Consider the following 252,526-nt stretch of genomic DNA (forward strand, 5'->3'; position numbering starts at 1 on the left):
CGCAGTACATTTACGCCGTTTACTTTAGGCTTTTCCCGGCGTATAGTTACCCCTGCTATATGGTGGTGTAGGTGCGGCGTACCAATGTTAAGTATGGGAGTCGTTCCCGCGACTAAATTTGAAAATTTTGCGTCGTTTGCGTAACTCGTCCGTGAATGGGGCTGGACGTAATTTACGTCCATGTCAAAATCAATACGTCCTTGCGGCGTATTAGGAGCAATGCACACTGGGAGATTTCCACGGACGGCCCACTGTGTTTATTAGATATGACTGGGAGCATCACCTGGATCACATCCCGATCAGCATGTCAACAGAGAAGGTTATACAGCATTACTGCTGCTAGGTGACCAGCTGGGGGCTTGGCTCTCTATAACCAATAGTGCCAGCCTTACCCTGCATGCATCCATAATGTCACCAGCACTAGGTCCTAATAGACTGCCAAGGAGACAGATGCCAGACCAGCGCTGTCAATAGGGAGAGGGACAGCTGGGGAACCCCACAGTGGCAGAACACCAGGGCCCGGTGGCAAGACAACCTTTGCAAACCTGAAAGTTCTCCCACTGCTTTGGACCCTTCTATTTTCTTGGTGTGCTGGTGACATTGTGGGATTGTAGAAAAGGGCCCCAGGAGATATATATACCGTATTTATCGGCGTATACCGCGCACTTTTTTCTCCTTAAAATAGGGGGAAAATCGTGGGTGCGAAATATACGCCGATACCCGCTTTCCACGCTGTGTTTGAACACCGACGACGAGATATACCGAGCGCAGTACACTAGGGTGCACTCGGCCAGGCTCTGCTCACGCCCTGTGCCGCCTCCTAGCCTTTATGCGAGAGGAGACGAGTGTGGCCGAGCGTGCCCGAGTGTACTGCGCTCGGTATATGTCGGTGGCGGCATTCAAACACAGCGCGGGAAGCAGGGATCGGCTCAAAAACAGCGCGGGAGAAGCGGGGAGGACACCACCTAGGCCGCAGACGGACGCCGGACCGGACACGGCCGCCGATGGACGCCGGGCAAGACACCGACGAGGGGCATTCAAACTGTAAGTATTTTCTTTTTTTTACTTAAATTTCCCTTCTAGGTTGGGGGTGCGCGCTATACGCCGGTGTGCGCTATATGAAGATAAATACGGTATATATATATATATATATATATATACAGACCAAAAGTTTGGACACACCTTCTCATTCAAAGAGTTTTCACACTGAAGGCATCAAATTTATGAATTAACACATGTGGAATTATACATAACAAAAAAGTGTGAAACGACTGAAAAAATATTTCATATTCTAGGTTCTTCAAAGTAGCCACCTTTTGCAGCAGACATATCTCTAGAACTTTTAAGAGGAGACTGTGTGAATCAGGCCTTCATGGTAGAATATCTGCTAGGACAGTGGTCATCAACCCTGCCCTACAGGGCCCACTAACAGGCCAGATTTTATGCATTACCTTGGGGAGATGCAGTCTAGAATACTGCAATCACTGAGCAGCAAATGATATCACCTGTGATGTATTTCAGTTATCTTGCAAACCTGGCTTGTTAGTGGGCCCTGTAGGACAGGGTTGATGACCACTGTGCTAGGAGACCACTGCTAAAGAAAGGCAACAAGCAGAATAGACTTGTTTGGGCTAAAGAACACAAGGAATGGACATTAGACCAGTGGAAATCTGTGCTTTGGTCTAATGAGTCCAAACTTGAGATCTTTGGTTCCAACCCTGTGTCTTTGTGTGACGCAGAAAAGGTGAACGGATGGACTCTACATGCCTGGTTCCCACCATGAAGCATGGAAGGAGGAGGTGTGATGGTGTGGGGGTGCTTTGCTGGTGTTTCATTTTATTAGGGGATAGAAGAATGGGAGGACATCATTCGGAGGAGGCAAGGAAGCACAGACATGAAAAACACCACCAACCTCAGCATGTGGAAGAAGGAGAGGTTGAAGAAGGAGAGGTGGAAGAAGGAGGTGTGGAAGAAGGAGGTGTGGAAGAAGGAGAGGTGGAAGAAGGAGAGGTGGAAGAAGGAGAGGTGGAAGAAGGAGAGGTGGAAGAAGGAGAGGTAGAAGAAGGAGAGGTAGAAGAAGAAGGTGTGGAAGAAGGTGTGGAAGAAGGAGGTGTGGAAGAAGGAGAGGTGGAAGAAGGGGAGGTGGAGATTATCAGCACAACAGGTCAGTGTCTGTCGCCACAAAACCATTTTTTTTTGTTTTTAGGGGATGAACATGGTGGTGTCACAGCATCTACTAGTACACCTTTCTCAAGTGCTAGTGCAAAAATCGTGATACAAGAAATAATGGAATGCAGTAGTGAAATGGACATTATGAGGAATAGGATGAATGTTATTGAACAAAAATATAAAAACATTATTGACATGATGCGCCAATTTTTGCATTGGATAATCCACAAGCTAAAATTTGAAGATGCACACAGTGGGCTAGATTCACATAGATTAGCGGATCTTTGTGATGTGATTTACGATCCGCCAGCGCACTTTTGCGAGGCTAGTGCAGTATTCACAAAGCACTTACCTCCAAACTTGCGCTGGCGGATCGTAACTCCCACGGCGGAATTCAAATTCCGCGGCTAGGGGGAGTCTACAATTTAAATCAGTCGCGTTCCCGCGCCGATTTAACTGCGCATGCGCCCCCGGCGATATTTCCCAGTGCGCATGCTCCAAATGACGTTGCTAGGACGTCATTGTTTTCGGCGGCAACGTAAATTCCGTCCAACCGTGTTCCCGACTGACTTACGCAAACGACGTAAAAATTTGAAACTCGGCGCGGGAACGACGGCCATACTTAACATTAGCTACCCCTCATATAGCAAGGGTAACTATCCGCCGGAAAAAGCCGAACGCAAACGACGTAAAAAAAAGCAACAGGCGGGCGTTCGTTTCTGAATCGGCGTATCTCCTCATTTGCATATTCGTCGCGAGTAAAACACGAAACGCAACCTAGCGGACAGCGGAAGATTGCAGCCTAAGATCCGACGGTGTAAGTCACTTACACCAGTCGGATCTAAGGGAGATCTATGCGTAACTGATTCTTATGAATCAGTCGCATAGATCCGACCGTCGGATCTCAGAGATACGACGGCGTATCAGGAGATACGCCGTTGTATCTCTTTGTGAATCTGGCCCACTGTGTCAACATGTGCTATCTGCCATCACAGGGCCCATATTCTCTGTAAAAATCCGTGGGCTGCGCTTAAGGCACTTACACTCTGCTGTCCCAACTTACAGGAGCAAGTGTTGTATTCCCCAAACACTTGCTCCGTAAGTTGGGATGGCGGAGTGTAAATGCCCCGGCGTAGCCTGGCGGATCTCCAAGGGGGCGGCTTGTATTCAAATTAAGCGCGCCCCCGATTCTAATGAACTGCGCATGCACCGGGCTTCAAAAAGCCCAGTGCGCATGCTCCAGTTCTCGGCGGAAAACGTCAATGACGCCGACGTGTGCGTCATTGACGTAAAGTCGTATTCAAGAACGACTTACGGAAACGACGTACCCGACGAAAAAACACGACGCGGACCCGACGCCATCCGTAACATGGCCTACGTGGGACTTGCGGAAATTTAATCCTCATATAGCAGGACTAAATTTCCGCTTACGCAAACGACGTTAGCGACGGTTACGCGACGCGAACTCGTTCGGGAATCGGCGTAGAAGGATCATTTGCATACGCAAATGAGTCCTTCACGTAAATGCCATCTAGCGGCGGCCGGCGTCATTACATTTAAGATCCGCCAGTGTAAGTGACTTACACATGTTGACATTTGGCATGGGATCAGGATACAAATCTCCATTTTACCGCTCAAAATGTGTGCATCTTCAAATTTTGGCTTGTTCCGGGGTGACATCACCCCATCACATGTGTTTCTAATAAGGTTGAACTTTGTAAATTTGTAACTTTTGTAGATATTTGCTTGTTTTTAAAAAGCCTGGTTTTAGGCCCAAAAAAAAAAAAAATTTAAAAAATTCTACATGAAAATTTAAAAAACGCACAAGTTGTGCACTGAATAAAACCCCCCCAAAAAATTATGAAAAAAGGGAGTTTGCGACCTGAAAATAGTAAAATCGCACAAGTTGTGCATAGAATAAAACCCCCCAAAAAAAATTGTGTGGCTTCTTCTTTCTATGCTCAATAGCAGTTTGTACATTTAAAAAAAGACTGATTAATGTGACAATTGTGGTGATTTACTAAAATACAGAAATACATTTGGCACTACAAGTGCACTAGGAGAACCAGGGAGACAGATAAAAGAAACACAAGCAAGAATGACAAAACTGTAATTTTAAAGATCAAATTTTGTGTTTATTTTATGTTTTTTGTATTTTTTTAAAAGAAATATGCTCGGGCATAGCGATGGCCCCCCTACCCGTCAAGTACTCCACGTATCTGCAAAAACAATAAGGATATGGACAGCCGCACTCCAGTAACTTGAAAAAAGACGTGCCCTTTATTGGGTACAGGAAAAAATGCACTACAGATATCAGCACACAGTGGGATAAACAGCTGACGCGTTTCGCATTGAGTGTCAATGCTTAATCATAGCTATTTTATAGCTATGATTAAGCATTGACACTCAATGCGAAACGCGTCAGCTGTTTATCCCACTGTGTGCTGATATCTGTAGTGCATTTTTTCCTGTACCCAATAAAGGGCACGTCTTTTTTCAAGTTACTGGAGTGCGGCTGTCCATATCCTTATTGTTTTTGCACATCCTGTGCATTGCCAGCACCCATCTGCTTCTGAGTGGACATCAATTACCCTAGTGAGCTCACCTGGAGCGGCAGCTCTCTTACCTACTCCACGTATCTATCTCGGGCATCTCGAGCAGTTCGGGGGGCCAAGCCAGTACGGCCAGTGTCCAGGCCAGTAAGGTTGTCTGAATGTCTGGCCTCAGGCCCAAGGTTTGTAAGGTAGGTCTCTGAATGCCTGCGCAAAAAATTGTGAAGTATGCAGCAGCAAAATATGATACTGTTCAGTTTGTATTCCGCCATGTGTATGGCTGTCAGGAATAGTGTTGCTCACGAATATTCGCATTGCGAATATTCGACTCGAATATAGCATATTCGAGAAATCGCGCTATATTTCGAATTTCGCGGTGAATATTCGCAATTCCGAATATTCGATTTTTTACAATTTTTTTTTAGAACAGATCACATCCTAGATATCTCCATCGACGTCTAAAAGCATTGCTGGTATGATTAGAGACCCTGGGCCGAGTAGCTGAAGCGTTCATTGAATTTTGCCGAAAAATCGCAATGCGATTATGCGGCAATCGCAATATCGCACGATTATTTTCTTCGCCCCTATCTTCCGCATCAGAGCGATTTTTACAGTTTCATTTTTAAAACAGATTACATCCTAGTGATCTCCATAGACGTCTAAAAGCATTGCTGGTATGATTAGAGACCTTGGGCCGAGTAGCTGAAGCGATCATTTTATATTGCCGAATATTCGCAATGCGAATATTCGGCAATAGGAATATTGGGCGATTATTTTCTCCGCCCTTTTGCATCAGAGCCAATCAGAGTTCTCCTTCCACACTCGTCAGAGGTTAGCAACCAATAGGAACCTGCCTGCACGGACATTATATAAAGTCACTCCCAGCACCATTTCATTGCAGATTCAGAAGCTGGCTAGAGAGTGTGGAGGCTGTTTCTGTGTTCCTGTGTCTTTGTTCCTGATTGATTGATCTATCATCATCAGCATAGTGCTGCATTGCTATTTAGTGATTCCAGTGCATCTTTTCCAGTTTATCAACTGCTTTTTTCAAAGCAATAGACCCAAGAGCTTTTTTCAAAGCTAAGTTTTGTGCTGTTTTGTTCATCTTGTGTTACTGTTTGATCTTGCAGCTTCGCTGTTCAGTGATATTTGCTAGTGATTTCAGTGCACATTTTGCTGAGCTTTCTAAAAGAGCTTTTTTCAAAGCTAAGTTTTGTGCTGTTTTGTTCATCTTGTGTTACTGTTTGATCTTGCAGCTTCGCTGTTCAGTGATATTTGCTAGTGATTTCAGTGCACATTTTGCTTAGTTTTTCTTAAAGAGCTTTTCTAAAAGCTAAGTTTTGTGTTGTTCAGTTTAGTTAGATTTCTGTGTAGTAAGTGTACACACTGTTAGTGTACATTTATTTCATCTAGCTTAGCTTAGTGTGTGTTTAGTGTCTGTGTTTTGTGTTAAAAAAAAAAAAAACTTTAGTTAGTGTTTGTTCAGTGCATTTTTTTTTTTTAAATTTTGTAGTCCTTGTCTTTGGTGTACTACTTTTATTATAGTTTAGTAGCTGTCTGTGTACGTCTTTGTCTGCGTGCCTGTCTTGTAAAAAAAACACATAAAAACACATTTTCCTCACATTTTCCCCCCCCAATAAAGTTTACCCCCCCACACACATCAGCAATCATGAGCGGCATCCGTGGCCGTGGCAGCAGGGGTAGGGGAGTTACTCCCAGTGCTGGGTTGCTGTCAGCACGGGGTACCTCTCGTGCCCCTACTAGTGGTAGAGGATCGGGTGCAAGGGGAGTCCGCCTGATCCGGGAGTTCTTCCCATCGGGCAGCCGCCCGATATTGCCATCTCAGGCTGAAGTAGTGGTGGACTACATGGGGCACAGCAGTGCCACTGAGTCGTCGGTCCCGACTCACAGTAGTACCACCATTACACCGGTGCCTGTAGTACCCCCCCCCCAGCCCCCAAGAGTCCAGCATCTTACTGTTCGACAGCGACAGTGAGAGGGATCTCTTGGGGGAGGCCATGCATCAGGCAGACGTCCAGCTCTGTCCTGATGGTCAGGACCTTTTTGAAGGGATGGATGAGGAGGATGGGATACCTGCTGGCAGTATCCCAGAGACATCCCTTCAAACTGGTGCTGTTGTTTTGGTGCAGGAAACAGCAGCACCTAGTCAGACCCAGGCGTGGGTGAGGGGACAGCGGAGCCAGGCTAGAGGCTCCATGTCAGTTGGTTCCCTCAGACCAACACATCTCAGCCCTTGGTCTGACATCTCTGGGGGCGAAGAGGGTGACCCATCATGGTTGCCATCTGACGCGTCGGCTCACTGCGTCAGTGACGACGGGGAAGGTAGGCACTCTGGTGAAACGGTGCGCCAGGTCACCACCAGGGAGACCATCGTCAGGGTCTCCACTGGTGATGGCAGCAGGAGGTGTCAGGAGGAGCAGCAGCAGCAGCAGCAGCAGCAGCAGGCAGCTCCACCTGTGCGCACCGAGTCCCAGCAGGTGCAAGTAAGCGTCACCCCATCTGACAGGAGGGCGGTGCTGAAGTCACCTGTCTGGAACTACTTCACCCTGGTGGCAGACAACCCTACCGTGGCCGTCTGCCGGATCTGTAAAGTGAGGGTGAAGAGAGGGAAGTGTTTGGCTCGGGTGGGTACCACAGCCCTGAACCAGCACCTGAGGATAAACCACTGGGGGGTGTTTGACGAGATGAAGCGTGGTGGTGGTAGCAGCGCCACCACCACAAGTGAGCAGGGTACAGCAGCCCCTGCCACAGCTTCATCTCTTTCCAGCAGGTCATGCCCCCCCGCTCCCTCTAGTACAGGTACTGGTACCGGCAGCCAGACCTCTACTTCCACAGCACCCTCCACGTCTGTGTCCCGCACTGCCGTCCGGCGCCAGGCGTCGATTTCAGATGCCTTTGACCGCACCACTCCCTTCCCCCCTGGAGACCGACGTGTGCGTTCCCTCAATGGGCTCCTGGCAAGGGTTATTGCCCAACATCTGCTGCCCTTCAACATAGTTGACAGAAACCCCTTCAGGCAGATGTTGGAGCAGGCCCAACCCCAATGGCGTGTCCCCAGCCGCCATTTCTTTGCCAGGACTGGTGTCCCTGCCCTACACCAGCACATTGTGCAGAATGTAACCCTGTCGCTGGATCACGCTGTCAGCGACAGGGTTCATCTGACAATGGATGGCTGGACCAGCAGGCATGGGCAGGGGTGCTACATCAGCTTCACGGCCCATTGGGTTTCCCTCCGAGGCGTCGGTGAGGGATCGGCGGCAACCGATCTTGTGGTGCCGCCCCGGGGTGTCCAGGGGAGAACTGCTGGTCTCCTCAAGCCACTGTCTCCGCAGCTGCTGAGCCTCCCAGCAAGCGCCCCCGTAGCTACTCAAGTGTGGGGCACGTGCGCTGTCAGGCCGTGCTCCAGCTTGTTAGTTTAGGGGACCGGAGACACACTGGAGAAGAAGTGCTGAAAGCACTTCAGGCTCAGGTCCAGAAGTGGCTGACACCCCGAAGGCTCCAGGCAGGTATGGTTGTCTGCGATAACGGCAGCAACCTACTCGCCGCCCTCAGTGCTGGCAGTCTGACCCACGTGCCCTGTCTGGCACATGTCCTCAACCTGGTGGTGCAGAAGTTCCTGCGCACTTATCCCGGGTTGAGTGACATTGTGCCAAAGGCGAGTAGGATTGCCAGCCACTTCAGGCGCTCCCCAACCGCTACCGCGTCCCTGTTCGAGTTGCAGCGGAACTACAGGCTGCCCCTTCACAGGCTGATTGTGGACAGTGTGACGCGGTGGAACTCCACCCTCCACATGCTGAAGAGGTTGTGGGAGCAGCGAAGGGCGGTGAGGGAGTACCTGATGGACCTACGCACTGAGAGGGCTTCACCACAACTCCCTTTCATCGCCTGTGCGGAGTGGGGGCAGATACACCAGGTCTGCCAAGTGTTGTCCTCCTTCGAGCAGGCGACCAAGATGGTCAGCAGTGAGCATGTCGGCCTCAATAACGTGCTGCCAATAGTGTTCATGCTGGAGAGGACACTAGATCGCCTGCTCGAAGCTGGGGAGAGTGCCTTGGTGGAGCAGGAGGAGTCAGCAATGCTCCACCGAGACCAGGGCCAGGACGAGGAGGAGGAGGAGGAGGATGATGATGATGAGGAGGAGGTGGTTGCTGGTGTCATCCCGGAGTCAGGGCCTGGTCAGGAGGGAGAGCCGGTGTTGGGGGCACCGATAGTCCGGGGGTTGGGCATCTCTGAGCGTGACCAGCAGCGCCTCAGGGATGAAGAGTCGGACCTCATTGACCTGGGCAGCAGTGAGGAGTCACAGCGGGCTGTGCTCTTCCCCATGGCTGCCCACATGCTGAGATGCCTCAGGAGGGACCCCCGGGTTAAGACCATCAAGGCGAGGGATGATTTCTGGATGGCCACCCTTTTGGATCCCAGGTGCAAGGGGAAACTGGAGCAGTTCATCCCAGCCAGCCGGAGGCAGCGCTGGATGGAGGAACTGCAGGCAGGCATTGTCAGCCGGTTGGAGCAGGAAACTCCCCGGCCTCCAGTTGTCCCCCCTCATCTCACCCAGCAGGTGGCTGCACCCAGCAGCAGCCGAGCAGGGGACCTAATGGATGAGATGAGGATGTTCTTCCAAACCGAGCGACCCAGTGCCAGCACCAGCAGCAGCAGCAGTCACCACCAGCGGCTGGCCCACATGGTGGCAGACTACATGGCATCCGTCGGTGCTTCTGACAGTATGAGCACCGACGACCCCATGGAGTACTGGGTTGCCAGATTGGACACCTGCCGCGAGCTCGCTCAGTATGCGCTGGAGTTATTGTCTTGCCCCCCCTCCAGCGTACTATCTGAGCGGACATTCAGCGCGGCAGGTGGGGTGGTCACGGACAAGAGGACCCGTCTGTCCACAGACTCCGTGGACAGACTCACATTCATAAAGATGAATGAGTCCTGGATCGGCGGTGACTTTCTGGCACCCGTCGTCGGTTCAGGGCGCTGAAGGGTCCCTTGTCATGCATTCCCTGATGGAGCCCCGGACCTGATGTATTTACAGTGCTGAATATAACTATTTTAACACCTGAGAAAATCAATGTTAATATTTGGTACAGTAGGCTTTCTTTGCAATTACAGCGGTCAAACCTTTCTTGTAGTTTTACACCAGCTTTGCACACACTGGAGGAGGGATTTTGGCCCACTCCTCCACACAGATCTTCTCTACATCAGTCAGGTTTCTGGGCTCTCGCTGAGAAACACGGAGTTTGAGCTCCCTCCAAAGATTCTCTATTGGATTTAGGTCTGGAGACTGGCTAGGCCACGCCAGAACCTTGATATGCTCCTTACAGAGCCACTCCTTGGTTATCCTGGCTGTGTGCTTTGGGTCATTGTCATGTTGGAAGAACCAGCCTCGACCCATCTTCAAAGCTCTAACTCAGGGAAGGAGGTTGTTGCCCAAAATCTCGCAATACATGGCCCCGGTCATCCTCTCCTTAATACAGTGCAGTCACCCTGTCCCATGTGCAGAAAAACACCCCCAAAGCATGATGCTACCACCCCCATGCTTCACAGTAGGGATGGCGTTCTTGGCATGGTACTCATCATTATTCTTTCTCCGAACACGGTTAGTGAAATTATGACCAAAAAGTTATATTATGGTCTCATCTGACCACATGACTTTCTCCCATGACTCCTCTGGATCAGTCAAGACAACTATGTCAAAAGTAATTTCCCACTCTATATACTCCTATTACCACTGCTGTTCATCATGGCACCTCCTGCCCAAGTGATATGACTCTGTATCAACTACTACTGCTAATACTACTACTGCTGCTGATCAGTCAAGACACATATGTCAGCAGTTATTTCACACTCTATATACTCTTATTACCACTGCTGTTCATCATGGCACCTCCTGCCCAAGTGATATGACTCTGTATCAACTACTACTGCTAATACTACTACTGCTGCTGCTGCTGCTGCTCAGTCAAGACACCTATGTCAGCAGTTATTTCACACTCTATATACTCCTATTACCACTGCTGTTCATCATGGCACCTCCTGCCCAAGTGATATGACTCTGTATCAACTACTACTGCTAATACTACTACTGCTGCTGCTGCTCAGTCAAGACACCTATGTCAGCAGTTATTTCACACTCTATATACTCCTATTACCACTGCTGTTCATCATGGCACCTCCTGCCCAAGTGATATGACTCTGTATCAACTACTACTGCTAATACTACTACTGCTGCTGCTCAGTCAAGACACCTATGTCAGCAGTTATTTCACACTCTATATACTCCTATTACCACTGCTGTTCATCATGGCACCTCCTGCCCAAGTGATATGACTCTGTATCAACTACTACTGCTAATACTACTACTGCTGCTGCTGCTGCTGCTCAGTCAAGACACCTATGTCAGCAGTTATTTCACACTCTATATACTCCTATTACCACTGCTGTTCATCATGGCACCTCCTGCCCAAGTGATATGACTCTGTATCAACTACTACTGCTAATACTACTACTGCTGCTGCTCAGTCAAGACACCTATGTCAGCAGTTATTTCACACTCTATATACTCCTATTACCACTGCTGTTCATCATGGCACCTCCTGCCCAAGTGATATGACTCTGTATTGTCAATGTCTACTACTACTACTACTGCTCAATCAAGACACCTATGTCACTAGTTATTTGCCACTCTATACTACTATTACCACTACTGATGCTGCTGCTGCTGTTCATCATGGCACCTCTTGCCCGAGTGATTTGACACTGTATTGTCAATGTCTACTACTACTATTGCTGCTCAGTCAAGATACCTGTGTCCCAATTTTTTGGTACACTATTGACTACTCACCTGATCTGAACCCCATTGAGAACCTGTGGTCCATCATCAAATGTGAGATTTACAAGGAGGGAAAACAGTACACCTCTCTGAACAGTGTCTGTGAGGCTGCGGTTGCTGCTGCACGCAATGTTGATGGTGAACAGATCAAAACACTGACAGAATCCATGGATGTCAGGCTTTTGAGTGTCCTTGCAAAGAAAGGTGGCTATATTGGTCACTGATTTGTTTTTGTTTTGTTTTTGAATGTCAGAAATGTATATTTGTGAATGTTGAGATGTTATATTGGTTTCACTGTTAAAAATAAATAATTGAAATGGGTATATATTTATTTTTTTGTTAAGTTGCCTAATAATTCTGCACAGTAATAGTAGTCACCTGCACACACAGATATCCCCCTAAAATAGCTAACACTAAAAACAAACTAAAAACTACTTCCAAAAATATTCAGCTTTGATATTATTGAGTTTTTGGGGTTCATTGAGAACATGGTTGTTGTTCAATAATAAAATGAATCCTCAAAAATACAACTTGCCTAATAATTCTGCACTACATGTATACTTCTATCATAAATACCATATTATGGTTCTGCAATCTGACGGGTGCGCTTTATATGTTGTCCATTTTTATATCTACATTTTATTGTTGAAATGTTATTAATCATTGTGCACATATTTACCTTCCTGAGCGAGGCTCATCGCAACGGGCTCTTCTTGGACCTCGACCTCTCCATGACCCGTGATATCCTCTTCCTCACCAGTAGTTTCTTGGAGGGGGGGATGCTCCTCAACAGGAGCTCTGGGTGGCGAGTTGGAGGGCCCTGGCTGCTCCTCCTCATCCCTCTCCTCCTCTGCCGCATCCTCCTCTGCCGCATCCTCCTCCTCCTCATCGGCCTGGCGCCTTCTGCGCTTGGCGCGCACAACTGGTAGCGGAGCTCCTATAATAACACAATGTTCATATATTATAAAAATGTTTTCTAATGACGTATGCAAATTCTGTGTACTCTGCTGTATTGTATATGAATACAAATTAATTTATATAGACAGTTAACCAATGGGACAATGTTATATTAAAGGGTCTTGTGGGCACTACAGGGGACTGAGCGTGAGCTGGGCTGCCACCATGGTAAAATGAGCTGTTTTTGTTGACTTTGTTTTGTTCAGACGATCTCATGTTAAAAAAAGGGCCTGATGGAGTACACGGGATTACTATAACAACCCCACGCCTAACACAGGAATTTAGTGGGAATCTATATATATAAAACTCAACGTGTGTGTGCATGTATGTATGTATGTTCCAGCATCACGTCCAAACGGCTAAAGATATTTACATGAAACTTGGCACACAGCCACAAACATAGGATAGGTGGTTTAACCCTTACCCACCCCCATTTGCCATGGTCAGGGTTTTTCTTTAAAGTCCCATTCAACTCTATGGGAAATACATGTTACTTCATAACAGCTGTAGATATTTCGATAACACTTGGTCACATGTTACCTATACGTCCACTTAAAGTATAGGATCGTTAATTTATCCCTTAACTACCCCCATTGGTGAGGGTCTGGGTTTTTGTTTAAAGTCCCATGCAAAGCAATGGGAAAAGTATGTTCCCACATAACTTCTGTGTTCCTGTCTGCTGTCCCATGTCTTTTTTCAACAGTACTATGAATACCTTGGCTGGTGGTGATATATGTTACCACAACATGGCGTCTTGGTTAACAACATCTGACCTTACATGAATTACATATGACCTTACATAACTGTCACCAAAGGAGCTGCGGTGGCTCAACGCGATTGCCACTGCGCTGACAAGCGATTCACCTCTGCAGCTAGGGGTTCGGATCCCGCTCTCGGCTACATGTGAATTGAGTTTGGTGGTCTCAGCCCGGCCCCCGGTGGGTGTGCTATGCGAGGTAAGCCTGTGCTTAGTACGACCACCTCCCTCCCACAAAAACCACCACACTTACACACGCACTCGAAATTGGGTTAACATGCATGCACTCTGACCATGCGGTCTCTAAAAAGAGAGGCGAAGGACTAACGGGGCTGGTTGAGCGGGCAAATCCTCTCACTCCCTTATAGGGAGTGCCTCTGCCCCGTTGGGCTTCGAAGCGGAGCAGGTAGGACGGTCTGTGTGGGAGGACCCCCTCACACCCGCCATTGCCACCCGGGGCATGGAGAAAGGTGGCAGATTGCCTCTGGGGGAGGCCTGCCTACTCCCAACTCCTGCAGTCCGGCTCCTCTCTCGAGTTCACGCACAAAATACACTTTGGAAAAAAAACACATAACTGTCACCAATAACTTACCTGGATGATATTTATTCCGGATATGCCTAACACGGTCCATGTTGCGCCTCTTCATATCGGACCATTTTTTCACGATCGCCAGGCGATCATGTTGGCCGCCTAATTCCTCCATTAGGGCGCTGACAACGGCCTTTTTCTCAGCCTGCCTGTGGAGCTGATCATACCCCTTTTCTAGGAACCTCTGCAAGATGAAGAACAAAGTATATTGTAATACTTTTGTTTAAAGCCTTATGGATATATGACGTAAATGTATGGTATTCAACAATTGGAAGCATTCTCGCCTTATTAATCAATGACAGGGGTAACATGACAGATTTTATATCCTGCCATTTCGGTCGCCACCTTTTTTGCATAAATATAGCAGCCATTATCATTTGCATAATTATGTATATATGATTAACAACACAGGATACACGTATAGGGGAGATATGCGTTGCTATTCATCTGACCGCTATAATTATTTTTGGACACTGATAATGGGCCTGTACAATAGATTATTTTTTTTCATCCCTATCTTTATATAGGAACAATAATATGTTTGTTTCTTTTGACTTTTTGATGAATTAATTTTGAATAAATAATGGAGTTGATGTTATTTAACAACTACAACTACCAGCATGCTCTGATACACCATGTAGCTCACCGTCACCAGCTGTACAACAATTATACTTTAACTCCCAGCATGCCTGGACAGTTAATGGCTGTCCGGTAATAACGGGGAGTTGTTTTGCAACAGCTGTAGGCTCCGTTTAGGAAACAGTGCCGTACAAGATGTTTTCTTTTAATGTGGAGGTGAGGGTGGCTATGTAGGGGTATGTGTATATGTTTTGTTTTTTCATTTATATTTAGTGTGGTGTAGTGTTTTTAAGGTACAGTCAGAGGGGCATGGGGTCCACAGTAGTTTCCCGCTGAGGGTTTGAGCTGCAGCGCCGAATTTGCTTCAGCTAGAAGCACACTGTAAGCCACAGCCCATGTGAATGTACCCTGTACATTCACATTGGGTGAGAGGGGGGGGGGGTAATTGCAGCCAGTTGCATGCAGGGAGTTTTAGTTTTGCAACAGCTGGAGGCAGAATTATTTCACATTGGTCACTTTCCTCACTCTCCCATCTTCCTTTTCCCCACTTTCTTTTATTATTTTTCCCTGTGTTCTGTTTTGTTTGTCACTCTTTTTGTTTTGGTGCTTGCACTTTATGTGTGGCGAGTAGGGTGCTGGTCCTCGGGCCGGTCTCTGAAAGTCTTGGGAGTTGGTAGACTCGGCCTTCTGGTTAGGTTCACCGGCTCTCATGGGGTCTCCCTTCGGGGGAGCCTCACCGAGGAGGGTTCTGTTTCGGCAGTCCCTCCGAGGATGTTGGGTCCTTGTGGCTTCGGCTGCTTGGACCGAGATGGGTCCATATGGCTTCGGCTGTATGGACCACAGTAACTCTTTTCCCTGTCAGGAGCCTAACGCCCCGGGGGATCAGAGACGGGACATTTTCGGAGGACCACTGACGTATGCACCCGTCGCAGTTTTTTGTGATGTCACTCTTTAGGTGTGTGCACATTTTTCCCTGCACCGGGTGGAGTTTTTGGGTTGTGTTTTGCACGCCACAGGCTTTTCAACAGAAAAAAAAACAGCTGGAGGCAGAATGGTTGCAAAACACTACGGGTTTGTTACCTAACTCAGGGTTTCAAGAACAGTCCACCTCCAGCTGTTGCAAAACTACTACTCCCATCAGCCACAGTCTGTCAGTGCATGCTAAGAATTTTACTTTTGCTGCATCTAGGGTGCCACAGTTTAGAGACCCGTGCATAAAGGCCTGAAAAATGTGGGCCTGCAGAACTTACAATACTAGAAGTGCCAGCATTCCCAGGCATGCTGGAAGTTGTAGTTCTGCAACATCTAAAGGGCAATATGTATTCGAACGTCCTTGGGCCTTGAGGACCCTGAAGTCAGGACGTTCGCATACGTCCTATGTCCAAAAAAATTTTAAATTCATTATGCTAAATAACAAGGAAAAGTGCCTAAATACACATTTACCAACCAGGGTGTCTGCAGCTGTCCAGGCATGCTGGGAGTTGTAGTTTTGTAAAAGCAGGAGACACATTGTTTGTGAAATACTAATATCTGATCATATATACTAACTTTTAAACTAGACTAAAATGCAGTTGAAGATAATGAAATAACAGTGGTCAAAATCAACACAAATCAGCCTCTTTTCCTCAGATACAGTGAAATTACTTCCAACCATTCTGCTCTGCGATTGCGATGCGATCATAAAGTTGGAAACTGGCAAGGGTCCAGGAAATGGTCGCGTGTTGGGCGCGTGTTGTTCGCGCGATTGCGCATGCGCGATCGAAAAATCGCAATCGAAATATTTTTTTGCTAAAATATCACAAATATTCTATTTCAGAGTGCTCCTACAGCAGTTTTCGAAATATCTGCAAACAATTTTGCATTCGCATTTTGTGAAATTGCATTAAAATATCTCGAATATTCGATTTTAGAATGAGCCAATCAGAGCGCTCCTACAGCATTTGGGGAAATTCCGCAATAATCATCGCATTCGCAATATTGTGAAATTTCGATAAAATATAACGAATATTCTGAGCCAATCAGAGTGCTCCTACAGCATTTTTCGAAATTGCGCAATAAATATCGCATTCGCATTTTGCGAAATTTCGATAAAATATCAAGAATATTCTGAGCCAATCAGAGTGCTCCTGCTGCATTTGCCGAATATTCGCAATTATTTTGTATTGTAAAATATCACGAATATTCTGAGCCAATCAGAGTGCTCCTAGCGCTGTTGTCGAAATTTCGCCATCAATATCGCATTCGCATTTTGCGAAATTTCGACAAAATATCAAGAATATTATGAGCCAATCAGAGTGTTCCTACCGCAGTTATTAAAAATTCGCAATTATTTTCGCATTCGCAATAGCGAAAAATCGCAATCATTTAATTTTGAAAAAATATCACGAATATTCGAATTTAGCGAATATATCTCGAATATTCGAATATATATTCGAGATATATCGCGAAATCGAATATGGCATATTCTGCTCAACACTAGTCAGGAACAGGCGGAACCGGCTGGCCATTATCCCAAAGGCATTCTCGACAACCCTCCGGGCTCTGGCCAGCCGGTAATTAAAAACACTCCTCTCCAGGGTGAGGGTTCTCTGGGGAAACAGCCTCATGAGGTGTGGTCCAAGTCCGAAAGCTTCATCCACGACAAACACGAAAGGGAGTCCCTCCACATTGTCTTCATTCCGTGGCAGTGCCAGGCCACCAGTCTGGAGACGTCGGGCAAACTCCGTCTGCGCAAATACTCCGCCGTCAGACATCCGGCCGTTCTTTCCCACGTCCACATACAGAAACTCGTACTGTGCCGACATCGCCGCCATCAACACTATACTATGAAAACATTTATAGTTGAAATAGTATGTCCCCGAACAGGGTGGAGGCACTATGTGGACGTGTTTCCCATCTTTTGCCCCTCCGCAGTTAGGGAAGCTGGGCAAATTGGGAAGCCACAGTCTGCCATTCGTGTGGCGTGGAAGGAAACTGTGGAGTCAAACAAAAAGAAAAAATTTGTACTTTGGCACATAAACATTGCAATCACAATACAAAAGACATCCTTGTCCAACATCCGTATAACATTTATTTGAGTGAGTATTTCATACAAAAAAAAAAATAGCTCACTGAGTCACCTGCCTGCCTGTCTGAAAGTGTATTGAAACACGTACACCAGAAATGGCCTACAGTCAGGTATAGGCTTGGCTGGCCTAGAATGCAGTGGATATTCATGAAACTATAAAAGAGAAGAAAAAGAGCGGAAGGCGCACCGACCTCGTGTGATACTGATAAAAAATGTATTTATTCCAATAGTAAAATCAATGGTTATACTCACAAATTTGGAGTTAAAAACAGGCTTTAAAAATGAATACAGCAGATATCCAGCATCGTCAGTGGAACGAGAGGCCTACTGGATCTTCACCCTGGGCAGTATGGTCCCGAATGGGTTAAATGAAGAGATCGAACTGCACACTGTAACATGAGGATCTGTACACCAGTGGGACAACAATGAAAGAGGTCGACCTGATTCAAGTCTACCCACTATCACAGTACATCCTTCATGCACTTCTTGTTCCCCACCACTAGGGCTTCTTCCCCCTTTTGTTTCTGATGCATATGATTATGCATCACAAACCCTATTAAACACTAATATATTAGTATGAGTAGATAGATTTAGCAAGTTAATTAACACCATATTATGTAAACTAATTCTAATAATAGTAGCTATAGATACAAAACAGCAAACACCATGTTGGGCACTAATGTAACATCATTGAGGGATTTTTTGTCATCATTTATTTGTATGTTGCATCTTGTTATTATGTAGATTTCCTGATGGTCTGCAGTCCCCCCTATGCCAACCACCTTGTGAGATGTGTGTGTCTGTGCATAAGCATAGACATGCACATTACTATTGATACAGTGCTTCAACTGTATTTTCCTTATGTACGCAGCCCCATGTAAACTCCTGTGGAGTTTGGCTAAAAGCACCTATCTGGAAAACTAATGTGTTTTTAATATTGCCTTTCCACCCTCCAACCACTAGAGGGTGGCCATCTAGATAATGTCCCCTTAGGATCTCAGAGGTATGGAGTACAAGTGTTCTCTGCACCCTCCACCACTAGAGGGCAGACATCAAGGTCCTCCATCTATACTCCTTGCCACCATAGAGCCGCAGTGACGTCACAGCCCCTATGTTGCAGAGCCTGGAGCAGGTTGTCTCCCGTCTGCACATAGGGAGATGACTCACCGATAGGTTGCGCAGCGCGCACTACGTCGCGAATGCGGGGCGCGCGCGGCGCGCGTATTACGGCGCGCGCGCGCGCCGCGAACAGTACGGCGCGCGCACGCGCACCAATCGCTGGAACGCACTGCTGCCCTAATTGGCTGGCGTGCGTTCCAACGGACTTGCATGGAGCTTCAACACCTATCCAGTGGGGATCAGCGCAAAGGGGCAGTCAGGTAAGCCCCCATCGTCTCTCCATATGGGGACATCACATAGGAGCACTCCTTCACATACCCGTCCTATAATCAATCTACTAACTATAAAAATAAAAATAATTAAGTAAATAAACAGTTTAGCCAAAGATGGGAGGCAGTGCACATTTGAAATGACAGTTCCAAAAAATACAACACACACTGCACTACTGTTTTGTGATCACCCTCATTTAAGGGACTGGTGCTCTGAGGATGTAGAGGTGTGGCCCTTGATAAAACGGCCCCCCCCCCCTATCTGGGAGGAGTATAACCTGACAGGGACCTATCATCATAGGTCTACCTGCCCACTTGTGGGCGTGTGGCTATGGGCACTTGTTGGTGTGTATGTATATTTAGTCCCACAATCACCACGGCGAGGGAGCACTGCAGACCACGTCAGCTCTGAGGAAAGGGGTACGCCCCCGAAACGCGTCAGCTTTTATTTCTACTGATTGGTTCAAACGATTATTCGTGTTCCACTGACGATGCTGGATATCTGCTGTATTCATTTTTAAAGCCTGTTTTTAACTCCAAATTTGTGAGTATAACCATTGATTTTACTATTGGAATAAATACATTTTTTATCAGTATCACACGAGGTCGGTGCGCCTTCCGCTCTTTTTCTTCTCTTTTATAGTTTCATGAATACCCACGATTCTGAGGAGGGCTGCAAGACTCTAGATGATAACTTTTAATTGAACTGCACCACTGCATAGTATTCCCTTCAAAATATCAGAGCGCAGGAGACTTGTTCTTGTATATCTAGAATGCAGTGGATATACATGTAGTACACTGCAGCTCACTGAGTCACCTGCCTGCCTGCAAGTGTCTTTAACCAGTTCCCGACGGCTGTACGACTTTGTACGGCCGCCGGGTGGCTCTGAATCTCTGGGAGGCCGTGTTTTTACGGCCGCCCCTTTCCTCGTTCCCCGTGCGCGCTCCCGAGCGCGCATCGGGGAACTCCTGTACTGGCCGTGTCCCTTGGACACAGCCAATTACAGATCGCGGTAAATAGCCAATCACAGCGGCTATTTACAGCGCGATTCTGTGGCCAATGAGAGATGATCTCAAATGTAAACATATGAGATCATCTCTCATTGCCGGCTCTTCCTCCTCACACACACAGCGCGTGTGAGGAGAGAGAGAGTCTGTGAGTAAAAAAAAAGTATCTAATGTATCTAATGTGAAAAAAAAACGTGCCCAATCAGTGCCCAGTGATACCAGTGTCCATCTGTGCCACCAGTGTCCACCTGTGCCACCAGTGCCCAGTGCCCACCTCTGCCAAGTGCCCACCTGTGCCAAGTGCCCACCTGTGCCAAGTGCCCACCTCTGCCAAGTGCCCACCTCTGCCAAGTGCCCACCTGTGCCAAGTGCCCACCTGCCACCTCAGTACCCAATCAGTGCCCAGTGATACCTGTGCCACCAGTGTCCACCTGTGCCACCAGTGTCCACCTGTGCCACCAGTGCCCACCTGTGCCAAGTGCCCACCTGTGCCAAGTGCCCACCTCTGCCAAGTGCCCACCTCTGCCAAGTGCCCACCTGCCACCTCAGTACTTTTCAGTGCCCACCTGTGCCACCTCATCAGTGCCTACCTGTGCCACCTCATCAGTGCCTACCTGTGCCACCTCATCAGTGCCTACCTGTGCCACCTCATCAGTGCCTACCTGTGCCACCTCATCAGTGCCTACCTGTGCCGCCTCATCGGTGCACATCAGTACCCATCTCAGTGCCCACCTGTTTCGCCACATTAGTGCCATCTGAGCCGCCTCATCAGTGCCATCTGTGCCGCCTCATCATCGCCTCATCAGTGCACATCTGTGCAATCAATCATCGCACATCTGTGCCGTCTCATCAGTGCACATCTGTGCAATCAATCAGTGCACATCTGTGCCGCCTCATCAGTGCACATCTATTCCACCCTCTGCCACCTCAGTACCCATCTCTGCCACCTCAGTACCCATCTCTGCCACCTCAGTACCCATCTCTGCCCATCTGTGTCGCCTCAGTGCACATCTGTGCCACACATCTGTGTGAAGTCGCCAGCAACAATGTCTAAGCGTCTCTATTCCACCGAGCAGGCATTTGCAATTATTGCCGCAAGTGACGAGAGCAACGGGGAGCTCTCGTCTTCCGATTCACAGCTGGATTCGGATGTGGATGTAGACTACGAGCCAGTCTACAGCAGTGGAACCGATACAGGCTCAGAGGGGGAAGATAATCAGCCCGCCAAAAGAAGGCGCTCTGGTGAGGCAGTGCCATCCACCAGCACCGTCATGCCATCCACCAGCCCCGTCATGCCATCCACCAGCCCCGTCATGCCATCCACCAGCCCCGTCATGCCATCCACCAGCCCCGTCGTGCCATCCACCAGCACCGAAGTGCCATCCACCAGCACTGCAGTACCTCGGCAGCAAAGGCCAAGGACCCATGCAAGCCTTCCCTATGCCCTTCAGTACCCCTTGTGGCTTCCTCCAAATTCCGGAGAAGCCAACATTCCCCCTTTTACTGCCCAGCCAGGAGTCCAGGTGGACACGGACAATTTTTCACCAATACATTTTTTCAATTTATTTTTTACTGAGGAACTGCTTTCTAGCATTGTGGCCCAGTGCAACCTTTATGCCCAACAGTTTATTTCCAACAACCCCACATCGTCTTATGCCCGTCCCTACAATTGGAGAGATCTAACAGTGGAGGAGTTCAGAATTTTTTTAGGCCTCACCTTTTGTATGGGACTCAACCCAAAAAACGAAAAACATTCATTTTGGTCCAAACGCCCCATTTATCATATGCCCGTCTTTTCTGCATCAATGCCCCGAAACCGATATTTCACGATCATGAGGTTCCTCCACTTCAATGATAACACCCAGTGCCTTCCCCGAAATGACCCAAATTTTGATAGGCTTTTCAAAATTCGCCCCTTATTAGATTATTTTTCAGAATTATTCCCCCAAATATATACCCCGGAACAACACATTTGTGTCGACGAGTCCCTAGTAAAATTTTGTGGCCGACTTAAGATCAAACAGTTCATTCCAAGCAAAAGAGCCCGCTATGGGGTGAAGATGTACAAGTTATGTGAACGAGCCACAGGGTACTTGTATTCCTTTTTGGTGTACGAAGGGAAGGACACCCAGCTGAATCCCCCCGATTGCCCAGACTACTTGGGATCAAGTGCAAAAGTTGTCTGGCAACTTATCACCCCCCTCCTGGATAAAGGATGCCACCTGTACGTGGACAACTTCTACACGTCTCTTCCTCTGTTCCACAACCTGCACCGAAAGAAGACGCCAGCATGTGGCACCGCCAGAAAGAACCGGAAAGGCTTTCCTCAAAGCCTTGTGAATACAAAGCTGAAGAAAGGGGAATCGGCGAGTCTGCGCAACAAGGAGGTTCTGGCAGTGAAGTGGAGGGACAGAAGAGACGTGTACATGTTGTCGTCCATCCACAACGATTCCTTTGTAGAAACCCGCAGAAGGCGTGGCACCACCATCCAAAAACCCACCTGCATTCAGGACTACAATTTGTTCATGGGGGGAGTCGACCTAAATGATCAAATGATGGAACCATATCTACCCACAAGACGCACGTACCATTGGTATAAGAAAGTAGCAATTTATTTTTTTCATTTGGCCGTCTACAACTCCCATATTATTTACCGCAAATCCACCCAAAACCCCCTACCCTTCCTTGGCTACCTGGAGGAAATTACCACTACCCTGATATTCCCGAACGACCTGCCCCAACACATCCGATCAGATGTTCTAAGTCGGCTCTCCGAACGGCACTTCCCGGATAAGGTCCCTCCCACAGCATCAGGCCGACGAGCTCAAAAAAAATGTAAAGTGTGTGCCAGTGTAGGAGTCAGACGGGACACAGTTTATTATTGTGCAGAGTGTCCTTCCAAACCCGGCCTCTGTATAACTGACTGTTTCAAACGTTACCATACTAAACTAAAGTATTAGTTTAGTATGGTAAACGTAATCCTCCGTTCCTGCCTTCTCACCCCTTATGCCATTGCCTGCTTTGTAACTGACCCCGGCTTGTTATTGGACCACCCTTCTGCCTAATGATTTTGTAATACCGCTGCCTGATTTGGAATTGACCCTGGACTGTTTTTTGACCATTCTTCTGCCCAACGATTTTGTAATACCTCTGCCCGATTTGGAATTGACCCTGGACTGTTTTTCGACCATTCTTCTGCCTAACGATTCTGTACTGCCTCTGCCTGATCTGGAACTGACCTCGGACTGTTTGACCATGCCTTTTGCCTGCCTCTTGGACTGATCTTGTACCCTGCTACTGGACTAGTGGGATTCAACACAGGGGTCTCACATATGTGAGGGGCGCCAGAAAAGTTTTTCTGGATGAAGAAAACTTTTTTGTTTTCTCATGCTAGATTAGGGTCTGGTTGCCCGGAGGCTTCAAAGAGATTTGGGTGGGAGAAGCCTCTACCCCTGTCCCCATTCTGTCCTGAACGAGGCCCTCCTGCTGCCTGTAGGACCTATGCCATCATGCCTCTGCCTGTTGCATGAACTGACCACCTGCAGTATCCCTGCCTGGACGTTGCTGACCAAGTCCCTGCCTGCTGCCTGGACCAGTGCTATCCTGCTGTGTAGAACTGCGCTACTATTACCAAGGTAATCTTTTGTTTACGCTTTGCTCAGCATAATGTATTTTGGGGTGTAATTCTTGGTATGTGCATGCTATGTGTCTCTGGAACACCTGACGGTGTTCCTTGCATGTTGGATCTCTATATGTGGTCAGGCTGTGTAGAAGTCTCACACATGGGGTATCGTTTTACTCAGGAGGAGTAGCAGAATGTATTTTGGGGTGTCATTTTTGCTATGTACATGCTATGTGTTGGAAATATCTTATCAATGGACAACTTTGTGTAAAAAATATGCGATTTCATTTTTTTTTCCACATATTCCAAAAAATTATGGAAAAAAATGAACCGTTCAAAAGACTCATTATGCCTCATAGATTATACGTTGGGGTGTTAGCTTTCCAAAATGGGGTCATTTTGTGGGTAATTCCATTGTCCTGGTGTTCCAGGGCCTTCAAACGTGTAATAGGTTGTCAACTAGTTAGATGTGCAATTTATGCTCCTAAAACCCCTGATGGCGCTCCCTGCATGTTGGGCATCTGTATGTGGCCAGGCAGTGAAAAAGTCTCACACATGGGGTATCGTTTTACTCAGGAGGAATAGCAGAATGTATTTTGGGGTGTCATTTTTGCTATGTACATGCTATGTGTTGGAAATATCTTATCAATGGACAACTTTGTGTAAAAAAAATGTGTTTTCATTTTTTTTCCACATATTCCAAAAACTTCTGGAAAAAAATGAACCGTTCAAAAGACTCATTATGCCTCATAGATTATACGTTGGGGTGTTAGCTTTCCAAAATGGGGTCATTTTGTGGGTAATTCCATTGTCCTGGTGTTCCAGGGCCTTCAAACGTGTAATAGGTTGTCAACTAGTTAGATGTGCAATTTATGCTCCTAAAACCCCTGATGGCGCTCCCTGCATGTTGGGCATCTGTATGTGGCCAGGCAGTGAAAAAGTCTCACACATGGGGTATCGTTTTACTCAGGAGGAATAGCAGAATGTATTTTGGGGTGTCATTTTTGCTATGTACATGCTATGTGTTGGAAATATCTTATCAATGGACAACTTTGTGTAAAAAAAATGCGTTTTCATTTTTTTTCCACATATTCCAAAAACTTCTGGAAAAAATGAACCGTTCAAAAGACTCATTATGCCTCATAGATTATACGTTAGGGTGTTAGCTTTCCAAAATGGGGTAATTTTGTGGGTAATTCCATTGTCCTGGTGTTCCAGGGCCTTCTAAATTGTAATAGGTTGTCAACTAGTTAGATGTGGACTGTTGGACTGTTTTTCGACCATTCTTCTGCCTAATGATTCTGTACTGCCTCTGCCTGATCTGGAACTGACCTCGGACTGTTTGACCATGCCTTTTGCCTGCCTCTTGGACTGATCTTGTACCCTGCTACTGGACTAGTGGGATTCAACACAGGGGTCTCACATATGTGAGGGGCGCCAGAAAAGTTTTTCTGGATGAAGAAAACTTTTTTGTTTTCTCATGCTAGATTAGGGTCTGGTTGCCCGGAGGCTTCAAAGAGATTTGGGTGGGAGAAGCCTCTACCCCTGTCCCCATTCTGTCCTGAACGAGGCCCTCCTGCTGCCTGTAGGACCTATGCCATCATGCCTCTGCCTGTTGCATGAACTGACCACCTGCAGTATCCCTGCCTAGACGTTGCTGACCAAGTCCCTGCCTGCTGCCTGGACCAGTGCTATCCTGCTGTGTAGAACTGCGCTACTATTACCAAGGTAATCTTTTGTTTACGCTTTGCTCAGCATAATGTATTTTGGGGTGTAATTCTTGGTATGTGCATGCTATGTGTCTCTGGAACACCTGACGGTGTTCCTTGCATGTTGGATCTCTATATGTGGTCAGGCTGTGTAGAAGTCTCACACATGGGGTATCGTTTTACTCAGGAGGAGTAGCAGAATGTATTTTGGGGTGTCATTTTTGCTATGTACATGCTATGTGTTGGAAATATCTTATCAATGGACAACTTTGTGTAAAAAATATGCGATTTCATTTTTTTTTCCACATATTCCAAAAAATTATGGAAAAAAATGAACCGTTCAAAAGACTCATTATGCCTCATAGATTATACGTTGGGGTGTTAGCTTTCCAAAATGGGGTCATTTTGTGGGTAATTCCATTGTCCTGGTGTTCCAGGGCCTTCAAACGTGTAATAGGTTGTCAACTAGTTAGATGTGCAATTTATGCTCCTAAAACCCCTGATGGCGCTCCCTGCATGTTGGGCATCTGTATGTGGCCAGGCAGTGAAAAAGTCTCACACATGGGGTATCGTTTTACTCAGGAGGAATAGCAGAATGTATTTTGGGGTGTCATTTTTGCTATGTACATGCTATGTGTTGGAAATATCTTATCAATGGACAACTTTGTGTAAAAAAAATGTGTTTTCATTTTTTTTCCACATATTCCAAAACCTTCTGGAAAAAAATGAACCGTTCAAAAGACTCATTATGCCTCATAGATTATACGTTGGGGTGTTAGCTTTCCAAAATGGGGTCATTTTGTGGGTAATTCCATTGTCCTGGTGTTCCAGGGCCTTCAAACGTGTAATAGGTTGTCAACTAGTTAGATGTGCAATTTATGCTCCTAAAACCCCTGATGGCGCTCCCTGCATGTTGGGCATCTGTATGTGGCCAGGCAGTGAAAAAGTCTCACACATGGGGTATCGTTTTACTCAGGAGGAATAGCAGAATGTATTTTGGGGTGTCATTTTTGCTATGTACATGCTATGTGTTGGAAATATGTTATCAATGGACAACTTTGTGTAAAAAAAATGCGTTTTAATTTTTTTTCCACATATTCCAAAAACTTCTGGAAAAAATGAACCGTTCAAAAGACTCATTATGCCTCATAGATTATACGTTAGGGTGTTAGCTTTCCAAAATGGGGTCATTTTGTGGGTAATTCCATTGTCCTGGTGTTCCAGGGCCTTCTAAATTGTAATAGGTTGTCAACTAGTTAGATGTGGACTGTTGGACTGTTTTTCGACCATTCTTCTGCCTAATGATTCTGTACTGCCTCTGCCTGATCTGGAACTGACCTCGGACTGTTTGACCATGCCTTTTGCCTGCCTCTTGGACTGATCTTGTACCCTGCTACTGGACTAGTGGGATTCAACACAGGGGTCTCACATATGTGAGGGGCGCCAGAAAAGTTTTTCTGGATGAAGAAAACTTTTTTGTTTTCTCATGCTAGATTAGGGTCTGGTTGCCCGGAGGCTTCAAAGAGATTTGGGTGGGAGAAGCCTCTACCCCTGTCCCCATTCTGTCCTGAACGAGGCCCTCCTGCTGCCTGTAGGACCTATGCCATCATGCCTCTGCCTGTTGCATGAACTGACCACCTGCAGTATCCCTGCCTGGACGTTGCTGACCAAGTCCCTGCCTGCTGCCTGGACCAGTGCTATCCTGCTGTGTAGAACTGCGCTACTATTACCAAGGTAATCTTTTGTTTACGCTTTGCTCAGCATAATGTATTTTGGGGTGTAATTCTTGGTATGTGCATGCTATGTGTCTCTGGAACACCTGACGGTGTTCCTTGCATGTTGGATCTCTATATGTGGTCAGGCTGTGTAGAAGTCTCACACATGGGGTATCGTTTTACTCAGGAGGAGTAGCAGAATGTATTTTGGGGTGTCATTTTTGCTATGTACATGCTATGTGTTGGAAATATCTTATCAATGGACAACTTTGTGTAAAAAATATGCGATTTCATTTTTTTTTCCACATATTCCAAAAAATTATGGAAAAAAATGAACCGTTCAAAAGACTCATTATGCCTCATAGATTATACGTTGGGGTGTTAGCTTTCCAAAATGGGGTCATTTTGTGGGTAATTCCATTGTCCTGGTGTTCCAGGGCCTTCAAACGTGTAATAGGTTGTCAACTAGTTAGATGTGCAATTTATGCTCCTAAAACCCCTGATGGCGCTCCCTGCATGTTGGGCATCTGTATGTGGCCAGGCAGTGAAAAAGTCTCACACATGGGGTATCGTTTTACTCAGGAGGAATAGCAGAATGTATTTGGGGGTGTCATTTTTGCTATGTACATGCTATGTGTTGGAAATATCTTATCAATGGACAACTTTGTGTAAAAAAAATGTGTTTTCATTTTTTTTCCACATATTCCAAAAACTTCTGGAAAAAAATGAACCGTTCAAAAGACTCATTATGCCTCATAGATTATACGTTGGGGTGTTAGCTTTCCAAAATGGGGTCATTTTGTGGGTAATTCCATTGTCCTGGTGTTCCAGGGCCTTCAAACGTGTAATAGGTTGTCAACTAGTTAGATGTGCAATTTATGCTCCTAAAACCCCTGATGGCGCTCCCTGCATGTTGGGCATCTGTATGTGGCCAGGCAGTGAAAAAGTCTCACACATGGGGTATCGTTTTACTCAGGAGGAATAGCAGAATGTATTTTGGGGTGTCATTTTTGCTATGTACATGCTATGTGTTGGAAATATGTTATCAATGGACAACTTTGTGTAAAAAAAATGCGTTTTCATTTTTTTTCCACATATTCCAAAAACTTCTGGAAAAAATGAACCGTTCAAAAGACTCATTATGCCTCATAGATTATACGTTAGGGTGTTAGCTTTCCAAAATGGGGTCATTTTGTGGGTAATTCCATTGTCCTGGTGTTCCAGGGCCTTCTAAATTGTAATAGGTTGTCAACTAGTTAGATGTGCAATTTATGCTCCTAAAACCCCTGATGGCGCTCCCTGCAGGTTGGGCATCGGTATGTGGCCAGGCAGTGGAAAAGTCTCACACATGGGGTATCGTTTTACTCAGGAGGAGTAGCAGAATGTATTTTGGGGTGTCATTTGTGGTATGCACATGCCATGTGAGAGAAATAAGCTATTACAATGACACTTTTGAGAAATTTTTTAAATAAAAAATAAAAATCTTAATTTTGCAAAGTGTTTTGGGAAAAAAATTACAACTTCAAATAACTCGCCATGCCTCTTACTAAATACCTTGGGATGTCTACTTTCCAAAAAGGGGTTATTTGGGGGGCATTTGTACTTTCCTGGCTTGTTAGGGTCTCAAGAAATGAGATAGGCCTTCAAAACATCAGGTGTGATCAGATGTGATAATTTATTATGATTTGCACTATAGCTTGTAGACTCTAAAACTTTCACACAGACCAAATAATTTCCAAAAAATTTGGGTTATTTTTATCAAAGACATGTAGCAGTATAAATTGTGGCCAAAATTTATGAAGAAAAATTAATATTTTGCAAAATTTTATCACAGAAACTAAGAAAAAAACATTTTTCTTCTAAATTTCCGGTCTTTTTTCATTAATAGCGCAAAAAATAAAAAACACAGAGGTGATCAAATACCACCAAAAGAAAGCTCTATTTGTGGGAAAAAAAGGACAAAAAAATCATTTGGGTACAGTGTTGCATGACTGAGTAATTGTCATTCAAAGTGTGAGAGCCCTGAAAGCTGAAAATTGGTCTGGTCAGGAGAGTGTTTAAGTGCCCAGTATGGAAGTGGTTAAACATGTACTCCAGGAATGGCCTACAGTCAGTTATGGCTTGGCTAGGCTATATATATATATATATATATATATATATATATATATATATATATATATATATACACAAGCCTGTATTTTAGAATATATATACTGTATATATATATATATATTAAATGCAATGCAGCTAGCTGAATCACCTGCCTGCCCGCCTTAAAGTGTGTTTGAACACGTACTCCAGGATTGGCCTACAGTCAGAGGCGGCTCTCTAATTAGGCAAAGTAGGCAGTGGCCTAAATCTTCACACTCAAAGGGGCCTCCCCCCGCCTACTTTGCCTAACGTGTGTTAGAGGGAATGTCCATGGTCGGTGTCCTCAGGCTGGTGTGGTAAGCGGGTAAAGCCATGCAGGTTCCAGTCGGCTGTAACAAACATCCCCCTCACACAGAGAACAGCTTCTGATCACTACGTCCTCCTACCCTTCTCTGAAAGCCGGCACCAGAGCTGCAAGGAGGGGTGGGTAGACTGGGTACGCCGGATTGTGAGCTGCTGCACTATGCTCATTATGTGTGGAAGAAATTACCTGAGCTGAGGTTGTGTCTGTGCACACTGAGTGCCTCCTCTCTGTAGCTGCAGCCATACCAGCAGTGTGTACACAGGAGTAGGGATGAGCCGAACAACCCCCCCGTTCGGTTCACACCAGAACCTTCGAATGGACCAAACGTTCGCGCGAACATATCGAACCCCATTGACGTCCATGGGACTCGAACGTTCGAATTCAAAAGTGCTTATTTTAAAGCCGAATATGCAAGTTATTGTCGGAAAACGTCTTTGAGAACCCGGGTCTTGCCCCAGGGAACATGTATCAATGGAATTTTTTTTTTTAAATGGTAGTTTTTTCTGGAGCAGCGATTTTAATGATGCTTAAAGTGAAAAAAAATATCGTACCTTCTGGGTGTCTATAGTATGCCTGTGAGGTGGCACATGTTTAGAACTGTCCCTGCACAGAATGAGATTACTATAAGAAAAAAATCATTTAAGACTGCTTGCAGCTTTAATGTAATGTTTGGTCCCTGCAATATGGATGAAAATCACTGAGAAAAATAGTATGGGTTTTCCCGCCCCCCTCCCCCCCAGGTCATTACAAGCCCCTTTGGCCATATATACTTTGAACAGCAGTATACAGGCGGTGCAAACAAGACAGGGACTGTAGGTTTGTTGTTAAGTAGAATCTGTTTTGTAATTTTCAACTGGTACTTCTTTAAAGTGTAGCTTCAGCCATAAAATCTTTTTTTAAGCTTTTCTGAAAACATAGAGAAGGGTTATCACCCCTGTAACATTTGTTTTGCTGTCTGTGTGCATCTGTTCAGAAGATTGCACCTCACTTTCTGTCCCAATGACAAATGATTTTTTGAAAAAAAATGTTTTTGTGAAACAAGGATGTGATAATGCATCAGTGGACAGGAGACACCTTTTACAGAAGAGAATTTCCCTTCCTAGGGGTAGATTTCCTCTCCTCTCAAACTGCAGAGGAAACGTGCAGTACACACCAAGTGGGTTTAGGTGCAAAGTAATTTGCACACTTGCATTATACACCAAGTGGGTTTAGGTGCAAAGTAATTAGCACACTTGCACTACACACCAAGTGGGTTTAGGTGCAAAGTAATTAGCACACTTGCAGTATACACCAAGTGGGTTTAGGTGCAACGTAATTAGCACACTTGCACTACACACCAAGTGGGTTTAGGTGCAAAGTAATTAGCACACTTGCAGTATACAACAAATGGGTTTAGGTGAAAAGTAATTAGCACACTTGCACTACACACCAAATGGGTTTCGGTGCAAAGTAATTAGCACACTTGCAGTATACAACAAATGGGTTTCGGTGCAAAGTAATTAGCACACTTGCACTATAAACCAAGTGGGTTTAGGTGCAAAGTAATTAGCACACTTGCACTATAAACCAAGTGGGTTTAGGTGCAAAGTAATTAGCACACTTGCACTATAAACCAAGTGGGTTTAGGTGCAAAGTAATTAGCACACTTGCACTACACACCAAAAAGGTTTAGGTGCAAAGTAATTAGCACACTTGCACTACACGCCAAGTGGGTTTAGGTGCAAAGTAATTAGCACACTTGCACTACACACCAAGTGGGTTTAGGTGCAAAGTAATTAGCACACTTGCAGTATACAACAAATGGGTTTAGGTGAAAGTAAATAGCACACTAGCACTATAAACCAAGTGGGTTTAGGTGCAAAGTAATTAGCACACTTGCACTTCACACCAAGTGGGTTTAGGTGCAAAGTAATTAGCACACTTGCAGTATACAACAAATGGGTTTAGGTGCAAAGTAATTAGCACACTTGCACTATAAACCAAGTGGGTTTAGGTGCAAGGTAATTAGCACACTTGCACTATAAAACCATGTGGGTTTAGGTGCAAAGTAATAAGCACACTTGCACTATACACCAAGTGGGTTTAGGTGCAAAGTAATTAGCACACTTGCACTACACACCAAGTCGGTTTGGGTGCAAATTAATTAGCACACTTGCACTATACACCAAGTGGGTTTAGGTGCAAAGTAATTAGCACACTTGCACTACACACCAAGTGGGTTTAGGTGAAAAGTAATTAGCACACTTGCACTACACACCAAGTGGGTTTAGGTGCAAAGTAATTAGCACACTTGCACTATAAACTAAGTGGGTTTAGGTGCAAAGTAATTAGCACACTTGCACTATAAACCAAATAGGTTTAGGTGCAAAGGGCCAGATTCACAAAGCACTTACGCCGACGTATCTAAAGATGCGCGGCGTAATTGAAAAATGCGCCGCGCGTATCTTTGCGCCTGATCCTCAAAACGAAATACGCCTGAAAACCAGATTTTTTCGTCCTACGTAAAACGATTACACCGGCGCATCTTGAAGCGCAAAATACGCTAGACACACCATTGATTTTCTATGCTAATATGCAAATGAAGGAGATAGGGCGATCCACAAAAGTACGCTTGTGCGGCGTAGACTACGCCCTGTGCACATCTGCTAGTTTCACGGTGTAAAATTACACCTTATAAAAGCTGCCCTAACTTTACACCAGCCGTGTAAATGTCAGCTAAAGCAATACCATTAGGGAAGAGCTGAGCACACACACTTGCAGGACAACAATCTGTATGCCAACATGCCAGGGGCATCCATGCTCATAGCTATACTAGTGACTTTAGTAACCGAGGGTACCCCCTCTTCTGAGGGAACAGCAGCCAGGAGACGCCTCGCAGAATGCATCTTTGCACAGTAAACACACACATCAATCATGGCACAATGAGAATGCATGCATGCACACCCACTGTGGTCCCTAGCACAGACACATCACATCCTCATCAAATTGGATTAGACCCAAGTACCCCCCGATGGTACTAGTGAGCAGCAACGCCACGCCACGGCTCCATTTATGTCACTGTGCATTCATACACCATTCACATGGACCTGGGATCACTTCTCCCTGGTCCTGGGGATCCCTAATCCACCAAAACTGAGGGTGACACCCTTTTTCACCAGGAATGTCACCCCCACATTCATACATCATTCACACACATAAACCAAATCATAATCACAGTATAATAAAAAAAAACAAAAAAACAAAAACAAAGGTACAACCAAAATTAACGGCGGCGGTGTGAGCAACGCCTGGGCCGGCCACGGCCACGGCCAACCAGGGGAGACTCATGGGGGGGACAGGGGAAGGAGGGGCCTCCCCTGGTGACTGTCCTCCTGCTGGCCTGCCCTCCAAGGCCACGGCGATTCTGTTCAGACCCACAGTGAGGGCAGCCGTATTGGCCTGGACAGCCTGGGTGTTTGCGTGGACAGCCTGGGTCAGGGCACTCACCTCCAGGGACACGCCTGCTGTGGCGGTCTGCAGGTCACAAATGCAAGTTATGACCGCCAAGGAGTTTGTGCCCACATCACTGACCGAGTCCTTAATTGAGCCCAGGCTGTCCTGCATCTGGGCCAAAGTCCGGGAGACCTGACCCAGATGTTGGGTCTGCCGGGCCTGGTCCCTCCGCAGATTGGCCGGCAGACACTCGGCCACCCCCCTGGTCTTATGGGTGGCCTTCCTGCCTGCAGCTGAGGCTTGTGGCCTGGGAGGAGGGGAGAGAGAGACCCTTGGGGCGGGAGCCCTGTTAGGGGAGGAGTGGGAGGGGCTACCCCTGATGGAGGCCTGACTGCTGCCAGCCTCAGGGGTAGCCTCAGGGGTAGCCTCAGGGGGAACCACATCCGTAGATAAAAGGATTTCCCTGGCAAGGTCCATCCGATCATCCCCATCCTCCTCCCCCTCATCCTCCCCCCCTCAACCTCCTCATGAGGGGAGGTGTGGCCACTCCCCTCCCCTGAGGACTCCTGCCCTTCTTGGGGCTCTTCAGCAGCCTGTTGTCCTGGGGGTGGTGCAGCCTGGCCTGATGGCCCTGCAATCTCCTGGCCATCTGTGGAAGACACAAAACATTCACAGGTTGGAGGGTCCACACACTTGGCACATATTCCCTCCCCCCCCACACATGCTACTCACCAGATAGAAATAAAAAAAATAACTTACCTGTCCTCACGCCCTCCTCAGAGTCAAAGCCAGGCAGGCCCACCACTTGTTGTCTGTGGAAGCACCGGGCCACTGCCCGCTCCTCCTCAGTCAGCCTGACAGAGCAGGGTGGTCCTCCGCCAGTGCCCGTGGCATGGGCATTTATCTTGGCCATCTTGTCACGGACCAGGCTCCTCAGGTCATTTATCTTCTTGGCAATCCCACTGGGGGTCCTCGTCTCCCCCCCCTCCGCATTGATCTGATCAGTTATCTCCTGGATGATGGCCCTCTTCCTGGCCGGGGGGGTGTCCCGGCTCTTAGGGCCATGCAAATATCGCCCAAATCGGGTGATAGCCCTGGCAAGTATTTGCTTTTCTCTCACCGAAAAATTAAGCTTACGTCTCTTTGGTGCCATAACACCCAACACTCAGAACCAAACACTCACACAAAAATCTAACACAACAAACAAACACAAATACACACAGAACAAACACACACAAAAAGACACAGAACAAACAAACACAAAAAGACACTGAACAAACACACACAAAAATCAAACCGCAAACACAAGACAGCAATATCAAACAACACAAGCAGACAGCTAATACAAATTCAAAAAAAAACACAAAAAAAAACAAACAGAAAAAAGACTCAGAAAAAAAACGCAACTACTACAACCTCCTACTACAATAAATATTTTAGCTAACAATACTACACTCACCAACAAACATCAACAGACAACAGAGCAAAAGCAACTTGCTTTAGGAAAGGGGAACACAGGGATGTACTTTTGCAATGGAAGTGCGTTTGTGTGGGGCTATTTATACACATGGTGGATCTCACTTAGTCTTCTTGGCCTTTTTCCTATCTCACTGATTGCGCCGGCCCGAGTTCTGAGCATGCCCAGTGAGGTGCAGATTCGTGCGTGCATGCGCAGTACGGCCGGCCCTTCATTTGCATGGGGTCACAGCTCATTTCAATGGAGCACGCCCACTTCCTTCCCACTTGCAATAAACCCGCCTTACGCCTTGGTATTTACGTTATGCTGGCGCACATTTGGGCGCAAATGCTCTGTGGATACGGCACTTACTTCACAAAATTCAGCCGCCTTAACTTAACTGACATACGTTAGGACAAACTAAATTTGCGCCGCTCTACGTGAATCTGGCCCAAAGTAATTAGCACACTTGCACTATAAACCAAGTGGGTTTAGGTGCAAAGTAATTAGCACACTTGCACTATAAACCAAGTAGGTTTAGGTGCAAAGTAATGAGCAAACTTGCAGTATACAGCAAGTGGGTTTAGGTGCACTGAGCACACGGGCAATACAACACGTAAGAACACAGCAGCTAGCACAATCAACTGCCTGACAGATTAGGGAGAATCAATCTAACTAAACTATACAGTGTATAAATATATGTACAACACCTGGGATGTATATATATCCTCTACACACTGTAAATTTAACTGACTGACTAGCCTGCCTGTTCTATCTAGCTAGAAAAAAAAGACACTCTCTCTCTCTGACTGACTGATCTCAACCAGCGCCGCAACACACTACACGAGGCCGCCCTGTAGGCGGCCTTTTATAGTGTGGGGCGTGTACTAAAGCCCAGAGCCATAATTGGCCAAAGTCACCCTGGCTTTTGCCAATTCCAGCTCTCTTTACTGACGGCGCTGTGATTGGCCAAGCATGCGGGACATACAGCATGCTTGGCCAATCATCAGCGTGCAATGCCGCAGTGAATTATGGGCCGTGGCGCATCACTCGAATTTGGCGTGAACGACCCATTTTGTTCGTATTTTGACGAACGATCGAACATACGATGTTCGAGTCGAACATACGTTCGACTTGAACACGAAGCTCATCCCTACACAGGAGAAGGACGATCCTCCTGGGTTTGCCTGGCAAGATCGGGCTTGCACAGTGTTAGCAGCAGAAGAGGTGGGCGGAGCAGGCAGAGAAAGTTCATCACACTGCACGGATCACTGACTGTCCAGCTCAGCAGTTACCAGAGCTCTCCCCAGGTCAGATGACAAACTCTTCATTCAGTCCATGAAAATTGCTATTAAGGTGAGGTGCTAACATGTATTTGCAGAACAAGCTGGGTTACTAATGTCAGCAATACCAAATTTGTAAGTGTCAGTCTGTAATCAGTGCTTGTAGATTACTGTTAAATGATCAGTATCCTGCAACTCTGATCACAGACCAGGAAAACTTCACTACTTTCCAGGCTCAAAAAACTTTACTGGACATTTACTAAAGACTATGGCCCGGATTCTTGAAACACTTACGCCGACGTATCTACAGATACGCCGCGTAAGTGCACAGATGCACCGTCGTATCTATGCGCCGGACTCTTAATGCAAGATACGCCTGAAATTTGGCTTCCTCCGACTGACGCAAGTGTCCTACGCCGTCGTATCCTGGGCGCATATTTACGCTGTCCGCAAGGGGCGCTCCCATTGATTTACGCGTAGAATATGCAAATGACTGAGATACGCCAAATCACGAACGTACTTGCGACCGTCGCAGTAATATACACCGTTTACGTAAGGCGTACGTCCGGCGTAAAGTTATTCCACCTAAAAGAGGCGCATCCCATGCAAAGGTATGGACGACGGAACAGCCGTAGAATTTTATGTAGTTTACGTAGGACTACGTGAATAGGGCTGGGCGTAGGTTAAGTCATGTCGTAGGCAGTGATTTGACGTATCTTATGGAGTATTTGATTCTGAGCATGCGCGCGCATGTGCCATTCGTTCGGCCATTCATTTGCATGGGGTCACGGTTCATTTAAATGTATCACGCCCACTTCTAACTACTTTGAATTAGGTCGGCTTACGCCAACAAATTTACGTTATGCCGGCGCAACGTTGGGGAGCGAGTGCTTTGTGAATACTGTTCTTGCCTCTCTGTGTTACGTCGGCGTAGCACATATGAGATGCGCTACGCCGGCAGAAATATGCGCCGCTCTACGTGAATTCAGCCCTTTGTGTTTTGCTTGCAAAGGAGGTGAGGGTCAACTACAATTAAGTCCCAAGCCTGTGATCAGTGACACATTCAGTTATAAATGTAAAAAACCTCTCTGCAGTGACCCATTATCAATTATTTTGGGATATCAGTATGTAGCTGCTAATATGTAACAAGGAATTAGAATTTTAGGCTGACAATAGAACACAAGATTTAGCACCAGACCTCTGATTGCACTGCTCTTTCTTCACAATTACACAGAGCCCCTTAAGCTGGGTGCACACACACACCAAAAATTGGGCAGTTTAGTAGGGACCAGACAATTTCTGTGTGTGGCCTTCCCCCTTTCTGTTCAACAGAAATCATTTAGTAGATCAACTTCTGTCCAACGGCCATGCTAGAAAACTTTCTTTCAATCAGCGGCCAAATGGTTGCAGACTGATCAGTGTATTCTGACATTTGGGGGGGAGTCTCACTGTCAGAATATAATGCCGCAGTGGGGAGGATTCCTCCACCTGTCTCATTTGTGTGGATGGGGTTTATCCGTTCATTTATCTTTTATTCCGCACACCAGCTGAAGAAAAAAAACTAACTGTGCCTACTCCACTTTATACTCACACCACAGACACATGGGCATCTATTCCTTTTAGTGACACAACATGCAGGGATTTTTCCTCACACTAAGGCCGGAATCACACTAGTGCGTTGCTTTTTTGAGCTGCGTTGTCGATGCAGATTTCTCTAGAGGGTGTTCTGCAGATCAACTGCGGTTTAGTTGCAGATCAGGTGCGAATTTGGAGACCTGGGAGAACTTCCGGGTGAGAGGAGAGTGGGGGAGAATTGTATTGAGCTGAATGAGAGAAACTCCTGCAGAGAACTGAACACATGTGCGAATTAGATGCGTACCCATAGAAGATAATGGGACTGAATTCGCACCTGAGCCGCACCGCAAGACATAAAAACCGCATGCGGTTTGGAGGCAATACGCAGTGCGAATGCATCGCACATATGTGAACCAGCCTCATTGAAAACAATGTATTTTGAAATGTCCTGCGAATTAGATGCGGTTTAAACCGCACTCAATTCGCATAGGTGTGAACCTAGCCTGACACATTTTCTCTACATCACTGTTGGTCCAAAGCTTTACTACAGGATAAAATGCATTCTGCTATTACACTGTACATGTCACTATAAACTGCACCCCAGCCCCTACTTCACCTGAGGAGCGGGAGGGGGGCGCAATTTGACACCTTCACCCTGGGCACTGGATGACCTTATCCCGGCACCACATTGCATGGTGGGAGTTGTGGTTCCCCACACACTAGACTTGGCACACCGGTGTCTGCACTCTGAAGAGACTACATCTACCAGAATAGCACCCAATGCAAACGTGTCGGCTTCTACTGCTTCACTGCTTGTAGTAGGAACCAAGGAGTGTATAAAGGGATCATCTGTCTGCTTTGCACCCTATCTGATCGGTGGGATCAGGGCAGCCATCAGGAATTATAGGGCCCCTTACACAGCTTCAGGCATGGGCCCTCTGGAGCAGAGAACCAGGGGGGGGGGGGGTGCTGCCGCCTGAAATTGAGAAGCGGGGGGGGGGGGCTGCCTGTGAATTGAATTGAGAAGCGGGGGGGGGGCCCTTTACAAAAAAAGAAGAAATAAAGAAAAATATATAATATATATAAAGAGGGGGGGTAGCCATCCGCGGCCCTGGGGACCTCTGGGCCCTTTAATAATAAAAGAAAAAAAATATATATATATATATATATATATATATATATATATATATATACAAATTATTATTATTATTTATTTATAAAAAAAAAATACAAAAAAGGGGGGTTGCCATCCGGGACCTCTGGGCCCTTTAATAATAATAATAATAATAATAATAATAATAATAATAATAATAAAAAATAACCTCTGGGCCCTTTATTAAAAAAATATATATATATAAAAAAAAAATAAACATTTATAAAAAAAAAAAGGGGGTTGCCATCCAGGGCTCTGGGGACCTCTGGGATGTTTACATTCCTTGTAATAGGAATAAAAGTGATAATAAAAAAAATAAAATAAAAATAAAAAAGTGTAAAAAAATAAATAAATATGTAAAAAAAAAAAAAAAAAATTTTAATGCCCCTGTCCCCAGTAGCTCGCGCGCAGAAGCGAACGCACACGCAAGTCCCACCGACATATGTAAACGCTGTTTAAACCACATATGTGAGGTATCGCCGCGTGCGTTAGAGTGCCAGCAACAATTCTAGCACAAGATCTCCTCTGTAAATCTAAACCTGTAAACATTTTCAAAGCATTGCCTATGGAGATTTTTAAGTACCGAAGTTTGGCGCCATTCCATGAGTGTGCGCAATTTTAAAGCGTGACATGTTAGGTATCTATTTACTCGGTGTAACATCATCTTTCATATTTTACAAAAAAATTGGGCTAACTTTACTGTTTTGTTATTTTTTTAATTCATGAAACAATTTCTTTCCAAAAAAAAGGCGTTTGAAAAATTATTGCGCAAATACCGTGCAAGATAAAACGTTTCAATGACCGTCGTTTTATTCCCTAGGGTGTCTGCTAAAAAAACATATATAATGTTTGGGGGTTCTGCGTAATTTTCTAGCAAAAAAATTATGATTTGTACATGTAGGAGAGAAGTGCCAGAATAGGCCTGGTATGGAGGTGTGTATAAAAGCCCTGTATGGAAGTGGTTAATAAAAAAATATATAAATATAAAAAAAAAATATATACAAAAATAAATAAAAAAAGGGGGCCCCTGGGGACCTCCGGACCTCTAAAAAAAAAAATTGGCCTTTTAATAAAAAATAAAATAAAAATATATTTAAAACATTTTTTTTTAAATAAAAAATTAATAAAAAAAAGAGGAGTTGCCATATGGGGCCCTATGGGCCTCTGGGCCCCTTATAGGTGTACTGCCTGTACCCCTCTGATTGCGGCCCTGGGTGGGATCAATTGTGGCTATGGCTCTAGTGTTTGGTGCCTGTCAGAACAGTCTAAGACCATCTCCTGTATCATATTCGCACAGTCTCTGACCATCTTCTGCAGCATGTTTGCAGTCTCTGACCATCTCCTGTAACATATCCGCACATTCTCTGACCATCTCTTGTATTATGTCTGCAGTCTCTGACGATCTCTTGTATAATGTCCTGACAGTCTCTGACCATCTCTTTTATCATGTCCACACATTCTCTGACCATCTCTTTTATCATATCCACACAGTCTCTGACCATCTATTTTATAATTTCCACACAGTCTCTGACCATTTCTTGACTCATGTCCACACAGTCTCTGACCATCTCTTTTACCATGTCCGCACAGTCTCTGACCATCTCTTTTATCATGTCGCATAGTCTCTGACCATTTCTTGACTCATGTCCACACAGTCTCTGACCATCTCTTGTATCATGTCCACACAGTCTCTGACCATCTCTTGTATCATGTCCACACAGTCTCTGACCATCTCTTGTATCATGTCCACACAGTCTCTGACCATCTCTTGTATCATGTCCACACAGTATCTGACCATCTCTTGTATCATGTCCACACAGTCTCTGACCATCTCTTGTATCATTTCCACACAGTCTCTGACCATCTCTTGTATCATGTCCACGCAGTCTCTGACCATCTCTTGTATCATTTCCACACAGTCTCTGACCATCTCTTTTATCATTTCCACACAGTCTTTGACCATCTCTTTTATCATGTCGGCACAGTCTCTGACCATCTCTTGTATCATGTCCACACAGTCTCTGACCATCTCTTGTATCATGTCCACACAGTCTCTGACCATCTCTTGTATCATGTCCACACAGTCTCTGACCATCTCTTGAATCATGGGTCACGTGAGGAGAGGATAATATAGGATGAAACCAGAGCCACCAAGTTGAAGCCCAGAGAGGACCATCTGACTGAGCCCTGCAAGGTGCACCTGAGAGGAGGTCAGTGACAGCACTGCAAGGAGGGGGGAGTGAATACAGTAAATTAAGGGGGCACTGATATAAAAGTTCCCCCTGATATCAGTAACCCCCCCCCCCTTTACCTTAGTGCATTCACTCTGTGGAAGGTGATCTTTGGTCACCAGAGCCCCCCTTACATCAGAGATCCCCTTTACACCTTTACACCAGTCTGCAGCATTCCCTCTTACATCATGATCTGCAGCACTCCCCTTCACATCAAATTTCCCCTTGCACTGTAAGGGGGAATCCTGCACACTCTGATGTAAAAGAGAACTCTGTGTTCGGTTATAGTAACCTGAACTTCATGTAAATGGAGAAATATGATTTTTACTTTTGTTATAACTTAAACACATTGCTAGTAGCAGCTGCACAAATTGTATATATATATATATATATATATATATATATATATATATATATATATATATATATATATATATATATATCCTATGTTAGAGGAAATTTTAGAAACTGTGAATTCATAGTTCATAGTATTTAAGGCTCTTATTATTTGTACAGTTAATTTTTTTATCACTTGAATTATTTTTCCCATTATGGGTGTGATTGGGGCCTCATGTCCAAGTTTTCCTAAGGCCTCACAAAGCCTAGAGCCGCCTCTGCCTACAGTCAGGTATTGGCTTGGCTGGACTAGAATGCAGTGGATATATATGTAGTGCACTGCAGCTCACTGAGTCGCCTGCCTGAAAGTGTCTTTGAACACAAACTCCTGGAATGGCCTACAGTCAGGTATTGGCTTGGCTAGACTAATATATATATATATATATATATATATATATATATATATATATATATATATATATATATATATATATATATATATATACATACACACACAAGCCATGTCTTTTTGGGTATGTTTCTACCATTTTTGTCCATTCTTCTTTGCAAAATAGCTAAAGCTCTGTCAGATTGGATGGAGAGGATATGTGAACATAGATTTTTAAGTCTTGTCACAGATTCTCAATTGGATTTAGGTCTGGAGACTTTGACTTGGTCATTCTAATACATGAATATGCTTTGATCTAAACCAGGGATATGCAATTAGCAGACCTCCAGCTGTTGCAGAACTCCAAGTCCCATGAGGCATAGCAAGACTGACAGCCACAAGCATGACACCCAGAGGCAGAGGCATGAAGGCTTACCTATTGGAAAAAATCAACCAATGTAATCTATTCCCACTTTAATTAGCCCTGATAGTGCTCAAAAGTGGTTCTACTGTAACACAAATATTAAAGGACAAGTCTCATTTATGCAAACTACAGGCCTAAGTAGGTTTAAATGGATTTCAGAAATTTCCAGTCCATCCAGTCAAAGGCCCTCAGACGGACTTTTTTCCATCGGTGTAAAAAAATAAAACATGTTTTAAATTTTTCCGATGGAAAAAAAACGATAGGAGATTCCAATCGTCTGTGTGGAACTCCATCGGAGAAAAATACACGCATGCTCAGAATCAAGTCGACGCATGATCGGAAGCATTGAACATCATTTTTTTCAGCTCGTCATAGTGTTTTACGTCACCGCGTTTTGGACGGTCGGAATTTAGTCTGATTGTGTGTAGGCAACAATGATGAAAGTCAGCTTCATCAGAATGCCAATGGAAAATTCCATTGGATTTTATTCCATCGGAAATCCGATCGTGTGTACACGGCATTAGTATAAGTAAGAGGCAGGCTCTCTTGGCCCAGGTATTTATCAGTCTGGTAGGTTTCTCCAGCATTTCTCCAATCCCTGGGTAAAGCACTGGAAGCCCAATGTATTAAAAAAGGGGGGAACTAATGCGCATACCAAATGCAAATAATCAAAAATCTAAAATAAATAGCAGCAGCCACATAAAAATGTTCGCACATAAATAATAATATTACAAAGAAGAAGAATGGGTGAACAGAAGGATAATTGATCAGATAAAAACTGATCAATTAATAAAATGTCCAAACAAATCCAAAACATGCAATTCCAGTGCAAGAATTAACCAAGTGGACAAGTGAGAAAAAAAAAGTGAAATAGGCAATCAGTAACCCATAAAAGATAGGTGGATAAAGATCCAGTAAATAAATAAATTGATAAATGTGCAACTGACATCAATCAATGTGCATAAAAGTGCAAAAGTCTGATACAAAATAAAGTCTTCAAAAAAGTTCAGATTTTATACTGATGGGCAATAAACTCCAAAAGTGCAAGCAGGCAATCATCACAGTGATTAAAAAGCGCAGGTGCTGTTTTTCTTCCAGTTCAGGTGCTAAAAACAGTTTCCCCAAGCCCCTCACCTTATTAGGCTTAAAATAAAAGCCTTGCTGCAATATCTCTTTAGGACTGGTTACTGATCTCTTCTCATTACCGTCCCAGCTCCTGATTTCACATGCACAGCAGGCTTACACACACAAGTTCCTGATGAGATCCAATAATCCATAGATCCAAAGCTCCAAACATGGCCAGCCTCCTCACATCAGCTGAAAATAACAGAGGAGCGAAAGGAGCGCTTCATAATGCAGTAGGTTAAAAAAGGGGGGGGTTTATTGAACATAAAAATCACATTTACCATAAAACAGAAAATCGTCAGCGTTATAAGCATATGAACTCCCGGTCTCGGCCGCGGCCAGGAGTGCGTCACCACGGCTTCCAAGTCCTTCACACGTATCGTGACAGACTACGTCACTTTCTCAAAAGGATGGAAGGCCGTGGAAGTGTTTGGTGAATTAAATAGCACATCGTTGCTATGGTGACCAGCAGCGCGACGTGCCCAAAAAATAAATGAACATTCATAATGTATAATTACATCTGGATTCTTAAATAAAATTGCATCTGTAATAGAATTGAGTACTGATAGAATACATAGTTAGTCAGGTTGAAAAAGACACAAGTCCATCCAGTTCAACCACAAAAAAAATAAACAAACAAAATAAAAAAACACAGTACAATCCCATACACCCAACTCCATACCCACAGTTGATCCAGAGGAAGGCAAAAAAAAAAACAGTAGAGCATAATCCAATTTGCTACAGCAGGGGAAAAAATTCCTTCCTGATCCCCCAATCGGATTTACCCTGGATCTACTTTACCTACAAATCTTAGTACTCAGTTATATTATGTACATTTAGGAAAGAATACAGACCTTTTTTAAAGCAATCTACTCATCTGGCCAGAACCACGTCTGGAGGAAGTCTGTTCCACATTTTCAGAGCTCTTACTGTGAAGAAACCTTTCCGTATTTGGAGATGAAATCTCTTTTCCTCTAGACGTAAAGAGTGGCCCCTTGTCCTCAGTGTTGACCGTAAAGTGAATAACTCAACACCAAGTTCACTATATGGACCCCTTATATATTTGTACATGTTGATCATATCCCCCCTTATTCTCCTCTTCTCAAGAGTGAATAAATGTAGTTCTTCTAGTCGTTCCTCATAGCTGAGCTCCTCGATGCCTCTTATCAGTTTGGTTGAATTGAGAACTGGTGCCCAAAACTGGACTGCATATTCCAGATGAGGTCTTACTAATGATTTGTACAGGGGCAAAATTATATCTCTCTCTCTGGAGTCAATACCTCTCTTAATACAAGAAAGGACTTTGCTCGCTTTGGAAACTGCAGCTTGGCATTGCATGCCATTATTGAGCTTATGATCAACTAAAAACCCCAGATCCTTCTCCACTACAGATCCCCCCAGTTGTACTCCCCCTAATATGTATGATGCATGCATATTCTTAGCCCCCAAGTGCATAACTTTACATTTATCAACATTAAACCTCATCTGCCACATAGTTGCCCAATTAGACAGAGCATTGAGTACTATCTATATATATATATATATAAAAACGGGCTGAATATAAAACTAAAATGAGACATAAAAACGGGCTTCATCTGGTGGAACAAACCAGGAATTGCAAGACATAAAGCAAGATTAAAATAAATAGTACATCACAACTTGTGCAACATCTAGTGATTAAAGGTGATATGACGAATAATAATCTGACTAAGAATAGGCCTATTTGAATGAGACATAAAAACGAGCTCCAACTGGTGGAACAAACCAGGAATGGCAAGAATAAATCAATAATCCAAACTAGTATGACATCTAGTGGTTAAAGGTGATATGACAGTAAATTTACTAAAAAGATAAAAAAGAGAGAGGAGAGGACTTTAAAAATTCAATTAAGCAGTATGCTTTAATAAAATCAAATAAAAGCTAGATAAACTCAAATAGAAATGGAGGGATCCTAGTGTAAGACTCAACAAATCCTAATGTAAACAACTCAATAATTAGAAATAAAACAATTAAGATCAAAGTCAATATTATGGCCCAACGGTGCTAAAGTGCGTATCTCATTGATCCAACGGGACTCAGATTGACGGAGCTTAATAACCTTATTATCACCTCTCCAATGGGGTTTATATTTGTCAATCCCCCATACAAGTAATGAAGAGGGATCCCAATTATGAACCTGATCAAAATGCCTGGATAGGCTATGCTTAGGAAATCTATTTTTGATGTTCTGCAAATGTTCACGCAAACTTTTCTTAGTTCTCCCAATATACTGGATATTACAATCCAGTATGAGCAATATACAATCGGTATGAGCATCTTCGAAGAATGGAAGAACAAGCAAGAGCCCAGTATGGAGGTCCTAGAACACACAATTATCGCCATGGACAAGAACCTAGAGACAGAACACCATGGTGTTTTTTAGGGCTGAGACGCCAGATCTCTCCAAGGAGTCACCAACAAGAGAATGGATCTCAGAGACATCTGGATTCGCCGAGGCGGCATCAACAGGAGACAGGATATCCGAGACGTACCAGACGAAGTCAAGATCACAGATCTCGGTCAAGGACAAGGAGACACGAAGAGAAAATGACAAATTACAATCGAGACAAGGATGTGAGAGCGATATTGAGGAAACCATCAGCAAACAAATCTGGAAGAAACAGAAATCTAGGAGGGGATGTAGAGCAGGCACAAAGAAACAAAGAAAAAAATAATAATAGGAGAAGGGATTGTCAACATCAGTGGGGTTGAACTTACCAAAGAGGAATTAAAAGTCCTGGATAAAGGGCTGAAGTTTGCCCCCAAAAAGAACTTGAATAAATGTAATGCTTATGTTGATATCAACAAATATGTGAGAACTCTACACATAAAGAAATATATGCTGAATAAACCAGGAGTAACTTTACCGAGAAATGACATCATAGGAAGTAATATCCAGTTTAGTAATCTTAGAAATAAGTCCTTGTTCAAGCCGCCAATTGATAATGGGGGTCATATTGAAGTGTTCCCGGAAAATGGTGCTAAATGACCTACAAGATCTGAAAATAAAAAAGATGAATGATTCGCATGATATAAAGAAGGGCATTAAAAGTCTTGAAGAGAAAAAGGAAATTGTGATAAGACAGGCCGATAATGGAGGAGCCATTGTCATTCAATTTAAAAAAAGACTATAAAGAAGAACTGGACCGCCAATTAGGGGATAGAGACACGTATGAGAAATTACCAGGCAATCCAATAATCCGGTATAAGGATGAATTAGCATATCTGCTAGAATATGGGAGAGAGAAGGGTCTGTTGAACAAAAAGGAGAGTAAATATCTGCAACCTATGTGTTGTAAAATTCCAGTCATATATACGCTCCCCAAGATACATAAAAATAAAGAAAAACCGCCAGGAAGACCAATAGTAAATGGCATTAACTCCGTGGGGGGCGAGGATTGGGCAGTATATCGACTGGTTTCTGCAGCCGCTAGTAAAAAAGACGAAGTCCTATCTACGTGACACTAAACATCTGATCCAATTATTAGAAACTATTAAACTAGATGATAGACCCATATACTTAGCAACAGCGGATGTGGCATCTCTATATACCATTATTAACCATGAAGAAGCCCTACAAGCCACGAAATGGGCCATGAGAGATCTGAGTGAATTAAAGCGGTCCCAAAGAAAATATCTTTTGGAATGTCTGAAATATAGTCTAGATCACAACTACTTTTGGTATGAAACATAAACGTCGTAACTTCACTGCGTCGACCACGCGTACGTTCGGAAATTTGCGCATCTAGCTAATTTGCATACTCGATGGGGAAAACGACGGAGGCGACACCTAGCGGACAAAAAAAATATTGCATTTAAGATCCGACGGCGTAAGAGCCTTACGCCTGTCGGATCTAATGGATATCTATGCGTAACTGATTCTAAGACGGCCCAGATTAGGACTTACGACGGCATACATGGCGTTGCGCCGTCGTAAGCCCTTTGAGAATCTGGGCCTAATGCTATACATGTAAATACTGTAGATGCTGAACACTCTTACCTGCCACCCACACGGCTGAATGGCACTCCATTTAGTAGAATTGGTCATCTGGAAAACTAGGGCTTTTAGAAATTTTTATCCTGGTCATAACCGGCAGCAGAATGGTGAGATCAGCAAAAGGAATAGTAAAAGCTGCAGGTGACCACAAAAATTAACACCCCCAAGGTGGTGATTTTTTTGCACCAGACTTTAGGGGACCGTTCTAGTGGGCAGAGCAGTGTTCAGTGCCACAGATGGCTTTTGAGGTATGTATCCAGATACACCTTCCCGCCCAGACCAATTTTTAGCTTTCAGCACTGTTGCACTTTGAATGACAATTGCCCGGTCATGCTACACTGGACCCAAACTAAATTTTTATCATTTTGTACCCACAAATAGAGCTTTCTTTTGGTGGTATTTGATCACCTCTGGGATATTTATTTTATGCAAAAAAATAAAAAAAATGACCGAAAATTTAGAAAAAAAACATTTTTTTTGTTTCTATTATAAAACATTGTAAATAAGTACGTTTTTTCCTTCACTGATGGGCACTGATGGTACTGCACTGACGGGCACTGATAAGGCGGCACTGATGGGCACCGATGAGGTGGCACTGATGTGGTGGCATTGATGGGCACTAATATGCGGCACTGATGGGCGGCACGGATGGGCACTGATAGGTGGCACGGATAGGCGGCATGGATGGGCTTGGATAGGCGGCACGGATGGGCACGGATAGGTGACACAGATGGGCACAGATAGGCAGCACGGCTGGGCACGGATAGGCGGCACGGATGGGCACGGATAGGCGGCACGGATGGGCACCGATGAGGTGGCACTGATGTAGTGGCATTGATGGGCACTAATATGCGGCACTGATGGGCGGCACGGATGGGCACTGATAGGCGGCACGAATAGGCGGCATGGATGGGCTTGGATAGGCGGCACGGATAGGTGGCACTGATGGGCACAGATAGGCGGCACGGCTGGGCACGGATAGGCGGCACGGATAGGCATGGGCAGGCGGCACGGATGGGCACGGATAGGCGGCATGGATGGGCACTGATAGGTGGCACAGATGGGCATAGATGGGCACTATTGTATGTGTTTTACTAATGGATGCCAATCAGTGCCAAACAATGCCTGCCAATCAGTGATGCCCATTGTGGGCACTGATTGGCATCCATTGCGGCACTGATTGGCATCCATCTTTTGTGTCCTCATCCCTGGTGGTCTAGGGTGGCATACCTTTATTTTTATTTTTTTAATTCCTGGTGGTCCAGTGGGCATCCCTGGTGGTCCAGTGGGCATCCTCAGGAGGGGCTGTGCTGATAATCGCTCAGCACAAACCCCCCCCCCCTGTCACAGGAGCAGCCGATTGGCTCTCCTCTCTTCGCGTCTGACAGATGCGAGTGAGGAAAAGCCGATTACCGGCTTTTCCTGTTTACATCGTGATCAGCCGTGATTGGACACGGCTGATCACGTGGTAAAGGGTCTCCGTGAGACACTCTTTACCTTGATCGGTGTTGCGGGGTGTCAGACTGACACCCTGCAACAACGATCGCCGCGATGCGCGCCCCTGGGGGCGCGCAGCGGCTCAGAATCCTGAGGACGTCATATGACGTCCAGTCAGGATTCTACAACCACTTTGCCGCCGTCAATTTGTCATTGGCGGCGGTAAGTGGTTAAATACAGTAGTAAAATGATGCTTTCATAAAGTTGAAAAGCTAAAAATATTATTTTTCTCCTTCCTACTATGTAAATGGCACTTTTGAAAGAGGAACAATGAGATAGTAAAATCCTGTAGGTTATGTGAATATAAATTCTAATTTCAGAAGAATTTTTGTATGTCTGTCACCAAATGCAAATGTTCTTTTAGCAGAACAATGTGCCATGAAGACTGAAACCAAATAAATGTCAAAGATTATTTGGATTTGTCAGAAATTAAAATGAAACAAATGCATGTGCAATAATTCTAGGCAATGCCAACCTGCTGCATTTGACAGCTTTGTTTACAGTCTGACAGCATTCCCCATAGCAGAACATTACAGTTTTTATTTTCCCTTGTGCCTTCTGATTAATGTTTCTATAAATTAGGATTTGGCATTTTTATAACAATTTACTTCAGCTTGTGGGAATTATACTAAGGCATGTTTTAATATGTTTGAAATTTAAATATGCAAATAGAAGTATGTTATTCTCATAAAACAAAACTCCAGCCAAAAATAACCAGGTAAAAATGAAAAGCCCATTAGAAGATATAATCAGCTTTATTTGCAACTAGCTGAATAACCAGCGTTGCCCGGTCTTCCTATCTTAACCCTTTGGGGAGGAAAATCATAGTAATATAAATATACCCATCTTTTATATAAGGGTGTAGTTAAGGGTTAATTTAACTGTCATATATTTTTATTTGGCATATAAGTAATATGTGTACCAGGTATTATTGAAATATCTCCAGGCGTACAGAAGTTATGTGGGAACATACATTTCCCATTGATTTGCATGGGACTTTAAACAAAAACCCCGACCCTCACAAATGGGGGTAGTTAAGGGATAAATTAACTATCCTATAGTTTAAGTGGACATATAAGTAACATGTGACCAAGTGTTATCGAAATATCTACAGCCGTTTGGAAGTTATGAAGTAAGATGTATTTCCCATAGAGTTGAATGGGACTTTAAAGGAAAACCCCGACCATGGCAAATGGGGGTGGGTAAGGGTTAAACCACCTATCCTATGTTTGTTGCTGACATATAAGTAACATGTGTGCCAAGTTTCATGTTAATATCTTTAGCCGTTTGGACGTGATGCTGGAACATACATACATACATACATACATACACACACTTGAGTTTTATATATATAGATATTCACCTTTAAACCACAGATTTCCCTGCAGTGCTTTTTTCTGCCACTAGATGTCCTTAGTCTGCTTGAAAGCATTATTCAATTAACTTCTTCTGAACCCAAGTAATCCTGGACCTGCTGTAACCTGTGGCTGGACACTGAAATGAGAAGAAGCACAATGATGAGCTCATCTCTATCCTACTCTGTTTTCTCTTCCTATTAGCATCCTTCTTGTCAGCACATGAACTGATTGGTTTCTTGCACCTTTTCCTTTGACACTCAATCCCCTGGTACAGGCACTGCAAGAGGCTGATACAAGGTCAAATTTAGGTATTTACACTGCTTGCATTAAAAAAAATAATGCAAGCATTAATGATGTATCAGTGATTACAGAGCTACTATATACATGTATATTCTATATCTGTCTAGAGCTTAGCTTTAACTTTTAAACAACATTTAGAATCACAAAAAGATAATTAACTGTTGAGGTACTCCACATAGATATAGTCACAATTTCACAGATTTCTATATTTCTATATCATAAAATCAAAGCAACATTTTTTGTACAAAACAGCAGAACCCTAAGGCCGTGTACACCACGGTCAGTCAAAACCGTTGGAAATGGACTGAAGGAGCATTAATCGGTCCAAACCGATGGTGTGTGGGCCCCATCGGTCAGTTATCCTTCGGTCAAAAATTTTAGAACGTGCTTTAAAATTGAACTGATGGACGCCTAACCGATAGGTCAAAACCGACGGTTAGTATGCAAAAGCATTGGTTAAAAACCTGCGCATGCTCAGAATCAAGTCGACGCCTGCATGGAAGCATTGAACCTCATTTTTCTCAGCACGTCGTTGTGTTTTACTTTACCGCGTTGGACTCGATCAGTTTTTTAACTGATGGTGTGTAGTGTAGGCACATCAGACCATCAGTCAGCTTCATCGGTTAACCAATGAGAACGGTCCTTCGGACCTTTCTCATCGAATGGACTGATCGTGTGTACGCGGCCTTATACATATGTAGCGGACTGCTCCTGTCGGGCAGACACTGCTTTAAATTTAGAAGGGAATCTGAGTGTTAGCTGACTCAGACAGGTGGAAAACCCGGGTGTGAATTGGGAGGTTGTGATGGATGCAGGAATCATTACTGGTGGGAAATTTGACTTTTGTTTCAGCTGTGGCTGTGCTGAGAGTGACCACCATTGTTTGCCTGGGGTGTTGTTACCACCCCAGGCCAAGGGTGGCAGCAGCTAAGTCAGGGTGATATTGGGTGTCTCCCCTCGGCAGCCAATCAGTGGGGGTTGGTAATCCCGCTGTGCATGCTGGGGAGGGGTACTTAAGGAACAGACGCCACTGGATGGGGGTCTTTGATCCTTGGTCTTTTTTCCCACCACCTCGTGGCCCTCCTGGCCGGGGGTACGTGCTCCTGCACTCCTGGCTCCGGGACCACGTTGGTCCAGGGTTGTGATCTGTTGAGTAGGTCCAGTAGTCAGACTGGGTTTACGGTTTCAAGGTGATCCTGTGCTGTCCGTCCTGGAGGGAGGAAGCCGCTTGATGAAGGACCTATCTTGGAGAGGACCAAGCAAGAGGCTGGTATCTCAGGAGAGGCCTGGAAACTTCATCGAAGGATGCACCATGTACTGAGAGGCTTGATGGTGATCGCCTATCAGACTTGAATTCTACAGAAATTAATCTGGAGAGATTCGGGTGCTGAATCCTGTGTTAGGGGATTCTGGACCGGAAGTGTCTCCACTCAAAGGAAGGTCTGTGGCAGAGACTGTACTTTGTTCCGTGCGCCATTCCGGCTGCTGGGCCGGTGAGAGGGACCTATCCAGGTGCGCAAGACCCACTCTGGCTAGAGTGGTGACGAAAGCTGTGTTGCTGGAAGCAGGAGTGTTTCCGGATTGAAATTATGCACCTGAACCTATTTACCTGTTTACCCTTCCATCACTTCAACTACTTCTTCTTTCCTTACCAGGTTCTACAAATAAATCTTAGAAAAAGAAGTGTAAAGTGCGGACATTGAACTTTTCCAACTCTCATCTACCACCCTGGACGGCGAGAAGATAGAGGTAACAAGCCGCCCAAAAATATCCAGCAGCTCCTTCGGGGGTAGTGCTACATGTGGAGGCTCGTCCGGGATAGGCTGTTGCGGATTACCGTTATATACACTGCGCATGCGTGAAGCTCTGCACGCTTTCCCCACCCCTGATGTTTGTTCTAGTACTTTCCCCGCCCCTTCTCACTCGTCGTAGTACAAGACAACATGGCGGACACTCTGCAAGTGGCATTCGCTCACTAATAATAATAATACGATCTTTTTGTCTGATACAGTGTTTACTAAATTTGACCATGCCTATAAAAAAAAATGTTTTACCAAAAATATGTAGAAGAATACGTATCGGCCTAAACTGAGGAAAAAAAATTTTTTTTTATATCTTTTTTGGGGGATATTTATTATAGCAAAAAGAAAGCTCTATTTGTGAGGAAAAAAAGGGAAAAAGGGAGCCACGTTGCACGACTGCGCAATTGTCAGTTAAAGCGACGCAGGGCCAAAACACAAAAAGGGGCCAGGTCCTTTACCTGCATAATGGTCTGGGTCTTAATTGGTTAAACTTTTCTATATAGTTTCTCCTGGTGAGCCTAACCCAGAGTAACAATGCTCACTCATGGTATCTATAGAGGAGCAGCATTGTCACTTTAGGACAAAACATGTTAGGACTATAGAACACCTCCCACTCTCCTCTTTTCGATACATTTTTGGAGGTGTTTTGTAGTTCTAACACACTTCCTGATAATATAGTTTAAGATAAGACTGTCTACTTCAGGGCACAGGACAGCACTCTGAACAGATATCACAAAACACAATAAATCCATTGTTTGGGTTCACATATACTTCACTTATAATACTATTTATAATAAGAATACAGTTTATATAATGTATCACTTTTTATCGTGCATTTTTTGACTTTTATTTATTTTTAATAAAATGTTAAGTTTCACATTATTATATAATATAAATACTTTACTCAAAATTCTCATTCATAAAAATCTTTCCATTGCCCCTTATCCCTCTTCTACTTTAACATATGTTTAACATATGTTACAATCTTTCTCTTCTTTTTTCAGACTCCCATTATCCCAGAATATTTCCTTCTACTCTTAAACTCTATCCAACCTTTCCACATTTAAAAAAAATAATTCTATTCTATCTTCGCCATAATAATACAGTTCTTCCGTGTTATATATACATTCTATCCTTTTAACCCATTCTATAACGTTGGGCTCTCTTTTACTTTCCAGTATTTTGGGATCAGTTATTTTGCTGCAACTATTAAGTGGGGCATCACCATTTGTTATATTGCTTTATTAAAAAGTTAGTATTATAGAGTAGGTATGTTTCTGGGTTTTTAGGTATGCTCATTCCTGTAATTTCCTGAATCTGTTGTATCACTTCCTGACAAAATATCTGTATTTTTAAACACTCCCACTATATATGTGTAATTGTTCCTCTCTTCCTACAACCTCTACAAACAAAGCGGTTATTTCTCCAGTTGATATTTATGTGCTTTAATATGTGTTATATCCATTAAGGATGCCGGATGAATGTATTTAAATGGGGGAGGGGGGTTTAAGCACGTGATTAGAGCCAGAGGCTCTAATAGGGTTACATAGTTACATAGTTAGTCAGGTTGAAAAAAGACACAAGTCCATCCAGTTCAACCATAAAAAAAATATATATCATACAATCCCATATACCCAATTCTATACCCACAGTTGATCCAGAGGAAGGCGAAAAACCCCAGAAAAGCATGATACAATTTGCTACAGCAGGGGAAAAAATTCCTTCCTGATCCCCCGAGAGGCAATAGGATTTTCCCCGAATCAACTTTACCTATAAATGTTAAGACCCAGTAATATTATGTACATTTAGGAAAGAATTGTAACAGCTCTGGTGTACGGGAGTGAACCACAACTGCGGATAGGGAAAGATTTTCAATGCACTTCTCTATGTGAGAATTCAGTATTGGACCCCAGACGTCACTCCACACAAACAGGAACTCCATACAAACAGGAGTCTGGGGGTTCTCTGCATCATCTCTCTCTCACATAAAGGAAGGCGTTGAGCTGCTAGGGGAGGACGTATCACAACATGCGACCAATCTGTAGCGTTAAAAGTATTCAACAGACGTAAAGATTCCAATGCACTTCTATATGAAAGTGATTATCAGTACGGGACCCCAGGCGTCACTCCACACAAACAGGAGTTTGGGGGTTCTCTACATCATATCACTTAAACATAAAGAAATGCATTAGGCCACTAAGGGAATTGGTATGAAATACCTTCAACCGTTAGCATAGAAAAGTTAAAGCAAACATGTTCAGTAACTTAGGGCAAAGGCCCATAAACAAGTTATAACTTATGTCAGGCACGTAGTTTTTAGGTATGCTCATTCCTGTAATTTCCTGAATCTGTTGTATCACTTCCTGACAAAATATCTGTATTTTTAAACACTCCCACTATATATGTGTAATTGTTCCTCTCTTCCTACAACCTCTACAAACAAAGCGGTTATTTCTCCAGTTGATATTTATGTGCTTTAATATGTGTTATATCCATTAAGGATGCCGGATGAATGTATTTAAATGGGGGAGGGGGGTTAAGCACGTGATTAGAGCCAGAGGCTCTAATAGGGTTACATAGTTACATAGTTAGTCAGGTTGAAAAAAGACACAAGTCCATCCAGTTCAACCATAAAAAAAATATATATCATACAATCCCATATACCCAATTCTATACCCACAGTTGATCCAGAGGAAGGCGAAAAACCCCAGAAAAGCATGATACAATTTGCTACAGCAGGGGAAAAAATTCCTTCCTGATCCCCCGAGAGGCAATCGGATTTTCCCCGAATCAACTTTACCTATAAATGTTAAGACCCAGTAATATTATGTACATTTAGGAAAGAATTGTAACAGCTCTGGTGTACGGGAGTGAACCACAACTGCGGATAGGGAAAGATTTTCAATGCACTTCTCTATGTGAGAATTCAGTATTGGACCCCAGGCGTCACTCCACACAAACAGGAACTCCATACAAACAGGAGTCTGGGGGTTCTCTGCATCATCTCTCTCTCACATAAAGGAAGGCGTTGAGCTGCTAGGGGAGGACGTATCACAACATGCGACCAATCTGTAGCGTTAAAAGTATTCAACAGACGTAAAGATTCCAATGCACTTCTATATGAAAGTGATTATCAGTACGGGACCCCAGGCGTCACTCCACACAAACAGGAGTTTGGGGGTTCTCTACATCATATCACTTAAACATAAAGAAATGCATTAGGCCACTAAGGGAATTGGTATGAAATACCTTCAACCATTAGCATAGAAAAGTTAAAGCAAACATGTTCAGTAACTTAGGGCAAAGGCCCATAAACAAGTTATAACTTATGTCAGGCACGTAGTATGAGGATACCGTATGCAATAGCAGTTTACTTTAGAGAACCAACTTTAGGGTAATTGAATTGAAAGTGTATGTCCCTTTAAGACACTGTAACGCGGTCAGCTGAAGACATAGTAAGTAATCCCAAGCAGTGCGGTAGTATAACGTAAAGGTAGATTCAAATACAGTACTTAGAAAAGGTGTATATGATCCGGGTATTTGTAGAGTAACAATGTAACAAAACAATGGTACTGTCAGGACCTGGGCTTGAACCTGGGACCTCTTCTGTGTCTGGCATTGACTCTTCCCATTGAGCTATCTGGGATGCTGGACAGCTCCCTGTCTGATCTGCTGGACAAACCTACCTGATCCATTGGAATACTCTGCCTTGTGTCTTGATTGTTGTTGAACCTTGAACCCCTAGCTCCTCCCATGAACTTCCTATAAAAGCCTTGTCTCAGCACTTCCCCATTGCCAGGTTATTGTGCCTTCCCAGCCAGTGCCTTGCGATTTGTCAGCTCTGCTGCCATTTGTACCTGCAACCACCCGCGTTTGACCCTCAGCCTGTTCCTGAACTACTCTTCTGCCTGATCCTAATCTGCAACCACCCGTGTTTGAAACTTAGCCTGTTCTTTGACTACTCTTCTGCCTGATCCCAACCTGCAGCCACTCGTGATTGATCCCTTGGCTTGTTTACTGACCACCAGGGGCGGACTGACCATAGGGCAATTCGGGCACGGACCGAGGGCCCGTGGCCAGTAGGGGGCCCCATGACAGCTTCCACGATCTACCCGTCAATCACAGCTAGCTGACGGGTAGATCGGGTCCCGAATCCCTGCAAATAGACTGCAGTAAACAGACCTCTGATGATGCGCTCCTCCCCGCCGGCCCCTCCTTCCCTCCCATCCAGGCCGTCCCAACTTGTATCCAAAACGGCCGCGGTCCTTGCTGCCGTCTTTTTTTTTTTTTAAAGATGACCACATGCACGGCCGCATTCTGGGACTTGTAGGCGGCAGGTCACATGAACGCCCTGTGATTGGCCGAACAGGGTCATGTGCGGCAGCACGCTGTGGAATTCTGGGACTTGTAGTCATGATGCAAGGCCCAGAATTCCACAGCGTGTGGCTGCACATGACCCTGTTCGACCAATCACAGGGCATGTGTATTGCGAGCGGCAATGGATCGGCGGAGCTGCCTGGTCGTGACCATTTGCTGGAGTCCCTCCTCTGCTGTGTCTTACTTTCAGAGGTCTCTCAGTCTCATCTACCCTCCTGTTTGTCAACGCTCCTCCCCCAGCCCCCCCATTTGTCAGTCACTCTCCCTCTGTCAACACCCCCCCTCTAAGCCCACCCCTCCTCTGTCGGCACACCACCCACCCCTCCTTTGTCTGCACACCACCCACCCCTCCTTTGTCAGCACACCACCCCTCCTCTTGTCAGCACACCACCCCCCCTCTTGTCAGCACACCACCCCCCCTCTTGTCAGCACACCACCCCCCCTCTTGTCAGCACACCACCCCTCCTCTTGTCAGCACACCACCCCCACTCTTGTCAGCACACCACCCCCCCTCTTGTCAGCACACCACCCCCCCTCTTGTCAGCACACCACCCCCCCTCTTGTCAGCACACCACCCCCCCTATTGTCAGCACACCACCCCCTCTGTCAGCACACCACCCCCCCTTGTCAGCACACCACCCCCCCTGTCAGCACACCACCCCCCCCCTTGTCAGCACACCACCCACCCCCTGTCAGCACACCACCCCCCCTCTGTCAGCACACCACCCCCCCCTCTGTCAGCACACCACCCCCCCTCTGTCAGCACACCAACCCCCCTTTTGTCAGCACACCCCCCTTTTGTCAGCACACCCCCCCTCTGTCAGCACACCACCCCCCTCTGTCAGCAGCCCACCCCTCCCCTCTCAGCCCGCCACCACTCTGTCAGCACACCACCCCTCCTCTTTCAGCCCACCCCTCCTCTGTCAGCCCACACCCCCTCTGTCAGCACACCACCTACCCCCTCTCTGTCAGCCCACCCCCTCTCTGTCAGCCCACCCCTCCTCTGTCAACCCACCCCCCTCTCAGACCACCCCTCCTCTGTCAGCCCACCACCCCTTTCTCTGTCAGCCCACCCCTTCTCTGTCAGCTGACCCCCCTTTGTCAGCACACCCCCTCTCTGTCAGCCACAGCAGGGAGCCAGGCCAGCCAACTGAAGCAAGGTGCACTGTGCCAGCCATGCAGCCACCCACCCACTGACCCACAGCAGGGAGCCAGGCCAGCCACAGCAGGGTGCATCATGCAAGCCAGCCACTGACCCACAGCAGGGAGCCAGGCCAGTCACCCACAGCAGCCTGCACCATGTCAGCCAGCCACCAACACACCCACTGACCTACGTCAGAGAGCCAGGCCAGCTACCAAAAGCAGGGTGCCAGGCAGCTACCCACGGTGACCCACCCACAGAAGGGCCAGGGTGCCAGCCACTTATGGTGACTCATCCACAGCAGGGCCAGGGTGCTAGCCAGCCACCCACAGTGACCCACCCACACCAGGAAACAAGCCAGCCACAACAGGGTGCCAGCCAACCACCCACAGGAGCCAGCCAGCCACGGTTACCCACCCACAGCAGGGAGCCAGCCAGCCACCCACAGGAGCCAACCAGCCACGGTGACTATCCACAGCAGGATGCCAGCCAGCCACCCACTGTGACCCACCCACACCAGGGATCCAGCCAGCCACAGCAGGGTGCCAGCCAGCCACTAACAGGTGCCAGCTAGCCACCCACAGGAACCAGCCACAGAGGACGCAGGAGCCAGACAGCCACCCACAGGAGCCAGCCAGAGAGGACGCGGGAGCCAGCCAGCCACAGAGGATGCGGGAGCCAGCCACAGCTACAGCACCCATAGTTAAGGTAAGAGTAGCGCTTCACAGTGCCAATTTTATTTCTACTTTGTGAGAGGTTGGGGTAGGGGTGAGAGTCATGGCACAAAGAGGGGGTCCCATTAGTGTGGGCAGGGACACAGGGGGCCCCCATGATCTCCTGTTGCCCGTTGGCCCCATGAGTTGTCAGTCCACCCCTGCTGACCACGCTGCTGTTTCATCCTTGTCTGCTCATCATCTACTGTACCCCGGCTTGCTCACACCCTGGTGGGGTAAACTTGAGGACTGCGACCTGGTACTAGCTTGCAGCTAAATCCATCTCCACCATCAGGAGCTCTGGTGAAAACCAGCTAGTACTTAGACTCCGCACCTCAGGGGAGCCTGTATTATCTGCCAGAAGTGACTGCCTGAATACCTGTCCTGCCACTGCTATAGCTATTGGCCTCTGAGCCTGACTCCAGATCGTGACAGGTACTTATCGTTTTTAGAGGATCAGTGTTCTCCAGTAAGCAGGTATTGCAGCAGCCTAGGGTTTCTGCAGTGCAGGGTCTGATGGTGGGGGATATCTTAGGGGGTCCTCAGTATTGCCAGTACGGAGAGTAGCATCGATCCAGTATGGCAGGCTCTTCAGTTTAGGGAAGGATGGTTGCTGTAGCCTTTTTGGTAGCCGAGCCGGCTATGGCCGACAATAATAGAACAAGGTATCTGTGAAAGATGCTTCAGTTTAAATTCTCCCTGCTAAGTAATATTGTGTGTGTGTTTAGTGTTAACAGGTGATTTCAGGTGTGACTCACCCCTCTGCTAACAGGCTTTTGAAATGTTAATGACCCTTCCTCAGCCAGTCCTTTTCAAAGAGTAATTGTGTGTGTGAAGGAGCCCTGTGTTTACTGTTTACTGAGATTAGATAAGTGGCTCATGTTAATTATTCTGATTGCTTCCTTGTGGTAATTATCCCTTCTATATGCGGGGCAAATCTGTCTAGATAATGTATTTTGTACAACTAGTAATTACCTTCACTGATGTCATTATCTAAAGAAAATGTGTTTTCAAGGTCGGCTCCGAAATGTCTGCCTATGATCTGTATGAGAGCCCCCACTGTGTGTGAGAAGGGGGTGGAGATTTCATTGTTCTTTGATTGAGGATTTAGCTTGAAAACTGTATATATACCAGCAGCAAGCTGCCATTAAAGTGTGTTGTTCCAGCAGTAAGCACTGACTCATGTGTGGCTTATTATGGCGATTCCAGGATGGGATGTTCTTTTATGGGGAGAAGGGAATCTTTGATGGGGATATCATTCTAATACCGTCACAACTGGTTGGAAGCAGCGGGATTTTCCCTTCTATTCCCCTTTACACCCGGATTCCAAGCAGACACTGGAAGAACTACTGGAAGTTCGTGGAAGGATTGCTAGCAACAAAACCAAGCGGGTCATCATAGCAGAATTAATGGAGCTAGACCAGGAGGACGGGATTGCAGCAACGCCAGCAGTACAAGAGATGGAGACACCAGTGATTCAGGAGGAGGAATCGCCAGCCAACAAAGTAATGAGAGAGAAGCTAGCATGGTTCGGTCCAAACCCAACGGCGGATGTGGTGCTGAGAGTGATGGAGCTACAGGAGGCTAAAGAAATAGACGCAGAACTACAGTTAAAACTGGCAGCAGTCCAACAAGCAGCCGCACATTCTCCGAACAGTGAGTACAGCACAGCAGACGCAAGGAAGATTCCGTTTAGCGCTTTTAAAGCTTTTGATGAAAAGGACTGTGAGATTGATAACTACCTGGCAGATTTTGAGCGACAATGTAACCTGCACCGAATAGCTAGAGGAGAGTGGGTTGCAATATTGTCAGGCAAACTGTCAGGCAAAGCTTCTGATGCTTTCCGGACCGTGCCAGATCAAGATATCCATAGCTACGCCAGGGTTAAAGAAGTGCTCCTGGCTCGTTATGCAGTAACCCCACCAGAGTCCCACCGACAGAAGTTCAGGGACTCACGCAAAACCACGAAAGACTCTTACGCGGAATGGGCATGCCAGTTGTCCCTGTCGGCCTCTAACTGGGTTAACAGCAGCCAGGCCACCACCGCAGAGGACATTTTGCAACTAATGCTCCTGGAGCAATTTTACAATCACATCCAGACGGACGTCAAAGACTGGGTGAGAGATCGCAGGCCCGTGACTCTACCAGAGGCCGCGAAGTTGGCGGATGAATATGCGGATACTCGCAAGACAAACCAGGTCACACCACGGGTACAACCTCCACGACCAACGGCGCCCTCACACCCACCAGCCGATAGATACCAACCTCCTAACAGACCGGTGACATCTAGCCCTCGCTATCCACGCTAGAAGGACAACGAACAACGCTGCTTCCGGTGCAAACAGCTGGGTCACTTCAAGCAGAATTGCCCCATGAACGACAACACCAGGTCAAATTGGTCTTAACCTGGGTACCGCCCACCAGCAGCAGCCCATTGTGTAGACTCGGCTTGGGATCTCCAGGAGCTGGGTCAGGAAGAACCATTGGGCACCCCTTACGAAGCCCTCATGGTACAATCTGTTATTACGGACAACAGGGAACACCATTGTCAGCCGGAGGGGCCCTGGAGGGAGCTGGGCGGAAAGAGGCACCGCCAGCTACCCCCCAAGAAGAAGAGGTCCTGGAAGCCGTATAACAAGCTGACCTGGGAGGAGAAGAAGCGACTGGAGGAGAGGGAGGCGCAGCAGGCATCCCAGATGCGGGCCGAGATGTTCGCCAAGGGTCCACCGGTGGCCCCTTACACCACCACCCAGTTCCTGATGATGAAGGACCACGTGGAGAGCCTGCAGGACATGAGCAAGCAGGAGCTGATCCGTGAGTACATAGAGCTGGAGGAGTGCATAAGCCGCATGGAGGAGGAGAACAACCACCTGAGGTCACAGCAGGCTGACCCCCAGGCTCCATGAACTGGAGATGGAGCTGGAGAAGCTCAAAGAGGAGAACCGGCGGCTGCGGAGGGAGCAGGGGGTGGCTGACCCTATGGGGCACTGATCCCCCCCCCGGACTCTGAGCACCAGTGCTACAGCATTTCAACAAATATAACTTTTTCTTTTTATGAATCTCCTGTGATTGTAACTCCAGAGCCATAACCTGCCCCCCTCCCATAGCGGGACACCTAGACGGCGGCGCACAGACCCATTTCGCCGTCTTCACACTGACTTCTGGTGACTCTGCAGATCGCACAAAAGACTTGGGGACTGACCGGCGTGTGATCTGACGACCCGGTGGCATACCTGAGTCGGAAGCGGTTGCCAAGGGAGGTCAGTCACGCCAAACGGAGTTAACCTCGGACTAAAAGCTCTGAACCCGTCAACCCTACTGGACCAGGGAAGGTCCAACCGGGTTGCCGGAGCAGAGAGAAAAAGGGGGGCCATTGTGAAGGATGCTTCAGTTTAAATTCTAAAAAAGACAAATGCAGCGCCTTCTAAGCGTAGCAAGCTCGTTTAATAAGAGTGGGACGTTCAAAAGCTATAAAAAGCCTACTTACAAACATAAATGAATACAGGCAAAATGGTGTAGAGATCATCCGCATTGTTTGACCGGTGTCCGTACGATGTCCTAGTGCAGGCAGCGCGGAGATGTCGTTCTCTGTGTAGCAGCGGCGGCAGGAACTGAGACGCTCTCGGAACCTACAGGCTGGAATCAGGTATCCACTGCGGACTGCGAATGACGTCACTTCCGGATGCGGGAGGTGCACGCGTTCAAGACTTTCGAGTCTCTTCCTCAGGCTGGGCTGTGGCCATCTTACTGGAGACCAGTATATGTAGTGGCAATACATAGACCCGCCCCACATATAATCTAACTAGATCGTATTCTGCAACAACATTCCATGGCACATAAATGGCTACAGGAGGGCCTAATATCGCAATAACAACACTAATATTAACAATACTGTGCAATAAATAATAACTACAATAAATGCTAAGGACGCAACAATTGATATGATGTTAAAATAGATTAAATTAAATGAAATTAAATAGCGAGGTATCGCTATACTGGCCCTTAGGGGAACCTATACTGGAAGTACACTTCTGATATCTGACACAGATATACCAATTAGAGATTGAATGATAATCTTCCATGGTAACGAACAATCATTAAAAACTGCAATGACGCCATAATTAATATCATAACCACATGGGCTTATGATAAAAATAAAATGAGAATAAAAATATATATAAAAAAAAAATTAAAATATACATATATTCCCTATTTTATTTTGTATATATACTATATACCAGAAAAAGATAATGATGTTGACGTCACCATTAAATAACTAGTCTAGAGCAGGGATTAATATGCCCCATAAATAAAGTAATGTAATACTGATAATTATGAAGTTGATATTTCAAAAATATAATACTAAAAATATATATATGTTCTATATTATATTAAAATACATTAAAATACATTAAAATTTAAAAAAAATAATAATATTTAAAAAATATATATATATAGCAAGTATAAAGAACGTATATTGTGTGTGTGTGTGTGTGTATATATATATATATATATATATATATATATATATATATATATATATATATACATATATACACACATGTACAATAAAGGATAGGCCGAAATGGTAAACAAAGGGAGAATGTCTTGTTTATAATAGAATATTTATCTCTATGCCCTCGTTAAGCCCACCAGGCGAGAGACTATCAAGAGTAAATATCCAATAATTCTCCCTCTCACATAACCGCTTGTAGCGCTCAGCTGAGGGGAGAAGCTTGGATATTGCTTCAAGGACCCATACACGGAGTCCCTCAGGGGATTGTCCATGGTGCTCCTTGAAATGGCGAGCTACACTGTAATTATCTAGGCCTTTTTCTACAGTATTTCTATGTTCCCCAAATCGCTTGCGCAGGGCCCGTATAGTACGCCCTACATAAAGAAGTCCACAAGGGCACTTTAAACAATATATAACAAATTCAGAGCCACAATTGAAAAATTCAGGTATCAGGTATGTCTTGCCTTTGCACGTAAATTGTTTTTGTCTATGGTTGACAAAGGGACATGTAAGACAACGAGATTTCTTACACTGATACATCCCCTTAATATGAAAAAAGGTTAATAAGGGCACTGGCTGGTGGTTTGGAATATTTGGTCTTGCTAGGGGCTATCATTGTCTTGATATTTCTTGCCCGCCTATAACTCACCAATGGTTGGTCTGATATGGTTGTTTTCAAATGGGGATCCTCTTTGAGGATGGACCAGTGCTTCCGCAAAATCTGTTCCATTTTGCGGTATTGGTCACTTGACGTTGTGTCGTTATACACGTCGATTCCACATGATATAGGTCTATTGGCTATCCAACACTATCTAAACGAAGACCCTATACTAAATGGACGACAGGCATATTTCCTGGGAGATCTCCTGAAATTCTGTCTCACCCACAATTATTTTGAGATAGATAAGGAATTCTATATCCAGACCAAAGGAACTGCTATGGGGGCCAATTTTGCCCCCAGTTATGCTAATCTAACTATGGGGTATTGGGAAAAACAGCATATTTGGTACAACAATCCGTTTGCTAAACATTTGATTTATTTTGGACGTTATATTGACGATATCATTATTATTTGGGATGGTCCGGAAAGCTCCATTCTACCATACCATTCGTGGAGCACTGCAATCAAAACACCATGGGACTGTCCTTCACTCACGTCACAGATATAGAGTCCCTAGTGTTCTTAGACCTAGAATTGTTCCATGACTCTAATAACGCCATCTATTCCCAAAACTTCATTAAACCGACAGCAGGCAACTCGTACTTGCACTACCAAAGTTGCCATCACCCAAGTTAGGTGAAAAACATCCCTAAGAGTCAATTTTGTAGGTTGAAGCATAACTGTACTCGCATTGAGGACTATGTCACTCATGGGAGTCTCCTTAAGAATAAATTTGTCGACAAGGATTACCCTGAACCTTTAGTAGAAGAAGCTTTCCAAAAATATTTATGCACAGAAGTCCGACCAAAACAAGATCATAAATCCGATAACCTATCACAACCAGTCAGATTCACTACCCAATTTCATAGCCAATACCGCAAAATGGAACAGATTTTGCGGAAGCACTAGTCTATCCTCAAAGAGGATCCCCATTTGAAAACAACCATATCAGACCAACCATTGGTGAGTTATAGGCGGGCAAGAAATATCAAGACAATGATAGCCCCTAGCAAGACCAAATATTCCAAACCACCAGCCAGTGCCTCATTAACCTTTTTTCATATTAAGGGGATGTATCAGTGTAAGAAATCTCGTTGTCTTACATGTCCCTTTGTCAACCATAGACAAAAACAATTTACGTGCAAAGGCAAGACATACCTGATACCTGAATTTTTCAATTGTGGCTCTGAATTTGTTATATATTGTTTAAAGTGCCCTTGTGGACTTCTTTATGTAGGGCGTACTATACGGGCCCTGCGCAAGCGATTTGGGGAACATTAGAAATACTGTAGAAAAAGGCCTAGATAATTACAGTGTAGCTCGCCATTTCAAGGAGCACCATGGACAATCCCCTGAGGGACTCCGTGTATGGGTCCTTGAAGCAATATCCAAGCTTCTCCCCTCAGCTGAGCGCTACAAGCGGTTATGTGAGAGGGAGAATTATTGGATATTTACTCTTGATAGTCTCTCGCCTGGTGGGCTTAACGAGGGCATAGAGATAAATATTCTATTATAAACAAGACATTCTCCCTTTGTTTACCATTTCGGCCTATCCTTTATTGTACATGTGTGTATATATGTATATATATATATATATATATATATATATATATATATATATATACAATATACGTTCTTTATACTTGCTATATATATTTTTTTTAAATATTATTTATTTTTAACATTTTTAATGTATTTTAATGTATTTTAATATAATATAGAACATATATATATTTTTATTATTATATTTTTTAAATATCAACTTCATAATTATCAGTATTACATTACTTTATTTATGGGGCATATTAATCCCTGCTCTAGACTAGTTATTTAATGGTGACGTCAACATCATTATCTTTTTCTGGTATATAGTATATATACAAAATAAAATAGGGAATATATGTATATTTTAATTTTTTATATATATTTTTATTCTCATTTTATTTTTATCATAAGCCCATGTGGTTATGATATTAATTATGGCGTCATTGCAGTTTTTAATGATTGTTCGTTACCATGGAAGATTATCATTCAATCTCTAATTGGTATATCTGTGTCAGATATCAGAAGTGTACTTCCAGTATAGGTTCCCCTAAGGGCCAGTATAGCGATACCTCGCTATTTAATTTCATTTAATTTAATCTATTTTAACATCATATCAATTGTTGCATCCTTAGCATTTATTGTAGTTATTATTTATTGCACAGTATTGTTAATATTAGTGTTGTTATTGCGATATTAGGCCCTCCTGTAGCCATTTATGTGCCATGGAATGTTGTTGCAGAATACGATCTAGTTAGATTATATGTGGGGCGGGTCTATGTATTGCCACTACATATACTGGTCTCCAGTAAGATGGCCACAGCCCAGCCTGAGGAAGAGACTCGAAAGTCTTGAACGCGTGCACCTCCCGCATCCGGAAGTGACGTCATTCCCAGTCCGCAGTGGATACCTGATTCCAGCCTGTAGGTTCCGAGAGCGTCTCAGTTCCTGCCGCCGCTGCTACACAGAGAACGACATCTCCGCGCTGCCTGCACTAGGACATCGTACGGACACCGGTCAAACAATGCGGATGATCTCTACACCATTTTGCCTGTATTCATTTATGTTTGTAAGTAGGCTTTTTATAGCTTTTGAACGTCCCACTCTTATTAAACGAGCTTGCTACGCTTAGAAGGCGCTGCATTTGTCTTTTTTTGCTTTCATACAGATCACTTCATCTGTCAGCTGGCAGCCATCCAAAGCAAGGCTATAGCGATTTAGTAACACAGTGCCATGGACACTTGATGGACTATTATATCCATTTTATAGCACTGTCTTTTTTGGACAATATCCATATTTGTTATTTTTATTTTTATTTTTATTTCATTTTAATTTTATTTTTATTTTTATTTTCATTTATATTTACTTCACAGTTCATTTTTTCTGTCATTATCCTTAGCCCCCATCCCTATTCCAAGTAATATTAGCTTGTTGTGAACCTTAGACATCTACAGGGAGTGCGCTTGAATATCATGTTTTGTTTTCAGTTTAAATTCTCCCTGCTAAGGATGGTTGCTGTAGCCTTTTTGGTAGCCGAGCCGGCTATGGCCGACAATAATAGAACAAGGTATCTGTGAAGGATGCTTCAGTTTAAATTCTCCCTGCTAAGTAATATTGTGTGTGTGTGTTAAGTGTTAACAGGTGATTTCAGGTGTGACTCACCCCTCTGCTAACAGGCTTTTGAAATGTTAATGACCCTTCCTCAGCCAGTCCTTTTTCAAAGAGTAATTGTGTGTGTGAAGGAGCCCTGTGTTTACTGTTTACTGAGATTAGATAAGGGGCTCATGTTAATTATTCTGATTGCTTCCTTGTGGTAATTATCCCTTCTATATGCGGGGCATATTGGGAAAATTGGGGTTAGTGCTCTGGGTCCGACTGGGGGAGTGGGGCTGTGTGTGCACTGTTTGCCGCTGCCCCCCAAAGAAATTACTGCCAGCCGCCATTGTGTTTTATACCATCTTGACAGACACATAATTCATTTCTATCGTGTTTGTGTCTATTGCTGTTCCATCTGCTAATTTCAATATTTTCTCTGTTGTACTTCTCAGACACTGTAAGAGTTATAGTGACAATCATCTGCTGCACCTGCTACGTAGACTCGTTCCCTTCATGCCGAAAGAAGACACAGCAGTAGTGGTGGGAACAATAATCAACTCCAGGCTCGACTATGCAAACGCCCTTTACCACGGACTCCCAAAATACCAGGTCGCTCATCTACAAGTCGTCCAGAATACGGCGGCCCGACTTGTAACAGGTAAAAAACCATGGGAATCAATCACTCCCTCCCGAGGTCCCTCCACTGGCTGCCCGTAAAAGACCGGATCACATTTAAGGCCCTCTGCCTCACGCACAAATGTGTACAAGGAATCGCTCCCCAATATTTATGTGAGAAAATAAAATACCACAACCCCAATCGCATTCTGCGATCAACTAACCAAAATCTACTACAAATCACCAAGGCCCGCTACAAGACCAAAGGAGAACGAAGTTTTGCAGTCCAAGGATCTCGACTGTGAAACGCTTTACCAACTAATATCTTAATGGAAATTAATCACCAGGCCTTCAGAAAAAAGATCAGTAGTAGTTTTTTTTTTTTTTACTGTTTTTATTATAGGAGAATTATACATTTAGATGATTTAACCCATATTTGTGTTACAAAAAAAGCAATATTTTTTAACTTTTTAATTTAAAGGTATTATTAACCTTCCTACCTGCACCTTGTTTTTCACCTGCATAAGATGTGCATTGATCATGTAGGTTCATGGTGCCATGTGTTACCCTGTACAGACACAGCTTATAGTTGAGTAAATCTTCACATTCTGGTGTCAGACATTCTGTGTACGTGGGAATATGTGGTAGGGCACTGCATAGGTTAAAGTGTTACTAAACTCACAACTGTAAAATCAGTCTGTATATGCAGCATAGCATGCTTGTTATACTCAGTGGAACTTTAGGGGTTAATCCTCTGCATTGTGTAAAAAGTCTGTTTTCCTGTATGCATAGATCATTCCCCTCCTGCACTGTCTACCTTGGAAAGAACAGGCAAGATAGTCAACCTCAACCTGCACATGCTCAGTTGTGTCTTTTATGCTGGACAAAACATTGCCTGTTTCAGTTGAGTTTTTCAGGTCACATGGTGAGCCGTGTGAACATAGAGAAACAAAATGTGAATGGTTTTGTGAACTGAACATGTTATTGGCACAACTCCAATCAGTGCTGGCCGGATCGTGGGTGAGGGTTCACAGATGCAGAGGAGGTTTCATCAGAGAGAGTGAAATCTCCTCCTCCATGAACACTGGGGAATTGCTGGGACCCTGTAGATTAACACGTGACCGTAATATATAGAAGTTAAAAAAGGTATATAGCGACAGTATTTGGATATAAAAATAAACATTTAGCAGCTCTGTGGTAGGGGGGATGATTTGTTTTTATATTGCTGGGTTTAGTAACACTTTAATGCATGACCTCTGTCTGTAATCTGAGAACTAACATTTCCTGTGAAGAAACTATATACCCCACAATTCCAGGGTTTCCCAGCCTAGTGCTGGTGAAGGTGAGAGCTGCACAGTAATTAGATGTGACACACAGTGTCTCACATGTCCCTGCTCTGTGACAAGCAATCGCGGGTGCCTGGTGGACATCGTGGCCGCCAGGCACGCACATCGTTTTCCAAAAGGGGGTGGCAGGCGTTCGCACGTGCCTGCTAGTGGCTGGGAAGCCGATGACGTCATATGACAGCTGTCTGGGATGGCAGACCCACCTTGCGGCCATTACATTACTATGGCTGGGTTGGTTAACCACTTCCCGCCCGGTCAATAGACAATTGACGTCCGGGAAGTGGTTCAGTTATTCTGACTGGACGTCTATTGACGTCCAGCAGGATAACATGTCGGTGTGCGCCCCCGGGGGCGCGCAGCTCGGCGATCGGTGATGCAGTGTGTCAGTCTGACAGTCAGTCTAATCACGGCTGATCATGATGTAAACAGAAAGAGCCGTTGATCGGCTCTTCCTCACTTGCGTCTGACAGACGCGAGGAGAGGAGAGACGATCGGCGGCTCTCCTGATAGGGGGGGTATAAGCTGATTGTTTATCAGTGTAGCCCCCCCCGCGGATGCCCACACTGGACCACCAGGGAAGGGGGCAACATGTGGATGGCCAGGTATGTACCCCATGGCCATCCACATGTTAAAAAATCTTCGCAATAGATGCCAATCAGTGCCCACAAATGGGCACTGACTGGCAACATGGGCACAACATAAAAAAAGTGATGCCCAGCAATGCCACGATCGGTATCAGTGCCAACCCTCAGTGTCCATCAGTGCTACCGCTCAGTGCCCATCCATGCCCATCGGTGCCACCCATCAGTGCCCATCGGTGCCACCCATCAGTGCCCATCGGTGCCGCCTATGAGTGCCCATCAGTGCCGCCTATGAATGCCCATCAGTGCCACCTATGAATGCCCATCAGTGCCGCATACCAGCGCCGCCTATCAGTGCTCATCAATGCCGCCTATCAGTGACCATCAGTGCCACCTCACCAGTGCCACCTCATTGGTGCCACCTCATTGGTGCCCATCAGTGCCGCCTTATCAGTGCCCGTAATTGAAGAAGAAAACGTACTTATTTACAAAAAAAATAACAGAAAAAAATAAAAACTTTTTGGTCTTTTTTTAGTTGTTGCGCAAAAAATAAAAATCGCAGAGGTGATCAAATACCACCAAAAGAAATCTCTGTTTCTGTGAACAAAATGATAAAAATCTCATTTGGTTACAGTGTGGCATGACCACACATTGAAGGCTGAAGACTGTGTTACCTAGAACAGGAAGATGTCTTGCCCCTTTGGAAAATAGGGACTGGGTAGCTGTAGTAAACCATGGACATAGGGGAACGGATTAGCCATCACATTAGAAACTGCAGCCACAACATTTGAGCTCATCATTACAAGGAAAGGCAAACAAACAGCACATGGAATTTAACTATAATACCTAGTTAAAACAGCAACAAACATTTGCCTTTACCAAAACCTGTTGTCACATTGCATATAGTATGTTGCGTTTTATTTACAGTCTTAAAAATCTGTGGTTTCACTAAAGCCTGCCATAGATCCATGGGTTGCAGGAAAGAAAAACACTTGAATCTGACTGTGTTGATGGAGGAATTCCTCTTGCAGAGCTATTGTGTTCTCCTGGCGCCTGCCTGGAGAACACACAGTGATAATTGCTAGTGACTATAACCACTGGCAGAATTTGCATGAAGCATCCGACACGTTGGCTATATCCAAGTCAATCGACGGATCAACTTGGGTGCAAGGAGCCTGCCCATACATGGTCCCTACTGAACTGACCAAGATTCTAACCATCTATGGCCATCTTAACGTAGAGTTCCACCCAAAAATTGAACTTCCACTTTTCGGAACCCTCCCCCCCTCCGGTGTCACATTTGGCACCTTTCAGGAGGGAGGGGGTGCAGATACCTGTCTAAGACAGGTATTTGCACCCACTTCCAGGAATCCACTTCAGCGGCAGTCACACCCCTACCCGCACCCCTCGCTGTCTTCTGGGAAACACACTGTTCCCAGGAGAGAGCTGGGACCAGTAACGGCGCACTGCGCTACTGTCGCATGCGCAGTAGGGAACCAAGCAGTGAAGCCGCAACGCTTCACTTCCCAATTCCCTCACCGAGGATGGCGGCGGGTGCAGCCGAGAGACGAGCGATTGTTTGGCATCGGCTGCCGACATCACGGGCGCGCTGAACAGGTAAGTGTCCTTATTTTAAAAGTCAGCAGCTGCAGTATTTGTAGCTGCTGGCTTTTAAAAAAAAAATCGGTGGAACCTCCGCTTTAAGTATTTTATTAAAATAGATTTGAAAGCTAAAATGTGGTGTGTTGTTTATAGGTAATCAAGACCAGGAACCAAAGCCTTTTTAATTTCCCTAATAATATCTGAAAAAAAGGAAAATTCAATACTATCATCTTTCTAAGGCTATCTGTATATACATTTTCTCTCTTTCTTTAAAAAAAATTACTGTTATGAAAAAACATCATGTTATCTGCTTTCTTATCTTAAAAATAGCTAACAATAAATGAAGTGCTTGTGATCCATGTCCTTACTTCAGCCTAAAGCTAGATGCCCAACATCACACAAGACTGTTTTCATAGATAAGAACTGGTTGTCAGCAGACATTCAGTATTGAGTAAGTTCATGTGCAAATAAAAAAAAAACTTTGAAATGAACATGTTCTGTTGTTTAGAATGGAGATCATGCTACGTTCACATTGGTGGGGAAAAAGATGTGATAGTCACATGAGCACAGGGGCAGTTGCTTAATTTAGTGCTAGTACATGATATTTCAAATATCTGATCCCAGAGGTCAAATGTTTGTCTTTCAGCCTAGTTATAAACGTAATAGAATCCAATACAGTCAACAGTTTTTAAAACGTAATTTACCATGAACTTTATTATTTTTCACATATGTTACTTAAAGTTTACCTAAACTCCAGAACACATTACATATAAGTTACTTATTTATGTAAACTTACAAATTACGGGCCCGGATTCAGATACAAGTTACGACGCCGTATCTCCGAATACGCCATCGTAACTCTGAGTGTGCGAGGTCGTATCTATGCGCCTGATTCTTAGAATCAGTTACGCATAGATTTCCCTATGATCCGACCGGCGTAAGTCTCTTACACCGTCGTATCTTAGTTGCATATTAACGCTGGACGCTAGGTGGCGCTTCCATAGATTTACGTGAGGAATATGCAAATTAGGTAGATACGCCGATTCAGAAACGTACGTCCGCCCAGCGCATTTTTTTACATCGTTTAAGTACGGCTTTTTCCAGCGTAAAGTTACCCCTCATAAAGCAGGGGTAAGTCAGAAAACGTACGAACAGCGTCGGGGTCACAAGTAATTTAAATAAAACACGCCCACATCATCCACATTTGAATTAGGCGTGCTTACGCCGACACATTTACACTACGCCGCCGTAACTTAGGGCGAAAGTTCTTTCTGAATCCAGGACTTGCCCCCTAAGTTACGGCGGCGTAGTGTATCTGAGATACGCTACGCCCGCCGATAGATAGTCAATTGTTAGAGTTTACAATAACTGCAAAACAAAAATGTAACGTAAGGGCTCTTTCACACGGGGCAGATCAGTGATGATCCGCCCCGTGAACCTCCACTTGCTCAGCGGGGATCGCTCCTCTGATCCCCGCTGAGCCTGGCGGATGACAGGGCAGTCCCCGCACACTGTTAAAAAGTGTGAAACTTGTTTTAAAATTAAGCGATGTATACCTAACCGATAGAAAAAAAAATGATTGTTTGTAGGCACGTCCATCGGTTAAAAATCCCTGCATGCTCAGAATCAAGTCGACGCATGCTTACCGTCACATAACAGACATCTCTGTCATATATTTTGAATAAGTACAGGAATACTGACAGGATGAATGTATAGACACCTCATGGAGAAAGATGGGCTGACTGACAAAAGCGATCCTAGGATTTATGAGGTGGATTTGCCAATCTGCCTCTCATTCTCTTTTCCTTCTCCACATTGGTTTTAAACTACACTGATCATCGGTCCATTGTGCGAGAAATCTCGGCTCTCGGATATCCTGCCACACAAGCCCTTGGCTGGGGAGTAAGCCATCTGCCGTCAGAAGATCTCTAGTTGGGATCTTCCCCTCTGGTAAGGGGCAGTGTGATTGAAAGGTGGAGGTGTCTTGTCTATCTGTGCACTATTCTGAGGTTTTCTTGCATTGATGTCACTATCCACTTGAAGGAGAACGATAATTTACTGCCATCAAACATCATCAGATGCACTTTTTTGTGTTTTGTGTTTTGTAACAATAGACTAATTTTTCACTTTATAATTTTTCTTTTGGTTTAAGTACAACCATTGGGATTTTTTCACTTCACCTATTGGACAAATCAATCTGTTCCATGCGAATTCATTTTATCTGTACCATATCCCTATGTGTCATAGATACTTGTATGTTTATATTAGTTGCACAGCTTGTTTTCCATTGCATGCTTGAAGCATTGAACTTCGTTTTTTTCAGCACGTCGTTGTGTTTTACGTCACCGCGTTCTGACACGATCAGTTTTTTAACTAATGGTGTGTAGGCACGACTGACCATCAGTCAGCTTCATCGGTTAACTGATGAAAAAATCCATCAGACCGTTCTCATCGGATTGACCGATCGTGTGTACAGGGCATAAGACTACATAATATATTTTATTTACCAAAAATGAAATATACCTGTGGGCACCAAGACAATATTTTGTGTTGCAAAAGAACTTATAGTGGGTTAAATGGCTAAATGGCTATGAAGCGCTAAAAGAAAAAGTTGTAGTAATGCTAATAGAAGTGGAAGATGATGGATAAAGAAAAGAATCAGAAAAAAGCAAAATGGCTTAGAAACTGAAAATAAGGCCTGATTGTCATACATACTCAACATGTAAAGGAATTTTGTGTTGGTGTTGAGAAAGCTTTGAGCTGCAAGAGTAAAAGAAGAGAGAAGGGCTGCAGGATGTGGTGCCCCCCCCCCCCCCAAGCACACCTGCCCTTAATCTATCCACTACTATACAGTGCCTTGAAAAGGTATTCATACCCCTTGACATTTGCCACATTTTGTCACATTACAACCAAAAATGTAAATGTATTTTATGTGTTTTGTTTTTTTTTTGTAATAGACCAACACAAAGTCTCACATAAGTGGGGAGTGGAAAAAAATGATAAATGGTTTTCAACATGTTTTACAAATAAATTTGTGGAAAGTGTGGCGTGCATTTGTATTCAGCCACCCTGAATTTTTTTGTAGAACCGCCTTTCGCTGCAATTACAGCTGCAAGTCTTTTTGGGGATGTCTCTACCAGCTTTGCACATCTAGAGTGGCATTTTTTGCCCATACTTCTTTGCAAAATAGCTCAAGCTCTGTCAGTTTGGATGGAGAGCGTCTGTGAACAGCAATATTCAAGTCTTGCCACACATTCTCAGTTGGATATAGGTAGGGGTGAGCTCCAACGTGTTCAAAAGCTCCACGTGCAGAGCCCGCCAGGGAGTCGACACTGCGCTGCTCTAATCACAGGCAGTGAGACATTTCCGGATCTCTGCAGCCGCGCATGAGGAAAATGTCTCACTGCCTGTGATTAGTGCAGCGCAGTGCCAACTTCCTGGCAGGCTCTGCATGTGGAGCTGTGACTGGGCCATTCTAACACATAAATATTCTTTGATCTAAACCATTCCATTGTAGCTCTGGCTGTATGTTTAGGGTCGTTGTCCTGCTGGAATGTGAACCCGGCCCCAGTCTCAAGTCTTTTGCAGACTCTAGCAGGTTTTCTTCTAAGATAGCCCTGGCTCCATTCATCTTTCCATCAACTCTGATCAGCTTTCCTGTCCCTGCTGAAGAAAAGCAGCCCCACAACAATATGCTGCCACCACCATGTTTAACAGTGGGGATGGTGTATTCAGGGTGATGTGCAGGGTTAGTTTTCCACCACACATATAGTTTTTTTGCTTTTTAGGCAAAAAAGTTCAATTTTGGTCTCATTTCACCAAAGCACCTTCTTCCACATGTTTGCTGTGTCCCCACATGGCTTCTCGTAAATTGTAAACGGGACTTCTTATGGCTTTCTTTCAACAATGGCTTTCTTCTTGCCACTCAGCTTTCTAATTGCCCGATTTGTGGAGTGGACAACTAATAATTGTCCTGTGGACAGATTCTCACACCTGAGTTGTCGACCTCTGCAGGTCCTCCAGAAATACCAGGGCCTCTTGGCTTCTTCTCTGATTAATTCTCTCAGTTTTAGGTGGGCAGACTTGTCTTGGTAGATTTTCAGTTGTGCCATACCCTTTCCATTTTCTGATGATGGATTAGATCTCCCTGAGATGTTCATAGCTTGGGATATTTTTTAGAAGTTTTTCCTCTAAGAACAGCTGAGATCGGAGTGGAAGAGGGAGGGCTGCCTGCGATCTCCTGATACACTTGTGTGATTACAGAGCAGCTGAGTTTTAAATGTGAAACCAAAGTTAAAAAGACCATGTAATTACATGAAAAAAATAACCACTGACCACTGGCGCTTTTTTAACTCCGTTTTTTTAACACACATTTTGGCATATTCTTTAAATGTGTGTTTTGCCCATTTTTTTATTACTAATTTTGGCATTATTTATGCGCATTTTGCCATTTTTTAACAACGCGCATTTGCCTGTGTTTTTTTTTCATTGTGCATTTTGGCCCTTTTTTAAAAACACATTTTGGTCCTTTAGCGCACATTTTGGCACAGGTTATTTTAACATGCATTTTGGTGTGGTTTGTAACACACAATTTGGCGCTTTTTTTTAGCATATAGTTTTTTTTTTGGCCATGGAGAATTGTGCATTTTTTCAATGTGCATTTTGGCAAGTTGGTAGTAAGTTGGTAATATAGCAAGTTGGTAGTATATTTGTCAAATGACAAAATGTTTAGCAAAATGCATGTCTGCTAACTGCATTTGGGGTGCCATAAACAATGAATGGCACCCAAAAACACATTGCGTATTTTGACAGAATTTTACAGCAATTTGGAATTGTGGCAAGAATTGCGCAGTTCTGACAACAATTCTGCATTGCTCAGATGTGAATGGGTCCTAAAAGAAAATACATTATAACTATACTGTGTGTGTATGTGTGTATGTGTGTATGTGTGTAATATATATATATATATATATATATATATATATATTTATATTTATAAAAAAAACACATATATACACACATACACATATATAGTTATTTATATCAATCTTTAAGCTTGCTATTGCAGATATTAGAAAGAAAGAAGCCTCCTTTCTCACATCACAGCAGCTTCTCACCCATATTCTCCACCTCTGGGCTGGGGAATCTCGGAGGAGATATTATACAGAGATGGCCAGTGAGATCTTCAGATCTCACCTGCATAAACTGGACATCTGTGTAAAAGTGAATGGCAGAAGGGTGTGTCCTGTGATAAGAAGTTAAGAACATGGGGCCAGATCCACAAAGAACCGGCGTAACCTAAAAATTCCCATTTAAGTTACACTGCCTTAAAATTTCTACCTAAGTGCCCGATCCACAAAGCACTTACCTAGAAATTTTCGGCTGTGTAACTTAAATTCCGCCGGCGCAAGGCGTTCCTCTTCAAATGGGGGCGATTCCCATTCAAATTAGGCGCGCTCCTGCACCGGCCGTACTGCCGTCATTTTCCCCGACGTGCATAGCGCGAAATTACGTTACGCCGTGCTTTGTGGATCGCGACGGGTCAATAAAGTTGCTTCGGGAAAAAAAAAAGATACGGCGAAAAAAAAAATTCAAAACAAAAAAAAAAAAAGCGTCGCTGGACAGAAGGGTCTGCTTTTACAAGGTGTAAACAGTTTACACTTTGTAAAAGCAGCCCTAATTTTACACATGCATCTTAATACTTACGGAGAAAAAACTAAGCTGAAAAGCTTCGTGGATCTCCGTAAGTGCTAATTTGCATACCCGAGGCGGCATTTCGACGCAAAATGCCCCCAGCGGCGGATGCGGTACTGCATCCTAAGATCCGGCAGTGTAAGTCCCTTACACATGCCGGATCTTCTGTCTATCTATTGGAAACTGATTCTGTGGATCAGTTCCAAAGATAGAAACGGGGATACGACGGCGTATGAGTAGATACGCCGTCGTATCTCTTTTGAGGATATGGCCCCTGTTCTCCACTCCTCATCTCAGCTTTATAAACTGGTACACCTGAGAGATCAGCTGTGATCATCAGGATCTCGGCTCTTCTCTGTTTGGTAAATGTACACCTTTGTGTTGGCCTATCAAAGACATTTACGTTTACGTTTTTGGTTGTAACATGACAAAATGTGTAAAAGATCAAGGGGTATGAATTATTTTTTAAGGCACTGTATGTGTTCCAATTTGTGAGACTCTGAAAATTATAGCGTTAGGCCCACAGTATACAGAGAAGCCTTGAAATGGGCACCGCAGCTTATATATATATTTGCAAATGCGTGTAAACAAAACCCTCTGTTTTTAACATGGATCCTTCGACAGGGTCAATTTGGTTGTTTTGCAGGCTGGCAAGTGTTTTGAAAAATCTTTTGTGTATTTGTTATGTGCCTTTCCCTTCCATGTGCACCTTACTTAAATCAGCGCAAAAAAATAAAAAATATCAAACCCTAAGAAAAGCAGCTGAACACTCAAGATCAATATATGAAGTCCAAGATAAAAATGTATGTGAAAAGCCAGTGCAGCGCTAGGAAATATTTGTGATAAACAAATGCAATTCATAAGTAGCCAATGCAACTCCTATTGGATAAATGTTTTCTTCCAAGGGTGAAAAAAAAAAGAAACACAGATAGATACAATCTCCACAGCTGTGACAAGTGTGCTCAGAAATCCTTTGTGTGTATCCGTTGTGCTTCCACCACAGATAATACAGGCCGCTCACCTCAATGGATTGACCTCTGATTTAACAGATTGATCAAATAGAGCCTTCCCATACAGGGTATAACCAATGATTGTAGCATCTGTGGGGATCCGGTTAGGATAGGAACATGCTACTCCACAACACCAGCTGAATCTGACACTCCGTAAAGGTTTAGATAGTATCATGGCACCATGTAAAAAGTAAAAAGCAGAAATATAGGGCTCTCTGTACAGCTCAAAAAAGTTTATTATAAAAATAATTCACTTACAATCCGGGCACTATTAAACCTAGTGCCCGGTGTCAAAGCGTTCATATGAATGAATGGGTGGCTGCAGATGAAGTAACGGAGTCCTCCTGCACGGGTATCGTCACTGTGGGTGGGAATTCCTCAATGGTTACGGAGGCTTTTACCTCATTCTTAATATATGCACCACCTAATCAATCAGTACACGTTAAGCACTTCCTCAGGTTATTCGTTACCATGGTGTCAAAGATGCCCCAGCCTCAGCTCCCTAGTTACCATGAGACGTAATAAACACATCTGGCTTGGCATAAGGGACACCTGAGCCAGATATTATTAACGATCAGATCAGATCAGCACATTTTCTTTTTTACATCCCACCAGACAAACTACCACAGAATCACTAATTAAAACATTACACACAGGATAAAAATACATTATCCAGTCATTATGGAGATAACAATGAATTACCATCATTAGTATATGCACGTCAACAACAGCCACCCTTCATTTTAACACAAAATTCACCCATATTAATTACTAGGTAAAATACAAGTTAAAAAAAAATGTTTATCATAAAAGAACAACTAAAAAACGTATTCGATCCGAAATAAAGCAATTCAGGTCAAATGAAAAATGTAAAGCTGTAGGCACTGCTACCTTGGTCTCATAAACCCAATATGACTCATGACGACTAAGTTTTTGAATAAAATTCCCTCCCCTGGTCACCTTCTCTACCCCCACAATTTTTAATTCCTGGGGATACGATTATGAAATAATCTAAAATGTTTGGAAACCTTATCGGTCATAAGGCCCTTTTTGATATTAATAACATGTTCCCCAATCCTTACATGTACCGGTCTGGATGTTCTTCCTATATATTGCAAACAGCAATCGCATTCTAACATATACACTGACTGCTCCTGATGTGAAACAGGAAATAAGCTGTTTGATTTGGTATTGTTTATTAGTGGCAGAAGCCACAAAATCCTTCTGTTTTTTTATTGTTACCCCTAACCTGTTTGCAAGCAGAGCAACGGCCACATGCATAGAATCTTGTTAGGAAATTAAAATTCTACCTTCAGAATGGACCGTTGGGTCTATTACTCTAGGTCAGGGGTGCCCAACCTTTTGAAGAGCGAGGGCCACTTAAGCAACTTGGTAACCAGTCGGGGGCCACAATGAGCAGAGCGGGCGGATGACAGGTCAAGGCTACTCTATAGGCCCTCTGATCCGCCCAGATGAAAGGGGACAAATTTTCTTCTGTTTTTCGGGTTGGAGGTAGGCGGGCGTAAACAGACATCTGTCGCTCTATAGAGGTGAATTGAATTGCTTTCGCACTGAAGTGATGTGGTTTACCCACACCGGTGGTGCAGCCTAGTGCACCTGTGTCTATCCTTTGGGTTAGCTGAACTTTACCATAGACTCCACCAGTGGCAAATGGCGACATCTGTAGAGGAAGCATCGGCTTAAGGGGCTCTGCTCCACAGACGTTTTCTTCCTCTACCACCAGCTTCATTCACAACACTAATGCTGTGGTATGGCGGGTCGGCAACCTGTGATCTGGGCTTGCCAACCCACCAATCCAGAGCAAGAGTTTGTGGGCCACATCAGAGGGCTCCGCGGGCCACATGTGGCCCCTGGGCCACTGGTTGGCCACCCCTGCTCTAGGTGCTAATAAATCTCCTAAAGATATAATATAGATAAATTGAGGATGCTCTGACAGTACTGGGCCCAAGATCCTATCCTGCTTCAAAATAGGCCAATGCTTTAGAACAATTTTTTTTTGTCTACTTATGAATTACATTTGTCTATTTATTAGTTGTTTCTAGCATGCACTGAATTTTACATGTGCACCTTACTGCAAAGACTAGTTATCAGTTAGGGTGGTTGCCATTTTTTTTGTACAGTTGGTTCAACACCACTGTCAGCCTTGGTCCTTATCTTGGTAGCCACAGGGAGACCAGAATATTCATCTGACTCTCCACTTCAGCCAGCTGAACTTCATAATTGCCAGGACAAGACCGAGGGGGCTCTTTAAAATCACAACTGTGTTGTTTTTTTTCCACTTTCATTCAATGAAGGGACCTGTTATTGAGGTAAATCAGTGAGAACAGAAATATGTTATATTGCTGGCTGTTTTTTCAGAGAAGCAGATTCCAGTGCCGCCACCATGATCCTGAGTTCTCTACCTAGAGAGTCACTAATGTGGAACATTATTCAGCACAGGGCAGCAAACCTTTCAGATTTCTAAAGCTGTTTGTTTCAGGTCAGTGATTTAGGATCAGCATGACAGATTAGCAGCCCTACCTATAAATAAAACAAATGAGCTGTGGTAGCTCCCATATTTCTATCCATTTCAGGTTGCCTTTAAACTAAAGTATTGTCTGAGAGAAGCTTCTGTTGTCTTATTTACATGCTGCCTACTGCATACCTCCCAACGTTTTGAGATGGGAATGAGGGATACCTATTAGCAAACGTTACATACAGTATATAGTTGCATATATAGTTAATCAGATTGAAAAAAGACACAAGTCCATCTAGTTCAACCAATAAAGGGGACAAAAAAAAGGAAAAAAATTATACAATCCCATATACACAATCCTATACCCAGTGGCGTGCACTGATCACTGTATAAATGACACTGGCAGGGAAGGGGTTAACACTAGGGGCGATCAAAGGGTTAAGTGTGTCCCTGGGAGGTGCTTGCTATCTGTGTGGGGGATGGATACACTGGAGGAAAAGAGAGATCATGTTTCAGCTTAGCAAAAACACAAGATCTCTCTTTTGCTCCCTGACAGATTAGCGGTTGGCCTTCTTTAAATAGGCACACTACTGCTCCATCTCTCCACAGAACCTTTGGGGGATCACGGTGGCCATCGTGGCTGCCGGACTCGCTTATTGGCTCCTGTTGTATCCAATCATAGCGGGAGCAGGCGCCCCCTACACGGCATGCACAAAGTCACGTACAGGTATATATGCGGTGGCCGGTCCGAACGCGGTTAATGCAGATAAGGCATTAAGTGAGTTTGATTACCACCTTAATCAGCCACAGAACCTGCATAATTAATAGGTGTTTGGGTTTAAAGGGATGAGATGGTAACCCTATGGTCAACTCTCTCACAGCAATGCTGAACAGGTGCTGCAGTGCCCAGGAACTGGTATGCAGTTTGTAAGCCAGACTATGACAATCTCCACCAGAAAGTTAATTGCTGTATTTATTGGCGTATAACACTCACTTTTTTACCCTCAAAATAGATGGTAAACTGTGCCTGCGTGTTATATGCAGGGAACTATGGAAAGTTTTTTTTCCTGAAACCTGAAACTTCCCTCTTAAAGTTAGGGTGCGTGTTATACGCCTGTGCTTTTTGTTATATCCCTTTGGCTCTGCTTTCTTCTTTTTGAGTAAAGTGGTAGGCAGTGACAGCCAGTGGCGGTGCGTCCATAGAGGGCGCAGGAGCGCCGCCCCCTTTTCCTCCTGCACTGCCACTGAATACAATACATGGTATGTCCCTGCCGCCCACTATTCAGAAGGCCGGCCCCCTGGTGTGCGCTGGCCATCTGAATAACGGCAGCTGGTTGGCTTTGGAAGTGCCTATCTGAGCCAGTGGCTCTGATAGGCTTTCCGATTACAGCCTGAGGGCTGTAATCGGCTTCCAAATAGTTAACCAGGGGACACATGGGGGGTGCATTCCCATGTTAACACTGACAGGCGTCTCAGCCAATCAGGTTTACAAGTTCTGATTACCGGTAACCTGATTGGCTCATCGAGGGTGGGAGAAGACATCGAGGGACGGTGGAAGGTGGATGGCTGACCCCAGAAAGGTAAGTGCCGGGCGGGGGGCAATCTGGCAGCATGTTACAGGGCACAGTGGCGACAATTGATGGCACAGTGGGTGCATTTGGCATGGCACAGTGGTGACAATTGATGGCACAGTGGTGACAATTGATGGCACAGTGGCTGCGTTTGATGGCATGGCACAGTGGCGACAATTGATGGCACAGTGGCGACAATTGATGGCACAGTGGCTGCATTTGATGGGCACAGTGGCTGCATTTGATGGGCACAGTGGCTGCATTTGATGGGCACAATGGCAGCGTTTGATGGGCACAGTGAGGCTGCAATTGTTTTTTTGTTTTGTTTTTTCGTTTGCCCCCCCCCAAAAATTTGGAGCACCAGCCACCACTGGTGACAGCACAATGCAATATGGATGTGAATTTACAGAGGTATTTAAGGGAACAATACAGAGCCTTTTTCAAACCTTTGTCTTAACAACAGAGCATATATAATTCTAAGATGCAGGCAATAACAAGTATGTGGGTAGGCTTTAAAAAGACCGAATAAGACAAAGTGACATCTTCCCACCTTCCACCCAGCCGCTATATATAAATGGCCAGGCAGGAGCTTCCTTATTTTGGGAGGATGTACTAGTACATCTTCTTGTTCTGCTCCTTTGTGTCTGTCAGCCACAGCGGATCACAGATCTGAGAAGAGGGCTAATTTCACTGGCCCTGTACTATGAGATCACTGTGACCAATCACAACTATCACACATGTAAACACAGGCTGCAATGGGGCAGCCTGTGAAGTCTCTCCTGTCACAGCAATTGCCTGTGAGGGGAGAGAGAGTGTGCAGTACCGTGCTGGGTACTGTACTACACACTCAAAAAGGAAAATAAATTGGTCACTGATCACTCTCACTGGAGCAGTGCAGTGTCACTGTGAATGGTGATAGTGTACTGCTCTGGTTGGTGATCAGAGAAATGCTGTGTCTTTGATAATTGACTGTAGTCGATTGTTAAATAGACTGTAGTGTGTTTCTGCAAACTGCAAAACGCACTAAAACCCGCATTGGTGTAAACGTAGGGTAAATGGTTTGTCTCAATGCTCTAACTGCTGCTTTGTCCGGACAGCTTGATCTGTCAGTTGACAAATAACATGCATACTAGTAGAATCACCAGGTGAAAATAAAGGAAAAAGAAAAGAAAACAAATGCAGTCACCACATCTAAGTATTGATGAGCTGCAGTTTAATCCTTTTTCTGGGTTTATTACCACTCTAAAGAAAGAGAATGTAAGTGTAAAGTCAAGATTGTTTTCTTTTAGATGCAGTTTATTATGCCGCCAAGGACATTCTATGAACTCTGTCATAATCCCTATTTAAAATGTTAGGACTCTCGTGGTATATTGTGCAGTGAAAACAACTGAAATAAATATACATAAAAACTAACAAGATTTAAAATATACAACTTATGTGTATATAATGTTTTTTTAAGCAGTAAAAATAATATTTATTTGCCTTCAGTGTATATGTTTTAAAAGTTAAAAGGTTTAAACATTAATTCCGTAAAGTTAATTGTTACAGCTCTTTGTTTTTCCTTATAGGGTATTAGCACTAATGATTTAAATCCTCTTTTGAAGCTGCTAAATCTCATAATCTATTCTGTATCAAATGAGAAGGAAACCCTTTATGTGACTGTGATTTCTGCTTAAATTCTAATACAAACAGAAGTATTCCTGCATATTTTACCAGATTAGTATTGACTGTGCATGTGATTAACATTACTTTGTCCTTAGTCAAAATAATAGCCTTATTGTGCTGCTTTGCCTTTTGTGAGTGGCTATAGGTATTTTTGCAGAGCCTTGTTTCCTGAGTTTTCATTTTCAGAATACAATGTAACCCACTAAATTACATCGATATTCAGTGACACTTCTAATCAATTTCAAGTTATTTCTGAATACTATCAGTTGTCACATATTTCAACGTTAAATGTTTAAATAGCTTGCTTGCTGTGATCCACGTCTATGATCTTTACATTTAATTAGCAAAACATTTATTTAAACTCAGTTATAGGGCATGTAAGATGATCATGGATGCCCTAATAGCACACGTCTTGCTATGAGGGCACTTGGAAGAAGAGGAAGTGGACAGTGCTGGCAGGGGACTCCCAAAGCGGAGGTAAGGGGTGCAATAGCATTGCAAACAGCAGGTAAGTATACCCTCCATTTCGTTTTAGCAAAAAAATAAAAAAAAAATTCTTTTAATATCACTTTATTTGCTCATATAGATCTTCAGTTGTTTTAACCTAGAAGTCTAGAAAAGTGACCTGCTAGCACCACTTGAGTAAATGTTAACTTAAAGTCTGGTTAAACTTTCTTTTCCAATGATTTTTATTGAAAAGAGATTTAGAAAAACAATGAAGTACTTAACCACTTAAGACCCGGACCAAAATGCAGCTAAAGGACCTTGCCCCTTTTTGCGATTCGGTACTGCGTCGCTTTAACTGACAATTGCGCGGTTGTGTGACGTGACTCCCAAACAAAATTGGCGTCCTTTTTTTCCCACAAATAGAGCTTTCTTTTGGTGGTATTTGATCACCTCTGCGGTTTTTATTTTTTGCGCTATAAAAAAAATATTTTGAAAAGAAAATTAAATATTTTGTTAAAAAAAATCGCAATAAGCGTTTATCGGTTGGTTTGCGCAAAATTTATAGCGTTTACAAAATAAGGGATAGTTTTATTGCATTTTTATAAAAAAAATTGTTTTTACTACTAATGGCAGCGATCAGCGATTTTTTTTTTCGTGACTGCGACATTATGGCGGACACTTCGGACAATTTTGACACATTTTTGGGACCATTGTCATTTTCACAGTAAAAAATGCATTTAAAATGCATTGTTTATTGTGAAAATGACAATTGCAGTTTGGGAGTTAACCACTGGGGGCGCTGATGGGTTTATGTGTTCCCTGAAGTGTTTACAACTGTAGGGGGGTGTGGCTGTAGGTGTGACGTTATCGATTGTGTCCCCCTATAAAAGGGATGACACGATCGATGCTGCCGCCACAGTGAAGAACGGGGAAGCCGTGTTTACACACAGCTCTCCCCGTTCTTCAGCTCCGGGGACCGATCGCAGGACTGCAGCGGCAATCGGGTCCGCTGGTTCAGCGGTCCCGGTGCTTCGGACCGGGTCGCAGGCGCACGCCCGCGACCCACAGCTGGGTACTAGTACAGGACGTACCTGTACGTATATGTGCCCAGCCGTGCCATTCTGCCGACGTATATGTGCAGGAGGCAGTCCTTAAGTGGTTAATAGTACAATAGTACAAATAAGGCTCCATGCACACTGAAGCTTATAAACAGACGTTTTTGGGAGTTTGGGCGTTTTTTTAACAGCCCATAAACTCCCCTCTATGTTATCCTATGTGTCCATGCACACATGGAAGGTTTTGGATGTTTATCAGCAGTAGATATTATGGGCTGTTGACTGAATGCCCTAAAATCACGTTCAGGAGCTGTCTTTCTGACCACACAAAAAAAGGCTTAAAAATGTTAACGTCCAGTGTGCATGGAGCCTTAATGTCAAACAACGGTGTAACAATGGGGATTATCAAAGCCATCATATTCTGGTCATATCACAACTGATCCAAATTATAGCAACCATTTCCACCCGAAAAGGCAAAATGGAGACATGCGAAAAGCAGCAAGCGCAGTGGTTAAGGGAGTCTATTCACTGTAGGCATAGTGATGTTGATCCTAACATGTACGAAACTTCAGGACTATTATTCACATATGGTTCCAAAGTGGGACGAAAGGAAGGGGGGAGGGAATCTTATAAAGATGGCTTCTGTATAATGGAACCAAAATTGTCAATGCTAAACCAATGAACACAACACTGATTTAATCTTTCATCTCAAAGGCTCCTTTGGTAGATGGAGTAATTTATTTTGACTATGAGCTCTGTACTGGATTCATAGAGTCATTGGATCATCTATGCCTAAGGCCCCTTTCACGTGGGCAGACCGATTGGGTCCGCCTGTCAGTTTTCCAGGCGGTCCCGTTGGGATCCTCCATTATCCTCTACATTTGTCTGTTTACACCCGCCAAAATCCAATCTGATCCTATCCGCTAACAACAAACATATGGGTATCTGTTCCCTATTCAGCTAGCAGATCAGAATGTGTTCTCCATCCATCTAGCGGATCAGATGGCAGTCGGGGTGTAAACGGACAGGCGGTCTGTTAACATCTGGCCACCCATAGAGGACAGCAGGCAGGTGGAGGAGCCAGGAGCACCAGCAAGGGACCTGAAAAGAGGAGTCAGTACAGCACCATCATATAATTGGTGTGACAGTAATTAGGGACACTAAATTGTGACAGTATGTAAATCACTTTTGTTATCTTGTTTTATTACATTTTCTTTTTTTTTTTTTACATACTGTGACCAGAGCAATACAGTGTTACCATAGTAACACTGTACTACTCTGGAGAGGTGATCAGGATTTTTTTTTTGCACGCGATGATGGCTTATAATAGTGATAATCACTGTTATAAGCAACCATTTTTTTTCTGAAGGAAATCCATTCATTCAGTGTGTACTATTGTGATTGGGCATGATTGGCCACAGCTAATCACATGGTACAGATGGGCGGTGATTGGCCCTATCTGTACCATGTGATAACTGTGACCAATCACAGAGATCAACACAATAGTACACAACTAATATACCATACAGACATCCATAGTGTACAATTGTCCTGCGATCTGCTGTGATCGGTCACAGTGATCACATGGTACTGGCATCGACCCGGTACAGTGATCTGTTACCACCCACTGTGTCCGCCTGACAAGTTGTGACACTCATGAGATGCGATCCTTGGAAGACATCATATGATCTCCACCAACAACGGGATAGCTCCTATCATATTACAATAGGCTGGGTGGGAAACGGTTAAATCACTTATAATCACAATAAAGTGCACCATCACTTTACATGATAAAATTCAATATAAAAATTACAATGTGTAAATGAATAAAGCTGCAAATGCCAAAACATTGCAAAGTCCATAAAGCATAACGTCCACAAAGTGAAATTTCTGTGAGGATTCTATCTGTAAAGAGGAAACGCATAAGGTTGAGTTTTGGCTAGTGTGATGTCATGGTGGGACTCACAGTGGTGCTGTCACTGAAAATTTACAATTAACATGTTTTCTCATGTGATTGGCTTTTATTAATACATTTTACTATATTTTAACTTTCCACATTATGAGATGTGCTCTTTATTCCTCCTATGACTCATGTAATATTGGTTTGGAACCTTATTAAATTAAGCTATTGTTGAAGACTGTATAGCTATGTGACAGCCAGGCACAGCCGATCTCATTGTTGATCGGTGAATGGTGTAATAGTGGTGTGCAGACCTTGTTTGTTAAAGTGATTATAAACCTTCAGTTTTTTAAACCAAAATTACAAACATGTTATGCCGCGTACACACGATCGGAATTTCTGATTAAAAGAGTCAGATGGACTTTTTTCATCGGAAATTCCGATCGTGCGTGGGCCCCATCGGATTTTTTTCCGTCGGTGTTTAGAAATAGAACATGTTTTATTTTTTTCCGATGGAAAAAAAAACGATAGGAGATTCCTATTCTCAGACAGAGAAAAAACCCACGCATGCTCAGAATCAAGTCGACGCATGCTCGGAAGCATTTAAATTCATTTTTCTCGGCTCGTCGTAGTGTTTTATGTCACCGTGTTTTGGACGGTCAGAATTTAGTCTGATAGTGTATGCAAGACTGATGGAAGTCAGCTTCATCGGAATCCTGACAGAAAATTCCATATGAAATTCCGATTGTGTGTACGGGGCTTTACACTAATGCCATGTACACACGCTCGGAATTTCCGACAACAAATGTTCAATGGGAGCTTGTTGTCGAAAATTCCAACCGTGTGTAGGCTCCATTTTGTGCGTCGGAATTTCCGACAACAAAAATTTAAGCTGGTTCTTAAATTTTCCAACAACAAAATCCATTCTCGTAAATTCCGAGCATGTGTAGACAATTCCGACGCACAAAATTCCACGCGTGCTCTGAATCAAGCGCTCGGTCTGGTAAAACTAATGGGGATGGCACATTTGTCACGCTGCAAGTTTTTTAATCTCTTAATGCAGCATTTTCTTTATAATGCTAGACTAATGAAGCTGTTTTGCTGCTGATATTCACACAGAGTTCTGACAAACTGATTTCTCTGAGACTCCGAGAGATCTGGAAAAGCAGCAGATGACATATAAGCAAGAATCGTCTCTCACCATACTTCTACTAAACACAAAATTAGCAGAAGGAGCCCAAAGGGTGGCACACAGGTATTGAACGTCCCTTTTATAGTACCAATGTACGTGTTGTATGTGACTGCGTTCTTGGCGATCGGAATTTCCAACAACATTTCTGCGACCGTGTGTATGCAAGACAAGTTTGAGCCAACATCCGTTGTAAAAAAATCCACGTTTTGATGTTGGAATGAGTGGTTTAAGGGGAAACATCTAAATGTGTTGGAATGACCTAGTCAAGGCCCAGACCTCAATCCATCAGAAAGTCTGCGGTCAGACTTAAAGAGTGCTGTTTACAAGCTCAAACCATCCAACTTGAAGGAGCTAGAGCAGTTTTGCAAGGAGGAATGGTAAGATGTGGCAAGCTCATAGAGACTACACTGCTTATATCCTGCTTATCTCTACACTGCTTGATATACTGTTGCCGAACTTTGTATCCTGACCATTCTCTGCCTGTCGTCTAAACCTACATCTGATCGTCTGTTACCAAACCCGGCTGTCTGACTACATATTCAGTGTCTCCTCAGCCCTGCCCCTACAAGCCTGCTTCCTGTTTTGTGCTGCACCAGCTGAACTGATAACACCAAAGACGAACCAGACACCCATACACTGCCAGGCTCTTGTGGCCACTGTTGCAACACCGGTGGCCCTTGAGCCGGGGTTGTACAAAAAAGCCTTCCCACTGCACATCAGGCTCATCCGGCAGGTACATAAAATATGCACTCGGAGTTCAGCTTCTTCTACAGGCCTGGGCTTCTGCCGACTCCCCGGCCACATTGGAGCTCATTGAATCCTTTATTGGACACCTGGAGCCCCGACATCTCATTACAACATCAGATTACAGATGAGCCTATGTTTTAACTTCCTGTTGTTAGTGTTTACCGCTACTTTGCCATTAAAATTTGTTTGCAATACTGCACTTAGGCGGCACTTCCTGTGTTCTCCCTTCCAGTCTTAGGCTGGTTTTACACCTATGCATTTTTAGTGCTTTTTGCATTTTGCAGATTTGCACTACAGTCCATTTAACATGGTTTCCTATGGAACACGTTCTGTAGTGCAAATCTGCAAAATGCAAAAAGCTAAAAAAAATACATAGATGTGAATCCAGCCTTATGCTCTGCGGTCTCAGGATTCTGATGTATTCTCAGTAAGAGGTCTATGAGACCCAAAAAGATGGGAAAGTGGTGTCAGCAGAGGCACCCAAATGTGAAGGAGAAGCTTTAAACAACTGTGATCTGTCTCTACTGCTATTTTTTAGTCTTAACAAACAGCAGGAGAGACAGATCACAATTGTTTAAAGCTTCTACTTAACAATTGGGCACCTCTGCTGACACCACTTTCCCAATTTTTGGGGCTCCTGAGTGCACTCACATGAACTTAGATTGGTACTGCAATAGAGTTAAAAATGTCATGTGTGACAGCCGGTTTGCTAATGACGTCATGTCGCAAAACTGCATTGTGTGCTAATGCTAGATGGCACAAATGTACCTAAAACACTTTAACTCCCCCTCCCCTTTCCAATCATTGGGGGTTTGTGGCACTTTAAAACATTTTAAAGCAATCCCTCAATCATTAAGGAGTATGAGGGGGACCTTGTACCAACATGTAAGAATTTTGTATCCAGGCGCCTTAGGCCGCGTACACACGATCAGTCCATCCGATGAGAATGGTCCGACGGACCGTTTTCATCGGTTCACTGCTGAAGCAGACTGATGGTCTGATGTGCGTACACACCATCGTTTTCAAAAGTAAAACACACGACGTGCTGAAAAAAACGAAGTTCAATGCTTCCAAGCATGCGTCGACTTGATTCTGAGCATGCGTGGGTTTTGAACCGATGCTTTTGCATACTAACCATCGGTTTTGACCTATCGGTCAGCCGTCCATCGGTTCGATTTTAAAGCAAGTTCTCTTTTTTTGGACCGAAGGACAACAGACCGATGAAGCGTACACACGGGCGGTTTGGACCGATGAAACTGAACTTTAGTCCGTTTTAATCGGTTTGGACCGACCGTGTGTATGTGGCCTGATATTTCCTAGCCAATGAGGATTTGGGGATAAAGATTATATTGATTTATTTGAAATTGATTTATTTCTAAGGGAAAGTAGGTTTGTAGTACATCTTTCCCTTTCCAAATATATTTTGTTGTGTTATCATCCAGCGGAATACAGGGAGCTTTGAAAATCATGAGACTGTCTGTATAGCATGTTATGTATGCAATTTTTTTTTAATCTCATCAGATTTACAGAAAGAGATGAGCAAAAGGGAATTGAGAATATAAAATGTTTGTTGTGCAGTGCACTCCAGTAACTGAGGGGAGATTTTGGAATGACTAAAGATGATGTAGAGAGGCCCATGGTTCCGCTGAAAGTCCTTTGCAATGAATTTGTTAATTTCCAAAATCTATGTCCCCTCTCTCAAGACCAGAAGCAAACTGTGAGGCCCCGTACACACGACCAGTTTCCTCGGCAGAATTCAGCTTCCGACCGAGTTTCTGGCTGAATTCTGCCGAGGAAACTGGTCGTGTGTACACTTTCGGCCGAGGAAGCCGACGAGGAGCTCGACGAGGAAATAGAGAACATGTTCCCTATTTCCTCGTTGTTCTATGGGAGCTCTCGTCCCGCCGAGCTCCTCGGCGGCTTCAGGGCTGAACTGGCCGAGGAACTCGATGTGTTTGGCACGACGAGTTCCTCGGCCGTGTGTACGAGGCCTAAGTCTATGACAGGGGTTTATAGAGATGGGTGTGGTGAGATTGTTGACAGGTTTATTACACTGGACATGACCCCAATGTCTTCCCTATGTTTGGATGGTATCTGGCGGTGCTGGGGATATTGGTTTTGAGCCAGGCTAGACCTTGTAAGGGGATGTGGGATTCTTTTCCCTTTGTATTGAGACTTTGAGGTTTTGATAGAGGCACCAGTCTAGTATGAGTAACCAGAATAGTGTTAAATCCAGCACTCCTAACCCTCCTTTTAGCCTTAGATTTCTAAAAAGTTGATGGCAAAATTTGGGATTCCAGTTCTCCTAAAATTCCATTGGATAATGATAAGACTATCAGCATTGATTGCCATCTTGTTATGTTCTAAAGCAGGGGTCTTCAAACTACGGCCCTCCAGTTGTTCAGGAACTACAATTCCCATCATGCCTAGTCAAGTCTGTGAATGTCAGAGTCTTGCAATGCCTCATGGGATGTGTAGTTCCGCAACAGCTGGAGGGCCGTAGTTTGGGGATCCTTGTTCTAAAGGCTTACAGATTACCCGGAGAAAAGTAGGAAGGGACCGCTCGTGGCCACAGTATATAGAGCAGGTACTTTAGTACTCTTGATGTCAGCAAACAAGCAAATGTACCTTAGTGCCTTCGGTCTGGTATGGATTTTAAGGCCAAACCCCATGCCAATTTAAAAAAAATGTTAAACAGTGTGACATCACCGGATTGCCACGCCCCATGACTATATACAGTAATAACTGGCAGACATTGCAGATGAGACAACGGTGGGAGTCAGCATTGGAGAAGGACTGGGTCGGCAGCGGAGAAGACCGCAGTGGAGGGAGAAGACCGGAGGAGCACATAACCAGAGGGAGAAGGAGAAGACCGGAGCAAGAACCCATTGTGATGGAACCAGAGAAAGAAGACACATTGAAGCTACTACGTGGGACATTCTTCACTTTTAAAAAAGGACTTGTCAAAACTGTAAACTTTATTTACACTACACTGATTTTTTTAGGGGTGAATGGGTATGGGTACAATGTACCCCATACTTATTCACATAGGGGGGCTGGGATCTGGGGGCCCCTTGTTAAAGGGGGCTTCCAGATTCCGATAAGCCCCCTGCCTGCAGAGCCCCACAACCACCGCCCAGGGTTGATGGGAAGATGCCCTTGTCCCAACATGGGGACAAGGTGCTTTGGGGTGGGGGGTGCAGAGCCCCTTGCCCCCCCATGTTGAGGGCATGTGGCCTTGCTTGTCCCCCTCCCCCCATTCCTGACCTGCTGGGCTAAATGCCGATTATTGGAGTCTGATATTGGATCTTAGATGGGGGGAATGCCATTCGGTCTTGTATGGTGTAGTTTTTTTCTTTCAATTTTGGTGTGGGGTTTTCCGCTCAAGATCCTCAGAGCACAAGTCGCATGCCATAAGTCGGATCAGTTACGATGATGATCCTGACTTCTATTCAAATCAAGTCGGACCAAAGTAGTGCAGGAAGCATTTTAAAATTTGGACCAATACAAGTCGGACCATTTAAGACGGCTCTCATAGGGAACCATTATTTTGACATTTCATGCAACGTGGAAGTCGGAGCCCATGTCGGACCAGTGTGAAATGGCCCTAACAGAGCCTCAGAGAGCAGTAAAGACTCAACTCTATTTCTATGACTGCTTTTGTAATGTACATAAAGACTATAACAGGAATACAGCTCTTTATACTGCCTCTAAGGCTAGGCCATTTGGCTGGGATCAGAGAAATTTTGTAATTTTGAGTCATCGGGAAAGCAAAATAATTGCCAAAGGATCTTCAGGAAAAGGTAGTTGAATTGTATACAACAGGAAAGGGATATAAAAAGATATCCAAGGCATTGAGAATGCCAATCAGCAGTGTTCAAACTCTAATCAATAAGTGGAAAATGAGGAGTTCTGTTGATACCAAACCACGGTCAGGTAGACCAACTAACGATTCAGCCACAACTGCCAAGAAAATTGTTCAGATGCAAAGAATAACCCACAAAAAACTTCAGGTGAAATACAGGACTCTCTAAAAACATGTGGTTTCAAGATGCACAATTATGCCACGTACACATACAGTCGGACTTTTGACCGGGCAAAACTCAGTCAGAATTTCCGACGGAAAAATAGAGAACCTGCTCTCTATCTAAGTCTGTCGGAAAAAGTCAGATGGGGCATACACAAGGTCGGAATATCCGATGAAAAGCTCCTATCGGAATTTCCGACCGTGTGTATGCGGGTAAAGGAGGCACTTGAAGAAAGATGGGCTGCATGGTCGATTCGCCTGAAGAAAGCCATTACTAAGCAAATGCCACAAAGTATCCCGCTTGCAATACGGCAAACAGCACAGATACAAGCCTCAAACCTTATGCCACAAAGTCATTTGGAGTGATAAGACCAAAATTTTGCTTTTTGGCCACAACCATATCCATTTGGAGAGAAGTCAACAAGGCCTATGATGAAAGGTACACCATTTATACTGTGAAACAGAGGTGGATTGCTGATGTTTTGGGAATGTGTGAGCTAAAAAGGCACAGGAAATTTGGTCAAAATTGTTGGCAAGATGAATGCAGTATGTTATCAAAAAATACTGGAGGAACATTTGCATTCACCAGCCAGGAAGCTGCGCATGGGACGTACTTGGACATTCCAACATGACAATGATCCAAAACACAAGGCCAAGTCGACCTGTCATTGGCTACAGCAGAATAAAGTGAAGGTTCTGGAGTGGCCATCTCAGTCTCCTGACCTCAATATCATTGAGCCACTCTGGGGAGATCTCAAACGTGCAGTTCATGCAAGGCGGCCTAAGAATTTACAGGAACTGGAGGCTTTTTGCCAAGAGGAAAAGGCAGCTTTACAATCTGAGAAGATAAAGAGCCTAATCCACAAATACTATAAAATACCTCAAGCTGTTTATTGATGTTAAAGGGGGCAATACACGGTATTAAGAACTGGGGTATGTAAACTTTTGATCAGGGTCATTTGGGTAGTTTCTGTTGTGATTATGATTTAAAAAGAGTAAACAAAGTTGATTGATAATAATTGGCTTCAGCCAAACACTAACCATAAGTGAAAGAAAAGTTTGTGTTATAATTCATATTCCCTGAAAAATGGCCAAGAAATCATAAATTCTGCCAGGGTATCTAAACTTATAAGCACAACTGTATATCCCCCATAGCTTCACTTCTACTAATCACAAACTCCAAAAGTGTTAGGTTATAAAAAAATATCTCAAGTTTTGAACATCTCATGTGCAGTAATACTGTATGTAGCTTCGGATACATACAGTATATACCGCTTAGCCAATCTCGGTGAGCGTTGTATTCAAATGAATACAGAGCCTGCTCGGATTGGCTTTGAGAGTCAGAGAGGCGTGGGATGATAATATTACAATCCAAGCAGGCTTTGTATTCATTAATAGAATACATCGCTCGCCGTGATTGGCTTCAGCTCCAGCAAGAATAAAGAAGAATATGGCTTCAAGAAGGAAGAAATATGAAGCGTCGGAAGCCTCGGAAGGGGGGTCGTCTTATACGGTGAGTACAGGCAAAAAATCGTAAAAAAAATGTAAAATTAGCGGGTCGTCTTATACGCCCGGTCGTCTTATACACCGGCAAATACGGTACTTGTCTGAAAAAGTAATTGAGTTAGTGACATAGGGCCAGATTCTTGTACATCCGTGTATCTCTGCGGCGGCGTAGCGTATCCGATTTACGTTACGTCGCCGCAACTTAGACGGGCAAGTGCTGTATTCTCAAAGCACTTGCTCCGTAAGTTGCGGCGGCGTAGCGTAAATCGGCCGGCGTAAGCCCGCCTAATTCAAATTTGGATCAGGGGGGCGTGTTTTATGTAAATGTACTGTGGCCAAACGTGATTGACGTTTTTCACGAACGGCGCATGCGCCGTCCGTGGAAATCTCCCAGTGTGCATTGCTCCTAATACGCCGCAAGGACGTATTGGTTTTGACGTGGACGTAAATTACGTCCAGCCCCATTAACGGACGAGTTACGCAAACGACGCAAAATTTTCAAATTTCGACATGGGAACGACGGCCATACTTAACATTGTTACGCTGCACTTATGCCACCATATAGCAGGGGCAACTATACGCCGGGAAAACGGCGTAACTTTACTGCGTCGGCCGGGCGTACGTTCGGGAATTCGCGTATCTACCTAATTTGCATACTCGACGCGGAATTAGACGGAAGCGCCACCTAGCGGCCAGCGTAAAAATGCAGTTACGATCCGACGGCGTAAGAGACTTACGCCTGTCGGATCTAACAGCTATCTATGCGTAACTGATTCTAAGAATCAGGCGCATAGATACGACGGCGCAACGCAGAGATACGACAGCGTATCTGGAGATACGCCGTGGTATCTCGGTTGTGAATCTGGGCCTCAGTTACTACATTGGCAAAGTAATTAGTTACTCAGCAAAGTAAATGACTTTTTTTTGCCGGCGTATGACGACCCCCTAATTTTCCAGCTAAAATTTTGGTTTTGGGATATACTCACTGTATAAGACGACCCCTCACTGTGCCATCTGTAACATGCCTCACTGTGCCATCTGTAACATGCCTCACCGTGCCTGTAACATGCCTCACTGACAGTGAGGCATGAATGATGCCACAGTGAGTGAGGCATGTATGATGCCACAGTGAGTGAGGCATGTATGATGCCACAGTGAGTGAGGCATGTATGATGCCACAGTGAGTGAGGCATGTATGATGCCACAGTGAGTGAGGCACGTATGATGCCACAGTGAGTGAGTGAGGCAAGTATGATGCCACAGTGAGTGAGGCATGTATGATGCCACAGTGAGTGAGGCATGTATGATGCCACAGTGAGTGAGGCATGTATGATGCCACAGTGAGTGAGGCATGTATGATGCCACAGTGAGTGAGGCATGTATGATGCCACAGTGAGTGAGGCATGTAACATGCCACAGTGAGTGAGGCATGTAACATGCCACAGTGAGTGAGGCATGTTACAGGCACAGTGAGTGAAGCATGTTACAGGCACAGTGAGTGAAGCATGTTACAGGCACAGTGAGTGAGGCATGTTACAGGCACAGTGAGTGAGACATGTAACAGGCACAGTGAGGCATGTATGATGTCTGTGCCTGCTAATTCAGCGGGGGCCATCGATTGAGAAAGAAGTCCGATTGACAAATTTTGGCCACCCCCCAGTCTGCAGCTATTTAAAAAAAACTTCTCTTGTAGACTAGGTCAGCTCTCCCCCCCACCCCCCCACTTCCAATCCGATCACGCTCGGCTCCTCACCTGCGCAGGGCCACGGTCGGTCGGTGCACTGCTGGCGCTCTCAGGTGACTATCCTATCCGGAGTCCGGACCGGTGGTGGTGGAGCGGAGCCTCCACAGGGGAGATGTCGACGGCTGTCGGCTGAGTTGAGCCAGACTCACTCCCTCGTCCCTGCTGTGCTGTCCGTCCGTGACTCGGAGTCGGCGGGCGGCTCTGGACTGTGAGGGAGGAGGAGGCGAGAGGGAGCCGGCGGCCATCTATTATTCAAAAGCCGCGCCTCATTCTCAGGCTGTTCTGTGATAGACGGAACAGTCATTTTCCCAGCAGAGCCTCTGTTTACTGTTCAGCCTATCACGGATGTCCTCTCGTCCGAGGCCGAGGCTGAGGATGAGAAGGCATCCGTGATAGGCTGAACAGTAAACAGAGGCTCTGCTGGGAAAATGACTGTTCCGCCTATCACGGTCCACGGAACAGTCAGAGGAGGAGGAGCGCTTTTTTAATAATGGATGGCCGCTGACACACACACACAGGTACTACATGTAATTGCAGGTAATGCCGCCCAAGTAATGGGCCCGGCGTTACCGCAAGGGGAAGAGTAATCAGGTAGATTACTCATTACCCTCAAAAGGGGCATCATAGGTAACGGCGTTTATTTAAACGCCGTTACTTACAACACTGGCTATATGAAGTCCCGTTTGCAATTCTGTGGCAAGAATTAAAAATTGCTGTTCACAGACACTCTCCATCCATCCTAACAGAGCTTGAGCTATTTTGCCAAGAACAATGGGCAAAAATGTCACTCTCTAGATGTGCAAAGCTGGTAGAGACATCCACAAAAAGGAGGTTCTACAAAGTATTGACTCGGGGGGCGTGGGACTGAATGTAAATGCACGCCAGACTATTCACATATTTATTTGTAAATAAAATTAAAACCATTTATCATTTTCCTTTCACTTCACAATTATGTGCCACTTTGTGTTGGTCTATCACATAAAATACATTTACGTTTTTGATTGTAACATGACAAAATTTGGAAAATGTCAAGGGGTATGAATACTTTTTCAAGACACTGTATCTAACTTGCTCAATCTGGTACATCTCATCCAAACTATTTGTTTTTCAATATGTTGAAATCAATAAAAAAGAAAAAAAAAAACATAATTGCAAACATAGTTTATTTATTCTATTTAAGAAAGATTTTAACAAAAGTTTTTACCAAAGAAATTTTTATTTGACACAGAAACCATCACAAAAAATGTTACAAAACTACAGTATCTTTGTTGTCATAATGGCAAAAACAACATGTCTAACTTTGTAAACATTGAACTTACTTTAGTATTAATGTATGGATTTTTTTTTTATATATAAGCAAGGTATAGTAAATAGTCTGTTCAATGCAGAACTACGTTATTTAAAGGCCAGTGCTAGCCAAGCCTTTTGGCCTTATGCCTAGTACACACGATGAGAATATCTGACAAATGATTGTCCGTTTTTTTTTGCATGCTAGTCTCATATCGAAAACAAATAGGTTACTAAAGTTATGAAATTCTCATAAGTCAGAATACAACTTCGGAAATTATGTAATGTATTGTATTCTTTCGTTTCCGAGCATACATGGTCTTGGTCACACAATTTTTTTCGTAGACATACAATACTAATTACAAGAAAATTGTTTGTTCTGTTATCTTACGAGAACATTTTTCGTGCTTGCCCCTTTAGATATTTTTGCATAAACTGTCGTGATCAGCTCTCAAAAGCTGTGTATTAATGAATAGATTATTGGACAATCGGTCCTAGTTTTTTTCCATCCGATATTCTCACAGTGTGTACTGGGCATTAAAAACAACATGTAAAAATGTAAACTGAACCAATCTGCTCACCTAACTTTCTAAAGTGGCTACTCTTATTATTGAATTAAATTTTGGAGAGTCCCAGAATCCCCTAAATCCATGTGTTTTGGTATACCAATACCAACCAACCATTGCTGACCTGAAGCCCTGTCTTTCAGAACTTTGCATTTCTAATAGGCAGCGATTTCACCCTTTGAATTTGGTGGGCAAAAAGCAAGCACAAGTTTTTTTGGAGCAGAAGGATCCAAGATCAACCATGCAAGCTGTGTCTGACATTGGCATAAGAAAGTGCATGGATTTTGGGCACCCTAGCTCCTCCAAATGTACCGTGCAAAAAAAACGGGAGACTTGGACATAATTTAGGAAGTAAGTGAGCACAAAGACTTAGTTTCATGAAGCCCCGGTTCACATCGGTGTGATTTGTCATGCGGTTTGACAGATCCAAATTTCATGACAAGTCACACCCTATTGTCGGCAATGGAACTGTGTGACTTCGACTTTGCGATGCCGCACCAATTTGAAAAAGTAGTTCCTGCACTATTTTTAGCGATTTTAGGTTCGACTTGCATAGACATCATGCGGCTTTGAAATTGTGTGCTTTTAAATGAAGACACATTCATTGTGAACCAGGGCTAAAGCATTATTAAACCCAAAAGAAAGCATTTATTATATTGCAGGTTACCAATTCTTAGATGAGATGGTTGTATTTGTTTCCTTTTTTTTGGCTTTCTTTCCTTTATATTTATCTGGTGATCTAGCCAGCAAGTCTATTGTTTTTCACAAGCTCTCCAGCATAATTTATCTGCTTACATGGATGGGATAAACCACTTAACACTGGCAAGGGTAATTATAATGATTTAGCTTTTATTTTTTTCATGGAAAACCTTTATCCCCAAAGGATAAAATGTAACTGATTATAAAGTGTGAACTGGAGCCTGGTTTCAATTTGTTAGTGTATCTAAATCTGCTAATACATTTAACACCCCCTCCCCAGACTGACAATGCTACTGTCTGCTGTGTGTCCTGTGCTCATTCCTTCAGAGTTTTGTCTCACTAATACAGGAGGTGTTACTGGCCAGATCACTAGGTGAAAGCAGAGGGGAAAAAAGCCAACGAAAAGAAAACTGATGCAGCCACCACATCTAATGATTGGTAAGGTACAAAATAATAAATTTTTGGTTTGGGGTTTAATATTACTTTAAGGGTGCTAGTTTATATAAAGGATAAGCTCACCTTTTAACAAAAAAATATATTTTTTTTGCAGGTAAAAAATGTGTATTTATTATTTTTTGTTGCTGGAGGCTCTAAAGCATTGCACCAGCCATCAGCAGATTGCTGATGTCATGCACATTTCCTGCAGACCTGTCAGTGTATCTTTGTGCCCTTACATCGTACTGGCAAGCAGATATAATCTGACAGGAAGCATGAACTACCAGAGCGCTGCAAAGCGTCCTGGCAGTTAATTGAAAACTACAAGCTGACAGCAGCAAAGGCTGCCAGGACTCGTAGTTTTCCATTCACAGAGGACTGTGAATGAGTGACGCAGCCCGGGGGGGGGGGGGGGGGGGGAGATCCTAGCTAGCTGTCAAATTGTGGATCTGGGGGGAGTGGGGGGCGTGTTACACCCTGAATATGGGCGTAACATGTTACAAAAGGTGAACTTATCCTTTAATTTAAATATGTTTCATTTATTTCACTTATAGAGCTAAGTGTAATTTCTCAAATTGCGAAAGGACACATTCTTTGAATGTTAAGCTCATGAAATGTACATTCTTCCTCAACATTAGTAACTGATAAAAGGTGACGAACGAATAAATATGACAGTCACATTCACTGCAATCTAAATCTAATGCAGTACATTTAAGGACATGTAAAGAATAAACCAGTAAAACACTGCAATTCTATTAAAGTTAACTTAAACCTTATATTTAAAAAAAGTATAAATAAAGTAAATGTGCACGCCTGAGGGTTGTTTTTTTTTTCCTCACAGAAAGTGCAAACATCAAAAAAAAAAAAAAAAGTTTTGTCAATGCAGAACAAAGTAATACGATTTTTGCACATACCATAAAATCCTTTTCTTGGAGTCTATTGAAGAACACAAATTCTTAGATAGTCAGGAATTTCTGCCAAGAGCATGAAATAAAGACAGAGCTTAGTCCCTCAATGGCCAACAAAAAGATTTATATTATGTGAAAATAAACTGTTTTCTTTATCCGATAGGAAATCTTAGACAGTCGGATCATCCAAAGCAGTCCAACAGAGGGGGGAAATTGTAACGAAAGCCAACAGGCTAAAGAAAAAAAAATTAAAATTAGGGAGCTGCCTCAAGGACCCAATGCATAAAGCTGGACATGAGCTCTGAAAAGTTTTGAAAACAGAAGATTTAGCATAAAAAGCAAATGATGCAAAAAAGCAATCACAAATCCAGTAGCGTAAGCCTTGACAGGAAAGGGTAGAACCCATTCCTAAGACTAGAAGATCATAGGATGGTCAGCTTGAGACACCTAGCAAAGGAGAAAAGAAAAGCTGGTAAACTCTAAAGGGCCCATCTGAAAAACAAAAAGAAAATCGGCCTTTCTGAAAAAGCATGGGTTGAGAGATAGGAATCCACACGCAGGCAATGGAGATATAAATTTTCTTTAGTAAACTGGAAGCAGAGAGGGGGGTGGGAGAATATTGTTCTGATTGAGTTGAAAGACCAAAACTACCTAGGGCAAAAAGGAAGTCCACCCTGCCCCTAGGAAAAATAATTTCCTTGCAGGAAAAGGTCACCAGTTTAGACATTTATCCTGCAGTAGTGATGGCTACAAAATAGCACCACCTGTGGTCAAAGCAGATCGGAATGTCCGATTTAGATGCCATGGACTCACAGGGGAACAAAGAGTGGTAACTAGGTGACCCCCTGGACAAAGATCTAATTCAAAGAGTGAAAGACAATGGTCACTGAAGCAAAACAGAGCAGGCAGAGACCTGGCCTTAGAAAATTCTGAGAGCCAAACGCTGATTCAGTCTTTCTAGCTCTCATCATAGTATGAAACACAAATTCCAAGATGCCCCTTAGAACTGTTAAAACCAGACACAGTGAAGCACAATGGCAAAAACAGTCCTTTAGACAAAAGATCTTTACATTTTGACAGGGCCCATGAAGTTTCTGCTAGGTGTCTTACCAGGCCAATTTATCGCATGTACCTGGATCTACACGGAGCAATGAGGATTACTGGAAAGCTCTTTCTATCACCCAAAGCAAATGAAGAAAAAGATGTGTATTCTGATCCCACAGAGTCCCTGAAGCATCTACTGCTAGCACTAGAGGATCCCTTACCTGGAGGACAAACCTATCTGTTGAATCTAAAAATGAGGAGAGCCACATCTGGTGCCCCCTATTAGGGATACAGGTCTTGACAGAACTTCAAGTGTAGGGACCGCTCCCTGGTCTGTGTACTCCTGGCAGACAAATATAGAACGGGAAGGTCAGATCAGGACAGGAATCAATCTACTTCTCCTGCTATGGTGAGACTTCTAGTCACTCCCAAATGGATAATGCACGAGACCACCGTAGCATTGTCTGACTGAACCTGGATAAGGTGACCCTCCAACAGGACAGTCCAACACTGCAGAAACAGCCAATTTGTCCGAAGCTCCAAAGCGTTGAAAGGAAACACATGAACTCTCCTGAGAACATTAACAAAAAATGTAAGCGTTGTGGGCAGGGTTATCCTGTACTAGCCAACAGATTTTTTTGTTATCACGGTCCATTTCTCCTGTAGGTGGCTGTACAATCTGACTGTCTAAAAATTCTAAGAGTTTCTGGGTCCCTCAATAGACGATAAAGAAAATAGAATTTTTTCTAATCTCCCCTTCCAGCAGCGTATGCTTTTCAGGTATGGCAAAGCATGTGACCCACTATATGTGACTGTGTTGGTTCAGTCAACACTATCACACATGTCCATAGTCGTATTTAAGCTACAACTTTACACAAGGTGGTGCCTCTTTTCCCAGCTGGAAATGTGCTGTTGAGGAGGAGGGATTAAATTTAGCCTGTTTCCTTGCCCTGAATAAGCAAAGAATTGGTTTACTTTAAAAAGACTATGAACCCATTGCTTAGTGCAAAAATTAAAGTATCTATTCCAACTTATTATATAGAATATTAAGAAATAGTGTCCCCATTGTATGGTGTTTTGTGCACAGATCTGAACTATTTTAAATAAGAGTAAAAAGTGTTCATATTAGCAGATATCAAGTGAAGCTATGCAGCCCATTGTAAACTACTAACCTTACATGAGCATATAATTTAGCATTGTCTTTAAAAAGATGACTTTGTTACACATGTAATTGCTATGCTTACTAATAATGCATGAGCTTACGTGAATTCTCATGCCCTGTCGTTTTTTATTTTATTTATTAAAAAAATATCAAGAAAAAGGCAGACGAGCAGGTTAAGACGAAGAGTGGCCCGATACATGTTGCATATCCAAGCTTAAACACCAACCCCAGTCTGAAGTAAAATACAGAATTACAATGGGTAGCCATCAACTTTTTAAAAAAAAAGTCACAATGGCCAACAGAAATTGTATGCGTAAAAGGATAAAGTACCTGTTATTGCAAATACAAATTATAAGAAAACTATAATTACGTGCTAAGGGCATGTAATCGAATAAACACAAACTGAATAATACTGTGCACATCTATATCCATGGCAGCATTAACTGCTATGCAGAAAACGAATTAAGATCTATGCCCTTCTTTTTGTATTGTTACTTATCACATTTAGTGTAGAAAAGGAAAGTAATGATAATCTGTGTGTGGTGTCCGAGTAGCAGTAAAATCATGACCTAACCCACATTCTAAGGTTGCCCTGCGATCCATAGTGTAAGCACCTTAAGGTAATCCTTAGAGCGCACTGTGACACCTAATACCTGGATTTCTCTATTTACACAAACAGTTGCCAACATTTTTGCGGTTGAGGGCGGACCTCCTTCCCTCCCTTTCTCCTTCCCTCAGCAACTTCCTACTAGATGGGAAATTGTGTTGTTTCATATTTGGCGAATAGTTACTAGTTTAGCACAAAAGAAACACATTTTTGGAATTCAATGTCCCCTGAAGATATGTTAGGATTTTCTGTACTATGGGCCTAAGAACAGTGAGCCCACATCATTCACCTTAAATATTGCTGTAAACAATTTATTATATTAATATAATGTTATGCAATTAAAATGAACAAGAATCAATACAAAAACAGCTCCTATACAAGCAATGTGCATTAACTTTCATTGGAAAGGTTAACAAAACATTAATAACATAAGTTAATTCGTTTTTTGTTAGACTTTAGTATTTCAGATGTTGCTGCTGTTGTTCCTTTCACCAAGTAGAGTGGCTAATGAGTCCAACTTAGATAACTGTTCTGTGAGCAGTTCATTTTGTCTACACATGAAATTTAATTGTTGCTGTCTATAGATCTGAGTGGTTGCAATTTGTTGCTCATACAAGCCATTAAATTTGGCGAGGTGATTGTTTAAAACGTCAAGTCTACTCATTAAACATTTGCGATGGCTTTTTTTTTGTCCTGCAATCTTTCACTTTGTGGAACATCAAACACATACTGCTGATGATCCATATTTCTTGTACCATATACTGTATGTCTGTGTAATGGAGGAGCTGGAGGAACAGCAGTATCTGTAACATCAGAATCAGATACTCCAGCACTTTCTGTTGCAACAGAGTTAGCACAGTTAGTAAAAGGTTCTGCTGCAGAGGAGTTACCAACTAGAGAGTGAGAAGAGTGCTGTTGATAAAAAGTTATGGGGGCATCCATGTTTGTGGTGTTGTCATCTTCATCTGTGTCCAGATCTAACCCCTGACCAGTTACAGAAAGTCCACTCTCACTTGAGTTTTCGGAGTACAACAGTAATGTTCCAGGTTGCTCTGTTTAGGGAATAGCAAAAATGGAGTGGTTCATTTTCAAATTCATTAAAGTGTATGAAGCCAAAATTATTTGGATGGTGTAGTAAAGTTATAATCCCTATCAGAGTTTTATTGCTGTCCGTGTTTCTGCTGGGGAGACCCACTTTCTCTCTATTTGTCCTAGTGACCCTTTTTACCGGGACTAAAACTGAGCGAAAATCAAAAATTTCTCTTCATAACAGGAAGCGGGTACATTTTGTATTTGGGACACTTTGGTGCTGATTTACTAAAGTCAAATAGGCTGTGCACTTTGCAAACTGCAGTTGCACTTTGCAAGAGCAGTTACTCCAGAGATTAGTAAATGATCAGAAGCTCTGTTGACTTCCATCAATCATGTGCAAACAAAAATGCATTTTTTTTCCTTGCATGTGCACAGCCTATTTGCCTAAAGTAAATCAACCCTTTTGAAGGTAATGTGCTCTTAGCTGGCACCATATACTTTGGGGATATTTTCTCTTACTTCAATTTGTGTCTAATGGACAGGAAATTAATGGCAATCACCCCAATGGCATACATGTGGCAAAAAAAAAACTGACAGGTATTTTAACTAGGCAAATATCAAACAGGTAATACTCAGTGGGGTTGATTTATTAAAACTGGAGAGTGCAAAATCTGGTGCAGCTCTGCATAATTACCAATCAGCTTCCAGTTTATTTTTATTTTTTGATCAAAACTTAAATGAAGAAGCTGAAGGTAAAATCAGATTGGCTACCATGCACAACTGCACCAGATTTTCCACTCTATGATCTACATTTTAAAAAACACAGTACAATAGAAATCAGGGATGCATATCTTTACTACAATGCATAATAGCTGCACTCTTTTTTGGAAATAAACACAGGCACCCTCGGTATCTGTGGCTAAAGAAGGTTAATTAAATCAATGTGAAAAAACAAAGTAGGGGTATAGGAGTTCCTACAAAAGTGGGAATAAAACACAACCTAAAATGATAATATAAAAATGATATATATTTTACCATTTGAAGTGAGGTTTTATACCTACTTTGTGTTTTGATATTTGGACTGGGTATGATGATGTGCACAGAATGGTGCAATATTGGAATTTAATAATGTTGTCCTAGGATACCACCTTTTGTTACTAATCAAATCATTGAGCTGGAAGACTTGATGGCAACCGAGAAAGGCCTTAGGCCCCGTACACACGACCGGTTTTCTCGGCAGAATTCAGCAAGAAACTCGATGGGAGACATATTCTGCCGAGAAAACCGGTCGTGTGTACACTTTTCGCCGAGGAAACCGACGAGGATCTCGTCGGGCCAAAAAGAGAACATGTTCTCTATTTCCTCGTTAGTCAATGGGAAAAGTTGGCTCGCCGAGATCCTCGGCGGCTTCACAAGGAACTCGACGAGCAAAACGATGTGTTTTGCCCGTCGAGTTTCTCGGACGTGTGTACGGGGCCTAAGAGAGACATTTCTTAAGAAATGGTATTACTGGCATGAGTTTAGATACTCCAGTGAGTATGTGTCTATGGTACGTTAACTCTGGTCCTAAACCCTGGCATCAATAGGGGGCAATGGGGGGGACGAGGAGTGAAGAGAGAGTGTTTTCCCTGCTCTTTCATCCTCCTTGTAATCAATGGCTCTCCGTGATCCGGACTGATGTCCCTTTGACAGATGCCGCTAATCTGCTTTTTATTTTTCTCCTCCTGCAATCTTCTGTTTATATTACGTAATCAGCTGCCTGGGATCGACCACTTACTCCGATCTGAAAAAAAAGCAGGGTATAGGGAACCCTACAATTCTTTTTGTTTCCTTTTTACCAACTGAATCCGTTTACCTTGTTCTTTTTTGTTATTTTGTTGACCCTATTTGTGTCCCAGATGGGGTGGTCTTGGTTCCCACAGTATTGTAAGATTTTCTTGTTATACCCCCTGTGATACGTGCAAACATTACTGTATGATATGTTCTCTGTACTTCTGTCTTTGGATAAAGAAAAAAAAAATAGCTGCTATCACAGCTTGCATAATTGTTGGCTTGTATGGTTTCCAGTAATGTAGGAATTCTGGACATAAAATTAACTTAGCTCTGTAAATTGCCTCTATAGGAAAACTAACAAACCGTAAGCAGAGGTTACCTTCAGTGAAAACTTCATGTCAAAACGTTAAGTGGATCCACAGATAGGGGCTGAGAACAAGCTTGAGATTTTTTCCTGTGAAAGTGAAGCTCAGTCATGCAACCCCTATCATCACCCTATGTGTCTTATTGGTCTCCTTTAATGCAACTGTTAGCTTTATGGACCAATAGAGAGGCTTGAGGAGGCTAAAGGAGGCAAGGAAATGCTCCACTTTTACAGGACATCTTCTGTAGAGTGCTTACAAAAGCACAATCTATCATGTCCGACTCCTGGAAGTCATGAAAACACTGCTGGGCAACGTAGTGTGCATCGGGTCTCATATGGCTAATGCAATAATTGATGAAGACAGTACCTGGTAAAGGAATATTCAAGAAATAATAATAAAAAAAAAAGAAAGTACATTGACATGTTTAAATATTAAGGTTAAAAAAAAAAAGCAAAACAAAGTTATTGTGCAACTTACCTTTAATATGTTTTGAGGAATCATAGCCTCCGTCTATTCCAATAAATGATTCCTTATAAATATATGGTTTTAGCAATTCCTCATAGTCATGATAGAATATTTTATTTCCTAGTATACCAACACCTGATCTCCTACAGACAAATAAGAAAAAGTGAGAGGAAACTTTTAGGTAATTAAAAAAATAAACAAAAACAAAATAAGAAATTACGTATAATATAAGGATTATTTGAAAATGTGAATTACCTGCTTTGCTGTTCATCTGACATTTTCTTTCTCAAAGCAAATTTAATGTCATGAAATCTTTTTTTGACATGTTCGTGGTGCCTAGGATAAACACCCAAGCTATTGACTGCAGCAGTGATTTTTAGCCAGGCTGCATGCTTCCAGGCAGGATCTGTGGTGGCCAAGTTGTTGCCAGCGAGTTTATGAAAAACCGGTATTAGATTCTCCACAAGGACCAAGTTTTCCTGTGCAGTAAATTTTGCATTTCTGAGGCGATGTCTAGGGTCCAGAGGTTTCTTTTTCCTGTGATGTTTTTCATTCATTAGTTCCCTCTCAAAATCAGATATATCGTTGTCCTCATTAGCTCGCCTTTTGATGTTCCTATGTCCTACTGCTGCTTTTCTTGAGGTGTTAACCACTTTATTTTCTCCAATTTGTGCAAGAGTGGTTTCAATTCTACAAGTGTCTACAATTGGAATTAACTGTGTTGCCGTCTGAAAAAACATTGATAAGAAAGCTTTTAAATGTTACATCAAATGCTCTCTTAAGATGTTTTTACAAATATTTAAAAAATGACATATATCAAGAAGACACTAAGGCTGGGTTCGCTCTAGTGAGAATTGGATGCAAGTTTCCCCTCATCCAATTCACATGTCAGGAGACTGTAAATGGCTCTCAATGGAGCAGGTTCACACAGCTCTGGGATGGTTGCGGAGCGATTTGCAGAAGAGTCCTGTGCGTATTCTGATCAATTTCACGTCCGAATTCAGTCAAACATTCGGACCCCCAATTCGACCCCTGAAACAGAGAACAGGGACGCACCGGACCCCCTGCTGCGAATCGCTCTGCACAACAGTGTGAACCAAGCCTTAGAAGGCTATAAGCAAAAAAAATTAAAATAGCTTCTGCTATCAGTCAAACCCAGTGAGCCAATGAGGATAGAGCGGGGGGGGGGGGTGCATAACAGACTGCTTACCAGACACGTTGAACCCAACTAGGCATACACCCGGGTGAGAAGTATGTCAGCATACACAGCTTCCAATGTGGACATATGAAGCAGAGGTCCATCACACTATTGTCGCCAATAGGTCTCAACCAAGGATGTAGTGACCAAAACTCAAAGGCAATTCATCCAAATAGTACATTGATAAAAATGGACACTCACATTTGAGAAGGTGTTAAAAGCATGTAAATCAAATAATCGCAGTGGCTTTGGCAGAGTCGGTCCCGACGCGTTTCATTTTGAAAAGTGTGTATGCTGACATACTTTGTTTCATGTAAATGTGTTATAGTTTATAACGTATCAGTCACATTGAGTGTCATTATTAGATTAATTTTTTATATGTTTTTTTGAACTTTAGAATCTCCGCTATCAGCTTTTGTCTGAACAGCAGGAGCCCTACTCTTTTCAATCACTTGATTTAGCACTGCACTATACCGTTTTTACTTTCAAACAAGAAGAAGAGTATGGGGGCTGCTCTGTACAAAACCATTGCACAAAGCAGGTAAGTATGACATGTTTGTCTTTTTGTTTTTTTAAAAGCCAAAATTCTTACTTTAAGCTTTGACAAAAAAAAAAAGGAAGCTGATTGGTTTCTATGTGAAGCTGACCAGATTTTATACTCTCCCACTAGTAAATCAACCACAATGACAACAACCAGCCAGGTTTTATCATTGAAATTAAAGCAAACTTTACTCCCAATCAACATTAACTAGTTTTAATCTTTATGCTGCTAGAATTAGTAACAAGATAAGAAGAAATATTATATATACTTGTTTTAATTTTTATTTTTACATTTCTTCAGTTGCACCTTTTGTTTCTGGTCTAGGCCAAAATGACGGGGGATTTTTTCTTTCCTCTGGAGGAGGGGGGAGGGGCTATTTCAGCTAAGTACGCACACTCCTGCCTGCATACCTAAGCTAAAGGCAGGTGGTACCCAGGAAGTAAAGGCTTTGGGAATTGTCTGCCCATACTCAAGATTGCCACAGCTAGAAATGCTGGGTTGGCGGTATTGTTTTCCAAAGTGATTTCACAACAACATAAAGCATGGAGACAAGGATGGGTATATATGATGAGCTTTAGCTGTCACAAAGGTGATAGCTGCACAAGAGATTTTATACATTTCAATAAACAAGTTAATTTGGACAATTTATATACAATACATTTTTGTAGGAGTAAATTACCTTTCTGTTATTGAGGTAAGAAGTAGGTAAGTTACCATTAACTTCCACTTTGGCTACAGCTGCTACTGATCTTGAACAATTAGGGGAGTTATGATGCTCTTCAACAACCACATTTTTACCTTGTTGTGAATGCATTTTAGAAAGTATTAAAAGTTATTTTTAAAGTAGTCACCCTCCCCTCCCCTTCCCCTTTAAATACATGTAAACTAAAAGCAGATCTCAGATCACCAGCTGTGACGCCATAGACCGCTCACAATTTAAGTCCTTGCAACACCACCCAGCTCAACAAATGCCATGGTAGAAATTATTGGCCAAACAGTGACTGCATGTTATCACATGCAGTTTCTGTTCTTTTTTCTCAGGCAACTGTGAATATGCCTGTTCAGCATGGATGAGGGGATTGATTGATTTACTCTCGTTCAGCCACAGGCTAAACAAGAGAAAATCTAGTTGTGTATGGCCAACTTATTTTTCCAGTGTTTTTTTTTTGTCTGTCTGGATTTTTATGTCTGGAAAAGTGTTCATTTAGGCCATAGCTACTAGAAAAACATGTACATATATGGAAGGAGCACCAGACCAAAAGACACAAGTCCAAATTAATGTATTGATATTGTGTTAAAAGACAGCCAGAGCAATTGGGGGTCAAAGAAACTCCCCATTCATCAGGGCTTTAGTTAAAAATGAGAACCTTGAGTGGACTTAAAGTAAGGCTTTCCTGTTTGAATCTGTGCAGGGAAGCTCACTGCCGGATTGGGATTCCTGCATTTATTATGAGGGCTGCTCTTCATGCTTATATCTAGACTCTTCTATATATTTATTGATGCTTGTTGCCTTATGGGATCCGGACTTTTCATCTACTACTTACCATGAGATATACCACATCTGGGATAATTCCTCCAGTCAATGTTATTGTAGCATTTGTATCTTTGCACCTTCTGCTCCTGAGGAAGCAGAACTACACAAAACATTTCAAGCTTTATGTGAAGAGGTGGTGGAGGTAAAAAAAAAAATAGAACCACTTTCAGCTTGTTCAATTAAGTTTTGACAATACAACCTAGAAGCTGACTGGTTGCTATGCACAGCTGCACTAGATTCTGTGTGCACCAGTTTTAGTAAATCTCCCCCTTAGTCGGTGGCACTGTTTCGCTTTTCATTTATGTTTTACATATACTGTATGTGAGTCTGCAAGCGGGAGTAGCCCCAATCCTGCCACCTGGAAAGAATCTGCTGATGCTGACCGTGTTTATCCTTTACAATTATGGAGGAATATAGACTTTTGGATTATGGACTTGTATAAGATTATGTCACACTTATAATTTCCCTTATCTTTCACATTTGCAAACACTTTGGTTGAGTTTTGATCCTTTTGGCGTTTTTTTTGTTCATATTTGCACTGAGGAGTTATGCATTTGCACGTGCATACATTTGTACATTTATAATAAGACTGACACAGACACAATGAAAGGTCTGTGCTTCACCACTGTTACATTAGAAAAAATGTGGGCCACCCCCAGCTGCCCCCCTATTACTATCAGAAAAGGTTTTCATTCAGCTCAGACAAGGAGGAACATTGCAGTACACACCTGTCTGTTTCTATTTTCTGTGTGGAGTCCAATGTTTGAATACAGTGACTTTTTCTGGAAAAAAAAATTATAAATTAATGTCAACAGCATAACTTGAGGGGTAAAATGACAGAGGAGGAAAGAGGGACAAAGAGGAAACCAAGTGAAAAGATAGCAAAGAGCAAAGGAGAGAGGAAAGGTACAGTGAAAGGAAAAGAGCGTGCAGAAATAAAGATGAAGGGAGAGATAAAGATGGGAAAAAAATAACAAAGAGAATGGGTGAGTTTGTAGAAAGGGGGGAAGAAATGTGACAAACACTGGAGGTAAAAGTGATAACAGGTAATAAATAATGAGAACGCGGATACAAAGGAGACACACATATAGAAAATGGGCAAGAAAGTGCAGTAAAGAAAGAGCAATGAGAAAAAAAAACACCTGTAGTCTGCATAAAACACACAGAAAACATACAGATTTTATAAAAAATACGTTCACAGAAAAAAATATTGACAAGCTTTAGGAATATTACAACACCATTTACCTCTCGGGATGATGATCTATCTTGGCTTCCCACTGTGCTCTTCTTTGGCTGAGGATTATCTTGAGACATCTATGGCCAAAAAAACACAAAACAGTTTGTTACAAGAAAGAGAGAGATTTGTGAACTGAAATGTAATGCACTTCACTTATATTAAAAAAAGATACCTCTTTAGCAGCACTTGTCACATCATTCAGTTCACACTTGGGGATAGAGCTGTCAATCTGCAATGATATGCTAAATTAGTGCACGCTGGCTTCAGGAATGGCACATTGGCAGGGACACTGATGATCTTATGAACAGAAGACTTTTTTTTTCAATCTCTTGTTATTAAAATGTTTCCTACATCACAATCACATCATGAAACACACATAAAAAAAACAAAATACATATAACAATAACATATTACAAAAAAAATCTTTTTTTTTTTTAAATACATTTCTCTTTCCTTTTCCCTTCTCCCTCCTTTGGGCCCAACTAAATCCGTTACCAGCATACCCCCCTCCTTCATGAATCCTCCATACCAATTATTCCTATTTTAGCTATCATTCCTTAACTAATCTATAGCTAGTGAATTGTCTATTGACCTTTATATTTCAATCTGATCCCAAAATATATGGTGTCAGCCCTGGTAGCATGCACCATGGTTCCCCCATTTCATTAAATTGATTTGCTAAACCCCTGTTCTTATACACCTGCCATTCCTTTAACAATGCATCATTTACCTGTATCCGCCATTCCTCATATGTCGGGGTTTTGGAATACTAAAGGTATCAACTCACTGCAGGAAATTAAAAACTCCACCCACTTTGGTCACCTGAAAGGGCAAATTACTCCAATTCACCTTTATGCTTCCAATTTCACTAGTGTCCCACAAACTGCAGATGTTGAGAATGAGGTACACAAAAAACTACCATAACTCAAGTTTCCAAGACATTCAAAACATTTCAGCCACAAGTAAAATCCCCAAACTAAGAGGTACAAAAGTTGCAATATTTATTTTTGTTAACGATGGGTTTTAGAAAAAATGATAGATAAATGATAAAAAAAATTCTCTGGGTTGAGATCTGGAAGGACGTCATCTTTTTTCAACCAGATTAACTATGTAACTATCTTATTGTTGAGTTCCTTTCACATGGGTGGTCCAATCAAGTTTTTCAGATGGACCTGATCGTAAGGTCAGTTAGTTAGTCTATTAGCGTTCAGATTTAAATGGACCTAAGTCAATTTACATTCAAATCCCTGCAAGTCCATCCAGGTCCGGAAAAATAAAATGGAAAAGGTCTGCATCCTTTTCCATTTTTGTGGCTCTAAGGGTGAAGGATCTCAGGTAGTCCCATCTAAATGGACACACGTTTGTTGACATCCAGTGATCTAATATGAGTCCAAAAAGCTTTGGTTTTAAAATGCAGTAAAAATAATGAACAGATAAGGATGCAAAACATTTGACATTGTGTTCCACTCAAATTCAGCAGGGGATCAGTTCACCTGTGTGAAAGAGGTCTTAAAATAAAGATTTGCTAGTTCAATTTCCAATGAGAAATGGGGTTAATTCAACAGTGCAAAAGGCAAAGGAATGTACAAAATGGATATATGGTACATAAAACACCCTAAAGGAAAAATATATATATTCTTGCTTCTCTAGAAGACATACAACATTGTCTACAAAAGATCATAATAATAAATATATTGCTTGTGGAATTTTCTGAATGTTCTCCATTGGTAGTACAATTTAAAAAAAATAATGGAGAGGCTTCTCTTCCTTAGACCCCTTTCACACATAGGAGTTTATCAGGCGGTACAGCGCCAAAAACAGCGCCTAAATACTGCCTGAAAAACTCCTGCCCAGCATTCTCAATGTCAAAGCCCGAGGGCTTTCACACTGAAGCTATAGCTGGCAGGAGAGAAAAAAATCTCCTGCAAGCAGCATCTTTGGAGCAGTGAGAGGAGCATTGCGGGCGGTATTAACCCTTTGTCGGCCGCTAGCGGGGGGTTAATACCGCACCGCTAGCGGCTGAATCCCACAGCAATTCCGACGGTATAGCGCTGCTATTTTTAGCGGCACTATACCGCCACCGCGCCTCCCGCCCCAGTGTGAAAGGGGCCTTAGAGACAAAACCCTAATTGCCTAAGTTGCTTAAGTTTGTTGAGAAAGTTCTCCTCTATTCACTCTGATCTCTTTGATTTTTTTGGAGTGGAATAATTCTACAATTTCTCTGTTAGAAATATGGGATTCCCTGAGGCTGGATTCACACCAGTCCGGTGCGAATTCCGGCTCCGTTCTCTGTGCGAAGAGAAAAGGCAGCTGTTCAGCGGTGCCTCTCCATTGTAGCTGTGGATCAGCTGAGCAGGGGGAGGTGTAGTGAGAAGGGGGAGAGAATTCATGTTCACAACGGAACGCATCTGCGAATCAGATGCGTTCCCATAGAAGATAATGGACCTGAATTGGCACCTGAGCCGGACCGCACTGCCTAGAAAACGCACACTATTTTTGGGCAATGTGGAGTGCTAATGCGCCAACGATATGTGAACCAGCCTCATTCAAATATTTTTTTTTTTTAAATGTCCTGCAAATTGGATGCGGTGTAAGCCGCAACCAATTCACATAGGTGTGAACCCAGACTGAAGGAGTATCTCTGTGGGCTACTAGTTCAACAAATCTCAGGTGTTTAGGCAAATATAAATGAATGTGAGAATAATCTGATGGAACAAGTTAATACAGCGCAAGAGACATGTATAAATAATTTCTCTACTAGGTAGAGTATAAGTCACTTTTCAGGACTACTATTGGATTGGAGTACATCTGTATTATTACCCATTGATAAAATAAAGTCCTCCTTTACTTAGCTCTGCCACATCTATTAAGGTAGTGACCACCTTTAAACATTTAGGTGTGATAATCACTACCGACCGCAGTACCTATATTTACATTGGTAATTTTTTTTTCTTTTTAAGCCAGAGGCTGACTTTCTCATGAAAGTGTGACTCATTAGCCAGGGGTTCTCTTTCAGTTGTAGTTGGTTAATCCAATCTCTTACTGTAGGGCTTTCCATTTCTTGCCAATGTCTTGGTATCAAATTTTTGGCTGCAATCATCAGATGAGGTATCACAAATTCTTATACTGTTTTATTGGACTCTTCTGGTATTTCTATATTAATAATCTCTTTTATTAATTGCAACACCTCTCTCCAATATTTTTTATTTTGGGGCAATCCCACCAAATGTGGGTCATAGTTCCCACTACTTTGCATCCTCGCCAACAATATGGTGATTTCCCTATTTGATATTTATGTGCTTTGTCTGGTGTTATATACGATTTTGTCAGACATTTACAGTTAATTTTAACTGTTTTAGTGTACCACCCTCAAAATTTTGTTCGTTCCATTGCCACCAATTATTTGTATATCCGGGAGATACCATTTATTGTGTTCTTTGCTATGCACAAATGCTCCAAAGGTTATAAATCCTCTCCTGATCTTATTAGTTGAGGCAATGTTGTGACAAAATGCTTCAGCTGGAAATACCGCCATTCATCTATCACCATCAGTTCTGTCTTGCGCCTTAATTATTGTATTGTGCATATCTTAACCTTTTCCATTATATCTTTTAGGAGTGCATTTTCATCTTTTATCCACTCCCCAAATAATTTTCTTTTTGCCCGGTGAAAAATAATTTGTTTCCCTAAGTGGGATCAATGGTGAATCATACTTCCATTTTCCTTGTTTGTGAAATAAATCTCAAGTTCTAAGTGCGTTTCGTGTCATTACATACGCATTCTCATCTAACGCTCTATACTGTGGTGGTATCCATAAAATCTTACCCAACTGTGCCTTATGTGACAGGAAGTCAGGTAAATCTGTGGGTGTTGTCACAGACGGGACATACATTTCTGCCTTGTTTAGACAATACACCAATTGTTATTAGGCGTCGGCTGCAAATGTAGCCAGAAAAGGCTAAAGGCCGTTGGAAGACTCCAGCTGTTCAGAATGAGGCAATTAAGGCCTCTATAAGTAGTCCATAGGATTACCACTGAATTTGCTGCATCCTGAGTCTTTGTGAGTAAGGAGAGCAGTACCAGAAAGTCTTCTGAGGAGGTGAGGAGAGGATTGATTTTTCTGTGTGATAAAAATCAAAAGACTATTGTTTTTCTGCTGTATGACCAGCAATGTCTGCCCAGCACTAGGCTGTGCCAGACTTCCTAGATAGGTTCCTGTGTGGTGAAGATAGATGCCCCAAGTGGCCAGGGTTTATTTTATGTTTGATTTTGTTTATGCTGTTTGGATGCTTGCACTTGTTTCCAGCAAGATGGAAGAATAAACCAAAATCTTTGTTTTCAACCGTCTTCGACTGCCTGTCTGTATAAATTCAGTGTGTGGTGAAACCATCCAAGGGGTCACACACCCCACTACCGAGCTAACCCCTTACACATGGTGGAGTGCCGTGGACAGTTAAAGTAAACCCAAAATGGAGGAGATACTAAAACAGCTGGCTATAGCAAATGCAAATCAACAGCAGACGAATGCAGGTTTGCAGCGGAGCCTTGCAGCTCAACAACAGGCTCACGCAGCTCAACAACAGGTTTACCAAGAGAGCATGGCAGCTCAACAACAGGCTCAGGCAGCTCAACAACAGGCTCACGCAGCTCAACAACAAGCTCACCAAGAGAGCATGGCAGCTCATCAACAGGTTCACCAAGAGAGCCTTGCAGCTCACGAGAAAGCATTGCAGGCTTGGAACAGAGACACCAGCAGCAAATGGAGGCCATCATGAAACAGCTTCAGAGACAGCAGACCGAGGCTGGGAGTCAGGTCAGTAACATACCGACTTTTCAGGTACGACACTTATTGCCAAAGATGACTGCAGATGAGGACCCTGAGATGTTTCTGACCACGTTTGAGAGAGCAGCGGAAAGAGCGAGTTGGCCTAAAGACCAGTGGGCTGGACTAGTGGCCCCGCTATTATGTGGAGAAGCCCAAAAGGAATATTTCGATTTGGAGCTTGCAGACGCAAAAAACTATGTTCGATTAAAAGAGGAAATATTGGCATGTTTCGGTGTAACCCTGGATGTCCGTGCTCAGCGGGTCCACAATTGGAGTTATCAGCAGAGGAGGCAACCTCGGTCGCAGATATATGACCTCATCCATTTGGCTAGGAAATGGCTGCAGCCAGAAACTCTGTCAAGGGATGGGGGTAGAGAGAGGTACTAGAGGAATTATCGGGACTACTGCTAATGTTTGGCGAGAGCGGCCTGGAAGACCCATCCCACAGGAGAGGACCAGAAGGTTGATTTGTTACCGTTGCCGGGAAGAGGGACATGTAGCAGCGGTTTGCCCAGCGGGTGATGAACCCATGCAGTGTGACTTTCTGACAGAGAGACGACAGTCCCTTTTTGCAACCACATGCACTGCAGTAAAGGAAAATGAGAAACCTTTATATAGAATGTGCTTAGATGGTAAAAATGTTGTGGTATTGTTGGATTCAGGTAGCCTGGTCATCTTGGTGAAAAGTGATCTAGTGGTGGGAAAAACCTTACATCCGAGGAAAATGGCTGTAGTTTGTGTACATGGGGACACTCAAGAATATCTGGTGACTACGGTTTCCTTTATAACCTCCCTTGGTTACTTGTGTCACCAGGTGGGTTTAGTTCCCAAACTGCCACATGACGCCATTGTGGGAAGGGATTTCCCAAAATTCTGGGAACTCTGGGACTGCCCAGATTCCCCAGTAGGTGGTTCTTCTGAGTCTGAACCATCTACTCCAGAAACCTATAACTGTGAGGATTCTCCTGAGTTTCCATTCTCAGTATTAGCAGGGGAAACACCAGTCCCTAGGAAGGAGCCTGCTACCTCAGAAGAGGAACAGCGGCCCATAGGGTTTGATGACCTTGAGGTGCACAGAGAAAATTTTGTCACTGAGCAATTGAGGGACCCCACATTGCTAAGAGCCCGGGAGAATGTAGTAAAGATAGAAGGGGAGTTAGTTAACCCTGACGAGAGGGTTGCCCTCCCTTACTTCATTATTGAAAGGGACCTGTTATATCTAGTGTCACAGAGGATAGAGGACACCATTGAGCAACTGGTAGTGCCTAAACCGTACCGCAAGATGGTTTTGGAACTGGCCCATGGGCACATTCTTGGGGGACATTTGGGAACGGAAAAAACCCGAGAGAGGATCACCCAGAGGTTTTATTGGCCTAGGATCACTAAAGAAGTGGAATTGTACTGCTCTTCCTGTCCAGTGTATCAGATTACTGCACCCATGCCACATTTACGCAGTCCGTTGGTATCCCTGCTCATTATCAAGGTCCCTTTTGAGAGGATCCCCATGGACTTGGTTGGCCCCTTACTGAAGTACACTAGAGGGCACCAGCACATCTTGGTAATAATGGACTATGCCACCCGGTACCCAGAAGCGATTCCTTTTCCGAAACACCTCTGCTAAAACCATTGCCAAAGAGTTGTTTCAGGTTTTCAGCTGTGTGGGTCTTCCTAAGGAAGTCCTAACTGACCAGGGCACCCCGTTTATGTCTAGGGTGACCAAAGAACTTTGTAAACTCCTGAAAGTGACCCAATTACGTACATCAGTATATCACCCTCAGACAGACGGGTTAGTGGAAAGGTTTAATAAAACCTTAAAACAAATGTTGAGGAAGGTGGTGGATAAAGACGGAAAGAATTGGGATTATCTGCTCCCTTATCTGATGTTTGCAATAAGAGAGGTTCCCCAATCGTCCACAGAGTTCTCTCCGTTTAAGCTACTGTATGGGAGGCACCCTCGGGGCTTACTGGACATTGCCAGGGAAACATGGGAGAGTGAGAGTTCCCCTCATCGAAGTGTGATTGAACATGTGGCCCAAATGCAAGACAGAATTGCCCAAGTGATGCCGATTGTGAAGGAACATTTAGCCCAAGCCCAATTGGCTCAACAAACGATTTACAATTGTGGGGCCCAGGTCCGTTCCTTTGCACCTGGTGATAGGGTGTTGGTGTTGGTCCCCATGGTCGAAAGTAAATTCCTAGCCAAATGGCAGGGTCCATATGAAGTGTTGGAAAAAATGGGAGTGGTGAATTATAAAATTAGCCAACCAGGAAGAAGTAAACCTGAGCAGCTCTATCACGTGAACTTGCTGAAACCATGGAAGGATAGAGAGTCCTTGGTCGCTAAGACTACCCGATTTTCTGCTCCATTTAACCTGGCTGTCCCTGAAGTTGGGATAGCGGAGACTCTATCCAAAAACTCAGAAACAGGAGGTTAAAGAATTTGTGCTCCGTAATAAGGAGAAGTTTTCAGACCTGCCAGGTTGGGTGTGTGGTGACCCCATCCAAGGGGTCACACACCCCGCTACCGAGCTAACCCCTTACACTTACTAATTGTGTTCTCTAATTTTACCCATCTTTCATTTACCTTTTTTGCCCACTCTATTACTCGTGATAGTAGAACTGCATTGTAATATTTTTTAAAATCTAGTACTGTCAATCCTCCTTGAAATTTATCTTTATTTAATACCGAGAATTGTATTCTCGTTTTTTTGTTCTACCATATGAACTTTGTTATTATTATTTTTAATACCTTAAAATATGTGGTAGGAAGATCGGTAATATTTGGAATTTATACATACATTTTGGTAGTATTACAATCTATATATTATTTATTTGTCTTATCCAGGAGAGGGACTTTGTTGCTATTATTTTCATATCCATTTTTATTTCATTTAGTAGCGGGATATAATTTTCTTGATGATATATTTTTCCTAGGAATGGTGTTAATTTTATTCCTAAAGTATTTTAATTCTGTTTTCCTCCAGGTAAATTGGATTTCTTGCTGTAAGCTCTGTTTTTCCTGTTTACTCATATTTAAGATTTCTGATTTAGAGGGATTTACCTTTAAATTTGATAGTTCTACATAGTACCGTATTTATCGGTGTCTTGCGCGGCGTCCATTGGCGGCCATATTTCAGTCTCTTCCGGGTTGAAGTTTGTCCTCTACATAAGCGATATGGTTGGATCCCTATTTTGGTGGTGCAGGCCTGCTTAAACAAGCTTTGACGCAAGATACAGTGTTTCCCTTTGCTTTCCATATGCTTTTTACTTCTGTTCTCTGTTTTATGGGCGTTTTCCATTTCCAAGATGGTGGCAGCAGTGCAAGTACGCTCTAATTTGAAAATGTTTTTTTGAAATGTCCCTGCCTACTTACTAGCAAACTCTCTATTTTGAATAAAAACACATGTTCAATTTTTGACTGTAAACCAAAAATCCATTTATTCTGGCTCCAAAAAAGGTGAAGGCAAACCAAAAACACAGGTAATAAAAACAAAGAAGCCAAGAAGGCAGCACTGGAGACCCTGCTTGAATTTGTGCAGACACAGATCCCCACAGTAAACAACCAAGGATGTGAATAACAAAATCGGGACCATGAGAAGCACATATCATAGCATTCATTTCTTGTCTTCTTTGTAGCCTTCCCTGCAGCCTTTGATAACCGTGTCTTCGGAGGCTGTGTCCCTGGAGGATAGCTTGTGACAGAAGCAGGAACTGGAGCAGGAACAGGAGGATCGACCTCCACAAGGTCTGTGTAATCTGTGAGCTTCCCCATCATGCCCATGTTGACCGCCTTCAAAATGATGCCTTCAGAGATTCCCTTGCTTTCAGATGGTCGTCAAGGAAGTTTAGCTGACTGAAGTACCAGAGATTAGGCTTGTAAATCTGATCTGCAGCTGCTCCTGACCTCATTGATTTGAATACTTTATTCCGTTCAGTATGATATGTGCCCCTTATGGTCCCAATTTTGTTCTTGACATCCTGGATGGTTGCTGTGGGGATCTGGGTTTTCACAAATTCAAGCAGGCTCTCCAGTGCTTTATTCTTATTAGTATTACTTTTGGTCTGCCATAAAATTGGAAGATTCTACCACCTTTGCAGGAACTCTGCCATAAAGTCATGATCTTTGAAGACCTGCATGATTTCTGCAAGTCAAAAACCTGACAAAAATACTAATGTCAGCCAAGACTCTACTACTAATCTTTCTAACCATATATAGGCTACAAACGCATCCACTGATCAGTCAAGTTAAAAAAATGTTACGTACCCTCGATCTAAACGTTCGTTGCTTCTGCCTTCTTCCACGCACTGAATGTCGCTTTGACCCGTGCAGATTACCGTTATATAAACTGCGCAGGCGTGAAGCTCTGTACGCCTTTCCCGCCCCTGACATTCGTTATAGTGCTTTCCCCGCCCCTTCTCGCTCGTCGTAGTGCAAGACAACATGGCGGACACTCTGCAAGTGGCAACCTCAACCAAGGAGGAAATCCAGGAAGAACCACAGACCAGATCCCGGAGTGGCAATATTAAGGAGGGAGGATTATGATGCAAAACATGGCCCATACAAAAAGCCTAATCAGGTCAAGGCCAAAATAATGGACAAAGTGGTCAAAACTCTGCAAAAAAAAATTGGGGTGCGCAGATCAAAAGAACAGCTCCACAAAAGATGGCCTGACATCAAGTTGAGGAAGCCGGAGCAATACCACAAAATTAAAAGTTACTAGAAAAAGTAAGTAATTTTCCTGTGTACTCAGATTATTATTACTATCATGGTGCTGCCTGTGCTTTTTCTTTAATGTAGTACAGTTCAAGATGTCAAGTTTCATGTTCGTGGGCCTAATAATCGGTCGTAGGTATCATCCTTCATTCGCTCACTAATAATAATACGATGTTTTTGTCTGATACAGTGTTAAGGCATGGTCAAATTTGGTTAACACTGTATCAGACAAAAACATTGTATTATTTTTAGTGAGTGAATGAACGATGATTCCTACGACCGATTATTGTGCCCACGAACATGAAACTTGACAACTTGAACTAATTATGTGAGAATATTTTTGGAACATGGTTGTGTAGATGTGTTGGTAACTATATTTAACTAATATAACTGGATTCAGTGTACGGTAAGAAGAGGATGCTTAGCAGCTGGTTACACATCTGGACTCAGTAGCACAAGTGTGGGCCACAAGAACAACCTTTTTATGGTGTCACATACATGTGATTCAGTGGATACTTGGTGTGTTTCCATGTGTGAAACTTTACCAAAATAGATAAATTGTACCAGCTTTGGTAATGGATACAATCATGTGTTCAGCTTAGAACTATTGACAAAACATACAATTGTACCACACTTCCAAAGAATGATTCAGATTCCTCTTTCAGGCCTCAAATCTAATTTTACTCAAGTATACCTTTTATTTCAATTCACACCTCCAACCCAAGACCCACAACAGCGGGATGTGGAGGAAGAAGTGGAGGAAGTGGAAACTGGCACCACAACAGGTCAGTGTCATACACCACAGATTCAGGTAATAGACGTAGGCCTGCATATTTATAATACATGGTATGTTTCTAAATTTTAGGTGCTTTCCTGCCTGTGGAGCAAGAAAGATTCACCAGCCACAGTGCCCAGATGGTGATCCAAGAAATCAATACCATTTTTTATATATATATATATATATATATATATATATATATATATATATATATATATATATTATATTGTAGGGGTTTAGCTCGGTAGCGGGGTGTGTGACCCCTTGGATGGGTTCACCACACACTAAATTTATACAGACAGGCAGTCGAAGACGGTTGAAAACAAAGATCTTGGTTTATTCTTTCATCTTGCTGGAAACAATTGCAAGCATCCAAACAGCATCAACAAAAACAAACATAAAATAAACCCTGGCCACTGTGGGCGTCTACCTTCCACACAGGAACCTATCTATGGAGTCTGGCTCAGCCTAGTGCTGGGCAGACAGTGCTGGTCATACAGCAGAAAAACAATAGTCTTTTGATTTTTATCACACAGAAAAATCTATTTCCTCCTCACCTCCTCAGAAGACATTCAGCTACTGCTCTCTCTCACTCAGAAAGCCTCAGCAAGCAGCTAATTAGTGGTAATCCTCTGGACTACTTATAGAGGCCTTAATTGTCTCATTCTGAACAGCTGAAGTCTTCCAACTCCCTTAGACCTTTCCTGGCTACATTTGCAGCCGACGCCCAATAACAATTTTTGTCTAAACAAGGCAAAAATGCATGTCCCGTCTGTGACAACACCCACAGATTTACCTGACTTCCTGTCACAATATATATATATATATATATATATATATATATATATATATATATACACAGTACAGACCAAAAGTTTGGACACACCTTCTCATTCAAAGAGTTTTCTTTATTTTCATGACTATGAAAATTGTAGATTCACACTGAAGGCATCAAAACTATGAATTAACACATGTGGAATTATACATAACAAAAAAGTGTGAAACTGAAAATATATTTCATATTCTAGGTTCTTCAAAGCAGCCACCTTTTGCAGCAGACACATCTCTAGAACTGTTAAGAGGAGACTGTGTGAATCAGGCCTTCATGATAGAATATCTGCTAGGAAACAACTGCTAGGGAAAGGCAACTAGCAGAAGAGACTTGTTTGGGCTAAAGAACACAAGGAATGGACATTAGACCAGTGGAAATCTGTGCTTTGGTCTGATGAGTCCAAACTTGAGATCTTTGGTTCCAACCCCTGTGTCTTTGTGCGATGCAGAAAAGGTGAACGGACGGACTCTACATGCCTGGTTCCCACTGTGAAGCATGGAGGAGGAGGTGTGATGGTGCTTTGCTGGTGACACTAGCTCGGGAGTGGGGTGTGTGACCCCCTAGATGGGTTCACTACACACGGAACGATACAGGGAAACAGCCGAAGACGGTTGAAAACAAAGAATTTGGTTTATTCTTCCATCTTGCTGGAAACAAGTGCAAGCATCCAAACAGCATAAACAAAATCAAACATAAAATAAACCCTGGCCACTTAGGTTCCTGTCTGGTGAAGGTAGACGCCCCATCTATGGAGTCTGGCACAGCCTACTGCTGAGTAGACACTGCTGGTCATACAGCAGAAAAACAAATAGTCTTTTTGATTTTTATCACACAGAAAAATCAGCAGCACCTCACCTCTTCAGAAGTATTTCTGTTCACTGCACTCTTTCACTCATAAAGCCCTTTAGGATGCAGCAATCAGTAGTAATCCTCTGGATTACTTATAGAGGCCTTAATTGCCTCATTCTGAACAGCTGAAGTTTTCCAACGCCCTTAAATCTTTCTGGCTGCTTCTGCAGCCGACACCTAATAATAAGTGGTGTATTGTCTAAACAAGGCAGAAATGTATCTCCCGTCTGTGACAACACCCACAGATTTACCTGACTTCCTGTCACATACCCCCCCTCTTGTTTCTTAGCGACCAAGGACTCTCTATCCTTCCATGGTTTCAGCAAGTTCACGTGATAGAGCTGCTCAGGTTTTTGTCTTCCCGGTTGGCTAATTTTATAATTCACCACCCCCATTTTCTCCAACACTTCATAGGGACCCTGCCATTTGGCTAGGAATTTACTTTCGACCGTGGGGACCAACACCCTATCACCAGGTGCAAAGGAATGGACCTGGGCCCCACGATTGTAAATCCTTTGTTGAGCCAATTGGGCTTGGGCATCACTTGGGCAATTCTATCTTGCATTTGGGCCACATGTTTAATCACACTTTGATGAGGGGAACTCTCACTCCCCCATGTTTCCCTGGCAATGTCCAGTAGGCCCCGGGGGTGCCTACCATACAGTAGCTCAAACAGAGAGAACCCTGTGGACGATTGGGGAACCTCTCTTATGGCAAACATCAGATAAGGGAGCAGATAATCCCAATTCTTTCCGTCTTTATCCACCACCTTCCTCAACATTTGTTTTAAGGTTTAATTAAACCTTTCCACTAACCCATCTGTTTGAGGGTTATATACTGATGTACGTAATTGGGTCACTTTCAGGAGTTTACAAAGTTCTTTGGTTACCCTAGACATAAACGGGGTGCCCTGGTCAGTTAGGACTTCCTTAGGAAGACCCACACGGCTGAAAACCTGAAACAACTCTTTGGCAATGGTTTTAGCAGAGGTGTTTCGGAGAGGAATCGCTTCTGGGTAACGGGTGGCATAGTCCATTATTACCAAGATGTGCTGGTGCCCTCTAATGGACTTCAGTAAGAGGCCAACCAAGTCCATGGCGATCCTCTCAAAAGGGACCTCGATAATGGGCAGGGGTACCAACGGACTGCGGAAATGTGGCATGGGTGCAGTAATCTGACACACTGGACAGGAAGAGCAGTACAATTCCACTTCCTTAGTGATCCCAGGCCAATAAAACCTCTGGGTGATCCTCTCCCGGGTTTTTTCTGCTTCCAAATGTCCCCCAAGAATGTGCCCATGGGCCAGTTCCAAAACCATCTTGCAGTACGGTTTAGGCACTACCAGTTGCTCAATAGTGTCCTCTATCCTCTGTGACACTCGATATAACAGGTCCCTTTCAATAATGAAATAAGGGAGGGCAACCCTCTCGTCAGGGTTAACTCCCCATCTATCTTCACTACATTCTCCCAGGCTCTTAGCAATGTGGGGTCCCTCAATTGCTCAGTGATAAAATTTTCTCTGTGCACATCGAGGTCATCAAACCCTATCGGCTGCTGTTCCTCTTCTGAGGTAGCAGGCTCCTCCCTAGGGACTGGTGTTTCCCCTGCTAAGACTGAGAATGGAAACTCAGGAGAATCCTCACAGTTAGAGGTTTCTGGAGTAGATGGTTCAGACTCAGAAGAACCACCTACTGGGGAACCCACCAGAGTTCCCAGAATTTTGGGAAATCCCTTCCCACAATGGCGTCATGTGGCAGTTTGGGAACTAAACCCACCTGGTGACACGAGTAACCGAGGGAGGTTTCAAAGGAAACCGTAGTCACCGGATATTCTCGAGTGTCCCCATGTACACAAACTACAGCCATTTTCCTAGGATGTAACGTTTTTCCCACCACTAGATCACTTTTCACTAAGGTGACCAGGCTACCTGAATCCAACAATACCACAACATTTTTACCATCTAAGCACATTCTATATAAAGGTTTCTCATTTTCCTTTACTGCCGTGCATGTGGTTGCAAAAAGGGACTGTCGTCTCTCTGTCAGAAAGTCACACTGCATGGGTTCATCACCCGCTGGGCAAACCGCTGCTACATGTCCGTCTTCCTGGCAACGGTAACAAATCAACCTTCTGGTCCTCTCCTGTGGGATGGGTCTTCCAGGCTGCTCTTGCCAAACATTAGCAGTAGTCCCGATAATTCCTCTAGTTGCTCCTTGGTCCCTCTCTCCACCCCATCCCTTGATGCAGTCTTACCTATAGGTGGGGAGGGTCTGGTCTTGGGGTGAAAAGTCTGTGAGTCTCTGGTGGAAGAGGACAAATTCTCTGTGGTTAGGTACCTTTCGACCAGGTCTACAAGTTTGTCTGCGGTTTCCGGACCACCATGGTGCACCCATTTCTGCAGGGTCTTGGGAAGAGACCTAAGAAATTTGTCCCTGACTACTCGCTCCAAAATTTTTGGTCCGGACAGAGTTTCTGGCTGCAGCCATTTCCTAGCCAAATGGATGAGGTCATACATCTGCGACCGAGGTGGCTTCCTCACCTGATAACTCCAATTGTGGACCCGCTGAGCACGGACATCCAGGGTTACACCAAAACGTGACAATATTTCCTCTTTTAACCGATCATAGTTTTTCGCGTCTGCCAGCTCCAAATTAAAATATGCCTTTTGGGCTTCTCCAGATAATAGGGGGCCACTAACCCAGCCCACTGTTCTTTAGGCCAACTCTCTCTTTCCGCTGCTCTCTCAAACGTGGTCAGAAACATCTCAGGGTCCTCCTCTGCAGTCATCTTTGGCAATAAGTGTCTTACCCGAAAAGTCGGTATGTTACTGGCCTGACTCCCAGCCTGGGTCTGCTGTCTCTGAAGCTGTTTCACGATGGCCTCCATTTGCTACTGGTGTCTCTGTTCCAAGCCTGCAATGCTCTCTTGGTGAACCTGTTGTTGAGCTGCCATGCTCTCTTGGTAAGCCTGTTGTTCAGCTGCGTGAGCCTGTTGTTGAGCTGCAAGGCTCCGCTGCAAACCTGTTGATTTGCATTTGCTAAAGCCAGCTGTTTCAGTATCTCCTCCATTTTGGGTTTACTTTAACTGCCCGCGGCACTCCACCATGTGTAAGGGGTTAGCTCAGTAGCGGGGTGTGTGACCCCCTGGATGGGTTCACTACACACGGAACCATACAGAGAAACAGCCGAAGACGATTGAAAACAAAGAATTTGGTTTATTCTTCCATCTTGCTGGAAACAAGTGCAAGCATCCAAACAGCATAAACAAAATCAAACATAAAATAAACCCTGGCCATTCAAAATTGAAGGCATACTGAACCAGCATTGCTACCACAGCATCTTGCAGCGGCATGCTATTCCATCCGGTTTGCGTTTAGTTGGACCATCATTTATTTTTCAACAGGACAATGACCCCAAACACACCTCCAGGCTGTGTAAGGGCTATTTGACCAAGAAGGAAGGTGATGGGGTGCTGCGCCAGGTGACTACCTCTTGAAGCTCATCAAGAGAATGCCAAGAGTGTGCAAAGCAGTAATCAAAGCAAAAGGTGGCTACTTTGAAGAACCTAGAATATAAAAAATATATTTTCAGTTGTTTCACACTTTTTTGTTATGTATAATTCCACATGTGTTAATTCATAGTTTTGATGACTTCAGTGTAAATCTACAATTTTTATAGTCATGAAAATAAAGAAAACTCTTTGAATGAGAAGGTGTGTCCAAATTTTTGGTCTGTACTGTGTGTGTGTGTGTGTGTGTGTGTATATGTGTATATATAAACAAAAGCATATTTAAAATGTGCAACAATTAAAAAGCTTTTATACTCAACAATGTGTGGCTTCTTATATCAATGTTGCCTAAAAAACTAAAAAAAAATTTGGTGCTTACACTGACAATGGTGGGTATTTACTAAAGGGAAATACACATGGCACTACAAGTGCACTGGGAGAAAGATAAAATAAACCCAAACCAAAAAAAACAAGATGTTTTCAGTAGAAAAAATATTTTTATTAAAAGCTAACATTCAAACGTCATCACGCATTGCAATGGCCCCCCCCCACCCATAAAATATTCCAAATACTGCTGCCACACATCACGGCCGCTTTGGGGGACCAAGCCTGTAGGGCCAGCAATGCAATTTTGACATGTAGTGTGGCCTCAGGCCCAACAGAAGATAAATAATTGGGTGAATTTTTTTTTTTAAATTGTGAAGGACACAACAGCACATTACAACATGATTCCACTTGTACTCCGCCAGATTAATTGAGGTCATAAAGAGGCGGAAACGGCTGGCCATGAAGCCAAAGGCATTTTCCACCACCCTTCTGGCTCTGGCCAGCCTGAAATTAAACACCCTTCTCTCAGGGGTGAGGGTCCTTTGAGGAAATGGCCTCATCAGATGTGGACCTCCTCCACGATGAAAACAAAGGGTAGTCCCTCTTCATTCTCTGCCGCAGATGGAAATGCCAGGTCATCTTATAGTAGCCGTTGGGCGAACTTCGTCTGGGAAAAAACTCAGCCGTCAGACATCTGCCCATTTTTCCCCACGTCCACAAAATAGAACTCGTAATTGGCAGACACCACCGCCATCAGCACGATACTGTGGAACCCTTTATAGTTAAAATAATAGGATCCCGAACGGGGTGGTGGTACGATGCGGACGTGCTTGCCATCAATAGCTCCTCCACAGTTGGGAAAGTTCCAACGCTGGGAAAACTCTGATGCCACATTTTGCCATTCCTGAGAAGGGAACTGTGGAGTCAAACAAGAAAATAACATTAATACTTTGATACATAAACATTGCAATCAGATTATCCCAAAACATCAGTATAACATTAATTTGAAGGAGTATTTTAAGACAATAAAAAATGATCACTAATATGATTCCTCACCCCCTCTGATTGGGTTCAAGATGAGTTGGGGACCTCAGAAATAAAAGGCTCTAGCACTCTGTCTGAATTTGAAAAGTAAAATGAATGCACACATTTTAGGGGGGGGGGGGGGGGCAAGCACTACAATGGAGCAGACAAAATACATTGGGAATTTTTTTTTTTGCAATACATTGGAAATTTACTAGGCTAGGTGTGTTTGGGCCCAGGAGAGTATGCTGGAGAGGTTAGTTATTGTAAATATGCATGTAGACCAAAAAAGGAGCATTAAAAGCTTACAGCATTCAGGGGACACTCGCAGCATATTACAATCATGGTAATTAGGGACTGATAAAAAAAATAACTATACATTAGCAAGCAATAAATACATAGAATGTAAGGTTAAAGGAGAAAACTTACCTTAATATAGTCCTCCTGCAGGACTTGTATTATGGCAGAACAGGTTTCTGGGATAATGAGGCTCAGAGCCTGGGGGGAGATGCCTGTCGAGAACTTGAGGTCCTGCAAGCTTCTCCCTGTTGCCAGGTAGCGCAACGTAGCAACTAGCCTCTGCTCAGCAGTGATGGCTTCCCGCATAACGGTGTCCTGCCTGGTGATATAGACACCAAAGCCAACAGATGCTGAAAAACAGGGTCAGACATCCTAAGAAAATTCCTGTAGTCATCAGGGTTATTCTCCTGGATCTCCCGCAGCAGAGGCATGTGACAGAATTGGTCCCGCTGGAGCAACCAATTCTTGGTCCATGAACTCCTTCTCACCCTGTTCATGGACCGGAGCCAGGATTAAGCAATAAATCCCAGCACCAAGCACAGCACAATCTCGGCGACGAGAACGTACCCGCAACATGGCTAGAAAACGGTCGTCAGGTCAGAATGAACTAAAAGAACACACTGATGAACAGCAAGGCCTATGAAGAACGACCTGAAAAACAGTAATGAGCGGACAAGAACGCACTGCAAAAACAGATACGTACTGACTACAAGCACTGAAAGACAGATGCAAACCCACAAGCACAAACTGAATACCAGAAAACGATCTTTAAGGCACGAAGACTGAAAAGCACGAATCGTCTCTCACCAAACTTTTACTAACACGCGGTAACACAAAATCAGCAAAAGCAGCCCAAAGGGTGGCGCCATCCGAATGGAACTTCCCCTTTATAGTGCCGTCGTACGTGTTGTCATACGTCACCACGCTTTGCTCAAGCATTTTTTTTCACGATCGTGTGTATGCAAGGCAGGCTTGACAAGAATCACGTAGAGAAAAACTTTGTTTTTTACCATGACATTAAAAACAGTCGTGTGTACGCGGCATTAGCCTTGTGCTCAGGGCTGTGGAGTCGGTAGATAAATGTTCCGACTCCGACTCCTCAGTTTTATGTACTTCCGACTCCGACTCCTCTGTATTAATATGCGAATGTATTTTATACATTCCTTGAGGGAAAGAAACGCAACCTACCACAGGACTACTGGCTGGGAAGCCAACAGTCTACTGTATTGCACAGTTTAAGCAAAAGACAAACACAATGAAAACAAAGTTTTATTAATTTTTTTTTATTAAAGCGGGGGTTCACCCGTACATAACACTTTTCCCCTTAGATTCCTGCTCGTTTTGTCTAGGGGAATCGGCTAGTTGTTTTAAAATATGACCTGTACTTACCGTTTACGAGATGCATCTTCTCCGCCGCTTCCGGGTATGGGCTGCGGGACTGGGCGTTCCTATTTTGATTGACAGTCTTCCAAGAGGCTTCCGACGGTTCGCATCCATCGCGTCACGATTTTCCGAAAGAAGCCGAACGTCGGTGGGCAGGTGCAGTATAGAGCCGCACCGACGTTCGGCTTCTTTCAGGTACTAGTGACGCGATGGATGCGACCGTCGGAAGCCTCTCGGAAGACTGTCAATCAAGAAGGAACGCCCGCTCCCGAAGACCCATACCCGGAAGCGACGGAGAGGATGCATCTCGAAAACGGTAAGTACAGCTCATATTTTAAAACAACTAGCCGATTCCCCTAGACAAAACGAGCATCCATCTAAGGGTAAAAATTGTTTTATGGGTGAACTCCCGCTTTAATCAATCAAGTGGCTGGATAGTAGCAGCAGGCATAAACATCAGGAACAGGATCTTTACCAGTTCAAAAATACAAACCACATTATTTGGTTGTTTTAGAACAAAAACAAAACATAGGGCAATGGGAGGATCCAGGAAGGGGCATTTATTCTAAAACATGATTTTCCTAGGAGAATCCCATAGTCATGTTTAAAGTTTAAGCTAACAATCGGAGTTTACAAGTTTTTATAGCCTTAGCTAAATGACAGCAGTTTTTCCAATGGTTTACAGCTTCAGTCTTGAACTATTGGCCCTCCATTCCCTTCATTTATACAAGTGTCTCACTCTCTAGTCCTGCAAAAAACATATTTATTTAATCCCTTATCAGTGAGAGGCTAGGTTACACATGGACGCTGCGTTCCCTGTAAAAGCAGAACACAACACTATGGAAAGTAGAAGTATTGCCGCTCCTAATTGTGCGTTGCGTGCCATATAGTGAAGCACATGAAAAGCATGCTTCTTCACGGTCACTTAACGTGTTCGTTTTGCGGTTACGTGAGGCACTGCATGCATTGGTCTTTATTCTTACAGTAGAGAAGTCATTAATTATAACTTTTTGTGAATTGGGACATTTAAACTTGCTTTTTTTTTTTTTTTATTCCAATCTAAATTTAGTAGGAGTCGGAGTCGGAGTCGGTGCATTGTTTGCCGACTCCGACTCCAGGTACCCAAAATTTCCCCCGACTCCGACTCCTCGACTCCGACTCCACAGCCCTGCTTGTGCTCTATTTCATTTCAGTCTGCTGCTTTGCTCTGTTTCTTTGGGGAATGCTGCCCTGCCAGACCACCCATTGCTTTTAAGCTATAGTGATTAGGTAAGTAGTGAAGATTGAAAAAAAGAGAGCCCATATCTATAGTCCTGTAAGGACCACAAGATGGAGGAAGCCTTCTAAAGGTCAAGAAAAGTCATCATCTAAGAACAGACATCCAGGCAATGTTGATCAACATCACAGGTTACCAGCCCTAATAGTCACTGCATTTGTGGTGGAAAGTCATTGCCTGCCAAGCTAGTATATCAAATCTGCCTGGAACAAGGATACAGGATACAGCCCTGCAAGGACCTCAAGATGGAGGGAGCCTTCTAAAAGCCAGAACAGTTACCATTCAGGCACAGATATCAAGGCAACATTGATCAGACTCATCATCTCACCTCTCATTATTATTGCTCCCTGTTTACAAATACCACAGGTTACCAGCCCTAATGGTTGCTGCATTTTTAGTGGAAAGTCATTGCTTGACAAGCTAGCATGTCAAGTCCACTTGGAGCAAAGAAGGGGATGTCTGGAAAGTAGCCACTTGATTAAAGAATTGGCCAAGGAGTTAATACATGAAGCCTGTACTCCCCATTCATGGCTAAATTGCCTAGCACTTCCAACCAGAGTCAGTAGGTGGTGTCCAAATTGGAAAGCTTGCCATGGGAAGAAAGCGTTAAAGGGGCCACAAGCTTGAAGATTGCCCAATAGAGCCTTTTTGCAAGGGCAGAAAGGATGCAATTGCCTGGGGTGAAGTAGAGGAAACTCTCCACAAGGTTACAAAGTACTCATTCCCTTCACTGAACAACTGGAGGAGTTATTCCAGGAAGAATGGTAGGGGTCAGAGAAAAATACCCATATAAACCGGTTGTCACAACTTTATACCCTGGAAAAGCTAAAGGTCAACCTGCTGCAGTCTTCTCCGATGGTGGATGCATCATTAATATAGCTGGCAAGAAATGTCACCTTGCTGTCACATTCAAGGAGGCTCTAGTCCGAAAATTAGATCTAGATCTGAAGTGCTCCTACACACTGTAGCATCTGCAGGTGTCGGCAAACCAGCAATAACCAGCCCATGTGCTGAGTGAGTCTAATGGGAGTGGTTTCATAATTATCAACCAGCTGCTGTACCAGCAGGACTCCGAGGAAAGTGGTAGGGTCTGCATCCATTTATACGTGATTTCCTTTTGGGAGTATCTTACCAAAAATGTAATTTTTGTTGCAGTGGATGCCAAAAATCTGACTTGTATCTTGGTGCAGATTTCTAGGAAAATCAGTGAGCCAGTCACACAAGCAGAAAATGATGTTTCAAGGGGGTGTTCTGTACACATTCTGATAATCATATTGCAAATTGAAAAGAAAAGTATAGTAACCCTTTAAAGAATCCCTTCTGAAAGAAGTGAAAAGACAAAGTGGTAACATCTTTATAAGAGCTGAAATTGGTGGCAGACTCTGTGTCGGATGTGTCGTAGACATCAGTTGATGTTTTTCAAGAGCAGTGAACCCTGCGTTCACGGCAAGAGGGGCATTATGGCTAAAGCCATGGTTGGCAAATCCTGCCTTAACATTTTTTAAAAAGAACTGGTGGAAGATACCAGACAACGGATCCAATCTATTTGGGAGTAGACCGGATACAGCTATCTCAAGGGTGGCCACTAGCAGGTCAGGGCAAATATCATCTGCCAAAAAAATTAAATTCAGAAAGGTCAAGAATCTCCTGTTTACTCAGCGGCCTCTGTAATAGGAAGTCCCGTCTCCTGGGCCAGACTTGGACCAATGTTTGTATTAACCACTTCCCTACCGCCCATTGTCATATGACGTCCACAGATGGGATCTTCCATCCTGGATGGACGTCATTTGACGTCCTGGCCATCTGGGGGGCGCGTGACCCAGTGCGCGTGCGTGGCAGCCGTGATGTCCGCCGGGCACCCGCGATTTCCCGCAATCACAGCAGGACTGTAGATCTGTGTGTGTAAACACACAGATCCATGGTCCTGTCAGGTGAGGAGACCGATGTGTGTTCCCAGTACAGAGGAACACACATCTGTCTCCTTCCCTTGTGAGTCCCCTCCCCCTACAGTTAGAATCACACATTAAGTAATACATTTAACCCCTTCAGCACCCCCTAGTGTTAACCCCTTCCCTGCCAGTCACATTTATACAGTAATCAGTAGGGTTGTCCCGATACCGATACTAGTATCGGTATCGGGACCAATACCAAGCATTTGCCCGAGTACTTGTACTCGGGCAAATGCTCCCGATGCTTTACCGATACAGCCTCCCTCCGTTTTGCTGCAGTCTGTCTCCCTCCCTCCATGTCCCCCGCCGTGTTTTTCTCTCTCTCCGTGTCCCCCGTGTTTCTCTCTCCCTCCGTATATCCCACCGTGTTTCTCTCCCCTTCCGTGCTCCTCCTCCACCCCCTGGAACTGTCAGGATGGAGAGCGGGGTAGGAGCCGGTAAATCCGTCTACTTACTGCTCCGAATGGACAGAGTCAAGCCTCGTACACACGACCGAGAAACTCGACGGGCGAAAATTGTTTTCCTCGTCGAGTTCCTTGTTCGGCTTGTCGAGGAACTCGACAAGCTTGCTTTGCGTACACACAGTCAAGCCAAAATCTCCTCATTCTCAAATGCGGTGACATACAACACATACAACGGCAGGGGAAGTTTGATTCCACTGGCTAAACTCTTGGGGCTGCTTTTGCTAATTTCATGTGTTTGCGTAAAAAATAAAAGTTTGGTAAGAGACGATTTGCACTTTTCAGTCTGTTACAGCTTTAAAAATGTGTTATCTCCATTACAAATGCTACTTTTACTCCCGTCTCATACTTTAATCTGAGCAAACGCGGGTTTCTTAGCATACAGACGTTCAAGTTTCTCGTCGAAAACCAGCCCGTCGAGTATCTCAACGAGCCAAATCAGACTCATGTCGAGGAAATAGAGAACTTGCTCTCTTTTTGGCTCGACGAGGTTCTCGACAGTTTCCTCTACGAAAATGTACACACAACCGGTTTCCTCTGCAAAAAAATATCTCCCAGCAAGGTTCTTGCTGGTTTTTGCAGAGAAACTCTGTCGTGTGTACGAGGCCTCAGTGATCACTGACTCTGTCCATTCACATAACTGAAACATCGTAACCTGTGTTTACAATGTTTCAGTTTATGAATGAAGAGAAGACGCTGTCTTCTCTCCTTTCATTTTCAGCGCAGCTGATGCTGCTGAGAAAGGGACTGGGGAACATGTGTCCCTAGTCCCTTTCTCTGTCTCAAAGGGGAGATGTCAGAGGTCTGTTAAGACCCCTGATATCTCACCAAAGCCCCCCAACAGGGCTTAAAAAATAAATAAAAAAATAAAGAATAAAAAAAACAAAGAATAAAAAAAATTATTGTAGAAAATAAAAAAATAAAATAAAAAACACACTGACACGGTCCACCCCCCCCCCCCCTTAAAAAAAAAAAAGCATTATAAATAAATTTTAAAAAAAATTGTAAAAAATTAAAAACAAATTGTTAAAGATAAAAAATAAAAAAAAATACTGACACATGTGCCGCTGTCACATGAGATAAAAAAAAAGTATCGGTATTGGCGAGTACTTGGAAAAAAAGTATCGGTCTTAAAGTGGTATCGGGATAACCCTAGTAATCAGTGCAGTTTTATAGCACTAATAAATGTGAATGGTCCCAAAAATGTGTCAAAAGTGTCCGATATGTCCGTCGCATTTCACTGTCACTATAAAAATCACAGATCGCTGCCATTACTAGTAAAAAATAAAAAAATGCAATACAACTATCCCCTATTTTGTAGACGCAAAATAGGGGACATTTTGCGCAAACCAATCAATATACACTTATTGCGATTTTTTTTAACCAAAATTTTTTATTTTTTTATAGATTTTTGGGGGATATTTATTATAGCAAAAAGTAAAAAATATTGATTTTTTTTCTAAATTGTCGCTCTTTTTTTGTTCATAACGCAAAACATAAAAATCGCAGAGGTGATCAAATACCACCAAAAGAAAACTCTATTTGTAGGAAAAAAAAGGACTTCAATTTTGTTTGGGTGCAACGTCGCACGACCGGGCAATTGTCAGTTAAAGCGACGCAGTGCCGAATCGCAAAAAGTGCTCTGGTAAGGAAGGGGGTAAATTCTTCCGGGGCTGAAGTGGTTAAAAAGGCTGTCGAGTAAACAGGAGATTTTCGCTGTGTGTAATCTGACGGTGCTCATTCCACCCCCCTCCCTGAGATGGGCATTGATCAGGCTGCATTCATGGCAATGGGGAGGCTGCAGATGGGCATTAATCAAGCTGCATTAATGGGCAATTGTGAAGCTGCAGATGGGTATTGATCAAGCTGCATTGATGGGCAATTTTGAGGCTGCAGATGGGCATTGATCAGGCTGCATTGATGGGCACTGACCCTTATTTTGCTTCAAAGTTCTTTATTTAAAATGTACGTTTTTTTTCCGGAAACTTCCCTTCTAAAATTAAGGTGCGTGTTATAGGCCTGTGTGTGTTATATGCCGATAAATACGGTACTTATTTCACTCATTAACCACTTCAATATTGGCACTTCCCCCCCTTCCTGCCCAGTCCAATTTTCAGCTTTCAGCACGATCTCATTTTAAATAACAATTGCTCGGTCATGCAACACTGTACCCTAACCAAATTGTTATCATTTTGTTCCCACAAATAGAGTTTTCTTTTGGTAGTATTTGATTACCACTGGGGTTTTTCTTTTTTGCTTAACAAAAAAAGACAGAAAATTTTGAAATAAAAAAAAAAAATGTTTTTCTTTGTTTTGTTATAACATTTTGTAAATAAGTAAGTTTTCTCTTTCACTGATGGGCACTGAGGAGGTGACACTAATAAGCAGCACTGATGTGCACTCATAGGTGGCACTGATAGGTGACAATGATGGGCACTGAAAAGCCGCACTGATGTGCACTTATAGGCGGCACTGGTAGATGACTCTGGTAGGCAGCACTGATGAGGAGGCACTAGCAGGCATTACTGATGGGCACTGATTGGCATCTCTAATGGGCATGGATGGGTATACCTGGTGGTCCTGGTTGGGCATCCTTTATGAGCATGGATGGGCATCCTAGGGGGGGGGGGCGCACTGATAATCAGCGCAGACTCCCCCTGTCAGGAGAGAAGCTGATTGGCTCTCCTCTACACGCATCTGTCAGTGTCAGTATAAAATAATGTGATTGGACACAGCTGAACACATGGTAAAGAGCCTATGTCAGAGACTCTTTACAGAGATCGGTGATGCAGTGTGTTAGACTGACACACCACACCAACGATTACCCCGTAGGCGCGCAATCGCGGTTTATCCTGATGGATGTCATATGACGTCCAGTGATGATAACTAAACCATTTTGCGCACGTCATTCTGCTATATAGAGGGCGGAAAGTGGTTAAAATACTAATTACCATATTTATCGGCATATAACACGCACCCCAATTTTAAGAGGGAAGTTTAAGGAAAAAATGTTTTCACAGCCCTACAGTTCCTACTAGTTGGGAATGACAATCTGTCATCTCCTATAGTCAGTCCCCCCACAGTTAGAACACACACTAGGGAACACAGTTAACCCCTTGATCGCCCCCTAGTGTTAACCTCTTCCCTGCCAGTGACATTTACACAGTAATCAGTGCATTTTTATAGCACTGTTCGCTGTATAATTGTCAATGGTCCCAAAAATGTGTCAAAAGTGTCTGATCTGTCTGTCATAATGTTGCACTCCCTTCATATCACCCCCAACTGTAGTGTCCTGTGCCCCCCAAATAAGTGTTCTCTGGCCCCTATAGCAGTTTCCTTTGCCTCCCACAGTGTCTTCTGTCCTACCCCTCAGCAGCGTCCTTTGCCCCCTTCACAAGCACACCAATGTGTAGAAAGTGGGAGAAAGTGTGTGTACAGCAGAGCAAAGAGCAGGAGGCGGCACAGTACTGGACAGAGAGTTGACTTTTCGCCCACGAATCCTAGCAACCAATCACATGCTGGTTAACTTGAAAGCAGCTCCCACTCTCTGTCCAGTACTATGCTGCCTCCTACTCTCTGCTCTGCAGTGAAGATGAGAGAGGTGGAGGCAGAGGGGAAGGATCAGCAAGGCAGGGATGTGTTTGTGATCTACCCAACGGTTGCCTGCAGTCGATGGTTAGATCGCAATCAATGGGTTGCCAACCCCCTGCCCTAAACCATACATGTTTTTGAAAGTGCAGGAGCCATGGAATAAAATGTGCTTGTGATTTTGTACATCCTATGATAGTTGTGCAATGTTTATCAACATAATATTTTCTATATAAATACCCTAAAATTTGTATTAGTGCACATAAACACAACTTACATTCATTAAAATCACTCAATTCATTTGAAATCTAAAGGATAAAACTCAATCAACAACAAAAATGTGTGAATTTTAAATTGTAACCCTTTTAAATGGCGATAATGGAATGTATGCAAAACTGTATATAAACAACCTACACGAAACATCTGGTGGTTTATATCACACCTATGGATTGTGTTTAATGATCGATCCACAGTGCTGTTTGTGTGCTATGAAAAATTATCCAGGTATACATTTATCACATCATAACCCTTTACTACATATAGAGTTCAAAAAAGTATGCGTAAAAAAAGTGTACACCAAAATGCATGCCTGCTGGTGTGAATGGACCCTCAGTATGTTGATATAGGTGTTGGAACACATATAAAGCATTACCACAATGTGTGTAGTGGGCTGATTCACAAGGTCACAAAAGGTCATCCACCACCAAAATTCATCATATACAGAGAAAATACTTGGGTACATGGCTGGATAAGCAGCGCTGGACACAATGGGGGTTATTTACGAAAGGCAAATCCACTTTACACTACAAGTGCAAAGTGCACTTAAAATTGCACTGAAAGTGCACTTGGAAGTGCAGCCACTGTAAATCTGAGGGAAAGATCTGAAATGAGGGGAAGCTCTGCTGATTTTATCATCCCTTAATGTGCAAGCTAAAATGCTTTTTTTTTTTTCTTTGCATGTCTCCCTCGGATCTACAGAGACTGCACTTCCAAATGCACTTTGTACTTGTAGTTTGCCACTTGTAGTGCAAAGTGGATTTACCTTTCATAAATAACCCCCACTGTCTATGTCCAGGACCGCTCATCTGTCCTTGCAAAACATGTAACTGCTCGGATGTGCAGGTACATCTGCAGTTGCTGTAGATCCGAGGGGGACATGCAAAGAAAATAAAAAACAGAATTTTAGCTTGCACATTAAGGAATGATAAAATCTGCAGAGCTTCCCCTCATTTCAGACGTGATTCTTAACAAGCCTGCCTTGCCTACACACGATCATGAAAAAAAAAAATGCTCGAGCAAAGCGCGGTGATGTACATACGACGGCACTATAAAGGGAAAGTTCCATTCAGATGGAGACACCCTTTGGGCTGATTTTGCTGATTTCGTGTCAGTAAAAGTTTGGCGAGAGACGATTTGCGCTTTTCGGTCTGTTACAGCGTGACGAATGTGCTATCTCCATTACAAACGCTAGTTTTACCAGAACTAGTGCTCCCGTCTCATAACTTATGTAGCGCCCCTTACTTTCAGTATGGGCACTACGCTAAAGTTAGTGGGGAATGGGAGAGTTATTTTACTCCCATTCACAATTTGCTAAATTGTGGGCTGCTGTCATTCCTGAACTGTCCTGTAGGTCAGTCTGCGCTCCAGGGGTGTTGTTTCCACCCCTGGGCGACAGGTGGCGCTAGAGGGGTTCTGGCAGAGCCACTTTTCCCCAGCAGCCAATTAGAGGAGTTTTTCCCTCGTGGGGCATGCTGGGGAGAGGTATATCTGTGGCAGACGCCATCTATATTGGTTCTTCCCGCAGGTTCCAGGTGCGGCATCCACCATTCAACGGCCCCCGGCGATGGCCTTCCAGGCCGGGGTCGCATGCTACGCAGAGCTCCATATTGCTGAGAGGGGCCCCAGTGACTTACTGGGTCCCCCACTTTACTGAGAAGATCCCAGGCTGGGTGCCGCTCGATTTGGGGGTCGGCTTGAGGAGAACCCGGAGGCAGGTTGACCGGAATGCTGACAGGTACTCTTTGCTGTCATTCGGCGACCTATGTTCAATCTACTGGGAGGATTCGCTCAATTCGTCCATTTAGCTCATCCAAGTAATAGGCCTGTGGCAGAGGCCCTAGAGCCAGGTCTGTGGCAGAGGCCTGTTCCTCCCAGCAATCTAAAGTGACACTTCGGCTGCCAGGCTTGTGGCAGAAGTCTGTCCGGGGGCACTTCACCAACTCTGGCTAGAGTGACTACTATTATCGTGCTGCTGAGAGCAGGATTGCTCTATTCATATCCAGGCCTGATACTGCAAAGTTCTCTATCGCTTCATCAACCTTTCCTTCTTACTGCATGTTGATGTTGGCTATGTTGGGCCTGAAATAAAGCATTTGAAAACCCTTTCTTTGTGTATTGGACATTCGCTCACTACTTATTCATCAGCTGCACCCCTAGACAACATTGAGGTAACTTAATATGCCGATCCCAACAACGAACCAGCGGCTCCTGCGGGGGTAGCGCTACACTTGCTTCTGAGCATGTGCGTTTTTTTTGAACGTCGTTAAAGCCTACAAACGACCGTTTTTCACGACGTGAAAAACGACAACGTGAAATACGACGCAAAAATTTAGAGCATGTTCTAAATTTTTAATGCCCATTTTTCAGGCCGAGAAAAATGCTCTGGAGCCTACACACGATGGTTTTTAATGACCATTTTAACTGTACACAGGGTCGTTTATAGTCTTTTCTAGGCAGTTGTGTTTAGAGGCTTTTTTTGGAACACAACAAAATGGGTTCAGAAACTGAGCTTACAGGCATTTCAAGCGCCAATCACTTCTAATCCCGGCTAAACGCTGTAACTCGCATTTAGCTGCATTTTGTTTACAGGCGATTTTCATTTTTGGCAATTTTTTTAAAAACGCTTCTAAACGCAAACGTGGCTAAACGCGACATGTAAACGCAGCAAAACTGACATTTTAAACGTGGGTTACTATCTGTCAAGTTAAATTGTTCAGGAGAGGTTGTAAAAAGGTCACGTGTACACGAGCCTTAAAGCGGAGGTCCACACAACAATAGAACCTCTGTTTTTCGGAACCCTCCCCCCTCCGGTGTCACATTCGGCACCTTTCGGGGTGGGGGGGTGCAGATACCTGTATAATACAGGTATTTGCATCCACTTCCGGACATAGACTCCCGCAGGGATCACGCCCCTTCCCCCCCACCCCCGCTGTCTTCTGGGAAACACACAGGTCCCAGAAGACAGCGGGGACCAGTTAGGACGTGCAGCGTGACTCGCACATGCGCAGTAGGGAACCGGGAAGTGAAGCCGCAACGCTTCATTTCCTAATTCCCTCACCAAGGATGGCGGCGGGGCAGTCGAGAGCCGGGCGATTGATTGGCTTTGGCTGCTGACATCGCGGGCACCCTGGAAGTGTCCATTTTTTAAAAGTCAGCAGCTGCAGTATTTGTAGCTGCTAGCTTTTAAGATTTTTTTTTTTTTAGGCGGACCTACGCTTTAAGGTTTGACCTCATATTACATGGTTTTGATAAATCTGAAGACAAAAATCTGCAGAAATGTGTGTATGAGGCTTTATGTGGCAAAAGTAGAAAGCCTCCCTCACCCATTACACATCCCAGGAGGTTGCAGGACAAGTCTCCCTCCTCCGCGTGATCTCGCGCATGCACAGTTTCATCAGGAAGTCGCAGCTTGGCCGCAGGGAGGACAGCGCAAATCCTATAGACTGCTTCATTCCTAATTTTTTAAGTCACCAACTCCAGTATTTGCAGCTCCCTACTCTTAGCAGAGTTCTTCTTGAATGTCAAAGCTGCTGAGATGTGAGTTTCTGACTTGTCTTTGTATGGTGAGGACCCCCAGCGACTAAGGATCCGCCAGCACACAGCACCCTATTACTAGCGCACGGTGACAGCCCATAGCGCTGCACGCTGACAGCTCCCGCACTCACCATGGCACGCCGCTCTCCCTTATCCTCGCCATAATAAACAGCGCTGACAGTCACACGCTAAGCCCCGCCCCTTCCGCTACATCACTTCCGCATCTATACCTCACGCTACTAGTAGAGCGCTGCTCGCTCAGGTGCTACATAGACGGCTGTGTAAAAGACTTCGTGAGCAGGCCGGGGGCGGAGGGTGAGAGGTGAGTGCGCTCCATGCTGTGGGGACGGGTGAGTGATAGACACATGGCGCCGATAGAGGGAAGCTGTGCCCAGCCATAGTGGGGTGTGTGTATCAGCCTGCTCCGGTCCTCTCCACACTACACCTGGCCTGCTATGCCTCTATGAGTCTGCCTCATCCCGCACCGCATGACTGTGTGCTGACTGAGCGCCTCAGCCTTCTCCCCACTTCCTGTGCTCGGCTCCTGACTTGTGCAATGTCTTCTGTCCTTTGTTCGTCAAGTCCTGAGCGGTGTGTGTGTGAGAAGGCGATGTGTGGACCTCATGGGGCACCGCTACTAAACCTTCCACTCTAGCAAACACTGGCCCTGGAATTCATCTCTCTGCTGGAGGAGTGAATAGTGTCTCCCCTGCACAGGTTTCCAGAGAAGCTGCTGGGAGGGAAAGGGCTTGTTTACACACATGGTAGCCCCTTCTAGATCACTCTCCAGATGGCGTGGGACGGTGAAGTGAAGTTGCGACTTCCTTCTGACTTGGATGCTGTTTAGGAGTCTGTACAAGGGCTGAAATCGCACCCAAGTCTCACCAAAGTAATGCAGGAACTTTTGGTAAAGTCGGAGCATCTTGTGTAGTATCAGTGAAGACCACTGTCATAGGGAAACGTTGAATTTGACGTCATGTGATTTGGGGTCTCACAAGTCAGATCACATGTCACAGCAGTGTAAACCAAGGCTAGATCCCATCACTGGTGCCATGCAGATAACGCATGTGATTCACAACAGAGATTGCACTGCATTCCTGTGCACATCACCTGCAATGTCTGTGCGCTTCAATTTCTGCTATACAACTGAATCTCATTGTATGGGTTTTACCAGGGCTTGGAATCTAGGAGCCAGCTAAAAAAGTTAGGAGACAGGTTTTTTGTTTTTTTTTAACGACAAAGCTTTATTTATATTGATATAAAAATTTATGGCATGGCACAGTGGCTGCGTTTGATGGCATGGCACAGTGGTGACAATTGATGGCGCAGTGGCTGCGTTTGATGGCATGGCGCAGTGGCTGCGTTTGATGGCATGGCGCAGTGGCTGCGTTTGATGGCATGGCGCAGTGGCTGCGTTTGATGGCATGGCACAGTGGTGACAATTGATGGCACAGTGGCTGTGTTTGATGGCATGGCACATTGACTTTGTTTGGCATGGCACAGTGGTGACAATTGGTAGCACAATGGCTGCGTTTGATGGCATGGCACAGTGGCGACGTTTGATGGCACAGTGGCGACGTTTGATGGCATGGCACAGTGGTGACGTTTGATGGCATGGCACAGTGGTGACGTTTGATGGCATGGCACAGTGACTGCGTTTGATGGCATGGCACAGTGGTGACAATTGATGGCACAGTGGCTGTGTTTGATGGCATGGCACATTGACTTTGTTTGGCATGGCACAGTGGTGACAATTGATCGCACAATGGCTGCGTTTGATGGCACGGCACAGTGGTGACGTTTGATGGCACAGTGGTGACGTTTGATGGCACAGTGGCGGCGTTTGTTGGCACAGTGGCTGCGTTTGATGGCACGGCACAGTGGCTGCGTTTGATGGCACGGCACAGTGGTGACAATTGATGGCGCAGTGGCTGTGTTTGATGGCATGGCGCAGTGGCTGCGTTTGATGGCATGGCGCAGTGGCTGCGTTTGATGGCATGGCACAGTGGTGACAATTGATGGCACAGTGGCTGTGTTTGATGGCATGGCACATTGACTTTGTTTGGCATGGCACAGTGGTGACAATTGGTAGCACAATGGCTGCGTTTGATGGCACAGTGGCGACGTTTGATGGCACAGTGGTGACGTTTGATGGCATGGCACAGTGGTGACGTTTGATGGCATGGCACAGTGACTGCGTTTGATGGCATGGCACAGTGGTGACAATTGATGGCACAGTGGCTGTGTTTGATGGCATGGCACATTGACTTTGTTTGGCATGGCACAGTGGTGACAATTGATCGCACAATGGCTGCGTTTGATGGCACGGCACAGTGGTGACGTTTGATGGCACAGTGGTGACGTTTGATGGCACGGCACAGTGGCTGCGTTTGATGGCACGGCACAGTGGCTGCGTTTGATGGCACGGCACAGTGGCTGCGTTTGATGGCACGGCACAGTGGTGACAATTGATGGGCACAGTGGCTGCAAAGTGATCAATATGCCTGTGCCCTAACTCAGTGGTGCTAGTGTGAACCGTAAGTGCAACAATCCTATAAATTATGGTTTTAAATTTTAGTATTTTTGGCTTCTCTTACCATAACCTGCTGTTCGCGCTCTGTGTGATCACGTGACCGCTGTGTTTCCTCTGCAGCCTCCGGCCAGCTCCTTTCCTGTGTCTCCCCGTGGCAGTTACATAGGTGGCATCGCCCCCTCAGAGGAAATCCCCGGGGAGAGAGGCGGCCAGAGGCGGAGCGCCCGCACAGCTGACGGTGGCTCCATGACATCTATGCATCTCGGCAGGCAGCTCGCCTCGCTCCAGCCCCCTCGAAGCATAGGGCGCAAAGTCGCTGCCTCAATTAGCGGCCATCGTGGAATGGCGAGATCGCGGGTGGGGGGATGCGCGGTCAGGATACCCCAGCTCTGCTGCCATGGGCGCCAGGTCGATAATTCTAGGCGCAACGGCGACCTGGCGCCTGGAATTTGTTGAATACTGGGTTTTACACATGCAATTCTGGCAATCGCTTTGCTTTTTGTGATTTGTTTCTGTGTGTTTTTAAGCCTATGTTCACATTGGTCTGATTTGACGTGTCAAATCGGTGGCTATTGCTGGCAATGGCAGCGTCTGAATCGGTGCAGCGCTGACCTAATTCCCAAAAGCACTTCCTGCATTACTTTTACTGACTTCAGGGGGCGATTTGTATAGACATTGTGCAGGAACCCGCACAAATTACTGTTTAATGGGTGTGTTCAATAAAGACATGATAAATTAGAATTGTTTGTATGTTATCAGCTTAAAGTGGAGGTTCACCCAAAAAACTTTTTTTTTTTATTTTTATTTTTTTGTACTTCTCGTTTTATCAGCCGTTATCCGGCTCCGAGCGGGGATTTCTGCGGGGAATAGGCGTTCCTAAGCCAAGCGAATTTGATTGACGGGCTGCTAAAGCGCGTCACGCCTTCTGAAAATACCCGAGGTGACACTCGGGTGTTTACGGCGCCTGCCGTGTAGAGCTAACTGCGCAGGCGCCGTAAACACTCGAGTGTCACTTCGGGTATTTTCGGAAGGCGTGACGCGCTTTAGCAGCCCGTCAATCAACTCCACTTGGCTTAGGAACGCCTATACCCGGAAGGAATCCCCGCTCGGAGCCGGATAACAACGGCTGATAAAACGATAAGTACAAAAAAAATGGGATACTGCAGATGGCAGCAGTATGCTGGATCTAATGGTAGAAAGTTGATTTTTGGGTGAACCCCCGCTTAAACTGCATAAAATGAGTTGATTGCTAAAGGTTCACATACTTTCTTGCCACTATCAGTCATGGGACCCCTCCCTCCAAAGAGGAGCTCCAGGCTTCAGAAAAAAAACTTAAGCCAGAAGCTATATCTGTATTTTTTGCTACAAAATTATATATATTCTTTTAGCAAAGACCTTGGAGAATAAATCGATTTGCAATATTTATGTTGCACAGTATTTGCGCAACGGTCTTTCAAACGCAACTTTTTGGGAAAAGACACTTTCATGAATAAAAAAAATTGGCCTCTAAAATAGATCCCTAATGTGTCATGCTATGAAATTGAATGTAGAATAGAGACAAACTACGGTACCTACAAATCTCCCTAGGCGATCCCTCGCATGTGTAATTTGAACACCGTTTACATATGCGGGCATGACTTGTGTATGTTTTCTTTGCTGCGCGAGCACAGGGTGCTATAAAAATAAAACTTATACATTGTTTTTGTAAAAAAGAAATAACATTTTGATCACTTTTATTGCTGCCACAAGGGATGTAAACATCCCTTGTGACAGGTACTCTTTATGGAGGGATCGGGGGTCAAAAAACGTAAATTCTGAAGTGTGTGTGTGTGTGTGTGTGTGTGTGTGTGTGTGTGTGTGTGTTTTTATTTATTCGGTGCCATTGGCAGCCGAGTAAACCAAAGTGGTGTTGCTTCCGTGTGTACACATAGGAGACTGAAACCAAGCCATTTCCAGGAACGGCTGTGGGGGGACGTACCCTTTTCTTCCTCCAGGATAACAACCGAGCGGCTTTCAGCCACATTGGTTGTTATCCCTAAAGAGCCGACCACCCGCTCTAAAAAACAAAACAACGGTACCGGGGTGATGCATGCAGCTGTATGCATCACCCCCGGATAACCCTTGAAAGCTGAGGCCGCATATGTGCATACGGTCGGCGGGAATGGGTTAATATAAGTGATAATATAAGATCACGTAATGTCCTTACTGGCGCGGATTCTTCAATCGGCTACGGGTGCAGGTGCCAGCATCTCTAGTACTGGAAATAGGAAGTGAAGCCTGGCAGCTTCACAGCCTGTTTCCTATAGCGCATGCGTGAGTCGTGCTGTGCTCTGTCAATGGTTCCGTAGTCTTTTGTGACCTGCGATGTGTCCCAGAAGACTGCGGACAAAGAAGGGAGCCGAACTTCCAGCTTAGTTTGTCGTGGCGATCTGAGCCGGAAGTGGTAATGGGTACCCCCCCTCCCCCAAAAAGTGCCAAGGGTGGCGCTCTACTTTAAAGTGTTCATATTTCATATCTGAGGTTTATAACCAAAGTATATTTCTCTATAGCGGGGGTCTCCAAACTTTCTACCCTGAGGGCCAGTTTACTGTTTTTCAAATGTTTTGGGGGGGCTGCACTGTGGCCAATGGAAGTAGAAATGTTCTTGCATCACAGGGGATAAACGATGCTTCATCGTTGGGGGTGTCAGTGGCAGGAGCAGTGTCCCATCGTGGGGGGGGGGGGGGGGGGTGTGTCGGTGGGAGGAGCAGTGTCCCATCGTTGGGGGGTCGGTGGGAGGAGCAGTGTCCCATCGTTGGGGGGGGGGGGGTGTCGGTGGGAGGAGCAGTGTCCCATCGTTGGGGGGTCAGTGGGAGGAGCAGTGTCCCATCGTGGGGGGGGGGGGGTGTCGGTGGGAGGAGCAGTGTCCCATCGTTGGGGGGGTCGGTGGGAGGGAGGAGCAGTGTCCTCCCCTGCTGCTTCATCCCTCTGATGTAAGCATGAGTCACTTCTGACAAGTTTTCTTGACACTGAGGGAAAAAAAGGTAACAGCGGAGGGACCTCCAGCAGATTGAAAGTCTCATCTCTGTTCATGTGTGCGGTGTAAAGAGGGTATGTCCCTTCTCGCCAATCATTTCCTCACTGATGTCACTTCAGCACCCGCCCCCTGTTTTTCAGAGCAAAGAGATCCTGTGTAAATTCTGCATTGTAAATTGATGTAGTGGAAAGATAGCTGTAGATAAACGGCTATAACTTAGAGGATTGGTTAGATCTGTGTAAGGCCTGAGGCTAGTCATCTCACTGGGTATACGTGAGGGTTTACAACCACTTTAACGCTGAGAAAACTTGGCTGAATTCGCACACACTGGTGACCGTTGTTTTTACTGTATTGTAAAACGCTGGTCACCACAAGGAGACACATAAAGCATTGTTTTCTGTGTCTCATTCACACTTGGCCCAGAGTTGCTATAAAATGTAGACATGATGTGTATTTTTGTTCACTTCAAAATAAAATTCTGTGAGGGAGATTTGTGATGGAGATGAGCGGGTAACCCTTGTAGGGTGGGCACAGCCCTGCTGCAAGGGAAAACCTTTTAGTTTTTCCAGGCTTGGGCTTTAACCTCTTCTTGCCTTGTTTGCTGAGTTGAGCTCAAATAAATTCTGCATTGTCCTGCTGTGATCTGCCAATCCTCCACGTTCCTCTCTGATGTTATTGGGAGGTGGCTGTCTCTTTTGGATTTTTGCAGCTGGCTCCCTGATGACGCCAGGTCTTCTCCAGCTACTTCCGGGTATATCTGTAAATATCTCATGAGGCTGCTGGAGCCAGGTACTTGTCGTTCTCACCAAACTGATAATGGGGTTGGCACCAAACGTTTGTGGCAGAATGGTTTCAAAGATGCAATGCACTAACAGGGAGGAGGTCTTTTTTGCCATAGCTTTATTTCTTCATGAATTTGTCACAATTTTCCTATATACTAAAATTGGTGCAAATGATTATTGCAGCTTTTCATGTAAGTTTTTGGTTGAACAATGAGATTGTGATGTCACCAGCCTGCCTCATCCAAACGGAACACCTTGTAATCAATAAAAAGAGAATGCAATTCAAGAAGTTTTGTGAATGATAGCAGTGCAAGTAAGCGGCCCTCTGTGCTCACTTGGCAGAAGGGAACCTGCTTGGCACAAGGCCCAGAAGACGGCTGCTATCGCTTTAGTAGCGGTGGGTACTAAAGTGCTTGTCGGCTTCCACAGCGATCATTGAGGTATCGGACATGTATACACGCTTGTCTAAGCTTGACCAATGACACTCTGCAATAGAAATCATTTGTGCTAAACTGCAGTTTCCACCGCTCTGACCAATTTTCCGGCAATGCCAAGTCATGTTCCATGTTAAACTGCTCATATTAACCCTTATTGCACGCTTGTGTTATCTGAAAAAATACATGCCTTACCCACCAAACCTTCAGTTATGTCACCCACAAACCATTTTATATAGAAAGAACGCAGTGCAGAGACTTGTTACACCACTAGTGACTGGGCTCTGTTCTGAATGAACCCCATTTACAACCACAGGCTCATCTGTTCTTTAGCCAACTATGTATCTACTGAACCAAATTGGAGTTTTACTAGCTAACATGGACCCATATCAAATGCTAGCCAAAGCAGCACTGTGGTATAAAATATTAGTAGTATACTCAAAAAAATTAAATTGGATTGGTTTGACCTGATCACAAGGTCCAGTGCACTGTCAATGCAGCAGGCAGTGTGAATCTCAATACAAATCGCTCCATGATTTATATAAGACTGTCCTTTTTCACATTTTCAGGTGAAGGGGCACAGAAAGTGTGCATGTGCAGCTAAAGAGGGTGAGCCTGTTGCATTGACATACGTGGGCAATGAACAAACTCACTTGAACCTGTTTACCTTTTCCCTGCCAGCTGTCGGCTTTCTCACTTACATGATTTAGGTAGATGTAAAGCTGCCCAAGCTACGGGGGGGGGTTTGGGGGTTGGGTCGGATGGATGCTTCGGATGGATGCTTGAGGGTGTGAGAGCGTGTTTGTGGGAGTGTGTATGGGTTATGGTTGACCTTAAAAGGTAACTCCGTGCGAGGAGGACAACTATTACTTGCGGCCATGTTCGGGCCGACTGGGTTACCCGGAAGTAAAGGGTTCTCCGATTCCTCCGTTGAGGGAACGGGGCAATTTGTTTGTGGGAGGGAAATACAGTGGAGGGATGGGAATTGATTGCATTTCTGTGTGCCATGATATGCCTGTGTTGTTCCAACTACTGTGCCATTCCCTTTTGGATCAATGTACCTGTACTTGTAAAAAACTAATAAAGGGGCGTGGCCTGGACATGACCGAGTGAGGCTGCTAGTTAGCTGAGCTCCTGGCCTGAAACCCCCTTTTACCGGTCTAAATACCCTAAAACTCGGCATGCAATCTGCCAAGAAGAGCGGAACCAAACCGTCAACCCGCGTGACCCGTTCTGGAGCAACTGCGGGAGATCTACACGACTTTTTTCAGCCCAGACAGCAGAGGCCTACTGGAGCAGAAACGGCGGCGGCAGCACCACGAGGCGCGCCAGACGAGACACCGCCGGAGGTCCTGGAGCGGGAACTGTGGACCTTTAGCCCGGAGGACCCGAACATACCTGCAGAGTCGCCGGCGTCCCCGGAGAGACACATGGCATCCCCGGCCCTTTCACCGGGAGACCCGACGGTGGAGCAGGACATCCGTGCCCTCCTGCAGGCCCTGCCCACGCGGTCGGATATTGAGGCCATCATCCTGAGATTGGAGGAGACGCATCGCCGCGACTTCCAGGAGGTCCGAGCGGAGGTCTCCACGCTCACTGAAAGAGTGTCCACGGGCGAGTCTTCGCTAGCGGACCTGGAGCAGAGGGTCACGGGCCTGGAGCGGGCGCGAGACCAACACCGAGACACGGCGATCGCCCTGCAGCTCCATCTGGAGGATGCTGAGGACAGAAGCCGCCGCAACAACCTGAGGATCCGCGGGATCCCGGAGATGGTGGGAGCGGAGGCCCTAGATGGGAGGCTGCAAGGCCTATTCAGAGAGATCCTGGGTGAGCCGACGGAGGAAGTTGAGGTGGACCGCGCGCACAGGGCCTTGGGCCCGAGAAACCCAGAGCAGGACAGGCCCAGAGATGTGGTGTGCAGACTGCTGCGATACGCGCAGAAGGAAAGGATCCTCCGTATGGCGTGGGAGCGCGGGGAGATTGCAGTGGAGGGGGCCCAGGTGAAGATACTACCAGATCTCTCAAGAGCTACGCTGCGCCGCAGAGCGATGCTGAAGCCCGTGCTAGAGTTGGCCAAGGACAACGGATTTACGTACAGATGGGGATACCCTCTGTCAGCAACATTCCGGAAGGAAGGACGAGCCTACACATTGCAGACACCAGCGGATCTCCCCGGCCTCTTCTTATTCCTGGGAGCGGACCGGATTCCTGTGCCGAACTGGCTACAGCTGATGCCAAGGCCGACCGGAAGATCAGGCGCCTACGATGCCGGAGCCCCATACCCACCACGCCAGCAGAGACAGGGCCGGGGAAGACGGAGAGCCCCCTCAGGAGGAGGACAACGCGACTGAACTGTGAGTAGGCCTCAGGCCGCAGCCCGCTGCCCATACTATGTTTATTCACCCCCCCCACTAGATTATGCTGCTCTGCCGCACAACATTGTCCCGCGCCCCAAAGGGGGCTTATTACATTGAAGGCCGGACAACCGCCTGGCACCTGTAGCGTGCACTCACCCCTGCTGGACCCCCCCTCCCCCCCCCCCCAAAAAAGGTGGGGGACAAAAAAAAATAAAAAATAAAAATAAATAAAGAGGCAGGGAGTGGACGCCAAGCAGTACTAGTGGGAGAGCCCTCACCCCGGCGGAGTCCAACTGCCACTATGCCCAAGGGGGGAGGGGGAGGGGGATGGCAACTGATCAAGAGAGCCCTAACCAAACTCAAAGCGCCACAAGATCTTGGAGCCTTGGGGCATACGTTATCCGCATGAGCCCTGCATGGGAGGGAGAAACACACCGGTCTCACGGGGAATATGGCCCCTCATACAAGGGGGTGGGGGATGGCTACCTATTAGACCCCAGTTCAATCTCTGACATTGTCTGACACTGCAGCGCGAGGGAGCCCACAGTCGTTGGATACCCCACCCAGGACCGGAGACTCATGGGCCCATGGGACATTGTTTAAGCTGCCCCCAGAGGCAGGCTGACTTGAATAATGCCTAAACAATATGGTGGATTATACCCACAGGGGTGGAGATAGACGAGTGAAACAGTTACTCAATGGGGCAGGCGGTATAGTAGAGCATCATATGTTGAGACCCAAAAGGGATGCTGTTCGAACACACATGTCATGGGGAGGAGAGGGGAGGAGGGCGGGTTGCTGAGATGGCCCTAGAGAAGCTGTTGTCCTGAATGTTATTATTGCTATGTTAGCTATGTTGGGACGGGGATCACCCCCCCCCCCACGTTGGGGGCTGTTAATGCTGTTGTTGCTTCCTTTTTTAAATATAAGTAGATATGATATTAGATTCCATGTTGCTGTGCAAAACTGGACCTATCTGTTACCAACTACACCAAATGACATAATGATTTGATTGCAATGCCTTGCATAGATACCACCATTACTATGGGCCGGGGAAGGGGGAGACGGGACCCGGGAGCTCGCCTTGCTGGGCTCGTCTATCCACCTACCCACATAGGCCTACACTCGACTCCCGGTCTAAGACCGGCGAGTGTCATAGCCGTTTAGGCTAACTTAGATACCTTTTTTCTGGCCGCACACTCTAGTGCAGGCCTCCTAACTTAACTCTCTTTTCCCCGCTGTCCTTCAGTGGAGGAACTTTTCCTGCCCACTTCCTCTCTCTTCAGCTCTACCTCCTCTGAGAGATCCTAATCCACGACTTTGACCTTACCCCCCCCCCCTCCCCTCCCCTTACCCCGAGTTGCGAGCATGGACACGCTGACAGTAGTATCACTAAATGTCAAGGGGCTGAATATCCCGGAGAAAAGGAGAATGCTCCTACATGATATGCGCCGGATGAGGGCGGACGTGGTCCTACTCCAGGAGACACATTTTAGAAACAACAACCTCCCAGTATTAAAGAATAGATTTTATCCCATAGTTTACCATTCACAGTACACGGAGACAAAGTCTAGGGGGGTGTCCATCCTCATATCGGCCAAGGTCCCGTGGACTCTAGAAGGGATGAAAACGGACCCGGAGGGCCGCTCGCTATTCCTGAAGGGGCGCATAGGACAGACACAAGTAACAATCGCAAACCTCTACGCCCCTAACGACCGACAAGACAGGTTTCTCGCGGGGAGATTGACCCAATTGACGAGCTTTATGACAGGACAACTGATAATAGGAGGGGATCTCAACATCCCCCTGTCCCCGCTGGAGGATACCTCCGCTGGGCGGTCAGCTCTGTCGGTAGATCTCCGTAAACGGGTGCACGCAACGCTCCATGAGCATCAACTGGTAGATATTTGGCGTCTGACCCACCCGGGTGAGAAGGATTACACCTTCTTTTCGAAACCCCATCAATCCTACTCAAGGATTGACATGTTCCTGATCCCTCACCGGCACCTATCGGCGGTTAGAGAAACCCGGATAGGTAACATCACTTGGTCGGACCATGCGCCGATACAAATAGTATACGACTTGACGAACACCCTGACTGATCGAAGACACCCGTGGAGACTAAACGAGAGCCTACTGCAAGACAAAGACACTATGATAGAGGTTGTGAGGGAAGTGGGACACTATTTCAACACGAACGCCACCACAGACAGTGACCCGGGGGTGGTGTGGGAGGCCCACAAGGCAGTGGTGAGAGGGATACTTATTAAAAATGGGTCGCGGTTGAAGAAGCAGAGGACAGAGCAACTTGACAAGTTGCTACAGAAGCTGCAAACCCTTGAAGCACAACATAAACAGACTCAAACAACACAGATCACATCTGAGCTGAATACCACCCGCGGTCATATTACAGACCTACTGCGACACAAGGCCAAAGCGGCGATGCAGATCTGTAGGCGCACGATTTACGAATCGGGTAATAAGTGTGGGAGGATGCTAGCCCGAGCGCTCCATTCACAGAAATTAGCGTCGTATATACCGCATATTACTGCACGCAAGGGAGAGAAGGTGTCTGTCCCTCAGCAAATCTCAAACGAATTTAAAGACTTTTATCAGGACCTATACAATCTCCCGCCCACTTCCCCGACCCTAACTACGGACCGATCCCTGAACTACATCTCAGACTCCCGAATGCCGAAGCTGAACCCAGAGGTGAGAGAGTTGCTGGAAGAACCAATCACTATGATGGAGCTCCAGTCGGCTCTGAAGTCCGCTAGACCTGGCAAGGCCCCGGGCCCGGACGGTCTCACTGTCCCCTATTACAGAGCCCTGCTCCCGTCACTGGGAAACAAACTGCTGCACCTGTTCAACGCGGTGGGCGCGGGAGGGAAGTTCCACTCCTCCACACTTCAAGCTCAAATTGCGGTGATACACAAGGAAGGGAAGGACCCAGGCCAGTGCGGAAGTTACCGCCCCATATCACTCCTAAATTCTGACATTAAATTATTCACCAAGATAGTCGCCACGCGAATCCAACGACACCTCCCAGATCTAATACACCTTGACCAGGTGGGATTTGTGCCGACTAGGGAGGCTAGGGACAATACGACCAAAGTCCTGAACCTCCTACATGTCACCAACACTTCCAAGACGCCTGCAGTGTTTGTCGGTACGGACGCCGAAAAGGCGTTCGACCGAGTGAACTGGCAATTCATGTTCGCAACGCTCAGGCACATAGGGCTCGGACAGAAGATGATGGGCTGGATAGGAGCAGCTTATGTAGATCCCTCGGCCAGAGTACGGGCGAATAGCACTACATCAGACCCTTTCCCGATTTCGAATGGGACCAGACAGGGGTGCCCGCTGTCGCCTCTACTCTTCGCCCTAACACTTGAGCCCTTCCTGCAACATGTCAGGCGGAATCCTGACATCACGGGAGTAATCATAGGTAACTGTCAACATAAAGTCTCAGCCTACGCTGATGACATGCTTTTCTCCCTGACAAACCCGACAACCTCGCTGCCGAGTCTCCTACGGGAATTTGACACGTACGGTAGGCTTTCCAACCTAAAAATTAATATGACCAAATCTGAAGCGATGGCAGTGGGGATCCCCCAAGAGCTCTTGCAGTCTCTTAAACAACGCTTTGGTCTGAAATGGACAAGCACAGCCCTGACATACCTCGGGACCCGCATACCGCCCAAACTAAATGACATCTTTAAGCTCAACTTCCCCCCACTACTCCAAAAGGTACAGAAACAGCTAGATCAGTGGACCACGGGCCTTCATTCATGGTTTGGGAGGTGCAGCATCCTCAAGATGACAGTTCTACCTAAATTTACGTATCTACTACAGGCCCTCCCTATACATATACCGGCCGCCTATTTTAGACGAGTCCAGTCTGCGCTTGGATCGTTCCTATGGGCGGGCAGACACCCCAGGATTAGCAGGACTATACTCACCATGCCCAAGAACTACGGGGGCCTCGCAGTGCCCAATGTTAGAATGTACTACTACGCGGCCCAGTTGAACCGATTGGTGGACTGGTGCCGTCATGGACAGACCAAGCTCTGGCCGAGGCTGGAACAGGCGCAATGCGACGTACAGCTGAGGTCGGCCCCGTGGTGTCGGGACATGAAGCCAAGCGACGTGAACAGACACCCACTTATCAGTAACACTATCACGGTGTGTTCCGGGCTGATGGCACGGTTCCGCCTGTCATCGGATGCCTCCCCCTTGCGACCCATTTTGGGCAACCCATCCTTTACTCCGGGCCTGACAGATCCCAGGTTTCGCGAACTGAGAGACTCGGGCCTGTCCCAGGCCTCACACTTTAGCGTCGCAGGCCGTTGGAGAGCGACGGCCGAGCTGACGGACCCTGCGGGTCAGTATAGACTGGACTTTTTGAGAACTGGACAGCTGAGACATTTCCTGCGAACGATAGAACCACCCACAGAAGTCGGTCGCGTACTTACGCCCCTGGAGGAGATATGTTCGGAGTCAGAGCCCTTACCGCACGCTCTGTCGTTGATGCACACGATTCTGATAACACCATCGGATGACTACCGGATCCCGTGCCTGGGTAAATGGGAAAGGGATCTGGAATGCCACTTTACGCCGGCTCAGACGCAACGTATACTCAGATTCACACACAAGTCGTCGATCTGTGCGAAAACACAGGAAACGAACTTTAAGTTGCTGACGAGGTGGTATAGGACCCCAGACCTACTACACCGTCTGTTTCCGTCGGTACCGGACACCTGTTGGAGGTGTCAGGCTGATAGAGGCACCTTGCTGCACATATTTTGGTCATGCCCACGTCTACAGACATACTGGAGCGAAATTCGGCGAATAACGCAAATGTTCTCGGATCGGACGGTCCCGAATACACCGGCGTACTTCCTCCTGCACGTGAACGATACCCCGACTCGGACATACAAAAAATCGATAGTTCGCCACCTATTAAATGCGGCGAAGGCGTGCATACCGCTCTGCTGGCGATCCCCACACCCACCGTCGGTTGCTATGTGGCTACAGAAGGTTGACGACATTAACATAATGGAAGACTTGATACTGACAAAACAAGACAAGACTGAACTGTACACTCAGACGTGGAGGCTATGGAACTCTTTCAAGTACTCCGAAGAGGGCCAATCCCTCAGGGGGAGCCCCTAGAGGGTGACGGCCGGGGACTAGAAACGTAGGGAATGAAAAGCAAACAGCTGGAATGGGCTCCTGGAGTGGGCCACTGAAGCCCGAGGGCAACCCGACATTGAGAAGGCCATGCTCGCGACTTCCCCCCCCCCCCCCAAACCCCCCCCCCCCTTTTTGTTTTTTCTTCTCTTTCTCTCCCCCCCCCCCCTTTCTAGTACAGCTATCTTGCTGTACACCCTGGACTCTACGCTCTCTAGATGCTTTCTGTGCGACTCTCGCACTCTACTTTCTCGCTCTCTTTAACTTACTCATACTTAGAAAACGGAAAATGGGGAGAGCTGTGTTTGCTGGACCCCACGGGTTTCTTATGCCCCATCGGCTCTGGACTCTAGCTAGGAGTTGAGCGGAGGCGGAACGGATGGGGATATGGGGATGGGAGACTGGAGGGACATGACCGGGTAAGACGACCCAGATGGTTACGCCAGGTACTAGCCCGGCAATGGTGTCCCTTCCTGTGCCCCAGATATCTGCCCTTTACTATGTTATTCAACATCTTTAAATGTAATGTTACAATGATTGTAATGACACTGTTGGGGTCCATGTGGACCAGTTTTCTTGCTGTGCATAAATAAAAAATTTAAAAAAAAAAAAAAAAACTAATAAAAAAAGTTTTCAAAAAAAAAAGCTGCCCAAGCAATTCTTATATGTGTATGTAGAAAGGTACAGTTGATGTCCCCCTAGTAGTAGCAGCTCAACTCGGAGCAATCTGAGGTCAGTGCTGTCAAACCCCTTGCCTCTTTGACCAGGGAAGTAGCAGGCTCTATTCTATCAGCTTTAATAGAGTGCAGAGGTGACACCCTACAGGTTTAGGAGATAATCTTTTTACCTACAGGTAAGCCTTATGGGCTTACCTGTAGCTAAAAGTAAAAAAAGGGGGTATACAACCGCAGACATTTTAACAAACTTTATAGCAAATTTCTACCTTCTTCTACCAATCTGCTTGTTTTCACCAGACTGGCTTCATACGGATTCTAAATGGGCAGGTCTGGCTCATTATAAACAGCTGGGGCACTGTGCATTAACCACTTGAGCCCCGGGCCATCGTCAAATGACGGCCTCACGGTGGCTCTGAATATCCAACAGGACGTCAATTGACGTCCTGGATTCCTCCGGCCACTGGGGGGCGCGCCCGGGGCGTCCCCGAGATGCCGATGCGCGTGCCTGGCGGTCGCGATGTCCGCCAGGTACCCGCGATTGGCGGTGACAGCAGGGACGTGGAGCTCTGTGTGTAAACACAGAGCTCCACGTCCTGTCAGGGGAGAGAGGAGACCGATCTGTGTCCCTTGTACATAGGGACATAGATCGGTCACCCCCCCCTCCACACACAGTGAGAACACAATACAGGCACACATTTAACCCCTTCCTCACCCCCTTGTGTTAACCCCTTGAATGCCAGTCACATTTATACAGTAATTAGTGCATATTTATCGCACTGATCGCTGTATAAATGTGAATGGCGCCAAAAATGTGTCAAAAGTGTCCAATGTGTCCGCCATAATGTCGCAGTCCCAATAAAAAAAATCGCAGATCGCCGCCATTACTAGTAAAAAAAATAATAATTCTGTCCCATATTTTGTAAGCGCTTATTGCGATTTTATTTTTATTTATTTTTTTAACCAAAAATATGTAGAATTTGTATCGACCTAAACTGAGAAAAAAATTTTTTTGGAACAATGTTGATTTTTTCAAAATTGTTGCTTTTTTTTTGTTTATAGCGCAAAAAATAAAAACCACAGAGGTGATCAAATACCACCAAAAGAAAGCTCTATTTGTGGGGAAAAAAAGGACATCAATTTTGTTTGGAAGCAACGTCGCACGACCGCGCAATTGTCAGTTAAAGCGGTAGTTCACCCTCACTGACATGATTTTACCATCGAGACAGGCATTGTAGCGCGAGCTACAGTATGCCTGTCCCGATTTTTTTTTTAACCCCGGACTCGCCTTGTAATCAGACATCGTAGATTTCGGCTCCCGCGGGGAATGGGCGTGCCTATGGAGAGGGAGGATGATTGACGGCCGGCCCTGGCACGTCACTCTCCCCGAAGACAGCCGGAGTAGGTCTCGGCTCTTCACGGCGCCTGCGCACAGGCTATGCGCAGGCGCCGTGAAGAGCCAAGCCTATTTCGGCTATTTCTGGAGAAGCGTGACGTGCCAGAGCCGGCCGTCAATCACTTTCCGTCTGGATTGGAACGCCCATTCCCCGTGGGCAGACGGAATCGTCTAGGTCGGATTAAACAGTGAGTACGGGGATAAAAAATGTAAGACCGGCATACTGTAGCTCGCGCTACGATGCCGAATTTTATGATAGAATAAAAAAAAATTTTTTTTTTTTTTATTCTAGGGTTAACCCCCGCTTTAAAGCGACGCAGTGCCGGAAGCTGAAATTTCACCTGGGCAGGAGGGGGGTAATATGTGCCCGGTAAGCAAGTGGTTAAAGAAGTGTGGGAATCGGTTTCTTTGCAGAACTTTTTTTACTTGCCAGCTGGATGCATCTCCCTGAGCAGATGGTTGGTAACTGTCGGTCATCAACTCTCTGCTCTGAACCCTTTCTCTCACTGTAGTGCTGAGCTGTGGAGGAGGCAGCAGCGGGCCAGCTCAGGCTTTCAGCGGCTTGCTGAGAGGCTGAGCCGGGCGCCAGTCCAGGCATTTGGGCAGATACCGACCATATAGTCATGCTCTTGCCTGAGCTCGGACCGGCTCTGTGATGTCAGACAGCGGACTTCAGGCTGCTGAAAATGATTCACAGGAGTGCAGAATGAAATGCACTCCTGTGATCCACAGGCGAAGTGCAGCCAAACAAGTTTTGGCTGTACTTCTCCTTTTTAACCACTTAAGGACCAGGCCTATTTTTGTCATCTATTTGTTTTTTCCCCAGACACCGTAGAGAATATAATGGCTGTTGTTGCAATACTTTGTCACACCGTATTTGCACAGCGGTCTTGCAAAAAAAAAAATTTTGGGGGGAAAAAATGCACCTTTTTTTTGGTTTAAAAAATAACATGGCAGATGGCGACAAATTTTGGCACTTAAAATATCCATAGGCAACGTTTTAAAAATTTCTACAGGTTACAAGTTTTGAGTTGGAGCAGTGCTAGAATTATTGCTCTCGTTTAACGATCACTGCGATGCCTTTCATATGTGGATGTGACTTGTGTATGCTTCTGAGTGCAAGCTCGGAATGAGGGCGCTTTAAATTTTAATATTTATATATTTTTCTTATTTATTTAACTTTTGCTTTTGGTGATGTTTTCTCTCCTGTTCCTCCTCTGATGTCTTCTCCAGATGCTAGCTCCCACTGTTGTGTTGGGTCTGGTGTGTGCCATTACTTATATAGCCATGGGGCGTGACTTTCCAGAGACGCCACCCCCTTGTGACATCACCACCCGGGGCATGATGGAGTGGTGATGTCACAAGGGGATGAGGTCTCTGGATGACTTGACCGCATGGCCTCGCCCCATTTGATGCTCGGTGATCGAGGTGGCTGGGGCGCTCTCTTGCTCATTTTAGTGGCATCCGGTTTGAGTTATTTGAAGCAGCTGGGTTCTGTGTGCAGCTCTTGCCCTTGGTAATGGGGGCAGTATGACTGTTTTTATGTTTTACAGACCAAAGCCACCGCTAAGGCTGAGAGAGCTCCCTCAAGCAGAAGGAAGTGCCCCTCTTGTAAAAATCAGCTCAGGGACTCTTGCCCTAAGCCTCTCTGTAGGTCCTGTATTGCGGATCTGGTTTAAGAAGAATCCTCACAGCGGTGCAAAGAGCTCTCTGAAACTTTGGGGTCGGTACGTTCCTTGCTGAAAAAAGTGTCGGCCAGGAGTCGGGTCTGCGGCAGAGTGTCTGTTCCAGTCCTCTGCCATCCACCTTTAAATTCTGTTGAGAGTGATTCAGAGGACGAAAGAGTATTGCTCATTCCACAGTGGATTCGAAGGAGGAGAGAAGGCACTTGGGTCCTCACGTTACAAGTTGTCTCTGGAGGAGGTCGATGACCTGTTAAAAGCAATTTATGCTACTCTTAAGATTCAAGGAAGAGAGGGCGAAACTATCTATCTATTCACAACAAAATGTACCAAGGGCCCGAGAAGGCTAAACGTAGTCTTTCCAGTCGATAAGTTACTGACAGAAACCATTAAAAGGAATGAAAAGATGTGGAAAAGGATACCACCCCCCCCTTTTTTTTTTTTTTTTTTCCCTCCATGTCCCTCAGAAGATTTCCCTTTTGAGGAAGATGAATCCCTGGTATGGAACAAGAAACTATAGATTGACGCTGCATTCTCGCAGGTCTCAAGATGCATGAATATATGATGAAGATATATGGCGGACACTTTGGAGTCCATACAGTTGTCAAGATGTTTGGCTCTCATTATCCCAGCCAGACAGGCTATATGGCTCAAGGCATGGTCGGGACTCTGCCTTTAGGATCAGGCTTTTTGAGATTCCCTTTCCTGGGGATTTACTCTTCAGCCAAGAGCTGGAAACTGTGCTGTATAGAGCAGCGAAAAAGTAAAAAGCCCTTCTACCAAAAGCTTCTCTGAGGAAGAATTTTTGTCCCTTTTCACAGCCCCAACAGGATAAAGAACAAAGTCGGAAGAGAATGTGGAACCCCCAGAGAGTTGAAGAGGTGGTGCTCTTCAGGCCTCCAGAGCGGTTGGCTAAAAAGCAATGACTGGGGAGGTTTTTAGCCTCCTGGGGAGAAGCGAGATAGAGTCCGTTTTTGTTCTGAACATCGTCGGATGAGTTTACAGTCGGGAGTTTTTCCCAGACACCCCGAAGCAATTTTTTTTATTTTTACTAATCTCTCTAGAGATCAGGCCCTGGCTATGACATCATTTAGGTCCCCAGGGAGAAGACAGGAGGGTTTGGGGTTTTTGAGGATGGAATAGAATAGTTATTAAAGGTTAGTGTATTACTAAAATCACTATATATATATATCCGTTCTGCAGTGGTTACTGGGCTGCTTTCAACTGATCCGCAGGTGCAGAGCAGTTTACCTGTGGGTTACCTGCACTGAGCCATAGACTTCTATTACCTGTGAGTTTGGTGCGCTTTCTGAAAGTGCACTACACCTACAGGATATAATGGAAGTCTATGGCAAAGTGCAGATAACCTGCAGGAAAGCCACAGGTAAACTGTGCTGCACCTGCGGTGCTGGAAACCGGTGCATTAGTGTGAAAGTGGCATTGGGCCCCTTTTACATGGTCAGTCTGACCGAATTGGACCCTGCATTCACCTCCTGAAATCTGTAAATGGACTTGTGTCCTTTCACAAGCGCCTACCTCCAATCCGATTTAAAAAAAAAAAAAAAAAAGTGGGCTCCGCTCATTGTGGCTCCTGACCGGTTACCAAGTCATTTAAGTGGCCCTCACTCTTCAAAAGTTTGGGCACCCCCCGGTCTAGAGGTAAAGATTTAATCTCCAATTACGTAAAGGTTTCTTCACAGTCAGAACTGTGATTGTGGAATAGACTCCCTCCAGAGGTAGTTCTGGCAAGCTGTCAATTTTGTGTTAAAAAAAAAAAAAAGCCCTTGAATTATTTCCTAAATGTACATACTATAGCTGGGTACTAACATTTATAGGTAAAGTTGATCCTGGGAAAATTCGATGCTGCAGCAGATTGGATCATGCTTTGCTGTGTGTGTGTGTGGTGGGTGTTTTTTTTTTTTTTTTTTTTTTTTACCTAGGCAGGTTGAAAAAAGACAATGTTCACTTTTTTTTTTGGAAAATTCAACAAAATGTATTATAAAAAATAAAATAAAATAATTGGCTTGCTCTGTATTCCACTTGGACTTGACTGGGTCATTAGAAAATTAAATGGCATTCAGTAAGAGTTTTGTGACAGATTGACTGATTTAAAGGGTCACTAAAATATTTTTTTTTTCTTTAAAATAACAAACCTGTTATACTTGCCTCCACTGTGCAGCTCGTTTTGCAGAGAGTGGCCCCGATCCACGTCTTCTGGGGTCCCTCGGCGGCTGTCTCTGGTCCTCCCTGCAAGAACTAGTCACATTCATGCGCGAGAGCTTGCATGGTGATGAGTCCTTGCGGGCGCACTCCCATGATATAGTGAGGGGCCATAGCTGCGCACTGTATCACTCGGCCCCACCCCTCAGCGCACCGCATCACTAGATGTGATTCACAGCAGTGGCAGCCAATGGCTGCGCTGCCCTCAATCCATTCGCTTTAGCCAATCAGCGGCGAAGAGGATCTCGGGACCGAGCGTGGGACTTTCGAGGGGTCAGGTAAGTAAAACGGGGGCTCGGGGCGGGGGGCGGCATCATCAGATGTTTTTTCACCTTAATGCATAGATTGCATTAAGGTGCAATATTTTTTTCATTTACAACTCCTTTAAGTTCTGCATAATGCAAAAATGAATTGGGGGTGCATAGCTACAGTGGGGATCGAAAGTTTGGGAACCCCAGATTAAAATTTGTATTAATGTGCATAACGAAGCCAAGGAAAGATGGAAACATCTCCAAAAGGCATCAAATTACAGATTAGACATTCTTGTATGTCAAAAAAAGTTCAATTTTATTTCCATCAATTACACTTTCAAAATTACAGAAAACAAAAAAAAATGGTGTCTGCAAAAGTTTGGGCACGCTGCAGAATTTTATAGCATGCACTGCCCCCTTTGCAAAGCTGAGACCTGCCAGTGTCATGGATTGTTCTCAATTATCGTCTGGGAAGACCAGGTGATGTCAATCTCAAAGGTTTTAAATGCCCAGACTCATCTGACCTTGCCCCAACAATCGGCACCATGGGTTCTTCTAAGCAGTTGTCTAGAAAACTGAAACTGAAAATAGTTGACGCTCACAAAGCTGGAGAAGGCTATAAGAAGATAGCAAAGCGTTTTCAGATGTCAATATCCTCTGTTCGGAATGTAATTAAGAAATGGCAGTCATCAGGAACAGTGGAAGTTAAAGCAAGATCTGGAAGACCAAGAAAAATATCAGACAGAACCGCTCGCAGGATTGTAAGAAAAGCAATTCAAAACCCACGTTTGACTACAGCAGTGTTTCTCAATTCCAGTCCTCAGGCCCCCCCAACAGGTCAGGTTTTCAGGATTTCCCTCAGATGAAAAGGCTGTGGTGATTACTAAGGCAGTGAAACTGATCAAATCACCTGTGCAAAATAATGGAAATCCTAAAAACCTGACCTGTTGGGGGGGCCTGAGGACTGGAATTGAGAAAAAATGGACTACACGATCCCTCCAGAAAGATCTGGCAGACACTGATAGTTGTGGTACACTATTCCACTATAAAGAGATACTTGTACAAATATGGTCTTCATGGAAGAGTCATCAGAAGAAAACCTCTTCTACGTCCTCACTACAAAAATCAGCGTTTGAACTTTACAAATGAACATATAGACAAGCCTGATGCATTTTGGAAACAAGTTCTGTGGACCGATGAGGTTAGAATAGAACTTTTTGGCCGGAATGAGCAAAGGTACGTTTGGAGAAGAAAGGGCACAGAATTTAATGAAAAGAACCTCTAAGGCTAGGTTCACACCACGATTTTTACATCCGATAATCGGACCGTTAAATCGGATGGAATCGTATATGACAAAATCGTATCTAATCGTATGTCAAAAATCGAATCCTGATTTTAAATGTCTGGGGAAAAAGCAGATTTTTGAAGTTATGGATATTCAGGAGAACCCCGCCGTCAATTTAAAACAAAAATGACGTGCGGTTTCCCCTAAATATCCATAACCAGACCCGTTATCCGAGCATGTTGACCTGGCCGGCCGCAGAAAAGAGGGGGGGACAGAGTGCGGCCCCCCCCCTCTCCTGAACTGCACCAGGCCACATGCCCTCAACATGGGGAGGATGTCCCCATGTTGATGGGGACAAGGGTCTCATCCCCACAACCCTTGCCCGGTGGTTGTGGGGGTATGCGGGCGGGGGGGCTTATCAGAATCTGGAAGACCCCTTTAACAAAGGGGACCCCCAGATCCTGACCCCCCCCCCCTGTGTGAAATGGTAATGGGGTACACTGTACCTCTACCATTTCACGAAGGAAGTGTAAAGTATTGTAAAAAAACACACTGACACCTTAGAATAAAGTCCTTTATTAAAAAAAAAAAAACTCTTTCCCGGCTTCCAGCGTTGTCCTGATCCTGCGAGGGATGATCTCCCGCGATGAGAAGATCCTGCGACGGCCGGGTGTTCTCCGATCCAGCGCTGAGAAGATCCATCCGGAGCGCAGCATCCCCGACCTCCTCATCGCCGGACACAGCCCAGCGGAATGACGCGCTGGAGCTGTGACATTACTTATATAGAGCAGGCAGGGACACCCGTCACGTGACCCCGCCCCCTCTGACGTACCCTCTGCTACGTCACTGACGAAGCCCAATGTCTTTCCTCTTCTTGGGCTTCCCCAGTGATAGCAGAGGGTAAATTGACGGCGGGGTTCCCCTGAATATCCATACCAGACCTAAAGGGTCTGGTTATTGAATTTGCGGGGACCTCCGTTCGGGTTTACTCAACCCTAGTAATAAAAAATCCGGTACGATTAAACGCACAGTCATCCGATTTAGTACGATTTAGATTGACCACAATATAAAAAAAAAAACGGACACGATTTTAATACGATTTCAAATCATTACCAAAAATCGTGGTCAAAACGATTTTTGATGCGATTTTTAAATCGTATCAAATCGGATGCACTTGGGGACTTAAATTAATGAATGGAAGTGAATGGATACATTTTGCCATACAGATTTGTACGATTTTAAAGCTAAAATCGTGAGAACAAGTAGGATGACAAAATCGTGGTGTGAATGCACCCTAACTGTTAAGCATGGGGGTGGATCAATCATGCTTTGGGGTTGTATTGCAGCCAGTGGCACAGGGAACATTTCACGAGTAGAAGGAAAAATGGATTCAATAAGATTTCAGCAAATTTTGGATGGTAACTTGATGCCATCTGTGAAAAAGCTGAAGTTCAAGAGAAGATGGCTTCTACAAATGGATAATGATCCTAAACACGCCTCAAAATCCACAGGGGATTACATCAAGAGGCGTCAACTGAAGGTTTTGCCATGGCCTTCACAATCTCCTGACCTCAACATAATTGAAAATCTATGGATAGACCTTAAAAGAGCAGTGCGTGACAGACAGCCCAGAAATCTCAAAGAACTGGAAGACTTGGGCAAAGATACCTCCAACAAGAATTGAAAGACTCTTGGCTGGCTACAAAAAGCATTTACAAGTTGTGATACTTGCCAAAGGGGGCAGGACAAGATATTAACTCTGCAGGGTGCCCAAACTTTTGCAGACGCCATTTTTTTGTTTTCTGTAATTTTGAAAGTGTAAATGATGGAAATAAAATCTAACTTTTTTTGACCTATTATAAGAATGTCTAATCTGTAATTTGATGCCTTTTGGAGATTTTTCCATCTTTCCTTGGCTTCGTTATGCACATTAATACAAATTTTTACCTGGGGTGTCCAAACTTTCGATCCCCACTGTATACATGGGCTCCCTGCCCTATATATGGGGGGTGTAGGGTTTGATTTTTCTGATTTACAAACATGCTGCACACCTCTTGAGACATTCTGTTCGTATTTGTGAACAATGCTGCTATTATTTTTATGGTTTCTCTTGTCTATAAGGATGTTTTTCTCCCATCACATGAAGCTAGTCATGTTTTCCACATAATTAGCCTAATGTCTGTAGGGATGTCTTAAAGCTTCATGGGAAAGTTGATGACCTTTTTGTGCCCAACCTATTTAGCTGTTCACTCCACCCCCTACTTCTAGCATCCTATAAGTCAGGGAGTGCGCTTTTACTTTAAACACATTTTTAATTTTTTTTTTTTTTTTGTTACAGAATATGATCTGTGGACTCTGGGAGTAAACACATCTTTGCTCTGTCACTACGGTTATGGTAAGTAGTTGGTTGTGTAATTTTGCTATTTTGTCTAGGCATTTTGATTTTTGACAAACTTTTCGAGAATTTCATTGCTTTACATGTTAAGGTGTTGCTTAAAAATTGCTATTAAATTACAATACCAGAAAAATCATCATGGGTGCAGCTAATTTACACAATTTAGTGTAGTTCAATGTTGGTGAATTAAACTGGAATTTGGGTAGCTATGAATGTATGGTTGTTCTAAGGGCATTGACAGTATATGTGTGTGGTTTTTGTTGTTGCGGCTTAGAGTACATGGAGTACTAGTATTATGAATCTATTTCTTTTTAGCTGATTTTGGCACAGGACAATGAGAGGAAGGAAAAAAAGACGAGGGTTTATCTAGTTAGTATTGTTTTTATCAAATTTGTGGTAACCTTTTTTAAGGTAAAATCATGTTGATGGCAAAATGGAGAAAAGAGGTGCATTATGTCGGCTGGAAAAAAAAAAAAAAAAAACATTTGTACATTTGTTCTTGTGCATACTTGCTATTCCTGTTTTTGACATTTCAATTCACAATGGGCAGTTTTAAGTCAGTGTTGTGATTTTATTCATTAAAATGTATTTTTATTATAATTGATTTTTATTATGCCACTTTCAGTTTCAATTCTATTGCAAGCAGATCATTTTTTTCACTCTATTCTCTGTATGCAGAGATACGTTTTTAATCAATATCTCAATGACACAAAAACAGTTTCCAAAATTGACAAAACTGAGTGTCGCACTAGTGCAATGTGGAAACCAGCACAATTCCAGTGCCTGTTCCCGCATCGCATAGGTCTCGCAGGCAATTCACACTGCCATATGCGAACCACTGCGGGTGTCGATAGAAAGTTTGTGACACACCCAGATTGGTTTGTATATCGCAGTGCAAACTGACAAATGGTGCAGGAATCGGATCAAATTGGTGTGAACACCCATGCAATCAGATTCCAGTGCAGACCAAAAAGAGTCCTTCAACAGATTGTATGGCTGAATTTGGATCGCATTCGCACCAATCTGTATGGCTAAATTTGCATCACGCAGACATCTCATGTGATCCGCACAGCAGTGCGGTCTGACTCGCATGCAATGTCTAACATCGCACCAGTGTGTTTGCATTGCGATCTGCAAACCATTCTGGGGGTGTCATTAACTTTGCATTGACGCCCGCAGCGCTTTACAGATGTCAGTGTGAACCATTGGCAGGTGACATGCGATGCAGGAACCTGCGCTGATTCTAGCATTGCATATATGTGAACCGGGACTTGTAGAACATTTGTTTAGCTCATTACATGAAAGTACAGTTAAAGCGGAGCTCCACCCTATTTTAAACATTCGCTTAATCAAATAGCATACTCTAATGCAGTACAAAACTGACTTTATTTTTATTTTGTGACAGTACCTTTTTGATTTCAGCATCTATCACTCGGCTTCCTGTCCCCTCTTCTGCGGGTAGTGCGTCATATCCTTCGCCCACACTGTCCTGGGAGCTTTTCTCCTGGGAGTCATTGCGGAGCCTCGCCGCCATCTTGCTACACCCCACACTCCTGCACAGTAATGATGGTGAGAAGGGAGCAAGCAGACATCTTGTTACACCCACCAGAGTTTTAGATTTCAGTTATTTTCAACACAAAACAGCTTATATACTTAAATACAGTATCCGTTTTGTGTTGAAAATAACTGAAGTCTAAAACTCTGGTGGGTGTAACAATATGTCCGCTTGCCCCCTTCTCACTCTATCATTACTGTGCGGGGTGTAGCAAGATGGCGGCGACTGAACTGAGCATGCGCGGGAACGAGCAGTGAATGTTGGGAGTTCAGCATTCACCAAAACAAGGAAGTAAGTGTTTGTGGGCTTCTCATGCCCACAAGCAAAATGGAAACTGCGTTCCTAACAAAAGTTATGATTACAGACAAAATCGCTATGCAGATGATTAGAAACAGCAGAGAAGTGAGTACCCATTTGATATGCTTTCAATAATATAATGTAAAAAAATAAAGGGCTGCGGGAGATCCGCTTTAATATAACTTGGATTACTAAATCTTCAGTTTTTGCTCAAATTGGTTGATGCAAAAATGAATGAATACACTCCACAACAAAAACGACGACATTTAGTGTTTTGTATGACCTCCGTGATTTGTAAGGACAGCAAGTCTTCTAGACATGGAATGATCAAGTTGGTGACATTGCATCATCAATCTTTTTCCATTCTTCAAGAACAATCCTTTTGTGCATGTGCTTAAGGAGAGGCTTCCTTCGTGAACGACACCCATGCATGCCATTCCTCTGCACTGTACGCCGTATTGGGTCATGTGAAACAATCACCCCAGTTTGGCTTGATTTTTTTTTTTTTTTTTTTTTTTTTTTTTCTAACTGCCGTGAACTTTCATGGCTTTCAACCCTATTCATCAGAAGATGCTCCTGTCGAGGTGGTAACTTCCATGGTTGGACTGGATGTCTGTCAGATGGTTGCAGTTCCATCTAGAGCTGCACGATTTTTAAAAAATCACAATCCCAATTAAACCCCCCCTGGGGGTTAATACAGCGTTTCCCTGATTTTACAGTGCAGAGTTCTCTGCTCACAGCTGTCAAAACAAGAAAAGCCTGCCAAGTTTCTCACAACTTTGTCACCGCTTGGAGATATTTATAAACAAAGTATCTTTTCTTTTTAAGATCTTTTAGATAAAAGGAATGAACTTCGGTCTGAAAATGAGGTCAGTTTAACCACTTAAAGCGCACCTTCAGTCATATATATTTTATTTTTTTAACTTTCCCTCTCTTAAATTTTCTGCCCTTGTTGTTTACCTTTTTGGCCAGTAACATTTTTTTTTCTGCCAGTAAATGCCTTATACAGCCCACTTCCTGTTTTTTGTTTGTTAAAAAGCCTAAGCTTGTGACACCATGCACAGCTCTCCAACTCTTGTGAGAGCTTGCTAGGGGGGGGGGTGTCATAAGAGGGCCAATGAAAGCTTGAGGTGTGCTTCTGTGTGTCTGTAAATCCAGGAAGTGAACAGGCAGCAGCTTCAGCTACCCACGGTTAAAATGGCTGCAGCCAGACTTGGTGGAGGGGGATTTCTGCAGCATATTTGGCAAGTACAGAATCGGGGTGTGTGTGTGTGTGTGTGTGTGTGTGTGTGTGTATATATATATGTATGTATATATATATATATATATATATATATATATATATATATATATATATATATATATATATATATATATATATATATATATATATATATATATATAAAATATGCAAAGTGATTGGAGGGAAGCTTTAGAATGCCAAAGATGGTTTTCATTACAAATTATGTGAGCAGACTGCAGTTCCTCCTTTAGTCTTTAGGACTAAACTTTTTTTTTTCTGACACTTGTTGCTTACAAGTTAAAATCAGTATTTATTGAAAATTACTTGGAACCGCCAAACAATATTTTGTTACTCTGTATTTGCGCAGCGGTCATTCAAATGCTTTATTTTTGGGGGGAACAAATAAACAGTAAAATGTAAGAAAATAATTGAGTGCCAATAGATAGGATGTAGGTGACTCACCTAATGGAGTGTTTTTGAGGCTGTTTGGACTTTAATGGTACCATACAATGGCTAAACATAACCAATATGTTGTAAAATTATTGCATTATACAAACATATTTTTAAAACCATACAAAAAGTCTTTGCTTATTTATTAAACCCCTTAAGGACCGCCTCACGCCGATTTGGGTCACGTGGCTGGGCTTACTGTGACATGACACTGATCGCTGCTCCCGATGACGGGGAGCAGTAGATCAGTGTCCTGTCACAAGGCAGAACATGGAAAAGCCTTGTTTACATAGGGATCTCCCTGTTCTGCAGCTCCGTGACACGGGTCCTGCGGGCATGACTGCACAAATTCAATGCAACGTACCTGTACGTTTTGCGCAGCCGTGCCATTGTGCTGTGTATATAAAATCTCACACATCGAACAGGAGGTGGTCGGTCACCAAGCGGTAACCACTTTTTATAATCAACTGTCTGCTGGACACTTATTTAATCGGACTCATCTGTAGTTGAATTATTGTTAGGATTTTGTTGTCTAAAATGTAGCTGTGCTCCTAAAGGCCCACGCTTAAACTCTAAAGTTAAATTTCGTCCGATCTGACGATTTTCTGATCCTTTTCAGTATGCTGCTTTTGACAGCTGATTACAAATTTTTGTCAGACAAAAACTGGATGTACAGGCTCCAAAATGTTGGTGTGTGTGGTTCTCATTTAGTACGTTTTTCTGCCCAAAAAAAAAATCTGAAGAGCAAGACTAGGCATGCTCAGAAATGAAGACGCATACAAAACAATTCAACACATTACGTCACTTTTGATGCTGAATTCTGTTGTCATATATTTTTTTTTTTTTTTATTCCTCCAATAATCTCATCGTTTGTACAAGGCTTTTGAATTTCACTAGGGTGTATTCATTTTCGCAATGTGGTCTTGACTGAATTTGTTAGGAAAAATACTTTTTGTGTGTGCAAATTAACAAATCTTGGTTGCACTCAATGGGGCAACATTTGTGGGAGTATTTTGTAGCACAATATGCCATAGAAAATGTTGATTCTGAAAGAAAAATAAAGGTTTCCTGACAAACTGGGGTGTACTCCATTTATGCTGAGCACTGTACATATTGAAAATTGCACACGTGTGTGTGTGTGCATCTTTCGCTCCATAAGACGCACCCCCCCCCCCCAAAAAAAAATGTGGGAGACATGCCTGTGCATCTTGTGCAGCGAATGTTGACCAGCAGGGCCGCTGATAGGGGGTCGTTGCGGAGGCAGAACGATGCCCTGTGCAGCTCTTTGCACCAGCTGAAAGCCTGTTTCTCCCCAGTCTTCAGCTGCTAGGGAGAGAGAAATACAAGGTTTTGTTCTGTAATTAACCCCCACAGGTTCGTCATTCACATGTAAATTGCCCGCTATTTATGTAAATTCTGCAAGCATTTATATGCAAACGAGGCCGGCAACCCACCGCAATTCATGAGCAAATCTCGCCTCCCTCCTCTGCATGCTGCCCACGTAGAGGCTGTAAACGGCAACGGTGTGCCATTTCACCATGGTGCACATGCATTCGCGAGAGTAACTACTGGGCTCAGCAATTTTTGTTTGGCAGCCAGGGCGCACAGGGCTTCGATGCACAGGCGCTGAAGCCTTTATCTGGGCACACGAAGATTTGCGTCTTATGTGGATACAGCCACACACACAGAACGTTCCAGTGTACAGCCAGCTTATTTAGGCTGTGTAGGCCAAGCATGTGGTGCTTCCAGAATGCAGCTGTTGGCAGGCTCTGAACCAGGCATTTGCAGCAGTTAATTTCACCTTACCCGTGTCAAATGAGTCACCAGGTGTTGCTTGGCAGGCTAAAGGTGCTTCGCAGGATTGTTGCATAGGGGCTTGGTGAGCCCTATTAAAGGGTCTCCTTTCTGAGGTGTTTTAATACTACACCCAGGTACTCCTTTTGTGGCTAATAAATGTCTTCAAAAAAGAGCAGGATTAATACTACAGGGAAGGGCACACCTATGTCGTCAGTAGTTGCTGATGAACCTAGTTGTATCCCCTGAAAGAACAGAGGCTTCCGGCAATTTGAGCCGCTGCGCCTATCTGGTATTGTGCCTACAGTCAACGCTGCTGCTTCACCCTTTATCACCAAGGATGAACTGTCCTCGGCCCTAGCTGGCTTGGAGCACATGATTGCTGACATTATTGCCTCCATCCCGGTGGCAAGAAGCGTGACTGATCCCCCTCCCCGGAGTCTCCTAGTCTGGAGCAGGAATGGTTTGAGGATGGGGGAAGAGCTAAAAGCTCAGGTTTCTGTGGATGGCCTGGCAGATGAGTCTTCTTCTTAGCAATCAGTCAGACACCAACTGGATATCTTGTCCAATCGGAGGCTTTTGATCCTGACTCTTACCGAAATGGTTTGTTCTGCCTTTAAGTTGCCTCTTGCAGAGATGACTGGTCCCCTTTGGGATCCCTGGGGCCTCTTCAGGCCACACAGGCTTTCCCCTTGCACCCTCTGTTGGAACAGGCAATGTATGCTGATTGGAAACATCCTGACAGGATTTTTGTTCCTAAGAGGGTTTTCCCTTTTTTAGATCCCATGGATGAAAAGTTTAAAGGGGTTGTAAAGGTACATGTTTTTTCACCTTTATGCATTAAGGTGAAAAAACATCAGAGGATTAGCAGCCCCCCGTTTACTTACCTAGCCCCTCAAAAGTCTGTGAACGCGCTGACTTCTCGGCTCATTCATTGGTTGGTTGATGGCAGCGCAGCCATTGGCTCCCGCTGCTGTCGCTCAAATTAATGAAGCAGGCTATAGCCGCTGGCTGTATCACTGGAGCGCGCCCACAAGCTAACCTCTTTTGGGAGAGCACTTCTCATGAGGGGGGGTTAGCTGATGTGGGGGGGGAGCCGAGACAGCCGCCAAGGTACCCCAGAAAACCAGGATCGGGGCCACTGTGCAAAACGAGCTGCACAGTGGAGGTAAATATGACATGTTTGTTATTTAAAAAAATAAGGGGGGTAACCTTTTAGTGTCCCTTTTTTAAGTGGAGCATGCCAGCCGTAGATGCAGCAGTCTCTTCCTTAACCAAGAACTTGTCTGGTAGATAATGCACAGGGCTTGAAAGACCCTGTTGACAAGAATTTGGAGTCATTTAATAAAGGCTTTCTTTTCTTTGGCCAGTTCAGCTATTCAGCCAGCTGTTGCAGCAATTGGGATCTGCCAGTCAGTTTTTTGGGATAAAGGTTTTATATAAATAAGTAAAAGCGGATCATTGTAAGCACCCCTGTCAGGGTTTAAATAGTTTCTCAACCCTCTAACTGCTACATCTGTCGTACAGCTTGTTTTGGTGAAAATATAGGAAACTAAGTTAAAAAATTGGCCTTCACATCTAAGAATTGGTAAGCTGCAATATAAGGCATTCTATGCATTAAGGTGAAAAACCTTCTGTGCTGCAGCTCCCCATTTTTCTTACCTGAGCCTGATCGGATCCAACGATGAGCAGCTGCTGTCTTTCTCATTGGGCAGATTGATGGCAGTGGAAGCCAATGGTGCCGTCAATCAAATGCTGTGATGCGGGGAATGGATCTGAGTCATGCTGTCTCTCAATGGACACAGCAGCAGAGTTTGGGAGCGAGGGAGCACAGTTGCTTACCGTGGAAAGCGGCTTTCCATGGGGGCACCTGCCGAAAAGGGGCATGGAGTACCGACATTGAGCAGGTAAATATTAGGAGTGCAACGGATCAAAAAACTCATGGATTGGATCGATCCTCTGATCAGAGTCACAGATCGGATCATTTTTCAGATCGGCAAAAAAAAGACAAATCTTGTTGCACCCACCTGAGTTTTAAATTTTAGTTATTTTCAACACAAAACGGAGCTTATATGCTTAAATACAGTATATGTAAATCTGACAGACTGTTTACATGTTAAATTTTAAAAGCCGCAGCAGACCTGCTGACCTTGCATGCTTGCTAATGTGGCAGAACACCTCCTGATTTTCTCATTTAAATGTGAAAATCAGGTGTTCTGTCACATTAGCAAGCATGCAAGGTTTGCTGCTGCTTTTAAAATTTTAACATGTAAATAGTTTATTGGATTTCCAAATACTGTATTTAAGCATATAAGCTCAGTTATGTGTTGAAAATAACTGTGAAATCTAAAACTCAGTTGGGTGTAACAAGATGTCCGGTTGCCCCCTTTTCACTATCATTACTGTACAGGAGTGTGGGGTGGAGCAAGATGGCGGCGACGAAACGTCACTTCCTGATGAGACAGCCGCCGCCGGGTGTACCAAGATGGCCACGCTTTGGAAGTAGGCGGAAGCCGGGGACTTTCCTATGGCCGAGGATCGCGTGGTGTGCCGATCCGAACAGGGTGACCCGTTCAGATCACGGATCGGTGACGATCCGTTGCACCACTAGTAGGTATAGACGTGTCAATATCACTTTAATACTGCTTTAAGATATCCCTTCATTATATTTATATTATTGCTATAGCCAAGGGGTCCACAGATGGGGCTGATCCCTTTCCCCATTACTGTCCCATCTGTGGACCCCTGATTGTGAAGAAATACAACTTGCAGCCTTGGATTTTAAACCCAATTTTTTTTTTTTTTTTTTTTTTTTTTGAAAGGCTCCTCTGAAGCTAAAGTTCCATAGCAGGATTTCTAAATATTACTGTCACAATTTAAGACTGTTTACATCCAAGCTAAACGTAAGAAATCTATTAGTATGAAGACTGAAACTTTTTTTTTTTTTTGTTCCCCTTCTAGGTACAATAGAAATGAAGGTACACGTGCATACAAAATTCTGTTTCATTTGTTTACTTACTTTCATTAATCACTGCAACCATTGCCACGGTTATGTGCACGATCACAAAATTGCATCAGATGAAAACCACATTCACAGCGACTATCAGATCTCGCAAGAGCCCTATCTTCAGACTGAGGCTGCAAAACTCTTATCAAGCCAGCCGTTGTCACCAGAGGCTGAACATGAACAGAAATACTATATTGAAAAGCTATTCCATCGCTATGGGGAGAATGGAAGGCTTTCATATTCTGGACTAGAAAAACTTTTAAACAGCTTGGGCCTTGGTGAGGTAAAAGTAGTTGAGATTGGTCATGAAGATGTTGGTCATGACCCACTTTCACATTTGGATGTTTTAGACGTTCAAGAAGGAAAGCATGTTCACATACACGATCATCATTCCCACACAAATGCAGAAAATGAAACCAAAAATGCTGTATCCTCCAAAGTGCACCATGATTGTAAAGAGAAAAAGACATCATTGCCAGCCGATCATAAATTATCCCGTAGTCCTCACTTGCATAATCACACTCATAAAGGTACAAACCATTCTCGTAACCATAGCCACCTTGGTCATAATGATGCAGTGAATCAACTGGACCATGGAGGGCAAATTACTGAGCCAGTAAATGGTACGGATATAACACGAGAACAACCTGAGAAAAAACCTCAAAGGCATAAGAAGAAAAAAAGGACTAAATCCAGTGAACCTACTACAGACTCTGCTTTTGTTTCCGAACAAGATGAGTACAACCATGTTTCCAAACTGGACCATAGCTCAGATGTAGGTCACCTTCATGATGGTGAGAATACTCAGAATTTTGAATCGGAACATGGACCAATGCTGGACGAAAGGCAAAGTAACACTCGTAAAAGAGAAGCCCCAGATGACCATATTGGTATGAAGAAGCATGTATTTTCACTGAACTATAAGCAACACAATGAAGACATGCATGATGAGGTAAGACTCAATCTTTTATTGCGTAGATAAATTTAGGAGCACAAATGTTATGTAGTGCAGCTTACCAGTCCTTGGATGTGTTGGCTGTTTTTCAGGTTTTTCCTTTTGTCACCTTTTTAATCTTGCCAGTTAACACGCATTCTGTTCTAGGTGACAATGCTCCCTAAATGTTGCGTATCGGTTATGGACAGGACTGCATCAACCTCTTCCCCCCCCCAAAACGGGCAAGGAAAAAAATAAACCAGTAATGGCAGCACAGAGCTAGGAACCATGAAACTGACAGTCGGCACAGAAAGTTATCTTGCAAAATATCTGGCAGAATCAACAGCTATTTTTTTTTTTTTCCCCACTTGCTTATAAGGCTGCATTCACACCTGAGCGTAGCGTTTTGACGGGATTTTGCAGTGTTTTTTGCCGCTATATTTGCGGCTTTTTTTGTCGTGATTTTTGACAGGTCTAGGGTCACCAATGTTAAAAACAGAAAAACGCCCAAATCTGCCTTAAAAAAAAAAAAAAAAATCCCAGAACCTGTTTGAGCTTCAGGCGTTTTTGAACTTCTGGCTTCAGGCGTTTTGTAGTGGAGATGTGAACCATCTCCATAGAGAATATTAGATTTTTTTTTTCCCCTCCAGCATTTTGTAGCTTCAGGCTTCAAGCTACAAAACGCTCAGGTGTGAATGGGGTCTAACTGTATATTTAATAGGGCTGTTACTGATTAAAATTTTCGTGTTCGATTAATCTTTTTTTTTTTTTTAATCGACTAATTTCGATTAATTATAACGCACATACAGATTCAACTACTTTTAGCTGATCTCCTTGCATTGCAACTCTTTATTAGTCAGTGATAAATGTGGTATACACTATATACAATCACCCAACACTAGTTAGTTTTCACAATCCATCACTTGACTTTAAAGTTCACACAAATACGTTTTAAATTCAAACTGTAGCACTGACGTAAGTATTTTTTTCTTATTAACTAGTTACCGACCGCCCACCGTCATACGTCATCACTTTAAAGATGAATATCTCGGTAACGGCAGCAGCTGCTGCCACAATCGAGATATTCATCTCTTCAGTGGGCGGTCCGGTACACGTCAACGGCGGTCTCCGCGGCGGATTCACCACGAGATCGCCGTTATCGGTGGTGGGAGAGGGCCCTCCCGCGCCCTCCTTCGCTTACCGTAGCCGTCGAGGCGATCGGGACCGTTCGGCTGGGGACGAGACTGAAGGAAAAATCTACTTCACCCGTCCCCATAGCTCTGCTGGGCGGAAGTGACATCAAAACGTCAGTCCCGCCCAGCGTCTTAAAGCAACATTTTTTATTTTTTTTTGTCATTTGAAAAAATTACATTTCCAAATTTTTTTTTTTTTATTTATTTTGCATTTAAGCCTAAATGAGACCTGTCATGCTTTTTTCTATTACAAGGGATGTTTACATTCCTTGTAATAGGAATAAAAGTGATAATTTTTTATTTCAGTGTTAAAAATGGTAAAATAAATAAAAATGCGAAAACCCCCCCCCAATTTTTTTTAAAGCGCCCCGTCTAGCTCGCGCGTAGAAGCGAACGTATACGCGAGTAGCGCCCTCATAGGAAAACGGTGTTCAAACCACACAAGAGAGCAATAATTCTAGCCCTAGGCCTACTCTGTAACTCAAAAAATGCAACCTGTAGAATTTTTTAAACGTCGCCTATCGAGATTTTTATGGGTAAAAGTTTGACGCCATGCCACGAGCGGGCGCAATTTTTAAGCGTGACATGTTGGGTATCATATTACTCGGCGTAACATTATCTTTCACAATATATAAAAAAATTGGGCCAAATTTATTGTCTTATTTTTTAATTTAAAAAGTGATTTTTTTTCCAAAAAAAAAGTGCGCTTGTAAGATCGCTGCGCAAATACGGTGTGACAAAGTATTGCAATGACTTCCATTTTATTCTCTAGGATGTTAGAAAAAAAATATAATGTTTGGGGGTTTTAAGTAATTTTCTAGCAAAAAAAAATGTTTGTCTCGTAAACACCAAATCTAAAAACAGGCCCGGGGCTAAAGTGGTTAAACTTTAAGAAAAACGTAGAAAGTTAGTTTAACTTAATTTTAAAATGTATCTAGTATATTGACTGTCAGTCACTTTATAGTAGTCATCACTTTAGCCAGTCACACAGACATACCGGAGTGTTTAAATTTTCTGGAAGCAGACATGATCCCATTTTATTGACAATATACCCTGAAGAACTGAACAATCTTTTGCACGGAACAGATGTTGCCTCTGCACAAAACTGCTTAGGATAGGAAAACGATGGTTATTTTTGCCCCCTTCCCCTGATGAAGCCTGATGCATCCTCCTGCTCCACAGATGCAAAGGTACCTCAATCCAATGGGTGCAGTTTGCTCGTATCCAGCAGGGTAAGTCTCACTGTCCAGGCTGTCCGGTCGCGTCAAGAATTTTGATCGATCAAAAGCATTAAAGATTGATCAAGGAATTAATCTTTAATTTCCCCAGCCCTAATATTTAACAAACCAAAAGCACTAAATCTAATTGTTAGAGAGGATGATTGTGCACAGCAGACTAAACTCTAATTCAGGTGCCCAACCTTTTGAAACGCAAGGGCCACTTAAGCGACTTTGGTAACCGGTCGTGGGCCACAATGAGCGGAGCAGGTGGATGTCATGTCTGTCTGCTTTGCTATACTGTTTTTTTTTTTTTTGCGGATCGAATTGGAAGCAGGATACACGTTGGTTTATGTCTGCCACTACTTAGAGGTGAATGGAGGGTCTAATTGGTCGAACTGACTGTGTGAAAGGGGCCCAAGGCCGCTTTCACACTGATGTGCTGCAGTTTACCCACACTGCGGGTGCAACTCCGTGTCACTTTGGTTTTCCTGCACTTTGCAATAGACTTCTATTATATTCTGCAGGATTGGTGCACTTTCAGAAAGCTCACCAAACTCGCAGATAATAACAGAAGTCTATGGCTTAGTGCAGGTAACCCGCAGGTAAACTACTCTGCACCTGTGGACCAGTTCGAAAGCAGCCCAGTAACCATTGCAGAACAGATATGCCCATATATACACTGTGATTTTAGTAATAAACTGACCTTTTAATAATGGTATTCTATTCCATCCCAGAGCGGGAGGTTGCGGGAAACATCACAGGGCTTTGCGGGCCGCATGTGGCCCCGGGCAACTGGTTGGGCACCCCTGCTCTAATTTCAAGTTAGTTTCTTGGCACTGCCTACCTGCAACAAAGTATTTCAGGTAAGAAACTTTGCAACGGATTCACCAAGAACTATGTGCTTAAGTGAGGCATGCCATATGTTTAAAAAAAACAAAAATAGGATTTAAAGTGATTCTAAAGTCTTTTTTACAAAAAACAAACAAAAAACTTGCATGCCCTGTGCAGTGGTTTTGCACCGAGCAGCCCTTATCCTCTTCTCGGCTGTCTCTGGCACTTCTGGCCCCTCCCTCCTGTTGAGTGCCTCCACAGTAGGCAGCTTGCTATGGGGGCACCCAAGCCCCGGCCCGCCCCCCTCTCTCTTTTCATTGGCTCACTGACTTTGACAGCAGCGGGAGCCAATGGTTCTTTTCTGCTGTCCCAGCCAATGAGAAGGGGGTCCCAGACAGCAGAGTCTCTCATGCAACATCACTGGATCAAGATGGGAATCGGTTAAGTATTAGGGGTGCTGCTGCACGCAGAAGGCTTTTTGTCTTAATGCATAGAATGCATTAAGATAATAAAACCTTCTGACGTTACAACCCCCCATAAGGTTTACATACACTTTAAACAAAAATCTTCTATGAGAAAAATCTGAAGGCTGTAATAGCTTAAAAGCTAATCCGGTGACTTCAATACTTTGAATCACTGACCCAGTAAAAGAATGTAGAGAAAAAGCTTGGACTTAACTTGCCTGCTTGTCCTGAGTCAGTGACCGATTGTAATAAAGTCAAACAAGGCTGGTATAATTTTCATTTCAGAAATCTGCACAAAAACACATTTAAAGTGTGCTTAAACAATCACCAACTGTAAAGCACATCTTAACACTTTTAACTTTGCACACTTTAACTAGACCCTAACCCCTATTACTTATTCCCCCAACCTTTTATTCCATCATCCAATCTTTTAACTGAATTCCTCCTGGAGTAATACATATACATTCCTCTTTCAGCACAAGGTGCTGAAATAAGACCATTGCTAGAAAGTGACAGCAGCAATTTCCAACCACTGAAAACTTTTTTTTTTTGTGTATGTGTGTCAATGGTGTCTTTCCGTCCCCATTTGACCTGGTATTTTGGTAAAGGTGGAAGTCACTTCACAGATGGGCTTAGTAGGGAGACTTGTATAGAGACTACCTGAAAGTACTCCATCGCTACAGTGCATCTGGGAAGTATTCACAATTTCCTCAAAATTCTACAAACAATAACGACGTAAAAAGTTGGTTTGAAATCTTTGAAAAATGTATTAAATAAAAAGCGAAAATATGTACAGTTTGTAATGACGCTCAAAATTGAGCTCGGGTGCATCCTGTTTCCAATGATTATCCTTGATGTTTCTACAACTTGATTGGAGTCCACCTGTGGTAAATTCAGTTGATTGGACATAATTTGGAAAGGCGCGCACACACCTGTCTATATAAGGTTCCACAGTGCATGTCGGCACAAACCAAGCCATGAAGTCCAAGGAATTGTCTGTAGACTTTCAATACAGGATTGTTTTGAGGCACAGATCTGGGGAAGGGTACAGAAACCTTTCTGAAGCATTGAAGGTCCCAATAAGCACAGTGGCATCCTTCATCCATAAATGGAAGAAGTTGGAAACCACTAGGACTCTTCCCAGAGCGGGCCGCCCACCAAACTGAGCGAATTGGGGAGAACGGCCTTAGCCAGGGAGGTGTCCAAGAACCTGATGGTCACAAAAAAAAACCCATTTCTGCACCACTTCACCAATCGGGCCTGTATGGTAAAGGGTCCAGATGGAAGCCATTCAGTGAAAGGCGTATGACAGCCCAACTGGTGTTTGCCATAAGGCACCTGAAGGACACTCGGACCATGAGAAACAAAATACTCTGGTCTGATGAAACAAAGATTGAACTCTTTGGCCTGAATGGTAAGCATCATGTCTGGAGGAAACCAGGCATCGTTCATCACCTGGCCAATACCGTCCCTATGGTGGTGGCAGCATCACACTGTGGGGTTGTTTTTCAGTGGCAGGAACTGGGAGACTAGTCAAAATTGAGGGAAAGATGAATGCAGCAATGTACTTCAGGACCTCGTCTTCCAACAGGACAAAGACCTAAAGCATACAACCAAGATGACAAAGGAGTTGCTACGGGACAACTATGAATGTCCTTGAGTGAACCAGATTGAACATCTCTGGAGAGATCTGAATATGGCTGTGCACCGACGCTCCCTATCCAACCTGATGGAGCTTGAGAGGTCCTGCAAAGAACAATGGGAGAAACTGACTAAAAATGGGTGTGCCAAGCTTGTAGCATCGAACTAGAGCTGCACAATTTAATTGTTAAAGAAAATTGCGATTCGGGTCGCCTATTCTGACCGAACACCAGCAAAGTTTTTCACAACATTACTCTGCTCTGCTGAGAGATGAAAAATCTTGTATCGTTTTGGCTCTATCAAATCGGCTGCAATTAAAGGCAGTTTAACCACTTCAAGGCTAAGCATTTTTCTGACACTTGTTGCTTACAAGTTAAAATCTGTCTAACAAAAATAAATTTTATTAGAACCTCCAAACATTTTATATATAAAATGGTGGTCGTTGCAATATTTACCACAGACCACAAATGTAAGGATCATACTGACTATTCACAGTAATGTACAGTGAGCTAAAAATTAAAGTGTTTTTATTTTAGTAGGTCATTCCTGAGACCAGAAGGTGTACAAGAGTTCCCTATGCAAGGAGCTTCCTTTCTGTGTTTGAATGGTGACTGTCTCTTTATGGTTGTGTGTTTGACATGGATCGTGGGTAAAGAGAAATAGGTGGGGGGGAAAAAAACTAGTCCGCATATAACTGCACTGTCAGGCTTACATCTCCGAGGTTCAACGCCATTCGCTGCTATTATGAGACTGTACAGTCTACCGGAATCTCCTTCACTGAATACTACACCAGGCAAACCTTCCATATTACAAGAATGTATCCCCATCTTGAATACCGGAATAACAAATGCGGAATGTATACGTTTTTAGACATCCCTATTGTCCCTGAAGATGTTGAGTGGACCCTAGCAAATGTGGTAAACACCAGGACCAAATGGTTTTCCATTAATATACATAGACATTCCCTTAAAGCAGTGGTTCTCAACTTGGGGGTCAAATGAGGATTTGCCAGGGGTCAACATATCCTGGGCTGTTCCTGAAGCCTGTGGACACCCAGCTAGGCTGTTACTGGAGCCCACAGCCACTTTTGCAGCCGCCCTTTCAGTTCACGGCATGGCTTGGGGGCAGAGACTAGAGGTCAGCTTACTGGTGAGGAATGTGAAGTGGGAGGGGCTGGAGGAGACCCTATCTTTTGATTTCGGCATGGGTGTCACTGCTACGAAACACCACAAAGTCGTAGACACAGGGAGTAACACTACATGTGATTATAGTTGCCATTAAAAGTCCCCACTACAGTTCTCAGATCAGCAGGTGACCTTGATCAAGAGCACCTAAGTTGGCTGATCAGAACTCCCCCCAATATTGCCACTAACCCCAACTCCCCGCCAGCATTGCCACTCTCCACCCTCCACCAAGGAGTAAGAGCAGGAATAATGGGAGAGGAAAAGAGGGGGAGCAACAAAGAGAAAGAATAAGAGAAAGAACAAGAAATACGTTGAGAGGGATGGGGGGGAACAAGAAATTAGGATAGAGATAAAAGGGAAAGTAAGGAGAACAAAGATTGGTACATCCTAAAATGTACCAGAAGAGGTTGTAATACCAGAAGAGGTTGTAATACTGTACGAGTGGAAGGGACTCGGGGAGCGCTAAATGTCCATGGGTTGGGGACGTAAATTCCTTTTCTTGCCTTGGGTGCTGACAACCCACGCTTCAAATTTTTTTTCACTGTTACGGGTCCCCACAACCTGGAAAATTTTATCAAAGGGGTCACGGCACTAGAAAGGTTGAGAACCACTGCCTTAAAGGGTCACTAAAGGTATTTTTTTTAAATAACAAACATGTTATACTTTCCTCCACTGTGCAGTTCGTTTTGCACAGAGTGCCCCCGATCCATGTCTTCTGGGGTCCCTCGGTGGCTGTCTGGTCCTCCCCGCAATTAGTAACCACAGTCATGCGAGAGCTCGCTTGGTGGTCACTAATTGCGGGTGCGCTGCCGTGATACAGCAGCTGTATCACTCGGCCCCGCCCCTCGGCGCACCGCGTCACTGGATGTGATTGACAGCAGCGCCAACCAATGGCTGCGCTGCTCTCAATCCATCCGCTCTAGCCAATCCGTGGCGAAGAGGATATCAGGACTGTGTGGGACTTTCAAGGGGTCAGGTAAGTATAACGGGAGCGCGGGGGGGTGGGGGTCCTGACAGCAGCAGGTTTTTTTTTTTTTTTTCACCTTAATGCATAGATTGCATTAAGGTGAAAAAACATTATCCTTTTACAACTCCTTTTTAATTCCCTTCTTCATGAAGGCATTTCATTCCTTCTCCACTGGAAATCTTCTATCCTCTGATCTGACACACACCAACTCTTGTGAAAGCTATAGGTTCATTTCATTACTGAACACAGACCTTAAAATTTTAATATTCTCTCAAATTCTGACTTCTTGTCTTGCCCCATGTATACAACCCTTAATACATACAGATCAAGTTGGGTTTTTGGATATACCATTAAAACCATGGATCTGATTTATTGGCTCAGTCAAAGGCCTAAAATCTAATGTTTCTTTCTACAAATGCAAACAAAGCATTTGACCAAGTCAGTTTGGGCTTCATGATCAGTGTTGAAATATGGAAGGAGTTATGATGGCCAGAATCCTTGCCCTATACTCAACCCCCTCTTAGTTAGGGAGAAGGTTAATAGGTCACTGTCGGATCCTTTTCTGATCAAAGATGGAACTTGACAAGACTGTCTTTTATCATCCCTATTTATTATGGCCCTTGAACCTCCTCTTGTATAAAATAAGAGCTTGTCCTAACATCCAGGGCATCGCCTATAAAGAAAATCCGTACAAGATTGCAGTGTATCCAAACGATCTCCTATTCTATCTCTCTGAACCAACCATTATTCTCCTCCCCAACCTATTAATTAAACAAGTTGTTTAATAATTCATAAATGATTTTCCAAAAGTCAGAGGCCCTCAATATATTAATCCTGGAAAAGGTTACCCAATTTCTTTTTTTTTTTTTCCCATTCAAAGCACTCAATCAAATATTTCCTTTATTGAAATTTATCGGAATGTTTTTCGTCTTCATTGCAGCCAATGTGCACTATTTGTTGTTGTAAATACTGGATTTATGTACTTTTTGAAATCTGGGGAAAAAATATTTGGGTACATACTGTATATCCCAAAAGACCTCTTCAATGTAGATGCATTGAACTTTATAATTTTGGGCCAAATTAGAGCGAATTTGGAACACTGGAATCTGGGTTCTCATTTTTTGGTATGGAACCTTATTAAAATGTTAATATTCTTTCCCCGATACTCTGCCTACTACAAGCCCTGCTGATATCCTTTCCACGGGCTATCTTTAACAATAATGCATTTGATTTTTACCACATCCCTGGGCACTCAAACTGGCAAGAGTACATCACTCCGTCTTTCCAAACCATTCAGTGGGTTGGGAATCCCAGATGAGAGCATGTACAATACAGCCGTCCACCTGGGAAGTATAATTGATGCAGACACAGAAATTAAACGATGGATAGGAATAGAGCAAATAAATGATCAAACTTCACCATATACCCTGGTGCTTTCAGAACATACTGGGCAATTGAAAAACACACCCTGTAATAGGCCAGGTCTCACCATCTTGTTGTTCTTGAGGCATTCTACTAATGTGGCTAATTTACCCAGACCAACACTTCTGTTCCCACTCCTTGGCAATCCTTCATTCCCAGCCGGCATGACCGATCCAAGTTCCCACCATTTAACTCAAAATGGGCTTTGCCACTATTACACACTTTCATTATGCCCCCTGCTGACCATCACTGATGGACATAACAAAAGACCCACTTTATTCCTCTTAGGGGGCTTTGGAGCACTTTTCTCTCACGGTCCTCCCACCTAAACATTGTTCCCAACCCCTAATGGCTTTTAAAACATTGTGGGAGGGAAAATGCATAATTAAATGCACCACCTCCTCAGTATATGCTCCTAAATTCCCCCCAAACGCCTACAATCTATGCAGAAGTGGTCACAAGACTTTGTATTTGATCCTGACGCAGGAACGGGTAGATGGCATACTTCTAGCTATGACTAAGCACTAGATTCAGTGCGAAACACATCGGTTGTCCAGGTTTTTGTTCTGCTTGCTGTGACTTGTAGTGCTGTTCCTTTTTCAATAAAAGGCAACCGTTGTTCAGAGTGCGGCTGTCCAGAAACATCCTTTGTTCCTGTCTAGATGGGATACTTTTATTTTGCATACAAAGCCACCTCTAATATCAACACTCAAGTGATGGGATATCAAATCCTTACACGTTGGTACAGAGTCCCTAGTATCCTTTATGTCTTTTCTCCCTTTCTGCCTGCAAACTGTTGGCGCTGTGGTGAAGGAAAAGGCAAGTTTCTTCATATATTTCGGGATTGTCCCAAAATTAAAGCTTTCTGGAAAGCTGTACAGATTGTAGCACACAAATGTACGAACTATAGCATCCTGCATGAACCAGCTTTCTTGCTATTCTACCACAAGACAATGGCAAAAAAATGTATAGATACTCTATTCAACACCTTTGGTAAATGCTGCAGATCCTGCATCCCCGGCAAACTGGCTAAGGTAAGAAGCCCTGATCCTGCAGCAGTATTTTACCCAAATAACTAAAACCACAGAGGATCCCTACAACCTATATTCGGTGTTAAGGAGCTGTAAAGCCCCTACAAATGCCAGGTAGAAGCAGCTGTAAAAACTTGCTTTTAGTAGCTTTTTTTGTATTGTCGTTAATGCGCGTTTACCCGCGTTGGCTTTTAGCGTTTAGGTGTTTCTCTGCTATTAAAAATCAATGGTTCCCTTCGAGAGCCCATTGGCTCGTTTCCACCCCCCTGGCAGGCTGTGAAATCAGATCAGGGTCTGGTATGGTTTTTGGGGGGGACCCGTGCGTTTTTTTTTTCCCCTCCCTCTTTCCGCTTTGGCGTAGGGTTCCTTTTCACGATCCTCAGCGCACAAGTTGCATCATTATGATCTGACTTCTGGTGCGACTTTCTATTAAAATCAATGGGCTCTCATAGGGGAAATGTGATGTAAACAATAAATAACTTAAAAAAAAAAAAAAACTCCTAAAGATCTATTACACCATAAGGGGTTATTTGGGGATGGCCATAAGGGCCCATCCCTTTGCCGTTGGGAACAAAGATGGAATATTTTTCCAGGAAGTGTCATGACTGATCCCACCTTCCTCCCCGGGATCCTCTTCCTGTACACCATATTTTGTATGGTCTCTTGTGAGGCGACAACCGCTGCTTCCAACAAAGTAGTGACATTGGGTGTCTGGGGAAATAGTCGCCAGTGTAGAAAGGATAATTGTGAAGCAAAAAATGGGAGAGCAAATCCAGAAGGTTCGCCCCCCCATTGTAACCGGCAAATTTAGAACCGCTAGAGAAACTCCAGGGGGCCGTGATCCCTACAAAAATCCCATAATAATGAAGTCCATGAGTCTGAAGATCTGTAGTGTCACAAAAACCGGGGAGGCGAGAGGATATAAAGAAATGTGGGGAGAAAAATCATCTTAAATTTATTTGTCCCATCAACATAATCAGTAAATTCTGCCATTTCTGTACGTTCTCTCAAATTCCCAATACTCTGCGACAGATTCGTCTCCAGAAACCTTGATGGGAAGCTGATCAACCCCCCCCCCCCCCCCCCCCCAAACCCCAAAGATTCCGATGGAATTGCCACTGCATCAGCTATGGGGAAGAGACAACTTTGTCAAATTTTTTTTTTCTAAATCCGGAGTAATCTCCAAATTCCTGTATCAATTGGAAGGCCCCTGAAACCGAAGGTCCTTGATCTTTCAGATACAACATGTCATCTGCATAAAGAGACACTCGCTATTCAAACACCTCGATTTGCAGATCAGTCAAAGTGAGAGTAGAGCTTAGTTTTACTGCTAGGGGCTCTATGGCCAGAGAAAACAGGAGGCGTGAAAGCAGGCACCCCTGCCTAGCCCCCCTGAATATAGGGAAGGGGTCTAAGATGATGCCATTAACCCTTGGTCTGACCAGCGGATCTGTGTACGGTATCTGCACCCAAGAAATGAAGACCGGTCCAAAGCCATAGGATTCTAAGATGCGAAACAAGTATGCACACTCTACGGAGTCAAAAGCATTTTTTATATCTAAGGAGGCTACTATTCTAGTCCCTGAGTTGTCATGGACAGTGTGGAGATTCACAAAGTCTCGATGTTCATCTGTGCATAACGCCCCTGAATAAACCCTGTCTGATCTGCATCTACCGATTTTAGGATAACTGTGATCTCCCTGCCATTATTTTGGTATCGACATTCATCAGCGAGATCGGACGATGGGAGGGTCCTCCTCCACCCCTTAGGGATCAGAATGACCAACCCTTCCCTCCATGGAGGGAGATGGTCTACCGTCCGACCTAGCTGCAGGCCCAAGACCATACCTAAAGGTGCGGTACCACTCCGAGGGGAGGCCATCCAGACCCGGAGTCTTTCGAAGAGCAAAGGAGGAAATCTTCCCCTCTGTTTTTAAAGCAGCACTGTCTTCATCTGTCAGCAATAGGTAAGTCAATGCCTGCCAAGTAAGTTTCCAATGCCTCTTCCATTGGAGTAGCACAGGACCCATAAAGTTCCTCCATAAAATTTAGCAAACGTTCTTAGAATGGCAGCCGAATCACAAATCTCCGATCTCTCTCTGCCTGTCATATATGGTCTTAATATACACAGGGACATAGTCTGGCCTTGCCAGGTACACCAAGAGTCAGCGCATTTTTGAATTTGGAGAAAAGAATGGCAAACCCTGTGCGAGACTAAGCTTTCTGGTTCAGTCAGTCAGAACATTCTGGTATTCCCTGGTTCTTGCCCGCAGTATCAATAATCTCTCACTAGTAGGGTCCCTAACATATATTCTGCCTCTGCTAGCGTTACTTCTGCTTGCCTAACCTGTACTGTTGAGGCCAACTGTTTTTTGAACCCATACACCTCTGCTATAAACACTCCTCTCAGAGTCCAAGATTTCCATTTTTGGCACAAATGTTTTAATAGCCTCAGTACATTTAACTGCTTGCTGACCGCCGCACGACTAACTACGCCGGCAGAATTGCACGGCTGCACAAAAGGACGTGTGTGTGTGTATATACAGTGTGTGTATGTAATTCTCTCCCCTTTAAGAAACGGCATTGTGGATGCGCGCCCCGCCGCAAGCTCCGTGACTCCAATCGCGGGTCCCGCGGACTCTATGTCCGCGGGGATACCAGCGATCGTGTCATGGTGAGGAAGAACGGGGGAATGCTAATGTAAGCAAGCATTTCCCCAGTCTTCCTAGTGACAGGACAGTGATCACTGTCCTGTCATTTGGATGCGGTGATCACTGTCGTGTTACACACAGCCTCCCCCCCCCTACAGTTAGAAATACTCCCTAGGGCACACTTAACCCCTTTAGCGCCACCTAGTGGTTAACCCCTTCACAGTAATCCGTGCATTTTTTTAGCACTGATCGCTGTAAAAATGACTGGTCCCAGTCACAAAAATCGCTGATCGCCACCATTACTAGTAAAAAATAAAATTAAAAATGCCATAATGCTATCCCTATTTATCAAGTCGTCTTCCAGGACGGCGCCCTGAGAGATGACTGGCTTCACCTGACAGGAAACACAATCAAAAAGAGGTTAAAAACCCCACCCATTCCCGTGCTCCTCAGTTCTTGATTGTGTTTCTCCATAGCGAAACGATTTGTTATTTTTCCTGACCTGGGGCTGGTGGAAACCCCCCCCCCCCCCGGCAGCTGGACCGCAGGCACTGGGTAGCCTTTGGGTCTAGTTGGATTGTCCCTCCTAGGGGGTCCCTTCTGACTCAGGGGGGCCTCACTTAGTAAGCTGGAAGAACCCCCCTGGGATAGTGGCTATCCTGGAGTCTCCTGGGATAGTGGCTATCCTGGAGCTCCAGGGGCTAGATCTCGATCTCTCTCTCACGTCATTTCCGGCTCCGCCAAGATGGCGGCCTCCATCAGCTTCAGCACGCCCTCATGGAGCGGGAGGACCGGCCGCTCTTGGCCCTAGCTGCGGAAGAGACCACTGGGGGTGAGTCTACCTTTTGTGCAGGGGGTATGGCGGGCTGGGAACCGGGGGTTTTTCCCCCTGCTATTTATGTGTGCATTCCTGTGTATCCCTTCTTTTCTTAGGGGAGGACATCGTTGCCTAGTCATTCATCTAAGGGCACTAGCCGTTTTAAAAGATGTGGCTATTGCAATTGTAAACTACCTTCAGGGCACCCTAAACCCTTCTGTACCAAGTGCATTCAGAAGTTAACAGGGAAAGACCTCTCAGATTATGAAAGATTTTCTTGAGGTGCAAACTCGGATGCTTTCTACACTTAAGGAGTTTCAGTCATCCCTTAAAAGTAAGGAGCCTGAACCCCCCCCCCCCACCGCAGGGCCCTCCTCTCAAAGTTCCTCCTCTTAATTTTTTAGAGTCCGCCAGGAGTCTCTGGGGTCCTTGGTATCAGACTCTGAGGACTCGGATATCCCCCCTCAGGAGGAGGGTTTGGCAGATAGTCAGGCGGAGGAGGAAGATGAGGATGCTAGGACAGGCAGATATATCTTTTCTGCCGACGAGATGGAGAGTCTCCTTGGGGCAATTTATGCCTCCAAGGAGATTCCACAGCCAGCGGAACAGGTTTCCACACAGGATAAGTTGTACCAAGGTTTAATTAAATCTCAGTTTAAGGCCATTCCGGTACACCAGTCCCTCAAGGACATCCTCCTTAGGGAGTGTGCCGAACCAGAGAAAAAGCTGTTCAGGTACAAGACTTGGAAGCAGCGTTGTCCCTTTAAGGAAGAGTCTAAATTCTTTAAGATGCCTAAATTAGACACCCCCTCGCACAGGTCTCAAGCAGTCTGACCTCTCCTTTTGACCTCTTCCTCAGAACCTGCAGATAGGTCTTTCGTGGAGTCAGACCGATCCAGTCAGGATCAACAGATGCCGGCGCCTGGGGGTGGGGAGCTCACTTGGACGAGCTCCGTGCCCAGGGTTCCTGGAGCCAACAGAGGGGGGCCACTTCAAACTACCACTAGCTTTTAGCGGTCGGAGAAGCTCTAAAGGCATTCAAGAACAGCATTTTGGGCCGGGAGGTCCAGGTTCTTTCCGACAATGCGACCACGGTAGCCTTCCTCAATCATTTGTCGCTAGAGATCCTGGGCTGGGCAGAGCTGAGGATTCCCTCTATTTTGGCAGTACACTTGAAAGGGACCCTCAATTTGGAGGCAGACTACTTGAGTCGCCAGCCCATTCTCCAGGGGGAGTGGGAACTGAATACAGAGGTTTTCAGTCTGATCTGTCAGCACTTTAGCAGCCCAGATGTGGATCTCTTCGCCCGCAGGGCAAACAGGAAAGTGAAGAGGTTCTCTCTCACGGAAACACTGATCGGAGGGGTGGTCGCATTGGCCCAGGTATGGAAGTTCCATCTGGCCTATGCGTTCCCTCCTCTGAACCTGATTCCGAGAATCCTGCAGAGGTTAAGCCTAGCAGTAGGAAATCTAATTCTGGTCGCTCCCTGGTGGCCCAAGAGGACCTGGTTTCCTGCTTTAGAGCGTGGATCGATGTCCCCTCCCCTCCTTCTTCCTGTTTGGGCGGACCTTCTTCGGCAGGGTCCGGTCTATCACCCAGACCCCGGCTTCTTCAAGCTGACGGCCTGGTGCTTGAGAGGCGCAATCTGAGGGAAAAGGGCTGCTCCGAGAAGGTTATTGACACCCTTCTGGCTAGTAGGAAGGAGGTCACTAGGCGTATTTATGCCAAGGTCTGGGGTGTTTTTTCTCGCTGGTGTTCAGCGAGACAGATTTCCCAGCAGGAGACTTCGGTGATCCTAGATTTTCTCGAGGACAGAGTAGACCAGGCGCTAGCCACAAGGACTCTATAAGTTCAGGTGGCAGCCTTGTCGTATTTTTTGGATAGACTATCATCCCTGGATCCCCTGGTTAGAAGGTTCCTTATAGCCAGAGATGGGTTGTCCCCAGTTCGGATTTCTAGGGTTCCGCCCTGGGATCTTTCATTTGTTTTGAATCGGTTAACCAAGGCTCCGTTTGAGCCAATTGATAGTATCCCCATCAGGTTACTCACCTTTAAGTTTGCCTTCCTCTTGGCAGTCACGACGGCAAAGAGGATAGGTGATATGCAGGCGCTCTCTATCATAGAGCCGTTTTTTCATTTGAGGACAGGGTTGTTCTAAGTCGGGACCCCCTGTACCTTCCTAAGGTAGTGACAATGTTTCACAGGAGATGGTTCTCCCTTCTTTTTGTTCAAATCCCCAGAATGAAAGGGAAGCTTCCTTTCATTGTCTGGATGTTAGACGGTGTCTATTAGCTTATTTAGAATGGGTTAGTGAATTTAGACGTTCTACCCATCTAATTAATTTTTCTGGTCAGAAAAGATGTCATCAGGCGTCCAGAGCCTCCATTTCTAGGTGGATTAGGCAAACCATTTCCTTGGCCTATGTTCAAGCCGGTAAGGCAGCTCCTAAAGTTAAGGCGCACTCCACACGGTTACTAGCAACCTCCTGGGCAGAAAGGGCCGGAGCTTCGGTGGAGCAGATTTGCAGAGCGGCAACGTGGTCAAGCCAGAACACGTTTCTAAGACATTATAGAGTGGAACTCTTGTCGCCGCAGGACTTGTCATTCGGTAGGAAGGTCCTACAGGCAGTGGTCCCGCCCTAAAGCTACTTGCTTCTCTTTCAGGGTGCCCTCCTGGAAGACGAATTGAAAAAGTACCAGTTACTTACCGGTAGCTGGATTTCTGGGAAGTCTTACAGGACGGCAGGCCTACTTCCCACCCTTGTGATACATTATTGGTTTGTATTTTGGTTTTTTTTTTCCCGTGCACTGGTGGGTTCATACTTTATCTCAAACTGAGGAGCACAGGGATGGGCAGGGTTTTTAACCTTTTTTTGATTGCGTTTCCTGTCAGGTGAAGCCAGTCATCTCCGTCCTGTAAGACTTCCCAGAAATCCAGCTACCGGTAAGTAACTGGTACTTTTATAGACGCTATAACTTTTGCGCAAACCAATCAATATATTGCTTATTTTTGGGAAAGAAAATTTAGACGAATAAGTATCTGCCTAAACTGAGGATATAAATATTATAAATTACAGTACAGACCAAAAGTTTGGACACGCCTTCTGATTCAAAGTGTTTTTCTTTATTTTCATGACTATAAAAATTTTAGATTCACACTGAAGGCTTCAAAACTATGAATTAACACATGTGGAATTATACATGACAAAAAAGTGTGAAACAACTGAAAATATATTTCATATTCTAGGTTTGTCAAAGTAGCCACCTTTTTGCTTTGATTACTGCTTTGCACACTCTTGGCATTCTCTTGATGAGCTTCAAGAGGTAGCACCCCATCACTCCTTATTGGTTAAATAGCCCTTACACAGCCTGGAGGTGTGTTTGGGGTCATTGTTTTGTTGAAAAATAAATGATGGTCCAACTAAAACGCAAACTGGATGGAATGGCATGCCGCTGCAAGATGCTGTGGTAGCCATGCTGGTTCAGTATGCCTTCAATTTTGAATAAATCCCCAACAGTGTCACCAGCAAAGCACCCCCACACCATCACACCTCCTCCATGCTTCACGGTGGGAACCAGGCATGTAGAGTCCATCCGTTCACCTTTTCTGCGTCGCACAAAGACACAGGGGTTGGAACCAAAGATCTCAAGTTTGGACTCATCAGACCAAAGCACAGATTTCCACTGGTCTAATGTCCATTCCTTGTGTTCTATAGCCCAAACAAGTCTCTTCTGCTTGTTGCCTTTCTTTAGCAGTGGTTTCCTAGCAGATATTCTACCGTGAAGGCCTGATTCACACAGTCTCCTCTTAACAGTTATAGCAATGTGTCTGCTGCAAAAGGTGGCTACTTTGAAGAACCTAGAATATGAAATATATTTTCAGTTTCACACTTTTTTGTTATGTTTAATTCCACATGTGTTAATTCATAGTTTTGATGCCTTCAGTGTGAATCTACAATTTTCATAATTATGAAAATAAAGAAAACTCTTTGCATGAGAAGGTGTGTCCAAACTTTTGGTCTGTACTGTATGTGTGAACTTTGGGGGTTGTTTAGCTCTGCGGAATTAAGTGTGTAAACCGTTAACGTTGAACCAAAAAGGGTTTTATTTGTAACCAAAAACAATGCTTCACTCGGCACACAGGGAAAAATATTAAAGTAAATGTCCATGTCTAAATTACTATGGTATGTTTCAGCTGTCTGCCATCCTTCCAAAAACTGAAACATTGCTGTCTGCTTTGCTTAGGTCTATTTGATAATAATGGCATGTTTATTTTTGCTTAATCCTCTGTAGATCTGTCCACATTACAATGCTTTCTTATTTCCCTTGGCTTACCCAAAATCATGGCCCATTAATTTTATTGTCCTCTTGCTGATCTGTTTCTGAAGTAAGAATTTTGCCCTGTTGATCAGCATACCTTTATTACCTCCTGATTAGATAATTGAAATGCACCCACCCCCCCCCCCCCCCATCTCCATCAGTATTAATATATGCATCTGTAGTGCCCCCTTACTCTCAGTATGGGCACTACGCTAAAGTTAGTGGGGGAATGGGAGAGCTATTTTGCTCTCATTCATAATTTGTTAAATTTTGGGCTGCGGTCATTCCCGAACTGTCCTGTAGGTCAGTCTGAGCTCCAGGGATGCGATCACATCCCTGGGCGACAGTTGGCGCTAGAGGGGTTCAGGCAGAGCCACTTTTCCCCAGCAGCCAATTAGAGGAGTTTTCCCTCACGGGGCATGCTGGGGGGAGAGTGTATCTGTGGCAGACGCCATTTTTGTTGGTTCTTCACGGGTTCCTGGTTCCAGGTGCGGCACCCACCTTCAGGGTGTGCGCACATCGCGGGCCCCACCACTATGGCCTACCTGGCCTGGGGTCGTGCGCTACACTGAGTTCCAAACTCTGGGCCCTCCTGGCCTGGAGTGACTGATGCTGCTGAGGGGCCCCAGTGACTTACTGGGTCCCCTGTCTACTGAGGAGATCCCAGGCTGTATGCCGTTCGGTGGGGGATCGGCTTGAGGAGAACCCTGAGGCAGGTTGTCCAAGAGGGCTTGAGCGAACCATCGGGGATCTGGTGACCAGGACATTGACAGGTACATTTCCACTGTCAACCGGTGACCCTAATCTACTGGGAGGATTCTCTCAATCCATTCAGCTCATCCAAGTACTAGGCCTGTGGCAGAGGTCCCTAGAGCCGGGTCTGTGGCAGAGACCTGTTCCTCCCAGCAACCTAAAGTGACACTTTGGCTGCCAGGCTCGTGGCAGGAGTCTGTCCGGGGGCACTTCACCCACTCTGGCTAGAGTGGCGACGAACTGTATCTACTACTACTGTTGCCTTATGGTTTTATGTCCATTAACGGCTGTATATAAAATTGCAATTGCAATATATATATATATATATATATATATATCTCAAATTTCAGGTAGAAAGAAATGTATAGTATGGAGTGCTGTGTATTTCTTATAGTAATTAGCTACAACTTCAAAGGGTGGACTTTTTTTTTCCTGTTTACATCGCACATGGGCTGTAAACAAAAGCCTGCTGTGACTCATCCAATCAGGCTGTGCCCAATATACATTTTCTAGGTACAGTGACCAATTAGGGAGAATTATATTAGCCACCTTACAGAAAGGAGGGGGGATATATAATGCTTTGTAGGCAAGCTAAGTGCTCTTCAGAATTGGGAACAGAAAGCAGCCACCATGGGCTGACCTGAAGTTACCAGGTAATTTAACTCGATACTTGTATCTTATCTTGTATTGTAGATATGGGAGTTGTGGGTAATTTGTAAATACCTTGTAAGTCAGCGGACCTACACTGTACATTGTGTTGTAAATACTCTCTGGTGTGTAATTTGTATATATTATGTAACCCTATCAATAAATGTCTATTGCTGATTGAACTACCTCTTTTGTACAAGATCTCTCAGAGCTAGATATGTGTATGTCCATGCGACTACAATGATTGAGGTGTATGCACATAATCACATGACTAGACAACAACTACTGAGAGCAGGATTGCTCTTTTTCATATCCAGGCCTGATACTGCAAAGTTCTCTTGCTTCATCAACCTTTTCTCTCTACCTCATGTTGATGTTGGGCCGAAAATAAAGCATTCAGAAAACCCTTTATTTGATGACTTGCTAATCTACTCATCAACTTCACCCCTAGACAAAGGTAAGAGGTAACTTAATACGCCGATCCCAAACTAATCAGTGGCTCCTGCGGGGGTAGCACTACACATCCTTTTAGGGGAAGCTTAAGCAGGGGGCTCATAGCATCTGGGGCTCTTTCTCCAAGTGGGGCTTTTTCTATAAGTGGAAGCACTTCTGACTCTGCACTGCAGCGAATGCACAAAGCGAGGAAACTATAAAATCCCTTGCCATTTATAACAGAGCTATACTTTGTCTTGTAAAAACTTTTTTTTTTTTTTTTATTTTCCACCCCTTTTCTAAAATGCACTCTCTACCACTCCTTCTAACAGATGTGTCTTCTATCCTTAAACTGTCTTCCCTTCACCCCACACCCTCTATCTCTCTCTATCTCTATTTCTATCTCCCAATCCTCCAAATCACTGGGGCATGTCCCCTCATATAAATCACATTCCCACATTACCTCCCTCACCCTTCTGCTTCTCCTATCCTGGCCCTCCTTCATCTAACTGTGCTCAACAGACCCATTACCCTACACCCTCTGGATACAGCCGCAATGCACACAATCTAGTCCCCATTTCTCTTCTTCCCAAGACGACTACCTTTCTCTTGCGCCCTTTGGAACGCTCGCTCTGTCTGTAACAAACTCGCCTCCCTCCATGATCTCTTTATTGCTAACTCATTTAATCTACTCGCCATTACTGAAACCTGGCTTCATGAATCCGACACTGCGTCTTCTGCTCTATCCCACGGTGGTCTTCTTTGGACTCGCTCCCCCAGACCCAATGGACGCAAAGGAGGGGGTGTTGGAATCCTTTTAGCCCCACATGGCACCTTTCAGGTACTTCACCCACCTCCCTCTGTCACTCTCCTCATTTGAGGCACATTGCATTCATCTCTTCTCCCCAGTTTCTCTAAGGATAGCTGTGATCTACCACCCCCCCCGCCCGGTCCAGTATCCTCCTTTCTTGATGACTTCTCTGCCTGGCTACCCTACTTTCTCTCTTCTGAAATCCCCACAATCGTTCTTGGCGACTTCAACATCCCTACTAATGCTGAAACTCCTGCAACTTCCAAGCTTCTCAGTCTAACCTCCTCTTTTGACCTGAAGCAATGGATACATGCTCCTACTCTGAAGGCAATACTCTTGACCCACCTATGCACTCCATTCAACCTCTCCAACTATCCTTACCCCCTCTCTGATCACTACCTTATTAAGTTCACTCTCTCCCTCTCCTCCTCTCCCTCCAAATGCCTAACTGTTATTCGTAGAAACCTTCACCATATCAACACTTCTCTTCTACACTCTGACTGACCACCTCTATGACAAAATCGCACCCCTGTCCTGCACCCACCTAGCCACTTCTGTCTACAACACTTCACTTCTAGCATCACTGGACAGACTGGCCCCCCTCACTACACGCAGAATAAGGCCCCGCCCCCTTCACCCCTGGCAAACAGATGATACTAGAAGTCTGAAATAACGCAGCCGTGCTCTCGAGCACCTGTGGCGCAAGACTAAGTCTCAGGAAGATTTCGTCCAGTATAAATCTGCCCTCCAAATATACAATTCCTGCCTCCTTGCTGCCAAGCAAACCTATTTCATCACCCTCATTAAAAACTTATCCTCCCGTCCCCGTCAACTTTTCTCTACCTTCAACTCTCTCCTTCGTCCTCCATTGCCTCCACCCACTAACTCACTCACCGCCCAGGAGATTGCCAATCAAACGGAAGATTGATAAAATTTGCGATAAGATCTCTACTGTTCAGATACCCTCCATGCTTCACACCTCATGCCCACAGGTACACTCATTACTTCCCTCTTTCAACCCCACCACTATAGACAAGGTCGCTAAATTACTTGCCAACGTCCATCTTGCCACCTGCGCTCTGGATCCTGTTCCCTCGCAAATGCTACGTTCACCCTCTGGCTCTATTCTACACTCTCTACCCCACATCTTCAACCTCTCCCTCTTCTGGCATCTTCCCTAACTCTTTGAAACATGCACTAGTCAGCCCCATACTTAAAAAGCCCTCACTGGACCCATCCAATCTTGACAACCTACGCCCCATCTCCTTGCTCCCCTTTTTATCCAAACTCCTTGAACGTCTAGTCTACAACCAACTGAGCGTCCACCTTGCTCAAAATAACCTCCTTATAATTATTTTTTTTTCTGAGTTTGCTAGCTCTGGATCCCCTTACCCTCGCGTTTTTTTTTTTTTTTTTTTTTCTCTTCCGTCCGCGAGGGTTGGACCGAGAAGTCTCCACGTCAGCACAACCGAAGAGTAGCTTGTTGTTTTGGTTACCATGGCTCTGTTAAATATTTTATCCTTAAATGTGCAAGGTCTTAATGTGCCCCAGAAACGTACAAAAGCATTCAGATCATTTCAGGCCAAGAAGGCACACGTATGTTTACAAGAGGTGCATTTTACCCCAAATTCAACTCCTACCTTTTTTTTAATGTCTCCTATCCACAGGTTCGGCTTCTACTAAAAAGAGGTGCACTCTAATAGCATTTCATTGTGCAATACCATTCTCACTACATTCTGAAATAAAAGACCCAAAAGGCAGATACCTAATATTAACAGGTTATGTTATGGACACGGCTGTGACTGTGGTCTCTTATGCGCCTAATCACAACCCTGCCCCCCCCCCCCCTTTTTTTTTTTTTTTTTTTCTTTTTTTTTTTTTCTCACATATTTTTCAAACCATAGATACCCACAAGATGGGAGCTCTCATTGTCTGTGGTGATTCCGGTCCTCCTCCCGTTTCTGGACAAAACCCTGTATACCCCACCAAGATATAAAAATAAAAGGACTCTCTCTAATCTTATATCCAACTATAAATTGGTTGATTCTTGGAGAGAATCTAATCCTACAAAGTGAAATTACTCCTATTCTAATCCACACCAATTATCAAGTCGTATCGATCACATTTTCTTAGTAGTCATTGTACCAGGAAATTGTTAATTCTAATATTATACCGATCCCGTGGTCTGATCACAATGCTGTATACACCACCATTGCCTCAACAATGAAATATTAAATCGGATCATCAAAGTGGTACTGTGGATCTGAAAAAAAGATAATACAGTGCCACGTCCCGATAGCTAGGATTGAAAAAGGAATATACAAATATATGTGGAAACATATACATGTGTAAAGAGGAGATGATGGACTTTAGAGGCGTAGTATTTTTAAAGAATTCCTAAAATACAAGGACAAAAGTTACATATATCTGGCCATAGAAAAGGCCTAAAATTACAAAAACATTGACGTGAGAAACCACCTATTACTTATAGATACAATACAAGGAATCGGCAATAATGGCAGATTCACAACCACTTTGATAACAAGTTGAAGATATCCCTTGAAGTTCTCAGGGGGTGGGATGTCACACGGTGCTCAGCCTGACATGTTGCGCGTCGGAGAACGCTTCTTCAGGAGCTTACAATGAATTTTTCCAATTAAAGATAGGGGGAAAAAATAATAAATATGGCAGAGGACGTGTCGGTAATACTGGTGTAGGTTGCAACAACCAGAAGCATGGGAGATGTGGTCCTTCAAATTGCTCTAGTGAAGCCAGTTATACTCAGCAGTTAAGCCCAGACTCGAGTTGAGGTCCTTAATGTACTATAAGGCACACCTCGCCGATTTGAGAATCGCTGGAGTTTGTATGGGCTGGGGATGTCCTCTGCCCGTGGTGACAGTCTCACCAGTGTGGGTGCTCCTGCTGAGTATAACTGGCTTCACTAGAGCAATTTAACGGACCATATCTTCCATGCTTCTGGTTGTGGCAACCTACACCAGTATTACTGACACGTCCTCTGCCCTATTTATTATTTTTCCCCCCTATCTTTCTTAATTAGAAAAATTCATTGTAGGCTCCTGAAGAAGCGTTCGCTGACGCGCAACATGTCGGGCTGAGCACCGTGTGACATCCCACCCCCTGAGAACTTCAAGGGGTATCTTCAACTTTTTATCAAAGTGGTTGTGAATCTGCCATTATTGTCGATTCCTTGTATTGTATTGTACCTACCGTATTTATCGGCGTATACCGCGCACTTTTTTGCCCTGAATATCAGGGCAAAATCGGTGCGCGGTATACGCCGATACCCGCTTTCCCGCGCCGAGTTTGAATACTGCGCCGACATATACCGAGCGCAGTATAGTCGGGCAGTCTCGGCTCCTTCTGCGCTCACATCCCGGACGTACAGGACGTCAGCGCGAGAGTTGCTGAGCCTGCCCGACAATACACGAGTGTACTGCGCTCTGTATATGTCGGCGCAGTATTCAAACTCGGCGTGGGGAGGACGCCGCAGACGGACGCCGGACCCGACGAAGAGGACACCCGAAGCCGCAGAAGGACGCTGGACCCGACGAGGAGAACACTCGAAGCCGCACCCGACGAGGCCGCCGCGCAAGACACCAAAACTGTAAGTACAAAAAAACTTTTTTTCCCCCCCACAGGATTCGGGGCAACATTAGGGGTGCGCGGTATACGCGGGAGCGCGTTATAATGCGATAACTACGGTATATGTAATCGGTGGTTTCTCACGTCAATGTTTTTGTAATTTTAGGCCTTTTCTATGGCCAGATTTATATAACTTTTGTCTTTCTATTTTATTCTTTATTAAATATAAAAAAAAATTAAAAATACTATGCCTCTAAAGTCCATCTCCTCTTTACACATGTATATGTTTTCACGTGTGTGTGTGTGTATGTATATATATATATATATATATATATATATTTATATTCCTTTTTCATTGCCTCAACAATGCCTAAGAAACATGACCCAACATGGTACCTCCCAGACATAATACTTAAAGTGGAGGTTCACCCTATAAAAAACACTACATCCAGCCCAGTCCTGCATATAAAATGACACTGACCTTTTTTTTTTCTTTGCCGTAGATAGCGTTTAGCCGTGGAATTCACTGTGGCTTCCGGGTAGGGAATCCCGCGGGAGTGGGCGTTCCTATTGTCATGCCAATTGATTCACATGCTGAACGACGGCGCACACAGCGCGTCACGACTTCCCGAAGGAAGCTCGGCTCTATTCGGGGCGCCGAATAGAGCCAAGCCGACCCGAGCTTCTTTCGGGACGTTGTGACGCGCTGTGTGCGCCGTCTTTAGCATGTCAATCAATTGGCATGACAATAGGAACTCCCACTCCCGCGGGATTCCCTACCCGGAAGCCACGGTGAATTCCACGGCTAAACGATATCTACGGCAAAGAAAAAAAAAGGTCAGTGTCATTTTATATGCAGGACTGGGCTGGATGTAGTGTTAGAATTTTTTTATAGGTTGAACCTCCACTTTAAACATCCCACATTGCCTAACAATTGAACAGGCCCTAAAAGAGTATTAACCCATAATACGAGCACCGACATTTCCACACTCACAATTTGGGAAGCACACAAACCAGTTTTAAGTACTTTCCAACAGCAAATGGGGATACTTAAAAAAGAACGTAAAAATCTTGCTATAAAATTAAAAAAGGAATTTAACGCATCATTTATAGCCTTCCAAAATGACCCTTACCCCGTCGCAAAAACACGTCTAGAAAAAGTGCTTTTAGAATATGTCTTGTTCCTAACTGATTCAGCTGAAAAATCACTGCATAAAACCAAACACACGTTCTACATGAAATCTAACAAAGTCGGAACACTGAAGTCCATCAACAAATCATTTAAACCCATTAAACTTAAATTGACAACAAATACATCCACTAGTAATCCACTTAAAATAGTGCAGTCATTCAGCTCTCATTTAAAAACACTTTATACTGAATCAAATACCTTTTTTGTAATACTGCTGCTGCAGACTTTTTTTTTTGCTCACCTATCAACCTTCCACAGATGAATGAATCAAAAAAAATGATATATTAGAAAAACCCATTACAGGAGAAGTAGCAACAGCCATTAAAGAGCTTAAAACAAGAGACCAGACCCAGACGGATACTCGGCCCTTATTACCGGACTTTTAAGGACATAATCTCCCACTTACTAGCAGAAGCATTTAATGACTTGCTGGAAAATAAATCCTTTAGACAAGAATCATTGATGGCTAACATATGCATGATTCCAAAACCACATACAGATGATACCCTTAGTACAAATTACCACCCTATTTCCATGTTAAACATGGATATCAAACTATTGGCAAAAATTTTAGCAAGCGCCTCAATAAAAACATTGGTACTCTCGTTCACCAGGACCAAGTTGGCTTCATGCCCTCTCGCCAGGCAGGGGACAATGTACGTAGAGCGGTCCTTTTAACGCATATTGCTAAAACACGTCGTATCCCCTCATGTCTTCTATAAATGGACATCAAAAAAGCCTTTGATTCTATTTCTTGGCCTTATTTGACATACACCTTACAAAAATGGGGTTTTGGCACACACTTCACAAATTGGATAATGGCTTTATCCAATAACCAAAAGCATATGTCAAATATGCAGGATTTAAGTCTGACCCATTTAATATTGAGAGAGGGACTAGACAAGGATGCCCACTCTCTCCATTATTTTGCTCTCCTAATTGAACCGATTGCGCAAACAATTAGATCCGACCCCAAAATGACTGGAATTGAAATAGGACACCAGCACAAGATATGTCTATTTACAGATGATATCCTCCTATTCCTTTCATCCCCTCAAGTATCGGGTCCTAATCTCATCCCAATCCTCAATAACTTCGACACTTTCTGGACTATACATTAATCCTAAAAAATGTATAGCGTTAAATATATCTCTTACTAGTATGGAACTGAGCTCTGCTAAAATAGGTTTACCCTTTTACATGGACTGATAGATCTATCCTTTACTTGGAGATACATCTAACAGCATCATGGACAGAACTATTCTTATACAAATATCCAATTCTTAAACAAGTATCGAATCTAATGAATTCATGGTCTCAACTCCCACTATCATGGTTTGGAAGAATCAATGCAGTCAAAATGACGATACTACCTAAGCTACGATATTTATTCAGAGTATTACCTATCCAAATTCCAGCATATTATTTAGGAATATTACAAAGGAAAGTAACGTCATTTATCTGGGGCACTTCTAAACCGAGAATAAAGTTACATACTCTATATCTCCCTAAATTAAATTGAGGGCTTTGATGTCCTCATTTTGCATACTATTACAGGGCGGCACACATAGCAACTCTCACCAAATACCATGTGCAAAATGTAACCCCACTATGGGTGCCAATAGAAGCAACTGAATGTGACTCGATCCCAATTTCCAACTTACTTTGGACTTCCCCAAAAGACCGTAAAGGGCTACAAAACCCCATTATTAAGCATTTTCTTTTCCTTTGGGATAGATTCCAATCTCTCCATAATCCTTTATTATCATTTTACAAAGACTCTGCCTTTTTTATTCTGCATGGGTCACCCCTAGATCCTTTAAAGAATGGGCTTCACGGCATGTGCTATATTTGTAAACGCATCCTCATTTATTCCGTTCCCAACCCTAAGAAGCTTGCAGCCTACCACAATTGGAGTTTTTTATATATCTTCAAATAAAACTTTTACACACCCTTACTGGATACCGAAATATCTTTTCACTCATTTGACTAGTTTTAAACAGTTTTGTAAGAAAGACCCCCATGCGAGAGGCATATCATCTACCTTATATTCTCATGCATTCGTCCAATCTGGATTAGATAAACCACCTTTATGTCTGGAAATGGGAGGTGGATCTAGGGCGGGAACTAGACAACTCAGATTGGAATCGGATATGGAATACCACAAAAACGGCTTCACCCAACATAGAGGCGGTAGAGGCAAACTATAAAGTATTAACGAGATTGTACTTGGTACCTGCTAGGATAGCTAAATACGCAAAGAATTGCTCTGCACAATGTTTCAGGGGTTGTTCTGACATAGGTACACTTTTCCATACTTGGTGGTCTTGTCCGAAAGCTCAGATATTTTGGATAGGGATATTCAAGATTGCATCAATACTAAGTGGAAAGAATATTCCTTTAGATCCTGCCACGGCACTTCTCAACTTGAAACCAGAAGGTATTTCACATTCTCAATTTAAATTGCTTTTGCAGCTTTTCACAGCAGCTAAACAGACTTTGGCAAAAGCATGGAGATCTTCAAAGTTAGAGGTAAATGAAGCGGTGACTAAAATGAACAACACTATGACCCATGCCAAGATGCTAGCTATAGATACGGACATGATCCCTCAGTTTGAGAAAATGTGGCAACCCTGGATCGCTTATGCTATGCCATCTTTTGATAATACGGTACTCTTGCCATGGTGACTAAAACAATAGGAACAAATACATCTCTCTCTAGTTGTGGTGGAGGCTCTCGGTCTGACCTCGCGGACCCTTTCCATTCTTCTCTCCTTCCATTTTTTTTACTGTTTCTTTATTTTTTTACTTATTTTTTTATTTTCTGGTAATAATTTGAATTTTTCTTTTAGGATTTGAAGCTCCTGTTTTTTTAATTATATGATCTGAATTCAAGAATGCAAATAATGTTACTCTTGCAATACCTCCTAGGCTTGACACCTTTTGAAGAACTGGAAATACCTTCTAAAGTTTTAATCGATCTTGTTTCAATATTTAATAGTTTATTATTACATTCTCAATTAACATTGAGCTTCTCACCCCTGACTGTATGATATTGTATTTACTTTATGCAATTTGTACACTACTTCTGTACTATTCAATAAAATATTTTGACAAGGAAAACATTAGGGAGATTCCCTTGTTGACACTTTCTCAGAAAGTGGTCTTTTTGGTGGCTGTTGCGTCAGACGGGTTTCTGAGCTGGCAGCCTTGTCGTGCAAGGCTCCCTATCTGGTCTTCAACAAGGATAAGGTGGTCCTGCGTCCGCAGCCTTCTTTTCTTCCTAAGGTTGTTTCAGTCTTCCATCTAAATGAGGACATTGTACTTCCATCCCTGTGTTCTCGTCTGTTGCATTCCTTGGACGTTGTCCGAGCCCTGAGAGTATACTTCTCTGCTACTGCCTGCTCCATTCCAGAGGTCAGATTCGCTGTTTGTTTTGGTGGCTGGTCCCAAGAAGGGCCTGGCGGTCTTGAGATGGATCTGACAGATCGTGATTCAGGCTTATGCCATAGGGGGTCGGGTGCCCCCCTTTCCTGTCATGGCGCATTAAGACCAGGGTAGTAGATGCCTCTTGGGCTTTCCAACGTCAAGAGTCTGTTTCTCAGGTGTGTAAGGCGGCGACTTGGTTGTCCACACTTTCACTAAATTTTACAAGGTTGATGTGAGTGCATCTTTGGATGCTTCTTTCGGCCGCAAAGGTTTAAGTTTAAGTTGCAACTCCTCAGTTGAGGAGCTCTGTTTTTTTTTTTCGGGTGAAGTTTTTTTTTTTTTTTTTTTTTTTATGCTGTTCCCACCCCTCCTTTTTTTAACACTGCTTTGGGACGTTCCACTTTGTCAAGATTAAGGCTGTGTCCGTCCATGAATGAAAGAAAATAGGATTTTTGTACTCACCGTAAAATCCTTTTTTCTCTGAGTTCATGGACGGACACGGCACCCACCCCTCTTATGTTTGTACTGCTTTTTGACAAACTGATCTGCGAGGTGCAGAGAGAGGGGTTATACCCAGAGGGACTGCCCCGGTACTGTATTGGGTGTGATGTGTTTAACTTTTGTAGAAGAAAAAAAAAGTTTCTGCCTAGTCACTCCTGAATGAAGGCTAATACCCACTTTGAGTTCATGGATGGACACAGCCTTAATCTTGACATAGAAAAGGATTTTATGGTGAGTACAAAATCAATTTTTTTTTCCCCCCCCCCAACAATGAAAACTTCTCAACTTCCCGCACCCAGCCCCAATCTTTCAGGCACTTTTCTCCCATAACCTTGAGGTAACAGAGGTGTGACTTAATGCAGTCACACAGGACCCATCACCTGAAGGTAACCCTCCTCTAATGCAGTCCAAGGACAGTTTCAAGTCAAACTTGTTTGAAAAACTAACCAGAGAAAAGAAGAATTGGCTTATTCCAACTGTCCTTTTGTGCAGTGGACAGAACAGTCCGCAGGCCCACACCATGCAGTAGGATATTTTGAGCAAAAAATAAAAATTATAGATACAGTATTGCATCAACATATTCAATCCCCAGTACTGCCAGGAAACTCGGAACAGAATGGCAGTCCAGGTAAGGCATCTCTTTCAGCAAAAATGGAAGATGACAGAGAAAGGGGGGGGTAAAAAAAAGGGTTAGTCCTTGAAAGCTCACCCATGGTTTTCTTCCAGTGTCCCAGCCATAGATATAAAGGTTGCTAGCTGGGATGTTGTGAATTTACCCCCCGGACGCCCCCTGGCATCCAACCAACCAGAGGCCTCAGTAAGGGTTGTGAAAAAGTATGCCTTTCCATTATCCACAATGCGCAGCTTTGCAGGGTACAGCATACTGTAAATCAAATTCAGATCCCTAAGCCTCTTATTCAACTGTTGAAAAGAAAGTCTGAGTTTCTGGGTGACGGCAGAGAAATCGGGATATATAGAAATCCCGTAGCCATTGAACTCCAATTCAGGCCCCGTCCTGACCAATTTCAATAGTCTCCCAGTCCCTGAAGTGCAGCATCTTTGCAATCATGGGTCTGGGGATAACTCCCTTCGGTGGTGCTCGACCCAGGACACGGTGTGCTCTTTCAATGGCGAACATATTGTTGAAAGTGTCAGGGGGCCTTGTGCTCTTTGAGCCATCCTTTTAAAAACTCCACAGGGTGTCCCCCCCCCCCCCCCACTCCCTCAGGGAATCCAACCAGCCTTATATTGTTCCTTCTCATGCGGTCCTCCATGTCGGCCATCTTTCTAGTGTGCTCAGAGGGTTTTCTGTGCCACATGAACGGTAGTTTCCATAGGTCTAACAGAGTCCTCCAGACATGTAAGGCGGTCTTCTATAGCCTGTGCTTTCTCTCTGAGCTTCTGCATATCATGCTTCATAAAGGAGAATTCTAGTTGCAGCTGTCCAAAATTATCAATCAACTTTTTTTGGCATCCCTGTATGGCTGCCATAATCTGTGTAAGGGATGGCTCTTCATCAACCTCCCTGCTGGTTCCATGTATGCGGGCATCCAGCCTGTCTAGGGAGCTTTGTCTGTGTCATTCCCTCCTGTGCTCCAGGACTCGACCCAATTTGGCCGTGGAGACACGGGCCACGCAGGCTCCACAGGTCTCTGCAGCGGTTGCTCTTCCTCCTCCTCCCGGCAAAGCGGGCCAGCCACTCTCCCGTTTTTTTTTTTTTTTTTTTGGCCAGGGTGGCCCATACTGCACGTTCTTTGGAGGCGCCTGTGGGGATCCTGCACACATACCCTAGCAGTCCCGGTCAAAATTTGAGCGAATTTGCTCACAGGATCACTGCAGGATTGTTAACCTACAGAGAGCTCTGTCCCCACCGTCTTCACATGCTGCGCACTGGCTCTGCCCCCCCGGTGAGAATAAAATTTTATTATTTAGTCTCCACACTAAACGATATGTCTGGCAGAGATCCAATACAGCTTACTATGCAAATAACACCATTCCTACAGTAAAGCATGAAAGTGGTAAAAGCAGCCGCTAGCGATACTGTCTTCCCCCACCCGGAGAAGACAGCAATTATCACTAGCAGCTATAGCAGACCCTAGCGATGAATCAAAAGTGAATCCAGCAGGCTGGTTGTACCCAAATTGATCGATCAACCAGCCTACCGGATTCTCTTTGCGACCATCGCTAGCGGCTGCTCTAGCTGCTAGCGATAATCGCTGTCTTCTCTTGGCGGGGATGTCTTCCCCTGCCAGGAGAAGGCAATTGCTGATTCCCCTGTCAATACTGTTTGTGTTGATGGGGGGAATCGTGTGAATTTCTTTCCTGCAACCCGTGGCACAGTTTATGGCCTGCCTAAGGGGTATTTAGTCTGACTCCTGTTTTGAGCAAGTAGGAAGGATTGTATATTCTTGACTTTCTTGACTACTAATGTTAAAATGATTATTTACGTAATGTAAATGTTCAACATGCAGCATCTTTTGAGCATGTTTGGGGAGCTAAAAAACACAAACTCTTCTCTTCATTGAAGTGAATGTGAACCGCCTCAAACGCTGCTACTAAGCATTTTTGGTGCAGTCACGCATGTCCTTTTAGAAGCCACACACCAAAAGCGCTCCATTAACGCATAGGCTTTTTACTGGCAGTTTTGAAGGGAACCAGTGTGAAAGTGCCCTTATAGTTTCATTAAGCTGGCATGCTTGGTCTCAAACCTCTATTTGCACCACCAGGCATTTGCAGAAGGTTTTGTGATTGTACAATGCACAGTATAGACAGTGTTTCTCCAGTCAAGAATTTTTGTTCGAGGCGTGTTCCTGACATGCAGACACCCAGAGGTGCTATTAATTATTATTGGTACCTCCACGCATTGGCAAACACAGTGCGTATTTATTGTGCAATTTTAAAGAGGGGGAGGGCTGGGTTCGACTTCTCCTGCATTTCTGTGGGTAGAGCAGCCCATTGACATGAATAGGCTGCCCTAGATACAGCATGCCTGTGAACCAAGGGCTTGTTCATACGTTGTGTTTGGGGTCGGTGAAACCAAGAAGTTTGATCGTTTTTTTTTTTTTTTTTTTTTCACCTTAATGGCCCGTACACACGATCCGAATATCGGACGAAAACGATCGTTCGATGAAGAATCGTACGATTTTCTCCTTGTGCTGAGTACTCGCAACGCAACTGCAAACCTGCACATAGGTCCGGCACGCATATAACTGATTTATATCAGACATCTGAGGTATCTCTGTGAACGTCTTTATTTCCAAAAAGGTTATTATATTGTGTTTTTGTGCACTACATTCATTTACGTTGTTGGTTGTTGGTGTTTTTGTTTTTTTTGTTCTCTCTTCCTCCTGAAAATTTGCATTTGACAAATGGTTGCACAAATATTGCACCACACTTTTTATTCTCTAGGGCCTCTGCTTTCAGAAAATGTTTGGGGGTTCTAACTAAAGTGAAAAATGTCCAAATTGTCCCTGTAGGCAAGTTAAAGCAAAACGCTAGGCAAACTTTTTTCTCAATCTGTGTTTACTTGCATGACATTTGAAATAATTGAAAGCCTATATGGATTTTACATTTTTGATGTAGCATAAAGTTTTGCTTTTTTATTTTATATATCTTTTTTTTTTTCTCTCTAATTTAATCTTAAATTTGCTTTTCTTTTCAGTGTTTGAATGCCACCCAGCTCCTTAATTATTATGGGCTGAATACACACTCTCCAATTTCACCAGATCAGTTTGCTTACCTTTGCCCAGCTCTGTTATATCAGATTGATAATAGATTTTGCATTAAACATTTTGCTGATCTGCATGTAGAGACGGTAGAAAAGAATAACGATGCTGCATCTGGTAAGTAAAACATTTCTTAAGATTACCGTCAAAGTAGTTTTGCTTTTGCTAATGTTCTGACATACCAAAATAAGAAGGGGAAACTCATGGAATGGGCACACTGCAGTGACATTAATATACCAGCTCAGAGATGTACAGGCGTTTTGTCTCATAGCTGTCAATTGGGATGCAGTGGCTGCATGGACATGGCTGCTGCCAGCGTGACATCCATGTGGGTGCACAGCCCCTGGACAAGTTCAGCTTCTGAGTTGACTGTTATGAGACTGCTGCCACACGGATGCACCTGTACATCCCAATGGGTAAAACATGGCCCTGCATGGGCACGGATTCAAATGCCCCATGTTAACAAGGCTTAACTTATTGCTCTGGTTTTACAAAAAAAAAATCGTAAGATCTTCCTTTTTTTTTTTTTTTTTTTTTTTTAAACCACAGGGACTTTTAGTTTCTTTCTACCCGCCATGGAGAGATGTGTTTGTGTCGTTCGTCTCTCCCCCCCCCCCCCCCCCGCTGTTGGGTCTGTATACGATCATAGTGCTTATTCGGCCGATTGTTTTTACAGGCGGCACCTGTAACCCCAGGCACAGCGTTATGATGTCACTTCTGGCCTTGGCAAGTTTAAACACTGCTGAGTTTTTGGCCGGAAAGGCTGAGATTGTGTTTTTTTTTTTTTTTTTTCTCAGACTTTTGAGACTAGAGGAGAGATGTGAACCCAGATCTCTCTATAAAGAGGACCTGTCATTTACTATTGCAGGGCATTTTTAAATTCCTTGTAATAGGAATAAAAGTGATCAATTTTATTTTTTTTTTTTATGGGAAAATGTAAGTAAAAAATTGAGTGCCCGTGTGCTCGCACACAGAAGCGAACGCATACATACGTCGCACCCGCAAATGTAAACCGTGTTCAAACCACATGTGAGGTATCGCTGTGAGTTACAGCGAGAGCAATAATTCTAGATTCCTCTAAGGCCCCTTGCACACTGGGGCGTTTTTCATGAGGTACAGCGCTAAAAATAGCGCTGCTATACCGCATGAAAAATCATGCCCTGTAGTGTTCAATGTGAAAGCCCGAAGGCTTTCACATTGAAGCGGTGCGCTAGCAGGAGCGCACCAAAAGTCCTGCTAGCCGCATCTTTACCGCGGTATAGGAGCGGTGTGTTTACCGCTCCTATACCGCGCCTTCCCATTGAAATCAATGGGAAACGCGGGCGGTATTAACCCTTTTTCGGCCGCTAGCGGGGGTTAAAACCTCACCGCTAGCGCCCGAATATCGCGGTAAATACGACGGTATAGCCGCGCTACAAATAGCGCGGCTATACCGTCACCGCGGCTGCACGCCTCAATGTGAAAGCAGCCTAACGCTCAACCGGTAACCTGTAAAAATGTTTAAAGGGGCTACTATGGAGATTTTAAAGTACCAAAGTGTGACACCATTCCATGAGTGTGGGCAATATTTAAAGCGTGACATGTTTGGTGTCTACTCGGCGTAACATCTTTCACATTATACAAAGCTGGCTAACTTCCAACCTCTTGAAAATAATGCATTCCTTGGATGGTCTTGTATCTTTTCCTCATATGTCTAATCAAAACCTATGTATTTTTTTGCTTGGTAACAAAGATCTAAAGAGCAATCCTATCAAAAATGGGAAGGTCACATCAAAACTTTCAAACTATATAATTACAATGTAATTATGTGAAGTCTGTTAACTGGCAGTACATTATACATTTAAATGTGTTCACTAGCAAGCATACTTTTGGTGTGTATTGTGCTATTTCCTAACCCTGTGATTTTTTCTTTTCCTTTTTTTTTATAGTGTGGCTTTATGGCTTCTTCTCCATCACTGTGATCAGCCTGTTATCCTTGCTCGGTGTTATTCTGATTCCAATTATAAACCAAGGCTGCTTTAAGTTCCTTTTGAATTTCCTTGTTGCGTTAGCAGTCGGAACATTAAGTGGAGATGCACTACTTCATCTGTTACCCCATGTATGTTAATGTTTTGATAAAGGACCTGTTACAAAAAATAATACGTTTTTTTTTTTTCTTATGTTTTTTGTTTTAAATGTATTAATAGTAGCCTTAAGTGAACCCTATATATATGTGTGTGTATATATTTATATTCCAACAAAATAAATGCTGGGTAATTTTGCACACATGTCAATCACTGCTTTTTGTTTTTTCTTCTGAAAAAGCTGGCTTTTTTTTTTATTTTATTTTTTTTTATTTTTTTTTCAAACCTCATCTAGCATCAGCACCTGCTCCCTGGAATAAGATGCTGTAATGACATAATCATGTTAATCCATGCTGCACAATTGTGTTTTTGAAAAAAAAAAACTGCCCAGTTCAACAGAAGGACTTCCGTTTAAATGTATTTTGGCTATGAGTGTACTGTCACAGTTGGAGGAGTTATCTATATCTCATATGCTATCCTGGAAGACGTGTTTTTTTAAAAAAAAAAAGTCTTCCAGGATAGCATATGAGATATAGATAACTCCTCCAACTGTGACAGTACACTCATAGCCAAAATACATTTAAACGGAAGTCCTTCTGTTGAACTGGGCAGTTTTTTTTTTTTTTTTTTCGTTTTTTTTTTTTCTCTGGTCTCTTGTTTCTCTGGCTATCCTTCTTCCACCCACCCCTTTAGCCACCTGACTCCCTTTGGTGTAGAATTATTTGCTAGATTATCCTGCAGGACCCCCCCTTTTCATTACAGGAAGGGGGTGGGACTTGGTTCCCCCCCCATATTGTCACATGGGGGGCCCTTTGGTGTTGGGCTTAATGTGGCAGGACCCTGTTGGGCTCTCCCAATCTAGGGCTTTTTCCTGGAGTGTAGGGGTCCAGATTTCTTCTCTCGACTAGTTTATCTTTAGGATATTTTTAGCTCCTGAGAGAGGACAAGGAATCTGTCAATGCTTGTAGCAACCTCCTCTACAGTGAGGATTTTTTTTCTACCTTTCAGTCTTTGGGTCTTGGTAGATATGAAACCCCTGCCCAACCTGACCAGTGCCAAGATTCTCTACTTCTGTGATGTCAGCTCTAAGGGTTCCTTAGATGGTAGGTCTTGTGATGTATTTAATGGCCCCACTACTCTTCCCAGCTGGATTCACCCAGAAGGTCCAGCTAAAGTAAACTTCCTCTACTTTAGGTAGAGAGGATGGTGGTTCTTTCTGTGAGTATAGTTGCCAATTCCCTGTCGACTCCTCTTGTCTCACAGAGCCTCGGCTGCAGAAAAGGTATCAGAACATGGCTGCCAGTAGATTTTAAAGTTGGTTTTAGGCTGAACTTCTACTTTCATAATGCACAACTTTTATCCCTAAAGGAAAAAACAAAACTGGAGTGCAAAAATCTGGTACAGCTCTGCATAGAAGCCAATTGGCTTCCAGGTTTGTTTGTTTTTGTCCAAAGCTTAAAGTGGTTGTAACCTGAAAAAAAAAAAAAGAAACCTTCTGTTGCTTTTAAGGCATGATCTGTAGTGCTTGTAATTTGTCCCTTCCTATGCTGTAAAATACCTAGTTGATCCTGCCTGTTCTTATGTCCTCTTGTGTGTGCTGACCACAGTAATCATGGCTGCTAATCCATGGTCAGTTTACGTGCCTCCGTCATCCTCCTCTACCTCTTCCTTCCTGCCAGTTCCAAAGTGTGTGTGTGTGTGTGTGTGTGTGTGTGTGAGAGCTGATCTCTTCCCCCGCCCCATCTGCTGCTCTTCCCTGTGGCTTGAATTCAACACTTATAAATAACTGCCATCCTCCTCTTTTATCAAGATCTATAAAGTAATGTATACCCCTTAACCGCCCCCCCCCCCTTTCGCCCGAAGGTAATCTCGGCCACTCCCATCTCTCCTTATATCGGCAAAGGAGAGCGGAGCAGGACACATGACTGCACAGAGGTGCTGTGAGAAAAGGTATTCAGTATTCCAATAAAAAAAGGTACACCGTTCTTTATCTTGATAAAACAGAGGGGATGGCAGTTATTTATTCTGGCTCTTCAACCACTTTAATTGAACAAGCTGAAGTTAGAAGCTGATTGGTTACTATTCAGAGCATACTAGTTTTAGTAAATCAACCTCAGTGTTGTACCCTTTTTTTCATAGCTTACTTTTTATGTCTAGAAAGTCTGTTACTCCAAAGGTTTAGGGCATTTTATGAAATGTCTCGTATTTGCATTTTCTCTCCAGTGTGGAGTTTTGCTGCAAATTTTATATTTGCAACCCTATGACCATTGCCATTTCATTTGTTGTACATATGAATTGGATGGTGTCTATCCTGTACTCTGTTATACTTCTTCCATAACTTCATGTGTAGATGGTGTAATGGGATATATTTCTGCATTTATGTAGTGTCTCTTGTTATACAACATGTTTTGTACAGCGTTTTTAGTGGCAGTGGGTGTGCAGGAGCTTTGGGTATCGGTGGGGCTGTCCTGGAAGACAATTTGTGAAAACCAGAATTAGACTTGCTGGTAACTCCATTTCCATGGGTCTTCCAGGACAGCAGGGCTCTATCTAATGGAATCAAAATCTGGGAACAGTCTTTTTAACGTAATAATTTTAAAGCGATCCTTTCATGAAGAAAATGTTGCAGCCATTGTTGAAAATGCTAATTGAGACAATGACTTGTTCTAAAGCTGCCATAGACTGTTTGAATCTTGGCCAGTTCAACAGTTACCGGCCAATATTTGAACCATGCATGGTCAGGCTGAATGATCGAACAACTTGGGTACAACCTTCTTGTCTGATTTTTAAATGCAATTATCCACAGCGGCTGTAACCATTAGCATTAATCAGTGTTTTCTCTCTGGCAGAGACGGCTTCCCCCGCCCCCTACTAGGAGACAATTGCTCAGCTGGATGGATTCCCCCATAAACACTGGTTGCAGGAAAGAAATTTGCTCCATCTATAGCAGCCTAAGTCATTGATTAGATTGTATTTTTAATTCAGGAAGAGGGTCAGGCAGACAACTAGAATTGATAGAAGATGTGATCAGGAAGAATGGGGTCAGCAGCGGCATTGTCCATGTTTCTTGCAATACAGGATACATTGAAGTTCCTTTTGTTTGGTTTTGGGGATTTCTGCATTAGAAGATTGCATAAGGCATTTCATTGTACTAACTTTGTCAACCTTTTGTTTTTGTTTTTTTATGCAGTCACTAGGTGGGCATGATCATGGTTCTGAAGAGTCTGGACACAGTAAAGATATAGACCATGTGGAAGACCAGGAGTTTCTGGTGGAATATGACGCTGTTATGAAAGGCCTAGTTGCACTTGGTGGCATTTATCTTTTGTTTATAGTTGAGCATGGTCTCCGAATGTTTAAACACTATAATGAGCAACGGGTAAGTTCTACTCCTATGTTTAACTTATACGCAACAGTGATTTATATGAGCCAAAGGGCGCACAAACTCAAACAAATCAATCAAGCGCTTATGAAAAACCAGCCTGTAGATTGAAAATAAATGTCAAAATTATTGACTACAGCTGCTGCCTTATACAAAGGAGGCTCTTTGTAAACAAAAAACCTCACATAGAAGATAATTTTTGCACAGGGTAAATATAAATTCACAAAGGATATGAATATCCACCAGGCAGCGCTTATGAATATATGTGCAAAAAAATTAACATATAAAAGATCTGAATAATTTCTGTCCATAACACGTGTTAAACACATTCAAAAGAGTTTGTAAAAGAAAACGTATAGTCCAATTAATCCCAAAGGAGAAAAGATGCAAATCTTGTTTGTTGCCAGAAGACCACACCACCACACGTGTGCTGAAAAGAGAGGGGGGGTGTGGATAGCAGCCCCCTCTTAGAAAGACTCTTACCAGAAATCAATCAAGACAAGGGTAATCAATCAGAAATTCGGTCTTGGTGTATATCTCCTCAGCTGGATCAATTAATTGCTCAGTGATCACCATAGGAAGAAAAAGTAGTTGGACATAGCGTAATCCCATTTAAAAAGTTTTAATCAAAATTCATACAAAATCCATCTGGATGTACACTCGCATAGATTCATAAAATCATCAGCATTTTTAGTCCTGAAATGCCATGAACGCCCAAAGGACAGGTGTGCGGATAGCGTCTCCTACCACTCTCTGCTTTAGAACCCCTTTGATGTTGAATGACGAAACTAGTCAGGGGGCGGAGTCAAGTAACGTGAGTAAGGACGTCGACGGAGTTGGAGCCGAATGCGTCTACCCCCACAACTTCTAAAGCAGAGGGTGGTAGGAGATGCTATCCGCACACCTGTCCTTTGGGCGTTCATGGCATTTCAGGACTAAAAATGCTGATGATTTTATGAATCTATGCGAGTGTACATCCAGATGGATTTTGTATGAATTTTGATTAAAACTTTTTAAATGGGATTACGCTATGTCCAACTACTTTTTCTTCCTATGGTGATCACTGAGCAATTAATTGATCCAGCTGAGGAGATATACACCAAGACCGAATTTCTGATTGATTACCCTTGTCTTGATTGATTTCTGGTAAGAGTCTTTCTAAGAGGGGGCTGCTATCCACACCCCCCCCCCTCTCTTTTCAGCAAACGTGTGGTGGTGTGGTCTTCTGGCAACAAACAAGATTTGCATCTTTTCTCCTTTGGGATTAATTGAACTATACGTTTTCTTTTACAAACTCTTTTGAATGTGTTTAACACGTGTTATGGACAGAAATTAATCAGATCTTTTATATGTTCATTTTTTTGCACATATATACATAAGCGCTGCCTGGTGGATCTTCATGTCCTTTGAATTCATATGTTTAACTGTTTACGTATTGTAGCGCTACCCCCAGAGGAGCCACTGGTTAGATTTGGGATTGCGTAATTATGTTACCTCTATGATGGGTCTAGGGATGAGGATGATGAGTAGTGATGGAATGTCCAGACAACGGGGTGACGTTTGAATGCTTTTATTTCTGGCCCAACACGACCAACAATCAACTTGAGGTAGATGGGACAGGTTGGTGAAAGGAGAGAACTTTGCAGATTCAGGCCTATGGATAAATGGAAGCAGTCCTGCTTCTAGTAGCAACTCTTACTTCGTCGCAACTCCAGCCAGAGTGGGTGTAGTGCCTCCGGACAGGTCCCTCTCACAGGCCTGGCAGCCGGAGCTTCACTAGAACTTCTGGGAAGGAACAAGTCTCTGCCACCGACTTGGCTCTAGTAAAATTTAGGTTAGTAGTGAGACCTCTGCCACAGGCCCAGTACTCAGGAATATGGACGGTAGAGCGAATCCTCCCAGTAACACATTTTTGCCTGAATCTCCCTCAGGTAGACTTGATAGCTTCAGGTCACCGACTAACAGTTTGCAGCATACAACCTGTCAGTGTCCGGTCACCCAGATCCCCGATGGATTGTCTAAGCCCTGTTGGATCCACCTGCCTCCGGGTTCACCTCAGACCGACTCCCCACCGAACGGCACAACTGGCTTGGGATCTTCTTCGAAGGATGAGGGAACCCAGTAAGTCACTGGGGTCCCTTTGCAGCATCAGTTGCTCCGGGCCATGAGGGCCCAAAGTTAGGAACTCTGCGTGGCATGTGCGCACACCCTAAAGGTCGGTGCCGCACCTGGAACCAGGAAGGGGCGAAGAACCCCAAAAAATGCCGTCGGTCACAGAAATGCCCTCCCCCCAGCATTCCCCGCGAGGGAAACACTCCAATTGGCTGCTGGGGAAAAGCGGCTCCGCCTGGACCCCTCTGGCGCCACCTGCCATCCAGAGATGGAACTACATCTCTGGAGCACAGGATAGCCTAGAACCGACAGAACCCAATTTGGCAAAATGACACGGATGAGAGCAAGGTAACTCTCATCCCCCAACTAAATTTAACATGGCACCTGTACTAAAAAGTACACAGGTGCTACAGTATTATAAAAGTAAATTGGCATTTATACACACAAAATATTTTTAACCAGTTGTTGGCTAGCACAGACCGTAACAATTGGATCTAAATACTTTAGTTGAGTGTAGTGTGTCATGTTGCTCTTCCTTCCCAGGGATTCCAGAGTTTTCTGGTTTCATTTAATAGCAATGAGATTTGTTCTGTATTACAGGAGAAGCTATTATGTGTAAAATGGAACTTACAAAACCATATTCTGCAGTGCCAATAAGAATTAGAATGTAGCAATATAATTTTTGCCTCAATTGTATTTACTCTGCTTCATTCGTAGCAGATCAAAAGGGGTAAACTTTGGCCTGCATAGATGTTAAAGCAATCTTGCATGTGGGGAAAAAAATTTTTTTTTTGTTAAACGCCAAACACAGCGGCAAGAAAACCTCTTGAAATTATTTTTTTCTGCAGTAATTTACGATTAAAACATGATCTGATCCTCGTCCAAGTCACAATAGTCGACAAATAGAATGAGCTTAAGCTGATAACACACTAATCATTCTAGTTTTGGGTCTTTAACACACCCATTATACATTCAAGCAAGCGCTTTTCGGTAGCTCTGGATCAGACCTGCACAACATGGAGGACTTTCACCATTCCTCTTTATAAACCTGCTTTATCTCGGACACATTTGTAGGATGTCTGTGAGTGGCTCTCTTGATGTCATTCCACAGCATCTCTATGGTGTTAAGGTCTGGGATCGGGCTGGGCCACTCCAAAAGGTGTATTTTCTTCTTTTTGAAGCCAGTCTCGTGGATTTACTTGGGGTCATTGTCCTGCTGTATCACTCAACTTCTACTAAACTTCAGCTGGCAGACAACACCCTGACTTAACCCTGTAAGATATTTTTTCTTGTCGTCCATGGATGGACACAGCCTCTTCAATTCTTGACAAGTGGGTTATGTTACGTGTTTACAGGAGAGGACTAGGCAGAAACATGTTAGATATTCATATCATTTAAACAGAGTTGAACAGCCCCGCCCAGGGGAGCGGTCCCTCCAGACAGAACCCTCCTCCCTGCAGCATGCAGCCTCAGTTTCGTTCTACCTAGCAAAGGAGAAGGACGTATGGCTCCCTTTGGGCCCAGCGCCCGGAGGAAAAGATTTTTTTATTTTGTTTTGTTTTTTTTTGTTTTTTTTACTTCTATCGAATGTCGGCTGAGAGACAGGCTGGATATCCTAGATCCTTGTAGTCTTCTCAGTTCGGCCAGCGAGCGTGAGCTCACCTTTGCAAAGAGGCTGGGTCTGCCACGACATGCCCCATGACTCCTGGGGTGGCCAGTGAGCACGGGCAGCGGCGCTGAGCAGTCCTCCGTTGTGGTGAGTCCCCTGGGTAACCCCCGGTCAGTGCAGCAGGAGTAGTGTTTTTTTTTCTGCACAGTCTGAACTGGGCCCTGGGAGTTTTTTTTTCCTAAAAAAAAAAAAAAAAAAAAAATGGATTCCGTATCTGGTCCTCCTTCCCCCAGCATGACAGAGGGGGCAGCTGGTACTTCTGCTCCTGCACTCACAATAGACTTTGTCGGCAGTCCTGGAGACATTTGTTGCCAGGGTGGAAGCGGCAGTAAGGGGGGGTAAAAGCATCCCCCTCCCTCCGCTATCCCCAGGGGAATGTTTAGATTTAGACCCGGACCCAGCTGTGGCTCAGGTGCCTGGTTGTGTTTTATGAGGACGTGGACCAGGACCTTCCTTGTGAGGAAGACACTGTAACTGGGTCAGGGAATAAGGCACTTGTCAGGGAGTTTATCAATGCTGTAAGGGACTCCCTTAAGCTGGATAGTGCAGCTGAGGTATCCGCTGAGGGCTCGGTCTCCTTTGGGTCACACAAATCAGACCGCTCTGTTAAGGTTTTTCCTTATGTGTCCTTCTTTGATAAATTCATTGATGCGGAATGGGAAAAGCCGCAGAAGGCTTTTGTAGTCCTTCAACGCCTGGTGGTTCGGTACCCTTTTGAGGAGAACCTTTTAAAAAAAAAAGTGGACTTCTCCTCCGGTGGTGGACCCTCCGGTTGCCCAGCTAAACAAGGTGACCACTCTCCCTATAGAGGGAACTTCTGCTTTTAAGGATCAGACTGATAAATCCGAAGCACTGACCCGCTCCATGTTTACCATGCTGGGGTCTGCCTTGCGGCCTATTGTGGCCACTACCCTGGTGTCTCAGACACTTACTGAGTGGACAAAGGTTTTCCACCAGACCACGGAGGAGCACCAAGTCCCATCCGAGGTTATTGGACTGGCTGACCAGCTGGTCCAGGGCCTTGTCTGTTTGATGCTTCACTCGATGCAGCGCCCTTGATATCCAGGGCTTCTGTTTCGGCGGTGGTTTTACGCTGCCTGCTTTGGCTAAAATGCTGGTCTGCGGACCAGGCCTCCTAAGAAAGCCCTGGTGGATTTACCCTTCAAAGGTGGGAGGCTTTTTGGGTCTTCACTAGACAACATTATCAAGGATGTCACGGGAGGGAAGAGCACTCTCCTCCCTCAGTCCTCCAAGGGGAAGGAACACCGCCATAAGCCGGGTCCTTTTCCCACACAGAAGCGGTATTTTCGTCAGTCAGGGCCCACGGGTAAACCCTCCCAGACCGACAAGGGCTCAGCTGGGGGACAGAAACGTCCTTGGGTGCGTAAGCCGGCACCCAAGCCCGCAACTGCATGAAGGCCTGCCCCGCCCGACTCATGGGTGGGGGGACGGCTTCACAGGTTCACGACTCGTGGCCCTCTCTGCTCTCCGACCGATGGGTCGGCAAAGTGGTCTCTTCGGGGTACAAGATGGAGTTTCTTTCTCTCAAGTCTCCCTCTCCTACCGGCTCGTCGGGCTGCCCTGTTGGGGGCAGTAAAGGACCTGCTAAGTTGCAGAGTAATTTTACCTGTTCCGCAGGACGAGAGGTTTCAGGGTTTTTATTCAAATCTGTTTGTGGTCCCGAAGGAGGACGGGGTCCGTCCGATCCTGGACCTCAAGGCTCTGAATGTCTTCGTGAAAGTAAGGAAGTTCCACATGGAATTGATTCGCTCGGTGGTAGCTGCGCTCCACCCAGGGGACTTTCTGGCATCCTTGGACATCAAGGACGCATACTTGCATGTCCCAATCTGTTCAAGTCACCAGAGGTTTCTGCACTTTGCGATCAGGGAGGACTACTATCAGTTTGTGGCCCTCCCTTGTTGCCTGGCGTCGGCACCAAGAGTTTTTACCAAGGTGCTTGCGCCGATCCTAGCTTTGCTGAGACAGCGAGGCCTTGCCATCGTGGGTTACTTGGACGATCTTCTGAGAGCAGCTTCTGGCTCAGAATTGAGGGAGGACGTGTCTATAACCAGCCAGACCCTCCAAGAATTCGGGTGGGTGCTAAACATTCAGAAGTCCAGTCCTGGTTCCGACTCAGCGTTTGGAATATCTGGGGGTTGATTCTGGACTCCTCGGAAGCGAGGGTCTTTCTACCCCTGGAAAAATTGCAGATGCTCCAGTCTGCTGTGAGTTTTTTGACGTCCCGCAAATGGTTGTCTCTCCAGTTTTTTGCATGCGAGTTCTGGGCCTCATGGTGGCCTCGTTCGAGGCTGTACCGTACGCCCAGTTCCACACTCGAGTACTACAGAGGGAGATCCTGTCCAAGTGGAACAGATCCCCATCGTTGCTGGATCGTCAAGATTCAGGTCAGCCACCTAGTCAGGGCTTCTCTTACCTGGTGACTGAGATCCCCGGCTCTTCAGTCAGGGAAGTCCTTTCTCCCCTTTCAGTGGATGGTGGTTACGACGGGCGCCAGCCTCACGGGCTGGGGGGGGGGGGGTCTGGGTGGTCCAATCGGCCCAGGATCGTTGGACTCTAGACGAATCCCATCTACAGATCAATGTCTTGGAACTTCGGGCGATCAAGCTATGTCTTTCCTCATGGTCAAGGAGGTTGCAAGGCTGACCGATCAGTATCCAGTTGGACAACGCCACGGCGGTGGCTTATATCAACCATCAGGGGGGAACTCGGAGCTTGGTGGCAGCGTCCGAGGTCACTCACATCCTAAGATGGGCAGAAAGAAGCGTGCCAGCTCTGTCGGCCATCTACATTCCAGGCGTGAAACTGGCAGGCAGACTACCTGAGCCGCCAGATGCTGGACCAGGGAGAATGGTCTTTGCATCCGGAGGTGTTTCAACTCTTCTGCAGGAGATGGGGAACACCGGATGTGGATCTCCTGGCCTCATCTCAACCGCAAGGTTTCGAGGTTCGTGGCCAGGTCCAGAGATCCCTGGGTGGACGCGTCAGACGCGTTGGTAGCCCCGTGGGGGCAGTATCAATTAATCTATGCCTTTCCCCCATTGAAGTTGCTGCCTCGTCTGCTCCGCAGAGTGGAGGCCGAGGGGATCCCGATGATTCTAATGGCCCCGGCGTCCTTAGTACGCCGATCTCGTGCGCCTAGTGGAGAATGCGCCTTTGCGGCTGCGAATGTGGGTGGACCTTCTGTCTCGAGGTCCTATACTCCATCCTGCTTTACAGTCGCTGGCTTGAACGGTATGGCTATTGAAAGCCAGGTTCTAAGGGACCGAGGTCTTTCCGACTCGGTCATTCCAACTATGTTGTGGGCACTGAAGTCTTCTAGGAAGATTTACCATCGCACTTGGAAGGCCTACATCTCTGTGCGAAGAGATGGGTTGGCGTCCACGGACGTATTCGGTATCCAGGATCCTGCTGTTTTTACAGCGCAGCGTGGATCAGAAGCTTGCCTTAAGCACCATTAAGGGTACATTTTCAGCCTTGGCTGTGTTATTTTTGGCGGCCCATTCCCTGGTGGCTACCTTTTGTGCAGGGGGTTTGTCATATACTTCCCCCTCTTAGACCACCTCTTCCCCCATGGGATTTGAATCTGGTGCTCTCGGTTCTTCAGAAGCCTCCCTTCAAGGACATCAGAGAGATTCCTCTTGACGCTTTCTCAGGTGGCCTTCTTGGTGGCCATTACGTCTGTCAGAAGGGTTTGAGTTGGCGGCCTTGTCCTGCAAGTCGCCATACTTGGTCCTCCATAAGGATAAGGCGGTGTTACGCCCGCGACCTTCCTTTCTTCCGAAGGTGGTTTTGTCTTTTCACCTTAACGAGGACTTTGTGCTTCCATTCTTGTGTCCTAGGCCGGTGCATGCTAAGGAGGTTGCACTTCATTCCTTGGACGTGGTACTCGCTCTGCGGGTGTACCTGTCAGCTACGCTTCCGTTTTCAGAGGTCGGACTCACTTTTTGTTTCGGCATCTGGTCCACAAAGGGGCCTGGCCGTCTTGTCGGCCACCATTTCTCGGTGGGTCAGACAGACTGTCATACAGGCTTATGCTCTTAGGGGGCGGGCGCCCCCCTTTCCGGTCACAGCACATTCGACCAGGGCAGTTTGGTGCTTCCTGGGCTTTCCGACATCAAGCGTCGGTCTCACAGGTGTGTAAAGCGGCGACTTGGTCGTCCGTTCACACTTTCTCAAAATTTTACAAGGTTAATGTGAGTGCATCTGAAGATGCTTCCTTCGGTCGCAAGGTTGTGCAGGCGGCTGTTTTAAAGTTGCATCTCCTCCGTTGAGCTCTGCATGTTTGGAGTGAAGTTGTGTATTTTTACTGATACTCTTCCCACCCCTTTTTTTGACACTGCTTGGGGACGTCCCACTTGTCAAGAATTAGAGGCTTTGTCCATCCATGGACGACAAGAGAAAATTAGATTTTTTTTTTTTTTTTTTTTGTACTCACCGTAAAATCCTTTTCTTTGTCGTCCATGGACGGACACAGCCCCCACCCCTCCTTTTTTAGGTTTATACCCCTTTTTACGAACTGAGGCTGCATGCTGCAGGGAGGAGGATTATGTCTGGAGGGACCGCCCCCCTGGGCGGGGCTGTTCAACTTTGTTTTAAATGACATGTATATGAATATCTAACATGTTTCTGCCTTGTCCTCTCCTGTAAACAGGGAACATAACCCACTTGTCAAGAATTGAAGAGGCTGTGTCCATCCATGGACGACAAAGAGAAGGATTTTACGGTGAGTACAAAAAAATACTTTTTTGGTAAACTTCAACTTCCCCTCTGGCAAGTTGTCCATGTGCTGAGACGGCAAAGCAAGCCTAAATGATTGTTACCGCCACCATACTTCACAATTGGAAGATGTTTTGATGTTGGTAAACTGTGCCATACATAGTGCTGGGTATTGTTCCTGAACAATTCAACGTGTTTCATGAGTCAACAAAACATTTTCCCAGTAGCGCGTGTGTGTGTTTTTTGGAGAGCAGCGACCTCCTCCCTCATGAACTATGTTTACCAGTTCCAGTGGCGTCTTCAGGCCTTTAGTTGTTACTTGTGGGTTCTTTACCTCATTGAGTATTCTGTATTGTGCCTTGGGAGTCATCTTGGTGGGCACCCACTTCTAGGAAGAGTAGCCACAGTACTAAATTGTCTACATTTTTTTTATAAACCACTTGTCTAATTGTAGACTGATGGATTCCTAAACTCTGAGATTGCTTTGTATCCCTTTCCAGCCTTATGCAAGTCAACTATGCTTGATTGTATGTCTTCAGAGAGCTAGCGCCTTTTTTGCAAGGCATGGTTCTAATTGGTTGTTGCTGCTTATGAACAGCAGTCTTAAAATGTTGGAGCGTCTTTTTTTTTTTCATCACAGCAAACGGTGTTTAAATGATTTGTCTGTAAACTGATGCATCTGAAAGAGAGCTTGTTTTGGAAAAACAATTACTGGCTAGAAAATACCAGGAGCTGCAGCTGATAGAACCACTGAAACCGGAGGACGTACTAGTAGGACCTATTGCGAAAAGTGGTGAAAACCTGGTCAGCCCACAATCCTTGTGAAAGGTTCTTTTTGCGTATTACCTGTTGAGGGTGAGCTCCTTTTTGAAAGTTCCTTGAGGGTATACATTGAGGTGGCTACTGGAGGAAAATGAAGTGACTATGCTCAATCATACTTGCCTATCCAATGGGCCTCATTTACTATACAGATAGGAGCCATCTTTTACTGCAGGTCCTTCACCTTGTGGCAGATCCCTTTTTATAGTTGGGACCACCAGACCTGTTTTAGAATTTTTTTTTTTTTTTTTTTTTTTTAAGTCATTCTCTTATTTCACTCTGTCCTTAGAAGTACACTGTCTCTAATGCTGTTTTTTTTTTCTTGGGTCCCAGTCTCCCCCTCCCCCCCAAACACGTTGTTACTTGCTGCTTCACAACGCAGACTTCACCTCAATGCTTACAAATATAACCAGTAGTTCTATTCCTCAAAATTATTAAACGGACATGTCCTATTTACCTGCTCCTGTGCAAAACCTGATCCCCCTTCTCGGGTCATAACCCCCCCTCTGCCAAGTGCCCACCATAGCAAGCCACCTGCTATTGGGGAACTCGTAAGGCCTTTTATAACCACTTCAACCAGTTCAGCTCTTTGGATGTACTACGTATAGTAGTTAACTTTCAATCGCAAGCTGATGGCTGCAGCCTTTAACAATCGGCTTGTGTGGGTTTGGATAATCTGGCTCCTGGCTTGAAAGCAAAAGCTGGGACAGGAAAGCAAAAAGCTGGCAAAAGTGGTGCCAACAAGGAACAGCTGGAAAAACCTTTTGCAACTAATTAGGTTAACTAAGACAACAGGTTAGTAACATGATTGGGTATAAAAAGGGCATCCTTAAAAATGTAGGGTCTCAGAAGTAAAGGTGGGCAGAGGTTCACCAATCTGTGAAAAGCTGCATGTAAAAATTGTCAAACCATTTCAGAAGGATGTTCCTCAATGTAAAAATTGTAGACTTTTTAAATATATCTACAGTACATAATCTCAAAAGTTTTAGAGAATCTGGAGAAATCTTTGTGCAAGTACAAGGCATAAATACAATATCAGGTGCAGTGCTATTAGGTGTAAATAATAAGGTTCATCAATGATGAGCTGTTGAGGACGATCGAAACAGTCCACTACTAAATAATTCATAATAAGAATCGATAGGATAGCCAGCACTCAATAATACTAACTCTTACCATCAGTTTAAAGGGTACATGCAATGAATGTGTTGGGTAATGACACCATCGATCCTCCTGCATCAATCAATCCACTCCACAGAAGCTATGCTGATCCACTTCACATTAGGGAAAAGGACTAGGAAACTGCTTCCATTCAATCAAGGTTTTCAACGGTTAGGCCTCATGCCCATGGACGTTTAAAAAAAAAAAAAAAAATGTCTGTAAAGCCAGTACAGACGCCAGGAAAAAAGCGGTGTTAACTTTTATCCACTTTTTACATTGAATTCAATGCACGTTTAACTACGCTGGCTTTCAGAGAGAGCAGAGAAGTCAGAAGAGACCCCAGAGCTGCCTAATCGTCCCGGGTTCCCCCCCCCCCCCCCCCGGGTTCCCCCTCAAGACTGTCGGCACACAAGTCTGATACTCTTGATTCGACTTATGGTGCGACTTCTATTCATTATTTTTTTCCTTTCTTCTTTGTTTCTATTAATAAAAAAATAAAAAAACACCGGACAAGGCTTAACACAGCATTAAGCCTCGTTAAATCGCGTTTTTAAAACCTTTTGCCGGCGTCTGACGTTTTTGCGGCTTTAGCTGGAGCCTCAGTATGCACTGGTCCTGTGTGTGTTGTGTTGTTTTTTTTGTTTTTTTTTCTTTGCAGCTTTAAAAACGGCTATGCCATTTACAGCTCAAAAACGCCATGGTGGGCATGAGGCCATATGCTAACATGGAGAGGTGTTTTTAAGCTGCAAAAAAAGCTCATAAAAGCGGCTGTAAAAATGTCCGTGGGCATGAGGCCTTAAGCTCCAGTATCCACATTCATGCAAAAGAAAGGAATGCTCATTGCGCAGGCATCCAAATAACCAATTTATTAAATAAAAAAGGTGATACACTCACATGGTAAGTTTCTAGCAGGCATGTGGAAAATACCAGTGTTTCCAACCAACAAGATGGCTGCTGTGGCTGTCTATGTTCTATGTCACACGTCTTTGCTCCACCCAACGTTTCATCATAAGATGATGACGCATTCTTACGATGAAACGCTGGGTGGAGCAAAGACTCTTGGATTCTTAGCTAGATTCTTATTCGGAATTATCATGGACTTTGTTTCGATCATCCTCATTGATGAACTTTATTATTTACACCTAATAGAAAAACGGGTGTAGTGCTATTTCTTGTCATTGTGCCCAGCTATATTGTGTCAGCTGCTTATACTGTTTCCTGTTTTTTTTTTTTTTTTTTTAAGCGCAACAAATCTATGTTTTATAAATGCAATATCAGGTGTGTGTGTGTGTGTGTGTGTGTGTGTGTGTGTGTGTGTGTGTGTGTGTGTGTGTGTGTGTGTGTGTGTGTGTGTGTGTGTGTGTGTGTGTGTGTGTGTGTGTGTGTGTGTGTGTGTGTGTATATGTGGGTTACCGGGGTTATGGCTATATCAGCCATAATCGGGAATTTTTTTTTTTTTTTTTTTTTTCCCCAGTCAGCAGCTGACTTTCTCATGACAGTGGATTGTTTTCTGAAACAGTGGGAGAGGACGTCCCCAAAAATGTGTGAAGACAAAATACATTTTTAACGGTTCTCCAAATTTTAAAGGATAAATAAAGTAAATGCTAGTTTATAGGTTTGGGTGTTATTGCTTAATTTGACTACTCTAAGTAAGAGACTAAGCATACTCTACACCCCACAACCAATATTGTTAAACGGTAAGGGTTAAATGAAAAATGTATTTGTATAGTGACTGCATTTGATTTTGTGTGAAGGCGTTGGCCCAAGGTGATCATGTAACTATAGTGCAATTTGTGATCTTTTTAGAATTTGGCTAGTAAATGATAAGTCTTGTATTCTTAATCAAATAGTCATTTCATTGGCTTTCTCTTATTTAGGGAATTAAAGGTAGGTTAAGACGGAAACCTAAAGTTGATGAGTCTACAGTTGGGAGAAAGTTGTCCGATCACAAATTAAATCGGAGGTCAGATGCCGAATGGCTACAACTCAAGCCCTTAGCAGGTAAAGGTTATGAAAGTCCCGCTTGACTAACACTTTTTTTTTTTTAGTTGGTCTCCTATTCAAATTTTTCGACTCCCTGACTCCGACTCCTCTGTATTAATATGCGAATGTATTTTATACATTCCTTGAGGGAAAGAAACGCAACCTACCACAGGACTACTGGCTGGGAAGCCAACAGTCTACTGTATTGCACAGTTTAAGCAAAAGACAAACACAATGAAAACAACGTTTTATGTAGTTGGGCTGCTGCTTTCTCTTTTGTGTGCTTATCTGCTCCTGAAGATAGGGCAGTGGGAGGATCCAGGAAGGGGCATTTATTCTAAAACATGATTTTCCTAGGAGAATCCCATATTCATGTTTAAAGTTTAAGCTAACAATCGGAGTTTACAAGTTTTTATAGCCTTAGCTAAATGACAGCAGTTTTTCCAATGGTTTACACTGCTTCAGTCTTGAACTATTGGCCCTCCATTCCCTTCACTTATACAAGTGTCTCACTCTCTAGTCCTGCAAAAAACATATTTATTTAATCCCTTATCAGTGAGAGGCTAGGTTACACATGGACGCTGCGTTCCCTGTAAAAGCAGAACACAACACTATGGAAAGTATAAGTATTGCAGCTCCTAATTGTGCGTTGCGTGCCATATAGTGAAGCACATGAAAAGCATGCTTCTTCACGGTCACTTAACGTGTTCGTTTTGCGGTTACGTGAGGCACTGCAGGCATTGGTCTTTATTCTTACAGTAGAGAAGTCATTAATTATAACTTTTTGTGAACTGGGACATTTAAACTTGTTTTTTTCTTTTTAAATTCCAATCTAAATTTAGTAGGAGTCGGTGCATTGTTTGCCGACTCCGACTCCAGGTACCCAAAATATCCTCTGACTCCTCGACTCCGACTCCACAGCCCTGTGCAGTACAGGCTATTTTCTATGATGAGGAACCTGGACACATGTGTTTTAGCAAGTTGTAATGCATGCAGTAAAGATCAACCGTGTTAATGTGTCCTTAAAGCGGAGTTCTACCCAAAAGTGGAACTTCCGCTTAATCCACTCCCTGCCCCCTTGCATGCCGCATCTAACTTTTTTTTGGGGGGGTGGGGGGGGGCTTCAGTAGGAGTGGGACTTCCTGTCCCACTTCCGCCCAGGGACCGCTTAGGCGATACGTCATATCGCATTTTGGCGGCCCCTTGCTGTAGGCGATCGCCTGGGACACGTGACAGGTCCCAGGTGATCGCCTGTCCACTCAGGGAGCGTTGCGCAGTGAGTGCCCGGCCGTGAAGCCGAAAGCCACCACGGCCGGGTGCCCACAGTTGCAATGGAGGCGCGGCGGATAAGGTGGGAGAGACGAGCGAAGCTCCGGGCGGCATTTTTGCTGGACTGTGGAACAGATAAGTGTCTGTTTATTAAAAGCCAACAGCTACACTTTTTGTAGCTGCTGACTTTTAACAAAGGCTGGAACTCCCCTTTTAAGCTTTTGTAATGGCCATAATTTCCAAACCTCAGTAATACAAATCTCAAAGGCTTCCCAAGAGTTTTCCAAATTAAAAGCGTTCTGCAAGGTGGAGTGGGAAAAAAAAATTTCTAAAATTATTTCTTGGTGCTAGTAAATTGTCATTTTGTTTGTTCTTGGAGTCCAAATTGTGCTAATAGAAACAAAGTAACTGTTGGCAACTAATCACATATTGTGTTGAAGTGAGACCAGTACAAAATTAATTCTGATTGGTTGCTGTGATTACTGCAACTTGTCCATAACTCATGCAAAACCACACATACAATAAATCTAAAATCTATTCTGGGATTGCTTCAGTAATGGGAAAGACTTGGAAATTTATATATCTGAAGAGCAGCAGAGATAATAGGCTAGTAAGTATTAAGGGCTGTGCTATAAAATTCTCACATGATGGTGTAGTCCCATCATTGCTGCATAAAATCTATCCGGAAAGGACAAATGTGTTGGCATTGTGGAAAGGCAGAGGGCAATATCCTTTAAATTTTTTGGTCATGTCGCAAACTGAAGGAATTCTGGACTAAAGTACGAGCCATCATAGGACAGTTGATGGATCAGGACCTGGGTCTTGAACCTGCCAGATACATTCTCCGCCCCTCTAATTTGTCTAGGCGTAAATGCAGAAATTCAATGACCGTTCATCTCCTGAATGGAGCGAAGTCATGTGTCTCAGCCCTCTGGAAGCAGGAATTTCCTCCCTCAAGCCCCATACACACCATCAGATTATCTGCAGATTTTTGTCTTCAGATTTACCAAAACCATGTAGTACAAGGGCCTGCCTGATTGCATACAAATTGAATCTCTGAAGGTTTGACCTCATATTATATGGTTTTGGTAAATCTGAAGACAAAAATCTGCAGATAATCTGATGGTGTGTATGGGGCTTCAGTCTCGCTGTGGCTTAAAACAAATAGCTGACATTTATGCAATGGAAAAAGGCATTGTAATTTATGCATGGCAGAGAGAAGTTCATTAAAAAATTTACACAATGATCCCTCTTTGTCTGCCCTAGAGAATGACTGTGCACTTGTGGAGGGGGAATAGAGATTTATCTAAAAACAACAAATTTTTTACTTTTTGGATAAATAGCTAGGATGCTAGAGGTCAAAGTTTATATCATCATTAAACTTATAAAAATGAAACATTTTGACTTGAAAGGATTTATATATCTATTTATAATGGAATTGATTTGCATTTTAAGGAGAGAAAAAAAAAAAAAATTCTAACTTTTTTTTAAATGCGTTTTTCTGGATATTTTTCTTCTGTCTCGCTGTTAAAATAAACCTACCATTAACATTATACACTGATCGTTTCTTTGTCAGTGGGCAAATGTACAAAATCAGCAGGGGATCAAATACTTCTTTCCTCTCACTGTACCTTTTTGCAACTACCCATAGCCTGGAATGTACCTGGTATGCTTTTGGCAGTATCGTGCATACAAGACAAAGGATTATGCAATGCTGTCCCAGTAATAAAAACCTAGTATCTATCAACATCTTTGATACTTGTTTGCCCTAGGTAAATTCTGCTCGTTTTTTTTATTTCTGCTTTGCTGCTTTTAATATAGGAACTGAGGATCGAGCTGCTACTGAAGCCCAGAGATTAAATGAAACCGAGATGACATATGTTGATGGTCTTCAGTCACCTGTAAAGGTTTTTGTTGCAGTTGATGAAGTAACGGCACACAATAATAAAGATGGAACCTATGATGATGATCACAGTGTGGATGATGGACAATATGAAAGTAATCACACAGAGGAAGTAGTATCAAAGAAACACAATCATAGCAAACACTCCCATCATTCCCATGGTCATTGTCATTCTGGAAAAGATATGAAAGACACTGGCATTTCCAGTATAGCTTGGATGGTTATAATGGGCGATGGCATGCACAATTTCAGTGATGGCTTGGCAATAGGTAAGTTCAGACTTGAGTTTTAAGCGCTACATCTCTTCATGAAATGAATATCTAGATCTCTTGCATGCATCTGCCTTTGCTAATCTGCAATATACAGATATTTGTACAGTGGAACCTCAGATTGCGAGTAACGCGGTTAACGAGCTTTTCGCAATATGAGCACTGTATTTTTAAAAATCATAACTCGGTTTGCGACTGTCTTGCAAAACGAGCATGATTCAGGCCAAAGAGGTATGCAGTACTGCGTTTGGCCTGAGGTGGGGGAGGGGGGGCACTGGAGCCGAAAGGCGCCGATCGGAAAGGCCTGAGGACAGCTCGGCTGACCTCTGGAACGGAGTCTTTCCAAGGTTAGAAGACGTGTCCTCGTGCCTTTGGCCATTTCCGAGGCTCTCCGGCGCCCCTCCACCTCTGACCGCATGCCATTGCGGAACTAATTATTTTAGTTTCCATTGACTTTAATGGGGAAACTAGCAATGATATGCGAGTACTGTACTTTGGATTCTCCTGGAACGGATTATGCTTGTAATCCAAGGTTCCACCTTATGTTTATGGTTATAAGACATGTATAAGTAATGATATTGAGTAAACCGTCACTGTTTTTCCTGATCGTTTGTCTTGTTTCCAGGTGCAGCTTTCAGTGCAGGGCTTACCGGGGGAATTAGCACATCCGTAGCTGTGTTCTGCCATGAGCTGCCACATGAATTGGGTAGGATTTGTGTGTGTTGTGTCAAGAAATGCCCATTAGATGTTTTAATTTTCTATATTACTGTTTTTATCATTTAGTTTAATAGCCAACTATGATGGTTTTTGGGTCAGTTCAATTTTGTTATAATGTGTTAAAAAAAAATAAAAAATGCAATCTTTAACTTGGGATAGGGAATTGTTTTGCATGTTTCGAGTCTTTAGGGGTAGTAGTACAGTGTATGTATTTTTCACAGTATTTTAACATGGCACAAAATTCAGAATTACCCCATGTTTCCCATGAAATGCAACCAGTAATTTTGTCTCAGATGCACAATTACAATGGCTAAATCAATCAAAATGTGAACTGAAAATGTTGCGCTGAGTTACCAATCTTCCATAAGAACCAAGAAAACCTGTGTAAGTGCAATATGATGCATAGGTCTAAACTTCAGTTCAGTATCCCAAAAAAGTTTACTTGTGTGTAAGTCGGCCTAATCAACAAGTTGTGACTATTGCACTGATGCCACCGCTATTTACATATCAATGCAGGTTATTTACATGTAAACATATTATTTAATGTATTTTAATATTTGCATTTGTATGTTAAAGCGGAGTTCCGGCCACAATTTTACTTTTTAAATATAAATACCCCTGTAATACACAAGCTTAATGTATTCTAGTAAAAGTTAGTGTGTAAACTAAGGTCCGTTTTTGTTAGGTTGTTACAGCATTTAGACACTTTATAAAACAGAAATTGACTGGGGCCATCTTAAGTGTGGGTATCATGAAGCCAGACTGTATGATTTCCTGGATTTCAGCCTTGCAAATCTCGCACATGCTCAGTGCTGCACAAGCAGTTTCAGATCAGGTTTCAGCACCTGTGCTGTCCAAGTCACATGATTCTTTGAGACTGGGGAATGCACAGACTCCTGGAAAGTTACACCCACTAAATTCCCAGGAGTCTGTGCGGTGAAGGTTAGGAAGCATTAAGCACCTAGGTGCAGGAAGTGGGAAGATTAACTATTCTGCCTAGCAACAACACTTTGAAGGCATCTAAAAAAACAAAAACAAAAAATTTGTAACGGACTAATGACATTTTTTTTTAAAACTACTGATATAATGTTATATTTATGGGTGGAACTCCACTTTAAGGAGTGTTGTACACACATTTATCACTTATCAGCGCCCTCTTTTTCCATAATAAATATAAACAAATGAAAATCAATAAATGAAGAATAAAAATATAAAAAATGAAAAACAAATGCAAATAAAGATAAATGTAAAAAATTAAAATTGACTACCAGTTAAACAATTCGGATCTAATTCTATGTTTAAACCGAAAGGACTTATAGTACCCAACCTATGTATCCACTGGGTCTCATTCCGTGAAATGGCTTGTTTGAATTTGGAACCTCGCCAAAGTGAGACCCATGGGATCACTAATGTGAAATAATTCAAAATGGTTGGATAAACTATGATTGATGTTTAAAGCCCTTTCTTATTCTATTTACGTACTCTTAAACTGATGCCCAATTTCCTAGTGGTCCTCCCCACATATTGTAGGCCACAAGGACAGGATAGAAGGTAGGTCACATGAGTGGTCCCACACGTGATGAATTTTTTAATCTCATAGGATTTATCCTGAGAATGCAAACTCAAATTAGTGGTCTTTCTAACCCTATATTTGAAGGTTTGACAAATGACACATTTGCCGCAGCTACAAAAAACTGTTTTGTTCAAAAACTTAAGATTTGTGTGCTAATCCCTACCCAAGAGTAGGGGTTTTGCAAGATCCCCGTCTTTGAGTAACAAAGGCCAATAGTCTTCAATTTTTTTTTTTTTTTTTCAAACCGTTTATTTTGCCTGGTAAAACCCGTTACCTTTACCTTAGTGCAGTCCTCCTTCACTTACCTCATCCTTCGATTTTGCTTTTAAATGTACTTATTTCTTCTGAGAAATCCTCACTTCCTGTTCTTCTGTCTGTAAACTCCACACTGTAATGCAAGGCTTTCTCCCTGGTGTGGAGTGTCGTGCTCGCCCCCTCCCTTGAGAGGGCGAGCAGGAGAGTCGGGACGCTCTCTACGTTGCGGATAGAGAAAAGAGCTGTGTGTTAGTGGGCACCCTGACTCTCCTGCTCGCCTCTTCCCCCCTCAAGGGTGGGGGTGAGCACGATACACTCACACAAGGGAGAAAGCCTTGCATTACTGTGTGGAGTTGGACAGAAGAACAGGAAGTGAGGGTTTCTCAGAAGAAATGAGGACATTTAAAAGCAAAATCGAAGGATGAGGTAAGTAAAGGAGGACTGCACTAAGGTAAAGGAAGATATTTAGGGGGAAAAAAATTACCTTTTAAGTATAAGTGACAACAAAGTAACTAAACGGCGCTGGCAAGACTGGAGTCACAACACACTCCATATACAGACATAAAGTGCTAAGTGTCTTCAAAAATAGTAATTCAATGGTAATTGGTAGGGTTGTCCCGATACCACTTTTTTAGGACCGAGTACAAGTACCGATACTTTTTTTCATGTAGTCGCCGATACCGAATACCGATACTTTTTTTAAATGTCATGTGACAGTTTTCAAACCACAATACAGACTAAGGATATTTTCTTTAGAATTATGAAGAACTCTAACTCAAGACATTATAAAAGAATAAAAATGAGTAAAAATGAATAAAAATGTTTTATTTGCTTGTCACGCAGTAGTAAAAAACTCAAAGAATTTTCATAGAACATGTTGATAAATACAAAAAAAGTATTCTATTTAGGTATCGGGAGCATTTGCGCGAGTACGAGTACTCCCGCAAATACTCGGTATCGGTCCCGATACCGATACTAGTATCGGTATCTGGACAACCCTAGTAATTGGGGTTCGGGATGTACAGGAGAGATTTTCAAACCTCACATTCCCCTCTTGTGGCCCCACTCTGACGGTAATGGACCCTTAGCTTTACAGTCCAGGGGTCAAACGTGCTGTGATCATTACAATCTGATGTATGGATCTTTTCGTTCTTAACGAGGCATCCAGGACTCTTATTATCATGTGGAAGGAGATCGAACATGGCAAAAAAAAAATGTATAGTGGAGTACTGCCGGTACTACATCTAAAGCGCAGTAGTGTAAACGCCACTCAGACTGACATGCCGCACCACCGATCGCTGTTTGTTCTTCCCTAGGCACATAACTCCTTAAATGGAAATCTCTCCATATATTGATCATCCGCTCTCCAAACAAGGCATTGGATTCAGACCACAAGCAAAAAAAAAAAAAAAAAAAATTAAAAACAATCTTTGAAACTCGCATTGAGTCTGCTGTGTCCATGGTGTTCTCTGCAAAACTCTGCAGAGAACAATTTGTTTATGGGACTGGCCTAACCTCCCATCACTGTTGGATAACTGAGCTCCTAGCATTTTCCTTTATTGAAATAAACAATGCTTTGCTTGCTTTAAAGTCCTGAAGCAAGGAAGAGTAAACTGTAAGGTACACCACTGTTTTATAAATGTAGTGTTTATAGAGAAACTGTGCCAGTCGAATGAAATAAACTGGAAAAATGAAAAGCATTGACCTAAAAAAAGGTCCAAAAAGTCCATACTTGTGCAATAATACATGAAATGGCACTCTGCACACCAGATTAACTCAGTCACAGATTAACTGTGACCGAGCGACAGCTGCATGCTCAGCAGCGTAAATAAACATTGGCGCCTTTCGCCCGGGTTCAGGACGCGTAGGGGTTTGTGGTTTAAAAATTTTTTTTTAGATTGCGCAAAAAAAATTCATTTGCGTACAGTGTTGCATGACCAGGCAATTGCCAGTTAAATTAGCACAGTGCTAAATAGCAAAAAATGCTATGGTCATGAAGGGTGGTTAAAGTGTTGCTGTGAATCCCACACCAGATGGGTTCCTGCCACCAACACAGCAGAAGGCTTACTGGAGGAATATGATTCCGATTACAGAGATGTCCTACAAAGCCCTATATTACAGTGGTCAGTATCTACTGAACTCCCCTTCACGGAATTGGATCGAGGAGGAATATCGCTTGAAGCCCTTTGTCTTCATTCTTGTTTTTTTTTTTATTTGATATGGTATGAGCTCACATTTATGTAGCTCAGCACAATAGTTTTATAAATGTGCTGAAAGATTGTCTTTTAAAAAGCAGCAATATACAGATTTATTTGCCTCAAGTCTTTCTTGTTAAGGCTTTTCATGCCAAACCTAACTAATTTTTGTGGTCTTTCCTACAGGAGATTTTGCGGTGTTACTGAAGGCTGGTATGACTGTAAAGCAAGCAATTGTATACAATGTTCTCTCTGCAATGATGGCTTATATAGGCATGCTTATAGGCACAGCAGTTGGACAGTATGCCAATAATATCACGTTGTGGATTTTTGCTGTTACAGCTGGCATGTTTCTCTATGTGGCACTCGTTGACATGGTAAGGGACAATAAAGACTTTAAATGTTCAATAAATCTGTTTATATATGCGGACTATTGTGGAAAAAAAAATGTTTTCGTGCATTTACGCATACCTGACCTGCCCATCAACTGCATAACGCCACATTACTAGAATCTACATATGTGTTTGTTTCTCTTCCATTTGGGAAGTCTTCAAATAGGCCCTGACGCCTCTCCAGGTAGAGCTGCTATTGTCACGCTGTTTTCCTCTCCCAGCTCCCCTGGTCTGTCTTTCGTACATAGAGGACAACCATCGTACACTGTAACCGCTAGGGAGGCCAGAAGAGCAGTAATGGGGTGGCCACAGGACAACCATAGCAGCTTTTAATAGTTTTTTTTACATTGCAGTGTGACTCTGGTTTTCATCGTCCCAGACCTCTCTAAGCATTTACTATCACATATGCCTGACTGCATTTAGGTCTTTTTTTAACTTGTAAAATTTAAAATCCCTTTAGTTATACATCAAAGAACTGAAGACTAATGTGACGCAGTGGTCCTTATTAAAGAAATAAGGTATTACAAGGCAACCCACCTCATGAGACAGTATTACAAGTTTTTGAATACAAATGTCTAAATAGTGGAGGACAAAATGATGGTAAAAATCTTTAACAATTAAAGCTAATTTTCTGTTATACATAGCTATTGGCCCAGCTTGGACCAATGTAAGTATGCATATATTCTACCTGAAGAGTCCTGTGGAAGCTTGAAACCACTGTAGAAGGCACCTCTACTAGTGATTTCCACTAGCCTCCAGGTCCTGTCCTTGGTGGCTGCCCTGCTGCTTAACCCCTTCCCGCTGACCACACACACACAAATGGCCTCACGGAAATTGGCTTTTTTTCCCGTGGGGGAAGCATATATGCGTATCTGCCTTTTGTGTTGGGATTGCACCACACCCTGCGCTCCCAGAACAGAGACGTGCTCTCACCGAGACCCCCAAGTCTCATGCGAAGGATCGGCACCCAGGACTTTCCGTTCTGGGTCACCTGATCACTGTGATGGCCTCTTATTGGCTATCGCAGTGATCAGTCACTGTGAGCCCGCCCTCTTTTCTCTTGAAGAGAAAAATATGTTGTATCTTCCACTTCTTGCAGGAGAGGTAAATGTGAACAAACCAAAGTGTGTAAAAAGAACAAATAAAAAAGGATCAAGGTTTGCCAGGGTTAGTGTTGGGGGTCAAAGATCATGGTCAGCAAATTTTGGATAGAATAAGAAAAAAAAGTCTGTTTTAGGCAGGATAATAAAGTAAATTGTGGACCATTGTTCCTGAGCTGACTATGGGTACAAACAATAATTGCCATACATATATGTGGTATCGCTGCAATCATTGGGAGCAGGAGAATTATTTTATTTGGGGGGGGGGGTTTCTTTGGTAGTAACCTATGATAATAGCAAGAAATATTCTTTTTTTTTTTTTGCCAGTTTTCTTTGATAAAATGAAAAAATAAATAAATACATAGATATCATTACCATTTACCACCAAAAGCCCAATTTTGTCCTAAAAAAACACTGTATAATCCATCTGGATACCCAAAGTAGTTGTGGGTGATATGATCTAACACGTGTCAAAATTACGCTTGGGCATTTACATTTTGTTTTAGCCTTAGGCAGAAAAGGGTTAAAAGATAAGTTCACATTTTTGTTAAAAATGCCAATAATTTTTTATTTTTTTTGCTACCGGGCTCCTGGGCTACACTGCAGCAGCGGCCTGGATTCCTGCCACATGCCCCCCAGCTCCCCTGCGGGTGCTTGGACTTGGGTCGGGCTGACCAAAATTGAAGCCGCAGCCTGTTGAAGAGAGATGCTCACTCCTTTCTGCGAACCAGAGCCCTCCTGTGGTGGGCGGTGCTGAGATGAGCACGGCTCGCTCTCCCTACCCACCTCCGACTTCTTCCCAGTTTGACAGGTGGGTTTGAGGTTGCCGGCTTGATCGGTTGCCAGTTCCTTACCCCCGTTGTGGAACGGGGAGTGCCACCTGTATGTGCAGCCTATCGGTGAAGGAGAAAAATAACTTGCTTGCAAAATCTTGGCACAAACAAAATTTTTTTTTTGCACGATGCCATGGGCATGCAGTTCTGGGTGCTGGACAGCTGATTTAAAAATACTGGCTCCTAACTTTCAGCTGGCTCCTAAATTCTAAGCAAATTTGTCAAGCCCTGTCCACAGCCTGGCTTCTGGGCTGGATGGTCAGGCACTAGATTCCACGGTTGCTTTCCAGACTCAATTCTGGTAAAAGTTTGCCACTAATGCTTTTGAGGTCTAGAGCCGCTGACCGTGCATTATGTCTCTGAAGATTCACTTTGGGGGGGGGTAAGCTGTTTAGGCCAACCAGCAAGTACTGCCTCCATTGCATTAGTTGCCAGTCTCCTTTTCATATTTTCCGTATCTTGACTGTTTTCCGCTGGAGGAATTAGCGATGTGTGCCTGATCTGAGGTCATTGGCTGGGTGAAGTGTTGCCCCTTTCTTTCCATAGAGCATTGAGAAAGTATCTCCCCACTGCTTGCATAGACCCACATGAAACTTCCATCTTTTGGACCCTGCCCACAAGGGCCGCAAGTACATCCTCGTGCCTTCTCACACTCACAATCTCACAATATTAGATTTACCTGAATCTCTCTGGTCTTTGACTCTAGGAGCTTGACATCACTGGTTTTGCTCCCAAAAGACTGTTTTGGTTCTTGATGTAGTGCACACTAAACCTGAACAATCAGACTATTGCATCTACTCAGGATTTCCTTGAGATGAAACGGCTGTGGTAATTACTAAGGCAGTGAAACTGATCAAATCGCCCATGCAAAATAATGGAAAGCCTGAAAACATGACCTGTTTGGGTGCCTTGAGGACTGGAGTTGAGAAAAGCTTCCCTACTCTTTATCTCATTTTAGCTGTCACTTTCCTGTCCCAAACCATAGCTAACTCTTGAGAGATCTTGCTATTGCTGCTGTTCCCTTGTTAATGGAGTGAATGAAGGAAGCCTTAAAGCGGGGGTTCACCCAAAAAAAAAAATTTAACATTACATTCAGCCGAGTTGTCAGAATGACTGACATTGGGCTAATTTTTTTTTTTTTTTTTTTTTTTAATTTCATTGCCGTACATACCGTCGCTTCCGGGTATGTAATCTGCGGGACTGGGCGTTCCTAATTGATTGACATCCTTCTGACTGGCGCATACAGCGCGTCACGAGTTGCTGAAAGATGCCGAACGTCGGTGCGCAGGCGCTGTATAGAGCCGACTCGCAGTCCGGCTTCTTTTGGCAACTCGTGACGCGCTGTATGCGCCGGTCGGAAGGATGTCAATCGGGAACGCCCAGTCCCGCAGATTACATACCCGGAAGCGGCGGTGAAAATACGGTATGTACGGCAATGAAATAAAAAAAAAAAAACAGCTTAATGTCATTCTGACAACTCGGCTGAATGTAATGTTAAAAAAATGTTTTGGGGTGAACCCCGCTTTAACAGTCTGCTGGGGACTTCCTGGCTTCTCTCACATTGGACTCCTGTCACTACACATACGTAGAGCACTTTGGTTAAAGTGCTGGACTGCGTAACCTGTGTCCAAAAAGGGACTGCTTTGCATGGTTTTTGAGGGACAACCTCCCCGGCTCTCTTCTTGATACTGTTATCGGTTACACAGCAAAGACTGCAAAGTTGTCTTCTCTGTATCTTTGAAGAACTTGCGTTTTTGTTTCTCTTCTTCCACATCCAAATTGAGACCCTTCTGCCCTTCTCCAGACTTGGCTCCCAGTCCAGCCACAAGGTTGGAGGAGAAGACTCGTCTATCTCTAATTTCAGATTCCCAATCCAAGAGTTGCATGAGTCTATTGGTAGCCTTGTTCAAGGAAGTCTTCCTTTCCTTGTGCGACAATTTGTCACTGTGTTCTGTGAATGGGAAAACTACAAGGTCAGCTTGTACTTTTCAATGAGCTACCACAACGCTTTTGCGCGCTGTAGTAGTTCATGCTTCCTGTCAGTGTAACTGCCGAGCGTGTCAGAGGTACAGCCAGACAGATGCAGTCTGCAGGACTCTGGCATTGCTCCCACAATCTGCTGATCTTTGTGCAATGCTTTACAGGTCCATTACAAAAAAGCATTATTTTTTTTACATGCCAAAAAAAGTGTTTTCTCTTCCGTTCATGGACGGACACAGCAGCACTGACCTTGGGGTTATATATCCTTCCTTTCAGGAGAGACTAGGCAGAAAAAACAGTGCTTCAAGTGTTAAAACACTTCTCTCAGTACAGCACCTCCCAGGGGGCGGCCCCCCGGGGTACATCCCACTCTCTTGCATCATGCAGCCTCAGTTTTTTTTCTGCCTAGCATTAGAAGACATGGCCCTTCTGGAGCCCATGTGCTCTGGAGATTTTGTTTGTGATTTTTTTTTTTGCTTTTATTTGAATTTTTCCTGCATTTTTGGATTCTGGGATCTGCAATCAACTGCCGCAGGGTTGATTGCAGATATTCTGTCGCAGGGTCCGATCTTTCACCCTGCTTTACAGTCGCTGGCTTTAACGGCGTGGCTGTTAAGAGCCAGGTGCTGAAGGATCGAGGCCTTTCGGGCTTGGTGGTCTCTACCATGTTACGAGCACGGAAGTCTACTTCACAAAAGATTTACCATCGTACGTGGAAGGCCTACATCGCTATGTGTGAAGAGATGAAATGGAACCCCCGTACATACGTGATGTCCCGGATTCTGCTGTTCTTACAGCGTGCAGTGGATCAGGCTCTCGCTTTAAGTATGGTTAAGAGTCAGATTTCGGCTCTAGCTGTCTACTTTCAGCGACCCTTGGCGGCGCACTCCCTGGTGCGGATGTTTGTGCAGGGGGTTCGGCATGTGGCCCCTCCTGTGCGCCCTCCACTGCCTCCATGGGACTTGAATTTAGTCCTTTCGGTGCTTCAAGAAGCTCCGTTTGAGGACATTCGGAAGATTCCTTTGTTGACTCTGTGCCAGAAGGTGGTTTTTCTGGTGGCAATTACCTCGGTCAGACGAGTATCTGAACTGGCGGCCTTGTCCTGCAAGGCTCCTTACTTGGTCATCCATAAGGATAAGGTGGTGCCGCAGCCGTCATTCCTTCCAAAGGTTGTTTCGGCTTTTCTCATTAATGAGGACATTGTTTTACCATCCTTATGTCCTTGGCTGAAAAACCCGAAGGAGGCTACTTTACATTCCTTGGACGTGGTTCGGGCCCTACAGGTGTACTTGTCTGCTACGGCTCCGTTTCGGAAGTCGGACTCGCTGTTCATGTCGGTGACTGGTCCTAATAAGGGTCTGGCGGTCTCGTCGGCCACCATTTCTTGGTGGATCAGACAGGTCGTGCTCCAGGCCTATGTCCTAAAGGGGCGGGCGCCTCCCTTTCAGGTTACGGCGCATTCGACCAGGGCGATTGGTGCCTCTTGGGCTTTCCGACATCAAGCGTCTGTTTTACAGTTGTGTAAGGCAGCGACCTGGTCGTCAATCCACACCTTCTCAAAGTTTTATAAGGTGGATGTGAGTTCATCTTCGGATCCCTCATTTGGCCGCAAGGTTTTACAGGCGGCAGTTTAAGGTTGAAGTTCCTCCGTTGAACTCTGGTTTGCTGTGTTTTTCCCCACCCCTTGAAATTTTTTGACACTGCTTGGGGATGTCCCTAAGGTCAATGCTGCTGTGCCCGTCCATGAACGGAAGAGAAAATAGGATTTTTGTACTCACCGTAAAATCCATTTCTCGGAGTTCATGGACGGACACCGCACCCACCCCTCCTTTGTTTGTACTGCTTGTTTACGAACTGAGGCTGCATGATGCAAGAGAGTGGGATGTACCCGGGGGACCCGCCCCCTAGGAGGTGCTGTACTGAGAGAAGTGTTATAACACTTTAAGTGCTGTTTTTTTCTGCCTAGTCTCTCCTGAAAGGAAGGATATATAACCTAAGGTCAATGCTGCTGTGTCCGTCCATGAACTCAAAGAAATGGATTTTACGGTGAGTACAAAAATCCTATGTTTTGTTTTTGTTTTGGGGTTGGAGTTTTTTTTTTTTCAAACATCATACTTGCCTAGGTGGATGTAGCATCAGTCCAATACTGCATCTGTCCCCCAGCACCTCGACACAGCCGAGCGATCGAACACCGATGATCGCTCGGTTCTGACAGCTCCATGAGCAGGGAGCTGTAGACAGTCAGCAGCTCTCTGCTCTGCCCCCTCCTTGCTCACTGGCGTGCTGGGCTGTGAAGGGCCGGTTCAGGCTCTCGGTGGCTTGCTTAGCCAGGTGTTGGTCCAGGGATCTGGCAGGTCCCTGCGAACCCTGGACCGATTTCTGTGATGTCAGCAGAGAGCCAACTTCAGCCCGCTCTCTGCTGAAAACAGCTCACAGGAGTGGAAAATGAATTGCACTCCTGTGAAATCAGTGAGCTTTGGCTATACTTTGTTCTACCACCTCCTCTAATGCAACTTCTTTCAGGCTGTTCTTGCGTGTAGGCAGTTTCTAGTTCTGTATTCTTGGGCCTGTTGGCATTTGTTTGCTGTGTTGCCCACCCCTTGGTTAGGCTGCTTTTGCACATCCTGACGGTGAAGGGCTTCCTGTGTCCCTCAGAGGACTAAAACAAAAGTAGAATTTTTGTACTAGCCGTGAGATCCTTTTTTTGGTGTCCCTTCGAATGACAGGGTCTCTCTCACCCACTTTGCACATTATGATCATGTTCTCGATACTGCTCTGCTACAAACAAAGGTATGCTGGTAGTAGTTCTCTTGGCCTGGTGTGTTTTTTTTTTTTTTTTCTTGTCTCCAAATGGACTCTATGTGCAATTTTATGGTTACGGTCAGTATAGAAGTCCTGGGAACAAGTGTAAAAAAAAATCAAATCGGTTAGCTGGTGACTTGATACTCATTCAAAACATGCCTGTTAGTATACATGATTACCACAATGCATAAGAGATGCATTTTAAGCTGGAAAAGTACACTTCAAATCTGTAAACTGTTACCTTTTTTTTTTACTTTTAACTATTGTTGGTTTGAATATTTTGGCAGAGAAAATCTTGCGAGTTGGATTCTGAGCATTTGACATTTATGCCAAAAAGCAAGAGCTGCCTTTTCAATGAACTGTCAAACCACCTTTCATGGACTCCCTGGCTTACTCCCCTTTGTGTGTCAGTCCGCTCTAGCACTCTGTAGCTGCTTTTGTGTTTTGTTTTGTTTTTTTTTGGTTTTTTTTTAGAAATGAAATCTAACTTTGCTTTTTATATTCACAGCTTCCAGAAATGCTACATGGGGATGGTGAAAATGAAGAACATGGACATTGCCCAGTGGGACAGTTTATCCTGCAGAACCTGGGACTTCTCCTTGGTTTTGCCATAATGCTGGTTATTGCTTTATATGAAGACAAAATAGTGCTAGACATCAACTTTTGACTTTCTCGGTACTCTCCTTGGTCCATTTGTAATATGTGTCTGTCTGCTAGCTTTGTATGTTGAAAAAGTTTACAGCATATGCTTGCAACATTTTGTAGGCAAATTAAATCAAAAGCGGAGTACAAACGACTTTACCCACCAGTACAATTCCACAGAGATCACTGTGATATGTGTTAACTGGCGTTTTTGTGAAACGGTGCACCTCACTGTACGTGCCAATTGTTAATAAATTGTCATAACCACAAAGCAAATTCAAATTCTACATGAACTGGATATATCGCATCATTTTAGTATTCAGGTAGACCATGTAGTTTTTGATTTTCACACAAGTGACTATGTAAACAAGTTGAAGTTGCCATGATATCTATGTATGGGATTAATGTGATGTCATGCATTTTTGTTTAGCTTGTCTGAGACTAGGTGGGACTAACACTTTTTAAGAGTATTAACTGGAATTTGCTGGAAAAAATGTACTTGAGCATACATATGTGACTTTTTTTTTGTTTACTTTAGTTTTTTTGTCAATGAATACTGCGAAGATAAACTACTTTTTCAGATTTGCTTACTTATACTTTTGTTTTTAACATTACCTAAAGACTTTGTTTTATTGTTTAAACGTAGTACAACAATGTTCGTCAGTTTATTCTGTTCCGTTTTAAATGCTGAGACATCAGAACCTAGTCCCATTCAGCTAATGTAATACATTTCTCAGTGTCTACTTCTACAATCTACCTAGCCGCCTTCTGCCTCTTGCACACTACTACCGATTTAAACATCAGCATTTCTGGACGTCATTTCAGAAAATTATGTTGTGTGCATTTGTGCGTATTTGCACTAAAATACTGACCGGCAACGCAGATGTTTCTTTTTACTAATAATACACAACACTTGTTTATGCTCCTGTGTGCACATGCACAATGAATACAGGCTGCATCAATGTTAAAAAAAAAAAAAAAAAAGTGTTTTCAGCCAGCAGTGTGCAAGAGGCTTTAAAGTACTTTTGGTTGAGATGCCACCATTTAGTTTCTTTAACCAGTGTGTTGAGCAAACCTGATTTACCCATCCACTATGCTGAAACTGCCAAATTTCGATCCATGTATGGGGCTGCCTTTAGAGATGAGGAGATAACCAAACCCATTGCTGAATCTGACCCCACACCCATTGCTGAATCTGACCCCACAATCTTTTACACCATGTCTGTGTTCATGGATACATTTTTTTTTTTCTTATGCTGCTGTAATTTTACTTTTATGAACAAACCAGTTGACTGTGATAACTTGGGAGTATGGGAATCTCCCTAAATTTTACATTCCAGTTACTAGAATTAATCACAATTGGCTGCTTAAAGCTTTTAAATAAGAAGGTGAGAATCTCTATTTTTCAAACCATTTTTTTTTTTTTCAACCTTGTTTTAAAGAAAAATTTTACAGCAACAGAGCTTTTATTTGCAGATCTCTACTAGCAAAACATTGGGGCTGAGTTTGAAAAGTGTCAGATCAATACCAGATAAACTGCACAGACAAATTGTTCAGGTGCACAAGCCAAGTCCATATACATTTCAAAGGCTGCAGCATTCTAATTTGTGTTCATTTTTTATTTAGTGAATATTTATAACGAATGTAGGATCTCAATCCACGTTCCATCATCAACCAAGCTTTTGGACAGTTTGTCCTTCCTCCAAGAAACGCTGCCTTGCTTGAGCCAAATGATTTGTGTCTGCAAGGCCCTTTTTCATGCTTTCATTTCTACACCTAAAAACTGCTTGTTACAAAGTATGTGTTGTGTGTTGTTTTTTTTTTAAATTAAATTTGTATTTATTTTTTGCTGCGTGCCATGCATTCAGTCATCGGTTACAATTGTCATATGAATGAATGTATACAATGACATGCATTGCTTTCTGCAATGCAACTCTGCATATGTGGTATCTACTACTACTCGGGTTTGTCCCTTTTCAACATCTGATCAGGCACACAATTACAAGAACAGCTTTTACTTGCAACAATGCCTTTTTTATTTATTTTTTTGCTTTATTAAAATGTTACGGAAACTGCAGCACAGGGCAGATTTGACTACATAAATTCTTTTGCTTCCTTAGCATTTTTTTTCAGATTTTAAATCTAACATAACCGTTCTTGTCTTGCTGATTTCCATTGTTTAGTTTTATGGTTATAGATGCAACTGAAAGTGTGTTCTGCAATCTTCCTTCTGTTTCCTTTCTTCTTTCCTATTTGTGTAGAGAAGTGAAAAAGCAAAGATTGAATGGAAGGGTTCAGTGTGAATTAAAATAGTTCAGTCCTGAGTTCAGTGTGGGTGGGCGATGACTGAGTTATTTACAGCATTTGGGCTGAATTGTGTCTAAGATGGATATAATTGAAGTGGCTCCTAAAACTGTTACCATGGTAAGGGGGATCCAGGTTTGCCTGTAGTTCACAAGAAATGTAAACAGGATTTCAAGCGTAGAAAGTCACTTTATTGCAGCAATTGTGCTTTGGGGGTTTTAAACACAGCCCTTTCATCAGGTTGCTACAGCCTAGCCATTAAAGTATGATATTTTTATATGTACTGTGATGTTGGGTCATTTTTTTTTTTACCTACACAATTTTTGTATTCTAATAGGTTTGGGAGCGTGGGCCATGCTGTGATGTCTTGTGTACCACATATAAGCTATCATCAGATACTTGCCATATTTTATTATATTTTTGTATAGCCTAGATGGAGTGTGTTTTAACCCTTTGAGTGCCAGGACATACTGGACATGTCCTTAAAGTGATGTAAAGGCTTTCTTCTTTAAAAAAAAAAAAAACACCTGTACAGTTGGTTTTGAACAGGGCAGCCTGGATCCTCCTCTTAGTTCCATCCTAGCCCCTCCCTCCTTTGAGTGCCCCTCAGCCAGCAGCTTTCTACAGGGATGCACCCAAGCCGAGTCAGAGCTCTGTGTATTTATTCAGACACAGAGCCCTAGCCCCGCCTGAAAGACACGAATACAGCCATCCCATGCTGTATAAGGCCTGGCCATACACTATCCTTTCCTGCAACCTGTGGTATGTATGGCATGCCTAAGAAGAACTGGTAAGCTGCAACAACGTTTGCTTTTGGGTTTAATACTGCTTGAACATGTCCATTATGATTTATCTTAAAATACAATTTTTACTGTAGCTTGTGTTCATTGGCATACTTTGAGGCCCGGATTCACAAAGCACTTACGCCGACGTATCTCAAGATACGCCGCGTAAGTGTAAATATGTGCCGTCGTATCTATGCGCCGCACTCAGAAACCAAGATACGCCTGAAAATAGACTTCATCCGACCGACGTAACTTTCCTACGCCGGCGTATTGTGGGCGCATATTTACGCTGGACGTAGGTGGCGCTCCCATTGATTTCCTATTCACATATGCTAATGAGGGAGATACGTCGATCCATTAACGTAATTGCGCATAATATACACGGTTTACATAAGTCTTACGCCTGGCGTAAAGTCATTCCCCATATGAGGCGCAACTCATGCAAACTAATGGACCAGGGAACACAGCCGTCGTATTTTACGTTGTTTACGTAGTACGTGAATAGGACTGGGCGTAGGTTACGTTCACGTCGTAGGCAGTGATCCGTCGTATCTTAGGGAGTAGTTCCGACATGATTCTGAGCATGCGCACTGGGATACGTCCACGGGACTGCGCATGTGCCGTTCGTTTTAAGTACTTGTATGGCACTCGGCCCATCATTTGCATGGGGTCACGCCTCATTAGCATGGCTCACGCCCACTTTCATTTACGAAGACTTGCGCTGAGGGAACCCAGCGCAGATTTGGCAGCACTGGCTTTGTGAATCCAGTGCTTGCCTCTCTGCGCTACGTCGGCGTAGCATATATTAGATGCACTACGCCGGCATAAATATGCGCCGATGTATGTGAATCTGGGCCTTTATGTTTATATAAGTTCCCCTCAAAACCAACACTGATTTAGATTAGCTCCTCTAACCCAAAAATAAAATTCTTTATGCCTAATCATTCCTAACCAATTTTTTGTTTGATTTCTTGCTTATAAGAGAAGAAAGTGTACAAAACAAATGACCATCAGCACCACAATGTATTTGATGGGTAGTGGCTACACAGAACCCAATAGTGTGCAAAAATGACATTACAAATGTAGAGAAATAATATTTATTATTAAAAGTTGAGGTAGCTTAAAGTGGATGTAAACCCGATTCATTAAATTTGAGCTGGGCATGTATATCTGCAGTGTTTTGTTATCTCTCTTCAGAGAGCTGTCCCTTGGCTCTCTCCTGATTCATTCCTCTGTTATCGTTCTGATAACTCCTGACAAATTCTTGGACACATCAGATAAAAGCAGCCTGAAATTTCTGGCAGGGTGGGTTGCTATAAATAGATTAGCAGGGAGCTGGTCAGATTACAAAACACCTCCTCCTGAGAGTCTCTGCCTATGATGAGAGAGGGTGTGTGTCTTTCCTACAATCAGCAATTTTAGTTATCTTGGCTGTATGCCCAGACATCACACTCTGTGTTAAATAGGAAGAGAAAATCTAACACAATCTGAACTTTCTAAACCGTAAATAAAGACAGTAGATATACATGTAAAACCTAATGTAGGGAGATTTGGTTCATCCCTGTGTATCATCTGAGGCTGTTCACTTCACTGGGTGTATGGTTGGTTTACATCCACTTTAATCGGTGATTTATAACCACCCAGGCTTAGGTGGCCATACACTGTTCGAATCTTGACCGGTTCAGCAGGAACGGCAAATGTACCAATCTTAAGTTGATCTTGGTTGTACTTGGGTACAACCAGCCTGCCGTATTTTCCTGCAATTGGTGCTAGCGGCTGCTATAACGGCTAGTGCTAATCACGGTTTCCCCCGCCCACCTGCTGCAAGCAGACAATTGCTCAGGAGAAATTTGTCAGCATTGTCTGTGTTAATGGGGGAATCTTGTGGCTTTCTTTGCACAGGTTGCAGGAAAGCTGTACAGTGTATGGCCTACCTAACGCACATGCACTTTGCTCTTACCCTCTTCAGCCATATCACTGTGAGTACATAGGATATTAAATACTGCTGGACCTATGTTAAAGATATTGCGTAGATTGTAAGGTGGAAAAGTCAGGCATCTAAGAAGCTGAGCTGTCAAACCAGGGCTGCTCTATTTTTGGTGCATTTTTTCAGACAACACCAACCAGTGTTTCCCTAAATATAAATTAATCAGGTGACAGACATATTGGGGGGTTATTGACTAAAGGCAAATCCACTTTGCACTACAAGTGCACTTGGAAGTGCAGTCGCTGTAGATCCGAGGGGGACATGCAAGGAAAATTAAAAAAAAACATAATTTTAGCTTGCACATGATTGGATGATAAAATCAGCAGAGCTTCTCCTCATTTCTGATCTACCCCTCAGATTTACAGCGACTGCACTTCCAAGTGCATTTGCAGTGCAAAGTGGATTTGCCTTTTGTAAATAACCCCCATTGTGTTGTGGGTGGAGTAGGGTTTTTTCCACTGTTGTAAGATTGCTTATCTAGCAGGGAAGAAAAATAGCCTGCACATAATACAACTGTAGGAATGTTTTATAGGAATCAATGAAAATCCCAAGAACATGGCCTTGGAGTGTTGGCAGCCTGCAGGTCAAGTTTGGTCTTGAGTAGAGTAATATATTTTTTTTTTTTTTTTTTTTTTTTTTTTTATAGCCCAGTGGAAAGGTGAGGGCAATTTCAAAACCTGTGTAGTGGGTTAGCTGACCCCATTTGAGACAGTTTTTTGTGGAAGTGGTGAATAAACCTGAATTTATTTAGTTTGTCCACCATACTAATATTATGAAAGCAAACTTCAGTTACTACTTCCCAAGATTCTTGAATAAGGTCTGAAAGGTAGTGCAGTAATTTCCTGTAAGAGGATGTAAACTGGTGCAAGCCCTCAGCTTATCGAGCTTCATAGAAGGTTGTAACTAATTTTGTATCCTCACAGCCATATGTTGTAGTATATATGTTGGGTGTTATATAAAATATATATAAGTCCAAAATTGACCAGGCCAGATTTCAAACCTGTAATTACATGTTACACTTCAAAAGACGCTTGTCGATTAAGAGACAGGATAAGTCTAATTTACACATCAAACCTGTAATTACATGTTACACATCAAAAGAGGCTTGAATATAAATTCCCGGTCACAGGATGGGGCGTGGGACTTTACGAATGCATAATGGGTAATTCACAAAATACTGATTCAAATAATCATATTGGTAACCTTGAAACCACAGAGATCATTCAAAGAAACGTGATATTATAAAAATATAAATCTTTAATAATACTGTCTGATATGACAAAAAGGCTAAAAAAACATGATCACATGGGAGACTGAGTGACATCATACAATGACTTGTATACATTATATTACATTATAAAATATCACGTTTCTTTGAATGATCTCTGTGGTTTCAAGGTTACCAATATGATTTTAATTTGAATCCGTATTTTGTGAATTACCAATTATGCATTCGTAAAGTCCCACGCCCCATCCCGTGACCGGGAATTTATATTCATTTTTCTACCAGGGATGGTAATGCATTTGGCTATTACTTCTATATTATATAAGTGCAAGCTCCATAGATATATTTTTCTCTATTATCAAAAGAGGCTTGTCTATTGTCAATATGCAAAAAGACAGGATGGGTCCGTTTTTAACACATCAACCCAATGAAACAATTACTCAGGTAACATGGACTCTACTTATTAGAAGGGGCTTATTAGTATGCAAGAATGCATACTAATTAGTGACTCCGGCTACCTGCCACTCTGAAAGACAGGATTTTAGATCAGAGACGGCCAATCAAATTGCTCAGCTATTCAGTGAATAGGAAATATAATCTGGGAGTTCAGTTTTGTCACTCAGAGAATGTATTCCCGGTATTCTCTCTGCATGAGTATGGAAACACAGGTCTTGGAAGAGATTTGAATTATATACTCTGTTGGATTTTTGTATCGTCTGTGGAATTTGGACTTTATTCTGTATTGGAAGCCAGTTAATTAAAATTGCGTTCTCTGGAGAGCCTGGTGTGTTGCTGCGAAACAACATAATTTATAGTCATCATACTAACATCTAAACATCAATCCTCTAACTGGAGGACTATACAATATACTTCTTCATATGAGATCAGATTCAGGAGGTGAAATCTACACCTGTAGTACCAAATGGGGCTTTAATGGCATGAGGCAACAATAGGAATTTAACCACTTCAGCCCCGGACCTTTTTGCTGGTCAATGACCGGGCCACTTGTTGCGATTCGGCACTGCGTCGATTTAACTGACAATTGCGCGGTTGTGCAACGTGGCTCCCAAACAAAATTGATGTCCTTTTTTTTTCCCCCACAAATAGAGCTTTCTTTTGCTGGTATTTGATCACCTCTGCGGTTATAGAGCGAATAGAGCGACAATGTTGAAGAAAAATTATTTACTTTTTGCTGTAATAAATATCCCCCAAAAATATATAAAAAAACGTTTTTTTTCCTCAGTTTAGGCCGATACGTATTCTTCTACATATTTTTCGTAAAAAAAAATCGCAATAAGCGTTTGGTTTGCGCAAAAGTTATAGCATCTACAAAATAGGGGGTAGTTTTTTTTTTTTTTACTAGTAATGGCGGCGATCTGCGATTTTTATCGGTACTGCGACCTTACAGCGGACGCTTTTGACAAATCTTTGGGACCATTGGCATTTTTATAGCGATCCGTGCTATAAAAATGCATGGATTACTGTAAAAATGTCACTGGCAGGGAAGGGGTTAATTATGTTCCCTAGGTGTGTTCTAAATGAAGGGGGGATTGGACTGACTAGGGGAAATGACAGATCGCTGTTCAGTCATTTCTCTCTCTGTAACGAGCGATCGTGGGTGCCCGGCGGTGATCGTGCCCGCCGGAGACACACGTCGGCACCGGGGAAGAGCGTGCACCCCTAGTGGCTGAAATGTGAAATGACGTAATATTACGTGATTTTGCACAGCCGAGCCAAACCTGCCGCCGTAAAACTGCTGCGGCTGGTCGGCTAGTGGTTAATGAAAAACTTATGCTTGCTACATATCTTTAAGTAAATCAAAAGAAATGAAGTTACCATTAACATACAGTGTAGATCTATATATAAAAAATCTTTACAAATCCGCCAGGTTGCATCAGGGTGATTGAATCTAGGGTTATGCCATAAAGGAGCTTGGGTGTGTAGGGCAAGTTTGTGTTTTTTTTTTTTTTTCTTCCAAAACCTGCCAACCAGGCCAGGAAAAAAACATTCCTAGGGGAGGATTATTTTTGCAGTGGGGGGGCTACACACCTTTTGCACATCATCCTTAAGACACTGTCATTGGCTGAGAGGGCTGATTGGAAGTCGGTCTGCTGCTGCTTTTCCAGCATGCTCGGTTGGCAGACTTTTTTTTGAACTGGCAAATGTCTCCTGACATTCAGCTCCATGTGTACCAGGCTTAAGGCTTCAAAACTCTCCACCACTTGCATTAAAGCACAGAAGGAGACCTCTGAGGCATTCAATTAAATTAATGCATTATCTGCATACAGTGACATTTTCTTGCGCAAGCCCTGACAGATGCCACCTATTTCTGTGTTCTGTTGAATACTGTGCCAGTAGTTTGAAAACAAGTGTAAATAGAAGAGGATAGAGTGGGCAGCCCTGTCGGGTACCCAGCTGAAAAGAGAATAATGCAGATATGTCACTGGTCGTGTGAAATCTTGTTTAAATGATAGAGTAAAGTAGGCTGCCCCATTTAACCTCTTAAAGCGGAGGTTCACCCTAAAAAACTACTTTCTACCATGCCATGCAGCATACTAGCGTCAGCTACAGTATGCCTTTATTTATTTTTGCGCTGTACTCAGTGTTATCCAATACTTTCGTTTTAGACACCCGCGGGGAATAGGCGTTCCTATCAAGAGGGGAACATGATTGACGGCCGGCTATGGCGCGTCACGCTTCCCGAAAATAGCCGGAGTAGGTCTCGGCTCTTCACGGCGCCTGCGCACAAACTAGGAGCTGACTGCGCAGGCGCCGTGAAGAGCCAAGTCCTATTTCGGCTATTTCCGGGAAGCGTGACGCGCCATAGCTGGCCTTCAATCATGTTCCCCTCTTGATAGGAATGCCTACTCCCCGAGGGAGTCTGAAACGGATTAAACAGTGAGTACAGCGGAAAATAATTAAATGCATACTGTAGCTGACGCTAGTATGCTGCATGGCATGATAGACAAAAAAATAAAAATTTTAGGGTGGACCCCCGCTTTAACTTCTGTGCCTCCTGGCCCTTTAAAAGGCTTCTGATGCCACGGGTGGGTTTCTGATCATGTGACTGCTGTGATGGGCAGTCACAGGATTGGAAAGCTCCCGATTGCAAGTAGGGATCGGGAGCTTAGTTAGCCGCCAGTGGCTGGGTGCCACCTCACAGCACAGCTGTTTACATTCTGGTACATGTATATGTGTCCGCTTGGCGTTAAGGCCCACCTGCTGAGAGGCTGCATATACTGTATGTGTACTGCTGACGTAAAGGGGTTAATAAAGTGAGGACCAAAAGCCATCCTTGACATAGTTTCCCGAAGAAAGGACCACCTGACAGTATTGAATGCCTTTTGAATATGCAACATCACCAAACCACATTTCTGATATTAATCATTACTCTATGTAGATAGATAGACTTATAATATTATAGGTTTGCCTGGTATAAGCTCAGATTGGCTTGAGTTAACGAGCGAAAGAATGACCTTGTTCAAACAATTAGAAAGTACTTTAGCTAAGACGTTTACTGCACTATTCACTAAAGAAATGGAGAGATGATGAGAGCCACAGACTTATGTCTTTACTGGGGTTGAGTAATAATTAATAAAAGATCCAAGAATCCATCATCACTGGAATAGTAGTTAATTACTTTATTGAAAACCAGTGACCTTGTGATGGGATACCTACCCAAGTTAAACAAGGGGCTATATAAAGAATAGTTGTGAATGGGACAAAGGGATGTCCCAGGAAAGCAAAATAGGGGGAGGATCAACCACGTCTTTAAGTATAAATAGGCTTTATTGATGGAAAAAAAGTACACACAAAATAAGTTAACCACTTAAGCCCCGGACCTTTAGGCAGCTAAATGCCCAGGCCAGGTTTTGCGATTCGGCACTGCGTCGCTTTAACAGACAATTGTGCGTCGTGGCTCCCAAACAAAATTGGCGTCCTTTTTTCCCCACAAATAGAGCTTTCTTTTGGTGGTATTTGATCACCTCTGCGGGTTTTTTTTTTTGCGCTATAAACAAAAATAGAGCGACAATTTTGAAAAAAATTCAATATTTACTTTTTGCTGTAATAAATATCCCCCAAAAACATATATATAAAAAAAAAATCCTCAGTTTAGGCCGATACGTATTCTTCTACCTATTTTTGGTAAAAAAAAATCGCAATAAGCGTTTATCGATTGGTTTGCGCAAAATTTATAGCGTTTACAAAATAGGGGATATTTTTATTGCATTTTTATTAATATTTTTTTTTTTTTTTTTTTTTTTTTTACTACTAATGGTGGCGATCAGCGATTTTTTTATTTTATTTTCGTGACTGCGACATTATGGTGAACACTTCGGACAATTTTGACACATTTTTGGGACCATTGTCATTTTCACAGCAAAGAATGCATTTAAATTGCATTCTTTATTGTGAAAATGACAGTTGCAGTTTGGGAGTTAACCACAGGGGGAGCTGAACGTGTTGGGCTTCACCTAGTGTGTGTTTACAACAGTAGGGTGGTGTGGCTGTAGGTCTGATGTCATCGATTGTGTCTCCCCTATAAAGGGGATGACACGATCGATGCGCCGCCACAGTGAAGCACGGGGAAGCCGTGTTTACATACGGCTCTCCCCGTTCTTCAGCTCCGTGGAGCGATCGCGACGGAGCGGCTATAAACGAATAGCCGTGCCGTCGTCCCGGATCGCTCCCCGAGGTAAGCAGCCCGCCGCACGCAGCGGAGGGGGTCCCGATCGGACCCCCGACCCGCGGAAAGGCAAGGACGTATATATACGCCCATCTGCCTGTCCGTGCCATTTTGCGGACGTAAATAGTCGTGCGGCGGGCGTTAAGTGGTTAAAGGCGTTGTAAAGGTTTGTTTTTTTTATTTTGTAAATGGGTTCCTTTTTTAAGCCAGTGCATTGTTGGTTCACTAACCTTTTCCTTCGATTTCCCTTCTAAATGTTTTTTTTTCTTTATTTTCTTTTGTCTGAATGTCTCACTTCCTGTTCCTCCTCAGTAAATTGTTCTGGCTGATTAATCCCCAGCCAGAACAGCTCGGATGATGGGGGCAAGCTTGCTGAGGAGAAACAGGAAGTGAGAAGTTCAGAAACAAAAATACATTTAGAAGGGAAATCGAAGGAAAAGGTAAGTGAACCATGCAAGGCAACACTCTACCTAACCATTATTATAAAAAACATTCTGCATTAATAAACAACGTTCTCTTAAAAAAAAAAACACACACACACACACAAAGCACAGTTGATACCGCCGCTCCAAACAGACAGCCCCCGTCTCCACAAGATGGCAAAAGGTAGCCAATATGAATTAAAGTGAATGTAAACCCGAATTATTATTTTATTTTTTTGATGTCACAATGTACAGTATAAGATTTCCTATCATCTGTGCCCAGTCTTGCCAAACAGAGTTAATCCAGCTCTGAGCAATACTCTTTTACTGTTCAGTGAAATAAAACAGACTTGCAGAGACAAACCTTAGTCGTCCCCCCCTTAGTGTCATGCACTAGCCTGGGGATGGGCATTATTTTTCAATTCCCACCCCCACTCTTTTTCTGAAGTCATGTGGTTATTACTTTTCTGGATTTTGACTGGATGTTAGTGATCATAGCAGAATTTAGTGTAAGGGGAGTGTAAAGGTGGGCGGGGAGTCTGACATCACGACTCCACCCACCGAGCTCCAGACAACAGATCCACCCACAGAATCTGCAGTTTTTCAGTTCTTGTAACAGACAGAGGGGAGACATTTGACAGGTAAGGATTCATACAGGAGGCATGTATATCCTTATAGATCAGCACTATGGCAGTAGTTTAGAAAGGATTAGAGTGGGTTTACATCCACTTTAAGCTAAATTGATTGGACATTGCTCCCTATGTAAGGATGATCCTAGCTTACGCTGGACGTCCTGACTAAGTGCACTGTGACATGCATGAAACGTGTTGACGTAGCCGACACAGGGCACAGCACCGAGCTCTGACATGTCCCCCTATCCTGGAATGTAAGGGTTTTCCCCTATGGCTAA

At 44.0% G+C, this 252,526-nt stretch overlaps 2 protein-coding genes across 3 annotated transcripts; one reads left to right on the plus strand and one right to left on the minus strand.

Moving 5' to 3' along the window:
* Positions 1 to 100,556: 100,556 nt before the first annotated feature.
* LOC120943665 lies at positions 100,557 to 140,254 on the minus strand. 2 transcript variants are annotated; one of them, XM_040357084.1, is made up of 7 exons: positions 140,153 to 140,254; positions 110,569 to 110,625; positions 110,405 to 110,473; positions 109,888 to 109,941; positions 106,142 to 106,614; positions 105,899 to 106,029; positions 100,557 to 103,303 (listed from the first exon to the last, which is right to left on the minus strand). In XM_040357084.1, exons 1-7 carry the CDS (start codon positions 140,153 to 140,155, stop codon positions 102,915 to 102,917), a joined length of 1,176 nt encoding a protein of 391 aa, XP_040213018.1. In that variant the 5' UTR covers positions 140,156 to 140,254; the 3' UTR covers positions 100,557 to 102,914. The 2 variants fall into 2 exon arrangements, with proteins under 2 accessions (XP_040213018.1, XP_040213019.1); XM_040357085.1 differs by lacking the exon at positions 100,557 to 103,303 and adding an exon at positions 104,762 to 105,787.
* An 8-nt stretch (positions 140,255 to 140,262) lies between these two features.
* Positions 140,263 to 240,784, plus strand: SLC39A10 (solute carrier family 39 member 10). Its single transcript, XM_040357083.1, has 11 exons — positions 140,263 to 140,343; positions 164,183 to 164,239; positions 172,540 to 173,537; positions 206,290 to 206,470; positions 208,282 to 208,451; positions 211,607 to 211,795; positions 224,171 to 224,294; positions 227,367 to 227,717; positions 228,343 to 228,423; positions 232,644 to 232,834; positions 240,073 to 240,784. Exons 3-11 carry the CDS (start codon positions 172,551 to 172,553, stop codon positions 240,229 to 240,231), a joined length of 2,433 nt encoding a protein of 810 aa, XP_040213017.1. The 5' UTR covers positions 140,263 to 140,343; positions 164,183 to 164,239; positions 172,540 to 172,550; the 3' UTR covers positions 240,232 to 240,784.
* Positions 240,785 to 252,526: the final 11,742 nt, after the last annotated feature.

This window comes from Rana temporaria, chromosome 6 (assembly GCF_905171775.1).
Source record: "Rana temporaria chromosome 6, aRanTem1.1, whole genome shotgun sequence".
In the NCBI taxonomy this organism is placed as follows: Eukaryota; Metazoa; Chordata; class Amphibia; order Anura; family Ranidae; genus Rana; species Rana temporaria.

Coding starts and splice junctions, on each gene's coding strand:
- SLC39A10 (XM_040357083.1), top strand. CDS start 172,551: ATGAAGGTACACGTGCATACAAAATTCTGTTTCATTTGTTTACTTACT. Junction 211,796..224,170: donor AACACTATAATGAGCAACGG/GTAAGTTCTACT, acceptor TCTCTTATTTAG/GGAATTAAAGGTAGGTTAAG. Junction 227,718..228,342: donor CAGTGATGGCTTGGCAATAG/GTAAGTTCAGAC, acceptor TCTTGTTTCCAG/GTGCAGCTTTCAGTGCAGGG.
- LOC120943665 (XM_040357084.1), bottom strand. Junction 109,942..110,404: donor ATAGATCATCATCCCGAGAG/GTAAATGGTGTT, acceptor TTTTTTTTCCAG/AAAAAGTCACTGTATTCAAA. Junction 103,304..105,898: donor TTCCTCAAAACATATTAAAG/GTAAGTTGCACA, acceptor TTCCCTAAACAG/AGCAACCTGGAACATTACTG.